The sequence below is a fragment of the Salmo salar genome, chromosome ssa09 (genome assembly GCF_905237065.1).
Source record: "Salmo salar chromosome ssa09, Ssal_v3.1, whole genome shotgun sequence".
NCBI classification, from domain to species: domain Eukaryota; kingdom Metazoa; phylum Chordata; class Actinopteri; order Salmoniformes; family Salmonidae; genus Salmo; species Salmo salar.
In genome coordinates, this window is record NC_059450.1 from 9373603 (window position 1) to 9661960 (window position 288358).

General features: G+C 42.2%; 4 protein-coding genes and 1 long non-coding RNA gene across 17 annotated transcripts; 3 read left to right on the forward strand and 2 right to left on the reverse strand.

Moving 5' to 3' along the window:
- The first annotated feature begins 25746 nt into the window (after window positions 1-25746).
- Window positions 25747-79537, forward strand: impg1b (interphotoreceptor matrix proteoglycan 1b). Its single transcript, XM_014210170.2, has 16 exons — window positions 25747-26362; window positions 39253-39474; window positions 42938-43104; window positions 43246-43280; window positions 46512-46552; window positions 46637-46686; window positions 46798-46956; window positions 52160-52233; window positions 52491-52699; window positions 52778-53506; window positions 53631-54190; window positions 73364-73583; window positions 73991-74201; window positions 74646-74831; window positions 76496-76579; window positions 78555-79537. The coding sequence occupies exons 1-15, from the start codon at window positions 26296-26298 to the stop codon at window positions 76533-76535; spliced, it is 2970 nt and encodes a 989-aa protein (XP_014065645.2). The 5' UTR covers window positions 25747-26295; the 3' UTR covers window positions 76536-76579; window positions 78555-79537.
- An 82-nt stretch (window positions 79538-79619) lies between these two features.
- myo6b (myosin VIb) lies at window positions 79620-175110 on the reverse strand. 7 transcript variants are annotated; one of them, XM_014210172.2, is made up of 35 exons: window positions 174882-175110; window positions 165259-165401; window positions 144999-145068; window positions 143066-143139; window positions 142568-142697; window positions 142257-142362; window positions 140662-140717; window positions 140463-140560; window positions 140181-140345; window positions 132334-132414; window positions 125672-125852; window positions 124764-124908; window positions 123541-123698; window positions 123158-123249; window positions 116339-116411; window positions 113507-113634; window positions 111184-111279; window positions 105819-105989; window positions 104516-104554; window positions 104306-104399; window positions 104017-104147; window positions 103835-103912; window positions 103422-103551; window positions 102742-102832; window positions 101804-101954; window positions 99488-99696; window positions 99005-99083; window positions 96717-96877; window positions 96334-96378; window positions 95861-95896; window positions 95163-95189; window positions 93813-93913; window positions 83251-83382; window positions 81355-81573; window positions 79620-81110 (listed from the first exon to the last, which is right to left on the reverse strand). In XM_014210172.2, the coding sequence occupies exons 2-35, from the start codon at window positions 165373-165375 to the stop codon at window positions 80914-80916; spliced, it is 3861 nt and encodes a 1286-aa protein (XP_014065647.1). In that variant the 5' UTR covers window positions 165376-165401; window positions 174882-175110; the 3' UTR covers window positions 79620-80913. The 7 variants fall into 7 exon arrangements, 6 of the variants coding, with proteins under 6 accessions (XP_014065647.1, XP_014065649.1, XP_014065648.1 ...); XM_014210174.2 differs by lacking the exon at window positions 96334-96378; XM_014210173.2 differs by lacking the exon at window positions 95163-95189.
- A 1052-nt stretch (window positions 175111-176162) lies between these two features.
- LOC106610694 (sentrin-specific protease 6) lies at window positions 176163-182785 on the reverse strand. 2 transcript variants are annotated; one of them, XM_045723368.1, is made up of 19 exons: window positions 182701-182785; window positions 182026-182142; window positions 181760-181909; window positions 181616-181686; window positions 181335-181522; window positions 180930-181103; window positions 180766-180799; window positions 180252-180413; window positions 179897-180084; window positions 179294-179586; window positions 179085-179201; window positions 178818-178940; window positions 178631-178723; window positions 178078-178445; window positions 177898-177965; window positions 177683-177750; window positions 177356-177424; window positions 177112-177262; window positions 176163-176873 (listed from the first exon to the last, which is right to left on the reverse strand). In XM_045723368.1, exons 2-19 carry the CDS (start codon window positions 182115-182117, stop codon window positions 176736-176738), a joined length of 2547 nt encoding a protein of 848 aa, XP_045579324.1. In that variant the 5' UTR covers window positions 182118-182142; window positions 182701-182785; the 3' UTR covers window positions 176163-176735. The 2 variants fall into 2 exon arrangements, with proteins under 2 accessions (XP_045579324.1, XP_045579323.1); XM_045723367.1 differs by having other exon boundaries at window positions 179294-179589.
- Window positions 182786-186704: 3919 nt separating this feature from the next.
- LOC106610695 (collectin-11) lies at window positions 186705-191376 on the forward strand. 4 transcript variants are annotated; one of them, XM_014210183.2, is made up of 7 exons: window positions 186705-186864; window positions 187992-188146; window positions 188308-188379; window positions 189877-189948; window positions 190042-190095; window positions 190177-190272; window positions 190473-191376. In XM_014210183.2, exons 2-7 carry the CDS (start codon window positions 188017-188019, stop codon window positions 190880-190882), a joined length of 834 nt encoding a protein of 277 aa, XP_014065658.1. In that variant the 5' UTR covers window positions 186705-186864; window positions 187992-188016; the 3' UTR covers window positions 190883-191376. The 4 variants fall into 4 exon arrangements, with proteins under 4 accessions (XP_014065658.1, XP_014065661.1, XP_014065659.1 ...); XM_014210186.2 differs by having other exon boundaries at window positions 186706-186864; window positions 190491-191376; XM_014210184.2 differs by having other exon boundaries at window positions 186723-186864; window positions 188016-188146.
- A 19826-nt stretch (window positions 191377-211202) lies between these two features.
- LOC106610696 (uncharacterized) lies at window positions 211203-239531 on the forward strand. Of its 3 annotated transcripts, none has more exons than XR_001329952.2 (11): window positions 211203-211780; window positions 212249-212612; window positions 212836-212909; window positions 213003-213539; window positions 213673-213761; window positions 213970-214043; window positions 214166-214323; window positions 214431-214520; window positions 214608-214709; window positions 236185-236263; window positions 239399-239531. It is a non-coding gene; the product is annotated as an uncharacterized lncRNA (long non-coding RNA). The 3 variants fall into 3 exon arrangements; XR_006756807.1 differs by having other exon boundaries at window positions 214439-214520; XR_006756809.1 differs by having other exon boundaries at window positions 214451-214520.
- The last annotated feature ends 48827 nt before the right edge of the window (window positions 239532-288358 follow it).

A 288358-nucleotide genomic window follows, 5' to 3' on the forward strand; every position in this document is an offset into this window, starting at 1 on the left:
TCCTCAGTTTTTGTTTGAAAGGAAAGTTTTAACGCTGAAGAGAAAAAAGATCCAATCAGGATTTTTCTTTGCTGGTCTCTGCGGAGATAAATCTAGCTAGCCAAGTCAGCCATTGGCTAGGCCATCAAAAGCTAGATGAAGGCATCTGCCATTCAACATTTAAGGCAACATTTTGGAGTGACAGTGGAATCAACCAATCACATTTTGACTTAATGGGTGGGACCGTTTTTACAAAAACGTATGGAAAGTTCTGCCTTCTTGAAGGTCAACAGGTCAAAGGTCAATAGCGAGCAATAGTTTTCACACAGTCTAGCTAGCTAGCTTTTGTTGTCGGCTAGTTTGCAGCGGCTGCAGCAGGTGTTATCAAAGAGGATGTTGTTGCTAATTTGTTAGCTTCTCCCTTTTCAAGAATAACTTTCAACAAGAAGTTAAGTTTCAAATGAGCATCATTTGGTGAGTGGAACTGTGTTTTATATTGTGTCTCTTTGAACATAACATGTGTGAAACATTGTTGTATTTAAAGTGGAAATGACAGCATTTTAGCAACATTGTCACGATTCTCTAAGACAGAACCCAGAAGCAGACCAGGACAAGGTGAGTAAAATGAAGGTGAGTATTTATTGGTTGTCTTGATGTGTAAATTGAATAATCCAGGAGACGGAACGGCAGCGGAGGTGAGTTGATGAGAGTGAATGGGTTGATCCAATGAAGTCACTGAATCCACCGACGGCCAGGCAAGGGAGTTGAATGTTCCGGGAGAATGACTGTAGACAGAGTAAACGGGAGTGAGTAACCGGCAACAAGTACAGAATAACAAAAACTCAGGAAACATGAGGCTGATACGCTGGCACAACATACTGTTCGTTGCTAACGATCCGGCAGGGAATGGATGTCAGGTCAGGGCTTATGAAGAGGTGATGATCAGGACCAGGTGTGCAGATGGTTGATGAGATGCAGGTGCGGGTAATCAAAAGTTCTCCCGCCTAGCTTCGTCGCCTGGCAACCAGACAGGGTGCGTTCAGGAACCTCAGACAAAAAACAGTCAGCTCAGGCAGAAAACAGACTCAGGAAGCGGGATTCCTGACAAACATGACATCTTATTAAAATATGTTCATATACACCCCCAGGAATAATTGTTTTAAATTTTCTGACAAGCGACCACTTAAATGTGGTCATTTTCACATTTTCATAAATTCATAGAATGTTTGGGAGTTACGTATACTAAGGCATTTGTGAAATTTCTAGAGCAATATAGATTGGGAAGCCGGCCGTGCGTTTGGACAATTAATAGACACTGCAGTAAATAAAACTAAATATAAACATCTGTCTTGTCCAGGACCGGAGTCTACACAGACCGGTGCACCATAGCCAATCAGAGCTACTGTAGGCCTTTATACAAACAATCCATTTGGCACACGGGCCTGCCATCATTCACTTTGAACTGGACTATGTGTTTACAGGCAGTTGCAACAGCGCAACTTTAGATCATTATAACGCATTCGCCAAAAGCCACAAAATACACCTGAATGGATTTCTGCAAATATGTAAACACCATGGCAGTCCTCTTACATTTTGGAACTTTACAGTTCTATTGATCAAACAACCATGAAAAGGTAGGATCTTTCTCCCTCAGTTATGCACATCAACAACAACAAGATCAACAACTAATGCTAGCTAGAGCAAGATGAGATAAAATCTAACGAAGGAACATTAGATAAACCCTCTCAAAGTTTTTCCAGCTAGTTGGCCGTCAAAATTGCACTGATAAACGATGGGGAATTGTAGCCTCCTCGTACTTCTACAGCTTGCCTGCCAATGCATGCTTATCCCAACCAAGCACCCAAGTTAACTGGCTAAAGTTGGCTAGCTTGCTAGCTACTTCCAGACACAAACGAGAGAACACCTCACTCTGACCATTTTACTCGCCGTAGCAGAGCTGGTTAGGCTGTTTACATTTTTTCTAGAGCATTCTTGACTAACTGTTACTCTTTTTGTCTACGTTTACTGACATCGGTCATATTCATCAGGTGTTGCGCGTTCGTAAATTCATCAGTTGTTCTGCGCTCTGGCACACTCAGAAAAAAAGATTGCAGTCAGAGTGCAGTATAACTGTACATTTCAATGGGAAATGCTTAACGGTTGTGTTTTGTTTTCTTATGATTGGGACCTACTGGCTTATTATGTCAGAGTTTATGGACTGCTTAGCCTTTAACAGCATGCTGTGTGTGACTGCTGTCTTTCCATCGGCCCTATGCAGTGGTGTAGTGCTGCCTGGAGAAGTGGGTATATCCAAATTTTGCCCAAAAGTTCCCAAACGGCCCACCCAGCGAAGGAAAGGGATCCTGTGTTGAAAATCCTATGATTTCCTATGCTTTTTTAAATTAGTTTTCCTATCGATTTTTCAGATTTTCACTCTCAAAATGACAGTAAAATAAAAAAAAAAAAGCTAACATTTGATGGTCTAAGTCCACAACAGTGCTTAAACCACATCAATCTGATTGGGTGGGCCTGTCAGGGCCTGGCTCCCCAGTGGGTTGGCCTCTGTTCACCCAGGCCCATCCATGTCTACACCCCTGATGCAAACAGAACATGATGACAATTGTGCATCACAAATAGCCTACTAACCAACACTTCGGACTAAACTTTTACAATACCTGCTTTACATACCCATTGTTGCCTTGGTTAGCATTTACTGGTATACATTTAAACGTCTTTCCTACCCTACCAGCTACCGATGTTATTCCTCTGTGAGCTGCTCCATGCCAAAACCCGTTGAGATTGTACACTTGCTGCCTGCAGATGATATTCCACTGAATCTAGGCTATGTGTGCGGAGCGCATGTGAACATACTCCACGTGCTTTGCGATTGTGTAGGCTACTTTGTGCATGATTTCTCTATTGTACTACATAATTGATAAGTCGTATACCTCCACTACACTACTTTGATATGCATCAGTAGGGATTAAGAAGTGAGTATACACAATGCCCACTGAAAAATAAGTGGGTGTACGGCTTATACCTGCGTATAGCCTACCCTCCACTACACCACTGGCCCTTTGTGTTTTACAGAAAGTGCGCTGGTATTACGGTTGCTGTCATTTCAGAATCCCGAACCTGTCACACACTGAAGACCTATAGGTTCACCACTGTACTAACCTGTCACACACTGAAGACCTATAGGTTCACCACTGCACTAACCTGTCACACACTGAAGACCTATAGGTTCACCACTGCACTAACCTGTCACACTGAAGGCCTATAGGTTCACCACTGTACTAACCTGTCACACACTGAAGACCTATAGGTTCACCACTGTACTAACCTGTCACACACTGAAGGTCTATTGGTTCACCACTGTACTAACCTGTCACACTGAAGACCTATAGGTTCACCACTGTACTAACCTGTCACACACTGAAGGCCTATAGGTTCACCACTGTACTAACCTGTCACACACTGAAGACCTATAGGTTCACCACTGTACTAACCTGTCACACACTGAAGGCCTATAGGTTCACCACTGTACTAACCTGTCACACACTGAAGACCTATAGGTTCACCACTGTACTAACCTGTCACACACTGAAGACCTATAGGTTCACCACTGTACTAACCTGTCACACACTGAAGACCTATAGGTTCACCACTGTAGTAACCTGTCACACTGAAGACCTATAGGTTCACCACTGTACTAACCTGTCACACACTGAAGGTCTATAGGTTCACCACTGTACTAACCTGTCACACACTGAAGACCTATAGGTTCACCACTGTACTAACCTGTCACACACTGAAGACCTATAGGTTCACCACTGTACTAACCTGTCACACACTGAAGACCTATAGGTTCACCACTGTACTAACCTGTCACACACTGAAGGCCTATAGGTTCACCACTGTACTAACCTGTCACATACTGAAGACCTATAGGTTCACCACTGTACTGACCTGTCACACACTGAAGACCTATAGGTTCACCACTGTACTAACCTGTCACACACTGAAGACCTATAGGTTCACCACTGTACTAACCTGTCACACTGAAGGCCTATAGGTTCACCACTGTACTAACCTGTCACACACTGAAGACCTATAGGTTCACCACTGCACTAACCTGTCACACACTGAAGACCTATAGGTTCACCACTGCACTAACCTGTCACACTGAAGACCTATAGGTTCACCACTGTACTAACCTGTCACACTGAAGACCTATAGGTTCACCACTGTACTAACCTGTCACACTGAAGACCTATAGGTTCACCACTGTACTAACCTGTCACATACTGAAGACCTATAGGTTCACCACTGTACTAACCTGTCACACACTGAAGACCTATAGGTTCACCACTGTACTAACCTGTCACATACTGAAGACCTATAGGTTCACCACTGTACTAACCTGTCACACATTGAAGACCTATAGGTTCACCACTGTACTAACCTGTCACATACTGAAGACCTATAGGTTCACCACTGTACTAACCTGTCACACACTGAAGACCTATAGGTTCGCCACTGTACTAACCTGTCACATACTGAAGACCTATAGGTTCACCACTGTACTAACCTGTCACACACTGAAGACCTATAGGTTCACCACTGTACTAACCTGTCACATACTGAAGACCTATAGGTTCACCACTGTACTAACCTGTCACACACTGAAGACCTATAGGTTCACCACTGTACTAACCTGTCACATACTGAAGACCTATAGGTTCACCACTGTACTAACCTGTCACACACTGAAGACCTATAGGTTCACCACTGTACTAACCTGTCACATACTGAAGACCTATAGGTTCACCACTGTACTAACCTGTCACATACTGAAGACCTATAGGTTCGCCATCTATAATAGATATAAAGGCTGTTAAGATACTGTATTAATGTTTAATGAAAGGAGTGTATATATTTGGCCTGGCAAAGCGGTTGTATGCGCTGACTGAATGGAAGCTGATAATTATGAGTGTTTTACTCTGCTGGTCTCGGGAAGAAATTACAAGTCCTCACTGAGACTGAGTCAAGACCAAGTACAAATGTCCGACACCGAGACAAGACCGAGTCACTCAATATGTGGTCTCGAGACCCCATCAGAACTCAAAATATAAGCTTGTTTTACTGAAATGTTAACAATCACTGTATAGCCTCAAAACATGGTTAAAACTATCATTTTGATGTCATGGATGGTCAGTCTGTGTATCCATATCTCTGTCTATGAATTTTACAGTGGTTAAATTTCTCTAGGCCCATCCCTCAGCTTTTTACCAAAACATAGGTGTAGTGTCTGCTTTGTTATTGTTTCAATTATAAACATAAACTGATCCCTGGCAACTCCAGCTTCCATAATGGATGTGTACAGTTATGCTGTGTGACAGTTAATCAAAAGGCTAGTCTTAACTAATCAGCCAGATTTCCTCCTAAAATGTGTTCACGACTGACTTAACACAACACGAGTAACTGTGATTATCAAGATATGACAGTTTAGATAAATAACAGAAATGATTGCAGGCGTTGGGAACAATATGAGCATGATGAGAAAAATGTCTGTCACGATGTGTGCTCAACATATGAGGGCTTGGTTGAGCTGCTGTCACACTGCCACTATCCTTTCCCCATTCCATCAGGCAAGCTCTTAATATGCCAGTCCCAAAGCCACTATCCTTTCCCCATTCCATCAGGCAAGCTCTTAATATGCCAGTCCCAAAGCCACTATCCTTTCCCCATTCCATCAGGCAAGCTCTTAATATGCCAGTCCGAAAGTTGATCACCTGTTGGCACTACCCTGTTGACACTACTTGATCTGTCAAGAAATGTTCATATTGATCAAAGTCTGGCCATCATTACTTTAATCAGTCTGAGCCCCCATTCCTCCCCATATCCATGCATGCGCACACACACACACACACACACACACACACACACACACACACACACACACACACACACACACACACACACACACACACACACACACACACACACACACACACACACACACACACACACACACACACACACACACACACACACACACACACACAATGTTAAGTGTCAATTGGCTAGAGTACTTCCACTAGCTAGCTCAGTTCAGGGTTAAGAAGCTATGCCATTTCTGTCGACTGTCTCCCATTTAAGATCATGCTTCAGGGAGCTAGCTAACAAGTCCCTGAATGTTTCCCAAGCAACCCTGAACATCTCTCCTACCTCGAGTGAACCCCATTGAATAATCACATGTAACTTCATCTGCACCTAGTGAGGGATGAAGGCTAAACAAGAATGAAAGTCTCACACCTGTATAAGGGGCCGATTCAGACTTAGAAACATCTTTCCTGCACACTTCCCAGTTGTTGGTATTCAGACTTACCTTATGCAGGCACGTAGTGCACCCTATGGGTGTGGCTACCGTGCTCACACTGAATATGTTACTCAACCGCTGAAAACTCTCCCACTTGCTGGCCAACAGATTTTCTCATGGAGTTTTCCATCAATAGGGTTTTCAGTACATTTATTTTAAGCTATCCCTTTAAATACTGTGTACCTTTAAGTTTGAATTTTGTCAACAAACTGACTAGAATATATTGAGAGAAGGGGTCATCCATTATTAGGGATCAATGAAAGAAAGCCATCTAGATATATGCATATTCATCTCTGTTTCAGCACCAATTGTGAGATTTAAAACTATTCAGATCTTGTAGATTATTTAGGGTTAGGGAAGTGTTTATTAATTATAAAAAAAAACAGGTTTGGAGAGCCTTTCCACAATAAATATATTGTTAAATAAAAAATGCAGTGGTTGCCGTATTCATGTTCAATCGCTGAAAAATTGGAAGGTGAGAAAAGTGTACAATAGGTGTTGAACAATAGTCCTGTAAAATATCCTATTCCTCACTAATCATGGATCTGTATTGCAACGGTTCAGTCGTCGTGAACCGCACACCAGGCTCCAGGTATAAACTGCTACATATGGTCAGAGTACCATAATGATTCAAATAGGCTACACGTCCCAAATTATTGCACAACGTTAGCCTAATATGATCCACTATTGCTAGCTACCCTCAGGAACAACTACACGGAAGGTGACAGAGGAAAGAAAGGTAAACGAAATGGAATGGAGTGATGCAAAATGTAGGCTACAAATTGAAGGAGACTAACATTAAAGTGACAGTTATAAATGAATGGGAATTACTGACAGTGGCTCCCAATAGTAGCTAATAGTATAAATTGTAAAAAATAAAAATAAAATAAAAAAAGGAAAAAAGCCGGGGCATATAATTAAAATATTCTATAGTGCATAAATCAACTTGGTATGTTGGGCGCTACCGAAGCCTATTGATTGGTTCTCCAAATATCATCCCCGCCAATTATGAGGACATACAATAAAAATTCTGAATAAAGGCACAGCTATTCATAGCCTACTTCACTGTGGAAAATACATGTCATTTTGATATGATTTTCAGTTTGCTTCCATATGACTGGTCATCGTAAACAATTGCTATTAGTATTTACAATCCCCTTCTCCAAATGGAAGGATTACTCATTTACCTAGCTATTATCAATAGCTCTCAATGTATAAGTTACAGTGCATGGAGAATGGTGTTATTTCTATCGTAAAAATATCAGAACCGACAGGTGCTCGGCATTCATGGTTTCCTCCCACATTAAAGTGGTGGAATTATTCGGGAATTAAGTCAAGGTCAGAATATGGCTCATCTGTAGACACCTCCGCCACACCTCCATTTCTTTTATCTCCACCCAAAATGCATACCTTGGAAAAACGGACTTTTCCCCATTCCGTAAGTTCAAGGTCAGAATATGAAGAGAGAAAAGTGCATAAAACTGGAATAAAGTTCCATGCCCCTAAGAGCATGTCTGAGTGTTCTTTATTCTGAAGCAGCCAAGTAGCCAAGAGATACTTTAGACTGCAGATATACAGTGAGGGAAAAAAGTATTTGATCCCCTGCTGATTTTGTACGTTTGCCCACTGACAAAGAAATGATCAGTCTATAATTTGAATGGTAGATTTATTTGAACAGTGAGAGACAGAATAACAAAAAAAATCCAGAAAAACGCATGTCAAAAATGTTATAAAATGATTTGCATTTTAATGAGGGAAATAAGTATTTGACCCCTCTGCAAAACATGACTTAGTACTTGGTGGCAAAACCCTTGTTGGCAATCACAGAGGTCAGACGTTTCTTGTAGTTGGCCACCAGGTTTGCACACATCTCAGGAGGGATTTTGTCCCACTCCTCTTTGCAGATCTTTTCCAAGTCATTAAGGTTTCGAGGCTGACATTTGGCAACTCGAACCTCCAGCTCCCTCCTCAGATTTCTATGGGATTAAGGTCTGGAGACTGGCTAGGCCACTCCAGGACCTTAATGTGCTTCTTCTTGAGCCACTCCTTTGTTGCCTTGGCCGTGTGTTTTGGGTCATTGTCATGCTGGAATACCCATCCACGACCCATTTTCAATGCCCTGGCTGAGGGAAGGAGGTTCTCACACAAGATTTGACGGTACATGGCCCCGTCCATCGTCAGGTCAAGACCCTGGGGAGGACGACGAGCACACAGATGAGCTTCCCAGAGACGGTGTCTGACAGTTTGTGCAGATATTCTTTGGTTGGCCAAACCCACAGTTTCATCAGCTGTCCCGCAGTGAAGAAGCCGGATGTGGAGGTCCTGGGCTGGCGTGGTTAAACGTGGTCTGCGGTTGTGAGGCCAGTTGGACGTACTGCCAATGTTTCTAAAATGACGTTGGAGGCGGCTTATGGTAGAGAAATTAACATAAAATGATCTGGCAATAGCTCTGGTGTACATTCCTGATGTCAACATGCCAATTGCATGCTCCCTCAAAACTTGAGACATCTGTGGCATTGCATTGTGTGACAAAACGGCACATTTTAGAGTGGCCTTTTGTTTTCCCAGCACAAGGTGCACCTGTTTATTGATCATACTGTTTAATCAGCTTCTTGATATACCACACATGTCAGGTGGATGGATTATCTTGGCAAATGAGAAATGCTCGGTAACATGCATGTAAACAAACTTGTCCGAACAATTTGAGAGAAACAAGCTTCTTGTGCTTCTGGAAAATTTCAGGGATTTCAGCTCATGAAACATGGGACCAACACTTTAAATGTTGCGTTTGTATTTTTGCTCAGTATATTTGTCTGTCACATTTGTATATCATTTGACTATTAAAACAAACAAACTTGGACCATGATGACATTTTGGATCACTAACCAGGTTTCCATCCAACCTGTTTATGTGACTAAAGTACATGTCAGATAAAAAAATGACAGGGGCCTCCCGTGTCTAAGGGTGTGCCACTAGAGCTCCTGGTTCGAGCCAGGCGACCGGGAGACTCATGGGGCGGCGCACAATTGCCCCAGCGTTGTCCTGGTTAGGGGAAGGTTTGGCCAGCAGGGATGTCCTTTGTCCCATCGCGCGACTCCTGTGGCGGGCCGGGCGCATACATGGTTACACGGTTGCCAGTTGTACAGTGTTTCCTCTGACACGTTGGTGTGGCTGGCTTCCAGGTTAAGCTGGCATTGTGTCAAGAAGCAGTGTGGCTTGGCTGGGTTGTGTTTCAGAGGACGCACAGCTCTCGACCTTCACCTCTCCTGAGTCCGTACGGGAGTTGCAGCAATGGGACAACACTGTAACTAACAATTGGATACCATGACATTGGGGAGGAAAAAGGGGTAAACAAACAAACAAATAAATAAAAAATGTCATGACAGACCTGATGGAAACAGAAAACTAATCTAGACCAATTACTGAGATGTACCCATGGGACTGGTTTTGTTTACTAAACCAAACAATGGCAGACATGTAACAGCTGCTAATCAGATTGAGAGTACCATCCTAAAGTCCTCCTCTCTTCATCCCATAGACAGTGGCCGGGTCTTGGTACATTTTCACTTTAAGTGACCCAATGGACATCAGCATTCATGGAGGTGTATGCAGGTGGCACAGACAGCAACGACGAGGAGGGGAATTTCACACCCACAGCACTCTCATGCTTCATTTCCTTGTCACAGCGTCAACTAGAGCTCTGTGCCTGACAGAATACATTATGTTTCTCATTTACAGAGCAGCTGCCCTTAACCAAAGCAATTTACAATGCTTACAATTGTCATACCGTACATTTTCTGGACAGATGGATGTTTAGTGCAGTAATCAAATTTAATTGTTTCTTCGCTGCATAAAACAGACATGTTCCCAACGGGGACCTGAGTTTTGAGACTTCAGACTACAGTCATGACAAAGCACAAAATGGCTCATTGAAACTGCTGCATCTCAAGTTTACCTGACACACATACACTGAGTGTACAAAACATTAAGAACACCTTCCTCCCCCCTTTTGTCCTCAGAACAGCCTCAATTCATCAGGGCATGGGAATCTACAAGGTGTCGAAAGCGTTCCACACGGATGCTGGCCCAGGTTGACTCCAATGCTTCCCACAGTTGTGTCAAGTTGGCTGGATGTCCTTTGGGTGGTGGACAATTCTTGATACACACCAGAGGAGGCTGGTGGGAGGAGCTATAGGAGGACGGGCTCATTGTAATGGCTGGAATGGAATCAATGGAGGCGAGCCAAACACATTTTTTCCATGTGTTTGATGTGTTTGGTACCATTCCATTAATTCCATTCCAGCCATGACAATAAGCCCGTCCTCCTATATCTCCTCCCACCAGCCTCCTCTGAGCGTGAAAAACCCAGCATCTTTGCAGTATTGACACAAACTGGAGCACCTGGCATCTACTACCGTACCCTGTTCTAATTTAATGAGGCACTTAAATCATTTTTACCCTCTGAATGGCACACATAGGCCCTCTGAATGGCACACATAGGCCCTCTGAATGGGCCATTACAATGAGCCCGTCCTCCATGTTTCATTTGTCTCAAGGCCTAAAAATCCTTCTTTAACCTGTCTCCTGATTGAAGTGGAATTAACAAGTGACATCAATAAGGGATCATAGCTTTCACCTGGATTCACCTGGTCAGTCTATGTCACGGAAAGAGCAGGCGTTCACAATGTTTTGTACACTCAGGGACGACCTGAAATATTCTACTTTTATAAAAATGTTATGCTGTTTTCAAATGAAACACAATACCTTGCTCTTGTTAAAGTTTTTTTTGAATTGATAGACGTACATAATACATTGACATAAATGTGTATATTTTGGAGCAATATAGGCCTCTAGAAAAGAGACATCAAATGAATGAATTGTCTATACCTAGACTGAAGGCTCAGAGAGAGTCCTTAAGATCATAATGGTGGATTCTCTTGTTTTATTAGTGTCGATGTGATCGAAGACGTCATCAACTTCAAAGGATTCATATACTGAGTCTGAGAGGCGCTCAGTAGGTCAGTCGGAGGAATCGTTGTCTTTTGTACCCGCAGCGTGATACAAAGAAGCTTTACATGTGCATTACACTCAGAGAATGGTAAATACAAATACATTTATATTTTTCACATGTGCCGAATACAACAGGTGTAGACTTTACCGTGAAATGCTTACTGAAGAGCCCTTTGCCAACTATACAGAGTTAAACACTAAGAAAAATACATGAAAAAGGAACTAGTACCACAATAAAATAACATTAAAGAGGCTATATACAAGGAGTACCGGTACTGAGTCAATGTGTAGGGCTACGAGGTAGTTGAGGTAATTGAGGTAATATGTACATAAAAGTGACTAGGCTATCAGGATAGATAATAAACAGAAAAGCAGCAGCGTATGTGAAGAGTGAAGAGTGTGTGTTGGACTGTCAGTGTAGTATGTGTAAATGTGTGGGTAGAATCTAATGAGTGTGCATTGAGCCAGAGCAAGAAAGAAATAAGGAAGAAATAGGAGGTCAATGCAAATAGGTCCAGTAGCCATTTGATGAACTGTTCAGCAGTCTTATGGCTTGGGGGTAAAAGTTGTTCAGGAGCCTTTTGGTCCCAGACTTGGTGCTCCGGGAACAGCTTGCAGTGCGATAGCAGACTTGGGTGGCTGGAGTCTTTGACAATTTTTAGGGCCTTCCTCTGCCACCGCCTGGTATAGAGGTCCTGGAAGGCAGGGAGCTTGGCCCCAGTGATGTACTGGGCTGTACGCATTACCCTCTGTAGCGCCTTGCAGTTGGATGTCAAGCAGTTGCCATACCAAGCGGTCATGCAGCCAGTCAAGATGCCCTCAATGGTGCAGCTGTAGAACTTTTTGAGGATCTGTTGCAGGTCATGATGTCAAAAGTAGGGGATCAGAAACTAGGTTTATTTCTCAGTGAGTTATTTATCCTCCATATTCCAGGTATAGGCTACTTTGTTCACAGGGTTGGGTAGGTTACATTCTAAATGTAATCCGTTACAGTTACTAGTTACCTGTCCAAAATTGTAACGCAACTTTTGGATTACCCAAACTCAGTAACATAATAGAATTACTTTCCCCTTAAGAGGCTTTAGAAGACAAAAATTATCCATCAAAACACCTTTTTTTCAATGCTGAATTGAATGTCATGAGAAAACAGAAAGGTGTCATAATGTATTTCTTTCTCACAAACATCCTTTCTGGATTTAAAAGTAATCCAAGAAGTAATCATCTAGTTTGTCAAAAGTATCTGTAATCCGATTACAATATTTATTCTGGTAATGTAAGTGATTACGGTTCGGTTTTATTTTTAAATCAGATTACGTTACTCCCCTCTCACTTCCTTGGCTGCTCTCTCTAGAACCTCAAAGGGAGCTAAATCCCTGCTTGTTTTACATTTGTATGCACAGGGCATGATGATGTCTGCCCTGTAATACTACAAATGCGTCTAGAGTTCATATGCATGACACATTGGAAAGATACTATGCATATTGTGCATAAAATGGACAAAATGTAATCATAATTTGTATGGGGTCTGGTGGCCATTGGCTCAACTTACCCCAAGGCAAACAGTTTGACCATATATTAGTCCACACAGCTACAAGGATGGACTTTCATGCTAGGTTTAGGACCTCATATTGTAGCTTATAGAGACCCCAACTGATGTATAAAACAATCTTAAAATGATCTACTTTGGTTTAGATACAAGCATCACGAAACCTATGACACAATACATATTCTTTTTGGTACACTTTTTCCATCTGGTTTCTTCCTTCACAGACTCCATGAAATGATGACCTCTTCCTAAAAATTTGGTCACATGATTAATTATGTGTATGGTTTCCTAGAAACAAGGGGTGGCACAACTAACCATTTGGCTTAACTTACCCACTCTCCCCTACCAGACAAAACCTCCACAGGATCAAGATACAACATTCCAAGAACATCCTAAAATCATCCTTGGGGGACTTCCCGGGAACTAACCAGGAACTAGACAAAACCTCCAAAGGACCATTACACATCGTCCTTACAACTTGAGGCAAAAATTTCGTGACTTTCCAGGGACACCCTAACGACAATTTTTTTGTTTGCAGGGTTAGTCAAACAGGTTTTAAGAAGTTCAAAGACATTCAAAGTTCCTCCATAGAAGCCACTCCTCCGTAGGTATAATTCTGTGGGCCATTATTCAGATAATGCATGTCATAACAAGATGAACAGCACTTCAAGGCAAGCTTCCTCCATCCTCGCTCGCTCTCTCCTCCTCAAAATTTCAGTTGCATCTCGCGCCTTACACTTTGATTGGCAGCACAGTGTGTGTGTTTGTCTTTCATTATGATTAAACCATGCTGTTATGGCAAAAAACAATTGGCTCTTAACGACTTTCCTATACTGATTAAATCGCTTACCCGCTCCACAGCAAGCATCTCTATCCGCACTGACTGGTGAACAGTGGTGTAAAGTACTTAAGTAGTTTTTTTGGGGTATCTGTACTTTACTTTACTATTTATATTTTTGACAACTTTTACTTTTACTTCACTACATTCCTAAAGAAAATGATATACTTTTTACTCCATACATTTTCCCTGACACCCAAAAGTACTCGTTACATTAAATTGTGAAATTCGCACACTTATCAAGAGAACATCCCTGGTCATCCTTACTGCCGCTGATCTGGCGGACTCACTAAACACAAATGCTTTGTTTGTAAATGATGTCTGAGTGTTGGAGTGTGACACTGGCTATCCGTAAATAAATAAAACAAGACAATTGTGCCGTCTGGTTTGCTTAATATAAGGAATTTACTTTTACTTTTGATACTTAAGTATATTTTAGCAACTACATTTACTTTTGATACTTAAGTATATTTTAAATCAACTACTTTTAGACTTTTACTGAAGTAGTATTTTCTATTAAGGTATATTTACTTTTACTCAAGTATGAGAATTGGGTACTTTTTCCACTACTGCTGGTGAAGTAATTTAATGTCGCCCTAAATGTACAAATAAATTACATTGAATAGGTTTAAAAAGGAAGAGAAAGGAGCAATATAAACCTGTAATTTTGGGGGTTTCGACCTGTTCATAACTTTATTTTACTGGTCCGACCAGTGGAACGGAATGACGAAAAATAATGGTTGTGTTTAGAACGAAATGTTTGGAAAATAATTTCAGTTCCAACACTTTAATTTGTATTATTATTACTTTTTTAACCACATTTTTCCCCAAAGGGCTCAGGCAAGGCGAAGGTCGGAACATGCAATCCCTCCAAAACATGACTCGCCAAGCCGAGACTGCTTCACATTGTTCGCTTTACCCGGATGCCAGCCGCACCAATGTGTCAGAGGAAACACCGTTCGACTGACAACTGAAGTCAGCTTGTAGGCACCCAGCCCGCCACAAGGAGTCACTAGAGCGCGATGAGCCAAGGAATGCCCCCCGGCCAAACCTTTTCCTAACCCGGACAGAGCTGGGCCAATTGTGCACCACCCTATGGGGCTCCGGGTCACGGCAGGCTGTGACACAGCCTAGGATCAAACCCCAGGCTGTAGTGGCACCTCAGCTGTGCGATGCAGTGCCTTAGACAGCTGCACCACTCGGGAGGCAACCCTTTCTTTTAACATACAACGTTTTCAACTTCACTTTAACTTAACATACATGATTACATGTTCATTTAAACAGTTATTGTTATCATTCATCATGTCCTCACCTGAGATTTGAGCTCACAACCTCTTGGTTCACAGCATTCCAATCTTCCTGCTTCACCACTATGTCTGTGTCAGTTATCAATTAATCTGACTATCCGCTTAATCTGACTATCCGACGTCATTTGGGTTCTGGCATTGGAATTATATTGAATTAGGCTTATTTCACGCTAAACCACAATAAACATAAAAGTTAAAATGATTTTGGCCAAGAACTAACAGGTTCAATTGCACAAAATCTCAGCTGCGCTTTATCACAACCTTGGACAGCACCCTACACACTAAAGTAAGATTTTGATAAAAACCAACCAGCTAGATTGTTTCAATATTACCTTTTCAAAAGAGTTGCAGTCTCCTTGATGCTTTGTGGAACTTCCTGAGTAATCGAATATTCCATTCTCCCGGAAATCTTCTTGTAAGATCCCTCTCAAATGCCAGTTGGATTAATTTAGCTTTCCTCGGGTGTAGCATGCTTCTTCTGTGCTAACTGAACACGTTTGTCAAAGTGGATAATGTACTGTAGGCTATTTGGCACAGTTGGCGCACGTACAGTTTAGGCCTAAAGCTTACGTTTAAGCACTAATTAATGCCAGGTTGCCTAAAATAATGAAAGAAAAACCTCAATAAATTGAATAAATTACACATTTATGGATTTTCTAAGGTATTGTTTTCTCTTTATTCAACCCGCCTGCCACCCACCCGCCCTTCATCCACACAATATTTAATTACCCTAAACTCACCCACTCCGAAGGTTATGAGTCAACCCACCCATCATTAGTGTACAAACAGACACTACGCCCTCTGGTGCACACCTTCGCTCTAGCCATAATGAATTCTTTAGCTCCACTGGAATTAGTTGTGGAATTAATCACTGTAATGACTGCAGAACTTGGCCTACTGAAAGCATTTAAGAATAAAGGGCAGTTGCAACTATAGGCCTAGATTATTGTATAAATTAACATAAACAAAATTAAAATAATTTCTCACCATGATAGACATATTGACAATGCTTCAAATAGAATCATGATCTTTAAAAGCTTTAATGAGATAAACAAACCTATTGTCGGGAAGGTTTATGGTAGAGAAATAGCCTTTACTTCAACAAACAAGATGAAGTATGAATGGGAGCCATGTTGGTATGATTCATTTTCACACCACTCACTCCCTGGATTTCCATTCTAATTTTTAGCTGCTAATGCTTAGCTGATCATGTATGTTCTTGAAAGAAACTGCTTCAGAGCATCAGTGTGAGAGAGCGTTCCTTTCATTTGATTTCACTGTAGAGTTCCTATTTGATTCAGTTTCTTTCTCTATCTACACACAAACACACACAAGCACAACAAACAAACGCATGCATGCATGCATGCACATATGCACACAAATACAAGCACGCACACACACACACAGCAAGACACAGACAGGAATGGTCAGCCATTCCTTTATTGTAGTGCCAGCGGCCTCACAAAAAGTAATTGTGTCTAGTGAAGCAATCACTTTCTTCCTCCCTGCCGTAATTTATCGTCCCGTTAGGCGGTCAAATTACTGTGTGTGGAGCAGGACATAGAAGGATTCATTGCTCTACAGTCTAACATCTCAAAGTCACTTTGTGTGCAACATTACAGCTCAGTCAACCAGGTGTGTTTTGTGCCTGTTTTGCCCCCATTTTATGATATATTACAGATAGAGCTGAAAGTTCATGGGCGTTATGACATTTCATGTCTTCATACATATTTCAACATGTATGTTCCTCCGGATAGGGTTTTGGGTTAGGCACAAATAAACCTGGACCATAACCCAACAAACCTAACCTTTACCTTAATCCTAACCTTAAACCTAATCTTCAACCTGATCTTAACTATGACTTGGCATGCTATGTTCACACAAGTGCAACAATGCCAAAATTGTATTTTTTTCATGTGAACATTATCTTCCAAATTTGGTTATTAGCAATCATTACAATTTGAATTCAAGTCCAAGCAAAGAAAAAGATAGGAAAATGTTCAGTATATTGTAGGTCCCTGCCTAAGCCTGAATACCAAACTCTCAAGTAATTTTCGATCAACATAGAAAGTCAATATACTTTGCAGCAATTTATTTCAGAACAATAAATGTGTAGCATGTGTACAATACAGTCATTAATTTCCAAATGAATTTAAATGAACCCAGCTAGCACATAACGTTCTGAGAACAATATGTTTCTTAGAGCTTGGTAAGAGCGTGGTTGTCCTATGGTTATTTTGCATACAACTTTCAAAACAACTTCCTGGGAATGGTGAAGTATAGTTGCTTGGCTTTGAAACATTCTCAGCACATTTAAGAAACTTGACAAAAAAAAAAATGTTATTTTCTTGCTAATCAAGGTAAAGGGTGTCATCAAGGCAAAGAGTGGCTACTTTGAAGAATCTAAAATCAAAAATATATTTTGATTTGTTGAACACTTTTTTGGTTACTACATGATTCCCTGTGTTAATTCATAGTTTTGATGTCTTCACTATTTTTATACAATGTAGAAAATAATCAAAATAAAGAAAAACCCTTGAATGAGTAGGTGTCTCCAAACTTTTAACTGGTACTGTATTTCTTTTCCCCTATTTCGTGATATCCAATTGGTTTTACAGTCTTGTCTGATTGCTGCAACTCCCGTATGGACTCAGGAGAGGAGAAGGTTGAGAGCCATGCATCCTCCGAAACACGAATGTGCCAAGCCGCACTGCTTACTGACACACTGCTCGCTTAACCAGCAAGCAAGCCACACCAATACATTGGAGGAAGCCAGCCACACCAATACATCGGAGGAAACACCGTACAACTGGCGACTGCGTAAGCATGCATGTGCCCGGCCCGCCACAGGAGTCACTAGAGCGCGATGGGATAAGGACATCCCGGCCGGCCAAACCCTCCCCTGATCCGTACGACGCTGGGCCAATTGTGCTCCGCCTCACATTTTTTTCCACATTAAAAACCACAAGAAATCTTTAGTAACATTCAGAGAATGTTCTAAGAACGTTATTTAAAAACATACATTCCTTTCTCAGAACGTGAAGAAAACTTTCCATAAAAAACACTTTGAAAAATGTAGTAACGTTCAGGAGAACGTTGTAAGAATGTTATTTAAAAACATACATTCCGTTCTCAGCATCAACAAAACTCTCTCTATTATCTATCTTGTTAAGTGTGTTCAGTTGTGTTGGTCTCGCTCACTAATTGGCAACACCTGATCTTAATGAGTGTTTGTCGTCCTTATGGCTTCGTTCCCACAACTAATGTGAAACCAAAAACATACATTCCCACAACTTCCAAGGACCCAACTATGGTACCTGTGAATATTCAAATGATGTTCAGTGTACAGGAATGTCAAAGTTTTGATGCAGAGTCAATTGGATGGTTGCAAGATATGCAATAAAGCACGTACAATTAATTATTAATTGTAAATAAATGTGTAAAATCTGTGAAATTGTATTTTAGTAGCATATCCTGATTTACATTTTTTCCACTATTATGTGAATCTTCTAAAATGGCTTGTAACTGTATTAAATGGCTGGTAACTCATAACCTTCTCCGTGGGTCACCACCTTGCCATGTTGGAGAAGCCTGTGAGTGCCAAATATCCCTAGAGCAATGTCATCTGGAGTATTTTTACTCCTGGTAGGGTCACCCATGACGGAAAGGTCCAGGGGGAGGTTCCAGACGAAGCATTATCTCATCTTTAGAGATGGAGTCCTGCCGATCTCAAGCCCGAACAAAAGAAAAGGGTTGGATTTAGGGCTAGCATCCTTACTCTGGAAAACCGAATAGAGAAAACATTGTTGTTGTTTTCTAATGGACGGTTTATGTGTAAATACCCTAAATTACTCATCTCATATGTATATACTGTACTCTATACCATCTACTGCATCTTGCCATCTTGATGTAATGTATCACTAGCCACTTTAAACAATGCCACTTTTATATGTTTACATATCCTACATTACTCATCTCATATGTATATACTGTACTCTATACCATCCACTGCATCTTGCCTATGCCGTTCTATACCATCACTCATTCATATATATTTTTATGTACATATTCTTATTCATTCCTTTACACTTGTGTGTATAAGGTAATTGTTGTGAAATTGTTAGGTTAGATTATTCGTTGGATATTACTGCATTGTCGGAACTAGAAGCACAAGCATTTCGCTACACTCGCATTAACATCTGCTAACCATGTGTACGTGACAAATAAAATTTGATTTGATTTGACTAATGGACCAGGACACTGAATTAATGACGGATGTGGGCTAACCTGCAAAGAAGCTCTCACCATGAAAATGGATCTCCTAACACCCAAAATGAATATCGAAGTTGGAAGCTGGAATGTAAGGACCCTGCATCAAACTGGAAGACTTGCACAAGTCGTCCAAGAGATGCACACATATGGCCTGAGCATTCTGGGCATCAGTGAGGCACGCAGGACTGGAAATGGGAGGAGCAACTTGACCACAGGAGACACCATTCTTTGGTCAGGAAGGAATGACCACGACAAAGAGCTCTCATCATCCAAAAGAAGCACAAAAAAGTGGAAACCAATCAAAGAACAACTGCTCGATACAAGGTTCAACTCAAAATTCACCAAACTGTCATTCATAATCTGCTACTCCCCTACAAATGACGCAGACAAAGAGCACAAAGACATTTTCTACGAAAGCCTACAATCATCCCTAGAGCAAGTTCCAAAACACGACATAGTCCTGATTCTTGGTGATTTCAGTGCAACCTGGAAATAGGAGGGACGCTCTTCCAACATAAAACTATACACAAAGTGACCTGGAAATCACATGATGGAAGAACTGAGAACCAAATGTACCACATCTTCATCAATGGAAAATGAAGACGCTTCCTTAAAGATGTAAGGACCAAAAGAGTGGCAGATATAGGCAGTGACCACAGCCTGCTGATCAGGAATTTGTCTCTGAAGTTGAGGAAAGCTAAACTGGGTGAGAAAAATAACAACCAGTTTGACTCTGCCAAGTTGAAACACAGGTCAGGCGTCAGTTCAACATTTCCCTAAAGAATAGATTCAACATCCTCCAAAAGAAAGTGTCGATGACCATTTACTCTTTTAATCAGGGCTAGGCCCCTTTTTTCTACATTTCCGCCTGAATGACATGCCCAAAGTAAACTGCCTGTAGCTGAGGCCCTGAAGCCAGGATATGCATATAATTGGTACCATTGGAAAGAGAACACTTTGAAGTTTGTAGAAATGTTAATGTAGGAGAATTTAACACAATAGATATGGTAGGAGAAAATCCAAAGAAAAACCAACCAGATTTTTTTCTTTGAGAGACCATCCTCTTTGAAAGGCAAGTAAAAGGACGTATTGAAAATTAGCTCCCTGGATGCAATTCCTATGGCTTCCACAGGGTGTCAGCAGTCTATGTTCAAGGTTTCAGGCTTGTAACTTCAAAAACGAATAAGAAATATCAGTTTTAGTACAGGGACACAGTCTTGAAATTCATGTTTGCGCGTGCTATGAAGACAGTACGCATCTGCTAAAATCGGTTTCCTATTGAACATACTTCTTTCCGTAAGAAATATTATAGTTTGATTACATTTCAGGGTATCTGAGGAGTAAATAGAAACGTATTTTGACTTGTTGAAACAAAGTTTAGGGGTAGATTTTTGGATTGCTTTCTCTGCATGTTGAACGAGTGGATTACTCAAATCGATGGCGCCAACTAAACAGACTTTTTGGGATATAAAGAAGGATTCTATCTAACAAAACGACACTACATGTTATAGCTGGGACCCTTTGGATGACAAATTAGAGGAAGATTTTCAAAAAGTAAGTAAATATTTCATTGTTATTTGTGAATTTATGAAACCTGTGCCGGTTGAAAAATATTTTGATGTGGGCCGCCGTCCTCAAACAATCGCATGGCATGTTTTCGCTGTAATAGCTACTGTAAATCGGACAGTGCAGTTAGATTAACAAGAATTTAAGCTTTCAGACGATATAAGACACCTACAGTGCCTTGCGAAAGTATTCGGCCCCCTTGAACTTTTCGACCTTTTGCCACATTTCAGGCTTCAAACATAAAGATATAAAACTGTAATTTTTTGTGAAGAATCAACAAGTGGGACACAATTATGAAGTGGAACGAAATTTATTGGATATTTCAAACTTTTTTAACAAATAAAAAACTGAAAAATTGGCCGTGCAAAATTATTCAGCCCCCTTAAGTTAATACTTTGTAGCGCCACCTTTTGCTGCGATTACAGCTGTAAGTCGCTTGGGGTATGTCTCTATCAGTTTTGCACATCGAGAGACTGAAATTTTTGCCCATTCCTCCTTGCAAAACAGCTCGAGCTCAGTGAGGTTGGATGGAGAGCGTTTGTGAACAGCAGTTTTCAGTTCTTTCCACAGATTCTCGATTGGATTCAGGTCTGGACTTTGACTTGGCCATTCTAACACCTGGATATGTTTATTTGTGAACCATTCCATTGTAGATTTTGCTTTATGTTTTGGATCATTGTCTTGTTGGAAGACAAATCTCCGTCCCAGTCTCAGGTCTTTTGCAGACTCCATCAGGTTTTCTTCCAGAATGGTCCTGTATTTGGCTCCATCCATCTTCCCATCAATTTTAACCATCTTCCCTGCCCCTGCTGAAGAAAAGCAGGCCCAAACCATGATGCTGCCACCACCATGTTTGACAGTGGGGATGGTGTGTTCAGGGTGATGAGCTGTGTTGCTTTTACGCCAAACATAACGTTTTGCATTGTTGCCAAAAAGTTAGATTTTGGTTTCATCTGACCAGAGCACCTTCTTCCACATGTTTGGTGTGTCTCCCAGGTGGCTAGTGGCAAACTTTAAACAACACTTTTTATGGATATCTTTAAGAAATGGCTTTCTTCTTGCCACTCTTCCATAAAGGCCAGATTTGTGCAGTATACGACTGATTGTTGTCCTATGGACAGAGTCTCCCACCTCAGCTGTAGACCTCTGCAGTTCATCCAGAGTGATCATGGGCCTCTTGGCTGCATCTCTGATCAGTCTTCTCCTTGTATGAGCTGAAAGTTTAGAGGGACGGCCGGGTCTTCGTAGATTTGCAGTGGTCTGATACTCCGTCCATTTCAATATTATCGCTTGCACAGTGCTCCTTGGGATGTTTAAAGCTTGGGAAATCGTTTTGTATCCAAATCCGGCTTTAAACTTCTCCACAACAGTATCTCGGACCTGCCTGGTGTGTTCCTTGTTCTTCATGATGCTCTCAGTGCTTTAAACGGACCTCTGAGACTATCACAGAGCAGGTGCATTTATACGGAGACTTGATTACACACAAGTGGATTCTATTTATCATCATTAGTCATTTAGGTCAACATTGGATCATTCAGAGATCCTCACTGAACTTCTGGAGAGAGTTTGCTGCACTGAAAGTAAAGGGGCTGAATAATTTTGCACGCCCAATTTTTCAGTTTTTTATTTGTTAAAAAAGTTTGAAATATCCAATAAATTTCGTTCCACTTCATGATTGTGTCCCACTTGTTGTTGATTCTTCACAAAAAATTACAGTTTTATATCTTTATGTTTGAAGCCTGAAATGTGGCAAAAGGTCGAAAAGTTCAAGGGTGCCGAACACTTTCGCAAGGCACTGTATATGTACCTAAATGTTTAATATCCATATCATATATGATTATTTATTGGAATTGTGCGCCCTCCAGTTTCACCGGAAGTTGTGCTGCTAGCGGGACGCCCATCCCTAAGATCTTTTAACTCGGCAATAGAGGAGGCTGGCAAGACAGTTCTGGGCTATAGATGAAAAACAAAAAAGGAATGGAAGACAATAGAACAAAGGAAAGGTGTCAAGAAACACATCATGTGTACAAAATCTACACGACTAAAGGAAAAACTCTCCAAAGAATACCCTCAGTTAGACATAGAGGTAAAGAAACGTGTTAGAAATTTTCACTGAAAATATGGCTACAGAAGCAGAAGAGGCAACCTAGAAACAAGGCTTGAAATCCTTTTACAGAATAACAAATGAGCTATAATTTACACAGTGGTGTTAAGTATTTAAGTAAAAATACTTGTATCATTTTTTGGGTATCTGTACTTTACTGTTTATATTTTGACAACTTTTACTTTTACTTCACTACATTCCTAATGAAAAAAATGACTTCTTACTCCATACATTTTCCCTGACGCAAAAAAGTACTCGTTACATTTTGAATGCTTAGCATCCCTACTGCCTCTGATTTGGCGGACTCACTAAACATGAATGCTTCGTTTGTAAATTGTGTCTGAGTGTTGGAGAGTGCCCCTGGCTAGACGTATATGACAAAAAACAAGAAAATTATGCCGTCTGGTTTGCTTAATATAAAGAATTAGAAATTATTTATACTTTTACTTTTGATACTTAAGTATACTTTTGCAATTAAATTTACTTTTGACACTTAAGTATGTTTATTTACAGAATAGAACAGCCCCATATACACCACCTTCACTGATTTTGAAAGGCTTTCGACAGTCTCCACCGAATATCCCTATGGAAAATACTTTGCCACTATGGAATCCCTCCCAAAATAGGCAGTCAATGTAATCAAGACCTTGTGATTTCCGCTGTCAGGTTGTCTGTAATGGACATGCAACCAACAGTTTCGGAGTCAACGCTGGTGTTAAACAAGGAGGCATTCTTTCCCCCACCCAGTTCATAATAGCCATTGACTGGCTTATAACCCTGAAAAACTGAAAGAGTGGCATGAGATGGACACTCACCTCAACTCTGGAAGACCAGGATTGTGCAAATGATAACAAGCTCACAAACACATCCTTCCACTGGAGAAGCAGTGGAGGAAATTCAATAATTCCTCTACCTAGGCTGCAAGGTCACTGATGATGGGGATCCAGAAAAGGATGTCAACACCCAGATCATCAAACTCAACATGTGAACGAAGAGGAAGAACTGTAATATTGGTTATGAATGATTTCGGTTTCTTTAAAAAATATATAGATATTATGACTTTTTTTGCCCTTTCCTCCACAATTTCATGATATCCAATTGGTAGTTACAGTCTTGTCTCATCGCTGCAACTCATTTACGGACTCAGGAGAGGCGAAGGTTGAGAGCCGTGCGTCCTCCGAAACACAACCCAATCAAGCCACACTGCCTACTTAACCGGGAAGCCAGCTGCACCAATGTGTCGGAGGAAACACTGTACACCTGGCAGACACTGGGCCAATTGTGCACCGCCCTATGAGTCTCCCGGTCACGGCTGGCTGCGACAGAGCCTGGACTCAAACCCAGAATCTTTAGTGGCACAGCTAGCACTGCGATGCAGTGCCTTAGACCACTCGGGAGGCCAAAAATATATACATTTTGAAAAATAATTGTATTACATTTTGATACAGTTATCTCTAGGCATATCTAATGTCTTTTCAATACAGTGTACTTGAGGTGTGTTATCAGAAATGACGCAGCATGACATTACACCTATTTTGACTTATGTGTGTATCATAAGTATCATAAGTGTGTATCATAAGTGTGTATCAAGAATGGTCCACCACCCAAAGGACATCCAGCCAAATTGACAGTACTGTGGGAAGCATTTGAGTCACCTTCCAGAGTCCATGCGCCGACTCAATATTAAGAAGGTGTTCCTAATATTTGGTATTCTCAATGTATAGTTGAGTTACAGTAATTGGCCATCAAGAAAGGACTAAGAATTGTCTGTATTAAAGGCAGACATTTAATATCATTATAAAATGAACGATTCACATACAAGACATAAAGCTTAAGTTACAAGGCAATACTTTCATGAACTAAACATTAAGTATCTAATGGCATGATCAGAGATGGAGAGAGAGAGAAACAAAGAAACCATAGCTTGTGCCATGGCCCATATCTCATGGAAGAGAGAGGGTGAGAAAGAGAGAGAGTGCATCTCACCACAGCAGGTCAGGAACAAAGTGAAAGACACATTGGTTTTAAGACCCTTTTATAACATCTGAGTTGTTTGGATTCAAAATCTGAGTTGTTGACCAATAGCATTGGGGGACGTGTAGAGCAACACGGAGAAGGATGAATTCCTGAGTAGACAAATCCTTTTGCATTTAGTGTTGATGAAAGGGAAGTTGTCTGCCGGGCCAGCTTACAACGGCAGGAATAGCCTAGTGGTTAGAGCGTTGGGACAGTAACTGAAAGGTTGCTGGACTGAATCCCTGAGCTGACTAGGTACAAATCTGTCATTCTGCCCCTGAGCAAGGCAGTTAACCCACTGTTTCCCAGGCGCCAAAGACGTGGATGTTGATTATGGCAGCCCCTCGCACATCTCTGATTCAGAGGGGTTGGGTGAAATGTGGAAGACACATTTCAGTTGAACGCATTCAGTTGTATAACTGACTAGGTATCCCCCTTTCCCTTTAATAACAGGCTAGAGCTGGTAATCCTCTTGTCAGCTTGGAGAGCTGAGTGGAAACCACCACAGCCCATTAACAGAAGGGAGGAGGAAACAACAAAAATAACAACAGTGCAGCTCTGCCACGCACTCAGAGCAGAGATAAAGCACATTTTGTCGGTCTGGGAGTCTGGGAGTTGGACGTCCAGTACAGTCCTACAGCCCAGCAGCCTTGGTTGGCAGCCTGTGAGTTTGGCGCCTCGAGGAGCATCTGGTGTGAGCTAGCCTGAAGAGAGTGCGCAGGGAATCTAGCCTGGTCTGGGAGCTAAGAGACTGAGGATCAGGTACACTGAATGGACACTATAGGGCCATAGAGCAGTGGGCCCCGCTGACTGACTGACAGATGAGGCTCCAGAAGGGCCCTAACAGGATGAGGCTAGGCCACCACGTGGCCAGGGAGGGATTACGACGAGGAAGCAGAAGGTAAACAGATTATTCACGGAACCTGCTTTTTGAATCTCATCACAGTTGTCACACTTACACTTACAGTTGAGTAACTTGGAGTTCTTCTACATGCCCCCCACCTTGACATCTTTTTCCATCCTTCGTCCAGGTCTGCAGGGATCATTGATTGACTCAGAGAACAAACTTCAGCCAGGACTGTAACACCATCTGCTAGTACCTCACTGGAGACGAGAAAGGAGTGAACAACCCCCCTTTTAGCTCGTTGACGGAAACTTAGGCAATTTCTCACCATTGACAATACTTTTTTCCTCATGGACTTGAGATAAAAGGAACTTTCCTTTTGTTTCCGAATGAAAACAATTGGGCTCCGAAAGGACTTGAACTAGTCCATCATGCATTTGAGAACGGGACTGTCCCTCACCCTATTTCTGTTTACCGTTGCAGCCACTCGAATCAAAGGTAAGCTCTCACTCCAGGGAACCTGTAATAGCATTTGCTGCTCGTCTGGTTGGTTGTTTGTTCCCTGTCTGAGTCTAATTTAAGTGAGATTATGCTTTGTTCTTTCACAATGAGAGAGATATGGTGTGCATGGCTGAGTACAGCGCATTCATGATGGGTCAGATTAGAAGGCAGAACATTGTGACAGTTTGGCAATTGTGACATACTGCAGAACTGAACTGAACCATGTTGAAATCAAAGTGTATTTTGACAAAAGTTGGGGCATGCTTGGTGCATTACGTAAGAGGACTGGGAGAGTGGTGTGATCCACTTGACTTTTACCCCTTACTCCATCAAGGGCAACTGTATTTACAGCTGCTTTAGACATTAAATACAGTATCAGCTCGTCCTACCTGTTGCACTTGAATACACGTGTTACAGCGTTGATTTTAATATACATGCATATAAAATGTAATAAACTGTTAGGTCACATTACAAAAGTCACTATTGAGGTAGTAGATCCCCATGAAAGCATTTGGTAACACTTTACTTGACATCCAGTGTCATAACACGTTAGGGTGTATATATCCTCCAAACACCGGCTTCAAGGCTTCAAGGGCATTATTTTATACAATGGGTTACCAACATATTCAAATAATGCTTGATATATTTTCATTAAAAAGTTATTTTGAATAATTTATTCATACTATTTCATCCTTCCACAAGATATAGTCCCGACACAAATCTAGGGTTGCTACTCAAGCCGGCTGGTCGTTCGTTCTATCGGTTCGGTTGCTAGAGACGTGACCTTTTTGTTCTGTATCTATGGACGCGACCCAGTTGTTCGTTCTAAATGTTCCATTGCCATACTGGCTGGCAACGTTCTTATCCCTTGCTTGCTAGCTAGCCAACTACGGCTAACTTACAGTCACGTGCAGACAGAATAACAGCAAAGTAGCCACATTTACATTTGTTTAAGCTGTTTTCTAGTGACATTTATTTGGATAGATCCATAACAATGAGCTAATGAGGCACATCTTCACCTGTCATAGAACATTTGCTCAATCGTCAGGACACTTGTTCAGAGGAGCTAGCCAACAACACAGCTAACACAATCAATTCAAACTAAAGCTGGAAAGGCTGCAAACTAGCTGCACTTCGTTTCGTTTTACCTTTTGCAATTAACATTTCTTGTACACTACCGGTCAAATGTTTTAGAACACCTACTCATTCAAGGGTTTTTCTTTATTTTTACTATTGTCTACATTGCAGAATAATAGTGAAGACATCAAAACTATGAAATAACACATGGAATCATCTGGTAACCAAAAAAGTGTTAAACAAGTCTAAATATATGTTATATTTGAGATTCTTCAAATAGCCACATTTTGCCTTGATGACAGCTTTGCACACTCTTGGCATCCTCTCAACCAGCTTCATGAGGTAGTCACCTGGAATGCATTTCAATTAACAGGTTTGCCTTCTTAAAAGTTATTTTGTGGAATTTATTTCCTTCCTAGGTAGGGGGGTATACAGAAGACAGCTTTATTTGGTAAAAAAAGTCCACATTATGGCAAGAACAGCTCAAATAAGCAAAGAGAAACGACAGTCCTTCATTACTTTAAGACATGAAGGTCAGTCAATACGAACATTTCAAAAACGTTGAAAGTTTCTTCAAGTGCAGTCGCAAAAACCATCAAGCACTATGATGAAACGGGCGCTCATGAGGACCGCCACAGGAATGGAAGACCCATAGTTACCTCTGCTGCAGATGATACGTTCATTAGAGTTACCAGCCTCAGAAATTGCAGCAAAAATAAATGCTTCATGGAGTTCAAGTAACAGACACATCTCAACATCAACTGTTCAGAGGAGACTGTGTGAATCAGGCCTTCATGGTCAAATTGCTGCAAAGAAACCACTACCAAAGGACACCAATAAGAAGAAGAGACTTGCTTGGGCCAAGAAACACAAGCAATGGACATTAGACCGGTGGAAATATGTCCTTTGGTCTGGAGTCCAAATTGGAGAATTTTGGTTCCAACCGCTGTGTCTTTGTGAGACGCGGTGAGGGTGAACGGATGATCTTCGCATGTGTATTTTCCACTGTAAAGCATGGAGGAGGAAGTGTTATGGTATGGGGGTGCTTTGCTGGTGACACTGTCTGTGATTTATTTAGAATGCAAGGCACACTTAACCAGCATGGCTACCACAGCATTCTGCAGTGATACGCCATCCCATCTGGTTTGGGCTTAGTGGGACTATCATTTGTTTTTCAACAGGACAATGACCCACCACACCTCCAGGCTGTATAAGGGCTATTTTACCAAGGAGGAGAGTGATGGAGTGCTGCATCAGATGACCTGACCTCCACAATCCCCGACCTCAACCAAATTGAGATGGTTTGGGATGAGTCGGATCGCAGAATGAAGGAAAAGCAGCCAACAAGTGCTCAGCGTATGTGGGAATTCCTTCAAGACTGTTGGAAAAGCATACCAGGTGAAGCTGGTTGAGAAAATTCCAAGAGTGGGCAAAGCTGTCATCAAGGCAAAGGGTGGCTATTTGAAGAATCTCAAATATTTTTATATATTGAATATATTTGAATTTGTTAAACACTTTTTTGGTTACTGCATGATTCCATATGTATTATTTCATAGTTTTGATGTCTTCACTATTATTCTACAAGGTAGAAAATAATAAAAATAAAGACAAATCCTTGAATGAGTACAGTAGGTGTTCTAAAACCTTTGACCGTTAGTGTATATAGCCATAAAAATTATGCAAGCTGATTCATGATGTCGACTGGTTGAGAAACACTGCCTGCCTGCCTGTCTGTCTCGTCCCGACACCTTCATTACTATGAGATAGCTGGAAATCAAATTTGAATATTGAAACAATGTTGCAAATGTGGGAGAGACAGACAGAAAGGTTTATACAAATCTCCGCTGTTGAAAATGAAATGTTAGTCTAAAAGAAATGTAAGATAATAAAAAATCCATAAATCCACTATAATTGAGAATTTCAATAAGCATTTTTCTACAGCTGGCCATGCTTTCAACCTGGCTACCCCTGCCGCTATCAACAGCACTGCACCCCCCACAGCAACTCACCCAAGCCTTCCCCATTTCTCCTTCTGCCAAATCCAGTCAGCTGATGTTCTGAAAGAGCTGCAAAATCTGGACCCCTAAAAATCAGCCGGGCTAGACAATCTGGACCCTTTCTTTCTAAAATGATCTGCCGAAACTGTTGCAACCCCTATTACTAGCCTGTTCAACCTCTCTTTCGTGTCGTCTGAGATTCCCAAAGATTGGAAAGCAGCTGCGGTCATCCCCCTCTTCAAAGGGGGGGACACTCTTGACCCAAACTGCTACAGACCTATATCTATCCTACCCTGCCTTTCTAAGGTCTTCGAAAGCCAAGTCAACAAACAGATCACCGACCATTTCGAATCCCACCGCACCTTCTCCACTATGCAATCTGGTTTCAGAGCTGGTCATGGGTGCACCTCAGCCACGCTCAAGGTCCTAAACAATATCTTAACCACCATCGATAAGAAACAATACTGTGCTGCCGTATTCATTGACCTGGCCAAGGCTTTCGACTCTGTCAATCACCACATCCTCATCGGCAGACTCAATAGCCTTGGTTTCTCAAATGATTGCCTCGCCTGGTTCTCCAACTACTTCTCTGATAGAGTTCAATGTGTCAAATCGGATGACCTGTTGTCCGGGCCTTTGGCAGTCTCTATGGGGGTGCCACAGGGTTCAATTCTCAGGCCAACTCTTTTCTCTGTATACATCAATGATGTCGCTCTTGCTGCTGGTGAGTCTCTGATCCACCTCTACGCAGACGATACCATTCTGTATACTTCTGGCCCTTTTTTGGACACTGTGTTAACAACCCTCCAGACGAGCTTCAATGCCATACAACTCTCCTTCCGTGGCCTCCAATACAAGTAAAACTAAATGCATGCTCTTCAACCGATCGCTGCCCGCACCTGCCCACCCGTCCAGCATCACTACTCTGGACGGTTCTGACTTAGAATATGTGGACAACTACAAATACCTAGGTGTCTGGTTAGACTGTAAACTCTCCTTCCAGACTCACATCAAACATCTCCAATCCAAAGTTAAATCTAGAAATGGCTTCCTATTTCGTAACAAAGCATCCTTCACTCATGCTGCCAAACATACCCTCGTAAAACTGACCATCCTACCGATCCTCGACTTCGGCGATGTCATTTACAAAATAGCCTCCAATATCCTACTCAATAAATTGGATGCAGTCTATCACAGTGCCATCCGTTTTGTCACCAAAGCCCCATATACTACCCACCACTGCGACCTGTACGCTCTCGTTGGCTGGCCCTCGCTTCATACTCGTCGCCAAACCCACTGGCTCCAGGTCATCTACAAGACCCTGCTAGGTAAAGTCCCCCTTTATCTCCGCTCACTGGTCACCATAGCAGCACCCACCTGTAGCACGCGCTCCAGCAGGTATATCTCACTGGTCACCCCCAAAGCCAATTCCTCCTCTGGCCGTCTCTCCTTCCAGTTCTATGCTGCCAATGACTGGAACGAACTACAAACATCTCTGAAACTGGAAACACTTATCTCCCTCACCAGCTTTAAGCACCAGCTGTCAGAGCAGCTCACAGATCACTGCACCTGTACATAGCCCATCATATAATTTAGCCTAAACAACTACCCCTTCCCCTACTGTATTTATTTATTTATTTAGCTCCTTTGCACCCCATTATTTCTATTTCTACTTTGCACTTTCTTCCACAACAAATCTACCATTCCAGTGTTTTACTTGCTATATTGTATTTACTTTGCCACCATGGCCTTTTTTGCCTTTACCTCCCTTATCTCACCTCATTTGCTCACATTGTATATAGACTTATTTTTCTACTGTATTATTGACTGTATGTTTGTTTTACTCCATGTGTAACTCTGTGTTGTTGTATATGTCGAACTGCTTTGCTTTATCTTGGCCAGGTCGCAATTGTAAATGAGAACTTGTTCTCAACTTGCCAACCTGGTTAAATAAAGGTGAAATAAATAAATAAATAAAAAATAATGTCTCGATGCTCCTGCGTTCATTCCAGTCATCAGCGACAGAGCATTGGGATAGGTGCATGTCTGACATCAGTGTATGCACACTTACAATGATACTTTAATATGGTCAATTTATGTAGGTGTCATAACCAGCCATAAAATAACACAATATATGTCACAACAGGTCATAATATCTGTGTCATGACAGTGTTATGGCCATATTATAACAGGTTATGACAAGTTATGTCAGTTGTTATGACATATATGACATGGTTATGACAATGTCAGAACTGTTAAGAAGCATTTTAAAAATTCAGCAACTTTTGTATGAGAATACTTCTGAATGTTGGGTCCTGATTTTGTACGGATTGTGTCTTCGGTCTGTTCATTATCCCAAAATAAACAAAGGCTTTCTGTTTTCAGTGGCTCTGGACACTAATCTTTTCTGGCTTGTAGCTCTGCTTTATGAGGCCATCACTGTTGTGCATTGCATTAGCGGCCATTTCCCCTGCAGGCCCTCATGCTGGCCCATGTGCATGGGGACCTCCTCGTTCCTCACTGAGCACATTTCTAATGTTATCTAGTTTGTTTGTCAATATGCTCTCTGATAGGAGAATAATCGGATTGTGAGTCTGTGTTTTGCGGCTAATGATTCCCATTCACCATATTACACAAACTTAACATTTTAACTTTGAAGTTGAATCTCTCAAAAAATGTACTTTCTGGCCAGAAACTCAACCTCTCGGTGGTCAAAGTATCAGTGTTTATTCATTAAGCTGATTTCTTTGTGGGCCCTCTACTGCCAAGATAGGTCTGAGGAAGTCCCTTGCCTCTGATAGGAGTGGGGCTTAATGTCTTAAGAAAGCTTTTGAAGTTTACCACCTGGTTGTTGTAAGGCACGCCTTAAACAATTAGCTCACTTTGAATGGACTTACTGTATTCACTGGCTTAACTGTTTTTCATAACACCATGGCACTACCTTGCTGTGATGGCCGAGGCTGTGAAATGGAGGAAGTCAATGTCTTGTGTTTCAAATCAAATCAAAGTTTATTTGTCACGTGCGCTGAATACAACAGGTAGACCTTACCGTGAAATGCTTACTTATAGGCTCTAACCAATAGTGCAAAAAAGGTATTAGGTGAACAATAGGTAGGTAAAAAAATAAAACAACAGTAAAAAGACAGGCTATATACAGTAGCGAGGCTATAAAAGTAGCGAGGCTACATACAGACACCGGTTAGTCAGGCTGATTGAGGTAGCATGTACATGTAGATATTAAAGTGACTATGCAAATATGATGAACAGAGAGTTGCAGCAGTGTAAAAAGAGGGGTTGGGGGGGCACACAATGCAAATTGTCCGGGTAGCCATTTGATTACCTGTTCAGGAGTCTTATGGCTTGGGGGTAAAAACTGTTGAGAAGCCTTTTTGTCCTAGACTTGGCACTCCGGTACCGCTTGCCATGCGGTAGTAGAGAGAACAGTCTATGACTGGGGTGGCTGGGGACTTTGACCATTTTTAGGGCCTTCCTCTGACACCGCCTGGTGTAGAGGTCCTGGCTGGCAGGCAGCTTAGCCCCAGTGATGTACTGGGCCGTACGCACTACCTTCTGTAGTGCCTTGCGTCAGAGGCCGAGCAGTTGCCGTACCAGGCAGTGATGAAACCAGTCAGGATGCTCTCGATGTTGCAGCTGTAGAACCTTTTGAGGATCTCAGGACCCATGCCAAATCTTTTTAGTTTCCTGAGGGGGAATAGGCTTTGTCGTGCCTTCTTCACGGCTGTCTTGGTGTGTTTGGACCATTCTAGTTTGTTGTTGATGTGGACACCAAGGAACTTGAAGCTCTCAACCTGCTCCACTACAGCCCCGTCGATGAGAATGGGGGCGTGCTCGGTCCTCCTTTTCCTGTAGTCCACAATAATCTCCTTGGTCTTGGTTACGTTGAGGGATAGGTTGTTATTCTGGCACCACCCGGCCAGGTCTCTGACTTCCTCCCTATAGGCTGTCTCGTCGTTGTCGGTGATCAGGCCTACCACTGTTGTGTCGTCTGCAAACTTAATGATGGTGTTGGAGTCGTGCCGGGCCATGCAGTTGTGGGTGAACAGGGAGTACAGGAGGGGACTGAGCACGCACTCCTGGGGAGCTCCAGTGTTGAGGATCAGCGTGGCAGATGTGTTGCTACCTACCCTCACCACCTGGGGGTGGCCCGTCAGGAAGTCCAGGATCCAGTTGCAGAGGGAGGTGTTTAGTCCCAGGATCCTTAGCTTAGTGACGAGTTTTGAGCGTACTATGGTGTTGAACACTGAGCTGTAGTCAATGAATAGCATTCTCACATAGGTGTTCGTTTTGTGCAGGTGGGAAAGGGCAGTGTGGAGTGCAATAGAGATTGCATCATCTGTGGATCTGTTTGGGCGGTATGCAAATTGGAGTGGGTCTAGGGTTTCTGGGATAATGGTGTTGATGTGAGCCATTACCAACCTTTCAAAGCACTTCATGGCTACGGACGTGAGTGCTACGGGTCTGTAGTCATTTAGGCAGGTTGCCATTGTGTTCTTGGGCACAGGGACTATGGTGGTCTGCTTGAAACATGTTGGTATTACAGACTTAATCAGGGACATGTTGAAAATGTCAGTGAAGACACTTGCCAGTTGGTCAGCACATGCCCGGAGCACACGTCCTGGTAATCCGTCTGGCCCTGCAGACTTGTGTATGTTGACCTGTTTAAAGGTCTTACTCACGTCGACTACGGAGAGCGTGATCACACAGTCGCCTGGAACAGCTGATGCTCTCATGCATGCCTCAGCGTTTCTTGCCTCGAAGCGAGCATAGAAGTGATTTTGCTCATTTGGTAGGCTCATGTCACTGGGCAGCCCGTGTCTGTGCTTCCCTTTGTAGTCTGTAATAGTTTGCAAGCCCTGCCACATAAGATGAGCGTCGGAGCCGATGTAGTATGATTCAATCTTAGCCATGTATTGACGCTTTCAAAGCTGTCATAGGGTGGCTATTTGAAGATTCTCAAATATAAAATATTTTTAGATTTGTTTAACACTTTTTTGGTTACTACATGATTCCATATGTGTAATTTCATAGTTTTGATGTCTTCACTAGTATTCTACAATGTAGAAAATAGTACAAATATAGAAAAACCCTTGAATGAGTAGGTGTTCTAAAACCTTTGACCGGTAGTGTATATATATATAAATATATATTGTATAGTGCCCAGAAAGTTTTCACAACTCTTGACTGTTTCCACATTTAGTTGTGTCTCAGCCTGAATTTAAAATGGATTACATTTCGATTTTTGTCAATGACCTACACACAAAACCCCAGAATGTGTAATTATGTTTTTCAATTGCTTAAAAATGGAAATCTGAAATGCCTTGAGTCAATAAGTATTCAACCCCTTCGCAGTGGCGAGCTTAAATAAGTTCAGGAATAAACATTTTGTTAACAATTCACACAATATGTTTCATGGACTTCATGGTTTTGAATGACTACCTCATCTCTGTAACCCACATATACAATTATCTGTAAGGCCCCTTAGTTGAGCAGTGAATTTCAAACACAGATTCAACCAGAAAGACCAGGGAGGTTTTCCAATGCCTCAAGGGCTCCTATTCGTAGATGGGTAAAAAAAGGAGACATTGAATATCCCTTTGAGCATGGTGAAGTTATTAATTACGCTTTGGATGGTGTATCAATACACCCAGTTACTATAATGATACAGACATCCTTCCTAACTCAGTTGCCGGAGAGGAATTAAACTGTTCAGGGATTTCACCATGAGGCCAATGGTGACTTTAAAACAGTTACAGTGTTTAATGGCTGTGATAGGAGAAAACTGAGGATGGATTAACAACATTGTAGTTACTCCTGTCACGCCTGCTCCCGCTCCCCTTCCCTGGCGCTCGAGGGCGCCAGGCTGCCCTTCATTGCACACACTTGTCACTGTAAGGAGTGCGTACTGGCGGCAGAGAAGTCAGACGCAGGAGAACAAAAACTGTGTTTCCAAACGGCGTAGTTAAAAAAAAAATTAAAAACACCGGAAAACAGTGCATTCAAATAATGGGTACAATAATGGGTACAAGCACTTACAATAAACAATCACCGACAAGGACATGAGGGGGAACAGAGGGTTAAATACACAACATGTAATTGATGGGATTGGAACCAGGTGTGATGGAAGACAAGACAAAACCAACGGAAAATGAAAAAAGGATCAGCGATTGCTAAAAGGTTGGTGACTTCGACCGCCAAACGCAGCCCGAACAAGGAGAGGGACCTACTTCGGCAGAAGTCGTGACAGTCACCATCATTACACGGAGCAGCGCTCATTGGACTCACCGGGACTCCTTTCCTTTGTTGATTGCCCCGTCTATAACTGTCTGCTCCCCCGTTTGTTCCCTGTCTGCATTAATGTCGTTATGTGGTCTTGTCCAGACACTGTCCTGTCCTGTTCTGTTCCATGTCTGTTGATATTAAATGTTCACTCCCTGTACTTACTTCTCGTCTCTACCAGCGTCGACCCTTACAACTCCACAATACTAACCTAATTGACAGAGAGAAAAGAAGTCTGTACAGAAAAAACATATTCCAAAACATTCATCCTGTTGGCAAATAGACACTAAAGTAATACTGTAAAAAATAATGTGGCAACGCAATTAACTTTTTGTCCTGAATACATTTACATTTACATTTACGTCTTATCCAGAGCATCTTATCCAGAGCGACTTACAAATTGGTGCATTCACCTTATGATATCCAGTGTTACAAAGTGTTATGTTTGGGGCAAATTACTGAGTATCACTCTCCATATTTTCAAGCATAGCGGTGTCTGGATCATGTTATGTGTATACTGTACATGTTTTTAATTTTTTTATTTATTATTTCACCTTTATTTAACCAGGTAGGCAAGTTGAGAACAAGTTCTCATTTACAATTGCGACCTGGCCAAGATAAAGCAAAGCAGTTCGACACATACAACAACACAGAGTTACGCATGGAGTAAAACAAACATACAGTCAATAATACAGTAGAAAAATTAGTCTATATACAATGTGAGCAAATGAGGTGAGATAAGGGAGGTAAAGGCAAAAAAGGCCATGGTGGCAAAGTAAATACAATATAGCAAGTAAAACACTGGAATGGTAGATTTGTAGTGGAAGAAAATGCAAAGCAGAAACAGAAATAATGGGGTGCAAAGGAGCAAAATAAATAAATAAATAAATACAGTAGGGGAAGAGGGAGTTGTTTGGGCTAAATTATAGATGGGCTATGTACAGGTGCAGTGATCTGTGAGCTGCTCTGACAGCTGGTGCTTAAAGCTGGTGAGGGAGATGTGTTTCCAGTTTCAGAGATTTTTGTAGTTCGTTCCAGTCATTGGCAGCAGAGAACTGGAAGGAGAGACGGCCAAAGGAGGAATTGGCTTTGGGGGTGACCAGAGAGATATACCTGCTGGAGCGCGTGCTACAGGTGGGTGCTGCTATGGTGACCAGTGAGCTGAGATAAGGGGGGACTTTACCTAGCAGGGTCTTGTAGATGACCTGGAATCTGTAATGTAATCTGTAAGGACTGGGAAGTTTTTCATAAAAAATAAACTAAATTGAGCTAAGCACAGGCAAAATCTTAGAGGAAAACCTGGTCCAGTCCGCTTTCCATCAGACACTGGGAGATGAATTCATCATTCAGCAGGACAATAACATAAAACACAAGGCTAAATCTACGCTGGAGTTGCTTACCAAGAACACAGTGAATGTTCCTGAGTGGCCGAGTTACAGTTTTGACTTAAATCTGCTTGAAAATATTGAATATTGTACAATCCAGGTGTGCAAAGCTCTTAGAGACTTACCCAGAAAGACTCACAGCTAGGGCTGTGGCGGTCATGAAATTTTGTCAGTCGATGATTGTCAAGCAAATAACTTCCAGTCTCACAGTAATTAACCGTGAATTAACATAAACACATTTAGCATCTTCTGGCTTCCATGCATAGCCTACAAGCCATTGATGCAGACCTTTGGAACATTTACATTTTAAAAAGTCTAATAAATCCATGTCCTATAGCCTACACCATCACAATAAATCCATTATTCATTTTAGACAGGTCTAAAGAAACATGATATGAAGAAAATGTAGTTTATTTCAGAAGAACAGAATAGCATACTCTGAGTTGTCCTTAGGCCCTGATGTTAGGCCCTGATCTGGCTATGCCATATGGCTGTGGGCTACACTAGTTCATTTAACAAGCAAGGTTTGCTTAGAATTCCATGGAATTATTTTATATTATGAAGAATACAATTGAACATAGCTGAATAAAATAGAAAGGATATTTTCTCAAAAAGATTTGAGAGAGTGCGCACATGCAGCTATTCTGTATTGAGCGGTTAACAAAGAAACATGTCCTCCTATTCGCTTAATTTAGAGTTATTTATGTAACTTTAGTTGTGATACAAACATTGGGCTATGTGTTTTGTCCTTGTGGAATTCCAAGGTGCATATTGAAGATGTTGGAAGAACTGTCCACATTTACTTTTTGTCAGCCAACAAGATGAGTAGGCCTAATGAAGAGAAAAAACACTAGCCTATGTCAATCTACTATCCCCCATAGCACAAAAGTTGACCTATTCTATTCTGTGCGAGAAATAAATATTGCAAACATAGTCTGGGACAGTTGTGGGATGCGATAGATCCCAAATTAATACAACCACTAGAATCAACAAAACCTTTTAAAAGCAATGAGGCTGACGCAACAGATTAGAAGTTGACCCACAAACTGGGCATCATTCACAAGTGATAATATATAATTCACAAGTGATAGGCTAATATTATCACCCATTATCACCCAGACTATTCTTGATTTAATCTTATACTACTTAGTATACGTAAATACATGTGTGCTTTTTTTAAAATTTAGAATGGGGCAGGGGAAAAAATACATGTCATCTATGCACTTAAAAAGCGAATGAAGGATGCTTTTCTTGTGGTTAATTTTTTTGCCAGCCAGGTAGGCTACACCCCTGTTGTAAAGAGAAGCTATGTGCTTAATATTAGGAAAGTTGAGAAATGAATATAGTAGGCCTCCTCTTTTTAATAGAGGCCATCAAAACTCTGTTTTCTCACGCAATTCTATAGTCCATAGAAATCTTGCGCAACATGAGCTCATGGACTCATGAAGCATTTGATTAGATTTTCGAATCACATTTGCATTGATGTCAAAGTGATTAGAGGGACAATAGAGTGCTGAGTATCAGGCAGCTAGTACATTTGGTAGGCTACTAATGACCATCAGCAGCTTCAGAGCTTGGAGAAGCCTAATTACCGTGACTAAAAAGTCACACGAATTTGACTGCCATCATGACACGGGACCGCTGGTGTGGTGGTAATACAGTCACCATAACACACCTACCGTAATCACAGCTGTAATCACTGCCAAAGGTAATTGTAACATGTACTGACTCAGGCATGTGAATACTTATGTAAATTTGATATTTCTGTATTTCATTTTCCGTAGATTTGCAAAAGTTTTTAAAAACCTGTTTTCACTTTGTCATTCTGGGGTATTGTGAGTATATGGGATTGAAAAAAAAAATATTTAATACATTTTGAATTCAGGTTGTAACACAACAAAATTTGAAATAAGTCAAGGAGTATGAATACTTTCTGAAGGCAACGTATATAAAAATGATATCTCTATCATTCTCTATGGTTAGACCTTACATACGATTTGGGAAAGTAAGCAGTATACATCTTCTACATTTATATTATAAAATTACCAATATGTAATACTATATTTAGGTATATTTGGACAAAAAGATATGGTAAGATAACCATTTCTTATATCTGTCTTTTTTGTTGCAGACCTACAGGTCCAAGATTTATCTGGAATCCGAGATGTCAAATACAGACATTTCCTGGATAGTGTAAGACCAATCAAACACACCTCCCATGTTAAAACGAGACAAGACCGGGACAGACACCGGATGAAGAGGTCTACGTTCTTCACCACTGGGGTGAAAGTATGTCCTCAAGAGAACGTAAAGGCGGTCATCTCCAGCCATCGGGCCTACTACAAACTCAGAGGTAAGGACATGGTCCTAGCAATGCCAACGTCAACACTTCAATTCCCACTGGGGTCACATACTAAAAATGTATTCACTCATGTATTCACTCACTGTAAGTTACTTTGGATAAAAGTGTCTGCTAAATGGCATATATTGAGGGTGAAGATCTACTGGGAACAGGAACATATAAACCTTAGAGATCCTATTAAATTACTAGAGGGGCTATGTTATAAACCCTCAAAGATCCAGAATGGGGTGAAAATGGCAGCCAGAAATCCAAACCAGTCTAATTGCAATGAATGGCAGAAGAGGCATATCAAATCAAATCAAATTGTATTTGTCACACGCACCGAATACAACAGGTGCAGACCTTACAGTGAAATGCTTACTTACAAGCCCTTAAAAACCTCTACGGGATCAGTGACCCCCCCCATGGGACGGTAGAGCTAACGTGCGGTAATGTGATTAGCATGAGGTTGTAAGTAACATGAACATTTCCCAGGACATAGACATATCTGATATGGGCAGAAAGCTTAAATTCTTGTTAATCTAACTGCACTGTCCAATTTACAGTAGCTATTACAGTGAACCATGCTATTGTTTGAGGAGAGTGCACAGTTATGAACTTGAAAATGTATCAATAAACCAATTAGGCACATTTGGGCAGACTTGATACAACATTTGAACAGAAATGCAATGGTTCATTGAATCAGTCTAAAACTTTGCACATACACTGCTGCCATCTAGTGGGCAAAATCGAAATTGCGCCTAAACTGGACGAATACATTGTGGCCAAAAAACAACAACAAAAAAATGCATGTTTTTTTCTTTGTATGATCTTCTACCAGATCTAATGTGTTATATTCTCCTACATTCATTTCACATTTCCCACAAACTTCAAAGTGTTTCCTTTCAAATGTTATAAAGAATATGCATTTCCTTGCTTTAGGTCCTGAGCTACAGGCAGGTAGATTTGGGTATGTCATTTTAGGCGAAAATTGAAAAAAAGGGTCCGATCCTTAAGAGGTTTTAACCAACCAGTAGAGACATATGTGATGCATTTCCTGCTTTTACTTACGCAGGGAAATAAAAGTAAGGCATGTGATATATCAGAAATTGTGTAATGGAATTATTGCCAACCTTAAATATTGTCATATATTTATAAATATAGTTTACACAAGTTTTATACCAATTGTCTGTATAAATAGCCTCTAAAATACTGTATATGTAAACAGACCATAAATGTCAAAATGTTTGTTTTCTTGGAAAGCTGTGTGTTATTACTTGATACAATATCAGTACTTGTTGCCTATCATCAACTGATTTCAGCCAGTGAATGGACTGCATTGTTTGTATGGAATGTTGGGATATTGACAGTTAATAATAATAAAAAATTCATTGTTTTACACAATATCTTATCACAGCACTGGCTGAGCACCAACGCCCTTAATAAAATGGCTGACCTTAATATCGTCAGAAGAAAGTTCATGTCCATTTCAGTATTCTAATTCCTAATTCTATGATATAAACACACCCTATTGTGCCACACTTTTCTGTGAGCTCGTAAATCCTTACAGTATTCATAGTCATGGGACACCTTTAGACAGTGGGGTGATTAAGCTATTCCAAAAATAGTGGCTCTGAACTGTTTCCTTCAAGAGAGAAATAAAGCAGTTAATCAAACAGAAAATCTTTGTCACAATTTAATAAATAATTGCTGACTTGTAAGTTTTCATGGTTGAGACTTCACAAACTGAGAGAAGTTCAACTTGAAAAGCATAAATCAAGCATGATCAAGCTCTCCACAGCCGATGTGAGTAAGACCTTTAAACATGTCAAAATTCACAAGGCCGCAGGGCCAGACGGATTACCAGGATGTGTACTCCAAGCATGTGCTGACCAACTGGCAAGTGTCTTCACTGACATTTTCAACATCTCCCTGTCTGAGTGTGTAATACCAACATGTTTCAAGCAGACCATCGTAGTCCCTGTGTCCAAGAACACTAAGGTAACCTGCCTAAATGACTACCGACCTGTAGCACTCACGTCTGTAGCCATGAAGTGCTTTGAAAGGCTGGTCATGGCTCACATCAACACCATTATCCCAAAAACCCACTCCAATTTGCATACCGCCCAACAGATCCACAGATGACGCAATCTCTATTGCACTCCACACTGCCCTTTCACACCTGGACAAAAGGAACACCTATGTGAGAATGCTATTCATTGACTACAGCTCAGCATTCAACATCATCACTAAGCTATGAACCCTGGGACTTAACACCTCCCTCTGCAAATAGATCCTGGACTTCCTGACGGTCCGCCCCCAGGTGGTAAGGGTAGGTAACAACCCAGCCGCCACTCTGATCCTCAACACGGGGGCCCCTCAGGGGTGCGTGCTCAGTCCCCTCCTGTACTCCCTGTTCACGCATGACTGCACGGCTAAGCACGACTCCAACATCACCATTAAGTTTGCCAATGGCACAACAGTGGTAGGCCTGATCACCGACAACAACGAGACAGCCTATAGGGAGGAGGTGAGAGACCTGACCGTGTGGTGCAAGGACAACAACCTCTCCCTCAACGTGATCAAGACAAAGGAGATGATTGTGGACTACAAGAAAAGGAGGACCGAGCACACCCCCATTCTCATCGACGTGGCTGTACATCCACATCACCAACAGACGAACATGGTCCAAGCACACCAAGACAGTCGTGAACAGGGCTCAACAAAACCTATTCCCCCTCAGGAAACTAAAAAGATTTGGCATGGGTCCTGAGATCCTCAAAAGGTTCTACAGCTGCAACATCGAGAGCATCCTGACTGGTTTAATCACTGCCTGGTATGGCAACTGCTCGGCCTCCGACCGCAAGGCACTACAGAGGGTAATGCGTACAGCCCAGTACATCACTGGGGCCAAGCTTCCTGCTATCCAGGACCTCTATACCAGGTGGTGTCAGAGGAAGGCCCAAAAATTGTCAAAAACTCCAGCCACCCTAGTCATAGACTGTTCTCTCTGCTACCGCACGGCAAGCAGTACCGGAGCACCAAGTCTGGGTCCAAGATGCTTCTAAACAGCTTCTACCCCCAAGCCATAAGACTCCTAAACATCTAATCAAATGGCTACCCAGACTATTTGCATTGCCCCCCCCCCCAACAACATGTACATATTACTTGTTTAGGTATTTTCTTAAAACTGCATTGTTGGTTAAGGGCTTGTAAGTAAGCATTTCACTGTAAGGTCTACACCTGTTGTTATCGGCGCATGTGACAAATACAATTTGATTTGATTTGAAAAAATTGTTTGTTCAAACCTCGACCATAATGAATCAATTTCTGTGTATTGTCTTACATGCATAAAGTAATGAGATTGTGAATACATTACATTGAATTGCCATTTACTCCATAAGCTTAGAGTTGTTCCCACACAGACACACACATCTTTATTCAGCAATTCTGACATGTTTTAATATTTATTTAGTTTGTCAGGAGGCGATATGGGAAGCCTTCCGCATCTTCCTGGACAGGGTTCCTAACTCAGAGGAGTACAAGCATTGGACTTATGCCTGCCAGCATGACTCTCTCTGTCTGGATGAGGTGGCAAGAAACTTCAGCAGTACCCAGGAACACATTGACATGGTGGCCACAGTGAGTATTAAAACCTGCATGCATCACAGTAATAAGGGGAACATTGAGGGGTAATAGCACAAAGATTGGCTATGATAAGTCATAAAGATAAAATGTTATTACATGATATATTTTGAATTTGTATGTTTGTTTGGTTTTCAGAGAGTTGCTGAACAGGAGAAGATCCAGCAACAAAGGTAGGTAGATAAAGGGTTGGAGAAATGTTAAATACTGTTTATAGAGATTACAAGAAGTAGGCCTGCAACGTTTAATTGAAACGGGTGTTCAACCCCCTTCCCTCATAAATGTTCAACCAACGACCTCTTTCTATCACTTGAATTCTAATTTAATATGGTGTTTGAAAACAAAATAGATGGTAAAAAATCTCTAATGAATGTTTCATACCCCACAGATATTTTTGGCTTGACTAAAAACTTCTAAAATGGCTGGCAACCATCTACAACTCCAGAGACTAGACAAGCCTTTCCAAAGAGCTGTTCATAAAGGTTTAAATTCTAATGGTAAAATGTCATCAAGACCAAAAACACTCTCACTTGCTGTTTCAGCAAGCACAATTGGTAGAGGGCACGAACAGATAAACTCAAATGACCCTCCTCAGCTCCCTAAACTGATGGAGTCTGTACATCTGGTGGCCTGATTTAACATACAACCATATTGGAAGGAGTGCTCTCTAAATAATGCTAATTTAACCACTCTCCTATTTGTTTAGAGTGTAATTTGTACTGCTACAGTGGTAAATATGAAAATAAAAGCTCATTCTAAATTAAACGAACACCCTCACCTCTGTGTCATGGTTTTCAAAAAATATAATAATGTGACTGTGCTTGTCATCCCTGTACAATCCCGTATTTCAGCCCCTTCTCTCAACTTTTGTTTCTACATAAAAAGTAATTTGATCAGCAAGACGCATTGATCAAGTGTAGACCTAATGACAATCGCTGAATGTCATTACACGTTTTGGTGTTTTGTAACAAATTATTCTTTCCATACAGTGCCTTCAGAAAGTATATGTCACAGGGGTCGTGGAATGGAGACCAAGACGCAGCGTGGATAGTGCTCATTCTTAATACTTTAATGAAGACACTTGACAAAATAACAAAACGACCAACACAGTCCCGTCAGGTACACTTAGACTAAACGGGAAACAACTACCCACAACCCCAAAGGAAAAACAGGCTGCCTAAGTATGGCTTCCAATCAGAGACAACGAAAGACACCTGCCTCTGATTGGAAACCATACCCGGCCGAATATGAAAACCAACACATAGAAATAGATAACTAGAACAAACCCACATAGAAACAGAAAACCCAAAATACATACAAAACAAACCCCTCTGCCACGCCCTGACCATACTACTATGGCAAATGACCTCTTTCACTGGTCAGGACGTGACAGTATAAACACCCCTTTTTCCACATTTTATTGTGTTGCAGCCTGAATTTAAAATTGATTACATTTCGTCATAGGCCTACACACAATACCCCATAATGTCAAAGTGGAATAATGTTTTTCAAAATGTTAAAACATTTTTATAAATTAAAATCTGAAATGTCTTGAGTCAAAAAGTACTCAACCCTTTTGTTATGGCAAGCATAAATAAGTTCAGGAGTAAAAATTTGCTTAACAAATCACATAATAACTTTAATGGACTTACTCTGTGTGCAATAATAGATTTTGACATTATTTTTGAATGACTACCTCATCTCTGTGACCCACACATAAAGTTATTTGTAAAGTCCCTCAGTCGAGCAGTGCATTTGAAATACAGATTCAACCACAAAGACCAGAGAGGCTTTCCAATGACTCGCAAAGAAGGGCACCTATTGGTAGATGGGTAAAAAAAGCAGACATTGACATCCCTTTTGAGCATGGTGAAGTTATTAATTACACTTTGGATGGTGTATCAATACACCCTGTCACTATAAAGATACAGGTGTCCTTCTTAACTCAGTTGCCAGAGAGGAAGGAAACCGCTCAGTGATTTCAATATGAGGCCAATGGTCACTTTAAAACAGTTACAGAGTTTAATGGCAGTGATAGGAAAAAACAGAGGATGGATCACCAGCATTGTAGCTACTCCACAATTAACCTAATTGACACAGTGAAAAGAAGGAAGCCTGTTCAGAATAAAAAATATTCCTAAACATGCATCCTGTTTGCAACAAGGCACTAAAGCAGGGTTTCCCAAACTTGGTCCTCGGGACCCCAAGGGGTGCATGTTTTAGTTTTTGCCCTAGCGCTACACAGCTGACTCAAATAATCAACTAATCATCAAGCTTTGACAATTTCCATCAGCTGTGTAATGTTAGGGCAAAAACCAAAATGTGCATCCCTTGGGGTCCTGAGGACCAAGTTTGGGAAACACTGCACCAAAGTAATATTGCACAAAATTGGGAAAGCAATTCCCTTTTTGTCCTGAACACAAAGTGTTATGTTTGGTGCAAATCGAATACAACACATTACTAGTACCACTCACCCTATTTTCAAGCATAGTGGTGACTGCATCATTTGTTGTGGGTATGCTTGTAATCGTTAAGGACTGGGGAGATTTTCAGGATAAAAAAGAAACGGAATGGAGCTAAGCACAGGCAAAATCCTAGAGGAAAACCTGGTTGAGTCTGCTTTCCACCAGACACTGGGAGATTAATTCACCTTTCAGCAGGACAATAACCTAAAACACAATGCCAAATCTACACTTGAGTTGCTTACCAAGAAGACAGTGAATATTCCTGTGTTGCTGAGTTACAGTTCTGACTTAAATCTGCTTGAAAATCAATGGCAAGACCTGAAAATGGCTGTTTAGCAATGATCAGAGCTTGAAGAATTTGGAAAATAATGAGAAAATATTGTACAATCTAGGTGTGCAAAGCTCTTAATGACGTACCCAGAAATTCTCACAGCTGTAATCGCTGTCAAAGGTGATTCTAACATTTATTGACTAAGGGGTGTGAATACTTATGTAAATTAGATATTTCTGTAGTTCATTTTCAAGAAATTTTTTAAAATTGAAAAAAATGTGTTTTCACTTTGTCATTATGGGGTGTTGTTTTATCCATCTTAAATTCAGTTTGTAACACAACAAAATGTGGAATAAGTAATGGGGTGTAAATACTTTCTGAAGGCACTGCATCTACCTACCTCTATCACTCCAGTATCCCTGCACATTTTAAATATGGTACTGGAACTGACTGACCCTGTACTTACTTTCTTGTGTTCTTCTTATTTCTTATTTACATATTTCTAATATGTTTTTGTTGTACCTTATGTTATTTTTTGTATTACACTGTTATTGATTTCTGCATTCTTGGGTTTAGAGCTTGCAGGAAAGGCATTTCACTGAACTTGTGTGTGAGACTTTAAAACTTGAAATTTGAATTGTTGCAAAACATGTATTTTTGATTTCCAGGGTTGAAGTATCAACAGCTGGAGGAACTGAGATTGAGAAATGTAAGTACTCCACATCCATCAATGCAGTATGCTAAAAGTAATAATACAAAATTCCTGAATGAATGCACAATGCTCACTTTGTAGGTTCGAAAACTCCATCAGAACCGTTTATCATTCCGACTGAAGCAAAGGAGGTAAGTTTAATCATATTTTCTGAGGGCTACCTTGCCTTGGATTTATAATCTTGATTGACCTTTGACATTGATAGCCATTGAAAATGACATTGCTGCTTTTGCTTTCCACAGATAACAGACAACCCTAACATTGTACCAGAGGAGGCGATTACTGAGGAGCAGATAGTGGAGTTCAGTGTCACCATAGCAGACCCTGGCTACAGTGAACTTGTTCTGAGTGACCCTGCAGCTCCCCAGTACCATGACATCACACAAGATCTCCATGATTCGGTGAGGAGAACTGAGAGGAAAAGTCTTAAAAGGCCCAGTGCAGTCAAAGACTTGATTTCCCTGTGTTTTATACATATTTCCACACTATAAGGTTGGAATAATACTGTGAAATTGTGAAAATTATGATAATGCAGTTTCAGTGTATGTACCGTGAACACTGGGAGTCGGGAAGCAAGTACAGGGAGTGCAAATGTAATAATAAATAGAACATAGTACAAAACAAGAAACAGAAAAGCGTACAGACATGAAACAGAAACAGAGTCAATAACGACTGAGGAAAGAACCAAGGGGAGTGACAGATATAGGGGAGGTAATCAGGAAGGTGAAGGAGTCCAGGTGAGTGTCATGAGGCACACCTGTGCCCGTACTTAACGATGGTGGCAGGTGTGCGTAATGATGAGACACTGGCGACGTCGAGTGCCGGAGAGGGGGAGCGGGTGTAAACGTGACAGTGTAAGAGCTATTTGAAAAGACGGCATGAAATTTCTGACTGTTTTTAGTGGGATGGAGTTTAGGCCTGCCTGGTGACATCACCAGGTGGTAAATTAGTTATTAGACCAATAAGAAACAGCTCCAAACCTATCTACCTATAACAGCTCGTTTTCCCCTTCCCACTAAGACCACTCCCAAGCTGTCCTAGCTAAATTCTAGCTTGTTGTTGTTTTTTTACCTTTTTAATTGAAAACAATCACAGTAAGGTACTTAATTGTTATCCAGAAATGATTTGATATTGAGATAAAAACAACTGTATTGGACCTTTGAGAATGAACAAGTAAATTAGCCTTTATTGCAGAGATGGGTTTAGTGAACTACATTCGCACGATTAATAACCTTGACTCGACTGAGACCTCTCAACTCATTTTAGCTCCCAGAGCTAATGCCTAGGCTTTAGCTCAATGGGCTAACATAGATCTTGTGTCTCAGAGATTAATCGGGTTTGGTACCTGGTGTGTTAGATGATGAAGACATTCCATTCATGTGTAAGAATTTGACTCTGAAGGCAGGGACATTTATTTCTGCTTCTCTAGTGGAACGAGGACGTTTAGGGGCCCAGAGAGAAAATGCAACATTCTTCCCATACAAAATGTGAAAATGACATCAGTTTGACCGGTTTTAAGGAAATTAAAAGCTGTGAAAACAATCAAACATGTTTCTGATAAGATTTCAGTCACTCTTGGATGCATTTATGTGGTTGAAATACTGTCAGCTTTTATGTAACAGCGTCAATCTATGAAAAAGTTTACAGTCCCTACCTGCGCATTCGCATTCTCTCAAGAAATGCTGAAAAGAAATTATATTTCTCCACTCCTGTTCCCGAGACAGAATTAACAGTTGGTGTACCATTTTAGTTAATATTATAATTGGCTATATGTTATATGTTATAGGCAAACAGTACAATCAGTGTCCAGATTTCAGTTACTATTCCATTTGCCCATCTGAACTTCAAAGGTGCGCAAACCAGGGCGTGTCCCGCCGCACCGGTATTTCTGCCACCCTTGTCTTTTTAATTTTTTTTTATATATCTTTTATTGAAAGAACTGTTAGTTAGGCCTTGTATGGGACAATCCTTACAATCTCTCACTGTATGCTCCCGAGTGGCGCTGTAGGCACTGTATCACAACCGGCCGTGATCGGGAGTCCCATAGGGTGGCGAACATTTGGCCCAGCATCGTCCGGGGAGGGTTTGGCCAGGATGGCTGTCATTGTAAAATAAGAATTTGATCTTAACTGACTTGCCTAGTTAAATAAATAAAACAAAATATATTCAGTTGAAGTCAGAAGTCTACATACACCTTAGCCAAATACATTTAAACTCAGTTTTTCACAATTCCTGACATTTAATCTAGTAAAAAGTCCCTTCGGTCAGTTAGGATCACCACTTTATTTTAAGAATGTGAAATGTCAGAATAATGGTAGAGAGAATAATTTATTTCAGCTTTTATTTCTTTCATCACATTCCCAGTGGGTCAGAAGTTTACATACACTCAGTTAGTATTTGGCAGCATCGCCTTTAAATTGTTTAACTTGGGTCAAATGTTTCAGGTAGCCTTCCACAAGCTTCCCACAATAGATTCGGTGAATTTTGGCCCATTCCTCCTGACAGAGCTGGTGTAACGGAGTCAGGTTTGTAGGCCTCCTTGATCGCACACGCTTTTTTAGTTCTGCCCACACATTCTCTATAGGATTGAGGTCAGGGCTTTGTGATGGCCACTCCAATACCTTGACTTTGTTGTCCTTAAGCCATTTTGCCAAAACTTTGGAAGTATGCTTGGGGTCATTCTCCATTTGGAAGACGCATTTGTGACCAAGCTTTAACTTCCTGACTGATGTCTTGAGATGTTGCTAAAATATATCCACATAACTGTCCTTCGTCATGATGCCATCTATTTTGTGAAGTGCACCAGTCCTTCCTGCAGCAAAGCACCCCCACAACATGATGCTGCCACCCCCGTGTTTCAAATTTGGGATGGTGTTCTTTGGCTTGCAAGCCTCCCCCTTTTTCCTCCAAAAATAACGATGGTCATTATGGCCAAATAGTTCTATTTTGTTTCATCAGACCAGAGGACATTTCTCCAAAAAGTACGATCTTTGTCCCCATGTGCAGTTGCAAACCGTAGTCTGTTTTTTTATGCCGGTTTTGGAGCAGTGGCTTCTTCCTTGCAGAGCGGCCTTTCAAGTTATGTTGATATAGGACTCGTTTTACTGTGGATATAGATATAGTTTCCTCCAGCATCTTCACAAGGTCCTTTGCTGTTGTTCTGGGATTGATTTGCACTTTTCGCACCAAAGTACGTTCATCTCTAGGAGACAGAACATGTCTCCTTCCTGAGCGGTATGACGGCTACGTCATCCCATGGTGTTTATACTTGCGTACTATTGTTTGTACAGATGAACGTGGTACCTTCAGGCGTTTGGAAATTGCTCCCAAGGATGAACCAGACTTGACTGATTTCTTTTGATTTTCCCATGATGTCAAGCAAAGAGGTTCTGAGTTTGAAGATAGGCCTTGAAATACATCCACAGGTACACCTCCAATTGACTCAAATGATGTCAATTAGCCTATCATTTTCTGGAATTTTCCAAGCTGTTTAAAGGCACAACTTAATGTATGTAAACTTCTGACCCACTGGAATTGTGATACAGTGAATTATAAGTGAAATAATCTGCCTGTAAACAATTGTTGGAAAAATTAATTGTGTCATGCACAAAGTAGATGTCCTAACCGACTTGCCAAAACTATAGTTTGTTAACAAGAAATTTGTGGAGTGGTTGAAAAACGAGTTTTAATGACTCCAACCTAAGTGTATGTAAACTTCCGACTTCAACTGTAACTGTGAACGTCTAGCAACCCAAAGGTTGCGTGCTCAAATGTCATTATGGACAACTTTAGCATTTAACTAATTAGCAACTACTTAATTCTTTGTGTTTTTTTAAATGTAGTTTTACCCCCTTTTCACCGCAATTTTCGTGATATCCAGTTGGTAGTTACAGTCTTGTCCCATCGCTGCAACTCCCCTACTGACTCGGGAGGTGAAGGTTGAAAGCCATGCGTCCTCCAAAACACAACCCTGCCAAGCCGCACTGCTACTTGACACACTGTTCACTTAACCCAGAAGCCAGCCGCAGCAATTTGTCATCCAATTGGCGACTGAAGTCAGCTTGCAGGTGCCCGGTCTGCCACAAGGAGTTGCTAGATCGCGATGGGACAAGGACATCCCGGCCGGCCAAACTCTTCCCTAACCCAGACGACGCTGGGCCAATTGTGTACCACCTCATGGGTCTCCCGGTTGCAGCTGGCTGTGACACAGCCTAGGATCGAACCTAGGGACTACTTAATACTTTTTAGCTACTTTGCAACTACTTAGCATGTTAGCTAACCCTTTCCCTAACCTTAACCCTTTATCTTACTCCTTACTCCAAACTTTAAATTCTAATCTCTAGCCTAGGTAATGTTAACCATCTAGGCTAGCTAACGTTAACCACCTAGCTAACGTTTGCATTAGCTACCTAGCTAACATATCATACAAAATGGATAATGGATATCCACAAATGAATACATACCATGCGAAACATAACATAGACTAATTGGAGTGTCATGGATTTCCGTTTACTATGTTACGTCTACCCCTGAGACCAGGTTGAATGACTGCCTTTTGCTAGTCTAGCAATACTAATGGTGATTTTCCATCTAGACTTGCCAGTGTTTGGCTCCAAGTCAGAGCAGGTCCGTCGGAACCATGGCCCAGTGAGACACGGGTCCAGGCCGGGTTTGATGGAAATAGAAAAGTCTGAGCCTTTAGGGTAAAACGCTGGGGTAAATTCTCAGTGGAAATGTGCATTAACATCCCAAATGAGCTTGTGCTTTAAAGGAGCTTTTGATAAAAGGTAGACAAAGGGTAAAGCCAGCAATGTATTGGGCAACATCAAAAGACTGCATTGGATTTGTTACCGCAGAAAGATAAAGTGTGTAAACCTCATGAATGATTCCTAGAGAAAATGCACCCCTTCCGGATAAAGAAGCTTGACAGCACTTAGAGGATTCTACAGTGACAAATCTATACTGAGTGTACAAAACATTAGGAACACCTGCTCTTTCCATGACATAGACTGACCAGGTGAATCCAGGTAAAAGCTATGATCCCTTATTGATGTCACTTGTTAAATCCACTTCAATCAGTGTAGATGAAGGGGAGGAGACAGGTTAAAGAAAGATTTTTATGTGTGCCATTCATAGAGTGAATGGGCAAGAGAAAATATTTAATTGCATTTGAACGGGGTAAGTTAGTAGGTGCCAGGCACAACAGTTTGAGTGCATCAAGAACTGCAATGCTGCTGAGTTTTTCACACTCAACAATTTCCCGTGTGTGTGAAGAATGGTCCACCACCCAAAGGACATCCAGCCAACTTGACACAACTGTGGGAAGCATTGGAGTCAACATGGGCCAGCATCCCTGTGGAACGCTTTTGACACCTTGTCGTCCATGCTCCTACGAATTTAGGCTTTTCTGAGAGCAAAAGGGGGGTGCAACTCAATATTAGGAAGGTGTTCTTAATGTTTTGTACACTCAGTGTACATTATACTGCAGGCCACTTATTTGTGTTGGCTACATCGTTTCCAGTTGCGTGATGTTATTTTGTTTAGAGTGATTACTGCCCCAGAGAGAATGCTATACATAACCATCAATGTCTCTCTTTTCCACAGATGGTTCACGTTTTTGACAAACTTCCTGGGTTTAAAAATCTTCGTGTTTTGGGATTTCGGTTGGTGGAATTTCGGTAGGTTGTTCAAGGAAATGTGAAAGTACTAAGAAGTGAGCCAACTCTTTAATTTAATTTAACAGGCACCATTAGTCATATCATCACTGCTCAGAGAGTGTACTGTATATGTCATTAGCAAAGGAAAAACAAAGCAGTGTTATATTAGCCAGAGGTATTTCAAAATTTGGTCTTTGCTATATCTGCTAAAATGCTAAGATAGGAAATAATGCGAGAAAGACACTATTTCTCCAATATAAGCTCTGCTTTGTTGACAGATCTGATGATGTGTCAGTCCGCTATGCTGTGGTGTTTGAGACTAATGGAGAAGACCATGAAGAAGAATCTGTTTCCACTATAGAACCAGGCACAAGAACAAGGACAGTTGTTTACACAAATGGACACAGACTGAAAGATATGGTTTCCAAGGCCTTAAGCGGAGAGACGTCCCTGCCTGTGGAAATACATACACTCAGTTTTGAACCTGGTAAGCTTCATTTAAAGCTCAGGTCAGTTGGGATATAATCATTGAGGAGAATGCTAACTTTTCATTTTCCCCCTTCAGATCCCACTGTTTCTCTAAGAGAGGAGTTGGAAGCGACAACCTTGGTAACCTTGCCAGAGGAGGGTGTCGGGCACACTGAAGGTTTTTTCACAACTGTTGCTGTCGGAGAGGACTATCTTGAGGCTTTTACAGACATGCCTGAGGAATACACCATTGTCCCTTTCATTGACTCAGTTATTGTTCTTCCTGCTGAGGCTACCACTGCCTCAGCCCCAGATACACCCCCCGCGGATATTAGTGAGGGTCCTCCCTCAGTAGAAGCAGTAGAGGAGACTGTAGTGGATGCTAGAGATGAGACAGTTGATGAAGAGCCTACAGATGAGGCACTTGGCATAGAGGAGCCTCCAGTGGATGTTACAGAGGAGATGATTGAGGTAGAGGAAACTGTGGATGCCTCTGAGGAGACAATTAACATGAAGCCTGCAGAGGATGCCACAGAGGAGACACTTGATATAGAGGAGACTGTGGATGTGACAGAAGAAGACTACCTTTGGGTTTGGCCACCAGTAACAACAATGGCGGCCATTACGGAACAGCCTGCCACTGAGGAGACACTTGATGTAGAGGAAACTGTGGATGCGACAGAAGTCTACCTTTGGGTTTGGCCACCAGTTACAAGAACGTCTGTTATGAAACAGCCTACCACAAAATTGATTACTCCCTTTCCTCCTGAGAAAGATGTTGTAGATGAGGAAACCCTCCCAACTGTTGAACCTGAGGAAGATGAAGGTAACATTCCTCTTATAACACGAGTGACAACATTTCTGGGAGCATTTTTTGATTTTAATTTCAATCTTTTTGACTGAAATGGATTTGAATGTCATTTTCTGATATTTTTGATTTTCTTTAAAAGGACCCACAACTACTGAGGCGGCTTTAGAGGAGCAACTGGACAGAGAAAATCTAATGATCACCACTACAGCATCTCTAGAAGTAGAACCTGCATCCATCGGAACATTCACCACTGCTACAAAATCACAAACCGTGCCTTCATCGGAGGATGACATCATCCAAGCAGAGCCTGAGGAAATCCCCTCGGCATCTTTTCCCCCTATAGCCCATGGACCTTCAGAAGGAGGGGACACCACCCGAGAACAGGAACCACTTGAGACGGCCGTGGATATCTCTACTGATGACTCTGACATGCAGGAGGATGTAGAAAAGGTACAAACGGACGGTACAGAAGCCGCCGATACGCTGGATGAGTTTGGCAGTGGATTGAAAGGTCCATTTGAGTCCACTGCAGCCCACGGACTCAGACACATGAGCACCCCTTTAATGGCCACTACTGAAAAGGACAAAGAGATGGTGGTTTTCTTTAGTTTGCGAGTCACTAACATGATGTTTTCCGAGGACCTGTCCAACAAGAGCTCTCCTGAGTACAGGTCATTGGAGAATACTTTTCTTGAGCTGGTAGGTAGATACAATTTTGTGCTCGATATTATGTTTCTGCATGCCTTGTTGTCATACCTGTATTTTTAGCTCCAAACTCTTCTTTCAAACTGTTTGATAATCTAATTGTGCAGTAGGTAATGGTTGGATGTGGTTTGAAGTGACACCTCAGTAAGAACTAAAGATTTGAGTAGCCCCAAGTGACAAGAGGCTATTTTTTAACGTAGACAAGTGATATACTGTAAGCCTTAAGGCGTCTGCATTAGAGGTCAACCGATTATGATTTTTCAATGCCAATACCAAAATAAAATCAGATGCCGATTAATCGGCCGATTTTTAGATATATTTGTAATGACAATTACAACAATACTGAATGAGCAATGAACCCTTTTATTTTACCTTAATATAATACATAAATAAAATCTAATTAGTCTCAAATAAATAATGAAACATGTTCAATTTGGTTTAAATAATGCAAAAACACAGTGTTGGAGAAGAAAGTAAAAGTGCAATATGTGCCATGTAAAAAAGATAACGTTTAAGTATCTCGCTCAGAACATGAGAACATATGAAAGCTTGTGATTCAATATTCCCAGTTCTTCAATATTCCCAGTTAAGAAGTTTTAGGTTGTAGTTATTATAGCAATTGTGACGCTTCGACTATTTCTCTCTATACCATTTGTATTTCATATACCTTTGACTATTGGATGTTCTTATAGGCACTTTAGTATTGCCAGCCTAATCTCGGGAGTTGATAGGCTTCGAGTCATAAATAGCGCTGTGCCTCAAGCATTGCTAAGAGCTGCTTGCAAACGCAGTAAAGTGCTGTTTGTGTCACGACTTCCGTCGAAGTCGGTTCCTCTCCTTGTTCGGGCGGCGTTCGGCGGTCGACGTCACCGGTCTTCTAGCCATCGCCGATCCACCTTTCATTTTCCATTTGTTTTGTCTTGTTTTCCCACACACCTAGTTTACATTGCCCTCATTACTTGTCATGTATTTAACCCTCTGTTCCCCCCATGTCTGTGTGTGTAATTGTTTTTTGTCAGGTTGGCACTCTTCCGGCTGGTTTGCGCCGGGTTATATTGTTACACCCGTGCTTTTGACAGCCTGTACTTTGTACTTTGTTATTTTTGTACATTGTGCTGCCTCACTTGTTCTGAGGGCATTTGTTATTGTGATGCAGTTGCGTTCTATTCTTATATTGCCTCAGTAAAGTGCCTTGTCCACTCATCTCTGCTCTCCTGCGCCTGACTTCCAATGCACCAGCTACACCCACACCTTGACAGAATTACACACCTCTAAGATGGAGTCAGCAGGAGCAGGTACCCCGGGTATAGGGGTTGAGGAGCACGTCCGGGAGCACACGGCGATTATCCACCGCCTCGGCGCCGCCATGGACCGTGTCGTCGCCATGGACCGCGTCGTCCAGACGATGGACCACTGGGAGAGACAGAGAGTCCCTCCAGCGTCTCCCCCAGCACCACAGGGGTCTCCACTACTCACCCTCTCCACACCTGGTTCCAGTGGCATTCGTCTCGCACTTCCCAGGGAGTATGACGGGACGGCTGTACGCTGCCAGGGTTTCCTGTTACAGCTGGACCTTTACCTAGCAACCGTCCACCCGGCTCCTTCGGGCCGTGAAGAGGTGTCCGCCCTCATCTCATGCCTCTTGGGGAAGGCCCTGGAGTGGACCATTTCGAGGATTTGACCACCCGCCCGAGGGTAGAGCGACGGGTGAACGTCTCTTTCATCTGAGGCAGAGGACGAGGAGCACCCAGGAGTTCGCTATGGACTTTCGGACCCTGGCCGCCGGCGCGGGATGGAACGACAGGGCCGTGATCAACCACGATCGCTGCAGTTTGCACGAGGACGTCCGTCGGGAGTTGGCCTGCAGGGACACCACCCGCACCTTCGACCAGCTGGTGGACCTGTCCATTCGGCTGGATAACCTGCTGGCCACCCGCGGACGTCCAGACGGGGGTCTGTCGGCTCCATCCCCCAGCACCACCGCTCCGGTGCCCATGGAGCTGGGAGGTGCTGCGCTCAGGGAGACCGGAGGAGGTTCCGTCTCTTGCACCATCTGTGGCCGCAGAGGTCACACTGCTGGTCGGTGTCGGATTGGTTCCTCTGGGTGTCGAGGCCGCAGGCAGGGCACTCTGGCATCACCCCAGGTGAGAAGCCACCATTCTCACCCAGAGCCCTCTGTTGCACACATGTTTTTGTTTGTTACTTTTCCTGAGTTTTCCTCGCATTCTCAGCAGATCATAGACAGATCATTCGCCCATAGTTTAGGGATCCCCATCGTTCCAGTGGCTATGCCCTTCCCAGTTCATGCCTTAGACAGTCGACCATCAGGGTCAGGGTTGATTAGGGAGGCCACCGCTACTCTGGGCATGGTTATGCAGGGGGGTCACACGGAGAGAATCAGTCTTTCTCATTGACTCTCCTGCGTTTCCTGTGGTGCTAGGCCTACCCTGGTTAGCTTGTCATGACCCCACTGTTTCATGGCAATGGAGGGCTCTCATGGGGTGGTCACGAGAGTGCTCGCGGAGGTGTTTAGGGGTTTCCGTTGGTGCTACTAAAGTGGAAAGTCCAGACCAGGTCTCCACCGTGCGCATTCTCCCCGAGTATGCCGATTTGGCTCTCGCCTTCTCCAAAAAGAAGGCGACTCAATTACCACCCCATCGACGGGGAGATTGTGCGATAAATCTCCTGGTAGACGCCGCACTTCCCAGGAGTCACGTGTACCCCCTGTCACAGGCGGAGACGGTGGCTATTGAATATGTCTCTGAATCCCTGCATCAGGGGTACATTCGGTCCTCCACTTCACCCGCCTCCTTGAGTTTCTTTTTTGTGAAGAAGAAGGAGGGAGGTCTGCGCCCATGTATTGACTGTCGAGGCCTAAATCAGATCACTGTGAGGTACAGTTACCCGCTACCTCTTATCGCCTCTGCGATTGAGTCAATGCACGGGGCGCGCTTCTTCACCCAACTGGATCTCAGGAGCGCTTACAACCTGGTGCGTATCCGGGAGGGAGACGAGCGGAAGACGGCGTTCAGTACGACCTCAGGGCATTATGAGTACCTCGTCATGCCGTACGGGTTGGTGAATGCTCCATCAGTCTTCCAAGCCTTTGTAGACGAGATTTTCAGTGGCCTGCACGGGCAGGGTGTAGTGGTGTATATTGATGACATTCTGATATATTCCGCTACACGCGTCGAGCATGTGTCCCTGGTACGCAGGGTGCTGGGTCGATTGTTGGAGCATGACCTGTACGTCAAGGCTGAGAAATGCCTGTTCTTCCAACAGTCCGTCTCCTTCCTAGGGTACCGCATTTCCACCTCAGGGGTGGAGATGGAGAGTGACCGCATTTCAGCCGTGCGTAATTGGCCGACTCCCACCACGGTAAAGGAGGTGCAGCAGTTTCTAGGGTTTGCCAATTTACTACCGGAGGTTTATCCGGGGTTTTTGTCAGGTAGCGGCTCCCATTACCTCACTGCTGAAGGGGGGACCGGTACGTTTAGAGTGGTCGGCTGAGGCGGACAGGGCTTTTGGTCACCTGAGGGATCTGTTTACCTTGGCTCCCATGCTGGCCCATCCAGATCCCTCTTTGGCATTCATAGTGGAGGTGGACGCGTCCGAGGCTGGAATAGGAGCCGTGCTCTCTCAGCGCTTGGGTACGCCACCGAAGCTCCGCCCCTGTGTCTTCTTCTCGAGGAAGCTCAGCCCGACGGAGCGAAACTATGATGTGGGGGACCGGGAGCTGTTGGCTGTCCTCAAGGCCTTGAAGGCGTGAAGGCATTGGCTTGAGGGGGCTAAACACCCTTTTCTCATCTGGACTGACCACCGCAATCTGGAGTACATCCGGGCAGCGAGGAGACTGAAACCTCGCCAGGCAACGTGGGCCATGTTTTTCACCCGTTTTCTTTTTACCCTTTCTTACAGACCAGGTTCCCAGATTGTGAAGGCAGACGCACTCTCCCGGCTGTATGACACAGAGGAGCGGCCCATGGATCCCACCCCCGGACATTGAGCAGGCGCTACGTGCAGAGCCCACTCCCCTCCAGTGTCCCACTGGGCGTCTGTATGTTCCGTCTGCTGTCCGTGACCGGGTGATCTATTGGGTCCACACGTCACCCTCCTCTGGTCACCCATTTGGCGAAGTTGAATTAGGCTGTGATTTGATGATAAGTTAACAGGCACTGCATTGATTATATGCAACGCAGGACAAGCTAATTAACCTAGTAAAATCATCAACCATGTGTAGTTAACTAGTGATTGTGAAGATAGAATGTTTTTTATAAGATAAGTGTAATGCAGCTAGCAACTTACCTTGGCTCATTGCAGCCACAAGGTCCTTTTGACGCTGCACTCGCGTAACACGTGGTCAGCCTGCCACACAGTTTCCTCATGGATGGCAATGTAATCGGCCATAATCGGTGTCCAAAAAGGCCGATTACCGATTGTTAATCTTCAGCTACCAAACTTCGGCTTGTCTCAAGAAAAAATAGGGTGTGCTCAAACAGCCCCCCAAAATCCTGCCAAACACCAAAACGCTGTCATAATATATGTCCAAACTGTTTAGACTGGGACGCATACGGTTAGCTTTAACCTCACTGGTGCTATATCTTAATGCATTGGTGGAGAGTTCTCACAGTTCATCAGAAGTCCTGTCCATATAAAAACTGGCTACATTTTGTTTTACTTAGAACCATTTCTCTGAGCCCAGACGCTCGCCAAATCCTGGAGCCAATAATCGGGTACTGGAAGACAGAGGATGTTAGCTTCAATATCGGTATTTCCATATTGGAACTACATCTTCCAAGCCTCAGAGAGAGCATGACCCATTTATTTTCTATATTTTCTGTACATACAGTTGAAGTCGGAAGTTTACATACACTTAGGTTGGAGTCATTAAAACTCGTTTTTCAACACTCCACAAATTTCTTGTTAACAAACTATAGTTTTGGCAAGTCGGTTAGGACATCTACTTTGTGCATGACACAACACATTTTTCCAACAATTGTTTACAGACAGATTATTTCACTTATAACTCACTGTATCACAATTCCAGTGGGTCAGAAGTTTACATACACTAAGTTGACTGTGCCTTTAAACAGCTTGGAAAATTCCAGAAAATGATGTCATGGCTTTAGAAGCTTCTGATAGGCAGAACAACAACAGAACAACAGCAAAGGACCTTGTGAAGATGCTGGAGGAAACAGGTACAAAATTATCTATATCCACAGCAAAACGAGTCCTATATCGACATAACCTGAAAGGCCGCTCAGCAAGGAAGAAGCCACTGCTCCAAAACCGCCATAAGAAAAGCCAGACTGTAGTTTGCAACTGCACATGGGGACAAAGATCGTAGTTTTTGGAGAAATGTCCTCTGGTCTGATGAAACAAAAATAAAACTGTTTGGCCATAATGACCATCGTTATGTTTGGAATGAAAAGGTGGAGGCTTGCAAGCCGAAGAACACCATCCTAACCATGAAGCACGGGGGTGGCAGCATCATGTTGAGGGGGTGCTTTGCTGCAGGAAGGACTGGTGCACTTCACAAAATAGATGGCATCATGAGGTAGGAAAATTATGTGGATATATTGAAGCAACATCTCAAGACATCAGTCAGGAAGTTAAAGGTCGCAAATGCGTCTTCCAAATGGACAATGATCCCAAGCATACTTCCAAAGTTCTGGCAAAATGGCTTAAGGACAAGAAAGTCAAGGTATTGGAGTGGCCATCACAAAGCCCTGACCTCAATCCTACAGACAATTTATGGGCAGAACTGAAAAAGTGTGTGCGAACAAGGAGGCCTACAAACCTGACTCAGTTTCACCAGCTCTGTCAGGAGGAATGAGCCAGAATTCACCCAACTTATTGTGGGAAGCTTGTGGAAGGCTACCCGAAACGTTTGAGCCAAGTTAAATAATTTAAAGGCAATGCTACCAAATACTAATTGAGTGTATGTAAACTTCTGACCCACTGGGAATGTGATGAAAGAAATAAAAGCTGAAATAAATCATTATCTCTACTATTATTCTGACATTTCACATTCTTAAAATGAAGTGGTGATCCAAACTGACCTAAAACAGGGAATTTTTACTAGGATTAAATGTCAGGAATTGTTTAAATATTTTTGTCTAAGGTGTATGTAAACTTCGACTTCAACAGTAGCTTCTAAAATCTAAAAAAATAATTACAACCTACTATTTGCTTTCTTTGACTAACACTTGCCTGTAAGTTGCACTTACCAAATAGTCTCTACAACCATGACTTGTCAATGGTGTGATTGATATCAATCACCGAAGTTAAAAGGTTGAAAGATTATAGTCTAAAGATTGATTACTAAATCACGATTTCTTAGCTGATTGTTCATCTGTGTATTTCCCTTATTTTGTCTTCTATGTTGTTTGTTTTGTCTAAGACATTGACAAAGTGTATTTGTTTTAATCCTGTGCATTCTGCTCAAGTTTTGGTTTTTCAGGGTCTCATTGGTGCTAAGAGTTAACTCATGGCAAAGAGGTTTGTTCATTAATGAACCATGTTTTAGGATGTGTATACAATCTTTAGGTCTGTCCACTAAGATTTGCCAAAGTTTTATTAGGTAAAGGAAGTTAGGAATGGCCGTTTCAGGTACAAAAGAAACTGTTCATTGTAATTTCTTTTACACTTATATTTTAGTCATTTAGCAGACGCTCTTATCCAGAGCGACTTACAGTAGTGAATACATACATTTCATTTTATGCATTTTTTTTTGTTTTTTGTACTGGCCTCCCATGGGAATCGAACCCACAACACTGGCGTTGCACACACCATGCTGACGTTGCAAACACCATGCTCTACCAACTGAGTCACAGCGCAATGGCAATATGGGTAGTGTGTGTGCAAGACACTATTTCTTTTCACTTATGCCAGAACACGCGATAAAATGTTGATATTAGTATCCTGTTTATCTTAAAGCTGAGATCAGTGATCGGCGAAACAGCGTCACTGGCCGTCGCAGGTCCATTTGTTTTTGTTTTGGTTTAGAGGAAATTAGCATCCTGTCACGACTTCCGCCGAAGTTGGTGCCTCTCCTTGTTCGGGCGGCGGTCGACGTCACCGGCTTTCTAGCCGCCACCGATCTACGTTTCATTGTCCATTTGTTTTGTCTTTATTGTACACACCTGGTTTCCAATACATTATTATTTATTCCCTATTTAACCCTCTGGTTCCCACATGGTTTTGTGCGTGTTTGTTCTTTGTTAAGTGTTCGCTATTGCTGTGAGCTGGAGTATTTTCCCTGCGTGGAATTATTTTGTTGGTTTATTTTCGAGTAAAGTACGTTTTTTACTCAGTTCTGTGTCCTGCGCCTGACTCCGTCCTACCCGCTGCACATTGACACTTGACACATCTAGCATCGTGGTAAAAAAAATCGTAGTACAAACTCTGCTTTTCTATCTCGCATGCAATGATGTGCAGTGATGTCCGAGGGAAAAAACTGTGTTCGTTGTTTGAAGTAACGTCTTTGTTGTTGTAATATCACAAACGGACGTGGCAGTTTCATCGCTGTGGAGTTCAGCTTTAAAATGTTTAAAAACAGTGACCGAACCAAATATTTGCTGGAATTGGTTTTTAGGAGCATCCAACTATTGTTGAAAGCTTAGAAGTTTGCTTGGAATAATTTCTAATCTTGTGCTCTTTTGCTTTTTATTCTCAATTTATATGCATCACAATGTTTGTAATACATTCTGACTAGTATGCATGCTTGCTTTAGCTTGCTACATACATTTGAAAGAGGCACTGTGGTCAAGGAGGGTATTATTTTCACATGTTGGCTTCTTACAGTATGGGTGCATACGTGTGAGTAGGCCTCTAGTAGTGAATGAATTGTGCCTATGGTTTGATGAACTGAATAAGTGCCTGATATTGCAAAAGCAGGGAAGTCTCCATCTTTTGTTCCATGATGGGAGTGAGCTTTGCTAAACTCCCTTATAGCTAACTGTATGTGGACAGCCCTGGGTGGTCTGAATCAGGGGTCCCAGTACTATAGACAATGTTTGCCTCAGGGGGTATCTAACTGAGTAAGAGGCTTTAGGTAATTCTGGTTAGCACAAGCACCACACATGTTCTACATGAGTTCTCTTTTTAGTAGTCTCAATCCGCTTATTTCAACATCAGTCAATTGTGTGTGTTTTAGTGTGCACGAACATGCATGTATGAGATTTCAGGTACATCTTTTGAGGATATGGGCAGGATTACAGCTAATGGCATGGGTAATACAATTGGTTCAAGTGCACAAGAGAGAACAAGTGCTTAGGGAGCGAGCTTTTGTCCCAATACAAGTAGGTTGTAATGAATTGGTACGTCGTCACACTGTATACGTCTGCCAAGTCAGCACTACCATTGCTATGTTGGACAGCCCTGCCTAGTACAAACTATAATCACTTAAGCCCATGAAAGTTAAAAGCTGCTCCCTTTTAGAGATCTGAATTCATACCAATTGAATCTTTGGATTCTTCCAACTTGCACTCATTGATATACATCAGTGAAAGTAGTATCTGTTGATGTTTGTATTTAGTTTGACAGTGGGAAATATACTTGGATTCCGCAGAAGTGCCTTAACTTCGTGTTATGTAAAGTCGTCAGCCTTTAACTTGGGATGTACACTGAGTATACCAAACAATAGGAGCACCTTCCTGATATTGCCCTCAGAACAGCCTCAATTCATTTGGGCATGGACTCTACAAGGTGTTGAAAGTGTTCTATAGGGATGATGGCCCATGTTGACTCCAATGCTTTCCACAGTTGTGTCAAGTTGGCTGGATGCCCTTTGGGTGCTGGACCATTCTGGATACACACGGGAAACTGTTTGACGTCAAAAACCCAGCAGCGTTGCAGTTCTTCACACAAACCAGTGCGCCTGGCACCTACTACCATACCCCATTGAAAGGGACAAAAACAATGTGTCTTGCCCATTCACCCTCTGAATGGCACTCATACACAGTCCTTGTCTCATTTGTCTGAAGGCTTAAAAATCTTTCATTAACCTGTCTCCTCCCCTTTATTTACACTGATTGAAGTGGATTTAACAAGTGACATAAATAAGGGATCATATCCTTTACCTGGATTCATCTGATCAGTCTATATGTCAAGGAAAGTGCGGGTGTTCTTAATGTTTTGTATACTGAGTGTACTGTATTGCAGTCATGGCTCATCCGTATATAACTACTGCTTTACACACCTTTTCTATTTATATACTGTCCATAATGTCTATATACACCATTATTAGTACAAGTCAACATTTTGGACATACCTACTCATTCAAGGGTTTGTAGAATAAAAGTGAAGACATAAAACTATGAAATAACACATGGAATCATGTAGTAACCAAAACAGTGTTAAACAAATCAAAACATATTTTATATTTGAGATTCTTCAAAGTAGCCACCCTCTGCCTTGATGACAGCTTTGCACACTCTTGCATTCTCTCAACCAGCTTCATGAGGTAGTCACCTGGAATGCATTTCAATTAAAAAGTGTGCCTTGTTAAAAGTTCATTTGTGGAATTTCTTTCCTTCTTTAGTGTGTTTGAGACAATCAGTTGTGTTGTGACAAGGTAGGGGTAGTATACAGAATATAGCCCTATTTGGTAAAAGACCAAGTTCATATTGTGGCAAGAACAGCTCAAATAAGCAAAGACAAACGGCAGTCCATCATTACTTTAAGACATGAAGGTCAGTCAATGCAGAAGATCTCAAGAACTCTGAAAGTTTCTTCAAGTGCAGTCACAAAAAACATCAAGCACTATGATGAAACAGGCTCTCATGAGGACCGCCACAGGAAAGGAAGACCCAGAGTTACCTCTGCTGCAGAGGATAAGTTCATTAGATTTACCCGCCTCAGAAATTGCAGCCCAAATAAATGCATCACAGAGTTCAAGTAACAGACACATCTCAACGTCAACTGTTCAGAGGAGACTGCGTGAATCAGGCCTGCGTAGTCAAATTGCTGCAAAGAAACCTCTATAATAAGAACCTCCACCAATAAGAAGAATAGACAGACTTGCTTGGGCCAAGAAACATGAGCAATGGAAATTAGACCGGTAGAAATCTGTCCTTAGTTCTGTCCTGAGTCTGTCCTGAGTCAAAACGCTATGCCTTTGTGAGACGCAGAGTAGGGGGTACGGATGATCTCTGCATGTGTGGTTCCCACCGTGAAGCATGGAGGAAGAGGTGTGATGGTGTGGGGGTGCTTTGCTGGTGACACTGTCTGTGATTTATTTAGAATTCAAGGCACACTTAAGGCACACACCACAGCATTCTGCAGCAATACGCGATCCTTTTGGTTTGGGCTTAGTGGGACTATCATTTATTTTTCAAAAGGACAATGACCCAACACACCTTGAGGCTATGTAAGGGCTATTTGACCAAGAAGGAGAGTGATGGAGTGCTGCATCAGATGGCCTGGCCTCCAAAATCACCCAACCTCAACCCAATTGAAATGGTTTGGGATGAGTTGGAAAACATATTTCCATCGGTCTAATGTCCATTGCTCGTGTTTCTTGGCCAAAGCAAGTCTTCTTCTCATTGGTGTCCTTTAGTAGTGGTTTCTTTGCAGCAATTTGTCCATGAAGGCCTGATTTCAAGCAGTGTAGAAAATAGTAAAAATAAAGAAAAACCTTTCAATGAGTAGCTGTGTCCAAAATTTTGACTGGTACTGTATATGTTGTCCCCTAATCAATCTACACACAATACCCCGTAATGACAAAGCAAAAACATGTTTTTAGAACTTTTTGCAAATGTATTAAAAATACATAAGCATTCAGAACCTTTGCTATGAGACTCAAAATTGAGCTCAGGTGCATCTTGTGTCCATTGATCATCCTTGAGATGTTTCTACAACTTGATTGGAGTCAACCTGTGGTAAATGTAATTGATTGGACATTTATTTATTTTATTTTATTTCACCTTTATTTAACCAGGTAGGCAAGTTGAGAACAAGTTCTCATTTACAATTGCGACCTGGCCAAGATAAAGCAAAGCAGTTTGACACATACAACAACACAGAGTTACACATGGAGTAAAATAAACATACAGTCAATAATACAGTAGAAAAATAAGTCTATATACAATGTGAGCAAATGAGGTGAGATAAGGGAGGTAAAGGCAAAAAAAAGGCCTTGGTGGCGAAGTAAATACAATATAGCAAGTAAAACACTGGAATGGTAGATTTGCAGTGGAAGAAAGTGCAAAGTAGAAATAGAAATAATGGGGTGCAAAGGAGCAAAATAAATAAATACAGTAGGGGAAGAGGGAGTTGTTTGGGCTACATTATAGATGGGCTATGTACAGGTGCAGTAATCTGTGAGCTGCTCTGACAGCTAGTGAGCTAGTGAGGGAGATAAGTGTTTCCAGTTTCAGAGATTTTTGTAGTTCGTTCCAGTCATTGGCAGCAGAGAACTGGAAGGAGAGGCGGCCGAAGGAGGAATTGGCTTTGGGGGTGACCAGTGAGATATACCTGCTGGAGCGCGTGCTACAGGTGGGTGCTGCTATGGTGACCAGCGAGCTGAGATAAGGGGGGACTTTACCTAGCAGGGTCTTGTAGATGACCTGGAGCCAGTGGGTTTGGCGACGAGTATGAAGCGAGTGCCAGCCAACGAGAGCGTACAGGTCGCAGTGGTGGGTAGTATATGGGGCTTTGGTGACAAAATGGATGGCACTGTGATAGACTGCATCCAATTTATTGAGTAGGGTATTGGAGGCTATTTTGTAAATGACATCGTCGAAGTCGAGGATCGGTAGGATGGTCAGTTTTACGAGGGTATGTTTGGCAGCATGAGTGAAGGATGCTTTGTTGCGAAATAGGAAGCTGATTCTAGATTTACCTTTGGATTGGAGATGTTTGATGTGAGTCTGGAAGGAGAGTTTACAGTCTAACCAGACACCTACTGTAGGTATTTGTAGTTGTCCACATATTCTAAGTCAGAACCGTCCAGAGTAGTGATGCTGGACGGGCGGGCAGGTGCAGGCAGCGATCGGTTGAAGAGCATGCATTTAGTTTTACTTGTATTTAAGAGCAGTTGGAGGCCACGGAAGGAGAGTTGCATGGCATTGAAGCTCGTCTGAAGGGTTGTTAACACAGTGTCCAAAAAAGGGCCAGAAGTATACAGGATGGTGTCATCTGCGTAGAGGTGGATCAGAGACTCACCAGCAGCAAGAGCGACATCATTGATGTATACAGAGAAGAGAGTCGGCCCAAGAATTGAACCCTGTGGCACCCCCATAGAGACTGCCAGAGGTCCGGACAACAGGCCCTCCGATTTGACACACTGAACTCTATCAGAGAAGTAGAGAAGCACAGTATCAGAGAAGCACAGTTCCTGCTCAGCCCAGTCAAAACTGTTCGCTGCTCTGGCACCCCAATGGTGGAACAAGCTCCCTCACGACGCCAGGACAGCGGAGTCAATCACCACCTTCCGGAGACACCTGAAACCCCACCTCTTTAAGGAATACCTGGGATAAGATAAAGTAATCCTTCTACCCCCCCCCCCAAAAAAAAAAGATAGAGATGTACTATTGTAAAGTGGTTGTTCCACTGGATATCATAAGGTGAATGCACCAATTTGTAATTTGCTCTGGATGAGAGCGTCTGCTAAATGACGTAAATGTAATGTAAATGTAGTTGGTGAACCAGGCGAGGCAATCATTTGAGAAACCAAGACTATTGAGTCTGCCGATGAGGATGTGGTGATTGACAGAGTCGAAAGCCTTGGCCAGGTCAATGAATACGGCTGCACAGTATTGTTTCTTATCGATGGCATTTAAGATGTCGTTTAGGACCTTGAGCGTGGCTGAGGTGCACCCATGACCAGCTCTGAAACCAGATTGCATAGCGGAGAAGGTGCGGTGGGATTCGAAATGGTCGGTAATCTGTTTGTTGACTTGGCTTTCGAAGACCTTAGAAAGGCAGGGTAGGATAGATATAGGTCTGTAGCAGTTTGGGTCAAGAGCGTCCCCCCTTTGAAGAGGGGGAGGACTGCAGCTGCTTTCCAATCTTTGGGAATCTCAGACGACATGAAAGAGAGGTTGAACAGGCTAGTAATAGGGGTTGCAACAATTTTGGCAGATCATTTTAGAAAGAAATGGTCCAGATTGTCTAGCCCGGCTGATTTGTAGGGGTCCAGATTTTGCAGCTCTTTCAGAACATCAGCAGACTGGATTTGGGAGAAGGAGAAATGTGGAAGGCTTGGGCGAGTTGCTGTGGGGGGTGCAGTGCTGTTGACCGGGGTTGGGATAGCCAGGTGGAAAGCATGGCCAGCCATAGAAAAATGCTTATTGAAATTCTCAATTATAGTGGATTTATCGGTGGTGACAGAGTTTCCTATCCTCAGTGCAGTGGGCAGCTGGGAGGAGGTGCTCTTTTTCTCCATGGACTTTACAGTGTCCCAGAACTTTTTTGAGTTTGTGTTGCAGGAAGCTAATTCCTGCTTGAAAAAGCTTGCCTTGGTTTTTCTAACTGCCTGTGTATATTGGTTTCTAACTTCCCTGAAAAGTTGCATATCACGGGGGCTGTTCGATGCTAATGCAGAACGCCACAGGATGTTTTTGTGTTGGTTAAGGGCAGTCAGATCTGGAGAGAACCAAGGGCTATATCTGTTCCTGGTTCTACATTTCTTGAATGGGGCATGCTTATTTAAGATGGTGAGGAAGGCATTTAAAAAAAAAATAACCAGGCATCCTCTACTGACGGGATGAGGTCAATATCCTTCCAGGATACCCGAGCCAGGTCGATTAGAAAGGCCTGCTCGCTGAAGGGTTTCAGGGAGCGTTTGACAGTGGTGAGTGGAGGTCGTTTGACCGCTGACCCATTACGGATGCAGGCAATGAGGCAGTGATCGCTGAGATCTTGGTTGAAAACAGCAGAGGTGTATTTAGAGTTATCTATGAGGGTGCCTGTGTTTACGGCTTTGGGGTAGTACCTGGTAGGTTCATTGATAATTTGTGTGAGATTGAGGGCATCAAGCTTAGATTGTAGGATGGCTGGGGTGTTAAGCGTGTCCCAGTTTAGGTCACCTAGCAGCACGAGCTCTGAAGATAGATGGGGGGCAATCAGTTCACATATGGTGTCCAGAGCACGGCTGGGGGCAGAGGGTGGTCTATAGCAGGCGGCAACGGTGAGAGACTTGTTTTAAGAGAGGTGGATTTTTAAAAGTAGAAGTTCAAATTGTTTGGTTACAGACCTGGATAGTAGGACAGAACTCTGCAGGAGATTGCAACACCGCCCCCTTTGGCTGTTCTATCTTGTCTGAAAATGTTGTAGTTAGGGATGGAGATTTCAGAGTTTTTGGTGGTCTTCCTAAGCCAGGATTCAGACACGGCTAGGACATCCTGGTTGGCAGAGTGTGCTAAAGCAGTGAATTAAAACAAACTTAGGGAGGAGGCTTCTAATGTTAACATGCATGAAACCAAGGCTATTACGGAAGTCATCAAAAGAGAGCGCCTGGGGAATAGGAGTGGAGCTAGGCACTGCAGGGCCTGGATTCACCTCTACATCAGCAGAGGAACAGAGGAGGAGTAGGATAAGGGTACGGCTAAAAGTATGAGAATTGGTCGTCTAGGACGTCCGGAACAGAGATTAAAAGGAGCAGGTTTCTGGGGGTGATAAAATAGCTTCATGGTATAATGTACAGACAAAGGTATGGTAGGATGTGAATACAGTGGAGGTAAACCTAGGCATTGAGTGATGAAGAGAGAGATATTGTCTCTAGAAACATCATTGATTTGGAAAGGAATACACCTGTCTATATAAGGTCCCGCAGTTGACAGTGTATGTCAGAGCAAAAACCAAGCCATGAGGTCGAAGGAATTATCTGTGGAGCGCCGAGACAGGATTGTGTCGAGGCACAGATCTGGGGAAGGGTACAAAAAACATTCTGCAGCATTGAAGGTCCCCAAGAATACAGTGGCCTCCATCATTCTTAAATGGTATAAGTTAGGAACCACCAATACTCGTGGTATAGCTGGCCGCCCGGCCAAACTGAGCAATCGGGAGGGGAAGGGCCTTGGTCAGGGACGTGACCAAGAACCCGATGGTCACTCTGACAGAGCTTCAGTGTTCCTCTGTGGAGATGGGAGAACCTTCCAGAAGGACAACCATCTCTGCAGCACTCTACTAATCAGAGTGGCAAGATGAAAGCCACTCCTCAGTAAGGCACCTGAAGGACTCTCAGACCATGAGAAACAAGTTTCTCTGGTCTGATGAAACCACGATTGAAATCTTTAGCCTGAATGCCAAGCGTCACATCTGAAGGAAAACTGGCACCATCCCTATGGTGAAGCATGGTGGTGGCAGCATCATGCTGTGGGGATGTTTTTCAGCGGCAGGGACTGGGAGACTAGTCAGGATCTAGGGAAAGATGAACAAGGGCAAAGTACAGAAATATCCTTGATGAAAACCTGCCACAGAGTGCTCAGGACCTTAGACTGGGGCGAAGGTTCACCTTACAACAGGACAACGTCCCTAAGCACACAGCCAAGACAATGCAGGAGTAGCTTTGGGACAAGTCTCTGTCCTTGAGTGGCCCAGCCAGAGCCTGGATTTGAACCCGATCTAACATCTCTGGAGAGACCTGAAAATAGCTGTGCAGCGACGCTCCCTATCCAATCTGACAGAGCTTGAGAGGATCTGCAGAGAAGAATGGGAGAAACTCCCCAAATACAGCTGTGCCAAGATTGTAGCATCATACCCAAGAAGACTCGAGGCTGTGATCGCTGCCAAAGGTGCTTCAACAAAGTGCTGAGTAAAGGGTCTGAATACTTATGTAAATATGATATTTCAGTTTTACATTTTTAATACATCTGCAAGAATCTCATTTTTTTTTGCTTTGTCTCTATGGGGTATTGTGTGTAGATTGATGTGCGAAAAATGTAATCCATTTTAGAATAAGGCTGTAATGTAACAAAATGTGGAAAAGTCAAGGGGGCTGAATACTTTCCAAATGCACTATATATGTCACGGTCGTGATAATGGACGGACCAAGGCGCAGCGTGATTTGAGTTCCACATCCTTTTATTAAGTGAAACTTCTCAACAAAACAAATAAACAAGCCACGAAACGTGACTTACGTGGTGCAACAAGCACAAACACAAACAATATCCCACAAAAGCAGGTGGGAACAGGGACACCTTAAGTATGATCCCCAATTAGAGACAACGATAATCAGCTGCCTCTACTTGGGAACCATACTCACTCCCAAACATAGAAATGAATCGACTAGAACACCCCCCAAGAACCAAGGGCTCTCTATGGTCAGGGCGTGACAGTATACGTATACTGAACAAAAATATAAATGCAACATGCTACAACTTCAAAGATTTTACTGAGTTTCAGTTCATAGAAGGAAATCAGTCAATTGAAATAAATAAATGAAGCCCTAATCTATGGATTTCACACGACTGGGTATATACAGTAACTCACTGTATATCAATACAAATTGGATTGCCTGCTCTTACTGACAGGGAGGCAGACACTGCAGAGTACAAAGAAGCCTACAGTACTGGAGGATAGAAAGTTACTGGTACAGTCTTGGAATGGAAAATTCTGTTTTAAGAGCTAACATTTACTTTATATTGTAGTAATATAAGATACATGAAAACACAAGTCAGTCAGCTCATATTAAGTTAGGGTATTTGTCCATCTTGAGATAAGATGTTTGGAATACTATAGGTCAAACTTGTTTCTTAATCAGGTTTTATTATGCATTTAATGCATTGCAATGTTGCGATGCAGGTCAAACAGCGTAGCAATCCCTGGGTTAATCCTTTAGAAAATGGGGAACTTTCTGCCTCATTGCTTTTAGATCATTTTATATAAGCTAACCTCAACTAAACCAGGCAAGTCAGTTAATTGACTACTAAGAACTCCAAGTTATTTGATCATTGAATAATTAGGTAGTGTAACACAGCTGCATCCATTTAAGTTGAAACAGATTTCTTCTTATAATTTTAATCAGCTACATATCTAATAAAAAAATACTTAATAAAAAAATCCATACTCCATCTCCAATTTTAAGTTGTTGCCCAAACCAGGGATCCAAAATGATGTTCCTCATTAACCAGTGTGTCCAATTATTCTGCAATATAATGTTTTCTGCCAACACTAATGTGGTCAGAAGTTTGAATTGGTAAGTACAGTATTCACACAATACTTGTAAGTATTGACAATAACTGTATATTTTCCTATTAGCATAACTGTCGTTTGAATGGGCTATCAAAACAAATGTAGCAATATTTCAATACAAAACAACTATTTCAGGCCCAGTTAAAGGAATTATCAAATTTCTGTTAAACGTCATAGCCCATTTGTGATTTATCCTAGAGCCCCCTGCTTCCCTTTTGTCATACGACTTATTTTACTCCTGTCTCTACTGGTTTGTGTAACAACCAATAACATTGGATATGGAGGTTTCAGTAACTTCATACAAAAACACTACCTATTTGATTGATTGGAAAATTTTAACATGTTCAATAATTGAGACTATGGTAGGGGGGGTTTCACCAGGACATCCAAGAAGAACCAGTAGATACAAGTGTAACATTTGGACAAGTATGGGCGGGTTTGTCATAGACTGCATGCAATTACATTCTGTAGGTTCGTATACATAATTTGATATTAAGAAAAACATTATTTTAGTGAAATATTGTACTCTACAGTTTTCAGTTATTTTCTCAAACAAACATTGCAAGGTTATTGCTATACGGACCTAGCTTGAGCAAAGCAGGATGTTAAGACTACAGCACAGCGAGGATTGCTAACTTGTTGATTTGAAATGTTGAGACAAATGGATGTACAGTATCTGAGAAGTGCACCTGTCTAGCAGTCCATTTGCTGGAGGCCTTGAGCATGGTGCTCTGTTTGTGTGGTAAATGAGGTTGTATGAGGCCAATAGTGACCTGGCCCTCTGCCTGCCAGTGATAAGTGGAGTAACCAGATCAGATAGAGCTCCTTAATGCCTCTCTTTGTATACAGGCATGGAACAGCTGAGTTAAGGCACCGTAGTCTCTCCTCACAGTAATTGGTTTTCCTGCAGTTCCTTGTCTAAATGCAGGTACATTACTCTTGAAGACTGAGAGAGCAGCTATAATAGCAATGCTCAGTCTTATTCTCGCTGGCAGTCAGGGCCATTTTTTTAAAATTGCCAATCACGTTTTAGAAATGGACATGATAAATAGAGATGCCATAGATATGGCTAAAATATAGAGCTTGACGGATTTGAGATTGTTCTGGTGGATTTGAACTGTTGTATTGTTGGTTTTTGTATTTGTTTCTTGGACAGATTTTCACGGACAGATTGGTTGTCGTACAGGTCTCAATGGCCTTGCATTCTCAATGGCCTTGCATTCTCGGTTTCTTATATTTGAACCTTTTTCTCTTTTAACGTGCAACAAACACTGCTTGACTGTCCATAACACCTTACATAATAGTTGCTAACTAATGCTGGGTTTTGTGCTACATTTGGTAACGTTGATCATTTCCTTGTAATTGGCAGGATTTTACTATTGAGAAGGATGAGATTATTTATACATGCATTTTATCAGTAAAAACACCCTGACCTGAATACAACTGCCCGGTTACAACCTGTATAGATGTAGAACTGACAGACTGTGTGGTCCTCTACAGCTTTTGACGTGTTCCAGATAATGTTCTCCCAATCTTGGTCCTGGGAGGAAACAGATGTGCAGTTTTGTTGAAATGAAACTGTCAAATGAGAGATAAAAAGTGGAACTTTTTAATAAAACATTACATTTAACTTTTATGCTTCCAGGAGCCAGATGAATTCACTAGTCCTTCATGGAGATGGCATTGGTGATGATTTTAAGATGACCTTCATGTAAAATACTGTATGCCAAATTGTCATACCGTGTCCCAAATGACCATAATCATTTCGAATCGAAATGGTATGTTTGCCATATTTTTATATTTTTATTTTATTTTCCATAATGCCGTCTTGAGAATAAACTAGCCAACCAACACCGTTTCCTCCTTGAAACTAAAAGCGAATCAAATTAGATAGTTTTGAATGTCAACAGAATTAGAAGTCAAATTAACATGAGAGAGTGGAATGACAAATGTGACTAAAATAAAATTGATGAAGCATTAAATGTGTGCTCTATACATACTACGTTTGTTCTTTCCCCTCTTTTCTAGATTCTCCCATATCTGCAATCTAATTTGACAGGATTTAAGCAATTGGAAATCCTCAACTTCAGGAATGGTAGTGTTGTGGTGAACAGCAAGATGAAATTAGACAAAGATGTGCCACATAACGTGACACAGGCCGTGCACAGTGTGCTCGAAGACTTCTGCAACACTGCATCTAAACGACTAGACATTGAGATTGATAGTCGCTACCTGGACATAGAACCTGGTAAGATATCTCTATATTGGCCTCAGAAAGTTCTCACTTTCCTATGTGATGGGGGATATCATAGACAGAATCAGCTCCTATCTAAGTTATGGCATACTAGAGGTCCCATGTCTTAATTATACTGTACTTCTAGAATGCTCAATCTGGAAAGGTCAAAAGAATGCATGCCACAGCTTTGTCCTCTGCGAATCATGTCAAAAATTATTCTCCAATAAAGACTCACAAGCACTTCTCTGGCTGAAACCTAATCACCTGCACCTTATTTAAAGCAGACGCCTTCATTCACATCAATCAATGTGTCCTTTAGTTTGTCCTTTGCATGTGAGGACAATGAAGGAACAAAACAGGGAGAGACAGGCGGACAGCATTTAATTAATGCAAATTATTTATCTTCTTACTCATTTCAGCTGACCAAGCAACTCCCTGCAAGTTCTTAGCCTGCAATGAGTTTTCCCAATGTATGGTAAACAGTTGGACTGAGGAGGCTGAGTGCTTGTGTGACCCTGGCTACAGCACAATGGATGGCCTGCCCTGCCAGAGTATTTGTAGCCTAGAGCCACACTACTGCTTCAACGGGGGCCTTTGTGAAATCATCCAGGGCCACGGAGCCACCTGCAGGTACCACCGAGCTAAACGATCAAGCGAACAGAGATAGCTATGGTCCTAACCAGAGGATGCTGCTGAGGGGAGGACAGCTCATAATAATGGCTGGAATGGAGCGAATGGAATGGCATCAAACCATGTTTGATGTATTTGATACCATTTCACTCATACCGCTCCAGCCATTGCCATGAACCTGTCCTCCCCAATTAAGATGCCACCAACCTCCTGTGGTCCTCACCCTCTACAAACTGAAACGCTGACAACAGCTCTTCTTGATGTTGTCTTGCATTAAAAAAAAGATCTGTCAATTCTGCAAGATGCCCTTTGTATTCAAAAATGCTCCAGCATGTGCCTAGAGGCATTGTTCAATCCGAAAGGCTTTTTGATGTATTGTTACCATAGTAGAAGACCAACAGCTGATAGGGTTGACTCTAATCCTGTTTTCTCTTTAACATTTAGATGTCCGGTAGGGAAATACTGGCACTATCACGGAGTGCGCTGCAATGAGCTCGTGTTGCTGCCTGTAGACCCAACCATTTTCATAGCCTGCCTGGTGGGAAGCCTCACCTTGGTTTGTGCCATCATAGGCATCTTGGTATTCATAAACAAGAAATGTATCGGGACCCGAAAGACCGTGACTTTGGTGTAAGCAGGCCTTTTGAACCTTTTTCATTTGTTTTAGAGTTTTGCTCCAATAGCTCTACCAGTTGTTGTTTTATAGCTTGGTTATTACAGCCGTATCTGCTTTATATTATAGACACAGTCTTGCTCCCTATGCCTTTGAGAACACATTGAGAGTGAATCCTGTTTTTGAAAATGACTCAAGTATCAGGCATAAGTACCCCACCAACATGGAGCAGTGGTGCTCGTTCTTCCCAAACAGAGCAAGAAGCTTCTCGCTCAATTGAAAATATACATCTTAGTATTGAGCTAATCCATAGAGCTCAATTGGCCCCATGTTCTAAATAAACTAATACTACTAATTGAAACCTTAAGCAATCACCTAATATCTACTGATTCCGCTTATGACAAATTATCATTACGAGCCCCAGGAAACAACTTAGTATCCTTTCTATAGTAAGAATAGGGTTGACAAAATAAGAAAAAAGAAGGGCTTAAATCTTTGAGATTTAAAGTAAAGCTTTAAGGAAGTAAAAGTACTCACAACAAAAATGTGCTGTGGTATATCTTAAAAATATCTAGAACAGATTACATAAGAAAGGCTTAAGAAAACACTCAGTGAGCACGCAACGCATTGCCTGAGGAAGACCAATAGGTTGAAACGCGGTGTGTGCTCTCTGAGTATTTGTTATGTGATACGTTTTATTTGTTGAAGATAAAGCACTGAGTACTTTCCTTCATTAAATCTCTTTTTTTCAAAGGAGCTCTCTTTCCTCGTATTTTGCATGATCTGCTCTTTTGCGCTCCTTTTCTTTCCACTCTCTTATGGCTTCAACAAACATTTGGGGTGGTTAGTTCCTTCAACAAACTCTGAAGGAACACTTTACTGCTTCATTGTACAGTGAGATATACTTTCATACACTTAACCCATGCAATAATATCCTCATGATACAGTATCCATGAAATTGGTTGAACCCTCAATGATACTGTTTAGAGATTAAATGTCTGTCTATATATCAATTCGTAAAATATCTAATTCATGTGCATGCATTTCAATTCCCCTGCACTTATTGGCCAGATTATATATCTATTGTATTGCAGTGATTTTACTTGAGATCCTGTGTGGTCAGGAACAATGTACCCAAAAACATCCAAGCCCTGGTTGATTTGAGGTCAGACATTTTAGACTACTACGGTAGATGTGGTGCAGTTTCAAGAGAATACTCTATGCCAAACCATGCTGGGAAGGCAAAGGGGGGATACCTAGTCAGTTGCACAACTGAATGCATTCAATCTAAATGTGTCTTTCGCATTTAACCCAACCCCTCTGAATCAGAGAGGGGCGGGGGGATACCTTAATTGACGTCCATGTCATTGGCGCCTGGGGAGCAGTTGTTGGGGGTTCGAACCAGCAACCTTTCATTTACTGGCCCAAACCTCTTAAAAACTAGGTTAGCTGTAGTAATAGAGCCATGTACTTGTAGATGTCCGGTGTAATACTCATTTAACATCATTGCAGAAAAATATTACCCAACCTCCACCCTCAAGTGATGTCTCCCCTTGAAATTATATTTAGTGCCAAACGCTTGCCTGCTTACCCCTTTGCTCAGCCTTTTAAAAAGCTTCTAGTGAGTTCCTTTTGAACTATGAACAGTGTAAAGCTGTGTTTCTCTTATGCTTTTTCACAGATCCCCAGACAGCTCTACACAACCAGACACGACAAGCTAGTCTCTGAAATGGTAGATTTACATCACTGTATACCACACAACAAGGTAAGGCCAAAAATCGGATCTTGGGCTCAGTTTGAATGAGTCATATTGTACCATGTGCAAATATGTTTATATACTACTTTAAATACTTTCTTGGAAATGTATTTAAAAAATCATTAGAAGGTGAGACATTAATTGATAAGGTTGATTCAGAGTTATTACTTAACCAAATCATATTTTTGAGCTTTCCATTGTATTTCTTTAAATCAAAAAGTATGATTCAGAAAATGTAAAAGTAAATTACTGGTTGCGACATTTTCCATCTAACATGAGCATAATTACGAGTAGGAATTATTTTAAAATGGATGTGAATGATAAATTGCAATATTACTGCATGCTAAAGTGAAATTATTCACCAAATGATTGTCTGCAAGATAACCTAAAAACAACCATAATGTATATTGTTTGTAATATACACTAACGTTCAAAAATGTACTAGATTTGAAAGAAACGCAAAAAAAATGTGTCCATTAAAATAACATCAAATTGATCAGAAATACAGTGTAGACATTGTTCATGTTGTAAGTGTCTATTGTAGCTGGAAACGGCAGATTTTTAATGGAATATCTACATAGGCGTACAGAGGTCCATTATCAGCAATCATCACTCCAATGGCACGTTGTGTTAGCTAATCCAAGTTGATCATTTTAAAAAAATCATTAGAAAACCCTTTTGCAATTATGTTAGCACAGCTGAAAACTGTTGTGCTGATTAAAGAAGCATTACAACTGTCCTTCTTTAGACTAGTTGAGTATCTGGAGCATCAGCATTTGTGGGTTCAATTACAGGCTCAAAATGGCCAGAATCAAAGACCTTTCTTCTGAAAGTCGTCACTCTGTTCTTGTTCTGAGAAATTAAGGCGATTCCGTGTGAGAAATTGCCAAGAAACTGAAGATCTCGCACAATGCTGTGTACTACTCCCTTCACAGAACAGTGCAAACTGTTTCTAACCAGAATAGAAAGAGGAGTGGGAGGCCCCGGTGCACAACTGAGCAGGAGGACAAGTACATTAGAGTGTCTAGTATGAGAAACATACGCCTCACAAGTCCTCAACTGGCAGCTTCAGAAAATAGTACCCGCAAAACACCAGTCTTAACGTCAACAGTGAAGAGGCGACTCCGGGATGCTGGCCTTCTAGGCAGAGTTGCAAAGAAAAAGCCATATCTCAGACTGGCCAATAAAAAGAAAAGATTAAGATGGGCAAAAGAACACAGGGTTGTACGAGACCTTCAGTCTCTTGGAAATTTCTCGCATGGAATAGCCTTCATTCCTCAGAACAAGAATAGACTGACGAGTTTGAGGAGAAAGTCTTTGTTTCTGGCCTGTAATCGAACCCGCAAATGCTGATGCTCCAGATACTCAACTAGTCTAAAGAAGGCCAGTTTATTTGCTTCTTTAATCAGAACAACAGTTTTCAACTGTGCTAACATAATTGCAAAAGGGTTTTCCAATGATCAGTTAGCCTTTTAAAATGATAAACTTGGATTAGCTAACACAACGTGCCATTGGAACACAGGAGTGATGGTTGCTGTTAATGGGCCTTTGTACGCCTATGTAGATATTTCATTCAAAATCAGCCGTTTCCGGCTACAATAGTCATTTACAACATTAACAATGTCTACACTGTATTTCTGATCAATTTGATGTTATTTTAATGGAGAAAAAAAGTGTCCCCAAACTTTTGAACAATAGCGTATGTAAATTAGTCTGGCATGCTATAATCAGCTGCTTGAGTCATTAAGGGATAATTTCACCTTGACATTTAGCACATATTAATTTATTTTAAGTGGGTGTTTAATAATGACGTACCGTTGAGCATGTATCATTTAAGTGAACTATTTTAATTGGGGTATATTTATATAATTTACCACTATTTTGGATATATTATTTCACAGTTTAATATGATTACAAAGGTTATATGCAATTTGTGACATGGAATAACATTTGGTATACCCTTTTTCACTTGTCCCCTTTTCAGTTTTGGCGACCACCAAATGAATACCGAACTTGTTGTCTGTTAAGGGCTTCAGATAACAAATGCTTTGAGGTAATTGTTCTTTGATGGCTCACCTCTTGCCAGTCTACACACAGACTTTAAAAGCATCATAAGTCTCGGTTGCTTTGAAGTTGAGCTGTATATACATGTCATGGCAGTGGACTCCTCTATTACTGGAATTACATGGTGAAATGTACCTAGGATAGGATGCATCATTTCAGACAGTGTGGGGATATTATATGCTAGACTAGAGGGTTGTGTTAAACTGTACATATTAAACGGCTAGGTTATATATTAAAGGCTAGGAATGTATTTCAGATACTGTATATCCTTCACAAAGGTTGTTTTCTTTCCTCACAATGAGGAATTTATGTACACATTGATACACATGGCGGTATCATGACCTTAGATGAGATTGTTGTTTCAATGTTATTCTAACTTGTGTTCAATGTCCCAAAAAAGAAAATGAATGTGAACTTTGACTCCAGTCTTGTTTTGAAGCAATACTCTTGTATATGATTATAGCCTCGTGTTGTGTAGGTGAAAAATGTAGTAACACATCTGTGTGAAGAAAAAGTCAGTCCTATACTACTGGTCAATACATTTCCACCATTTACTTGTGTTTTGAGTACAGGATCAAAACACACTTGGAGAATGTGTAAAGATTTTTTTTACACTCTTACATTTGATAGTAAAAAATAAAGTATTTTCCTACAAAGTTTTTGGGGGGATCAATTGGTTGTTTCATTGAATTGCTAACAATCACAATGCATTTCAATTGTTTTTCCATCATCGGATTCTGTTATTTTCTCATGATTTTGAGAAGATCCATTCAAAGTCAAATTTGTATTTTTACTGCCCTTCATGGCTTCATTTGGATCAGTAATACAACATGAGGACCACCATTTTTTCATCATTCATTCTTAAATCAGTCATCTTGTTAGATTCTGTAATCAATAAGCTAGTCTAAGCTGTTTAGGGAGGTACTAATAGAAGACCTGACTTAATGGGCAAGTCTTGCAATTAACTAGAGTCTACACAATAATAAAAGGTTGAATGCATTTATTTCCTATATTGCAGTGCTATACTCAGCATACAATTGAAGTTGAATCTGAAATCGCAAAACAATTTTACTATACAGAAAAGAATACAAACAATTAGATCACTCATTATCAAATTATAACTGGGGATCCACAATGAGATGAATTACTCATATCAGAACGTCAAGGATAGGCAAAAGAAGTCAAGCAATCTAGATTGAAAGACCAATACAAATCACACCTAGAAACCTTAAACTTTCAACAATGTTATTAAAATAGTTGGACAATTCGGTTTTTAGTGTTTTATATTAGTGGTGAACAGAAAGCGCTTGGGAGTTCCCTCTGAAAAGACGTTTACAAGTTCTACAATTTCTTTTAAAAAGGAGTTATTAGATGAAAATACAATCTGTCACTATGGAATACAAATACAGTGACTCCGATTTCTTTCACTATGCCATATTCGGAAAGTGTATATTTTCATTGCACCCCAAAGAGGTTTGTGCTCTAATTAACCTCCTGTATGGTTAACAGTGACATGCAAAATACACTCTTCGACAAAGTCGTAAACAAGATCTTATTTTTGATAAATATATCATGTCGTCTGCCTTCCTATGAATCATCTATCATTGCAAAAGTCCTGCAATGTCGGTTGTTAATAGATGTGAGCTGGTGCGCTTTCATTGTCATGAAAATACAAAATGTAAAATAAGCTTCTTTAAAAAAAATAACAGCAACAAATTGAACATCAAGGATACAGCCTGCCCCAGCATTATGGAAATACCAGCCACATAGACAGAGAACCTTCTCTAATCGGAAGTGGAACATTGCAGCTGCATTATCCTGAAAATGTAAACGCTGAAATGTGTCGACAAAATCAATCATTCCTAGAGCTCTCCAGTCATAAAGCCAAATATTTGCAACAATTTATTCAATCAAATACAATAGTTCCAACAGTGCCTAGATTTCATTTAACAACTAAACATGAATATACAATTAAGACTGTCTTGAGGAAGGGCCGATCTGAAACTTCTCATTAATACCAAATAAAATAGTTAAGGCCTCGTAGTAAAACTTTCATTCAAGCGTAGGTCATTGCTTGAGGACGAGATGTAAATTGGGAAGTATCTTCACAGCAAACTAACAAAGAATCAAAACCAACAAATCTAAGTAAAATGTTTAAATGCCATCAGTGAGATAACCGTTAGCCTCAAAGACTGCTATAATAGAGAGTGCTTCTGCTTTCTCCCCTTTGTTTACTGCATTCCTTTTGAGCCCATGGACATGGGTGCTCCTCTGGTTCACTAGAGGAGGTTCTGCAGCATGGCTGTGGCGTACGTGGGCCTGGCCTGTCTGCTTTCGATGGCGCTTCGCAGGTACATGATCCCGTTGCAGCGTTCCCAGATCTCCTCAAACTGCCGAGGGAGGATCTCAGCCCCCCTCTTCGTGGTCAGGCCCGTCTCCTCCAGGCTGAGCTCACACATCTCCATGTCATCTTTTCCTAAAGATGGGGTGGGAGAGAGAGAGGAGGGGAGGGACACTGACAGTCAAAAACAGGATTTAATACACACACAGGAAAGGATAACATATGATTGACTAGGGATAATTTTTTAGGATAGGATAACCACATTCACATGTGCACACTCAAAACATGCACTATGACATAGAGCACAGAGTTTCATATTACAAACACATCAATGTACATATAAAGAACATATGAAGCTGATCTAGCCCGAGGGACCCACCTGCCACCAGAAGGATGGGCTGCTTGTCTGGGTGTAGCTCCATCTGCCTGGCGATCCAGGGCCCGTCAAAGTGGGCGTACCACCAGCCCTTCTTCTTGTTCTGGGGGTCCTTATACTGGTCACCAGGACGGATGAAGGGGATGCGGAAGTAGCGCTGCTGGCGGTTCATGGCTATCTCCTGCTGCTGGGCGGCCACGGCTGGAGCCGGGTTCTGTTGGGCTGTGTGTGGCGGGTTTGATGTTCTTGTTACTGCTACAATACTGCTTTATTATGACATTGTGTGATTACTGGGGCAAATAAATGTGGAATTCTTTTATAATATTTTTTTTTGGTAAGAGGAGCAATCCTGTATTTACACAGCAGTGTTTGAAGCTATTTATTTGCAAAATGTTAGAACATGACTGAGTTGAATGATTGAATCATAGGGTGGTGGATGAAGCAAAAACATGAAACTCTGAAAATATGGGACATCAAAGATGGCATAAAATACACAAACAATGCTATGGGTGAAAAACCAGGTAAGCTGCTTTCTCCCCTCTAACATGGCAGACTAAAATGGGTTCAACATGCCTTTTAGAAGCTTTCACATCAAGAAATGAAAATGCAGTGAAAGCAACAACATTTGTTCTTGGAATGAAAACGTATGGAAAAGAAGGGCAAACAAAGGAGACTGGGTAGCTTTCATGTAACTAAATAATACTTTCTTTAAACATGATTTCCAACCGCCCCTGTTGTCTGAGTTGAATACATCATGCTTGACTGGATAGAGCAAGCGGTCATGGTAGCGCACAGCTAAACCCGATGATGCGTTGTGGCAGCTGAGTCTAATTGGAACAAATACTTTTGACGCAGATGGGAGCTAGGTTTTGGAGCCAGGCATTTAAGAACACTAATTGAATGTCAGGAATAACAGGAAGGCAATTTATAAAGTGGACATTAATCCTCCTCCATCATTATCAGGAGAAGAGACGGTGAAGCTGTGAAGACAAACCCCACTGTTTTTACCTCATGTAACCCACCAGGGGCTCACTGAAGCATTGCTGCTTCTTCTTGGGTTTTTGCCCTCCATGTTAATCCGACATGAATGCAAGAGACTTTTTCCCTTTGGGAAAGTACATTGATGAGTGGGCAAATGAGTACCATGCTAGAAAATTAGGTACTCTGTGTGGACTTACAAGTAAATAATGTAAAGACTTGAGTAAATGAGGAATACAAAGTATATTGAAAGAAGGTGCTTCCACACAGGTGTGGTTCCTGTGTAAATTAAGCAATTAACATCCCATCATGCTTAGGGTCATGTATAAAAATGCTGGACAGGCCCTTATTTTGGCTATCATGGATATAGCCACATAGGATGACAATGCCCCCATCTGTAGAGCACGAATGGTCGTTGAATCGTTTGATGGGCATGAAAACGATGTAAACCATATGCCATGGCCGTCTCAGTCACCAGATCACAAACCCAGTTGAACACTTATGGGAGTTTCTGGAGCGGTGTCCCGGAGACAACGTTTTCCACCACCATCAACAAAACACCATATTAAGGAATTTCTCGTGGAAGAATGGTGTCGTATCCCTCCAATAGAGTTCCAGACACTTCAATGTCAAGGTGCATTGAAGCTTTTCTGGCTCGTGGTGGCCCAACGCCCTATTAAGACACTTTATGTTGGCGTTTCCTTTATTTTGTCAGTTACCTGTAGCACAACTTTCAAGGTCAAATATGGTCACAGAAAGAAAACAGATGAAAAAAGGATGTTACTGTTGAAAACATGCCTGCAATGGACACAGGAAATGGTAATAGCGGGGTTAAGACAAAACGTGTTAATGTCTGAACACAATCCTGGGTTGAGGGGGGTAGCCTACAGTAGCACAACAGCCCAGGATGGGGTATCTCACCGTAGTCAGTGATAGATTTGGGGGCCCTCTGCTCCGTGGCTGTGTCACGTTTCTTGTTCTTGGACTTCCAGGCGTGGTAGACCTTTAGACGGCGATGGAACTCCTCCCTGCATGCCGCCAGCAGCTCAATATCTACACAGGGATGACATCAACAGAACTTAACCACAGTGAATGAGCATAAAACATTTTTTCCCCAAATATGTAGCCAAATTTCTATTATATGTAAATAGTTTTATGATTAATGAATGCCATAATGTAGTATTGTTAGTTGCTTCTCCCTATTAGCTGAAATATCGATTTTTTTAAAATTCATTTTAGCTGTCGCGCTAGCTGTTTGGGTCATACATTTTCACAAATCATGGGAATTTCACGTGCCATCTAGACATTGCCTACCTTCGAGGCACGTGTTGCTAGGCAACCCCCCGGACTTGCCTGGGCAGCCCCAGCTAAAGCCAGTGTGAGAGACTTGATAGCAAACATTAGTGCTATGAAACTAAATAAATACTCAATAAATACTGCACCCACAAACTCAATAAATACTGCACCCACAAAACTAGACAAAACTGCACCCACAAAACTAGATTGCTAGATTCATGATAGTTTTGTTAGACAAAGCAAGGAAAGTGAACTTCAAAACATCATGTCGTTTTATTGGGATTTGCAGCTGTTGCTGGTAAGTAATGAATCTGCTAGCTTCTGAAATACTGTAACTTACTCATCCTTTAAAGTTATGGGAGTAGGTCTTTATTATCTTTTATGCCTCCATCAGTGGAGGCTCTTCAGAGGAGGAAGGGGAGGACCATCCTCAAGGGAAATTTCATTAAAAACCAATTGTGAAACATTACAAAAGTAATACTTTTTAGATTAAACTATACTAAATATATTAATATGTCACCAATAATTGATTAAAATACACTGTTTTGCAATGAAGGTCTACAGTAACTTCCACAGCACTGTCTGGGGTAGCACCATGGTGTAACTAGCTTCAGTCCTCCTCTGGCTACATTGACTTCAATACAAAACACAGGAGGCTTGTAGGTCTCACCCCCTTCCATAGACATATATGGTAATTATGACCACTTCCGGAGGACGTCCTCCAACCAATCTAAGCTTTTGCAGTATGAACTGACATGTTGTCTATCCAATCATCGAATTAGGATCAGAGAATGAACCTAGTGTGTTGTATTGGGATTGTGCCACAGAGCATTATGGGGGTTCTATGTGTTGAGAAGCTTGGTGACATTGTTGGATAGAGATTAAGAGTGAAGAGCATTTTGGATATTATTCAATTCAAATTATAGGAGATGGAGGAGATATATTATAAATTGTTTTCTTGGTTTAGAACTTTATTTTTATGTCCAGTTATTGCAATTTAATAAAATGTGCCTTGCTAACTTCAGTAGCTAGCTAGCTACCAGCAGGTGTGTGCAGTTTTGGCCAACGCTGCCGAAAATGTTGGACTTTTTGTTGAAGAACCACTTTCATTCTCTGGGGTACACGGAAAAGGTGTGAATTAAAACCGAGGGTCAACCTCTGCCTGAGATCAGTTTCATGAAGAAGGATGAAAAGGTGAGGGCGTTCAATACCAACTGGTATCAAAAGTATAGCTGGTTAACGAGGAGCCTTTCATCAAGCCGCCTGTATTGCTGGTCTTGCCTGCTTTTTGGAAAGTCTGAGCCTTGGTCGAAAGGTGGGTACAGTGACCTAAAGAACATTGATCGTTCAGCTAAACGGCAAAACAAAAAAGTGGGAAGCATATAAATTACCACATCAGATTCATGCTTCTGGGAAAAAGCTGCATCGATTAACCCCCTGGGGCCTGGAAAACTAGGAAAACTCTGGACCCTATAAGGTATGACAGGGATTAATCAGTTGTAAAAAGGTTTTATATGGGCTATGTGGGACCCGTTTTTACTAATCAGGTCACATGGGGAGGAATAAAACCCTGTCAAAACCGCATCTACCTTATACAGTATTTGTTTATATAAGTTATATTTAGACTAGATTAGGAGGGGGATTTCTTCTACCCAGACACATAGACAACAACTGATAGACAATATAACTCACAGAGCTTGCTTTATGCATGTTTGCATCATGCAGGCCTATGCAACTGTAGGCCTTATAAAACATTTTAATCGTTTTTTCAAACTATTATGTTGATTGATTAATTCCAGTTACTAATTTTGGATAAAAAAAAATGTATAGGTGGCCTAGCCAGCCCAATTTTGAATATAAACTAAATTTGATCACATTCACATTTCAGCATAGGCTGTATGCAGCTGCTCTAACTAGTAGCCTACAGTTCAGCAAGTAAAGCATCATAACGTGCAATTACCTCTGCAAGCTCCTTGTAGTTGCCCTTGTTGGCGGAACTTTCCCTCTCGTCGTGTCCTCTAAAAGCAAATGCTTGCATGCCCAACAGTGGTGTTGATAAGCCGCTTGAGAACGTCCCTGTTTCTTCTTACTTTTTCGTTGTGTTGCGCAGTTTGAATACACAGACCGTCGTCTTAAAATTCCAGTCTGCTTGCAGTTGTAAGTTATCGTCAGTTATCGTCAGGTATGTGGATGATCAGGGCTGTATTCAGGAATGTTTCTTGGGCTACTTTGATGTGTCAACTGGGCGAGATGTGCAATCTGTGTTTGACTTTTGAGATGTCTGAGTTTAACTTCATAGAGAAATTCGTTGTCCAAACCTAGGACGGCGCAGCTATAATGGAATGTATTTGCTATTTATATTTACAGCTAAGTCCCTCCTGTTCCCTGATTAAGAGGTGATGACTACTCCACTCCACTACCATTGTCAACTTTCTCCTGACATGAACTGAAGCCACGTCTCATGTGCCTGCTCATCCACTGGCACATTGAATGTTTGTCGTGGCCAAAACTTTTGAGAATGACACAAATATTAATTTTCACAAAGTCTGCTGCCTCAGTTTGTATGATGGAAATTTGCATATACTCCAGAATGTTATGAAGAATGATCAAATGAATTGCAAAGTCCCTCTTTGCCATGCAAATGAACTGAATTCCCCAAAAACATTTCCACTGCATTTCAGCCCTGCCACAAAAGGACCAGCTGACATCATGTCAGTGATTCAATCGTTAACACAGGTGTGAGTGTTGACGAGGACAAGGCTGGAGATCACTCTGTCATGCTGAGTTCGAATAAGAGACTGGAAGCTTCAAAAGGAGGGTGGTGCTTAGAATCATTGTTCTTCCTCTGTCAACATTGATTACCTGCAAGGAAACACATGCCGTCATCATTGCTTTGCACAAAAAGGGCTTCACAGGCAAGGATATTGTTGCCAGTAAGATTGCACCTAAATCAACCATTTATCGGATCATCAAGAACTTCAAGGAGAGCGGTTCAATTGTTGTGAAGAAGGCTTCAGGGTGCCCAAGAAAATCCAGGAAGCGCCAGGACCGTCTCCTAAAGTTGATTCAGCTGCGGGATCGGGGCACCACCAGTACAGAGCTTGCTCAGGAATGGCAGCAGGCAGGTGTGAGTGCATCTGCACGCACAGTGAGGCGAATACTTTTGGAGGATGGCCTGGTGTCAAGAAGGGCAGCAAAGAAGCCACTTCTCTCGAGGAAAAAACATCTGGGACAGACTGATATTCTGCAAAAGGTACAGGGATTGGACTGCTGAGGACTGGGGTAAAGTCATTTTCTCTGATGAATCCAATTTTCGATTGTTTGGGGCATCCGGAAAAAAGCTTGTCCGGAGAAGACAAGGTGAGAGCTACCATCAGTCCTGTGTCATGCCAACAGTAAAGCATCCTGAGACCATTCATGTGTGGGGTTGCTTCTCAGCCAAGGGAGTGGGCTCACTCACAATTTGCCTAAGAACACAGCCATGAATAAAGAATGGTACCAACACATCCTCTGAGCAACTTCTCCCAACCATCCAGGAACAGTTTGGTGATGAACAATGCCTTTCCAGCATGGTGAAGCACCTTGCCATAAGCCAAAAGTGATAACTAAGTGGATCGGGGGAACAAAACATTGATATTTTGGGTCCATGGCCGGGAAACTCCCCAGACCTTAATCCCATTGAGAACTTGTGGTCAATCCTCTAGAGGCGGGTGGACAAATAAAAACCCACAAATTCTGACAAACTCTAAGCATTGATTATGCAAGGACGGGCTGCCATCAGTCAGGATGTGGCCCAGAAGTTAATTGACAGCATGCCAGGGCGGATTGCAGAGGTCTTGAAAAAGAACGGTCAACACTGCAAATATTGACTCTTTGCAACTTCATGTAATTGTCAATAAAAGCCTTTGACACTTATGAAATGCTTGTAATTAAACTTCAGTATTCCATAGTAACATCTGACAAATATATCTAAAGACAGTGAAGCAGCAAAATTTGTGGAAATTAATATTTGTGTCATTCTCAAAACTTTTGGCCAAGACTGTACTGTGAGTACACATATCAAATGTATCTCATTACTGTATGTAGAGTCAATCACATACACAATCACATTATTACATCAATGATTTTACTCCTTGCTTGGACCAACTCATTCTTAGCTCTTTTGTCTAAGTGTGTAGTGTGTTGTGTTATTGTTTTTTTTCTTCCCAGTCAAATCCTGTCCGGCACTGGTCAAGCCTAAGAACACCAACTCATGCCTCATACACTCATTCAATCACTGCCGTGATCCCTTTCCAACACTGTGTAAGTAGCCCTCTCATTCCCATTCCTCATAATATTGTACTATAAACAACTTTTTTTAAATGCTTTACATACTGACCACACCGCTCGCATTGCAAAATAAATGTACACATACATGTTATTCAATCATTGCACCCACACTGCTCGCGAGCGCCAACGAGCGCCTGCGTTGCCAAGTGCTAAAATAGAAGTCAGGTCTATTTGTAACGCTGAACGCGGTGCAAGTCCTGCCTCTCCCATCTCCTCATTGGTTTATAGAAGCATATACCCACATGCCATCTCCTCATTGGTCACACCCATGTGGGTGATTGAAAGATGAACTGAGGTCGGTCATGGTAATACACCTTATTATGAAAGTTAGATGCCAATCGCCATATGAAGTACAAAGAAGAAAAAGCCTGGAAGGAGGAGAGATGACCCTATTACAGGGGCTAAGTCACTGGCTTACTGGTGCTCTTCCATGCCGTCCCCAGGAGGGGTGTGTGACTTGAGTGGGTTGTCACTGACGTGGTCTTCCTGTCTGGGTTGGCGCCCCCCCCTTGGGTTGTGCCGTGGCGGAGATCTTTGTGGGCTATACTCGGTCTTGTCTCGTCTCAGGATGGTAAGTTGGTGGATGAAGATATCCCTCTAGTGGTGTGGGGGCTGTGCTTTGGCAAAGTGGGTGGGGTTATATCCTGCCTGTTTGGCCCTGTCAGGGGGTATCATCGGATGGGGCCAGTGTCTTCTGATCCCTCCTGTCTCAGCCTCCAGTATTTATGCTGCAGTAGTTTGTGTCGGGGGGCTAGGGTCAGTCTGTTACATCTGGAGTATTTCTCTTGTCTTATCCGGTGTCCTGTGTGAATTTAAATATGCTCTCTCTAATTCTCTCTTTCTCTCTCTTGGAGGACCTGAGCCCTAGGACCATGCCTCAGGACTACCTGGCATGATGACTCCTTGCTGTCCCCAGTGTACCTGGCCGTGCTGCTGCTCCAGTTTCAACTGTTCTGCCTGCGGCTATGGAACCCTGACCTGTTCACTGGACGTGCTACCTGTCCCAGACCTGCTGTTTTGAACTCTCTAGAGACAGCAGGAGCGGTAAAGGTACTCTCAATGATCGGCTATGAAAAGCCAACTGACATTTACTCCTGAGGTGCTGACCTGTTGCACCCTTGACAACTACTGTGATTATTATTATTTGACCATGCTGGTCATTTTTGAACATTTGAACATCTTGGCCATGTTCTGTTATAATCTCCACCCGGCACAGCCAGAAGAGGACTGGCCACCCCTCATAGCCTGGTTCCTCTCTAGGTTTCTTCCTAGGTTTTGGCCTTTCTAGGGAGTTTTTCCTAGCCACCGCGCTTCTACACCTGCATTGCTTGCTGTTTGGGGTTTTAGGCTGGGTTTCTGTACAGCACTTTGAGATATCAGCTGATGTGAGAAGGGCTATATAAATAAATTTGATTTGATTAGAAACAATGTGGTTGACCGTTTTATGCGTGGATTAATTGTCAGAGTAGAGGAACTTGTGCATTTCAGGTAAAATAACAACAACGTTCATATCCCAGAACAAATTAGCTAGCAACAGCAAGCATTAAACATTTATGGCAATTTAGCTAGCTAGCTTGCAGTTGCTAGCTAAATTTCCATAAATGTTTAATGCTTTTCGACCTGTCCCCAAATTATTGTAATTGGTTCAGAGTTTGTTTTGATATTTCAACCTGCGTGTCATGATCGCGTTTAGTGTGGGGGGACAAAATACATTTGTGCACGATGGCGCATACACGCGTCCAGTTTGGGCATGGTGTTGGGTTAAAAGAATTAGTCTTTGACGATTTTTTAAACACACTTTGTCGTCTCTGCGTTCCACGCCTATACCATGGGTCTCCCATCCTGCTACATTTTTTCAAGTCACCAGCCTCCATTAATGTAAAAAAACATTTGGTACAGATAATATTAGGGTGATTCCACGCGAGAGGGAGACGAAAATATTATTGGTATGTCAAATTATTCTGGAAATTCTTACATTTGTATCACAAACCATTTTTGAGAAAATCATGAAATTGGCCATTTTAGGCCCTTTTTAGACCTATACATGCATCCTGTAAGACTGATCAGTGAACCGTACATGATACAGACAACATCTTATTGTCATTATAATCCTTATAGTGTGCTTTAATGTATGTAGTATGTTTAGATTCTGAAATAAACAACTCTTTTTGAATATATTCATTTTAAGCAGTGGTGTAAAGTACTTAGGTAGTACTTCAAAGTATTTTTTACTTAAGTCGTTTTTGGGGTTATCTGTACTTTACTACATTCCTAAATAAAATATACTCCCATACATTTTCCCTGACACCCAAAAGTAATTTCATTTTGAATGCTCAGGCAGGACAGCAATATGATTCAATTCACGCACCTATCAATTATGTCAGTGTAGGAGTGTGCCCCTGTCTGTCCGTGAATAAAACAAAAATAATTGTTGTGTCTGGTTTGCTTAATATAATATATTTGATGTATAGCATTTACTTTTACTCTTACTCAAGTACGACATTGAGCACTTCTTCCACCACTTAAGTATGTTTTAAACCAGATACTTAAACTTTTACTGTGTGACTTTCACTTCAGCCATTTTCTAGGGTAAGGGAAAGGGGATACCTAGTCAGTTGTACAACAATGCATTCAACTGAAATGTGCAATCCGCATTTAACCCAACACTTCTGAATCAGAGAGGTGCGGAGGGCGGCCTTAATCAACATCCACGTCTTCAGGGCCCGGGGAACAGTGGGTTAACGGCCTTGCTCAGGAGCAGAATGACTATTAAGGTATCTTTACTTTTACGTAAGTATGACAATTCAGTACTTTTTCTAACACTGACTTTAAGACCTTTTTTGAACAATGTACAGTACTCTACAAGTACATAACATTTCCAGAGTGAGCTCTCTGCTTATTATGAAGTTATGGTACATTTTATGAACACCACCAACACAGTGAACGGTAAATGGATTCAAAGGGAACTCCCTCTGCTGGTGACTTGCTGAATGTGCAATCCTAAAGGAGGGCTGTGATTGGTTAATTGACCTATAATGTCAATTTCTATGTATAAAATGGGTAATATCATTAAAAGTACCAGGGAGCCCACTCTGGAAATGTTATGCGTTTGAAGAGTATACTGTTCCATAAAAATAAGCAACATTAAAAAAAGGGTAGTTTTGAGATATTCACATTAATATTTGTAATGATGAATAAATTAATGTGAAATATTTTATTTCAGAATCTAGACACTCCATATATTAAAGCAAACTATAAGGAGTATAATGACACCAAGATGTTGTCTGTATCATGTACAGTACACAACTCATAGGGTCTTAAAGGAGGCATATATAGGTCTAAAAGGGCCTAAAATGGCCACTTCATCACGATTTCCCCCCCAAAATGTGTGATACAAATGTAATAAGCATGTCAAACATCCTTCCTCCCAATTAAGTTTTTATGTGAGAATTGACAAAACAATCTGAGATATCCCAAATAGTTTCTGCTTCCGCTGTAGTAGAATCGCCCACTCTTTAAGATAATACTCAAGTTCTAATCTTCACCTGTCAGGAAACGATGAACACATAAAAATTGGGGGTTGTGAAAACAGGTCACAATTCAGTTTTCCTCACAGCAAAATGCAAGGAGAGAAAGTGGCAACAGGATGGGTGTAAATAATTAAAAAGGGCCATGGAGAATGTAACAAAGTTGTCGCAACCCTCCCAATTTAAATTTCCACCACAATTAATGCATTAGGGTGATTCCATTTGATTTGAACTAAACACTATACATACAAAATTATGTGGACACCCCTTCGAATTAGTGGATTTTACTATTTCAGCCACACCCTTTGCTGACAGGTGTATACAATCGAGCACACAACCATGCAATCTCCATAGACAAAGATTGGCAATAGAATGGCCTTACTGAAGAGCCCAGTGACTTTCAACGTTGCACCGTCATAGGATGACATCTTTCCAACAACACAGTTCGTCAAATGTATGCCCTGCTAGAGCTGCCCATCAACTGTAAGTGCTGTTATTGTGAAGTGGAAACATCTAGGAGCAACAACGGCTCAGCCGCGAAGTGGTAGGCCACATAACCTCAGAACAGGACTGCAGAGTGCTGAAGCGCGTAGCTACCAAGTTCCAAACTGCCTTCGGAAGCAATGTCAGCACAATAACTGTTTGTTGGGAGCTTCACAAAATGGGTTTCCATGGCCCACGGAATGGGTTTCCATGGCCGAGCAGCCACACATAAGCCTAAGATCACCATGCGCAATGCCAAGCGTCGGCTGGAGTGGTGTAAAGCTCACTGCCATTGGACTCTGGAGCAGTGGAAACACAGTCTCTGGAGTGATGAGTCACGCTTCACCATCTGGCATTCCGTCGGACAAATCTGGGTTTGATGGATGCCAGTACAACGCTACCTGCCTGAATGCAGCCGTTTTTCATGGGGCTGTTTTTCATGGTTCGGGCTAGGCCCCTTAGTTCCAGTTAAGAGAATTCTTAACGCTACATTCTAGACGATTCTGTGCTTCCAACTTTGTGGCAACAGTTTGGGGATGCCCCTTTCCTGTTTCAGCATGACAATGCCCCCATGCACAAAGCGAGGTCCATACAGCAATGGTTTGTTTAAATAGGTGTGGAAGAACTTGACTGTCCTGCACAGAGCCCTGACCTCAACCTCATTGAACACCTTTGGGATGAATTGGAACGCCGACCGCGAGCCAGGCCTAATCGCCCAACATCAGTGCCCAACCTCACTAATGCTTGTGGCTGAATGGAAGCAAATCCCCGCAGCAATGTTCCGACATCAAGTGGAAAGCCATCCCAGAAGAGTGGAGGCTGTTATAGCAGCAAAGGGGGGACCAACTCCATACTAATGCCCATGATTTTGGACTGAGATGTTTGATGAGCAGGTGTCCACATTCTTTTGGTCATGTAGTGTATTTGCCAATAGCAGAAGTGGTCAGAAAGTAACTTTTCGGAACTGAATGACAAAACATTTAGGAGATAGAGGTGCTCAAAGTTGACCCATTTTGCATACCCCACCCTACCATGAGACACCCATGTCTTCATCACTGAAAAAAATACATGGTTGAATTTGATATCATTTAAAAGCCTACAAACAGGGCTGTCAAACAATTGTATAATTTATTTGAATAAACATTGTCAAGTTCTTTTAAATACACATTTCATTTTTTTCCCCTTTAATGTCAATTTCTCACATATATTGTAGCTTAGACCCTATTTTCCATCATCTGAGGTGTTTGTGTTGTGCTTGCCATTGGTTGATACACAGCATGCTCTTAGGGGAAGTTTTGGTACGAAGCGCTCCCCAACTGACAGCTGGCCTATTCATCTAGCCTATTCATCTCGCCTATTCACACATGTCGAATCAGATTGAGGCGGTAAGACTTTCCTCCATGTTTTTTTATTGAAACGGGTACAACGGGTACAAACTCTAATTCACCTTAAATGGTAATAATTTCCCACTCTGCCACAAGGCCGTACCCTCATCAACGTAGCAGCTGCATGTACACTCTCCTGTCGGCTCTTAATCCTACACCCTCACCCAAATAGAATTCCTCTATCAATTTCGGCCCAGTTGCAATTTCCTCGAAATGACCTCCCACTTTAGCTATCTGTGAAAATTACAGGGGAAATCACGCCTAGGCAGGAAAGTCTAGAGTGGGGCGAAAACCCATTTGCTATACCTTTGAAGAGGTTGCGTTACTGGCCAGATTTTCAATTATTAACATTGGGGCTGAATTAATGATGCCGTGAGTGATGGAGGTGCACAGAGCTGGATCATGAATCTCCCCGAGAGCTCGCCACCTTGCCCAGGTTTTCCTGGTTGGGGAAAAGTCTTACCGCACGAGGTGTTGATGACATCCCGCAGCTCGGCATACTTCCACTTGCTCAGGTCGTACTTCCTCACGCCGGCGGCTTTGAGTGCCTGCACCTGTGGACCCCTGCATTCCCCGCAAGGAAGGGAGAGAAGAGAGGAATCAATTTTCAAAAGTCAGAGCAGTGGGACGTCTCGGAATCCCCGCTCGGATCGGCGCCGCTATAGTGATGCGGTGGTCATTTTCAAAGACTAAAATACTGGTAACAATCAGAAAAAGAATCAAGTGCTAAGTGGGGCAAAAAGGGGAAAATCTGTGTCTGACTTCGTCACTGCTCTCCGACATCCCACAGGCAATTACAATCCCACTGCACATGTGTGGCCATTTAGTGTGACCATTTCACCCTATAACCTACTCCCTAGTCCCCACCCCACCTAACCTAAGTCAGTGTGTTCCTGGGCTTACTTAGCACAGTCTGCAGCCCTTTAACCGCCTCCCGCAGCATGCTTCTGAGATCTCTAATTAACAACCCAACAGGCAGGATTTGGCCCCTATTTACGGGTGGCCCTCCAGGTCTGTATGGGAGTCTGTGTGGCAGGGTCAAGGCCTTGGGCCGCTGTAGAGGAATCCTTGGGTCTTCTAGTGCTAATCCAATCTTCGGACGTTAAGCCTCCCTGTAAGAGGAGGGCCAGCCTGGGCAGATACCGGAGTGACAGAAGAATGTCAGGGAGAGACTATGTTGTGTGTGGTGGTGACAGCTCACCTGACCTTTGGGGCTGAGTGCTGGATAGTCACCATGTCACCCCCTCAAAGTTCTCCGGGGGAAACAGGGATTGAGTTTAGCCACGGTGACTCGAAAGTGCGTTGGCCAACTAGCTCTAACAAAGAGCGCTTATTATAGATAGCATGCAATTCCCCTTACTATGGAATCCATAGTCACTGGCCGTCCCACCACTGTTATTGTTGCCGATCTGATCAGCTTTTTTACCGTCATGAAAAAACAGTGTTTGTTGTTTGCAGTAACTTCTGCAGTAGTAACTTTCTTAAACCAGCTTTAAGGAAGTTAGTTGTGTTCAAAGTGCAATAGTTGTGTTCAAAGTGCAATAGTTGTGGTCAATGCCACAGTTGGCACATAATCAGATTTCCTCCCAAAATACACACACGCATGCAGATACGTCTAATTTCAAGATTCAATAAACTGATCAACAAGATAACATCCTTGGTAAAATCTCTTCCAATTCCCTTTGCGCACTAGGATTAAAAACAATTTTAATAATGAATTAGAATTTTTCGGAAATTATTCATTTGATTAATCGATTTGGGTGATTCAGGTGATCATTGATCCGAGAAAAAACGGTTTCTCTCCATTACCCACCAAGCCAGAAGTTGCGCCATTTCCTCCCTATAAACACATTAATACCAGCACACAGAAATGACTATAACAGAATAATACATCAATGTCTCTGATTCATAAACATCCATATATCAGTAGTATAATAGTATTTCCCATTGGTCACAGAGACCAGGGTGGCTTCTACTATGAACTGTGTGTGCAGCCATCTGATACGTTGATGTCAGCGTGCGTTGTGACAGTCACACACTGTTGTGACACTCATGGCGTGTTGACAGCTGTGAAAATTGGAAGCTGCTTAAATGTATCCCTCAGTGACAAGTCATGAAGAAGTAATCGCATCTGATGAGTGAACAGGTAGGCCAAGTGTCAGTACACCAAATACAGTACTACTCTATTCCGACTGTAACTAACCATGGCTAAACTCATCCATTTGTTTGATGGTAGTAGCTACTGATATCCTTACTGGAGTGGTTAAGTGTGAGTCCTAAGTAGTTAGCTAATTAGTCCTACCACGAACGTTGGTTAGGAGTTAATTCTACAGTACATTCCCACCGAGTAGTAGATCGGTTTAAAGAGGGGGAGGGGGCTTTGTGTGTTTTATCAAATAGTTGTGCAAAGCTATCAGATCTAATACAATAGGAATGGAATATCAATGTTTGCCATATCAATATGCTTTATAAGAACAAATACAATGTATAAAAAAGTCCCAGAGAACATACATTGTGATTGCCTTGAGGTTTTGAAGTCCACCAGCACTGCAAACAGAGGATATGATGATTAGGATATATGAGCATATGATTGTTGCAACTCAGAAGAATCAGCAGAAACCGATCAAAAACAGATTGGCATGTTCTATTATACGTTGCTGTTAGATTTGTCACGCAATGGTTGTCTGTTTGCATTGGGCTAGTAACAGACGTGCTTATCCCTTGGCACTGTTGATTCATGCCCCGGGCCGGGACCACAACGGCGGATTGATTCGTGACTGGAAAGTGGTGTTATTTGGTTCGATCCAATGTGAAGAGTTAGAGAATTTGCGTATTGTTTTTGATGGCTTTGCATGGGCTGGTATAATCCAGGATATAAATTGATGAAAGATTAGATTTGAGATTAAAGCATGCGGGGGAGTGTGATTAATGGGTTGTGTTAGGTTACTGGAAGCAGGAGGCTAAACTAATGGCTAATGTCTTACATGGATCTCACTGTGTCTGGATAGAGACCTGAGAAAGACCCATTTCTGAGAGAGGGGCGAACAAAAGGAGAAAAAAATAGATTATGCATGCAGTGGACAGGTAGTGGTCTCCTTTCGGACCTAGATGAAACACAACACCTATTTTTATTTGACTTGTTGAATCCTTACCAAATCCTGCTGCAGAAGCTCCCTTGAGCTCTTATTACAAAATGTTCTGGGTTAAACATCAACCTTGTCCATGTACTCAACCTTGGGTATGTCCTGCAAAAACCTCATCTAGGGCTCGTGTATTGAGACACTACAATATATGAATAACAATATACAGCACAGTGTGTGTGTTCGTGTGTCCATTTCTGTGTGTGTTTGTTTGTATCCGTGTGTACCTGCGCAGGCTGAGGTCCATCAGGGCCTCGTCGGTGATGAGTTCGGCTTCACTCTGGGCGATCCTCATGGCCAGCTCTCTGTCCCTCTTCTCCTGCTCCAACATGGCTGACCGCTGGGCGTCCTCCTCTCGCTCCAACGCTATCTGGATGTCCATCTCCGCCTGAACGCACACATTGTCGGCACCATCATCATTATTCTCAACACCGCCATTGCATCATCATGAGTGGTTCATTTATATGTGCTTCATATAAGGAAGCTGTTATCGATGTGCAACATCACTACAGCAGAGAAAGAATAGATAATCTTTATCACTAGACAGTTACTTTCAGACAGTCAATAGCAGAAACTTGGTAAAATGAAAACGTTTTACACACCATAGATTGACATTTTCATGACGATTGACATTACACGCCACTTTTAATCTGTAAACACTGCCAGTAAACACAACTCGGATGTTCTTCTTCTCACACTTTTTTTGGGGGGGGGGAAAGCCAGCCACCTCTGGAGATTAGAGCAGGATCATGGGCTGTGTCAGACTGTCTTAGTCCTGGGGAGCGATGGAGCCTCGACTGGCCCTGAATGCCAGGAGAACTTAGGCAATTACAGTGCCTGCTGTGTGGCCTGATTAGACATATAACCTGGTTCAAGCAGCTGGTATCGAGTCTGTCCCTGTGACTGCGAACCTAGACGATGCAGACATGCACCCAGCAGACAACTGCAACAACAACACGGCAGCCTAATCAGAGAGGAAGGTCAGAGGGAACTCTGAAGGTCAGAGGGAACTTTAGGCCTTGTGAGGAAGTTGGAGGACGATAAACAAGGTAGCAAAGAAAGTTGGAGAGGAGGAAACTGAGGGCAAGGTGAAAGTAGCAAAACTCTTGAGGGAAAAAAAGCACAGCCCCCCCCCACCACTATTCTAAGACTTTGAAGTAGGATGAGCCAGGGCTAAAGACACATCGGAAACTCAGCTTTGTGCATGTGAATTGGGCTACTAAAAGCAACAGGTGGAAGATCTATGAATATCAATGCTGTGCTGGGGTGAGCTTGGGAGGGCAGACGTGGATGCCTCTGCTTGCGGTCCATGAAATGAACTAGCATCAGTACTTCTAGTACTCCTACAGTAGCAGAGACAGTGAACGGGTAGATTAGAGACAGTGAACGGTGGTGAACCCCCAGGATAGACACCATCGTAGGAGAAAATAGGAGGGCATGGAAAAGAGGAGGACTTGTGTGTTGAGAGGAAGAGAATGGGATGGCGGGGGAAGAGGGAAGTAGGGATTACAGAGAGAAGAGAAGAGGAGAACAGAGAAAGAAGACTGTCTAGAGAGGAAGTAGGGGATTAGAGATGAAAGACTACCAAATTAAGAGGGCAGGATAAAGGAGAGCAGTAGTGAAGAAAAAGAAGAGAGATGGATGAACATAAGTGATGGATGAGGAAGGAAGAGGTTTGATGGAGATGGAGGGTTGAGGACCAAAGAAGATTGTGGGAATGAGGGGATAGAGAAAAAAAGAGAGCGGGAAAGTGGGCCTGAGGCTGGGAAGAGAGGACAGAGGAGGAGAGAAAGAGAGAACAGCATATGGTAATAAGGGACAGAAGAAAAGGGGGATGAGGGTGGGAAGAGAAAATTAGGAAAGTGCATATGGGATTACAGGGCAGAAGAGGACAGAAGGGGGATGGGAAGAAATGGTAGAGGAAGAAAAGGAGGTAACAGCAAACGGTAATTGAGGGCATGATCATCAAGGGAAGCGGAGGACAGGCACAGTGGGAGGGAGGAGGGTGGTTCTGGGAAGGCAAGGGGAAAGAGAAACTCAGCAGGAGTGATCCATCACAAGAAAGGGTCAGCCCACTGGGAAATCTGACCAATGCCACGACCCTGGTCTTAGTACAACAAACACGACAGGTAAGAAATCAATCCATTACTGCTCCATAGAAAGTCATTGGAGACTAGCAGGAATTAAGGTCAATGTCTGAGGAAGTGGACCAGTGTTAGGGTCTCTCTAGTGGGAAAGGAAGGGTCAGTAACTCCCGAGTGGCGCAGGCACTGCATCTCAGTGCTAGAGGCGTCACTACAGACACCCTGGTTCGAATCCAGACTGTCTCACAACCGGCCGTGATTGGGAGTCCCATAGGGCGGCGCACAATTGGCCGTCCGGGTTTGGTCGGTGTAGGCCATCATTGTAAATAAGAATTTGTTCTTAACTGACTTGCCTAGTTAAATAAAGGTTACATAATAAAACATTTAAAAAAAACAAAGCTCTCCTTTTGCACTTTAGTGGGGTCACAAACCTGCATTATCCTCTCCTCTTCCTCCCTCCTCTTCCTTTCCTCTTCTTCCTGCTTCCTCTTATGCTCCATCTCCAATTTCCTAATGAGAGGGGACAGGGATGACAGAGGACAGAGGTGGTTAATGCCTTGTAACTTTAAAATCACAGATGTCCTCAATGACACGATCAACTCATGAATAATGTATAAGCTCAATCTCTGAACATCAACTCCGGACATATCCTGTTGGTGGTTTCTTTAAAAGTGTTAGTCATGTCAATGACTTCAACTAAAACAGTGCAAGCATGGACAACTCCAATCATGGAGGGCTGCTGTTGGCGCACTCTGCAGGCTTTTGTTCCAGCCCAGCACTAACACACTAGAACCAAAAGCCTGCACACAGTGAAGCCATCCACTACTTAAATTGCCTACCCCAGTACTATCAGCCCATTTGTGTTCTCGTTTGTACCCCTGATACCGCCATCATTCACCCATCCCTCCACTTACATCCTTCTATCGTCTTCCTCCTTCTGGCGTCGCTGGTCCTCCTCCTCTCTTCGCCTCCTCTCCTGCGCCATCTCCTCCTCGATGCGCCGCAGCCTCTCCATCTCCTCTTCCTCCTGCTTCTTCTTCTGCATGGAGGAGAGCAGTTGCTCCGAGCGCTTCACCAGCCCCTGGTACTCCTGGTCAATCTCCTTCCGGGTCATTACTGTTGCCTATAGGAGGGGGCATAGGTCAAAGGAGTTGTGTCGTAGGTCAACGTCTTTGGCATAAACACATAGGCTTATTACACAATTTTGTATAGGCAAAAATCTGAATTATTTGGACTTGTGTTGTCAAAGTGTGTCATGGTCATTATTATAAATGCATACAGTATATACAGTAGGTTTAATAGGACTGATGTTTTTCACGATGACTTAAACAAATTAAATACAATTAAAAGCCTGTGGGGTAAACGTTAAAAGTAACATTACATTCCCAATATCCCAGAATCTCGTTTAATTCAACTTTCCTAATTTCCTCTGCACATACACATTTTAATTAAAACTGTCCATGGGTTGGAGGGTTTTCCCGACTGGAACTGGGTCTGACGCCATTGACTAAATGACAGCCATTGTTTATAACTCATGTGAGATTCAGCTAGCGATGCTAACGCTACAGACTTCATATCGGGCTGAGAACATCATCACGCGCTAGTGAACATAGAGCGGATGCTGACAGAGGAGCGCAGGGTTGGGCAGACGCACAGAGGTGACTGAACTAGGGAGTAAGGGAGGGAAGTAGGGAAAGAGAGAAAGGGAGAAAGATAGTTGCTCATATGGAAAAGGTTCTGCTTGGGTTCCAGTCATCTAGTCTAAGGGATGGCTACCAGCGCTCTAGCTAGCTACCTCTGCCAATAACACACATCCGGGTTACAAAGACAAAGTTTACAGACAACACTAAAATAATTGTGTATTCAAATTCAGAGTCTGGATAGCATGTGTATGCCATACATCTAGAGGCCCCAAATAACACTGGTGTTTCTAGCACAGGGAGACAGGCGAGTTCCCTAACCATATTTATCCATATTAGAGGATTACACATCAAATCAACCAATGTTCCCTCTAAGCTGTGTGCACGCGCAAAGCTCCACCAGGACTGCCGCGCAGAAGAAATTCCAGCCCGCGAAGATACGCACGAGATTGAACTTCACTCAACTTTACTATAGTTGGCCCCGTTCGTGTGAACTATCAACATTTTCCTCTACTTTGGGAATTGTGATCGGATCAACATAGTATTAGCCCCTTTTAATGCAACAAACAGAAACAAATCTAACTATGCAAGACAGTCTGTGATTTTGTTTTAGGCAAAGCGCATTGTCGGTGGATTCTATAGAATTGACGGGCAAGAGCGATCGCGAGTAGTTGCGCTTGTTTTGAGATCAAAGTGCATAGCCGCGTGTAACCTCATGTGCACATTTGTTCATATTCTTTGCTAGTTAGTGAGTTACTAGCCCAGTTACAACTCATTTCTGGTGATTGCTTCCTAGAAGAGCACACAACGTGTAAATCGAGTCAAGTAAAGATATTTTTCATGCCTTAAAGGGGCATTGCTGTATTTTGAGACAGGTTTGAATAAGCCAAGAAGCCAATAGGCAGTGGGTAGCATATGCTTTTTGTCTGAGTCTCTGTAATAATAATAATTGTATGGGAATAATATTTTATTTTATGATGTGGTTTCTTGCATCAAACACACAAAACATTTCAGTCATGTCCTTGTTTGAGTGGCTCAACAGGATACTGCCAAGCCCTGTATTTTTTCAAAAGTCTCATGGAATGTAGGCCAACATTGAACACCACACATTGGCTGCTACTGTAGGCTGTATCATAGAACAGCTGTTTCAATAGCTATGTTAAAATATTATGGGACGCATTTTCTCCATTGTTTTTGATGGTAGGCCACTCTGGTAGGAGTACATTATGATCAAAAAGCCACAGTAGCCTATTTGGCCACTGTTAAAACTGTAATTTTAAAGCCTCAGAATTATCCCAACTTTGCGCTCAGCAAACATGAAATTTGCTCAGTGCTGAAATTGTTTTGAGGGAACATCAAAAACAACCCCAGGAAATGGCTTCCTGATGAGATGACAGAGAGATGAGATCTGCGGGATTAGATCAGAAAAGTAAGAGAGGCGAGTCACCCTGTCCTTTTCGGTTTAGGGTGAAGTTGCCCCTGGGTGCTGATCTTGGGTCAGCTTTGCAATTACCAGATTAGGATAGGGGGAGGGGAAGCTGATCCTAAATCTGTGCCTAGGAGCAATTTCACCCACGGAGCTGTCCTCACCTTAATCTTGGCCATAAGGGTGTCGATGGAGGCCCCCAGCTCCTGGATCTGCTTGGCCATCTCCTGCTTGCCCTCCTTCAGTGCGCCCACCACCTCGTTGAAGCGCTCCATCCGCGTCTTCAGGTTACGCACCTTCACCATGCCATCGATGCTGTGGCCGCAACACACACATACGTATGAACACACACACATATAGGAGCAAATGCAAGTATACGTGCACCTACATAAGTGTGAGCACTAAAGCGCGCACGTGCCAACACACACACACATCGTATTGGTTGAGATATAAAAAAGCCTATTTTTTAGTTTTTATGCTTGAAAATGGTTTCTTGTGTGAAACTGACAATTTGTGCTAGCTACATAACTTTTTCACAGATCATATACAGTGCCTTCAGAAAGTATTCATACCCCTTGATTTATTCCACATTTTGTTGTGTTACAGCCTGAAATCAAAATGTATTAATCAGATTTGTTTTACTCATCAATCTACACATACCACATAATGAAAGTGAAAACATGCTTTTACATTTTTTTTGCAAATGTATTTCAAATGAAGTACAGAAATCTCAGCTGCCTTTGGCTTTATCTGTCAAACAAACTATCACACACATTCTAGGGTCCTGAGCAGTCAATTCAAAAACTCATCACACGGATGGTCCCATTCACAAAAGCAATATATATTTTCCGAAGGCAATACGACAACGACATACTGTATTTTCAAAAGCAATACAGTAAGACTAACATTTCTTAATGCAATATGGTGACAGAGTGTGCCAGGAGTCACGGCTGAGGTCTCCAGATTGTGCAGTTAGAAGTTCAAATCAATGTGTAGAAGCTATCAAAAGGCACAGTGTTAAGCACTTTCAAACAAAGGGAATGTGTGTGTGTGTGTGTGTGTGTGTGTGTGTGTGTGTGTGTGTGTGTGTGTGTACACCCACCGTGGCTTATGTTTCCTCTTACAGAGCCACATACGGACGGTCTTCTGAATCTTAATAAGGGCAGAGGCACGATACTTCATCTTCTCCTTCACTGTGTGTGTGTGTGTGGGGGGGGTAGAGATAGAGAGCAGGAGAGAGAAAGTGTGTGAGTAAGACAGAAAGCGAAAGAGTGAGAGAAAGTGAGAAAAGAGAAAGTGAGTAAGAGGGAGATCCAATCATCAGCATAGTATTGGGCCTATTCACACAAACAGAGATGAAGCTACACACACTCCCTATGATCTGTTGACTGAACTTGTAGGGATATTAAGTTGGAGTTTTTTGAAGGAAAATAAATGGAAGTGCAGCCAGCCGTACCAGTGCATATAGCCTCAGCTATGAGATATCCTGAAGGGGAAGTTTAGCAACTCCGATTCAGCAGAAATCGTTTAACCTTTTTTGTTACGGTGGTTGTTTTAAAAGTTATATTCCTTTGTTTTCTTTTTCGCCATTTTTAAGGCTGTCTAGTGACTAATGGTAAAGCATGATGGTGCAACGCAACTGACTCTTAATGATGATTCAATGCATCAATGTTTTAATTGTATCTGTCCTTAACAACTAAATACATTATTATTTATAACTAGGAGGAGTGCTACTGTTCTACAGGATGTCATCCAGCTCAGTGCAAGTATGAGTCAGCGTACGTTTGATGACGGAAAGGGCGCACCACTGGACCTTCTTCCAGCGGCTGATGACCAGCCACTGGTTGACCTTCTTCACCAGCTCTGCCAGGTGGTCCGGGTCCGACTTCATGATTTGGTCAAACTCTGCAAACTGACCCAGAAACAGGACATCAACAGAATCACTCAAAGTAATTTGGGCCTATGTAAATCAGCAGCTTTTCTCTAGCTCGTCCTGGGGACCCTAATGGGTGCACATTTTGGTTTTTGCCCCAGCACTAGACACAGCTGATTTGAATAATCAAAGCTTGATGAGTTGATTATTTGAATCAACCGTGTAGTGCTGGGGCAAAACCAAAAACGTGTACCTATTAGGATCCCCAGGATCGAGTTTAGGAAACACTGCTGCAGAGTATTAAAAAGAGAGCAGTGCTTACCTTCCCAGGACGGAAGAATACTCTGGTCAACCCAAACTTGTAGTCATTCTCATTCAGCCCTAGTGCTTTGAACAAAGCCTGCAGAGGAGCAAGAACCAAAACCATCAGTCTCTTAAAATGTATAAACACCTGAGCAAGGTTACATATGAAATGTAATACTGTTCTTTGGGGGAACCATCCACCTTGCAGAAGAGCCTGGGGTCCAGTCGTGTGAGCTTGTCAGGCATGTATTGCTTGTACATGTTGTAGAGCTCATGGAAGGGAGCTCGGGAGGGGAAGCCGCCCTGCATTAGGTCCAGCACTGACACCATGCCTGGTGAGGAAAGGGAAGAGAATGTCTTAGAGGTGTGTGTTCGTGTGTCTTTACTAATCTTTATAACTGATTATGAACTAATGTTTACTTCGTTTTTTTACAATGTGATTGTGTTAATGATACTCTCAAAACGATGTTCTTCCTCTCCAAGCCCATACCTGAACACTGCAGCTGAGACAGAATCTGGGCTCCTTCAAATTGGTGGCTCACCATCTTTAAGTTGGGTTTTACACAGCGAATGAAGCTGGAGCCCTTTGAAAGACAGGTAAATCATATCCATTACATATCCATCAATCACATCTAATCTGAGGCCAGTTCCTGACTACCAGTGTGTGAGAGAGGACATCAGGTATGGCACAGATACTCACAGTGCTGCGAAGCTTCTCCAGCAGTAGGTTCAACTGGGTCTGTGAAGGCAGGCAGAGAAAAAGCTTCCTTAATACTTTGTCTAAGTCCCACCGCACTGCACAAAAAGGGGGTAAGGAGCACTTACAAACAAATTGGGATTATATTTGCCATTGCACATTTACAACTGAAGAAAAGCAATAATTATAATGTTGACAAGTAAAACATGTGAATAGGTGAGGGATAACAGCACACGGAAAGACAAAGGAAAACCATGCATGACTCATGACGATTCTGCAAAAGCCACTTGCACTGTTCTCAATGCGATTTGCTTTTATAAGTCCTAAATTAATTTGGATGATTTCTCAAGATATATTAAAAATGGACTGCAACTGTGCCAAGTAGATACTTTTTGGGATGTTTTCCAGAAAAAGTGAACGATAACTGATGAATGAATGCGTGTCCTGAATACACGCATCTTTACTGCTCATAGTAGGGATGAATCTTTTAAACATAAATAAAACGTGACTATGTTCCCTTCCTCACAGCATTGCAATATATTGCCTCACAATGCCTAACTTTTATCATTATTTTATGTTTTATTAAAGCACATGTGTCATTAAGCTGAAAAGATCCGGTCTTGGTCTTTTCTCTGCAACGCTACCCTCAGGTCATTGTGTCCATATTATCTTATGAATTAGTGCTAAAAGCGTCAACTCGAGCATCACGGCACACAAAGACCATAGACAAGGACAGGTGGAGGGGAAATATGAAAGGAAGTCAGTGATGGGTGCTCTGTGTGCATCTGCTGATACAGTATGGTGTTGTTGAAACAATCTACAGTGAGACAAGTTACCTTCTGTCCCTGGCTGACTATACTTCTTTGTGACCGACTTTAGCCTGGCTGCTACTTTCTATCTCTGACTTTTTCCACACTTTTTCTTTCGCCCCCCTCTCTAGCTGACAAGGATTTCTTGGGAAAAGATGTAGGAGACTGGAGGTCTACAGAGGAAAGAAGGGATGGAAGAAAAGCAGGAGGGAGGGGAGAGGCGTTAGAAGTTCAAAGGTAGAAGTTGGAAAATAGTCCACAGCGTTTTCTCTAACGTGTCAGATAACATCTGAAACAACAATCTGAAATAAGCAATAGGAAAAGCGTTAGACTACAAACTAAACACACTATTCACTTCAATCGCGAAAGCAGAATGTGAAACAATGTCAAACGCTGTAAGAATTTTAGATTTACACAAACCAATAAGAACTTGTGGTGTGTTTTTCTTTCAAAAGTGTCATCTCAGAGCCAGGTGCTGCTACAGTCTCCTTCCTCACCTTGAATTTATTGCCCACACTGATGAAACTGAGTTTGCCAGCCTTCTGCTTGGAGTCCTTGCTGTTGTTAGAGTTCTCAAAAAGCTCTCGCACAAACTTGTCCTTGGACTCACACACAAGGCTCTCCAAAGACATGTGGAGGGCATCATTATTCTTCTCTACAAACTGGATCTGCAAACGCACGCACACAGAAAAAACATGACAAATACATAAACAGACTTTGCCGTGTGTGCTAACAAGTAGTGATAGGGGAAAACATCAATACAGTTACATATTGCAATGTTATTTTGGATGATGTTATAAAGATAGAGTACCTTTTTTTTTGGTAGTGTTAGTTAGTGCTAGCCGGCTGAACCAGAGCCAAAACTGGTATTTTTCATCCTATAGCTTGTTCTCCACACAACTACTGATCACAACCAAACAACTTCTTACCACACAACTACTGATCACACAACTTTTGACCACAACCACACAATTTATGACCTCAACCCCACAACTCCTGACCACAACCACACAACTCCTGACCACAACCACACCTTTTGACCACAACCACAGAACTTCTGATAGTAACCACACAACTGCTTACCACAACTTTTGACCACAACCACAGAACTTCTGACAGTAACCACACAACTGCTTATACGACAACTTTTGACCACAACCATACAACTACTGACCGCAACCACACAACTTCTGACCGCAACCACACAACTTTTGACCACAACCACACAACTTTTGACCACAACCACACAACTTCTGACAGTAACAACACAGCTGCTTACAACAACTTTTGGCCACAACCACACGTCTGACCACTCATCTACTGAACACAACCACTGACCACAATCACACAACTTCTGACAGTAACAACACAACTCCTGACTACAATCACACAATTTCTGACAGTAACCACACAACTACTGACCACAAACACACAGCTACTGACCACTCATCTACTGACCACACAACCATTGACCACAGCCACACAACTTTTGACCACAACCACAGAACTTCTGACAGTAACCACACAACTGCTTATACGACAACTTTTGACCACAACCATACAACTACTGACCGCAACCACACAACTTCTGACCGCAACCACACAACTTTTGACCACAACCACACAACTTTTGACCACAACCACACAACTTTTGACCACAACCACACAACTTCTGACAGTAACAACACAGCTGCTTACAACAACTTTTGGCCACAACCACACGTCTGACCACTCATCTACTGAACACAACCACTGACCACAATCACACAACTTCTGACAGTAACAACACAACTCCTGACTACAATCACACAATTTCTGACAGTAACCACACAACTACTGACCACAAACACACAGCTACTGACCACTCATCTACTGACCACACAACCATTGACCAGAATCACACAACTTCTGACAGTAACCACACAACTACTGAGCACAACCACACAGCTACTGACCACACAACCTCACAACTACTGACCACAGTCACACAACTTTTGACCAGAATCACACAACTTCTGACAGTAACCACACAACTACTAACCACACAACTTTTGACCAGAATCACACAACTTCTGACAGTAACCACACAACTACTGACCACACAACTACTGACCAGAACCACACAACTGCTTACCACAGTTAGTGACCACAACCACACAACTACTGACCACACAACCCCACAACTACTGACCACAGCCACACAACTTTTGACCAGAATCACACAACTACTGACCACTCAACTGCTGACCACAACCTCTGACCACATCTACTGACCACTACCACACAACTGCTTACCACAATTAGTGACCACAACCACACAATTTCTGACCACAACCACACAACTTCTGACCACAAGCACTTAACGTCTGACCACAACCACACAACGTCTGACCACAACCACACAGCTACTGACCACAACCAACCGGCCTCACAACCGCAGACCACGTGTAACCACGGCAGTCCAGGTCCTCCACATCAGTCTTCTTCACCTGCGGGATGGTCTGAGACCAGCCACCCGGACAGCTGATGAAACTGTGGGTTTGCACAACCAAACAATTTCTGCAAAAACTGTCAGAAACCGTCTCAGGGAAGCTCATCTGCGTGTTCGTCATCTTCACCAGGGTCTTGACCCCACTGTAGTTCGCGATCATAACAGACTTCAGACTTCAAATGCTCACCTATGATGGTACTAGCATGCTGGAGAAGTGTGCACTTCACGGATTAATCCTGGTTTCAACTGTACTGGGCAGATGGCGTCGTGTAGACGAGTGGCTTGGTGATGTCAACCTTGTGAACAGAGTGCCCCATGGTGGCGGTGGGGTTATGGTATGGGCAGGCATAAGCTATGGACAACGAACACAGTTGCATTGTATCGATGGCAATTTGAATGCACAGAGATAACGTGATGAGATTCTGAGGCCCATTGTTCTGCCATTTATCCGCCACCATCACCTCATGTTTAAGCATTATAATGTACGGCCCCAGGACGCAAGGATCTGTACACAATTCCCGAAAGCTGAAAATGTCCCAGTTCTTCCATGGCCTGCATACTCACCAGAAATGTGACCCATTCCCATTGAGCATGTTAGGGATGCTTTGGATCGACATGTACGACAGCGTGTTCCAGTTCCTGCTAATATCTAGCAACTTTGCACAGTCATTGAAGAGGAGTGGGACAACATTCCACAGGCCAATCAACAGCCTGATGAACTCTATGCGAAGGAGATGTGTCGCGCTGCATGAGGCAAATGGCGGTCACACCAGATCCTAACTGGTTTTCTGATCCACACCCATCAATTTTTTTTTAAGGTATCTGTAACCAACAGATGCATATCTGTATTCCCAGTCATGTGACATCCATAGATTAGGAACTGTATATGAACTGTAACTCAGAAATCCTTTGAAATTGTTGCATGTTGCGTTAATGTGTAGTTGTTTTTATTAAAACACATAGGGTGTCTTCAGAAAGTATTCACACCCCTTTATACCCCCTTTACTTTATCCACATTTTGTTGTGTTACAAAGTGGGATTAAAATGGATTTAATTGTAATTTTTTTGTCAACGATCTAGACAAAATACTCCAACATTTGTAAAAAATTATGAAAAATAAAACACTAATATATCTCCACTAGATAAATACTCAACCCCAAGTCAATACATGTTAGAATCACCTTGGCAGTGATTACAGCTGTGAGTCTTTCTGGGTAAGTTGATAAGAGCTTTCCATACCTGGATTGTACAATATTTGCACATTCTTTTATTTTTAAATTCTTTAAGCTCTGTCAAGTTGATCATTGCTAGACAGCCATTTTCAAGTCTTGCCATAGATTTCCAAGCCAATTTAATTCAAAATTGTAACTAGGCCACTCAGGAACATATCAATCAATGTCATCTTGGTAAGCAACTCCAGGTATATTTGGCCTTGTGTTTTAGGTTATTGTCATGCTGAAAGTTGAATTTGTCTCCCAGTTTCTGTTGGAAAGCAGACGGAACCAGGTTTTCCACTAGGATTTTGCCTGTGCTTAGCTCTATTCCGTTTCGCTCTCAAACTCGCCCCACGAAAAAACATTATTCCACTTTGACATTATGGGGTATAGTGTGTAGGCCAGTGACAAAGAAATATACAGTTAATCCACTTTAAATTCAGGTTGTAACAACCAAATGTGAAAAAAGTAAATGGGTGTGAATACTTTCTGAAGGCACTGCATGGAAAATACACGTTTCAAAATTTGGACCAATCGATTAGCCGAAAGAACAGATGACTCTCGGTCAACCAATATAAACTCAGCAAAAAAAGAAACTCCCCTTTTCAGGACCCTGGCTTTCAAAGATAATTCGTAAAAATCCAAATAACTTCATAGATCTTCATTGTAAAGGGTTTAAACACTGTTTCCCATGCTTGTTCAATAAACCATAAACAATTAATAAACATGCACTTGTGGAACGGTCGTTAAGACACTAACAGCTTACAGACGGTAGGCAATTAAGGTCACAGTTATGAAACCTTAAGACACGAAAGAGGCCTTTCTACTGACTCTGAAAAACACCAAAAGAAAGATGCCCAGGGACCCTGCTCATCTGCATGAACGTGCCTTAGGCATGCTGCAAGGAGGCATGAGGACTGCAGATGTGGCCAGGGCAATAAATTGCAATGTCCGAACTGTGAGATGCCTAAGACAGTGCTACAGGGAGACGGGACGGACAGCTGATCGTCCTCGTAGAGGCAGACCACGTGTAACAACACCTGCACAGGATTGGTACATCCGATCACCACACCTGCGGGACAGGTACAGGATGGCAACAGTTACACCACGAGTTACACCAGGAATGCACAATCCCTCCATCAGTGCTCAGACTGTATAAAATAGGCTGAGAGAGGCTGGACTGAGGGCTTGTAGGCCTGCTGTAAGGCAGGTCCTCACCAGACATCACCGGCAACAACGTCGCCTATGGGTACAAACCCATCGTCACTGGACCAGACAGGACTGGCAAAAAGTGCTCTTCACTGACGAGTCGCGGTTTTGTCTCACATGGGGTGATGGTCAGATTCGTGTTTATCGTCGAAGGAATGAGCGTTACACCGAGGCCTGTACCCTGGAGCGGGATCGATTTGGAGGTGGAGGGTCCCATTGTCAGTGTTCTGCCATGGCCAGCGAAGAGCCCGGATCTCAATCCCATTGAGCAAGTCTGGGACCTGTTGGATTGGAGGGTGAGGGCTAGGAGAAATGTCCGGGAACTTGCAGGTGCCTTGGTGGAAGAGCGGGGTAACATCTCACAGCAAGAACTGGCAAATCTGGTACAGTCCATGAGGAAGAGATGCACTGCAGTACTTAATGCAGCTGGTGGCCACACCAGATACTGACTGTTACTTTTGATTTTGACCCCCCCTTTGTTCAGGGACACATTCAATTTCTGTTAGTCACGTCTGTGGAACTTGTTCAGTATATGTCTCAGTTGTCGAATCTAGTTATGTTCATACAAATATTTACACATTAAGTTTTCTGAAAATAAATGCAGTTTACAGTGAGAGGACGTTTCTTTTTTTGCTGAGTTAATTTATTATTCAGGAACAGCCATAGTGTCTCTAAATGGAAAAATACATGTTTAAAAATGTAGACCAATCAAATCATATCGGCATCTAAGTATTGTGACAATATTGTATCGCGAGGTCACTAGGCAATTCCCAGCCATACTAACAAGCTGAGAAGACTATTACCAACAGCAGTATTTAAAATTGCTGCATAGTTACACAACATCTGAGATATAACTGCATATAGTCTGACAAAGTTACATCATACAAGGTTAAACAACAAGCAATCACAAGAGCAAATCAAAATATAATCGATGTGCGTGATGGTTACCGTCTCGTAGCACACAGCTCCGGCAAAGTGTCTGACGATGAAGCCTTCATCATCTCTGACGTTCCTGTGAACAGCCAGCTTCGACTTCCTAGGGACCTGAGAGATGGCAGCAACATATTAGATTGATATACAGTTGAAGTCGAAGTTTACATACACCTTAGCCAAATACATTTGAACTAAGTTTTTCACAATTTCTGACATTTAATCCTAGTAAAAATTCCCTGTCTTAGGTCAGTCAGGATCACCACTTTATTGTAAGAATGTGAAATGTCAGAATAATAGTAGAGCGAATGATTTATTTCAGCTTTTATTTCTTTCATCATATTGCCAGTGGTTCAGAAGTTTACATACACTCAATTTGTATTTGGTAGCATTGCCTTTAAATTGTTTAACTTGGGTAAAATGTTTCAGGTACCCTTCCACAATCTTCCCAAAATAAGTTGGGTGAATTTTGGCCCATTCCCCCTGACAGAGCTGGTGTAACTGAGTCAGGTTTGTAGGCTTCCTTGCTCGTACATGCTTTTTCAGTTCTGCCCACACATTTTCTATAGGATTGAGATCAGGGCTTTGTGATGGCAACTCCAATACCTTGACTTTGTTGTCCTTAAGCCATTTTGCCACAACTTTGGAAGTATGCTTGGAGTCATTGTCCATTTGGAAGACCCATTTGCGACCATGCTTTAACTTCCTGACTGATGTCTTGTGATGTTGCTAAAATATATCCACATAATTTTCCTACCTCATGATGCCATCTATTTTGTGAAGTGCACCAGTCCCTCCTGCAGCAAAGCACCCCCACAACATGATGCTGCCACCCCCGTGGTTCACGGTTGGGATGGTGTTCTTCGGCTTGCAAGCCTCCCCCTTTTTCCTCCAAACATAACAATGGTCATTATGGCCAAACAGATCTATTTTTGTTTCATCAGACCAGAGGACATTTCTCCAAAAAGTATGATCTTTGTCCCAATGTGCAGTTGCAAAAACCGGCTTTTACATGTCGGTTTTGGAGCAGTGGCTTCTTCCTTGCTGAGCGGCCTTTCAGGTTATGTCGATATAGGACTCGTTTTACTGTGGATATAGATACTTTTGTACCTGTTTCCTCCAGCATCTTCACAAGGCCCTTTGCTTTTGTTCTGGGATTGATTTGCACTTTTCGCACCAAAGTACGTTCATCTCTAGGAGACAGAACGCATTTCCTTCCTGAGCTGTATGACGGCTGCATGATCCCATGGTGTTTATACTTGCGTACTATTGTTTGTATAGATGAACGTGGTACCTTCAGGCGTTTGGCAATTGCTCCCAAGGATGAACCAGACTTGTGGAGGTCTACAATTTTTTTTCCTGAGGTCTTAGCTGATTTCTTTTGATTTTCCCATGATGTCAAGCAAAGAGGCATTGAACTTGAAGGTAGGCCTTGAAATACATCCACAGGTACACCTCCAATTGACTCAAATGATGTTTAAAGGCACAGTCAATTTAGTGTATGTAAACTTCTGACCCACTGGAATTGCGATACAGTGAATTATAAGTGAAATCCTCTGTCTGTAAACAATTGTTGGAAAAATGAATTGTGTCATGCACAAAGTAGATGTCCTAACAGACTTGCCAAAACTATAGTTTGTTAACAAGAAATTTGTGGAGTGGTTGAAAAACGAGTTTTAATGACTCCAACCTAAGTGTATGTAAACTTCTGACTTCAACTGTATGTAACGTGTGTGTGTCTTTATTTCTGTCTTGTGTAAGATAGACTGGGCTGAAGTGGTGATGGCAAAAGTCTTCTTTAAGACCCTCATCATTGTGCATGATCTGTGGCCACTATTGGGATACTCACCTATCTGTGGTAGTATCATACTGTCAGGCAATCATGATCAATATTATATGACCATACACATCTGAGAGAATATTCCACATTTCCATATGAAAATCATGATTAATATCGTCTAAAAATCAGCTGTAGCCAGCCCAGTCTAATCTGTTGGTCTGAATTTATATCAATGCTGCATTTCAAACAGGATTTTACGCCTGTCAAGCTTACAGAAAGCGGGACAAAAGTCCCCTAAGAAAAGGGACTGGGGCTGCTGGTTCACAATAGCTCTAATGTTTCACATAGACCAAGTACCAGAATGTCCATTACAATACCATTGTGACCCCTTGGCATGAAAGTGTGGTGAGAGGGCAGTAACAGTATAAGAGTATCAGTTCACTAAATGTTGATCTAAGGTCAGTTTAGCATTTTCAACATAGATGGTTCAAGTTAGGATCCATGGTGGGTAAACTGATCCCAGATATGTGCCTGCAGGGAACTTCCACCCACAGCTCTCACCGTCAGTCTAAAGTGGTCTTTGTGCTGGCTGTGGATGGTGTTGGCAAAGTGATGGTCGCTGGGCTGTGGTAGACGGTTCTCTTCATCCAGAATGTCCAGGATGCCCACTAGTTTTGCTTCCACCAGGTCTATGGGGATAAATTAATGCATTATTCACACTCCACTGGCTTCCAGTTGAAGCTCGCATCTGCTACAAGACCATGGTGCTTGCCTACGGAGCTGTGAGGGGAACGGCACCTCCGTACCTTCAGGCTCTGATCAGTCCCTACACCCAAAGAAGGGCACTGCGTTCATCCACCTCTGGCCTGCTCGCCTCCCTACCTCTGCGGAAGCACAGTTCCCGCTCAGCCCAGTCAAAACTGTTCGCTGCTCTGGCACCCCAATGGTGGAACAAGCTCCCTCACGACGCCAGGACAGCGGAGTCAATCACCACCTTCCGGAGACACCTGAAATCCCACCTCTTTATGGAATACCTGGGATAGGATTAAGTAATCCTTCTAAACCCCCCCCCCCCAAAAAAAATATATAGATGTACTATTGTAAAGTGGTTGTTCCACTGGATATCATAAGGTGAATGCACCAATTTGTAAGTCGCTCTGGATAAGAGCGTCTGCTAAATGACGTAAATGTATATGTTATTACAGATGTAGTCAGCAGCATAGTCAATTCAAGTCAAATTATTAAGATACGAATAAGGTAAGAAAGTACTTTATTTATGTGCAAGGGGGAAATTTGTCTCGTGCTACTAATGTTGTAATGCGTCTGTGTTTTGAACATTTCTCAATGTCACCGTGTGAAGTCATATGCAAAATAAAGTTAAATTCTAACATATTCCAGAGAGGAGCGGTCAACTGTCAGAATGTCTGGAAAGATGCAATCGGTGTCTCAATGTTCCCTTTCCTGGAACATTGACAACCTTTGTATCTTTCTACTGTGCGCTGTGTCTGAGGCTTTGGGTGTTCAAATTGGAGGCACAATGCCTTGTATATCCGGATGCTCATCATAATCTCTCCTAGTGAATTATTCATACAGGACATTCTGTTTGGAATAACATCTGAAGGAGGCACACCAATACATTTGCATGAATAGGCACCTGGGCATAAATTGGGGGGAGGGGGGGGAGAGATTGATGAGCGAATTAATGGACAGCAAGCAAGTAATTTGCAAGTCTTACAAACATTATTCATGGCTGCCAGTTAACCTGGCTGACTAATCAAAACCCTGTTTGATATACAAATCGAAATAGATCACATTGCCACCTACGGGACATTTGATCCTATTCAATGGAGGTTGGGGTTGTGAAAACATAGGCAGAGGGGAACAAAAGAGCACTGACAATCACAAATGCTCATTACACAATGGCAACTTCCTGGTTTAATGAGGAGCCACATGTTGTGGTCCCTCTTCGCCACCAACTCCAGAGAAGTTATATTGTATAGGGCCCTATAAAATCAGTATTCTTTTTTGCCTAATTCTGTTTTCTATGTATTGTTTTTCCAAGTTTATAATTTTCCCCTGTTTTTACAGGTTTTCGGTCTTAAATTTCTTATAGAAAAACAACAAAATGGAATGTTCTAAGTCCAAAACAATGCCTAAACCACACCAGGAAAACACTTAAGGTCTAGGAAAAATCAAAGAAATGTTAATTTTTGAGAGTAGATACCTCTTTCATTCAAGTGCACACCAGCAAGAGACTTGTTTGGTTAGTGGTGTTTCTGTAGCACACGTGATTTCAGAGTTTGCTTAACAAATCACCACTCGATTGATGCAAATAATCACAATATCCTTCTGCCAGGTAGGCATTGGCTACTTTGTAGTTAACATTGAGAAGGTTTTTGACTTCATCGCTAACGGCTACATAAACTGGTAGACAAACGTGGACACACAGACAGGGGCATTCCTGCATTGCCTCTTCAGAAAGTTTAAGGAAAATACAAATCCCTGATGCATTTTGTTAATGTCTCACGATAATCTTAAGCAAATTAATACATTTTCTAATCTATTCAATACATTTAGTTGATTTCCTACAAAATTCAATAAAAATGTATTATTTTGTTGACTTCCGATGTAATGTCTGGATTACGTGATACCGTCAGCGTTCTCCGCAGATTTTATAGGGCCCTAAATGTGCAGTCGAAGGAAGTCAGTGCAAACTCATGTCGTGGGGGCGATTTCATGCACTCACAGTTTCTGAAAAGTGAGAGTGCTCTGTCAAGGGCTGTATCTCTCATCATGTCTTGTATGAGCCTTAAAAAGACAGGGCTTCAAGTTAATCATGTCTCTGTATGTCACGCTAAGGCACCCAGAAGCTGGAGATTTCCACTCCAATCTCCACAACACTCACACACACACACACCTCTCCTTGCCTCTCCGTTTGGTCCCTAGTGGCAACTCCTAGTCAGCAGTCAGACACAGAAAGAGATTGCATCTTTTCCTTCTAAAGCCAGTCCTTGCATTATGTTTCACATTGAAGCTTACAGTACAGGTACAATATGCATCGCATAGAGACTTACAGAGTGCTGTCCCGCATATTAAACCAGTAAAATAGTTTAGGAGCTGCTCTTGGGGAATTTGACTTTGCACTATGACAAGTTGATAAACTGAATGTGTGAAACAGGCTGGGAGAAATGTCCTGTTTCACTGGTCTGGCATCTAAATATACTGCAATATCAAGATATATTTTGGGCGTATGAAAGAGCTCCAACATAGAATGAAATATAACATAGCAATATATATGTGCTTCACAGCCTACTGCAGAAGAAATACACAAGACATGTCTAATAATAATAATAATATGGAGTAAGGTGACAATGGTTTGGCATCGGCACCCACCTATGCAGTCCTGGTTGTCGACATAATGAACTTCATTGACTCCCAGTCCTTCCCTCTGATATAGCTCTTGCTCCTGCAGAAAGAATGGTAAGTCAACACTAAAGTAATAAGATGTTGCTCCTAACCAGTTTTACCGGGTCAGATCTTTTTTCATCCTCCTAATGGTTAGTGTGTAATCTGATCCTAGATGTGTCAACAATCATGACTTACTGAATCAAGTACACAAACCCCTTTCCAAAATTGATTAAAAAAAAATAATGTAAACATGCTTCTCTGGGTAATTTCAGGCCAACAAACACAAATATCTCTACACTCCAATGTGATTCAAACACCATGAAATCCCTTAATTTAAATTTTGATCATTAATTGGAGACCTTAAAAATGAATGAATAAAACAAGAGCTCCCAGAAGAGAAACCCTGTCATCTCCACAGAGAGAAAGATTACCATTCTAATGAGTGTAACGTGTGGACTGACTCTTGCAGGGAGAAGAGTGTGTTCGGTGTGTGTGAGTCCTCTTTAGTGTTGCATGGTATACCGAAACTTCAGTACTTTGTTGATACCCCCTCCAAAAAAGGACCATGCATATAGCCAAAAAAAGCGACTTACAGTAGTGAATGCATACATTTCATACATTTTTTTGTTCCGTACTGGTCCCCCGTGGGAATCGAACCCACAACCCTGGTGTTGCAAACACCATGCTCTACCAACTGAGCCACACGGGACTAAATGGATATGCTTCTTAATAAAAACCTATTTGAAACAAGCCATTACACTTCATTATTATCATGGTATTTTAAATGATTAAATATTCATCAGCAAATGAAGAAATGCCAGGTTGAAGAGGATCTGTTGCATTTTTGTATTGACAACATTAAGAGAGTCCAATTAAAGATATGCCTACCTTGTCCGTTGGCTTTTCTGCATATATATCAATGCACAAAACCATTAAAACGAAGTCTGATGGGTTCTCACATTTTCCCCAAAATATTCACATATCACAAACCCTGCTGCTGAGGTCATTCGACTGTTCTTCAAAGGGAAGACGCCGTAATGAGAAAGATAATGTAGCCTAAGCTACTGATAATAGGCCATTTACCAGATTAAATCATGACAGGAGTGTTTGATTCTTATTAAAGAGATGGAGCCCAGACAGACTACTTTAGGAAACTTTCTGGCTGGACATATAGGCCTGTAGAAAGAATCAGCGAACTCACACACAGCACACCTCAGTAAAAGTGCCCGTCAATCAAAGCCACCAGTGTATGTCAGACACAAGAGCAAATATTTCTCCTTTCCTTAAAACATATTAAAAAACCTAGGCCTATCTTATGCTTTCCGAAGATAATGAATTGACAAGGAATGTATGAAGGGGAGAGCTATGCTATAATATGAAGATGATACTGACAATAATTCAAACATGTCCACAGCCTACTTATCAGCGACGCTGATTATCGAGGGGGATTGTGTTGGAAAGCTTTTTCAAATACTGTGTGTTTAAAGACTTGACTTACTGTGTGAGGTGAATAAGAAATTACTTAAAAGACCAGCTGGGCAGGTACTTCAATGGGTGCTCAGGCGCAAGCGCTCCGTCAACATTAAGAGGACAAAGAAACCAGCCACACGCTCATTGTTCACATGGAGCGCGTATATGATGAATGAAATAAATCAAAACTTGTTTCTCACAAGTGTAGCAGGCTGTGAGCAAATAACATTTACACTCCGAGAATAAGAACAGTAAATGACTGTAATTAATACACGCATTACCAGAAATGAATGTTACCAAATGACATGGATTAACGGTAAATTGCCTGTTTTATAAAAAGGTAGGTTACCACATGGGCATTCACAAAACTGCATTGCGGGCTGACACTGTATAGCCCAGGCTACTATTCTACTTTGTGGGGATAGGAGGGCGGCATTTTTATTTTGTCTCGCCTAGTGTGACATATCGGCCAGGACCGGGGGTATGATCAGCGTTGATTAGTCTATAAATTAAGAAAAGGTTCCGTATCAAATTATACCATGCCAGGTTGGAGAGGATTGGCGCATTTTCCATTCGACACATTATAGGCCTCAGAGCCAGAACAACCTTGTCGATTGCTGTTGAATAATTAATCAATAGTCAGATGCATCCAACCTTCTTTAAAAGACAGATTTATTTATTTACCAGCAAGCAATACAAATGTGCATTGTATAAAATAAAGTCCACACATCAAACTATAAAAAATAAATAATTAAGTGCCATAGCCTATTGTGCTCTACACCTCCGCACATCATCAGTTAGAAAGTGGAGGAGATGTAGAAAGTTTAGACTAAGTTAGCAAAACAATTTCTTACATTAGGTAAAGTTTATCTACATGAAAGTAAAGTTAATAAAAATAAAACCTAAAATGAATGTAGGCCTATTTAAGCGGTTTTGACGGTTAATTAGTAAACACTCCCGTTATTAGGTAAAGTTTATATACATGAAAGTAAAGTTAATACAAATAAAAACTAAAATGAATGTAGGCCTAAACGGTTTTGACAGTTATTATATTTTCCTGACGGTCTTCATCCATCAGTTACACGGTTATTCAATTACCGTTTACTGCATTTGTAAAATTTGACACACTCACAATTGAAATTTGACACACTCGCAATAGCAATGTAAAACTGGGATCCCCCTCTTTTTTAAACAAAGGCCAAACTGCTTTCAAAAGTGTTTTCCCACGATTGCATTAAGAATTGTTGTGCATTGACTGCTTGTCCGATGGCTCTCAGGACTCGAATGTGCCTCGAGAGGAATATTTATCTTGCATACAACAGTTAAATGCAGTGCATTCGGAAAGTACTCAGACCCCTTGACTTTTTCCACATTTTGTTACATTACAGTCTTATTCTAAAATGGAATAAATCATTTTTCCCCCTCAATCTACACACAATACCCCATAATGACAAAGCAAAAAAAGTTTAAAATAATTTTGCGCAAATTTTTCAAATATAACTGAAATATCACATTTAAGTAACTATTCAGAACCTTTACTCAGTACTTTGTTGAAGTACCTATGGCAGAGATTACAGCCTCGAGTCATCTTGGGTTATGACGCTACAAGCTTGGCACAACTGTATTTGGGGAGTTTCTCCCATTCTTCTTTGCAGATCCTCTCAAGCTCTGTTAGCTCTGTTACCACCACCATGCCTCACCGTAAGGATAGTGCCAGGTTTCCTCCAGACGTGACACTTGGCATTCAGGCCAAAGGGTTCAATCTTAGTTTCATCAGACCAGAGAATATTGTTTATCATGGTCAGAGTCCTTTAGGTGCCTTTTGGCAAACACTAAGCGGGCTGTCATGTGCTTCTGTCTGGCCACTACCATAAAGGCCTGATTGGTAGAGTGCTGCAGAGATGGTTGTCCTTCTGGAAGGTTCTCCCATCTCCACAGAGGAACTCTGGAGCTCTGTCAGAGTGACCATCAGGTTCTTTGTCACATCCCTGACCAAGGCCCTACTCTGCCAATTGCTCAATTTGGCTGGGCATTCAGCTCTAGGAAGAGTCCTGGTGGTTCCAAAATTCTTCCATTTAAGAATGATGGAGGCCACTGTGTTCTTGGGGACCTTCAATGCTGCAAAAATGTTTTGGTACCGTTCCCCAGATCTGTGCCTAGACACAATCCTGTCTCGGAGCTCTACGGACAATTCCTTCAACCTCATGGCTTGGTTTATGCTCTGACATGCACTGTCAACTGTGTGACCTTATATACAGTGGGGGGAAAAAGTATTTGATCCTCTGCTGATTTTGTACGTTTGCCCACTGATAAAGAAAGGATCAGTCTATAATTTTAATGGTAGGTTTATTTGAACAGTGAGAGACAGAATAACAACAAAAATATCCAGAAAAACGCATGTCAAAAATGTTATAAATTGATTTGCATTTTAATGAGGGAAATAAGAATTTGACCCCCTCTCAATCAGAAAGATTTCTGTCTCCCAGGTGTCTTTTATGCAGGTAATGAGCTGAGATTAGGAGCACACTCTTAAAGGGAGTGCTCCTAACCGCAGCTTGTTACCTGTAAAAAAGACACCTGTCCACAGAAGCAATCAATCAATCAATCAGATCAATCAATCAATCAGAGCTCTCCAAGGATGTCAGGGACAAGATTGTAGACCTACACAAGGCTGGAATGGGCTACAAGACCATCGCCAAGCAGCTTGGTGAGAAGGTGACAACATTTGGTGTGATTATTCGCAAATGGAAGAAACACAAAAGAACTGTCAATATCCCTCGGCCTGGGGCTCCATGCAAGATCTCACCTCGTGGGGTTGCAATGATCATGAGAACGGTGAGGAATCAGCCCAGAACTTCACGGGAGGATCTTGTCAATGATCTCAAGGCAGCTGGGACCATAGTCACCAAGAAAACAATTGGTAACACACTACGCCGTGAAGGACTGAAATCCTGCAGCGCCCGCAAGGTCCCCCTGCTCAAGAATACATATACATGCCCGTCTGAAGTTTGCCAATGAACATCTGAATGATTCAGAGGACAACTGGTGAAAGTGTTGTGGTCAGATGAGACCAAAATGGAGCTCTTTGGCATCAACTCAACTCGCCGTGATTGGAGGAGGTGGAATGCTGCCAATGACCCCAAGAACACCATCTCCACCGTCAAACATGGAGGTGGAAACATTATGCTTTGGGGGTGTTTTTCTGCTAAGGGGACAGGACAACTTCACCGCATCATTTGACGGGGCCATGTACCGTCAAATCTTGGGTGAGAACCTCCTTCCCTCAGCACATTAAGGTCCTGGAGTGGCCTAGCCAGTCTCCAGACCGTAATCCCATAGAAAATCTGTGGAGGGAGCTGAAGGTTCGAGTTGTCAAATGTCAGTCTCGAAACCTTAATGACTTGGAGAAGATCTGCAAAGAGGAGTGGGACAAAATCCCTCCTGAGATGTGTGCAAACCTGGTGGCCAACTACAAGAAACGTCTGACCTCTGTGATTGCCAACAAGGGTTTTTCCACCAAGTACTAAGTCATGTTTTGCAGAGGGGTCAAATTCTTATTTCCCTCATTAAAATGCAAATAATTTTTTACATGCGTTTTTCTGGATTTTTGTTGTTGTTATTCTGTCTCTCACTGTTCAAATAAACCTACCATTAAAATTATAGACTGATCATTTCTTTGTAACTGGGCAAACGTACAAAATCAGCAGGGGATCAAATACTTTTCCCCCCCACTGTAGACAGTTGTGTGCCTTTCCAAATCATGTCCAAACAACTGAATTTACCACAGGTAGACTCCATTCAAGTTGTAGAAACATCTCAAGGATGATCAATGGAAACAGGATGCACCTTAGCTTAATTTTGAGTCTCATAGCAAAGGGTCTGAAGGCTTATGTAAATAAGCTATTTCTGGTTTTTATTAAAAAAAAAACTGTTTTCTCTTTGTCATGATGGGGTATTGTGTGTAGATTGATGAGGGGAAAAAAATGTGTATACATTTTAGAATAAGGCTGTAGGTAAACTATTCTACTATGCGGTTGTCTGATTTTGTATTAACAACATTACATGGCAAAAATAGTAGCACTGAAAAGTTACATCCTAAATGTTATAATACAGGCTTTGAATTACTTTGCCAGCAGCTACAGTATGTTACACACCGCTGTCTGAGTTGAGCGCAGCTGTTTTGAGCATTATAGAGGACAGACTATTTCATTCCCTTCCTCTGAACATCGGCGTGTCATCAACAATCGTGCATGTCAGTTCAGTGCACACAGTATAACAGACAAAATAAAATATTTGAGAATACAGTTATTTTGGAATATATTTCATAGAACAGATATGCTTCTGTCTGTATTAGGCTATACCATCTCCAAACCGGATCTACACTGATCTCAAAAAAGACCTCTCCTGAATCCATTACGGAGAACTTTAACCCCTCGCTAGAGCTTTCTGGGCTGCATTGTTAGCTCCTCACTCATGCTGAGTTAGCACACTTGAATACTGCAACAATGCATGTAGAAATGTTTAAACTGTTAATTACTGTTTGCAAAACAATGTCCATACAGGCTAGAACAGTTTTTCTTTTTGTAGGCAAATTTTCCTTGCTAGCTTACAGCTGAAGCAAGATCAATTCACTACCCTAGTACTTTTTGTGATAATTTGCAAACGATAATGCAAAATATGCTGATTTCAAAGCTGATTCTCACCAAAAACGTTATTAATTCGCTTCGTCTCCCTCGCCACCAAAAGCTTATTCACTTTTTCACCTATCTGGTTTCCACTAGATTCCAGAGCCACAAAGTCAGATTCCACAGCCACATCTGCCTCGCAAATGATGTCATTACATTCTTAAAGAGACAGCGCAAACTTTTATAAAAGAAGAGATTCATTCTTGAAAGGAAATGTTGTTAAGCAGTACAATAAAATAATCTGTTCTCCTAGCAGTCGCCAATAAAGTAAGTCCTAAATGGTAGGGATTATTTGTCATCTGTAGCCCCTGAAATCAGCTAAACAAGCTCAATAACTCAATGAATGCACACACTCCTATTGAATAATATGCATTCACCTGTATTGTGAATAGACCTAGGCTACATCTTGATTTACCCAGTTAATCAATAGAGATTTATCTTTCAAATAAATGATTACCATTGTCGTTTTGTAGTTAGATTGGTAAAAACAAAGTCAAATTGATTGTATGATTATATAATTAATTCATTAATGCATACATGGCTTCCTTAAAAAAAAAAAAACACTAAACCTGGTATCAAAGTCAAAATTCTGGTATCGTGACAACACTAGCGAGCCACCTCCACACCCCCAGACTTCACTCTCACTCACCTCTTTCAGGATGCGCTCGTTGAAGAACTGCTGCAGCTTCTCGTTGCAGTAGTTGATGCAGAACTGCTCAAAGCTGTTGTGTTCAAAATATTCTGAGGGGGGTGAGAAGCAATTTGAAAGTGAAAATGATCTGCCACGTCTGAAGTGGGAATGAATAATGCTCATCTTCAGGCAGTTACTGGTACTGAATATATCAAATTATGTCAGTAAAGATTTTAGAACATGACGAGAAAAAGAGTTTATGTGAGGACATGAAGGAAACAAACACCTACAAGATAAATTAACGGAAATATGGCTAGATAGACTCACAGGCAGACCGAGAAACAAACTTACAGAGAAACAGACAAACTGTCAGACAAACTCACTGCTCTAGGCCGACTTACCGAAGCCGGCGATATCCAGCACCCCGATGAAGTTGGAGGAGGTTTTGAAGGGGAAGCACTGGTTGACCCTCCTGACCACGTGATCGAAGAGGCAGCTGTACACGGCCTTGGCCAGGGCGTCCCGGGCGTTGTTCGCCTGTTCCACCCTCAGAGGCACCCTGGGGGGAAAAAACTAAGTGAGAGGCCGAAACTGGGACACTGGGCTACTCTTTAATTTGAAAAAAAAAAAGCATTTTTAATCAATACAGCCATAGGTAAGGAGGTCAAAAGACAAGCCATTAGAAGAAGTGACTGTACTCCCTGAACCCTGGCTGACTAATTGTCCTAGCACTCTCCCCAACACCATTTGGCTTCAATTATTCAAAGGGGTTGATGATTATGAACAAAGTGGTGTTCTTCTGAAGTGAGCAAGTTCAGCTATGGTGTAGCACTCCTTCCTGCACTCAGTCTCATGGCTGGTAGCTACACTGTGGACTGGAATACTCATCAAAATTCAAACATTCCAAAAGTATTCTGCTCTCCGTTTTTTTTCTGGACAGGCATCGAGCTGAAGCAGCAGGTTCAGAGCAAACCTTTAACGTTTGAAGTTACTGTAGGTGCCATTACTGCTCACTTTCCCCACCCCATATTCTCATCTATAATCTATTCATGTTCAGTCTCATGTTTTATTATCACCTGAAACAATGTATTTATGCGATCTCTGACGAGAGACAGGCTCTCCATCATTTTGCATTACAAATACTACACTTGACTGTTCAGTAGCGGGGCAAGACTCCGTGAAGATGACGTACGGCATAATCAAATAAGCCACGATGTAAATGGGGCATTAGTCTTTAAAAGTATAAAAGTGCAGCAGCAGTAGAGATAGTTTAATGCTGCATTCAGACGAGGGAAGCAAAAACCGTCATATCAGTCGGCATAGCGGGACAAGAAAGCAAGAAAGATGGTGATGGCAAAAGTAAGCCAGCACGACGGTATGCATTGCTATAGTGATTTCAGTAAACAAAACTGTGCAAATCAACATCCGGTAGAAAACAACACTACGGCAGACGGCAAAAGTCAAACATTTTTAACTCTGGCGGCAAGTCCCATCTATCGTGGCGGCTGATGGCATTCACCGCCAGCCTCAACGTCATTTACCGTCGTGCTCTCATCGAAAACAATGAATTCGGGTTTTCCGTCTACCTCATACCATCTAAACGCAGCATTAGAGGTAGTCTTACTTGATAACTGTTCCTTTGGCGCCCCCTGCTGTGGTGAGCATGACCCTGGTGGTGAGGCTGACTCTCAGGTCCTCCTGGTCTAGGCCCAGCAAGTCAGCACAGTAGGCCAGCTTCTGACTAGACTGGTTCATCAGGATGCAGCCGCCTGGAAACACACACACCACGCGCACGCACCACGCACACCCCCCCAAAAATTATTGGTGCACACAAAAAGAAAATGGAGCAACGTCCATTATGCCCCCTCAATTGGATTTGATGGATTTTAGTACTTTCTTTCTCCTGCCAAATGCTTGAATACAGCCATACTGGGAATACACGCCCCACATTCTGCAGAAGAAGTACTGTCTTTGTCACAGGCAGTGAAGTAGTAATGTACTTTTGAAGGGCAGAGACAGACAGATGGTCTGAGAGAGGGAAATTAACTGTCAACATGTAACCATTTCAACGGAGAGTGAGCACCTAGCGACGTTCCAGGTAATATCTGCTCTCGAGGCAGCAATCGATTACATCATCCATCTCAAGATAAGCTTGAATCATCACTTTTCTTATATGACAGATGTATTGCATCACTCTTGTGCAGCTGGTAGGAGAGTGGATTCAGAGTCCTTTTCAATGGGTGAACTTCAAAAGTGGGACAGTGAGACCCTACAAAGAATGTGTCAGCCAGGGGTGGGGAGTAGACCTCCTGCCACGTTATAGAAACTAAACAAGGGATTCAATGTTGTCAGAACAATAAAAGGACCAATAAGCCCCATTGAGTGTATGCAGATGAGTGCTTGTGCACACACACACACACACACACACACACACACGTCTGTATGCTCATGTATCTGCGTAAGTGTGTGTACATTCTAATACTCCAGAGAGCTACACTAAGAGAGAGACGTTAGTTATGTAACTTGATTTACCCGATGTACTCCCGGTTTCCTCAAAGTCAATGTTGCCCAGGTGCAGCACCCCGGCCACCACCCTGAACAGGTCCAGCTTCTCCGTGTCATCCAGGCCAATCTTCTTCATGGCGCCGCACATCCTGTTGAAGTCTCCCTGGTCGTCCAATAGAGGGTCCTTCAGGGCACCCAGCTTCACATGCTGGAGGACGGAGAGACAGGAGAGTCAGGATACTACACCTAGGCCCGTATTCACAGAGAGTCTCAAAGTAGGAGTGCTGAACTAGGATCAGTTTCGCCTTTTAGATTATACTGAATATGATTATGGACAGGGTGACCTGATCCTCGATCAGCACTCTTTGTGAATACAGGCCCTGTGCTAGCTAAAGTCAAGAGTCTTTCCAGTGCCATCGTGTGACCCGACTAGGAAAAACTCCTGGCCTCCCTTCTAGGCTGTCATTTTTCATGTGAGAGCCATCACACACACACACACATCACACCTTCCTACAGTAGGAACAAGACTGCCGTGCTACAGTAGCCTTGACTGACCTAGCGTCAAATGCTACGTCTCACCCCTAATATCAGAAATTAGAAATCCACCACTGACAGATAAAAGCAGAGGCATAGATAAGTACAGTGGATTTGTGGTTTCTGGTTTGAATGAAGGCTGGCAGACTTCAAAGCAGAGGCACACTAAAGCGAATGTCACAGTGTGATGTTGTTCCAACACGACTTCACTTCCGTGAGATTTTGGTTGTTGGATTTCCCCTGACCAGTCATAAGTGTGTGTCTGTAACAGTATCTCCTTAGATGGATAATTCACCACACTGTGACATTCTGAGCCTGACAGAAGCTGGATAAATAAAAATCCCATGCACATTGATAAAGAAGCATGCTCTGCATAGCTCCTGTTTGCACTACAATCTCAAGCATGGAGTTTACATAGTGAGCAAAACAAAGAGTGTCTTCTAAGGAAAGCATCATCACCTCATCATCCTGCATTACATAGACATGAGGCAGGGCAAAGAGACGTGCAAGCTTTATTAGTTACACCGCAACTGTCATGAGATCATTGCTCTCTCAACACACTGAATAGAAGCTGTGAAAAGGTACATTTGGTTCATTGTTAAAATGGTAAATTCATAGGCCTGTTTAAATTTGTCAATTTACACATAGCCTACAACAGATTTGCCAGACTTTCACCTAAGCCAAAGCACCGGAAGTTATTTATTTCTAAATACAATCCTTGATACAGTTTGGCATGAATACTTCCTATACCCTATATCTAAGGTTGGGCGATGTCAACCTTTGTCCTATTGTGATTATGTACTCATAAAACCGCAGATATATGATGGTATTGCTCCCTATTGGCCAACCCAAAAAAGTATAATAATGTGAGGGTTTTTAAACTCCGTAGGCCTATAGCGCGAAATTGCATGCTAACAACTGGACGAATCATGACGAAAGATAATGTTGAAAGCCTGGGTAGAGGCTAAGTGCAGGCAAATCTTTTTTAATATTCCTTACTGGTGAAGCTTCAGCATGGAAGAGGTTTGTGTGTGTCTGTCTGTGTCAATGTGGCACACACATGACGGCGCAAAGTGACAGTCAACTGATGAACGGCAGAAAGTTAGGCTATAAATCAAGGGCTAGATAGAAGAAAAGTCTAGACAGTCTTCAGAACTAGATAATAACTGCTATATTTGCATCCTCCTCCTATCTTAATATTGTTTGTTCAATCTCTCATAAAGCTATGATTGAGAATATGCCTAGGCCTATAGACTAAGACTTTCATTCTTGTTCTTTTTGAAAGCGCCAACAACTTCTTAGGATATTTGAATATTTGGGAAATATACTGTTATGAATATCCAGTACATAACTTTAACTAGTCTTGAAGGGCAATTCCACCAATTTCTAACCTTATTTTCATCATATCCAGTACAATACCAGTGTCTACATACAGTACATTCAGAAAGTATTCAGACCCCTTGACTTTTTTCCACATTACAGCCTTATTCTAAAATGGATTAAATACATTTTTTTCCTCATCAATCTAAACACAATTCCCCATAATGACTAAGCAAAAACAGGTTTTTTTGAATTTTAAGCAAATGTATAAAATATTGAAAAACTGAAATACATTATTTACATAAGCATTTAGACCCTTTGCTATGAGACTCGAAATTGTGCTCAGGTGCATCCTGTTTCCATTGATCATCCTTGAGATGTTTCTACAACTTGATTGGAGTCTACCTGTGGTAAATTCAATTGAATGGACATGATTTGGAAAGGCACACACCTGTCTATATAAGGTCACACAGTTGACAGTGCATGTCAGAGCAAAAACCAAGCCATGAGGTTGAAGGAATTGTCCGTAGAGCTCCGAGACAGGATTGTGTTGAGGCACAGATTTGGGGAACGGTACCAAAACATTTCTGCAGCATTGAAGGTTCCCAAGAACACAGTGTCCTCCATCATTCTTAAATGGAAGAAGTTTGGAACCACCAAAACTCTTTCTACAGCTGGCCGCCTGGCCAAACTGAGCAATCGGGGGAGAAGGGCCTTGGTCAGAGAGGTGACCAAAAACCCGATGGTAACTCTAAAAGAGCTCCATAGTTCCTCTGTGGAGATGGGAGAACCTTCCAGAAGGACAACCATCTCTGCAGCACTCCACCAATCAGGCATTTATGGTAGAGTGGCCAGATGAAAGCCACTCCTCGGTAAAAGGCACATGACAGCCCATTTGGTGTTTGCCAAAAGGCACCCAAAGGACTCTCAGACTACGAGAAACAAGATTCTCTGGTCTGATGATTCCCTGAATGCCAAGCATTAAGTCTAGAGGAAACCTGCCACCATCCCTACGGTGAAGCATGGTGGTGGCAGCATGATGCTGTGGGGACGTTTTTGAGCGACAGGGACTGAGACTAGTCAGGATAGAGGGAAAGATGAACTGAGCAAAGTCCAAAGAGATTGCAATTTCAGTTTAATCCACCTGAAAAGACAGAACAAATAATACAACAAATATTGTGGTTAAACTCAAATATACTAATTGATTAAAAAAAAACATTTTCGAATAAATATTTAAAAAAGGTATCATTTTAGTGAATGATATCATAAATAGGAATGGTGGAGCTATGTCACACATGCAGCTAACACAGACATGGAAATGTCTGCTCTACACAAAATTACAACCAACTAATTTCAGCGTTACCACAAAAATGGAAGAGGCAAGTAGAAAGGGAAAAAAGTAAGGAACTTGTATGTCGGCCCTGCATTAAAGAACATAAATGGTTAAAGAAAAGTGTGATAAATAAAAATATATACCAATTTCATTTAAGGACCAAAAAACGGACAGCTGTGCCATATAAATGGCTAAATAGTTGGTTAGAGATTTTCGATGTACCCATTCCATGGCACATGGTTTATGAATTGATACGCAAAACAACGCCGGATTCAAAACTGAATTACTATACAAAATTCTTGCAACCAATAGAATGTTATATATATGGGGGATACAACCTTCCGAGCTCTGCAGATTTTGCTGTGAGGAGGCAGAGTCATTAGATCATTTATTTTGGTATTATCCATATGTAGCTCGTTTTTGGTCACCGGGCCAGGGATAGCTGAAGAATTGCAACATTTGCCTAGAACTAATGCTGCAGATAGCAATACTGGGTGATTTAAAAAGCCATAGTCAATCAATCAATAATATAATAATTATTTTAGCAAAAATGTTTATCTTTAATTTGTAATCTGTAGAAGCTATGAGAATAGAAAGATTCAGTACTTTTGTGAAGCATCACAGCACAGTTGAAAAATATATGGCAAATAGAAATCCAAAATGGACGGTGTTAAGAGATAGATGGAAGGGGTTGAATGGAGCTGAAGGGTGGGACTAATAACAAGATAACCAATGTAAAACATACGGGGTCTGTACAATGTATATAGGTTCAGAAATTGTGTGAAATAGCACAGTTACAAATAGAAAACAAAAATCAGAAATAGAAGGACTAAAAATAAACAAAATATAACTATTGTAAAATAGATTGTGTCTGTAAAATGTGTATAAGATGTATAAACTGATGGTAGAAGCCTAAGTGTTATTGTTTATTAGTTTACTCCAATTGGGGGAAGTCCAAAGAGATCCTTGAAGAAAACCTGCTTCAGAGCGCTCAGGACCTCAGACTGGGGCGAAGGTTCACCTTCCAACAGGACAACGACCCTAAGCACACAGCCAAGACAATGCAGGAGTGGCTTCGGGACAAGTCTCTGAATGTCATTGAGTGTCCCAGCCAGAGCCTGGACTTGAACCCGATCTAACATCTCTGGAAAGACCTGGAAATAGCTGGGCAGCGACACTCCCCATTCAACCTTCCAGAGCTTAAGAAGATCTGCAGAGAAGAATGGGAGAAACTCCCCAAATACAGGTGTGCAAAGCTTGTAGCGTCATACCCAAAAAGACTAAAGGCTGTAATCGCTGCCAAGGCTGCTTCAACAAAATACTAAGTAAAGGGTCTGAAAACTTATGTAAATGTGATTTCTAAAAACCTGTTTTTGCTTTGTCATTATGGAGTATTGTGTGCAGATTGAGGGGGGAAAAAACAAATGTAATCTATTTTAGAAGGCTGCAATGTAACAAAATGTGGAAAAAGTCAAGGGGTCTAAATACTTTCCAAATGCACATTATGTGAAAACGGCGCATTTTTACAAAGAAAGTTACACCCGATTAATATAAAAAAATAAAAACATTTTAAAAACAGTGATTATCAAATACTATGAGATTAGCGGTGACGTGGGGAGCAAGAAAATAACCTCCCTCTGGCTAGAAACCCGTTGCAAATTTTTAAAATCTGTGTTTTTCTTCCTTTAATCCTACCCTGTAATCACACAGAGAAGCATTTTTCAGGAACTTTCTTCTTATCTTGTTAACCACGCTCCGTTTTCATATATGTAGACACTGGTATGGTGCTGGAGATAATGAGGTTGAAAAGTGGCAGAATTTCCCTTTAAAGCTTTTATGATAGGTCTAGTAGGAGGATTGGCCAATTGGTTTTCAACCTCGCATGGAGCAATTTTTCCAGCCCCACTTGGATAGTTTCTTTCTTATTAAACTTAAACTTGATTAAACTTGTCATTAGATCGTTCAATAAGATATTGATATTGTTTCTTCTCTGTCGTTATTAGTCCCCTGGCTACATTACGTTTTTAGGCTTTCAAAACTTTTTGAGAAGGAACTCCGATTAATTCATTGTTTAAACGGGAGAAAGCCATGCATGCATAAAATGATGAAAGCCCATAGTTATATTCGTAGCCTAGACTCAAGATAGTTCACAGAAATGACAAAATATTGGTTTCCTTACCCTGAAATCAGACTATGGACAAGGTATTACAGCAATCCAAGCTTTGGTTTAGTTTCCCTGGCACAATTTCCAAATGCTATTGTTTCAGAATTTGTGTTACAAATCCCAAGTCATGGTACCTATATTATAATTTTTCACGCATCATGTTCTAATCATCTATAAGTGACTGTTGAGCTTCACAATACATTTTAGATACTTTCGGAAGGAAGCAAAAAAAAGACATACATATCTTGAAGAAAAACAGTCCTAATGTTGGAAAAACAGCCTTGTCACCCAGAGTCACATTTGTTTATTTTGCAAGCTATAGAACACAATATTTTACAAAAGTAGGTTTTAAAAAGCACCATAGAGTTTAGTCTGCTTCAAGATAAAAATGAATTGCCAAGGAAAATCTGGTATCGTACAGACAACACTACTTTCGGGTTGAATTGGAAATGATGCCTCAAAAATACTAATATCGACTAGATCCCGACCGATTTATCGGGTGACCGATGTTATCGACCGATATTAGCCTTTTACGAATGTAGAATTCTGTGGCAACAGTCCTACAATCGACAAAAACATAGCTAAATACCAATACACTGAAAATGTATCCTATGTTGTTGTTTTCCAGCTGGCTAGCATGAGGCAGCTCAGTCTTCAGAGCCTAGGCACATTTTTTTCTGGAATCAGTGCAGTTTATCCTCCTTTCACTAGAGTAACAGTTTTTCCATTAAAAAATCTTGTCTTAGAGCCTCCCGAGTGGCGCATCGGTCTAAGGCACTGCATCTCAGTGCTTGAGGCGTCACTACAGACCTGGGCTCTATCCTAGGCTGTGCTACAGCCGGCCGCGACCAGGAGACCCATGAGGCAGCGCACAATTGGACCAGCGTCGTCCGGGTTAGCGGAGGGTTTCGCTGGCCGGGATGTCCTTGTCCCATCGCGCACTAGCAACTCCTGTGGCGGGCCGGGCACATGCACGCTGACTTCGGTCGCCAGTTTTACGGTGTTTTCTCCGGCACATTGGTGCGGCTGGCTTCCGGGTTAAGCGAGCAGTGTGTCAAGAAGCAGTGCGGCTTGGCAGGGCCGTGTTTCAGAGGACGCATAGCTCTCGACCTTCACCTCTCCCAAGTCCGTACGGGAGTTGCAGCGATGGGACAAGACTGCAACTACCAATTGGATATCACAAAAAAGGGGTAAAAGTAAAAATTAAATAAATATATGTTAGTACCAGTCAAAAGTTTGGACACACCTATTCATTCCAGGGTTATTTAATTTTTTTTTTTTTTTACTATTTTCTACATTGAAGAGAGGTAGAAGACAATAAGCTGAAAGGTACAGTACCTCAGGACTCTTACGATTCTGCATGATCTGTTTGTCTGTGTCCTTGCTGGCAAAGTATCTGGTGCATCCTCGATTCAAATACTATGAGGGACAAAGGAGAGCATACACAAACAATTAGCATTTCAGAAATGACACATCTGTAGACACAACCTATAAGCTAAACTATGTTGGATATGTTTATAATTGAGTGACAGAGACATTGGCATAACATTTGATTAGAATGAGACGGATCACGATTTGGGCAAATTGCTTATCGGACAAGAGACCAAAAGTGGATTGTGCAAAGTGAATGCCTTAGGGACAAAACGCATTTTTCATACGTCTGGTCCTGAAAATACAGTATCTTACCCTAAGCCAGTATATTTTTTATTAATAAAGGTTGTAGGGTAACAATGCATGCAAGAACAGTGGCTTTGTTTTTTGTCATGTTCAAAGATGAACTATCTAATATCCAAACGTGGTTTCACAGTTCACTTGGCTTTAATTGCATTGTAAACTCAGCAAAAAAAGAAACGGCCCTTTTTCAGGACCCTGTCTTTCAAAGATCATTCGTAAAAATCCAAATAACTTCATAGATCTTCATTGTAAAGGGTTTAAACACGGTTTCCCATGCTTAGTTCAATGAACCATAAACAATTAATGAACATGCACCTGTGGAACGGACGTTAAGACACTAACAGCTTACAGACGGTAGGCAATTAAGGTCACAGTTATGAAAACTTAGGACACTAAAGAGGCCTTTCTACTGACTCTGAAAAACACAAAAAAAAGATGCCCAGGGTCCCTGCTCATCTGTGTGAACATGCCTTAGGCATGCTGAAAGGAGGCATGAGGACTGCAGACGTGGCCAGGGCAATAAATTGCAATGTCCGAACTGTGAGATGCCTAAGACAGTGCTACAGGGCGTCAGATACAGGATGGCAACAACAACTGCCCGAGTTACATCAGGAACGCACAATCCCTCCATCAGTGCTCAGACTGTCCGCAATAGGCTGAGAGAGGCTGGACTGAGGGCTTGTAGGCCTGTTGTAAGGCAGGTCCTCACCAGACATCACCGTCAACAACGTCGCCTATGGGCACAAACCCACCGTCGCAGGACCAGACAGGACTGGCAAAAAAGTTCTCTTCACTAACAAGTCACAGTTTTGTCTCACCAGGGGTGATGGTCGGATTCGCGTTTATCGTCGAAGGAATGAGCATTACACCGAGGCCTGTACCCTCCTAGAGCGGGATTGATTTGGAGGTGGAGGGTCTGTCATGGTCTGGGGCGGTGTGTCACAGATCATCGGACTGAGCTTGTTGTCATTGCAGGCAATCTCAACGCTGTGCATTACAGGGAAGACATCCTCCTCCCTCATGTGGTACCCTTCCTGCAGGCTCATCCTGACATGACCCTCCAGCATGACAATGCCACCAGCCATACTGCTCGTTCTGTGCGTGATTTCGTGCAAGACAGGAATGTCAGTGTTCTGCCATGGCCAGCGAAGAGCCCGGATCTCAATGCCATTGAGCAAGTCTGGGACCTGTTGGATTGGAGGGTGAGGGCTAGGGCCATTCCCCCCAGAAATGTCAGTGAACTTGCAGGTGCCTTGGTGGAAGAGTGGGGTAACGTCTCACAGCAAGAACTGGCAAATCTGGTGCAGTCCATGAGGAGGAGATGCCCTGCAGTACTGAATGCAGCTGGTGGCCACACCAGATACTGACTGTTACTTTTGATTTTGACCCCCCCTTTGTTCAGGGACACTATTCAATTTCTGTTAGTCACATGTCTGTGGAACTTGTTCAGTATATGTCTCAGCTGTTCAATCTTGTTATGTTCATACAAATATTTACACATGTTAAGTTTGCTGAAAATAAACACAGTTGACCGTGAGAGGACGTTTCTTTTTTTGCTGAGTTTAGTTTATTGCTTCTGTTGATGTGACTGTCACTGTGGAGACTTGCTATAATCATACCGTGAAAAATACCCAAAATAACAACTATAATTGTGGTGGACCCCTGTAGCTCACTTGGTAGAACATGGTGCTATTTTACTCACATTAGGCTGTCAACCATGTCCAATCATCTCCATGTGCATGTTTCAAAAGCCAGTCATGTATAACTTCTCATTATTTGGAAGAAGGACACAGCCTCTACCGACACACACGTCCATCTTTCCATCTTTCGAAAGATGGAGGGGTGCGACACTATTGGTTGACTCAGACAAGCACCTGGAAATAAAATAGAGACGTCCAGACACTACACGATCGAGACAGAACTGTAGCTAGCTAGCCAGCCAACCAACCAACCTACCTTCTCCTGGACTATCAGCTTTTCATACCACAAGGTATGATTAAAAACATGCAAGCTACTGCAATGGTGATATTTACTATTATATATTTTTTAAATGTATCCTTTATTCAAATAGGCAAGTCAGTTAAGAACAAATTCTTATTTACAATGACGGCCTACCAGGGAACAGTGGGTTATCTGCCTTATTCAGGGGCAGAATGACCGATTTTTACCATGTCAGGTCGGAGAGTCCATCCGGCAATCTTTCGGTTACTGGCCCAACGCTCTAACCACTAGGCTACCTGCTGCCCCATAAATATTAACCAGAGCCAACTTGTTCTCAGACAGCAGAATTTAAATATCAACCGCTAACTTGTGGCTATCAATAGTTGTTGCTTAACTTAGCTGCGAGGCAAGCTAGCTAGCTAGCATGGTAATGGTACAGTAAAGTTACAGTAGCTATAGCATTCATTTTCATAGGTTAGTGAGAACTGTCAAAGTTGGTTATATCTAAAATATAATGCAATCTGCTAATGTTACCAAGGTTAAGTTAGTCCATTTTAGTAAATGCTATTCAGCTAGCTAAGTTCATTAGCTATCTAGAAAACAGCTTACAGTATGGTCATGTATATCATTTGGTAATGTTACAGTAGCATTATTTTTCAAATGGGGGGGGCTTTCAGAGTTAGCGTCACCTCATTGACTAGCTAGCTAGGTAGCTATATTATTATGCCAGCTAAGTTAGATAATGCTTTGATGTCAATGCTTTGATATCCAGGGGACAAACTATGATTATAAACATCTCTAGCCATAGCTAACATTACCTATGTAAAATCAGTCAGTCCCTGATATAGCGAGACTTAAGTGCAAATCAATCCCAGAACAACAGCAAACAACCTTGTGAAGATGCTGAAGGAAACAAGTACAAAAGTATCTATATCCACAGTAAAACGAGTCCTATATCAACATAACCTGAAAGGTCGCTCAGCAAGGAAGAAGCCACTGCTCCAAAACCGCCAAAAAAAGCCAGACTACGTTTTGCAACTGCACATGGGGACAAAGATCATACTTTTTGGAGAAATGTCCTCTGGTCTGATGAAACAAAAATAAAACCGTTTGGCCATAATGACCATCGTTATGTTTGGAGGAAAAAGGGGGAGGCTTGCAAGCCGAAGAACACCATCCCAATTGTGAAGCACAGGGGTGGCAGCATCATGTTGTGGGGGTGCTTTGCTGCAGGAGGGACTGGTGCACTTCACAAAATAGATGGCATCATGAGGTAGGATAATTATGTGGATATATTGAAGCAACATCTCAAGACATCAGTCAGGAAGTAAAAGCTTGGTCGCAAATGGGTCTTCCAAAGTTGTGGCAAAATGGCTTAAGGACAACAAAGTCAAGGTATTGGAGTGGCCATCACAAAGCCCTGACCTCAATTCTATAGAAACTTTGTGGGCAGAACTGAAAAAGTGTGTGCGAGCAAGGAGGCCTACAACCTGACTCAGTTACACCAGCTCTGTCAGGAGGAATGGGCCAAAATTCACCTAACTTATTGTGGGAAACTTGTGGAAGGCTATCCGAAATGTTTGACCCATGTTAAACAATTTAAAGGCAATGTTAACAAATACTAATTGAGTGTATGTAAACTTCTGACCCACTTGGAATGTGATGAAAGAAATAAAAGCTGAAATAAATAATTCTCTCTACTATTATTCTGACATTTCACATTTTTTAAATAAAGTGTTGTTTCTAACTGACCTAAGACAGAATTTCTACTAGGATTAAATGTCAGGAATTGTGAAAAACTGAGTTTAAATGTATTTGGCTAAGGTGTATGTAAACTTCAGACTTCAACTGTATGTTATTTTCCAAAAAGCTTAAAAATGTATTGGATGATCTATGCATATTTACATTGGATGGTTCCCACATTGATCGTGTCCCCACTTATAAATATCTGGGTATCTGGATTGACGAAAAGCTATCTTTCAAAAAGCATATTGATGAGTTGGTTAAGAATAATTAAAATGTGCTTCCTTTAAAGGATAGGGCATGCCTTTGGTTAAATAGCAGAAAACAAATAATTCAGTAGACATTCATTCCGGCTTTAGACTGTGGCGATATCGTCCATATGAATGCAGCTGCCACTGTATTGAAGCCATTGGACGCAGTTATCATCGGGCACTACGCTTTATTATGGGCGATAGGTTCAGTACACATCACACTGCATTCTGTATCAGAAAGTAGTCTGGCCCTCTCTTAAGTCTCGTTGTTTATAACGCCCTCTTGTGCAAACTTCCGCCATACCTTACTTCATCTTTAAATTACAGACATACGAGTCACCAGACCCGATCTCAGGGATGGCTAACTCTGGAGGTCCCTTCAGTCTCCACTGGGTTAGGTAAATGTGTGTTTAGTATTTTTTTGCACCTTCCTTGTGGAATGATCTCCAGAACTCTAAGGTTGGATGTTTTGGTGCCGCTGGGACGGTTCAGATAGTTGACTTTTTTACTGAGGAATGTGTTTGCTTTTCATGATCGTGTTTTGTAAGTTACAGTGAGGGAAAAAAGTATTTGATCCCCTGCTGATTTTGTACGTTTGCCCACTGACAAAGGAATGACCAGTCTATGATTTTAATGGTAGGTTTATTTGAACAGTGAGAGACAGAATAACAACAAAAAAATCCAGAAAAACCCATGTCAAAAATGTTATAAAATGATTTGCATTTTAATGAGGGAAATAAGTATTTGACCCCTCTGCAAAACATGACTTAGTACTTGGTGGCAAAACCCTTGTTGGCAATCACAGACGTTTCTTGTAGTTGGCCACCAGGTTTGCAAGCATCTCAGGAGGGATTTTGTCACACTCCTCTTTGCAGATCTTCTCCAAGTCATTAAGGTTTCGAGGCTGACGTTTGGCAACTCGAAACTTCAGCTCCCTCCACAGATTTTCTATGGGATTAAGGTCTGGAGACTGGCTAGGCCACTCCAGGACCTTAATTTGCTTCTTCTTGAGCCACTCCTTTGTTGCCTTGGCCGTGTGTTTTGGGTCATTGTCATGCTGGAATACCCATCCACGACCCATTTTCAATGCCCTGGCTGAGGGAAGGAGGTTCTCACCCAAGATTTGACGGTACATGGCCCCGTCCATCGTCCCTTTGATGCGGTGAAGTTGTCCTGTCCCCTTAGCAGAAAAACACCACCAAAGCATAATGTTTCCACCTTCATGTTTGACGTGGGGATAGTGTTCTTGAGGTCATAGGCAGCATTCCTCCTCCTCCAAACGCGGCGAGTCGAGTTGATGCCAAAGAGCTCCATTTTGGTATCATCTGACCACAACACTTTCACCCAGTTGTCCTCTGAATCATTCAGATGTTCATTGGCAAACTTCAGACGGGCATGTATATGTGCTTTCTTGAGTAGGGGGACCTTGCGGGCGCTGCAGGATTTCAGTCCTTCACGGCGTAGTGTGTTACCAATTGTTTTCTTGGTGACTATGGTCCCAGCTGCCTTGAGATCATTGACAAGATCCTCCCGTGTAGTTCTGGGCTGATTCCTCACCGTTCTCATGATCATTGCAACTCCACGAGGTGAGATCTTGCATGGAGCCCCAGGCCGAGGGAGATTGACAGTTCTTTTGTGTTTCTTCCATTTGCGAATAATCGCACCAACTGTTGTCACCTTCTCACCAAGCTGCTTGGCGATGGTCTTGTAGCCCATTCCAGCCTTGTGTAGGTCTACAATCTTGTCCCTGACATCCTTGGAGAGCTCTTTGGTCTTGGCCATGGTGGAGAGTTTGGAATCTGATTGATTGATTGCTTCTGTGGACAGGTGTCTTTTATACAGCTAACAAACTGAGATTAGGAGCACTCCCTTTAAGAGTGTGCTCCTAATCTCAGCTTGTTACCTGTATAAAAGACACCTGGAAGCCAGAAATCTTTCTGATTGAGAGGGGGTCAAATACTTATTTCCCTCATTAAAATGCAAATAAATGTATAACATTTTTGACATGCGTTTTTCGGGATTATTTTGTTGTTATTCTGTCTCTCACTGTTCAAATAAACCTACCATTAAAATTATAGACTGATCATTTCTTTGTCAGTGGGCAAACGTACAAAATCAGCAGGGGATCAAATACTTTTTCCCCTCACTGTACTTCTTTTAAATTGCTTATACATCTATATTGCATTAGAATTGCAAATATTGTGAATTTGTATGACTGTGTGCAGGGCTCCCTTGAAAAATAGGCCTTGGTCTCAATAACGTTCCGTTTAACCCCCTTGGCCTATATGGATAGGGCTAAATTGAAATATTTCTTACAGAAGAAATATCGAAAAGAATATGCATAACCATCATGGTAATTAAAAGGGAACAGTTTGGAGATTATGGGGAAATTATTTGAGTAACGTTCAGAACAGTTAATCTGAAACAAGACTGAATCCAAACATTACACTGTTGATTTTATGTGGAGTCAAAATTGTCTATACTTTTTGCCGCATTTGTTGATAACAAAATCTGAAAATACCCTGGATACATTCAGTAACATGAAAAGAATGTTCTTGGAAAATTTTGGGTAGGTGCAACATAATACAAAAATATAACAAGGTTTGTATTGAGGTCTAACTGGTGTTTTAAAGTGGCCACACACAGTCTCCAAAGTGTGCCAGTTCCTAAGTAATTCTAATGCCCTTTTCTGACTGAAAGAAGATTCTTAAACTATAAGGTGCTTTTTTCAGCTCCCCGAACTGTGCCGTTGACGAACTAGAGCGAGCACGCTTGGAGATGTTTTGTTTGGACCACAGCCCTGCATCCCTGCCTTTACACAATTGTTCTTGTCGTTTACACGACCCAAAAACAGTCCATTATTAACCATAATCTGGGTCAGGTGGACATAATTTGAAAGCTTGTTCTATTGCCAACATGACTAGCTAAATAAGAAAATACAATCTTATTGTGTTAGGCTTTCAAAAGGTAATTCAGAGAAACAGATTGTAATATTTGTGCACATAGAATGGAGTCCATTCAGATGCGTGGTCCGTTGCCAATTTTCTTCACAATACAACAAGCCAAGGCTCATTTTGTTTAGGACAACCCAGGGTATTATGCCATGTCATCTTGTAACTGTACATCAAACATATTGATCATAAATGTTGACACTGTATACTATGTGAGTTTTACGATATGGAAATATGAAGTGCACATTTGGACTCACAGGTGCTTTGCTTGCTTGTATAACATCAAAGTGCTAATTATTATAATCATCACATCATCTTTCAAAATACATAGAGTCCACGTAACTTACAGTATTTCCCTCACTCAGACAACAAAACGTTTGCAAAATGTCCCAATTAGCGGGAGGGACGGGGGCAACTTCTTGTCAGAACCCAGTCAGGCATGGGGAACAGGGAGTTCACACACGAGTGCTATTTGCAGCATTCTTTGAAAGGACTCTTGCCTTCCATCCTCTCAACCTGGTATCGAAAGACGCTCTCTAGTTACACTCCACAGTAATACACAGGTCACCCTCTAGATTGTGCAGTATGCCCGCTTGTGTATGCATAGTGTGTGTGTACCACTGACCCTGAAGCTGTCAGGGGAGTCAAGGTGCAGCCTCTGTCTGATGTCCTCGGAGGCGCCGGCACATAGCCTGTAGAAAATGTGGTAGTTCCTCTCCTCTTTACTCTGCATGCAAATCCTTGACTTCTCCAGCAGGTAGTGGGACACGAAGCCACCCACCACTTTATTCTGTCACACACACGCACACACACAATGTGGGCCAATGAAGCAAGAATGAAATTTACCAAAACACAGAATTTACTTTTTAGGCTGAAATTGCATTAGCCACAGAAAATGATGGCTAACCTTTTCATTGAAGTGGATTTCCACAAATTTCCCAAAACGACTGCTGTTGTTATTTCTGACTGTCTTGGCGTTTCCAAAGGCCTCAAGCAGGGGGTTTGCTGAAATGTACAGGCACAAAATAAGTATTGGGATCTCTTCCACTTTGGATGGCCAAAGAACGATTTGGAAGTTATTGGTGAAGTTATTTGTTAAATCCTACCTTGAACAATTCTCTCATCAATATCTTGACCCGTTCCGTATGATGTTGTTAAATATCTATAGGATAAAGAATAGCAATGATGCTACAGTATATGACGTTAATCTTTGGACTAGGGCTATTAACTCAAGTTAACTTTTTGTAATTTGAGTGGACACATTTTTTCATCATGATTAATCGCATTGTCTGAAAGCGTTCAAAATACACTGAAAACATCCAAAATACATAATCTATACAGCTAAAAACGAGGTTAAAGAAAGTGTGCGTTTATCAATTTACCCGATTTTGCTAACGTCAATATTCTTGTAATACTTCAATTACAGCTCAATTTGAGCAAATTCAGAATTTGCGTTGAATCGTAATTAGTAAGCAAATCCTGCGATTAACTCCATAAAAAAAAAATATATATATATATATATATATATATATTGTTTGACAGCCCTACTTTGGAGATGAGTGAAATTACAGAAAACATGACACAACATCGAGCTCGACAAACAGGGCTGCCCGCTGGCCCAGGGAGGTTGAGGAAACCCTCTGGGTCTGTCAATCATCCACGTCAGTGGCCCACTTGTGCCAGTGATACAAATATTGTAATAATGCTATTTTCAATCTAGGCTATATAATAATTGATAAAAAAAATAAAGAAATTCCTAAAGCTATTAGGTATGTGGATTATTTATCACGCGCGCACAGCACACTGCCTATTTTGAGCGGAAAATCTGTTGGGCAAGAGTGCACAGCTCTCAACTGGTTGTCGTGTGGAATAGCTCACAGCATAATGACAGCTGTATGGTAGGTACTAGGAAATACTTCTTAACTTATATCTACCAGTAAAAAATTGGTCTCCTGACATGGTTTAAGCATTGATGTGGACTTGTGAAAACCTGAAAAATACTCAGAATCCTGGAAAAACTAAAACAGGAAAACTGAATTTAGCAAAAGATAAGAGATTTTATAGCCTGCTGACTGTTCAAAATCGCTAACAATAACAGCCTCCCTCCAAACAATCAATGTAACTATGACATTGTTAAGTTAAAATGTAATTATTTGTGTCTAGAGGGTAGGTTATTATAGGCTATAGGATACTTGTTCGACCTGCAAATTAAAGATAAAATCCCCTGATATTGAAATTACACCTTTTCTGTTAGATTTTGCACTGGGAGAGTATTTTTTTTCAGTTCGGGCCAGCAGCTTTCAGTGGACACTATCAAGGCGTTTCACTGACAAATATACCTGAACGTCAAGCCCTAAACATGGTACGTTTGGTTAAAGGTAGAATCAACTATATGAAGTTGCAATGAACAGCACTGCAGATATTGAGATGAGTGCGATGCAAGACTTTGCTCTCACACAGTCACACAGAGTTACTGTGCACATGCAAGGGTGCGCTTCATGCTGCTTCAACGTGATAGCTACAGGACCAAAACAGCTGAGAAGTTTAGTCTTGCGCTACAACACTCTTAATTGTTGCGGAAATTGACCCATTGTTTACGTCGTGCATGCAACATTATCTCGCTCAGTCTATCTTTAATATTTTCAAGGTTGTCTGTAATAACTAACAAGATCATAGTAGTCAGTAGTATTTTAGGCCAGACCTGAGGACAAACTTTGTGTTTTCTGTCTTCCCGGCCCCAGATTCTCCAGACACTATGATAGACTGGCTCATCTTCAGCACCCTCATGTCCCGGTAAGCCTTGTCCGCTGAAAGACAGAAAGCCAAAAAAAAACATATAATCAATCAAGTAATGATCTGATGCTTCGGCAACACTTTTACATGACATAGTCCTAGGCTTTATTCAAATGTATGTCAAATGTAGCCATTGCTTTACATTTAAACACACTGCATTTATGACCAGTAACCAGGCAGTATAGCAGCCACTGATGTAATAGAGATGTCTGCCCTCACCGATGGCGTAGACGTGAGGTGGTAGAGTGCCCAGGGACCGGCCCTGATAAGACTTGATGGTCTCTGGAGCGTACAGTTTGGGTATGTCATTGTAAGGGTTCACCGCAATCAAGATGTTGGCCACATAAGTCTGTGTGGCAAAAAGTCACATTTTTAATCATCACATGAGCTAGAGCACCCGTGGCCAAACTCATTTCATGGAGGGCCGAGTGTCTGCGGGTTTTCACTCCTCCCTTGTTCTTGATTGAGAAATGAAGGTCACTAATTAGTAAAGAACTCCCCTCACCTGGTTGTCTAGGGCTTAATTGAAAGGAAAAAAACAAACATCCACAGACACTCGGACCTCCGTGGAATGAGTTTGACACCCGAGAGCTAGAGCATCTGAATTTCACAACTAGGCCTATGACCACCAGATGTCTCTTACAGGAAGAGAATGGTCTATCTTAAAGGCCTAGGATTAATCTACAATTGATTTGTAATGAGATGAGGACATCTTACATAAATCTTGTCTTTACTATACCGCACTCGGACGTTGTTTAAGAGTGTGCCTTCATTCAGGTACATAAGAGAACCTGAAAGAGAGAAAAACAGTCACTCATAAGAAAGCATCCTTTAAAGAGATTCTCCGGTACTTTTGAAAACTTTTTAGCCAGTAGTTATGAAAGTAGCACTCACGAGCCAGAAGTGGTCCACAAAAACTGCTTACTACGTCACATATGTGCAGATACTGGCGATAATGTGACAGATAATGTGCAGATACTGGCGCCGCAGAATTCTACGGCACGTTATTTAAGTGCCACCCACTCTGACCATTAATGCTAGTTTGACCACCAGAGGGCATCTTTGAGAAGCATTTGATAGCCTTCAATAGCAGCTGTAGTAGAAAATGTAAAACCTTTTTTGTAAGAACATAGTATACGGGACTGATTTTAAGAAATTTTGCTTCATTCATTTGCTTAATATTATGGGGTTTCTTATCCAAGAAAAACTAAAAACCCTCTGGGTTTCTGTTAGGATGGAAAGGAAAATATGGTGCTGTACAACGTGACTGTTGGGAGTAGGCTATTGGGAGTACTGTTGGGAGTACTTGGCTATTTAGCTAAAGAATCCCCGTGTTGTGCGGGCACGCGGTTGACAGGGGTTCAATTCCCCAACAGGGAGGAAGGAGTAGGGTGTCAAAGGCCAAAACATTTATTTCTGTTTTTAGAGGGAGAGAACCGCTGGGCCAATTGTGCGCCGCCCTATGTGCCTTCCAATCACGGTCGGATGTGATACATAATAATACTTTTTGTTGTATTATTTGTTTTGTCTTTTCTGGTGGATTAAACTGAAATTGCAACCAATCACGGCCGGTTGTGATACAGCCAACCTAACTTAGAAATACATTTGACGATAGAATTCTGCCCCTACCCTCCTTCTAGGCAAGTCTATTAATAGACTAATATATATAATAATAGCCAATAGATATAATGGCGCTGTACAACGTGATCGTGCCTGTTTTTGTAAGAGTATTTTCCAGTAAGCAACAATTTGTTTACCTTCATTAGACAACTTTGTTCCAATATTTCTGTAATTCAGTGATATTTATTCCCATAGTAATTTGTTATGGATCCATAACTAAATAAACATCTGCATTTTGAAAGAGTATTTTTATCACCATTTTATTAATGAAAGCATAAAGATATTGATGAAGAAATATTGTACTGCTGTTTTGAGTTAGAAATGTAACACTTCAGAGTACTTAATCATTGAATACATTGCAGGCAGGTGGATGTTCATACCTACAGTAGCCGGGATATAAAGAGTCTATTGTCCTGCTAATTGGGCCACAAGTGTTTGAAAACCTGTTTTCAAAATGCCACCAGCTGTCCATCACTACTGTAAATAAAAACACAGCATCTTGTTTATATTCTTTATTGTAACCACAATGTCACAAATAAATAACGTGACCGGCCAGGAGTGGGCTGCAGTAAGAGCAAAATAATCCTAACAAAATATAAGAATAAAAACCTTAGTGTAACAACAGTTTTAGTATGTAATACTGAAGTCATGCACAATTATCAGTTTCTATTTAGGTTTATGTCGCCCATTCATTGTCAGACACAGTAGGACCCGAAAGCATAATCAGTGCTCTAACTCCCCCTTGTGCTGGTCTGGAGCAATGAAGTGGTGACACAGGGTACCGTACTAAACCACAAATTACCTCGAAGTCATGCAGCATAATCGCAAAACTTTTAGCGGAGCAACCACTGTATGAACTACACACTGACACCTCTAGCCCAAAGCGGGAGGTTTAAAAATAATAATCTTAGTCACCCAAGTACCGGAGCATGTCTTTAAAAACATCTGCACATTAAGTTACATACAACAACATTAAGTCCATTCCAGTCAAGCCAACTTGAGGATAGATAAAAGTAAAGTGTGAACTTACAGTTGTCCTCCATATGTTTGTTGACATCCTCCTCAGCAGGGAACACTTGGTTCATAGAAGCCAGAAAGGTCTGCAACATCAAAAGCATTTCTGTTATAAACATTTACACCATCTAAACATTTTAATGTGAAGTCCTCCACCAGTAGCGGTACACTAAGAGCCAGACCATTTATTTATGTCTCATAAGGACCTCCTGAACATGTTCTAGTTCAATTTAGGAGATATATATAGATATACACTACCAGTCAAAAGTTTTAGAACCCTCATTCAAGGGTTTTTCTACAATTTTACTATTTTCTACATTGTATAATAATAGTGAAGACATCAAAACTATGAAATAACACATATGGAATCATGTAGTAACCAAAAAAGTGTTAAATCAAAATACATTTTATATTGAGATTCTTCAAATTGCCACCCTTTGCCTTGATGACAGCTTTGCACACTGAGGTAATCACCTGGAATGCATTATAATTAACAGGTATGCCTTCTTAAAAGTTAATTTGTGGAATTTCTTTCCTTCTTAATGCGTTTGAGCCAATCAGTTGTGTTCTGACAAGGTAGGGGGGTATACAGAAGATAGCCCTATTTGGTAAAATACCAAGTCCATATTATGGCAAGAACAGCTCAAATAAGTCAAGAGAAACAACAGTCCATCATTACTTTAAGACATGAAGATCAGTCAATATGGAAAATTTGAAGAACTTTGAAAGTTTCTTCAAGTGCAGTCGCAAAAACCATCAAGCGCTATGATGAAACTAGCTCTCATGGGGACCGCCACAGGAATGGAAGACCCCGAGTTACCACTGCTGCAGAGGATACGTTCATTAGAGCTACCAGCCTCAGAAATTGCAGCCCAAATAAATGCATCACAGAGTTCAAGTAACAGACACATCTCAAAATCAACTGTTCAGAGGAGACTGTGAATCAGGGCATCATGGTCAAATTGCTGCAAAGAAACCACTACTAAAGAACACCAATAAGAATAAGAGACTTGCTTGGACCAAGAAACACGAGCAATGGACATTAGACCGGTCAAAATCTGTCCAAATTGGAGATTTTTGATTCCTACCACCATGTCTTTGTGAGACGCGGTGTGGGTGAACGGATGATCTCCGCATGTGTATTTCCCACCGTAAAGCATGGAGGAGGTGGTGTTATGGTGTGTGGGTGCTTTGCTGGTGACACTGTCTGTGATTTATTTACAATTGAAGGCACACATAAGCAGCATGGCTACCACAGCATTCTGCAGCGATACGCCATCCCAGCTGGTTTGGGCTGGCGTGACGTTGTATTAGTTAATCATTCGATGAGCAGCAGTCGTCACCTTAACGGTTTATAATTGCGTAATTAAATGAATCAGGCAATTATTAACTCATAAACCTGGGGCACCATGGGAAAATTCGTTTTATTGAGTTTCTATTTCCCAAATTAACTCAAAGAATATCAGAATATCGATTTTACAACAGGCGCTAATTAATCAATTTCCTCTAGTCTCATTCTGAACGTTGCATAATCCGTGAATCTGCACAAACCTGGGTCCCACCAATGAGTTCGTACCACACCAATTTTAGTTTATTATTTATTTACTAGAAAGCTAAAATGATAATAAAAGATAAACATACACAAAAACACAGTCTAGGCTATTGATTAGAACTTAGTATAAAGGGCCAACACACTATGAAGCGTGTTAAGCAAAATAGGGATTTCAAAAAGAGAGAAAAAGAGAAAGTACACGAGAGAAACATACATTTGGGTGCATTTGTCAGCTATCCTTATTATAACCCTAACCTTGCCCCGAACTGCCGCTCTTATGGGTCAGAATATAATGATGTAATTACTTGAAGGTCTCCGTGGATTCTCCACGTGGACGGTTTAGGCTTCTCAATGACGCTCTTCTCTGGTGCAACTCTCTGGTTGTCCTCACGATGTCAGTGTCCTTTTGGCTTAGTGGCCTGATTTCTCGCCCTTGTTCTGAAAGGGATCTTCAGAGGACAGCCAGCTCTGTAGCTCAGAGCTCACAGCGTAGGAATGGAAACAGGGTAGACACCACGATTCGATGGGGAGTGGAGACCGGGTGGTCCGGCTTGAATTCACCCGCTTAGACACAGCTACTCATCCGTAGCATGGGTAGAAAAAAGATTTCTTTGTCTTCAACCTTGTGTTGCGTTCGTTGACTTTTCAGACCTTAGCTGCAGCACGGGTCACTTAGTCTGATATGTTCATTCTCAACTCACATGTCTAATACCCTCGGGTCAGAAGTGGGTGTAACCGCCTTTAGGGCAATTCTCTGGGCGTACCAAGTTAAGAGGCAAGGTCTAGATTTAACTCCAATCCAATTTTAGACAACTAACATCACATTTCATCTTTACCTAAACATTCTCTTTGATTTGGACATTTTCCACACAATGTCCAATGTATAAAAATCAAGCATATACTATGAAAACTCTTAAAGTTACAATGTTTCCATAATAACATTTAAACTTTAATAACCAGACAAAAATGACAATAATTTTCATAATACATCTATCGTCATGACCACCCTTGTGGCTGACGGAAACCATTGTTCCAAAGTCCCTTTATTGCATGTTTAATGTTCTGAGGCTGGTTCTCCATAGTGAGAGGACAAAGCATTTTTGTCTGTTGCCTAAGATTTACAATGGCGTGAGGGGTCATAAAACCCCCACATCTTCCTATCCCTTGAGATCCCTTCTCCTCTGGTGGGGATGAAAACTCTCTGCAGGATTGTGGTCATTGGTAACCTGAGCCGAGCAGGACAGTCATGACAGGGCTTAGTGGGACTATCATTTGTTTTTCAACAGGACAATGACTCAACACACCTCCAATCTGTGTAAGGGCTATTTGAACAAGAAGGAGAGTGATGGAGTGCTGCATCAGATGACCTGGCCTCCACAATCCCCCGACCTCAACCAAATTCAGATGGTTTGGGATGAGTCGAACAGCAGAGTGAAGGAAAAGCAGCAAACAAGTGCTCAGCATATGTGGGAACTCCTTCAAGACTGTTGGAAAAGCATTCCAGCTGAAGCTGGTTGAGAGAATGCCAAAATAGTGCAAAGCTGTCATCAAGGCAAAGGGTTGCTATTTGAAGAATCTCAAATAAATTATATTTCAATTTGTTTAACACTTTTATATATACTACATGATTCCATATGTGTTATTTCATAGTTTCGATATCTTCACTATTATTCAACAATGTAGAAAATAGTAAAAATAAAGAAAAACTTTTGACAGGTAGTGAAAATATATATATATATATATACATACATACATACACACACACGAAGTCGGAAGTTTACATACACCTTAGCCAATTACATTTAAACTAATTTTCACACAATTCCTGACATTTAATCCTCGTAAAAATTCCCTGTCTTAGGTCAATTAGAATCACCACTTTATTTTAAGAACGTGAAATGTCAGAATAATAGTAGAGAGAATGATTTATTTATTTCATCACATTCCCAGTGAGTCACAAGTTTACATACACTCAATTAGTATTTGGTAGCATTGTCTTTAAATTGTTTAACTTGGGTCAAACGTTTTGGGTAGCCTTCCACAAGCTTCACACAATAAGTTGGGTGAATTTTGGCCCATTCCTCCTGACAGAGCTGGTGTAACTGAATCAGGTTTGTAGGCCTCCTTGCTCACACAGGCTTTTCCAGTTCTGCCCACAAAATTTCTATAGCATTGAGGTCAGGGCTTTGTGATGGCCACTCCAATACCTTGACTTTGTTGTCCTTAAGCCATTTTGCCACAACTTTGGAAGTATGCTTGGAGTCATTGTCCATTTGGAAGACCCATTTGCGACCATGCTTTAACTTCCTGACTGATGTCTTGAGATGTTGCTTCAATATATGCAAATAATTTTCCTACCTCATGATGCCATCTATTGTGTGAAGTGCACCAGTCCCTCCTGCAGCAAAGCACCCCAGCAACACCGATCTTTCTCCCCATGTGCCGCTGCAAACCGTAGTCTGGCTTTTACATGGCGGTTTTGGAGCAGTGGCTTCTTCCTTGCTGAGCGGCCTTTCAGGTTATGTCGATATAGGACTCGTTTTATTGTGGATATTGATACTTTTGTACCTGTTTCCTCCAGCATCTTCACAAGGTCCTTTGCTGTTGTTCTGGGATTGATTTGCACTTTTCGCATTAAAGTATGTTCATCTCTAGGAGACAGAACGCGTCTCCTTCCTGAACGGTATGACGGCTGTGTGGTCCGATGGTGTTTATAAATGCGTACTATTATTTGTTTAGATGAACATGTTACTTTCAGGCATTTGGAAATTGCTCCCAAGGATGAACCAGACTTGTGGAGGTCTACAACTTGTTTTCTGAGGTCTTGGCTGATTTATTTTGATTTTCCCATGATGTCAAGCAAAGAGGCACTGAGTTTGAAGGTAGGCCTTGAAATACATCCACACGTACACCTCCAATTGACTCAAATGATGTCAATTAGCCTATCAAAAGCTTCCAAAGCCATGACATAATTTTAGTGAATTTTCAAAGCTGTTTAAAGGCACAGTCAACTTAGTGTATGTAAACTTCTGACCCACTGGAATTGTGATACAGTGAAATAATCTGTCTGTAATCAATTGTTGGAAAAATTACTTAAGTCATGCACAAAGTAGATATCCTAACCGACTTGCCAAAACTATAGTTTGTTAACAAGAAATTTGTGGAGTGGTTGAAAAACGAGGTTTAACGACTCCAACCTAAGTGTATGTAAACTTCCGACTTCAACTGTGTATATATAGCTAACAGCGTGGTTAGTTAGCTAAGTCTTAAGCCTTGTTTACATTGGCAGTTTGAAGTGAGTCAAAAAAAAAAAGCCTATCTGATTCAAATCTTTTTTTCCTTTTTTTTAAGTCTGAACGGTCAAAAAGCAAATAGAATCAGATATTTCAAGCCACCTTCATAGGTAGTTTGAAATAAGATACAAATCTGATTCCTGGCCATGGGACAAATCTGATATATTTGGCATAACTTGTTGCTTGCTAGCTACTCTGCTGACAGTTTAGAAAATACAGTGGCTTGCGAAAGTATTCACCCCCCTTGGCATTTTTACTATTTTGTTGCCTTACAACCTGGAATAAAAATGTATTTTTGGGGGGTTTGTATCATTTGATTTACACAACATGCCTACCACTTTGAAGATGCAAAACATTTTTTATTGTGAAACAAACAAGAAATAAGAGAAAAAAAGAACTTCAGCGTGCATAACTATTCACCCCCCCAAAGTCAATACTTTGTAGAGCCACGTTTTGCAGCAATTACAGCTGCAAGTCTCTTGGGGTATGTCTCTATAAGCTTGGCACATCCAGCCACTGGGATTTTTGCCCATTCTTCAAGTGAAAACTGCGCCTGCTCCTTCAAGTTGGATGGGTTCCGCTGGTGATCAGCAATCTTTAAGTCATACCACAGATTCTAAATTGGATTGAGGTCTGGGCTTTGACTAGGCCATTCCAATACATTAATTTGTTTCCCCTTAAACCACTCAAGTGTTGCTTTAGCAGTGTGCTTAGGGTCATTGTCCTGTTGGAAGGTGAATCTCCGTCCCAGTCTCAAATCTCTGGAAGACAAGCAGCTTTCCCTCAAGAACTTCCCTGTATTTAGCGCCATCCATCATTCCTTAAATTCTGACCAGTTTCCCAGTCCCTGCAGATGAAAAACATCCCTAAAGCTTGATGCTGCCACCACCATGCTTCACTGTGGGGAAGGTGTTCTCGGGGTGATCAGAGGTGTCGGGATTACGCCAGACATGGCGTTTTCCTTGATGGCCAAAAAGCTAAATTTAGTCTCATCTGACCAGAGTACCTTCTTCCATATGTTTGGGGAGTCTCCCACATGCCTTTTGGTGAACACCAAACGTATTTGCTTCTTTTTTTTGTGCCTTTTTTTCCCAAGGCCACTCTTATATAAAGCCCAGCTCTGTGGAGCGTACGGCTTAAAGTGGTCCGACGGACAGATACTCCAATCTCCAGTGTGGAGCTTTGCAGCTCCTTCAGGGTTATCTTTGGTCTCTTTGTTGCCTCTCTGATTAATGCCCTCCTTGCCTGGTCTGTGAGTTTTGGTGGGCGGCCCACTCTTGGCAGGTTTGTTGTGGTGCCATATTATTTCAATTTTTTAATAATAGATTTAATGGTGCTCCGTGGGATGTTCAAAGTTTCTGTTATTTTTTTAGAACCCAACCCTGATCTGTAATTCTCCACAACTTTGTCCCAGACCTGTTTGGAGAGCTCCTTGGTCTTCATGGTGCCGCGTGTTTTGTGGTGCCCCTTGCTTAGTGGTGTTGCAGACTGTGGGGCCTTCCAGAACAGGTGTGTATGTTATATATATATATATATATACACACACACACACACACACACACACACACACACACATAGACTGAGATCATGTGACACTTAGATTGCATACAGGTGGACTTTATTTAACTAATTATGTGACTTCTGAAGGTAACTGGTTGCACCAGATCTTATTTAGGGGCTTCAAAGCAAAGGGGTTGAATATAATACGCACGCACCACTTTTGTGTTATTTATTTATTTGAATACGTTTTTTTTTTCCTTTCACTTGACCAATTTGGACTATTTTGTGTATGTCCATTACATGAAATCCAAAACAAAATAGGAAAAATGGCAAGTGGGGTTAATACTGTTGCAAGGCACTGTAACATGTGGTATCCAACTAGCTTGTTAATTGTTTACAAATAAATTACTGAATGTGTTAGAAAGCTAAACAGTTGACTGCTGTGGCTAGCTAAAAAGGACTTATTTTGAATGTTGGATCATCTTATGCTTTGAGGCATTAACCTGTTGGGGATAGGGGGCAGTATTGACACGGCTGGATAAAAAACGTACCCGATTTAATCTGGTTACTACTCCTGCCCAGTAACTAGAATATGCATATAATTATTGGCTTTGGATAGAAAACACCCTAAAGTTTCTAAAACTGTTTGAATGGTGTCTGTGAGTATAACAGAACTCATTTGGCAGGCCAAAACCTGAGAAGATTCCATGCAGGAAGTGCCCTGTCTGACAATTTCTTGCCCTTCTTGATTATCTCTATCCATTACAGGGGATCTCTGCTGTTACGTGACACTTCCTACGGCTCCCATGGGCTCTCAGAAGGCGGCAAAAAGCTGAATCGTGGCTTTGCAGGCTCTGGCTGAAAAAAAGTTGCGCGTTTGGATAGTGGCTGGTTACAGTACTGTGAGACTCAGGCTCGTGCCCGAGTCGACCCCATGCTTTATTTTCTTTCGTCTGTTTACCTAAACGCAGATTCCCGGTCGGAATATTATCGCTTTTTTACGAGGAAAATGGCATAAAAATTGATTTTAAACAGCGGTTGACATGCTTCGAAGTACGGTAATGGAATATTTAGAAATCTTTTGTCACGAAATGCGCCATGCTCGTGACCCTTATTTACACTTCGGATAGTGTCTTGAACGCACGAACAAAACGCCGTTATTTGGATATAACAATGGAATATTTTGAACCAAACCAACATTTGTTATTGAAGTAGCAGTCCTGGGAGTGCATTCTGACGAAGAACACCAAAGGTAATCAAACTTTTCTAATAGTAAATCGGAGTTTGGTCAGGGCTAAACTTGGTGGGTGTCTAAATAGCTAGCCGTGATGGCTGGGCTATCTACTCAGAATATTGCAAAATGTGCTTTCACCGAAAAGCTATTTTAAAATCGGACACCTCGATTGCACAAAGGAGTTCTGTATCTCTAATTCTTAAAATAATTGTTATGTTTTTTGTGAACGTTTATCGTGAGTAATTTAGTAAATTCACCGGAGGTTTGCGGGGGTATGCTAGTTCTGAACGTCACATGCTAATGTAAAAAGCTGTTTTTTGATATAAATATGAACTTGATTGAACAAAACATGCATGTATTGTATAACATAATGTCCTAGGTGTGTCATCTGATGAAGATCATCAAAGGTTAGTGCTGCATTTAGCTGTGGTTTTGTTTTTTTGTGACATTATATGCTAGCTTGAAAAATGGGTGTCTGATTATTTCTGGCTGGGTACTCTGCTGACATAATCTAATGTTTTGCTTTCGCTGTAAAGCCTTTTTGAAATCGGACAGTGTGGTTAGATAAAGGAGAGTCTTGTCTTTAAAATGCTGGAAAATAGTCATATGTTTGAAAAATTGACGTTTTTGTATTTTTGAGGAATTTGTAATTCGCGCCACGCCTATCATTGGATATTGGAGCAGGTGTTCCGCTAGCGGAACGTCTAGATGTAAGAGGTTAAACCCTTTACAATAAAGATCTGTGAAGTTATTTGGATTTTTATGAATTATCTTTGATAGACAGGGTCCTGAAAAAGAGATATTTAATTTTTTACATATATACAGTGCATTCTGAAATTCGTAACTTTTTCCACATTTTGTTTTGTTACTGCCTTATTCTAAAATTGATTAAATTGTCCCCCCCTCATCAATCTACACAAAATACCCCATAATGTCAAAGTGTAATTTTGTTTGTGGATTTAAAAAAGAATTAATACATTTAAAGCTGAAATGTCTTGAGTCAACCCGTTTCAACACTAATAAGGTCCCTTAATCGAGTAGTGAATTTCAAGCACAGACTTAACCACAAAGATCACAGAGGTTTTTCAATGCCTCGAAAAAAAGCAGACGTTGAATATAATCCCTTTCAGCATGGTGAAGTTATTAATTAGGCTTTGGATGGTGTATCAACCCAGTCACGATAAAACATTTTTTTTTTAAGACGATAAATAAAACTGTTGCTGGCCAAAATGGCCGTAAGAAAAAATATCACATTGCAAATTAATGCTTTTTATTAATTGTTGGAAATACCAGTCAAGTATTTGTCATGCTTATCGGTCTATCCGTTCATTTGGCCTGTGTGCATTTTCTTTAGTCATCATGCATCTTATTTATCTAACAAAACTATGACGCGCGCACAGCATACAGAGCCTATTTTGAGCAGGATTTCTTCTGCAGCTCCTCGGCTGGTTGCTGCTGGAGTAAAACATGTTTTTGTAAGTCCATTCATTGCTTAACAATTCTCAATGCAATCGCATGTTAACAGTTTTGGTGCACGATTAAAAAAAGCTACTATTTTTATTTCTCAACTGGTAATTGAAGCGTGCCTCCCATTCACCATTCAAGTGCAGGCAACAGGCTATCAGTGTGTCACCCACCAGTTTACAAATGTGAGCTAGAGGCAGCATGCATTTGAAAACGGATTTAAATGTGTGAAACCTGAATGTTTTATCTCATATTTTGAGGCATGCCTTACCTTGCTTCAAAGTAGCCTATAGGCAAAATCTGACCACAGAAACGTGGAGGCAATTATTATAAAGGCTTCAAAAGCCGTGCGTTTCAAGTTTGGGGAAGCTTACGATTTATCCTACCTTTTATACCATTCTGTGTGCTAGTTATTATTTTCATGGAACATTTGAATAAGTACATTTTCGTTTTTCAAAATCATTGTACATGGTTAATCATAAACTCTGAATTAAAATGATAAAATGCAAAAGTTAAAAGTCAACTAATGTGAGATCACCAGCCTCTGCCATATAGACAGGTTGATACGCTGTGATCCATTAGATGCTAAAGAAATGAGTGTATGGAATTCATAGCCTATATGCCAATGCAGCAGTAGGGCTGGGCGATATGGCCAAAATATCGTATCATGGTATTTTTCAAATTTATGATGGTATTTGACGCTTTTTATTAATAAAAGTTCTACATTTGCTTTAAGAGCAGTGCGTGACCCAAGGGTGGCAACACATATTTTCAAAATTATTTCAATTGGTGTTTCTCCATTCTGATTGTTTTATACTGTTCAATTCAACTTCAACCTAAAGTAATTTGCTGCATTTCCTGCACTTCCTGCAAAAAACTAGGCCTTATTTTTAACCAAATGTTGCATTTGCGATTTAGATCAAACCACTTGGGTGATGGAAATAGAATGTTTATTCTAATTCTATAGTTAGAATATAAATAATAGTGGGAACTTTGAATACAGTGTTGTTTGACACGACAACGAATGAAAATGCCATTGGCGAATTATTGTGACAGGGTAGGAACCAAAGTGATGTTCAGTGTTTCCTAGGGGACCTTATAATCTTTGGCTACATTAAATCTTTATTCATATAGCCAACATATTCATGCTTCGCCCATTTCTCTTTGATTTAGAAGATACTGTTGCACAAACAACATGCTGATTTAAGCCTCCACCAGTACTGGTATCAGGCTGTATTAGCTAGCTACGTTTGCTCTGACTCAGTACTTTTAATTGGCTAGCCGATTAGCATTAGTGACTAACACGATTTAGCTTAACTTGCTAAGAAAATAAAAACTAGCTGTTTGCAGATGTAAGAAACACAAACTAATATTGTAATTATAGAACACTTGTGGATTTATATTAAGCTCAAAGTGGAAACAACATCGTTGCATGTGCTGCATCGACCATGCAGACTGAACGAAAGTGTCTCGTGGTCAAGCAACAACAAATGCTCTCCTTGAGTGACAGGAGGTGGGACCAGGTCTGTGTGGAAAGCGGCATGACTCAAGTAGCGGAGTAAACTATAAAAATGGACGTTACACACGGCGTATCACATTTAACAAACCAAACATTAAAATACCGTTATAGAAGGTAAAGTAAAAACCAGTCCGTGCATAAATACCGGTATATAGTAAAATACGGTATACCGCCCAGCCCTATGCAGCAGTAGGCCTTCCATCGCTCTTTCACACCGGGGATTGATGATTATCGACGGGGAGATTGTTGGAAAGATTTTTCAAATAGCTTACTGTGAGGAACTATAGTTTTACTATATTTTCATTGATAATGGATGTAATTATAGGTGCGCGCACTCCCTCAACATTATCAGGACAGAGAAACCAAACATGCTCATTGCTCATATGGAGCACTCCAAACAAAATACAACAAATTGACAAATCTTGTAAATTATGGTAATGAAATAAATCAAAACTTGTTTCTCACAAGTGTAGCATGTTGTGAACTCTGCAAACAACGTTTCCACTCAGAGAATGAGAACCGTAAATGTCTGTAATTAATACATGCATTAACAGAAATTAATGTAACCAAATGAAGGGAATTAACAGTACATTTACAATGTGATATACTGTATAAGGGGAATTGATAAAAAAAAAAGATCTATAAAAGTCCAAACAATTCCCTCAATGAATGCGTAAGAATTGGGGGGAGACAGCTGAGCCATTCTGGAGAGACTCGCCTATATCTTCGCCACACACCCCTCCCCTTCTTTTCTTATCATTTTATATTATACTCAAGAAACATTATCATCTTCACACATACTTTAGATGCTTTTCACTGACAGTCGCCATTCAATCAGCTAGGCCTACTTGCCACGCGCACTGCCCAAATTGTGACCTTCCAAAACAGGCATCGGCCTACGAGCTTGCAATTTGAAACAATCCACAGCATTGTTTTTTTAAAATATTAAATAAGCTAATATTAAGCTAAAGTATTTTGAATGATTTTATTTATTTCCATAGACAGTTGTAATTATATAATCTTGGCAAATGTATTTCCATTTACTTCCCTAATGGACCCACCGCAATGTCATTTCTCTCTTGTTCTATTGGTTTTTATATCAACTTTCTTTCATTGTTCAGAAGCCAAACGGCACAATCCTAGTCATATTAGCAACCCATCGTAGTTGTTGCATCTTTAGATTCCCCATCTCTGTCATGCCTATCAGGTGCACTGTTTAGAATGTTTTTTTCCCCAGGTGTGCTGTTTAGAATAGTGTTTACCCGCAAATTACATTTTGGCTGCTTCATTACATGAGTTGCATATTCTGTTAAGATGCATTACCATCATCTAAATGTGGTTTCTGTCATTCTAAGCACAGTGGATGGACACCCTAATGGGTTATGCACCAAATGCATATGAGTCCGGTAAATGTCTGAAATGGCTGGTAAATTTAAATCTTACCGGTCACGGTGCCACATTTTCCTAACAGAAAGCCTGCTAAAAAAGATACAGGTGTCTTTCCTAACTCAGTTGCCGGCAAGGAAGGAAACTGCACAGTGATCTCACCATGAGGCCAATGGTGATTTTAAAACAGTTACAGAGGTTAATGGTTGTAATATGAGAGAACTCAGGATGGATCAACAACATTGTAGTTACTCCACAATACTAAACTAAATGATAGAGTGAAAAGAAGGAAGCCTGTACAGATTAAAACATGCATCCTGTTAGCAACAAGGCACTTAAGTAATACTGCAAAAAATATTGGCAAAGAAATTAACTTTTTGTCTTGAATACAAATTATTATGTCTGGGGCAAATCCAACACAATCACTGAGTACCACTTCATATTTTCAAGCATGGTGGTGGCTGCATCATGATATGGGTATGCTTGTCATCGGCAAGGATTAGGATGTTGGGGGGATAAAAAGAAACGGTATACAGTTACGGTTTTGACTTAAAATCGGCTTAAATATCTTGAAGAATTTTTGAAAGAATGAATGGGCAAATATTGTAAAATCCAGGTGTGCAAAGCTCTTAGACACTTAACCAAAACAACTCGTAGTTGTAACCCCCGCCAAAGGTGCTTCCACAAAGTATTGACTCAGGGGTGTGAATACTTATGTAAATAGTTCTGTATTTATATTTTCAATAAATGTGCAACAAACTTTAAAACATGTTTTCACTTCGTCATTATTGGGTATTGTGTGTAGATGGGTAAGATAATACATCCCATTTAATCCATTTTGAACTCAGACTGTAACAACAAAATGTGGAATAAGTCAACGGATATGAACACTTTCTGAAGGCACTGTAAATTGAAAGGAACAAGCTGCTTGTGCGAGAAACAAGGGCAGGGACATGGCAGGCTGAATAATTTAGTGGGAGGGAAACAGGATACGAGCTGTGTGTGTCCTGGCTAGCGATATGAGCTCAGACTTGATTCTGTACTGTTACTGTGGGAACCCAGCCGTGTATTTACATATTTACAACACCTTATAGACACTGTGACAGGCCTAAACCCACTCCTGCCCAGATAATTTTATGAGCTCTACGTATGTATAGGTATGTGCGCGTCTGTGTGTGTGTATATGTATGTCTAAGCTGCTTACCCCACTGGCACAAACAGCATGTAAGCAAAAACAGAATACGCTTTGTGTGCAGCGGCTAATAAAGAGCTGCCAACCCCAACAACAATGGGAGCATTACTCCCCGCTAACAAGACATAGCCAGGATGCTCTAGCCCCGGTCTGACAGAGGATCATAGGCAGAGCTGTGATTTAATGAGCAGAAGTGAGCAGTGAATGTTGTTCAATTAGGCCCTGTATCCCTTAATGACTGGTTCTGGGCCTGTTTTGCTGTTAAACAGTTCATAATGGTTTCTGGTTAAGGATAAAAAGTAAACAGAGGGTAGTAAAGCCTTGTTCATAATGCAGCCCTTACAATCCCACCCCCGTGGAATTCTAATTTGCAAATAAAAAAATATAAATCTGTTAGTTTAAAATAGAGATGTTATTTTTGCATTGAATGCGTCTCAATCCCCCGCTCCGCCTATGTCGCACTTCCGGATCTGCGGTGAAATGTGACAGGGGTAGAGCGGTGTTGGTCAAACCATGAGACATCCCAAAAATCGCTGTTCTCACAAAACTGTCAGTTGCATCCAAACGGTTTGGCTACAAACTATGGCCTACAAACCCCTCTATTACTCTCACAAAAACAATGGTGTTTTCCGTTTTGCTTTATGACCTCCATAAGTGTCAGGAGACTCGTCTGAAGTCTGTACAGACGATCTGCCATCGTCTGTCTGTAGCGTCCGAACCGTTTGTACCGTCTGAACTGAAGCATGGTGGTCGCAGCATCATGCTGTTGGGACGTTTTTCAGCAGCAGGGACTGGGAGACTAGTCAGGATCGAGAGAAAGATGAACAGAGCAAAGTACAGAGATCCTTGAAGAAAACTTGCTCCAGAGCAATCAGGACCTCAGACTGGGGCAAAGGTTCACCTTCCAACAGGACAACGACCCTAAGCACACAGCCAAGACAATGCAGGAGTGGCTTCGCGACAAGTCTCTGAATGTCCTTGAGTGGCCCAGCCCAGAGCCCGGACTTGAACCCGATCTAACATCTCTGGAGAGACCTAAAAATATCTGTGCAGCGACGCTCCCCATCCAACCTGACAGAGCTTGAGAGGATCTGCAGAGAAGAATGGGAGAAACTCCCCAAATACAGGTGCACCAAGCTTGTAGGGTCATACCCAAGAAGACAAGGCTGTAATCGCTGCCAAAAGGTGCTTCAACAAAGTACTGAGTAAAGGGTCTGAATTACTTATGTAAATGTGATATTTCAGTTTGACATTTTTAATACATTTGCAAAAATCTTTAAAAAAAAAACAACAGTTTTTGCTTTGTCATTATGGGGTATTGTGTGTAGACGAGGGAAAAAACGATTTCATACATTTTAGAATAAAGCTGTAACGTAACAAAACGTGGAAAAAGTGAAGGGGTCTGAATACTTTCAGAATGCACCGTTGTTGCCAAACATATAGGGTTAAATACCGGTAAAAAAAAGAAAATAAAAAAGAAAATGTTTCCTGATCTTTCTTATATCTCTCAGATATAGGAGAGACACTTCAGAACAAACTTCCTTTTGATATTATTTTGGGACTATCAGATACACATAACATGAAATTACCCAGGGAATCGATAGATCATCATTCAGAGGCACAAAAACAATATAATATTAAAAATAGGTGAACCTTTCCTTTACTGCTAAAAATACTGGAATACTGACTGTCCAAACAGTATGTTAGAAGTGATCAAATCAGATGTGTGTGTGTTCAGACAGCACTCATTTGCTGACATGGCTATGCTAGTTGTCATAGTAACAACGGGTGTGTGTGCAGTGGTTGATAGGTGGTGGTGCTCCCTATCACTCAGAAGTTATGTAGCAAGCTAAGGAGACAACAATGCCTTCCATAGACGTTTCCAAGTTGCTTTGAATGTTCAAAATCATAGTAAGAACACTTTTAAAGCCTCAAAGCGTAAGATGATCCAACATTATAAACAAGTAATTTTTTTCTAACCACAGCAGTCAACTGTTTAGCTTTCTAGCAAATTCAGTAATTTATTTGTAAACAATTAACAAGCTAGTTGGCTACCACATGTTCTTCTCAAAACTGTCAACAGAGTAGCTAGCAAGCAACAAGATATGCCAAATATTAGTCTAAAAACCACTTGTAGGCAAATAAATCAGATTGGACCTTTCAGACAAGTTACATGACCAGGATTCAGATTTGTATCTTATTTCAAACCACCTACGAAGGTCGGCTTGAAATATCTGATTCCATTTGCTTTTTGGCTGTTCAGACTGCAAGATAAAAAAAAGAAGATTTGAATCAGATATGCAAAACAATTATATTTGAGTCACTTCAAACTAGAGGTCGACCGAATAATCGGAATGGCCGATTAATTAGGGCTGATTTCAAGTTTTCATAACAATCGGAAATCTGTATTTTTGGATGCCGATTAAAAAAAATATATATTTATTTTTTTAGACCTTTATTTAACTAGGCAAGTCAGTTAAGAACACATTGTCATTTTCAACGACGGCCTAGGAACGGTGGGTTAACTGCCTTGTTCAGGGGCAGAACAACAGATTTTTACCTTGTCAGCTCAGGGATTCAATCTTGCAACCTTATGGTTAACTAGTCCAACGCTCTAACCACCTGCTTTACATTGCACTCCACGAGGTTATGCGAATGCAGTAAGAAGCTAAGGTAAGTTGCTAGCTAGCATTAAACTTATCTTATAAAAAACAATCAATCAATCATAATCACTAGTTAACTACACATGGTTGATGATATTACTAGTTTATCTAGCCTGTCCTGCGTTGCATATAATCGCTGAGGTACGTGTTGCTCCAACCATAAACATCAATGCCTATCTTAAAATCAATACACAAGTGTATATTTTTAAACCTGCATATTTAGCTAAATGAAATCCAGGTTAGCAGGCAATATTAACCAGGTGAAATTGTGTCATTTTGCGTTAATTGCACGCAGTCAGGGTATATGCAACACTTTGGGTAATTTGTCAGAATTTTACGTAATTATGACATAACACTGAAGGTTGTGCAATGTAACAGGAATAATGTTTTGTTTTCAAGATGATAGTTTCCGGATTCGACCATATTAAATGACCTAAGGCTCGTATTTCTGTGTGTTATTATGTTATAATTAAGTCTATGATTTGATAGAGCAGTCTGACTGAGCGATGGTAGGCAGCAGCATGCTCGTAAGCATTCATTCAAAATAGCACTTTCGTGCGTTTTACCAGCAGCCCTTCGCAATGCATTGCGCTGTTTATGACTTCAAGCCTATCAACTCCCAAGATTAGGCTGGTGTAACCCATGTGAAATGGCTAGCTAGTTAGCCGGGTGCGCGCTAATAGCGTTTCAAACGTCACTCGCTCTGAGAGTAGTTTTTTCCCTTCCTCTACATGGGTAACGCTGCTTCGAGGGTGGCTGTTGTCGATGTGTTCCTGGTTCGAGCCCAGGTAGCTATACTGTTACACTGGCAATATTAAAGTGCCTATAAGAACATCCAATTGTCAAAGGTATATTAAATACAAATCGTATAGAGAGAAATAGTCCTATAATTCCTATAATAACTACAACCTAAAACATCTTACCTGGGAATATTGAAGACTCATGTTAAAAGGAACCACCAGCTTTCATATGTTCTCATGTTCTGAGCAAGGAACTTAAATGTTAGCTTTTTTACATGGCACATATTGCACTTTTACTTTGTTCTCCAACACTTTGTTTTTGCATTATTTAAATCAAATTGAACATGTTTCATTATTTATTTGAGGCTAAATTGATTTTATTGATGTATTATATTAAGTTAAAATAAGTGTTCATTCAGTATTGTTGTAATTGTCATTATTCCCCCCCCCCCCAAAAAAAAAAAATATATATTTTTTTTAAATCGCCAGATTAATCGGCATCTGCTTTTTTGGTCCTCCAATAATCGGTATCGGCGTTGAAAAATCATAATCGGTCGACCTCTACTTCAAACTGCCAATATGAACAAGAGTTAGCTAACTAACCATGCTGTTAGCTAGCTACAGATGAAGTCGGAAGTTTACATACACTTAGGTTGGAGTCATTAAAACTCGTTTCTCAACCACTCCACAAATTTCTTGCTAACAAACTATAGTTTTGGCAAGTCGGTTGGGACATCTACTTTGTGCTTGACACAAGTAATTTTTCCAACAATTGTTTACAGACAGATTATTTCACTTATCATTCACTGTATCACAATTCCAGTGGGTTAGAAGTTTACATACACTAAGTTGACTGTGCTTTTAAACAGCTTGGAAAATTCCAGAAAATGATGTCATGGCTTTAGAAGGTTCTGATAGGCTAATTGACATCATTTGAGTCAATTGGAGGTGTACCTGTGGATGTATTTCAAGGCCTACTTTCAAACTCAGTGCCTCTTTGCTTGACATCATGGGAAAATCAAAAGAAAATCAGCCAAGACTCAGAAAACAAATTGTAGACCTCCACAAGTCTGGTTCATCCTTGGGAGCAATTTCCAAACGCCTGAAGGTACCACATTCATCTATACAAACAATAGTACGCAAGTACAAACACCATGGGACCACGCAGTCGTCATACCGCTCAGGAAGGAGACGCGTTCTGTTTCCTAGAGATGAACATACTGTGGTGCGAAAAGTGCAAATCAATCCCAGAACAACAGCAAAGGACCTTGTGGAAACAGGTACAAAAGTATCTATATCCACAGTAAAACGAGTCCAATATCGACATAATGGGGCGGCACGTAGCCTAGTGGTTAGAGCATTGGACTAGTAAACGAAAGGTTGCAAGATCAAATCCCCGAGTTGACAATGTAAAAATCTGTCGTTCTGCCCCTGAACAAGGCAGTTAACCGAATGTTCCAAGGCCGTCATTGAAAATAAGAATTTGTTCTTAACTGACTTGCTTGGTTAAATAAAGGTAAAATAAAAAAATATGTAAAGAATCTGAAAGTCCGCTCAGCAAAAAAGAAGCCACCGACATAAAAAAGCCAGACTACGGTTTGCAACTGCACATGGGGACAAAGATCGTAATTTTGGGAGAAATGTCCTCTGGTCTGATGAAACAAAAATAGAACTGTTTGGCCATAATAACCATCGTTATGTTTGGAGGAAAAAGGGGGATGCTTGCAAGCCGAAGAACACCATCCCAACCGTGAAGCACGGGGGTGGCAGCATCATGTTGTGGGGGTGCTTTGCTGCTGGAGGGACTGGTGCACTTCACAAAATAGATGGCATCATGAGGTAGGAAAATTATGTGGATATATTGAAGCAACATCTCAAGACATCAGTCAGGAAGTTAAAGCTTGGTCGCAAACGGGTCTTCCAAATAGACAATGACCCCAAGCATACTTCCAAAGTTGTGGCAAAATGGCTTAAGGACAACAAAGTCAAGGTATTGGAGTGGCCATCACAAAGCCCTGACCTCATTCCTATAGAAAATTTGTGGGCAGAACTGAAAAAGTGTGTGTGAGCAAGGAAGCCTACAAACCTGACTCAGTTACACCAGCTCTGTCAGGGGGAATGGGCTAAAATTCACCCAACTTATTGTGGGAAGCTTGCGGAAGGCTACCCGAAAAGTTTGACCGAAGTTAAACAATTTAAAGGGAATTTGGCTAAGGTGTATGTAAACTTCCGACTTCAACTATATATACACTCAGGCTTTGGTGAACTCATTCAGTGAAAGCAATGCACTGGGGAGTGACATAAGGTATAGTGCATGAGGTGGCTCTTTTTCCTCTAAATGATCTTTCCCACCAGGTAACGCAATCGCCACACTTTCTGCTGCTGTTGCTCCCATTATTTATTGATTGCCTCTGTTAGTGACACTGATATAGCGCAGGGTTGTTTTACATACTCTTACATTTATCATATTATCTGTTCAAACATCTCTGTAATTCAGGTCAAGTGCTTTCTGAAAGGGGAACATGCTGCAGTGTACCAGCCAAAGAATCTAACCCACACTGATACCATCATGTGGTAGCAAATTCAGCTCTTGTAATGAACCTAGGGTCAACAGAGGTTAGGTTTTCGATTAGGGCCGGGACGATACCAGCATCATGATACTCGTTAGTATCGTGGCAAGGAAACAAGACATAAAGTGGATATAACTTCTTTGGAAAACAGCCTTAATGTTGAAAACAAACATTATGTTGAAATCCAGTCACATTTGTTTATTTTCCAAGCTTTAGCACACAATATTTTACATACAGCAGGTTTTTAAAGGACCAAAGAGTTAGGTCTGCTTCGTGTTTTCATTTTTGCCATGTAAAAAATACTGCGATACCTGTATCATCACAGCCCTAATTACGACATTACGTTATTCACCTAGTGACCCAATAACAATGATTCGGCCCTCCTGAGTGGCGCAGCGGTCTAAGGCACTGCATCGTAGTGCCAGAGGCATCACTACAGAACCTGGTTCGAGCACAGGCTGTGTCGCAGCTGGCCGCGACCGGGAGACCCATGAGGCGGCGCACAATTGACCCAGCGTCGTCCGGGATAGGGGAGGGTTTGGGGATATCCTTGTTCCATCGTGCTCTAGCGACTCGTGGTGGGCCGGGCGCATGCACGCTGACTACGGTCACCAGCTGTACGGTGTTTCCTCCGACACATTAGTGCGGCTGGCTTCCGGGTTAAGCGAGCACTGTGTCAAGAAGCAGTGCGTCTTGGCGGGGTCGTGTTTCAGAGGACACATGGCTCTCGACCTTCGCCTCTCCCGAGTCCGTACGGGAGTTGCAGCGATGGGAGAAGACTGAAACTACTAATTGGATATCACGAAATTGGGGAGAAAAAGGGGTAAAAAGTAAAAAAAATTAAATATAAAAATGTATAAATAAAATACAGGTTGGAGTGATTGTGTGACGCGTATGTAATACAGAACATAAGCAGACACATTCTAAATCACAGGTGTAAAACTCATTCCATGGAGGGCTGAGTCCGAGTATATGCTGTTTTTTGTTATTTCCTTTCAATGTGTGTCCAATTAAGACCTAGACAACCAGGTGAGGGGAGTTCCTAAATAATCAATAACCTTAATTGATCAATAAGTACAAGGGAGAAGCTAAAACCAGCATACATTCGGCCCTCCATGGAATGGGTTTGACACGTGTTCTAAACTGTGCCAAGTCTGACTGACCTTGCCCTTCCGGTTGAATGGTTCGATGGTGAGGACGCCAGCACCAATGTCCACGATCATGCCCAGTTGAAACCCATCGGTGGGGTGGGGCGCCCACACTGGCTTCCCATCCTCCATGGCTAACTACAGCTACCCTGTGGGCTCTGCACAACATGGAGAGAGGAGAAGAGTCAGGAGGTAGAAGCCTGATGATATGCATGCCAACAACAAAATACTACTGAATATCCCCTTGTGGGGTAGTTTAATAAAGTATGAAGCTATTGATCTATCTACAAGTCTACCTTCTGTACATCCCTGATTGAATAAAGATGCCATGCTCCTTACTTCATTCAGATAAACAAGTATAGGCATATACAAAATTGTATGGCAACATTCATCCAACCATGTAAGTGTGTGCAACCCTAGTGTGTGCTTGTTTTCCATTCCATTGTCTTGTTATTCCCTTGATTGACAGATCCTGTAAAAGTGGATTTGCCATATAAAGGGAACAGGACCTAGGTATATCTCCAGAGAGACTCTCCACTTGAGAGCAGAGCTTGAGTCATTTTGACAGGGAGCCAAAGGTGGTGACTTCAGAGGGGACTTCAGTAAAACTTGGGCTCTCACAAACTGAAAGTGTACAATTAAGAATGAAGTGTAGTTTTTGCTTGGCAAAATAGTTATTGAGTGCTGCTAACAATGGTGCAATTACACTGTAAATCAAGGACTAATGCTAAACATTTAGCAAGCCATTTCTGGTCACCTAAATAGTTACTATTTGGCCTATTTTGAGACCAATTATATTTCAAAAATGCTTTTAGTGGGTGAACTGAGGGAGCCAAGCATGTACCAGCTGTTGATGGTGGCATAACAATGACTCCCAACAACAGCAGTCAGAACAGGAGCGTGAAATACACCCCGTCACACCAGCCCCTAGAGGTTTGATCTGTCACTGTGTGAGGGGTGACTGGAGAGCTCCATTGTACAGCATCACTCAGTGATTGTTCTCCTAGTTAGCAGCTTCCCAGACCAGACAGTGTGTGTGTGTGTGGTTTCTCAGGACACAGAGGGCTTGCTGGGTGTTTGGCGGTGACCCAGTTACAGCATGGACGCATGGGAGATTCTTCCAGTGCACTCGTTAATTATTCAGCTTACGCTTGGCCAATCACTTAGTGATTAGATCAACAATGCCTGATAGCTTGGGCATGGAGCTGAACTCAAAAGCAGACTAAGTTTAGGCCTACAGTAAATCTACTAATGTAGGTCCTATGAGTACGTGGACTGTATTAGGTCAGTTCTGTAGTTGGTTTGACACAGGCAAAATCAATTTTGTTCCCAACATAGGGCTACAGCGTGTCATCATTTGGCAGTGTCACCATGCAGAGGCTTACAATTATGTTCCAATGCTAGAGTTAAGGAACAACTGTGTGCACCAGAGCCATTCATCAAAAATATTAATTAAATAAAACATCCAAAACATGGATTGACTTCAACATTCATACTCCATGCAAATCATCAACAAGCACACCCAACACATACAAGTGCTGATAGCTGTACCGTACACTTAATTGGTAATCCCATGGTGTAGGGTTCCCATACAGAACTGACCCTTGGCTCAGCTATCCAATTAGTTTGTGGGATTGAGGTAAAATGTCAGAGGGCAGAGATTGCAAAGTGCTGAGATTTAGCAACTGAAAGAAGAACTGGCCTATACGTGGCAAAGTAGTTACTGTACCAGCATGTCTAGGCCTAATCATCTTTCAAAGCCATAGTCCTACATACATTATGGAGATAAAGGCTATTAAAGGTTTAGGCCCACTGTCATATTTATTCTGGTCTGATGTCCTAAATTTCATATTTTCCAGATATTGGCCTAGGCCAGCGACAGTGGTGGGAAAAGTACTCAATTGTCATACTTGAGTAAAAGTAAAGATACCTTAATAGAAAATGACTGAAGTAAAAGTGAGTCACCCGGTAAACTACTACTTGAGTAAAAGTCAAAGTATTTGGAATGGAATTGCTAAAATGTACTTAATAAGTATCAAAAGTAAAAGTATAAATAATTTCAAATTCTTTATATTAAGCAAACCAGACTGCACTTTTATTTTTTATTGACGGATAGCCAGGGGCACACTACAACACTCAGACATAATTTAAAAATGAAGCATTTGTGTTTAGTGAGTCTGCCAGGTCAGAGGCAGTAGGGAGTTGTTTTGGGTGTCAGGGAAAATGTATGGAGTAAAAAGTACATATTTTCTTAAGGAATGTAGTGAAGTTGCCAAAAATATAAATAGTAAAGTAAAGTACAGATACCCCAAAAAACTACTTAAGTAGTACTTTAAAGTATTTTTACTTAAGTACTTTACACCACTGGCCAGTGGTGGGCAATAAGTTTGGCTTGAGGGCCACGTCGGGATTTCAAAATTCAGCGGAGGGGCGCAGTTTTTTTCCGGAACAATTTGTTAGTTAAAAGCAATTTGCTGGCAAGAAAAAAGGCAGTTATTTGAGAATGTATCGTCCTCGGTCCATTATCATTTCTACATACTCTATCTACACTGAACAAAAATATAAAACAATTTCAAAGATCTTACTGAGTTACAGTTCATAAGGAAATCAGTCAATTAAATAAATTGAATTAATCCCTAATCTATAGATTTTACATGACTGGGAATACAGATACCTTTTAAAAAATGTAGGGGCTCAGAAAACCAGTCAGCATCTGGTGTGATCACCATTTGCCTCATGCAGCATGACATCTCCTTCCCATAGAGTTGATCAGGCTGTTGATTGTGGCCTGTGGAATGTTGTCCCACTCCTCGTCAATGGCTGTGCGAAAATGTTGGATATTGGCGGGAACTGGAACATGCTGTCGTACACGTCGATCCAGAGCATCCCAAACGTGCTCAATTGGTGGCATGTCTGGTGAGTATGCAGGCCATGGAAGGAACTGGGACATTTTCAGCTTCCAGGAATTGTGTACACACCCTTACGTCATGGGGCCGTGCACTATCATGCTGAAACAGGAGGTAATGGCGGAAGGATGAATGGCACGACAATGGGCCTCAGGATCTCGTCACAGTCTCTCTGTGCATTCAAATTGCTATCGATAAAATGCAATTGTGTTTGTTGTCCGTAGTTTATGCCAGCCAATACCATGACCCCACAGCCAACCATTGGGCACTCTGTTCACAACAGCAAACCACTCACCCACACAACATATACATGCTGTCTGCCATCTGCCCGGTACAGTTGAAACCGGGATTCATCTGTGAAAAGCACACTTCTCCAGCGTGTCAGTGGCCATTGAAAAGTGAGCATTTGCCCACTATGCATAGTCACTTTACCCCTACCTACATGTACAAATTACCTCGACTAACCTGTACCCCCGCACATTGACTCGGTACCGCCTGTATATAGCCTCGTTATTGTTAATTTTTTTTTAAATGTTTTTTTACTTTAGTTTATCTAGTAAATATTTTCTTAACTCTATTTCTTGAACTGCATTGTTTGTTAAGGGCTTGTAAGTAAGCATTTCACGGTAAGGTCTACACCTGTTGTATTCGGCGTATGTGACAAATACAATTTGATTTGAAGGCGGGTACGGGTGCAAACCCAGTTTCTTCAGCTGTCCGGGTGACTGGTCTCAGATGATCCCGCAGGTGAAGAAGCCGGATGTGAAGGTCCTGGGCTGGTGTGGTTACGTATGATCTGCGGTTGTGAGGCTGGATGAACGTACTGCCAAATTCTCTAAAATGACGTTAAAGGTATCTTATGAAATGAACATTCAATTCTATACAGCTCTGGTGGATCTTCCTGCAGTCAGCACGTCAATTGCATGCTCCCTCAAAACTTGAGACATCTGTGGCATTGTGTTTTGTGACAATACTGCATATTTTAGAGTGGTCTTTTGTCCCCAACACAAGGTGCACCTGTGTAATTATCATGCTGATTATCTTGGCAAAGGAGAAATGCTAAATAACAGGGATGTAAACAAATTTGTGCACAAAATTCGAGATAAATACACTTTTCGTGCATATGGAACATTTCTGGGATATTTTCTTTCAGCTCATGAAAGATGGGACCAACACTTTACATGTGGGGTTTATATTTTTGTTTAGTATAGTTTTAGACGTTCAAGAGTGGCCTGGAGTGTTTTTGAACCCAAAATAATAACCCCCACCTGAAAACATGGAGGAAATTGGCGCAACCAATTCATTATTTATAAGAAATCCTGCTATGCCCTGCGACGAACCATCAAACAGGCAAAGCGTCAATACAGGGCTAAGATTGAATCATGCTACACCGGCTCCGACGCTCGTCTTATGTGGCAGGGCTTGCAAACTATTACAGACTACAAAGGGAAGCACAGCCGCGAGCTGCCCAGTGACACGAGCCTACCAGACGAGCTAAATCACTTCTATGCTCGCTTCGAGGCAAGCAACACTGAGGCATGCATGAGAGCATCAGCTGTTCAGGACGACTGTGTGATCATGCTCTCCGTAGCCGACGTGAGTAAGACCTTTAAACAGGTCAACATACACAAGGCTGCGGGGCCAGACGGATTACCAGGACGTGTGCTCCGGGCATGTGCTGACCAACTGGCAAGTGTCTTCACTGACATTTTCAACATGTCCCTGATTGAGTCTGTAATACCAACATGTTTCAAGCAGACCACCATAGTCCCTGTGCCCAAGAACACAAAGGCAACCTGCCTAAATGACTACAGACCCGTAGCACTCACGTCCGTAGCCATGAAGTGCTTTGAAAGGTCGGTAATGGCTCACATCAACACCATTATCCCAGAAACCCTAGACCCACTCCAATTTGCATACCGCCCAAACAGATCCACAGACGATGCAATCTCTATTGCACTCCACAATGCCCTTTCCCACCTGGACAAAATTAACACCTATGTGAGAATGCTATTCATTGACTAGAGCTCAGCGTTCAACACCATAGAACCCTCAAAGCTCATCACTAAGCTAAGGATCCTGGGACTAAACACCTCCCTCTGCAACTGGATCCTGGACTTCCTGACGGGCCACCCCCAGGTGGTGAGGGTAGGTAGCGACACATCTGCCACACTGATCCTCAACACTGGAGCTCCCCATGGGCAGGTGCTCAGTCCCCTCCTGTACTCCCTGATCACCCACGACTGCATGGCCAGGCACGACTCCAACACCATCATTAAGTTTGCAGACGACACAACAGTGGTAGGCCTGATCACCGACGAGACAGTCTATAGGGAGGAGGTCAGAGACCTGGCCGGGTGGTGCCAGAATAACAACCTATCCCTCAACGTAACCTATACTAAGGAGATGATTGTGGACTACAAGAAAAGGAGGACCGAGCACACCCCCATTCTCATCGACGGGGCTGTAGTGGAACAGGTTGAGAGCTTCAAGTTCCTTGGTGTCCACATCAACAACAAACTAGAATGATCCAAACACACCAAGACAGTCGTGAAGAGGACACGACAAAGCCTATTCCCCCTCAGGAAACGAAAAAGATTTGGCATGGGTCCTGAGATCCTCAAAATGTTCTACAACTGCAACATCGAGAGCATCCTGACTGGTTGCATCACTGCCTGGTACGGCAATTGCTCGGCCTCTGACCGCAAGGCACTACAGAGGGTAGTGCGTACGGCCCAGTACATCACTGGGGCTAAGCTGCCTGCCATCCAGGACCTCTACACCAGGCGGTGTCAGAGGAAGGCCCTAAAAATTGTCAAAGACCCCAGTCATAGACTGTTTTCTCTACTACCGCATGGCAAGCGGTACCGGAGTGTCAAGTCTAGGACAAAAAGTCTTCTCAACAGTTCTTACCCCCAAGCCATAAGACTCCTGAACAGGTAATCAAATGGCTACCCTGACTATTTGCATTGTGTGCCCCCCCCCCAACCAACCCCTCTTTTTACGCTGCTGCTACTTTCTGTTGATCATATATGCATAGTCACTAACTATACGTTCATGTACATACTACCTCAATTGGGCCGACCAACCAGTGCTCCCGCACATTGGCTATCCGGGCTATCTGTATTGTGTCTTGCCACCCACCAACCCCTCTTTTACGCTACTGCTACTATGTTCATCATATATGCATAGTCACTTTAACCATATCTACATGTACATACTACCTCAGCCTGACTAACCGGTGTCTGTATGTAGCCTCGCTACTGTGTATAGCCTGTCTTTTTACTGTTGTTTTATTTCTTTACTTACCTATTGTTCACCTAATACCTTTTTTTGCACTATTGGTTAGAGCCTGTATGTAAGCATTTCACTGTAAGGTCTACACCTGTTGGATTCGGTGCACGTGACAAATAAACTTTGATTTGATTTATTTCCAGCAAACTAGATACACCCCATTTTATTGCAACACACACTATCATTAATGACATCAATGGGGAGAACATTATCCTAAAAAGGGAAACAAAGGTTACACTTCAAAACTGCCTTCATGTCAAAGTCCCAACCAATAAAGACAGGGTAATAGACAAGACAACAGGTGTGGCCACTGCCCTACATCTGTTAGAGAAAGTGCGCTTGGGAAGGCTGGGGTCAGTGTCTAGGTAAGGTTGGGTTAGCAAGCCATGAGATAAAAATCAGCCATAACTGGGATCTTGGAACTATGTAGCTAAAATATGGAGCCTAGCTTATGCAAACAAGGTTTGTATGCTGAATATAGATATCCCTTAAATATTTTATAATATGCAAACTATACATACATTATACTTAAAAAGTCCACTCTAGCACAAGGAGAACCAAATGTGCTCACTTCAGGTATTGTTATATTGCCCTGCTTTAAATTACACTGAACCCATCTTTACAATGGAGTTCTTGTTAAAGAAAATGTTGACCCATCTTGAATGTTACATTGTTTTTGTGCATCTCTGAGTGATGTTCTATCGATTCCCTGTATAGAAAAGGTGTGCGCCTTTCCAAATCATGTCGAATATACCACAGTCAAGTTGTGGAAACATTTCAAGGATGATCAATGGGAACAGGATGAACTTCAGCTCAATTTCAAGTCTCATAGCAAAGTGTCTGAAAAAATAAGGTATCCTTTTTCTTTTTTGAATAAGGCTGTAAAATAACAGAACGTGGTGCATTTTCATTAGTTTGTTACTGTAGGCTATATGTAAAAACCAAAAAAATCCTAAGTGTTCAATAATTTTTTTTTCGTGGACTGCCTTTGTTACAATTATGAAACAGAAAGCAAGTCTGTTGGAATTGGGTAACAGCTTATTTTTTATGTCAAAATAAAAATACCCCAACCACCAAGACACATGGTCAGCAAGACTCGTGGTGAAATTATGAAAACATCAGTAGCCTAAACATCATAAGCGCCAAACGTGCTTGATAAAGTGAAATTCAGAACAAAAACAATAATTGCATTATAATGAATATAAGTGTCGATAGGACATTCAATTATTGTCTCTTTGTGCTTACATGGTGCGCGTCATTACTCAATGGAATAGGTTAGAGCATATCCATGTCACAAACAACGAAAGCTGGCGAGTGCGTTGCGGATGTTTTTTTGCTTGAGATGTACGGTCTGCTCTCTTAGTGATGACATTTTGTGCTGATAATCGGCCCGTAGCATTGGCACCGTCTTCTTCTATCGAAAACGGTGCAGTCTCATCCCCTCTCAGATTTGGGAGAGCATGGCTTTTGCAATGACAAGATGGTGGGCTCAATTCCCACACCACCCATACATAAAAAATGTATGCACACATGACTAAGTCGCTTTGGATTAAAGCAGGTGCAAAATGGTACATGTAAGACAGTGTTCCCAGGGCGGTTTTATTAGGCCCCCCAAGTTATCGGAGCATTTATTTATATAAAAAAAAGTGTGTTGGCGTGGGAAGAGGGGGGGGCATAAAACACCAGCAAATAAGTTCCAAGTAATTCTTATTTTGGAAATCTGTTCCAAGGTTTTCCCACACATCTTGTTCTGTCCTTAGCACAATAATTTTCCACAGTCCACTGCTTCCATGTTCGATGACCTCAACAGGAAATATCACCAATAACTACAAAGACATCACATAACTAACATCCTTTCTGATATTTAAAGATTGAAGTCTGCAAGAGTTTTGTCAACACCAAAGCAGCAGAGGGAGCATAAAGTATGACATTTTAACACAAAATGGGCACATGTTCAACATCAGAAATGCTATGCATTTTAACATTACATCTTGACAGTTGACTACATGACAGACACTATCACATTAATAAACCATCCACCTAATACAGGTCCCATTATGGGTAGCTTTGAGTCTACATGTAATCCTCTTATGGCTCCTAAGACTGAACGGAAGTGAGATATTTGTCAGGCCTGTTGAAGTATGTAAGGTGTGGTCCCCAGTCAGCCCATTAAGAAAAAAAGTATGTGGGGTGATGCACAGACACCAGTGCAGTAATGGGGGAGACCAAGGTTCATAGGTTAAGGAGGGTTTCCTGGAACACACATACACACCGAACCTCCTACCTGCCTCAAGCTTCCTGTTCCCTCTATGGAAGAGAGGATATGGAAAATACCTTAGGATATCTGCTGTAGCCAGACAGGATGTAGGGAAGAGTGCAGTGGTGCTGGTGAGTCAGTGGTCAATGCAACATTAGCCTCCAACCTAAAGGAGGCCATTCGGGGCTTGTCAGAGAGTAACTTGTTGTTTTTCTTAGCGGGCATTCTATCAAAATGTATTATTATACAGAACAGACAGCATTGACTAAGCACATTATTAATGAGCCTAATGCAGGGTGACCTAACTAGCAGACAGCGGGTTTGAAATGATTAGTCAAATATTATATCTGTTTGGGCTTCTTGCGATCAATTTGCAGTCTACAAATTATTTGTAATTATGTTCCGGCACCATGAGCATCCGTTCAGGAACAAAATAACCCTGCGGCTGAATCTAGTTGATGATCCCTGGCTTAGTGCATTGGCTGTACATTCAGAACATAGCTACTTTGATGGTTAAACTCCGCTGTTGATAACCCAGAATTATGCCACTAATATTTTTGTGATGCTTATTTCATGGCAATTGAAGAATCATGGCATGCACATAACTTCAATAAACAGTAAGAGCTACTTCATAGCTTTGTCAAACAATCATTGGATAAAACTATTTACTAGCTATTGTCTAATAAAAATGTCACATGCACATACTTACATTCTAACCTGACAGCTTAAGTCACATGTCGACATATTTACCTAGCTAAATATGGAGTATCAAACAAGACAATGGCTACATTTACCGAACAAAAGCAGGCAGGCTCGAGCTAGATAGTTATACCGTTATGAGCTAACTAGAGCCCTATAATAACATTCGCAAATGGCATGCTTAGGCAGCTTCTGTAGTTACAGCATTGTGAGACAATTCCACTTAGACATTTTAGAGACATAATGCAACGCGAAATTAAAATTAATGCGGATAATTTTAGCTACATCAGTATTTGACGAATAGTTAGTATCAATCTCATTCGTATTTGCAAACTGCGCTCGCTCCACCATCATCATCACATAGCTAGCTAACGATAGCTAGCCACTCCCAGTTAGCTAGCCACGAGCTAACAAGTGTAGCCTACAGGTTATATCTAGCTACCTCGCTAAATGGTTTGCAAGAATACTAAAGAGGAACTTACAACAATGTAGCCCTTAAACGATACGTCTGTATTCTTGATGTGGCTCAACGAAAAACGGGTTAAAATTCCCGCATACAAAATATAATTGACAATATCCGAAGTCTTATTTTGGTACTCTGTCGACCCGTAATTCAGCAGCAGCCTACCCACAGCTGAGCAGACTGAAGTCCAGCTGGGAGGCAGAGATGACGTCACTGGGAATGCGCTTCTTTCCAGGAACAGTAACCGTCATCATAATGATACCTGTAGCATAAAGGTCGTGAAGTTGTATTAGTTGCAGCGTAACTTGATAATCTGCATTCGTATGTACTATATTGTCGAAGGATATTAATTCTCACTTGAAATAGATGAAAGTAATGCATTTGTCCTTGTTTACTGTTGATAGCTACAGGATTGCTTTTAAATTATAATATTGTTTCCCCTTTTCCCCAGATGATCATGGGGAAAAGTACAGAGGGCAGATGATAGATGCAAATTAGCATACATCACAATGGTTTCAATAAAAAGGTGTGTAAAATTCTACTTCAGGCTCATAAATATTTGAGAGACTGGTAATTTAAACACATCACCTGAAGACAACATATCCCCCATTGAAGCCTATAATGGGTTGGTAGATCTAATTAGGACATATGATACCCATTGTATCACATTTCCCACAGGGAGAACGCATATAAATGTGACATGAAATGTTTACTTTCTTTGTTCATGTTACAATCCTGTCCTCCATGTCCAGTTCACATGTCAAAGACCGCAACTGCACACAATGCCAGTCAAACAGTTGTTTTCTGGGTAACTGACCACAAAGGTGAACCATTGGAGGAATTAACCTTTATCCAACCATATAATTGATTGGGATCAGTGAGAGCATCTCATTGACAACCTGAGGAAGAGTGGATGAGTCAAATGAGCCAATTCGAGACTGAGGATAGGAAAGCTTTGTCTTTCAGGGAGGGACTTTGACAACTGGAGAGCTGAGGCTGAGCCAATGGAACAGAGGACAATTTAATCAGATTAATAGAGCAGTACATCAGAGGCTGAGCTCCTGTCAGCTCTGTGGAGCCAACAGACCACCATGCAAGGGGAATCCCACAGCCGGAGATAGGCGTAACTAAGGAACAAGGCAGAGCACATGAGGAAACTGCAGTTAAATCAATATCTCTGCTAAAGTGGGTTGGTCGATAGGGCTGTTAATAATTTCCTACAGTCTTGATTTTGCATAGGCAACTATCCGGTCCTTAAAATAACTGCTTTATAAAAAAGACCACCAAACAAGAATTGGTACTTAAACATTTACTTTATTTTTCACTTCTACTTCAAATGAAATTTAACAATGCTAGGCTGCTCGCTTAACAGATGGGCAATCCAACAAAGTGCCCCTCACAAATAATGCAAGTGCTATGAGAACTTAGACATTCAAAAACATACAAAACAATGTACTACAACAATCTCACGTCTCTGACATTACATTTTCAAGCATAACAGGACATTAAGAATAAACTGGAACCCTTTATAGAACAAAGCTACATTTTCACAGAAATTCTCAATTTATGCAATTTTAATCTGTGATGCGACAACTAAGGGAAGAATCATATCACCATCCTATCAACCAATAAACATTGCAAAACACAGATACTTAGTCACAAGTGCAGCCATGAAAAAAGATTATGCCTTAAAATTAAAAAGGTGAGGTGTGTATGTATATATACACATACACACACACAGTAACAATGTGATACAGAGTAAGGTAAAGGAACTAAATGTACCGTCACTGAGCCAGGTCCATTGGACCAATAACCCCACCAAATCAAATGGTGAATTTCATCGTATTGAATACTATATCCATTTAAATGGAGGTTATGAGTCATTTGTGTCCTCTTGTTGATGTTGAATTTCGAGGACGAGTTTCCTGATATCTGCTCGCTTGCGCTTCACCAGCATCAGTGGAAACCATTCCTTCAGGTCCATGGGTGGCTCAAAATCTTTTGGGGGATTCTAAATCCCCAAAAAATTGTAAAATATATATTTTTTAAGACTTCTTTAGAAATCTCAGAAATATTAGCATGGTACAAGTCTCATTCGTGGGGCCAGGAGTTATCTAACCAGTATTTGTTTCCTGATCATATCACGGTCAGAATTAAAAAAATATATATATAAAAAAAAAAATGACCCAATTCATCCTATAGTAGCCAATTGATTTTTATGTACTGAAGTCAACAATTTATGTCCTCACCTGGAAAAAGCTCTCCACATATTGAAGCAGGTAAACGCCACAGTCGCTATAGTTGTCCTGCTGAGGGACCTGGGGGTTTGAGCCCCTCATCGAATCTTCAGAGAAACTCCTCAGACTGCCTTTCCTCACCTCCCACTCCACCTCTAAGTATCTGCATTCATACACATTTCCAAACTCAGTCCGTACTACAGTCACAAAGGTGTTGCTAACCTGATAGGTGGATAAATAGTAGATCAAATCTTACTCTTGCAGGATCTTCACGACCCCCGATCTCACATGGCCTCCTAGGGAATCCATGATCAGGATACAAGGTCTGTTTGAGGAAAAAGCAAAAGATTTGATATGATCAGACAGTCTGTGATAATTCAAGGTATTGCTCACCATGAGGACATTGTACATCTTATCAGTTTATGGTACATACAAAGAATGATTCTGGTGCCATCTAGTGACATGAGTGAATAACATTTTCTTGCAGGAATAATAAATGTTCAACTAGTGTGAGAACTACAACAGTCTACAAGGCAGCTGTAAGGTAAAGGAGAAGGTTAAAACCCCAGCCCATGGAACTTACTGTTTACAGGTAGTGGATTGGGAGGAGACATCTGCACTGTCCTGCTGTTCACTCTCATTGCACTGGTCCTTGATAGGGAGAAAGATTTTTAGTGTCAAATTCAGACGTAACATACTTGATAGAATGGCCTGAAAGACACTTTCTCTAATCACCCCTTTTGATAGTAGTATACTGTCAAAAAAACTAACATCAAAATATACATACAGATCCATTACCTGATTTGAATCCTGAAGAGGAGAAAAGGCAAAGATATCCTTTTCCATTTCATATCCGTTGCAATCATCTAAAACATAGTTCACATTCTCCCAATTCAGCAGTTGAGTGGTCATGACTAAACGCAATTCCATTTATAATGCAGTTAACGATCAACTAGACTGTATTCTCTCCTCACTCACCTGAGAGGAGCTGCTTCTTTATCAGACCTAGACCATGGACCCCTGTGGTGGTGGGGCTCACACTGAGTTCCTTCATGACCGACTCCAGCTCCTCTCCGCCCCCACCATTTGAGCACACACACAGCCTCACCCCTATGGTGAGGTCACAGTCTGGGGCTTCTGGGCCTGGCTGACCCCTGGTGCTGCTGCCTGGGGGGCTGAAGAACAGGGACATCGGGTTGGGGGAGGTGGAGTCCATCAGGAAGCACTTGTCCAAGCTGCTCTCTGCTTCCTCCAGCCAGGCTGGGAATGGGGAGTGTGGAGACAGGGGCTCCTGCTGGAGGTACTCTAGGCCAGGGAAGCAGATGACCGCCAGGAACCAGTGTGCCCTGGGGAGAAGAGGGTGTTTTGACATGGATGGAAAGAAGAGTTGAGAAGGTGACTCAGGTAAACTAAACTAAAACATATGGGAACTTTGACATTTGGGAGGAAAGCATACCTTAAATAAGGAAGCAATATCATGACAATTTATGACAGAGTATATACTGTAATAGTATGCATGAGATGGACTCACGATTCATTTATGGGGACAAAGATGAAGTCCTTCTGGAAGAGGTCAACATTCCTGGTCCATGTTCTCACTCGGTTGTGTCTCCTTTTCTTCACACTAGAATGAACGGTTGAGGTTGAGTTTAATTGTCCCACAGAGCTGGAACCTATTGGGCACTGGTTAAGTACAGTCGGCATACTACAGTACTTACGGTAGGTCCTCAGAGCATGGGGTCTTTCTCTGCTCTGTCTGGGTGAGGCACTTGTAAAAGAAGGAGCTGAACATGTGACTCCTGTTGGCATCCTCCTCTTTCAGCATTGCAGAGACCAAATACCTTGACAAACAATGAAGTATAACGTAAAGCAAAATTAAGCAATTTAATTCCATAGGAATGCGGATACTGAACATACACCAATGTTAACCCACTACAATACCCACGGTGAGCAATGTAAAAGCAGATCTTACAGATTTTACTCACTTCAGGTAAAAGTCAATGATGACATCATTCAAGAACTCTCCCTCGTTGAGACAGTGCAGGTCTTCATTGGTGACAGAGATCCCCCCTCTGGCTGGAGGTGGTGGGTACAGTATTATCCTAGCAAGACGACAACCCAAACATCACAATGGGGTTAGCAGAAGTAGTCTATTTTCCACTATAACAAAAGCACAAAGGGAATTGTCATTCACCTCTTGACTGGCCCTTTGAAGGTTGATTCAATCTCCACTATTTCATCATCCAAGACTTGTATTGGGGCAGGAGACAGGCATGCTGGGGGAGGAGACAGGCATGCTGGGGGAGGAGACAGGCATGCTGGGGGAGGAGAGATCTGTGGTCGGGCAAAATAGATTTGTGGTGGGGCAAGAGAGATCCGTGGTGGGGAAAGAGAGATCAGTTGTGGGGCAGGTGCAATCCATCTTGGGGCAAGAGGCTTGGAAGATAGTGTCTGTTTACTGGAGCCACAAATGGAATCCAAAAACTGCTGCTGAAACGCATCAGAGGTCAGAGGTTTAGATGGACCTGAAATGGCCTGGGAGACCTTATGCAGAAATGATGAAGCTGGGCGAGGAGGAGATTTAGGTGGGCATGTAATGGGCTCTGAAACCTGCTGCAGAGAGGAAAATAAATAGAGGACACATCAAATAAAATCCATTGATGCTTCATGAGGTTATGTCATTGTGGATGATGCTCCATTAAATGCCTACAACTCAGAGTGCATAAGTAAATGGATTTAAATTTATTAAACTTTCCACCATGCCCCATCAGTAACATTACATGTTCAACATGCTTACCTTCTCTGGGTTTAGATGGGAGGAATGCATCAGTATTCTGTTGGCCTCCACAAATGGCAATTGTACTGTGAAATCCTCAGGAGCTTTATTTGCTCTGCCAATTTCTCTGAAGATTTTCTCCAGTTCAACTTTCTCCAGGTCAGACAGCATATTCTCAAACACTAAGATTATGTAGTTCTCGCCGAGATCTGCCAAAAGACGACAAACTTCAGATATATAGAGACCGAGGGATTAAGTTTGATTAAGTCAGCAAACTGAATTTACATTGGGGAAACAGGGGAGTCTACAAGATGAACATCTACAGTATTAAGAGTTCCCTTGGTCAGTTCTTTGAGAAGTGTTCTGTAATACTCACGTTGGCCCTTGCTGTCATACCAGGCACCCCTGTTGGCTCGGGACATCTTGAGGAGAAGGCGGAGGCGCTGGGACTCCCCTGAGGTGGTCTTGAGGAAAAGGGCAGGCAAGCTTCGGACATGGCACCACGCACAGCTGGCCAGACTATACGACCACAGCCGCACTAACATTAACAGATTAGGGATGGAAAAATGTATTAAGGCCTTTACATACCGTCTGTGTGCTACATACCTCAGTTTTGTGACTCACTTTTAACAGCTTCAGCTCTTGGCTGCTCATATGTTCATCCCAGTGGAGGCTGAGGGGAGGTCGGCTCATAATAATTGCTGGAACGGAGTAAATGGAATGGCATCAAACACATGGAAACCATGTGTTTGATGTATTTGATAGCATTCCACCTATTCCGATACAGCCAATACCACAAGCCTGTCCTCCCCAATTAAGGTGCCACCAACCTCCTGTGGTTTATCCCACTAAGGCACAAATTCAGACTGAAGGGCTTTCTTCATTCTTACCTTGTTCATCAATCTGGATGTACTCTGTTGTAAACTGAAACAGAGTCAAATAAACTGAGTCAGAGGAATACTGGAATATCAGTGTTGTGTTCTCTATTGGTAAAGAGTTTTAATTTTGAAATACTGTACTCAATATTATACTGAAATGATAAAAATAAGCTTACGGTGACATGCCTGGGAGGTGTCCTGCACATTGTTCCCACTCTCATACATCTGCAGACCACATCAATCCCCTCAGAAATGTCAGCAGATGTCTTTTTAGGAGGAGGTGATGTGGGATGATTCTGTTTTACTCTTCGCCGTTTTGTGGTGGGTTTGTCTGGGACCAACTTTCCAAACTTTGAAGGGAAGCATTAAAATAAGTGAAAAACATGACATAACAGATGGTGTTAATAGGTATAAACAAAATCACATACATTAGGGTTGTATTTGGTGTGTACTGATAGGTCACTCAAATGTGACATGTCCCTTGACTAAGTCGTTTTACCAGTCAAGATTCTTATCAAAAATCCAATTGACCTTTGATCACTGACAGACTACGGCTACACAGCATTGAGTGTTTCTGATACCGGGTCTTTCATTCGCTTCTTCCTTGGTAGTCTGGTTTTGGAGTTGGTAAAGTAATTGCTTGTGAAATCATCATCAGCGACTGTCTCCAAACTGCCACCAGAGGGCGTTGGTGAGGAGTGACTAGTCCCTGACGTTGGCGTACCAGAACAGACTGAGGTTACTTCCTTGTCATCACCTGACAACACAACTACATAAAAACAATAAGCATTATGTCAAGGATTGCATTTACTCTGTACAGTAGGCTTCTTATGAAATGGCAGTCAAGTGAATAACAATTTACCTGCAGGTTGTAGGAGAGAAGGATTTTTCTTGGGCGATTCTTCTGTTTGAAGACATAGTGCGCCATCAATCCTATAATGCATTCCAGACATGAGTGACAAATGTTTAAAATCCTTCATTACCTTTTAAATAAGGGATATCTCACCTTTGCCCATTATTCTGAAGCACTAAAGCAGGGGTAAACGCATGTTGGAAGATGCTGCCTTGGACAACCACTCCTGGAGAGGGTACCTGGCTCAAAAAGTAGTCACTGTGGTTGAGGACTGTGCTGAAATGCACTGCTTCAGTTTGAGAGCTGTGGTGACAAAAAAAAGTGAGTTTTAAAAGATGTGGATTTTCAAAAGCAAAAGATAATTGTTAAACATTAATGAGTTTGTAGCTAAGCAAACTAAACTTCATAGAAACACATACCTAGGCATCTTGCCAATTCCCAACATATTGAGTCCAATGGCATTTCCTTTGAGGGATTTTTTCAAAGGTTTATTTGCCCAACGTTTTTTCATTTGTCAGTCAGCAGTGCAGGTACAACTGTTGGAAAATAAAACATATCCAATGGAGGAAATACAAATCCATTAGTCACCCATCCATTAACTAGCCTACCCACAACACTAAGCATGAGAACTGCATTGCTGGGTTGCTACCAAAGTCAGGTAAACATATATTCATTGGAAAAACATCAATATTTTTCACTGTCACCGAGGTCCAACTTGCAATGGTTAGCTTTAGCTAGCTTTCTTCTTTCATTCGGTACTATGTTAGTTAGTTATTTTCAGACACACAAAAAAATGAACAATCACTCTCTTCGCAATATTATCTAAACTGGGAGAGTAGACGAATGTTATGCGAATTGAAACGCAAAACACCTTCTGAACTAGATAAACAAACCGTGATAGTTAGCTAACGCAAATGTCGTAGCTAATTTAGCCAGCTAATCAGTTCGCTCGCTAGCTTGATTTGAACGGATTGCATACACAGCTATTATGGTTGGTTAATGTAACTTTTCATTAATCTAGCAAAATACTAGCCTTGTTTTTCCCAGAACATGTCTGCAATTCTGAAGATGACCAAAATTATTCGCACGCCCACCTGTAACCACCTATCCGTGGTGTCATCAAAATGTGAACGTTCAACCTTGATTGGAGGCTGAGCCAATCAGCGCCCCAGATGCCTGTTCATCACATTGTAACAATGAGCGCCCAAATATACTTAAGTATCAAAAGTAAAAGTATAAATAATTTAAAATTCATTATATTAAGCATACCATACGGCACAATTGTCTTGTTTTTATTTATTTACAGATAGCCAGGGACACTACAACACTCAGAGGTTATTTACAAACGAAGCATTTGTGTTTAGTGAGTCCGCCAGATCAGAGGCACGGGAGGACCAGGGATGTTACCTTGGTGCCATTTCCTGTCCTGCTAAGCATTCAAAATGTAACGAGGACTTTTGGGTGTCAGGGAAAATTTATGGAGTAAAAATTATATTATTTTCTTTAGGAATGTCAAAAATATAAATCGTAAAGTACAGATACACCCAAAAACGACTTAAACAGTACATTCAAGTATTTTTAGTACTCAAGTTTTTTTTTTTTTTAGGTATCTGTAGTTGACTTTACTATTTACGTTTTTGACAACTTTTATTTTTACTTCACTACATTCCTAAAGAAAATAATGTACTTTTTACTCCATACATTTTCCCTGACGCACAAAAGTGCTCATTACATTTTGATTGCTTAGCATGAAGGAAAATGGCCCAATTCATGCACTTATCAAGAGAACATCTCTGGTCATGCGTACTGCCTCTGATCTGGTGGACTCATTAAACACACATGCTTTGTTTGTAAATTATGTCTTAAGTGTTGGAGTGTACCCCTGGCTATCCATACATTTTTAAAAACAATAACATTGTGCCCTCTGGTTTGCTTTTATTATGATACTTAAGTACATTTTAGCAATTACATTTACTTTTGATACTTAAGTGTTTAAAAAAAAGACTTTAAAACTTTTACTCGAGTAGTATTTTACTGAGTGACTTTAACTTTTACTTGAGTCATTTTCTATTAAAGTATCTTTACTTTTACTCAAGTATGACAATTGGGTACTTTTTACACCACTGTACTAGAGATGTTGGTTATGTAATTATTATCCAAGCATGTGCCTTATTCCAGAGGATGATTTGCACGGGATTCTTTCTCTAAACTACCCCCTGTAATTTTTTACTTTTTTCATTAAATTAAGTCTATGACAGAAGCCTGGTGTTTTTTATTCTAGGCGTGATGATATTTTAACATCATGTCTAGACGATATTAAGGCTACAGTGATCACTCGTGCTTGGCTTCCAAATGTATAGGTGTCCCCATAGGCCTAATATTTAAATTGAGGTAATGTGATCATAATCATTATTCTAGCGATCCACGTTAGACGCCCATCCATCCTGCTGATTGATGTGAGCTGCTGGGCAGCACGCTTGTACTTGATATGCATTTATGGATGAGAACGTGAATTTGACACTTCCAAAAATTAACTCAGTGGGGAATGGGGATTCCCTGCTTTGCGATCTGTTGGGATTCATTAAATAGACTTAGACACTATGCTTTTTTTATTGCACATTTAATTAAATTGACGCATTTGGCGATATTTAACTTAAATTCATTGGCACAAAACTTGCGTCAGACAAAAACAATTATTTTGCCTCTGGCTTGCATAACTTTTGATATTGAGTCTCTGCCTGACAAAGTGATTGATGTTAGGATATTTCATTTATCCCGTACAAGTTTATGTGCCAAATAAATTTAAGACGTTACAGGTGTCAGCAGTCTGTAGAAGGGAGGTTCCTAGGTGTGAGAAGTGTGCAGAAGGGCACGAGACAAAGGAGTGTGTAGCATTGGGGTAAGAAGCGGTATGTGTTAATTGTATGGGTGCACATGGGGCTGGGTGGGAATCAGAAATGTCCGGTGCAAGAGTGGCAGGTTGAGGTTACTTAGAGTAGAGCACAGGGGCGGAAATCCCGGGGGGGACACGACCCCCCCATCCTGGGAAAAATATGATTTGTCCCCCCAATATATCAATGAAACATAACTATGTAATTTAAATAATATTAATAATACGCAATGAAAGCAATTGTGCTGATTATAGACAATAGCGCGTTTTTAAGTTTCAAAAGATTGCGACCCCCCCACCCTTTGCCTCACAATGGTTTGATCCACTGCCAGTTCCTTAGTTTGCAAGGTAACAGAGGGGTCGTGTCTACTGTCTGAAAGGCACTCAATGAACGTAACTGACGTGAGGTTAATCTAGTCAATCGCGCACACACACTAGATGAATATGCAGAGCTAGTGAGCAAATATTAACTATTAAGCTAGCTAGTACCTATTCCATTTATGTGGCGTCGTCAAAGATGGAATCTTTGCTATCGTCAATTTATTCCAAGATCAGCACGCAAATGATGTAAGTTAGTGCTTCAAAGTCCCTGTGATAAGGTTAGTGATAAACTGAAGTCCAAACTGAACAGAACTACACTCTCTTCTACCATTGTCTTAAATATATTTAATGGTCTCGTTGCAAAAGCTAAATTGTCGCAAGGGAACTTTTATTTATTTATTTTATTTCACCTTTATTTAACCCGGGTACCAAAGATTATAGCAAACACCACTGAAACTGAATTGGTGCTCGCTAGCTTTGCAAATTCAGCTATTGTTAGAAGCCAGCCAATATGAAACAAACTATTAAAATTACAAAAGGTTGCAGCATATGTTGTGTAAATGTCAACTCTTGTCATTTTAATCCGTTTCACATTTGCTAGCTACCTTTTAGATCGAAGCCCAAATAGAATGATAGAAGATAAGATGATAGAAGCCCATCTCCTACTGTGTGTGTGTGTAGCCAGCCAGGTAGAAAAATGGCAGAAAAATAAGACGGACATCAGAGTATTTTTCAGTACACCAAAACGCATAGTAAGAACCCTAGTAGCCTAATATCTCAAAGACTAGTTGATAAAATGTTCATAAGAAAGAAATGAAATTCTAATGGAAATGTTTCACAATGATGTCATTAGGCAGAGCAGGCAACAGATGGCACACAGACAGCAGAGTTGGGGACAGATATGCAGGGACAGACTGGCAGAGACAGGGAGTCTCAGGTAAGTTTGTTGAGTCTTTGTTTGGCAACATTATGAAAGGTTCTCAATTTTTTTTACTTGTAATATAGGAACATAATTGGAAAATGGCATGGATACCCCCCACTCTCAACTTAAACTGGTGACTGAACTAAGATTTGTTAAAGGCAATGGTATTGCTGTTGTGATTAGTTGTGTAGTTTTGGGTACCAGTAGTTAGGAGTACGGCAAACACCTTATTTCTTTGGTTCCTCAATATACATTTACCATATTACAATGTAGGCTATGTGTTACAGCACTACTTTTGGTGTCCCCCTCAGGAATTGCTCTTGAGAAAATTTCATGTAATTGTCCCCTCCAAAGTTGATATCAGATTTTCGCCCCTGGTAGAGCATATTGTGTCATATGCTGAGGCAGCGAAAGTTGAGGAAGATGGGTCAAGGAGGAGTCGTGTGAGTAGTGTAGATCTCTATCAGTACAGAGGGATAGGCCAACGAGTGATATATGCTTCAGTAAGTTTGGCTTTTTAGCATTCATAACAATGGTTATAAACTGTACTGCAAGGACGGAACGTTAATCACAGAAAATAGAGGTTGTGGTGGCAGCTGCAGAGAAGTATTTGAGTGTGCGAGATTTGACGTCAGAAGAGTTACAGGGTTTGTTGAGTGGTGGTGTCCTGTCCTTTCAGGCTGTTGGCCTGAGGTAGGACCAGATAGGTTTAAATAGTGGAGTAGGGTGGTGGGTTTTAACTGACATTGCAACTCTATTAGGTTGTTGTTTTGTACTAGCTACATCATAACCTATTCACATGACATATTTCTGTATTCTCGTGAAAATCAAGAATGGACCTTTATAGTTTTTAATCCCCTTTTAATTTAGTTTGTGTGTTATCAGAAGTGGATGTTGTCAATGACCCACATGCTTTCCCATCCAATTATCTTTGAAGCCCCAGCTGCCTTTGGCTTTATCTGTGAAACGACCTATCACACACATTCTAGGGTCCTGAGAAGGAAACATGAAATCCCTGGAAAAACCACCAGTGTGGAACCCCATGTTAACTCATGTGGATCATTTGGAAAAATCCTCAAGCTGAAGCTACTTGCTGCTTTGTGGGTCTGGAAAACTCCACAAAAGGTAGGTTAAATTTAGAAATATTGATGTGACTTGAGACCGATATAACAGTATCCTGTGTGTGTCATGATGAAGCAACCTTGGTTGGTTTATCTTTGGATGTTGTTTGGCTGTATGTGATTTGTCACAGCACTCTATTGTTTCATCTGGCATGTGCCAAGGCACTTTTCAAGGGAATTTACATCAAAGCCAGATAAGGAAATGTAGTCTTAGGTCAGATACATTCTCGCCTAGGCTACTGCAAGTTTCACCAATTTTTTTGTTGTTGTTATATTGAGTGATGTGAAAGGGTTGGTTTGAGGTCTCCAATCAGTTGTTGTGATGGACTGTATAAAAGCACACTATCACATAGACCTGGGTAATCATTACTCATATCAGACCATGATTACCATGATGTTGTCTTTTCTCAATTTACTGCAAACAGTCTTAACTCTGCTCTTCAGATGTACAGGTAACTGCCAAAATAATGGAAACACTAAGTAAATGGGGGGGATACAAAATATTTTTAAAGCAGGTGCTTCCACACAGGTGTGGTTCCTGAGTTTAATTAAGCAAATAACATCCCATCATGCTTAGGGTCATGTATAAAAATGCTGGGCAGGCTATTATTACCATGTCTATGCCCCCATAGGATGACAACCCACTGGGCACACACTGGTTGAATCAATGTTGTTCCCACGTCATTTCAATTAAATTACATTGAACCAATGTGGAAGAGACATTGAATTGACATCTGTGTGCAGTGGAAATGTCCCCATCCACAGGGCACGGGTAGTCACTGAATGGTGTAATGATCATGAAAATGATGTAAACTATATGCCATGGCCGTCTCAGTCACCAGAAATCAACCTAATTTAACATTATTGGAGATTCTGGAGCAACGCATGAGACGGCGTTTTCCATCAACAAAACACCAAATTATGGAATTTCTCGTTGAAGAATGATGTCGCATCCCTCCAATAGATTTCCAGACACTTGTAGAATCTATGCTAAGGTGCATTGAAGCTGTTCTGGCGGCTCGTTGGTGGCCCAAGGCCCTATTAAGATACTTTATGTTGGTGTTTCTTTTATTTTGGCAGTTACCTGTATCTGTGTTTGTGTCAGTGTATATCTCATACAATTTCTTCCAGTCCATCAACCCATCCATGTTGCAGGATGAGAGGAGAGAAGCTGATGCCTTGTGTACTTATCAGTCTACTGGGGCTGACCCTGATGGAGTCAGCTCATGGACAGCACATGTCAGACGAACCCTGCTCTGTCCAAATTCTCGTCCCAGGACTCAAAGGCATACACTCACCTTTCATCAAAAATTAAAGAGTCTAAAACACGCTCAGAAATCATATAGGACTCATAGGATTACAGTGTGCACTATTTATCAACAGTAATAACATTTCAGAGTTGTGCAGTTTGTGTTTTGATACATGAAGATTTCTCTCCATTTGACAGGAGAGGAAGGAGAAAAGGGAGTGAAAGGGGCACCTGGGAAACCAGGAAGAATGGGTCCACCAGGGGAGATAGGTAAGCCTCTATCTTTGAAAACAGAAGCAAAAACAATGTTCAGCATTCTCTCTGTACAGGTGCTATGCTTTGATGACATCCCTCACAATATCACAAAGATTTGACTCTATGGAGGCTGGACTTGGGAAACTTGGGCGTGGTATGTTTATCAGCATTGTAGGATGTTGGGAGTAGTTATCTGCTTGAGAATTTGGTTGTCATGAAAAGCTTTTTGGACACACCTACTGATTTCTCTTCGGAAAAGGTCTTTGGATAACCCTTTGGCCTATCACTAGGGTGTCTCACTACATTTGTGGACTTGTTTATTTTACAATAGACTAGAACCATACAGATTTTTTTCAAGAATGGTTTAAAATAATCATATTTCCTTTAACAACATGATTCTATGATGTATTTATTTAATTGGACAGTTATTGCAGGAACTAGAGTAAAGAGCACAGCATGTAATGACAATCATTTCTCCTAGAGGATATTGTGCGCTGGTTACATCACTGCTAGGCAGTCCAGAGCAACAGAATGTTTACTTTAGGTCAGAGGTTGCGTGAGAAACACTACCCAGAATCCCCTGAATCACTGACAAGTGTTTACAGCAGATGTTAATGAGGACTGGTCATAGAGATAGATAGAGTACTCTAGTGTCCAAAAGCCGGTTTTAGCATGGGCAGCGCCATTGAGGACTTTCACCATGTTGAAGTAGTCAACTGGGTGGGACTTCCTATGGGTTAAGGAATGATCACATAATCCCATCCAGGTCACCAGGAGGGAGCAGCCAATGAGTGAACAAACATTCCATAACTGCAATAGGGCAGTAAATTGCAGTATGCACCCTTTGAGTTTGTTTGTCATAGAAGTAAAATAATAAAAGTCACTACTTCAAAATGGAGATGGCTCTCACAGACGCCATAATGGCTCAGATACAATGTCTATCTAAGTCTATGGGGCTGGTGGATGCTGTCACCAAAGACAGATTTTTTATTTTTTATTTATTTAACCAGGTAAGTTGACTGAGAACACATTCTCATTTACAGCAACAACCTGGGGAATAGTTACAGGGGAGAGGAGGTGGGATGAATGAGCCAATTGTAAACTGGGGATGATTAGGTGACTATGAGGGCCAGATTGGAAATTTAGCCAGGACACCAAGGTTAACACCCCTACTCTTACAATAAGTGCCCATGGGATCTTTAGTGACCACAGAGAGTCGGGACACCCATTAAACGTCCCATCCAAAAGACAGCACCCTACACAGGGCAATGTCCCCAATCACTCCATAGGGGTGTTGGGATATTTTTTTTAGACCAGAGGAAAGGGTGCCTCCTAACAAAACTTCCAGCAGCATCTGGCCTCCCATCCAGGGATTGACCAGGACCAACCCTGCTTAGCTTCAGAAGCAAGCCAGCAGTGGGATGAGGCTTTGTTATTTAACCCACTTATTCCTTTGATTCTGAAATCAGTAACAAAACACTTCTAGTAACAGTAAAACATGTTTCCCTACAGGACATCTGGGAGTTAAAGGACAGAAGGGTATAATGGGACATTATGGGAAGATTGGCCCCAGTGGAGTCAAAGGTAGGAAAAAAACAGAACAACTTGCATTTACACTTCTGTTTAGGGATGCATTGCTATATTTTCCATGTACTTTAACAATGTTTCTACTCTCAGGTGTAAAGGGAGATATGGGTGATCCTGGATCAAGGGGCCCAAATGGTGATCCAGGTACAACATTTATTTGTTTGGAGAAACATTCTAGGTCTAGTTAACAATAAGCCCAAGCCACGTTTTGTTTTGTCTCATCAGGTGTTCCATGTGAATGCACACCCCTGAGGAAAATTATTGGCGAGATGGACATCCTAGTGACACAGTTATCCAATGAGCTGAAGTTCATAAAAAATGGTACGCTTTCAGGATGTCTGGTTGAATGTTAAATTAGGAATTTCCAATGAGTAACGTAAAGACATAGAGCTATCAGTTTACTTTCAGTATTAGTTTAAATGCTCGTATCTTAGACCATTTTGCTTTTTCTTCCATTCACAAAGTAAACGCTGGATTTATATGTCGGTGTGATTATAGAAATACAAGTGCTCATTTTTCAGCACTGCCCTCCCCTGCAGCTGTTGCCGGCATCAAAGAGACCGACAGCAACGTCTATCTGCTGGTCAAGGAGGAGAAATGCTACACCGACGCAGAAGTCTATTGTCAGGGGAGGGGTGGACACCTGGCCATGCCCAAGGATGAGGGGGCCAATACGGCAATCGCTGGGTACATCACAGAGGCGGGCCTGAGCCGGGTGTACATTGGTATCAACGACATAGACCGCGAGGGCCATTTCACCTACGTCGATAGCTCCCCAATGAGCACCTTCAGCAAGTGGAGGGAAGGGGAACCCAACAATGCCTACGAGGATGAGGACTGTGCTGAAATGGTGGCGGTGGGGGACTGGACCGATGTGGCATGCCACCCCACCATGTACTTTGTCTGTGAGTTTGACAAGGACAGTGTCTGAGGAGTATTTGTTTGAAAGTGGTAGTGAGTTATAGAGAAGCCTTTTATAGAGTTCTACAGATGTTGTTCAGTATGTAGAATTATTTTGACACAGCTGCATTTAAATGTAATCACCCACCAGTGCTAAATATCATTGTACAGTATAAAAGATTGGTTACTGACATGCAACAACTGTCACGACTTCCGCCGAAGTCGGCTCCTCTCCTTGTTCAGGCGGCGTTCGGTGATCGACGTCACCGGCTTTCTAGCCATCGCCGCTCCATTTTTCATATATCCATTTGTCTTGTCTTGTTTCCATACACACCTGGTTTTCATTTCCCCAATTAAGCTACTTGTATTTAACCCTCTGTTTCCGATCATGTTTTGTGTGTAATTGTTTCATGTTAGGTGGTGTTAGTTTACGCACTTTACTTTTATGTTCAGTTTTTTGAGTGCGTTTGATTTATGTAGTGCTCTCGTTTTGGAACTATAATAAAAGTGCGCCTGTTCATTATACTCTGCTCTCCTGCACCTGACTTCGCCTCCAATACACCTTTTGACAGAATTACACACCTTCAATGGAGTCAGCAGGAGCAGGTACCCCGGTTAGAGGAGTCGAGGAGCGCGTCCAGGAACATTCGGCCATGTTACAACATCTTGGTGCCATGATGAATTGCGTTGTCCAGACCATGGACCGCTGGGAGAGACAGGAAGTCTCTCCAGTGCCTCGACCAGCACAACCGGGGTTGTCTCCATCCGTTCCATCCGGAGAGAGTTCCAGTGGGATGCGTCTCTCCCTTCCCAGGGCGTATGATGGAACGGCAGCATAATGCCAGGGATTCTTGTTACAACTAGACCTCTACCTGGCCACTGTGCACCCAACTCCCTCAGGAGGGGAGAGAGTGGCCGCCCTCGTCTCCTGCCTCACAGGAAGAGCGCTGGAGTGGGCAAACGCCATGTGGAGAGAAGGAGACACGGCGCCAGACCACTTCGAGGAGTTCACCCGTCGCTTCAGGGCCGTCTTTGACCATCCACCAGAGGGCAGAGCGGCGGGGGAGAGGCTCTTCCATTTGAGACGGGATGAGGAGCGCCCAGGACTTCGCCCTGGAATTCCGGACCTTGGCCGCCGGAGCAGGCTGGAACAACAGGGCCCTCATCGACCACAATCGATGCAGCCTACGAGAGGACGTCCGATGTGAGCTGGCCTGCAGGGATGCCACCATTTCCTTCGACCAACTGGTGGATTTGTCCATCCGGTTGGATAACCTGCTGGTCACCCCCGGACGTCCTGAGGGGGCTCTGTCGGTTCCATTGTCCAGCACCCCTGCTCCAGTGCCCATGGAGTTAGGAGGGGCTGCTCATAGGGAGACTGGAGGAGGAGCCATCACGTGCGCCATCTGTGGCCGCAGAGGACACACTGCCGGTCGGTGCCGTGTTGGTTCCTCTGGGAGTTGAGGCAACAGGCAGGGCACTCTGGCGTCTCTCCAGGTGAGTTTGCACCACACTCATCCAGAGTCCTCTGTTGATCAACTGTTTGTGCCTGTTTGTTTCCCTGAGTGTTTCCCACATTCCCAGCATAAGGCGCTCGTCGATTCAGGCGCAGCTGGGAATTTTATCGACAGAGCATTAGCCATTAGGTTAGGGATCCCTATTTTTCCTATAGTTAGACCCTTCCCGGTACACGCTCTAGATAGTCGACTATTAGGGTCCGGGCTAATCAAGGAGGCCACCATCTCCTTGGCCATGGTTATGCAGGGGAATCATGAGGAGAGAATCAGTCTCTTTCTCATTGACTCTCCTGCGTTTCCTGTGGTACTAGGCCTTCCTTGGTTGGCTCTGCATAACCCCACTATTTCCTGGCAACAGAGGGCTCTCACGGGGTGGTCGTGAGAGTGCTCAGGAAGGTGTGTAGGGGTTTCCGTTGGTCCTACCACGGTGAAAAGTCCAGACCAGGTCTCCACCGTGCACATCCCCCCAGAATATGCCGATTTGGCTCTCGCCTTCTGTAAAAAGGCGACTAAATTACCACCTCATCGACGGGAAGATTGTGCGATAAATCTCCTGGCAGACGCTGCACTTCCCAGGAGTCACGTGTATCCCCTGTCGCAAGCGGAGACGATGTCTATGGATACATATGTCTCTGAATCCCTGCGTCAGGAGTACATTCGGCCCTCTACTTCACCCGCCTCCTCAAGTTTATTTTTTGTGAAGAAGAAGGATGGAGGTTTAAGCCCATGCATTGACTATAGAGGTCTCAATCAAATCACGGTGAAGTACAGCGCGCTTCTTCATGAAACTGGATCTCAGGAGTGCGTATAACCTGGTGCGTATCCGGGAGGGAGACGAGTGGAAGACAGCGTTCAGTACCACCACAGGGCATTATGAGTACCTCGTCATGCCGTATGGGTTGATGAATGCTCCATCAGTTTTCCAATCCTTTGTAGACGAGATTTTCAGGGACCTGCATGGGCAGGGTGTAGTGGTGTATATCGATGACATTCTGACATTCTGATTTACTCCGCTACACGCTCTAAGCATGTGTCCTTGGTGCGCGAGGTACTTGGATGACTGTTGGAGCATGACCTGTACGTCAAGGCTGAGAAATGCCTGTTCTTTCAGCAGGCCGTCTCCTTCCTAGGGTATCGCATTTCCACATCAGGGGTGGAGATGGAGAGTGCCGTTATTGCAGCCATGCGTAATTGGCCGACTCCCACCACGGTAAAAGAGGTGCAGCAATTTTTTGGGTTTGCCAATTACTACCGGAGATTTATCCAGGGTTTTGGCCGGGTTGCTGCGCCCATTACCTCACTGCTGAAGGGGGGTCCTGTAAGGTTGCGGTGGTCGGCTGAGGCGGACAGGGCTTTTGGGCAACTAAGAGCTCTGTTTACTTTGGCTCCAGTGCTGGCCCATCCGGATCCCTCTTTGGCATTCATAGTGGAGATGGACGCGTCCGAGGCTGGGATAGGAGCCGTGCTCTCACAGCGCTCGGGCACGCCACCGAAACTCCGCCCCTGTGCTTTCTTTTCGAAGAAGCTCAGCCCAGCAGAGCGTAACTATGATGTGGGGGACTGGGAGTTGTTGGCTGTGGTTAAAGCGTTGAAAGCGTGGAGACATTGGCTTGAGTGGGCTAAACACCCTTTTCTCATCTGGACTGACCACCGCAACCTGGAGTACATCTGGGCAGCGAGGAGACTGAATCCTCGTCAGGCAAGGTGGGCCATGTTCTTTACCCGTTTTGTGTTTACCCTATCCTACAGACCAGCTTCCCAGAATAAGAAGGCAGACGCACTGTCCCGGCTGTATGACACAGAGGAGCGGCCCATGGATCAGACTCCCATACTCCCGGCCTCCTGCCTGGTAGCGCCGGTCGTGTGGGATCTGGATGAGGACATTGAGCAGGCGTCGCGTACAGGCTCTACATATTATTGACTTTAGGGGGGTGAATAGTTATGCACTGTCAAGTTTTTGTGTTATTTCTTGTTTATTTCACAAAAAAATATTTTGCATCTTCAAAGTGGTGGGCATGTTGTGTAAATCAAATGATACAAACCCCGAAGAAATCAATTTTAATTCTATTCTATGTTGTAAGGTAACAAAATAGGAAAATTGCCAAGGGGGTGAACACTTTCGCAAGCCACTTTACATGGACAAAAAAAAAGCAACAATCATTACAAAATATCAACTTAATTATTTTTAAAACATCCTTAGACGTAAAGAATGTGATCTGAAATAAAAAAATAACCAAAACAGGCTGTTTTTGTATAAAATCTACAGTTAATTTGCATATTTTGTAAACTAAAATACATATTTTTCCCTTATAATGCGCAGTCTTTTACCAAAGTAGGCGTACAATCCAAATCAGTACTAAAAATCTCAGTTACCATCATTTTTTGTAGTATCATCATTTGTTGTAGTATCATTCAGTTTTTAGAATTTTGAAGTAAACATTAATTTTGTCATATTTATGTAGTAAAAACGACGTCCATTTAAAGGGGCAGTACATCAACATTTTAAATATGCTTCATTTTTGGGGGCAAAAAGTTATTCAACCATTGATCCTAAGAGACAATGACCAAAAATATGGCTTAGTCTTCTTTATTTACTTACCCCACAGCCAGTATTAGCATCACTGCTAGTGATGGTAGGGCCTATGGCAGGATGCTTCAAAAAGCATGCTTCAAAAAGCATTAATCCTCAGTCACTTTAAACCAAATGTTATAACAACCAAGATACCACAACAAGTTGCACATAAAGGATATTGGAGGGTGTTATAGGAATTATGGCATTTTCTAACATTTTAGATTACACACCAAGAAATATATTTTTTAGATTACACCAATACAGCACAGTGTGTACATTCAGAGAGTAGCTGGTTTCTGTATTGCAGTTCTATCAAGTATTCATACCACTGACAGACTGTTTTGACTGCAACTAAGCATATGTCTAAGGTAATTTAGATTTTGTACACAATCATACCTAGTTATAACTGGTTATAACCATGGGTGAGTGCATAAGGTGCTCCATCTCTGCAGGTAATCTTTCTATCAGATCACAATCACTCCAACAGGTAACCCTCTAGCCTCTGAGGGTCTGGATTACTTATGTATTCAGAGAAACCTAGATTCAAATAAAGGTCCTCTCTATCAAATTTGTATAGGCGGAATAAGGTGTTTTTGTCTGGGGTAAAAATTACCCGGACTTGAATTTTTTCAAAGTCCATATTCATACAGAAACACTAAACAATTATTTAGATTTATTAAGAACAAGTTGATTGACAAAGTCATGAAAAAGCACCTTTTGGGTCAAAATGACCCTTAACAAATGTATTACTTTAGTTTATCAGCCACTTCTCCTTTGTTAAAGTTAAAATAATTTGTGTAAATAATCTGAAGTAATATATTTTGCATTTTTTACATGGCTTAAATTTACTGTATCATTAAGAAATATATTATTTCCAGTCATTGTATTCACCATATTTGTTTTTTGCTATACTGAATATTGAAAGTGCATGAGAGGTCATCTGACAGATAACAATGGCTGATTGAATGGTGGTTAAGAGGTTGTGTGGCACGAATTGGTTAGAAAAAGTAATGTTTTCAGGTATGTTCAGAATCAAACATGGAGATTCCATAATGTTTTGCTTATAGGCTTTATGAACTAGTACTAAATATCTCTTCTGAAATTTGGAACCTTTGGCACTGTCTTCAGATAAAATGTTTTATTTATTACATTTTTTATTTCACCTTTATCTGACCAGGTAGGCCAGTTGAGAACAAGTTCTCATTTACAACTGCGACCTGGCCAAGATGAAGCAAAGCAGTGCGACACAAACAATAACACAGAGTTACACATGGAATAAACAAACGTACAGTCAATAACACAATAGAAAAAAAGTCTATATACAGTGTGTGCAAATGGCGTGAGGAGGTAAGGCAATAAATAGGCCATATTAGCGAAGTAATTACAATTCAGCAAATTAACACTGGAGTGATAGATGTGCAGATGATGATGTGCAAGTAGAAATACTGGTGTGCAAAAGAGCAAAAAAGTAAATAAAAACAATATGGGGATGAGGTAGCTAAATTGGATGGGCTATTTACAGATGTGCTGTGTACAGCTGCAGCGATCGGTTAGCTGCTCAGATAGCTGATGTTTAAAGTTAGTCTGTGGAAATGAAAAAAAAAAAAAATGCAGGGTGCAATATGTGGTTTGGGGTTGATAATTTGCCTGTATTGTTCAAAATAAAATAAAATAAATTATACTAGTAGTCTACTATTGTCATTATTTTGTTGATTTAAACTTTGTATAACTGTCCTACTGGTGTATTGTGTAGGCTACTGCCACCTAGTGGCTAATAGTAAAACCCTGCAACCACTGTTCACTGTTAATCTCACTTAAGATAGGGTAGTTAAAAGCTACTTAGAATGTTTTTCCAAGATGCTACCAAATTAAAATTATGTTCACAATGTATAAGGTAAAGATAAGAAGTAAACCAGATGTAGCTATTTCTAGGAAACCAAAACACATTATTCAATTTCAACAAGCATACCTTCCATATGAACCTATGACAAATAGGTTTATGATACTTGTGCATCATCTACAACAGAGATCATCAACTAGATTCAGCCGCCGGCCGATTTTATGTTGAGCGGATGGTCGGGGAGCTGGAAACAAAATCACAAATAATTTGTAGACTGAAAATTGACAGATATGTTTGACTAAAACATAATACTTTCAAACCTTGCTTACATTTGTATATATGATTATGTGTCTCTCTATTATGCGTGGGAATACTTGGGAACATATTTCTTAAATTAAAATAATTTAGTGAAGTCCTTACAATGACCTTTTCCTCCCATACCAATGTCTGTAAAATAAGTAAAATTATATAGGCCTACTTCTAATCCGACCAGAGACAGAAGCAAAAGTTTTGGATGACTGTCTGCACATATAACAACTTTTCCATTACATCTTGTGAAAACATTTGAAAGATGCCATGACCTTGAACGCAGCATAGGTACTATACTCTTGTCAGGAGCTGAGTCATAATTGGGGGAAATTCATGCTGGAATGGTGCCCCCGACAGGAACTCCATATATGGGCATAGCTGCATAATGTAGAATTAATGTTGGAATGGTTTCCTTGCAGGAACTCCATAGGCTATTGGCCTAACCGGAAGACCTTATATGGACATAGTAATTATTTTGGTAAATGATTACACCGGTGCTCAATCGGAATCAAATAGGTCTGTATATTTAAAGGGAGATTCCTTGCCAACTCTGTGCAGGTCACCAATTGATTAAGGATGCTTTGTGGAAAAGCCAGTGCTGTAGCAGCGTGATAGGTGCTAATTGAGGGCACTTGGGATGTGTAATAGTGCCTTTAAGACTGCACCTGTTGAGGCCTCAAAAGTGGTAGTGTTTCAGAGGGTTTTTGATTGGGTGATTGGAAAAAGGACAGCGAAGTAGGGTTGCAGGGATCTGGTAATAGGGCCATCTGTGGCACTGGGGAATGTTCCTGTTTCTTTTCAAGGCCTCATGTGGATTTGAATCTGATTGAGGAATAGGAGGGGTGGGATGTTGGTATTTAGTAGATTAGTATGTTTGTAATTTCTATTCCTTTTTGACAGTAACGGGGTTCGGAGTTCTGGCAGTCAGCACCTGATTCATTGTTGCGTTCCAACCTGTGGAAAATAAATGCTGGGTTCATACCTTCATTTTGTGGTCCTGTGTCTCTCTGGTGGTACGCTGGGTGAGAAGGATTATTATTGAATGAATGTTACTTTTTGAGGGGGGGTTATTGCCAGGTTATTTGGGTCTAAAAATTCATAAGTGACAACTAAAATATACGAAAAGTGATTTGTTCCAATCAACGTTAGCTGAATATGTGGCTGTCCATGTTACTGATTTTTATGTGTGTGCGTGCCATCTATGGAACTGAGGAAAAACATCCCTACTTGTAGAGAAACACCAATCCATCCTCTTTCATGTTACCTAAACGGTTTATGACTGTCACACAGTACACGCTTTTTGTTTTTGTTGCCCTAGGCTACCTGGCGAAAATGCTTGCTCGCTAGCCTAACATCCTTTCATGAGCAACGATATGCCAGGTCAGCTAGTTAACATTATCCTACTACATCTAGCTACAATGATGAGACCTGACCGTGTGGTGCAAGGACAGCAACCTCTCCCTCAACGTGATCAAGACAAAGGAGATGATTGTGGACTACAGGAAAAGGAGGACCGAGCACGCCCCCCCCCCCCCATTCCCATCGACGGGGCTGTAGTGGAGCAGGTTGAGAGCTTCAAGTTCCTTGGCGTCCACATCACCAACAAATGAACATGGTCCAAGCACACCAAGACAGTCGTGAAGAGGGCACGACAAAACCTATTCCCCCTCAGGAGACTGAAAAGATTTGGCATGGGTCCTCAGATCCTCAAAAGAGAGCATCCTGACGGGTTGCATCACTGCCTGGTATGGCAACTGCTCGGCCTCCGACCGCAAGGCACTACAGAGGGTAGTGCGTACGGCCCAGTACATCACCAGGGTCAAGCTTCCTGCCATCCAGGACCTTTATACCATGCGGTGTCAGAGGAAGGCCCTATAAATTGTCAGACTCCAGCCATCCTTGTCATAGACTGTTCTCTCTGCTACCGCACGGCAAGCGGTACCGGAGCGCCAAGTCTCGGTCCAAGAGGCTCCTAAGTAGCTTCTACCCCCAAGTCATAAGACTCCTGAACACCTAGTCAAATGGCTACCCAGACTATTTGCATTGCACCCCTCCCCCCCCTCTGGAATGCTGCTGCTACTCTCTGTTATTATCTATGCATAGGCACTTTAATAACTCTACCTACATGTACATATTACCTCAATTACCTCGACACCAGTACCCCCGCACATTGACTCTGTACCGGTACCCCCTGTATATAGCCTCGCGATTGTTATTTACTGCTGCTCTTTAATCATTTGTTATTCTTATCTCTTACTTTTTTTAGATATTTTCTTAAAACTACATTGTTGGTTAAGGCCTTGTAAGTAAGCATTTCACTGTAAGGTCACTGTTGTTTACGGCGCATGTGACAAATAAAATATGATTTGATTTGATTTGATTTAGGAAACTGGTGATTTTAACTAGCTAGCTAGCCACCGGAGGACAACTACACAACCAGATACAACAATTCAAGTTTTTTTCTGTCAATGACGTTTGGCTTCTGATGTGATTGGTGTGAAGCCAGTTTCAAACTTGACATTTCTTTTCGTGCTCCAGGACCATTCATAGCTGAGCTCATTCAATTTAGCTCAACGCTGATTGGCTATTATTTTATACTTTTTTTAATCAAGGGAGGTCAAATGCTCACTGGCTTCCCTTGCATTCAATGCTACAGGTGACAACAGTGTCATACTCTTTTTGAACAGACAGCAACAGATACAATGCATAAGGAAAGTATTCAGACAACCTTCACTCGTTCTACATTTTGTTATGTTGCAGCCTTATTCTAAAATGAATTAAATCAATCTACACACTATACCCCATAATGACAAAGCAAAAACAGGTTTTGATCAATTTTTATATAATTTATACCAATAAAAAAACGGAAATATCCAATTTACATAAGCATTCAGATCCTTTACTCAGTACTTTGTTGAAGCCCCTTTGGCAGCGATTACAGCCTTGAGTCTTCTTGGGACACGTGTATTTGGGGAGTTTCTCCCATTCTTCTCTGCAGATCCTCTGTCAGGTTGGATGGGGAGCGTTGCTGCATGGCTATTTTCAGGTCTCTCCAGAGATGTTAGATCGGGTTCAAGTTCAGGCTCTACCTGGGCCACTCAAGGACATTCAGACTTGTCTCGAAGCCACTCCTGCATTGTCTTGGCTGTGTGCTTAGGGTCATTGTCCTGTTGGAAGGTGAACCTTTTCCCCAGTCTGAGGTCCTGAGCGCTCTGGAGCAGGTTTTCATCAAGGATCTCTCTGCACTGTGCTTCATTCATCTTTCCCTTGTACCAAACTAGTCTCCCAGTCCCTGCCGCTGAAAAACATCCCCACAGCATGATGCTTCCACCTCCGTGCTTCACTGTAGGGATGGTATTGGCCAGGTTATGAGCGGTGCCTGGTTTCCTCCAGATGTGACGCTTGGCATTCAGGCCAAATAGTCCAATCTTGGTTTCATCAGACCAGAGAATCTTGTTCCTCATGGTCTGAGAATCCAAGCGGGCTGTCATGTGCCTTTAACTGAGGAGTGGCTTCTGTCTGGCCACTCTACCATAAAGGCCTAATTGGTGGAGTGCTGCAGAGATGGTTGTCCTTCTGGAAGGTTCTCCACAGAGGAACTCTGGAGCTCTGTCAGAGTGAGCATCAGGTTCTTGGTCACCTCCCTGACCAAGGACCTTCTCTCCTGAATCTTGGTGGTTCCAAACGTCTTCCATTTAACAATGATGGAGGCCACTGTGTTCTTGGGGACCTTCAATGCTGCAGACATTTTTTGGTACCCTTCCCCAGATCTGTGCATCGACACAATCCTGTCTCAGAGCTCTACGGACAATTCATGGCTAGTTTTTTGCTTTGACATACACTGTCAACTGTGGGACCTTATATAGACAGGTGTGTGCCTTTCCAAGTCATTTCCAATCAATTGAATTTACCACAGGTGGACTCCAATCATGTTGTAGAAACATCTCAAGGATGATCGATGTAAACAAGATGCACCTGAGCTAAATTTTTAGTCTCATAGCAAAGGGTCTGAATACTTATGGAAATAAGGTATTTCTGTTTTTTATTTTGAATACATTTGCAAATATTTCTAAAAAACAGTTTTTGCTTTGTCATTTTGGGGTATAGTGTGTAGATGAATGAGAAAAAAAGTATATGTAATACATTTTAGAATAAGGCTGTAACGTAACAAAATGTGGAAAAAGTCAAGGGGTCTGAATACTTTCTGAATGCACTGTAGATGGACTACACATACTGGCTTCCCTTGGCATTCATGAACACACGCCACTGTCTTATCATCAGGTGAATGATGATGGCAAGGAGAAGTAATCAACATTTTAAAATGATTAGCTTTGGGAGATATCATTTTCATTTTTTTGACCTCACCACATTATAATTGGAAGAGGAAGTGTAAACTCATAGCCTATTAGCTAGAAAGTTAACTCCAAACACATTTTCGCTAAGAGCAGCTATTTAGCTGGTTAAACAAAGGTTAGCCATGTGTTGGCAAAAATATATGTCCAAGTCAAGAAAGCGTACTAGCAGCAACAGCCACTTACTGCACTGGTAGCCTATTTGCAGGTGCTTTTCTCAAAGCCTATGCTAGGTACTCCAGTGAGTGTAATTTCTTCAATATTAGGAGTTGGGAAATAAAGGTGACATCATTACAAATAAGTTATTCTCCTCTTTTCTACTGTCGGTATGTAATAAAAAAATATATTTTGTTGTTGCTAGTGATATTCCTAAAAATGTTGAAATAAAAAATGTATTATTTTTTATAATAATTCTTTACAAATATTTCCGTGGACCCCCTGCAGTATTACGGACCCCTGGATGACTACCATTGGCCTAGGCTATCAATGTTACATTTACACAATAATCTTACAAGACTGTAAGGTTCTTGGTAATAACCATACTGTAATCATTTTTATTTCTGTTGTTTTAAATCACAGATCCCACCTGTAGTTCACAGCAGAATAGTTTGTTTGATTTGATCGATTTATGTAGGTTAACTAGCCTACTAAATGTCTGATGTTGAAAATGTCAATGATCATAACCATGTTGAAACTGCAAGCCCTTAAAAAGGTACTGAGTTTCATAAGTTGTATTTTGTAGCGTTTTTACCAATGGAGATGTGTTCGTTCCTCCAGCTCGCATACTGATACCAAAGTACACTCTCACAAACTGGCAAATATGCAAAGGATGTGGTAAGTAGACCTACGGTAGAAGCACGGAAAAAGCATACCAGTATGTACAACATACAGTACAGTGCCTTCAGAAAGTATTCATACCCTTTGACTTAATCCACATTTTGATGCTACTGCCTGAATTAAACATTTATTAAATATTATTTTTCTCCCATCTACATACAATACCCCATAATGACAAAGTGAAAACATGTTTTTAAACATTATTGCAAATGTATTGAAAATGAAAGACAGAAATATCTAATTTACATACAGTTGAAGTCGGAAGTTTACATACACCTTAGCCAAATACATTTAAACTCAGTTTTTCACAATTCCTGACATTTAATCCTAGTAAAAATTCCCGGTATTAGGTCAGTTAGGATCACCACTTTATTTTAAGAATGTGAAATGTCAGAACAATAGTAGAGAGAATGACTTATTTCAGTTTGTATTTCTTTCATCACATTCCTAGTGGGTCAGAAGTTTACATACACTCAATTAGTATTTGGTACCATTGCCTTTAAATTGTTTAACTTGGGTCAAATGTTTCAGGTAGCCTTCCACAACTTTCCCACAATAAGTTGGGTGAATTTTGGCCCATTCCTCCTGACAGAGCTGGTGTAACTGAGTCAGGTTTGTAGGCCTCCTTGCTCGCACACGCTTTTTCAGTTCTGCCCACAAGTTTTCTATAGGATTGAGGTCAGGGCTTTGTGATAGCCACTCCAATACCTTGACTTTGTTGTCCTTAAGTCATTTTGCAACAACTTTGGAAGTATGTTTGGGGTCATTGTCCATTTGGAAGACTCATTTGCGACCAAGCTTTAACTTCCTGACTGATGTCTTGAGATGTTGCTTCAATATATCCACATAATTGTCCTACCTCATGATGCCATCTATGTTGTGAAGTGCACCAGTCTCTCCTGCAGCAAAGCACCCCCTCAACATGATGCTGCCACCCCCGTGCTTCACGGTTGAGATGGTGTTTTTCGGCTTGCAAGCCTCCCCCTTTTCCTCCAAACATAACGATGGTAATTATGGCCAAACAGATCTATATTTGTTTCATCAGACCAGAGGACATTTCTCCAAAAATTACGATCTTTGTCCCCATGTGCAGTTGCAAACCGTAGTCTGGCTTTTTTTAATGGGGGTTTTGGAGCAGTGGCTTCTTCCTTGCTGAGCGGCCTTTCAGGTTATGTCGATATAGGACTAGTTTTATTGTGGATGTAGATACTTTTGTACCTGTTTCTTCCAACATCTTCACAAGGTCCTTTGCTTGTTGTTCTGGGATTGATTTGCACCAAAGTACGTCCATCTCTAGGAGACAGAATGCGTCTCCTTCCTGAGCGGTATGACGGCTGGTGTTTATACTTGCATACTATTGTTTGTGCAGATTAGCGTGATATCTTCAGGCGTTTGGAAATTGCTCCCAAGGATGAACCAGACTTATGGAGTTCTACAGTTTATTTTCTGAGGTCTTGGCTGATTTCTTTTGATTTTCCCATGATGTCAAGCAAAGAGGCATTGAGTTTGAAGGTAGGCCTTGAAATACATCCACAGGTACACCTCCAATTGACTCAAGTTATGTCAATAAGCCTATCAAAAGCTTCTAAAGCCATGACATAATTTTCTGGAATTTTCCAAGCTGTTTAAAGGCACAGTCAACTTAGTGTATGTAAACCTCTGACCCACTGGAATTGTGATACAGTGAATTATAAGTGAAATCCTCTGTCTGTAAACAATTGTTGGAAAAATTACTTGTGTCATGCACAAAGTAGTTGTCCTAACCGACTTGCCAAAACTATAGTTTGTTAACAAGAACTTTGTGGAGTGTTTGAAATGTTTTAATGACTCCAACCTAACTGTATGTAAACTTCCGACTTCAACTGTAAGTATTCACATCCCTTTGCTATGGCACTTCAAATTGAGTTCAGTTGCACAAAATTTCCTTTGCTCATCCTTAAGATGTCACTACAACTTGATTGGAGTCCACCTGTGGCCAATTCAATTATTTGGACATGATTTAGAAAGAAAGACACCCTTCTATATAAGGTTCCACAGTCGACAATGCATGTCAGGGCAGAAACCAATAAAAAAACATGAGGTGGTGCACACCCAGAACAACAGTTTGTGTGGAGGTGCTGACCAACGGCGAATAAACTATAAACTATCAAAATAAAGAAAGTCGCACACCCCATGTATAATCTTCCAGAAATTGAATTGGTATTTACCAACGTTCCAGCATCACCATACCATCACCATGCCATGAAATCCAAGGAACTGTCTGTAGAACCCATTTTTTCTAAGAGTTTAGACTGGGACGAAGATTTACGTTCTAGCAGGACAATGACCCCAAGCATATATGCTTGGGGTCATTGCCCAGACTTGAATCCCATAAAAAATCTGTGGAAAGACTTGAAGATTGCTGTTCACCACCGCTTTTGAGAAAATCTGCAAGGAAGAATTGGAGATTCAGACATACCCAAGACGACTCAAAGCTGTAAACGCCGCCAAAGGTGTTCTACAAACTATTGACTCAAGGTGTGAATTCTTATGTAAATTACATATTTCTGTATTTAATTTTCAATACATTTGCAAAAATGGCTCAAAACAAGTTTTCACTTTGTCATTATGGCGTATTGTGTGTCTATTGGTGAGAGAAAAAAATCAATTTAATACATTTTGAATTCTGGCTGTAACACAACAAAATGTGGAATAAATCAAGGGGTATGAATACTTTCTGCAGACACTGTACATGCTTGCACTGACTGGTACTGATCAACATTGATAGGTGTAGTTGTAGATCTGACCATTATCACTTAAGAAATCGGCTTCTCCTACTTATGATTTATAATAATGAAACCATTATTCTCAGTCCAGGAAAAGCAAGAAACAAAGACCTTTTTAAAGCGTCCCATTTAAATAATATAATGTTTTACAACCCTGTAGTAGGAAACAGCTGTGATCAGAGTTGATCCTACAACAATTTTCTTTCAAGGAGATACTTTCCAGTTTGTACTGTACAGTTTGTACTGTACATTGTCTTCACACCTAGAACAGTGAACACTGTAAAAGTATGCCGTTGCGTACTGCATTTCAATGAACATTTCCAGCACGTGTTGTGCGTGAGCCTTTCCGTCTGCGATTTGTTACGAGACAGTCCTATCATCAATCACTGTCTGGGTGAGGCATTGAGTTACCATTGCCTTCCACTTTGATAGGTAATCCCAATGGAACGAGCCTTGGCCCGCTTGATCAAGTAGCAGCGAGTCTCATAGAGTGAGCAGATTCACCAGGGGGCCGTGCTGACTGAAAAAAAAAAAACCCTCTCATTCCTCCAGAACCGGGGCAATTTGTATTGTGATTAAGTAGACAGTGAAATGCATTGCAGTCGTATGATAATTGTACAAGGCCCAAGATGAGCACCACGTACATACAAACAAGTGAAGAAGAATGAACATGCACACTCAGCGGATGTATTGTGAGATATCTGACAGGTGCTTTTTTTTCTAACCATGAAAGATGACAGTCACATCATGACGGGTCCGTTTTTTCTGATAAAGAAAAAGCTCTTCTTTCTTAACACTTGAAGTGCTGTCTTGTCTTCAAACTATTTTATTATGCTTCATCAACATGATTGAAATGGCAAGAAAAAAAAGTACAGTATCAGCAGATATGTGAATTCAGTTACCAAAGCACTCTTGTGCATTTTTGTTTGGAAATAGCAGAATTGCTCATGCATGATTATGCCAGTTTTGCAATGCAGGATAAAATCCACAAAGAGCAGTTTGCATGGTTTATGTAGTCGTAATTCCACGAACCAGCGCTCTTACTGTACGTATTATTGTTGTTTAGTATGTGCTTCTACTAAACACATTACATTGATCTGCACAGAGGGAGTGTCATTTTATTCTTCGCCAGAAGGGGGAGACATAGACAGTGTTATGTACTCTCCCTCGGTAAACTGATCCACTATTACTCATTGACTGGAAACGCTGCCATACTTTTAGGCTTTCTCCTCGCCTTACCCCTCATGAATTCCTAAATACGATTTGACCAGTTATTGAGGACATTTCATAAACAAGGCAGGGAAATTGTCCATTGTAATTAGATCTGTCAGCTGTTTAGCTTACTAATTACACAAATGTTTATAGGGCCGTATCCCTCATTCATTTCGGTTTGACCTCACAAAGCGAAAAACGATCTGATTTAAAATGCCTGTAAAATCTCTGTAACATCCCTTTTGTGGGCTGGTGTAAAACGTAACCTTCTTCGGGCTCTGCAACCTTGCTGTGTGAGCATGGAGCATAGTGTCTGTATTCCCCAACAAAGCGTATCGATCACTTAGTACTGTATAGGGGCAGCCGGAGCACTGAGTAGTCACCGAAGTCTGCACTGAAGGCTTTGCTTGCAGCATGTGGTATTGACAGTACAGTACATTCCCGTTGGCAGTCTAGATGCTGAGCTATGTGTCTATGTGTGATGTTGAGCGGGAAAGGGGATTGGTCGGAGGGATTCATCTCCTGCATTTGAGCTCCATTGAGCACGGTAACATGCGACACCACACAGGCGCCAGTAGGCACAGTCACCTGGTCATATGAGAAGAACTCAACGAACGACTCGGGGAGCAAGGAACCAGAATGATTCCATCTTGACATCACCCCTTTCCGACTCGACTGTTCCCATACCATGTGACCTCATTCATAGGAAGTGTTGATGCCCAGCGGAAAGCACTACACCCTAGTCGCCATCTATCTGTCTGCCCACTGAGGACTAGGCACTGGGAGTGTCTCTGTGATATTGCACAGTGGTTGGAGGTTGGCTGCTGCTGGCTCTTTCTCAGCCGGTCCAGCTATTATATCGCACTGTCCTCTGGTTGACTCCTCTACTCTGCCACTTGAGAGGGCAAGAGATTACGCGCCGGTCCTTCTCACACTGATTCCAGACGACTCTGGTCTCGGCGGGGCCGGTAGACACTGCCGCCCCACAGGACATAGCAGATATGTAATGCCAGCGGAACGAGAAGCAGCAGTAATGACTTCATCTTTTTCCATTGCTGTGTTTTGCAGGTGTAGTGTACTGCACTCCCAGAGCTCTAACTGTCCCTCCTCTTTCTCTCTGAGAAGGGCAGTTTTTCTGTTGATTTTAAGAATTAGAAGTTTCGCCACAAGACTTTAAAGATAAGTGTTTACTCTTTTGATATTTCAGATGGGTTGTAAGATTTCATTTCAAAACATACAGTAAATCAAACCAAATTATATGATAACAACAAAGTGTTGTTACAGTGTGTACAGTACTTTTATCTTTGATCTTGTTATGCGGACACCAGCATGTGAACTCAGATTGAACTTTCCCTAACTGAATATCCAAGGCAAACTTCAGTCTTTTCTTGTTGTTTTATTTTTCTCTCCAGTCCTCCAACGGCTGTATAAATTCAAAAGAACATCAACACAAACTCTGCCTTTGCATTAAAGAAAGCAAACAAGTAGAAGAAACACAGACGCACTATTCCCCAGACCCCATGTTAGTGGGCTCGCAAACACCATTGCCCGGAGTGTGTTCTTGTGTGGAAGCTTGAGATCAGTATACTGGCCCTCCAGTCAGCCTTGGGATCCAGGCTGAAGAGAAAAACAACATTAAGTGCTCTTCCTTCTCCTCAGAGGGAGACAGAGCTCACCTTGCTACCTACAGTGAGGCTGAGCAGCCTGCGAGGATAAAATTGCCTTTTGTGGAAGCGTTCATTCAGATGTGTACCGTGCTGTCTCAAGCATCACTCTGAACTCATCTTCCCACTGCTCTCTCTCTCTCTCTGTCTCTTTCTCCCATCCCAGCTCCCCAGCCCCTTCTTCTGACTGCTCTAAGAATAAGTTATTCCCTGCAACTCCCTTTCCCTTTAAGCTTGTTTGGGTTTTCATTGTTTGATCTGGCTTGATAAATATGAGGAAAGCAGTTAGAAATTCATGGCTGCCTCGTTTCATCAATAAATTATTAGTTTTCTGTGCTCCCCAGTGATTGATAGGTTCTGCACAGGATGTATTGGAACCAGATGAATTCAATACAGTGGGAGTCACTGGGGAGCCACAAAGCATATCAACTCATGAAAAAATGTAGGTCAATGGAAAATGTAAAACAAAAACCAAGGGGAAGAAAGAAAGCAGGAACACGTTTTTAAAGCACATTAGATATGATCCAACATCTTTGAGTCTTTGAAAACAACAACAAATAGATACTTCTCAATGAAAAAAACACTTGAGTTCAGATTTGATCCATGGTCTTCGTTTTGTGTAGTTTGCGCACACAGGCTTTGGAGAGGACCTTGAGCACACAGCCAGGGGCCATCCCAAGAAGTCCACCGAGTTTTGCTTCTACGCCAAGCTAGTGAGATGGAAAGATAAAGCCCAACAACAGAAGCAGGTGTCCAGAATCCCACTTCTTTACACAACAGGCAGTAAGTGGAGCAATTCCTATAGAAATGTCTTCCAATGTTTCATGTGTTTCGCTACACCCCCCTCTCTTTTCCTCGCTCTCTGCGAAATGAATTGGCCCTTTTGCTTTTGTTAAAGGGAAGGTTTTCTTAGCACTCGGTTTGTGCATGTGTGTATGGAGACAGCAGAGGCATGTCGAAGTCTGAAGCGCTTTCTTTGAATTCTCAACCTGCTCTCCAAACTCGACTTTCATATATCAGGGGAACAGAACAGGTTTGCAGCCTCAGAAAGAATGTATCTCTTTACGCTGTGAGTATATACAGTACAATACTTCAAACACCATCCAGCGCTCTAAATCATAGATGAATTCAATCAGGCCATTTTGTTTAATATGTATCCAGAAAAGCCTGGTTAACTGTGTCAGGAAAACAAAATGCTAATTTTCTCCTAATGGGGGAATCAAAATGATCATGAGTTATTCATCACAATAATATAGGGGAGAGATCATAATGCTGACACAATCGTCTGTTAGATTAATGGTATTTAGCATTGCAGCAATTACACATTTTGATTGTGATATACAGTACATAGTAACTGCAACAGTGGCCTTAGATGCTCAGCTATCCAATAGTTATTACGCCTGTGTCTCTTTAGTGTGTACGCCTACACACAGACAAACATAATGCCGCTCCCCAAACGAATTGACCTCCAGGTCAAGTCAAATTCTATTCGTCACATGGTTTGTATGTAGACAAACAGTGAAGTGATTACTTAAATGATTCCGGACCTGAGAAATTATTACTTAAATGCTTCCGGACCTGAGATATACCATGACACTGTTTGAGCACCCTTCCATAATTTCACATCACCCATTGCAGCCGAGCCAGCAGTATCCTGTGTAATGGAGTTGAATTTCCTTTCATCCACTCACATTGGGACAGTGCAGTAGCGCCAAACTGGCTGTCTACAGCCCCTGCAGTCCCGGTTATGAGAGTGCTCCTCTCCCAAGTCTCTGGCCACTTTTTGGCCACTTGATCATCCCCTGGTGGCAAGAACCCCACTCCTCAAAGTCATTACTAATAGTTTAGGAGAAAAATAGGAAAAATACCTAGGCTTTCTCTGAACTATATCAATCTGACTGCACACACACACACACACACACACACACACACACACACACACACACACACACACACACACACACACACACACACACATCACTCATCACTGTAGCCGCATAGGGACAATCAGGGCCTATCAGGCACTCGCAGTGCTGTTGGCAAGCATCCGCTATCTATCGCAGGAGAGGAGGCAAAGGTTTTGGTAGCAGATTTACGTCACAGACTTTTCTTCTGAACTTGATATCGAAGGATTGACAATCCTACCTGGGTTAGGGACTGAGGTCTGACTAGTGCTGCAGATCTAGTAAAACAATTTATAATTATGTTTTATTGTCACATACACCAGATAGGTGCAGTAAAATGTGTTGTTTTACATAGTCAGCCATAGTAGTTTGGCGCCCCTGCAGCAAATTAGGGTTAAGTACCTTGCTCAAGGGCACATCAACATATATTTTTCCACTTTTCGATTACTGGCCCAATGCTCTAACCGCTAGGCTACCTATTACAGCTGGAGACTGAGGACTTATTGATAGGGACTGATGGCAGAACCTAGCACAGGCAACTTGTGGACTAGCAGGGCAGGATGCTCTAAGCCTGGCGGGCTAGGCAACTGCCTACCAACTTGAAACTGAAACTCTGACCCTACCGAGAAGGAAGGGAACTCAACATCTATGCCAGGGCGGACATCAGAGGTGACTTCTGGTGGGTCACACAGGGTGATGTCTGGCGGGTCCCCTAAGGCAATGTCTGGAAGGTCTAGAGGTATCAGGACCCTCCGGGCTGGAACTAGCACGGTACTGGCAGGTGGGACTGGAGAGGCTCCAACGTCCTGGCTGCACTTGACATTTGCAGTAGCTGCAGGCCCCATCCTAGGAGCAGATGAAGAATACCCCACTGGCTTTGGCTCCGGGCCAGGAGCAGGAGAGGCAGGTGGAGACTTCGTGGTTGAAGGTTCCAGGGCAGCAGACAGTCGAACCCCGGGCACAACTAGTAGGGGATCCCCACTGGGAGGAGAATACGACTCTGCAACGGCAACCAGAATGGGCCTGTCATGCTAAAAAGTGTCCCCCCTGCGTCACAATGGGATTCAATGAGTTCTAGCTTCTGTTGCTAGGGCTGTTGCTAGAACTTCCAAAATTCTGACCGCCCTACCTAATGAACCAAAGTGTTTATTACATTTACGTAATTTAGCAGACGCTCTTATCCAGAGCGACTTACAAATTGGTGCATTCACCTTATGATATCCAGTGGAACAACCACTTTACAATAGTACATCTATATCTTTTTTTTGGGAGGGGGGGGTTAGAAGGATTACTTTATCCTATCCCAGGTATTCCTTAAAGAGGTGTGGTTTCAGGTGTCTCCGGAAGGTGGTGATTGACTCCGCAGTCCTGGCGTCGTGAGGGAGCTTGTTCCACCATTGGGGTGCCAGAGCAGTTGCTTGGCTCTATTTTACCTATGCGTTCGTGGAGGACGGAGGATGTGGGCAGTTTTAGTTCTATTTCACCTCATAAGCGTATGCTCAGTCCGTGCAAAATGATTATCTCAGAATTGCTCTCGAAGGATGATGTTTTTTGACGTTGTCTACCTACTGACTACTTACTGCTTCAGAGGACCGAAAAGACTGGAACGAGAACGCTCTTTCTTTACCCTATATTGTATTTGTCTTTATATAAGAAAATATTTTTAAATAGGAATAAATAATTGAAGCTGTTTTTAGATAGACATTGCTAGCTGCTGTACTTTTTTACCTCAGCCTGCCTAGTCAGCTAGATAGCTAACCAGAGCTTTATTTAGCTAATGTTAGCTAGCTAGCTAACTGTTATTGTAGCTTTCTGTTTGTATGTGGCTTACACTTCAATAGCATCCTTCGAGGACATTTTCTGTTATCTTTCCAACTAGGCGAAGTACTATGAAGGCACCACTGATCTTGACAAGAGGCACAACATTCGTAGGGGGCAGAGGTTTTCCCAATTCAGGGTAACGTTAAGCAGTTAACTTATATTAGATAACTGGAAGGATTTAGCTATGTACAAACATTTTTCATCTAGCTAGTTTGTCATCTACATGTTGATAGCTATACATGTAGTTATATCTTTTTTTCATTTGATTTTAATTTTTTTTGTTATATGTCTGTCATATTGAGGTATATAGCTATAAGTTAAACCTGATCAATCAAATGGATAGGTGTAAGAAATGATGGTAATTACAACTGCACTTAACTAGGTATCTTCGCTAGACAGACAGAGAGACAGAGAGAGAGGGGGTGGATGAGAGGAAGAAAGTGAGAAAGAAAGGATGAAAGAGAGAGAAGTGGGAGAGAGAGAGAAGTGGGAAGAGAGTGGTAGACAGAGAGAGAGAGATGGAGAGAAACAGAGAGAGAAAGCCAGAAGTGCAAATGCACTTAGACTTGAGTATTTCGACAACTCTTCTCTTCCAAATTGTTAGGCAATTACATGTACCTACGGTGGAAGGATGGCCAGCCACATGGGAGGGTGATTTTCACTGAGGAGAAGGGTGCTGTGCTGACCGAGATGCACGCTGGCCATTTCGGAGTGAAGCACAAGATTGCCAAAATCAACCTACGCTTCTTCTGCCGTGGGATTGTCAAGGATGTGGGCAGCTGGGAAAGTGGAATAACCTTTTGTTTATCAATCACATTCTATTATATCTGAAATGAGAGCACACAATGTTTCAATTTATAACTTTGTACTTAAAGGTCAGTACCTGTCTATCCTGCCAGAAGTTTGAGAGTGTGAAGACTGTCGCCGGAGTTGAAGCCCATCAGTTGTTTCACCATGGCACATGATCGGTAAGTGTCACAATAAAATGTTGCACTGATAACTTGTTTTGTAATGGTTGCTTTATTTGACCACAGTAGTGTTCAATATTATATCATTTCTGTGTGTCAGTATCCTTACAAATATGAAAATCTGCATACTGTATGACACAGATACAGGTAAGAATAAAGTAATCTTCTGTCTAACACTTTAAATGTTTGGGGTGAACCTCATCGGACCCTTCACGAAATCGAGGAATGGCAACAGCTGGTGTCTGACGGCGACCGATTACTTTACCAAGTGGGGGGAGGCAATCAATACCCATTAAGGTCAGTAAAGAAAGAGAACGTGCTTAACTCTAAATTCCTTGGAATTTGCTTGGAACCAAACATTTATATTTGTGTTGTATGAAACCCATCAAGGATGAAACTGACAATACCCATTAAAGATGAGGCTAGCGAGGCCACCTCCAAGGCAATGATGGACATCTTCAACACCCACGGTTCTCCTGAGGTCATCTTGAGTGACCGACGTCGTGAACTCTGGAATTGTCACAACTTCCGCCGAAGTCGGTCCCTCTCCTTGTTCGGGCGGCGTTCGGCGGTCGACGTCACCGGTCTTCTAGCCATCGCCGATCCACTTTTCATTTTCCATTTGTTTTGTCTTTGTTTTCTACACACCTTGTTTCTATTCCCCAATTACATGTTCATTATTTAACCCTCTGTTTCCCACATGTTAGTGTGCATGTTTATTGATTGTTCATGTCGGTACTTGTCGGCTGGTTATGTTTGCCGGGTTATGTATTTAAGCCCGTTATTTTCGAGTGACCGGTATTTCTCCGCACCCTGAGTATTGTCTGTATACTGGTGCTGTCGTGGAATTAAATACCTTGTACACTCATTTCTGCTCTCCTGCGCCTGATTCACTGCACCAGTTACCCACCGCCTGACAGGAACAAGGTACGGATGTTATAGGTTATATTCTGTCACTAATGTATATATTTTTTTGCTTTATTGTTCCATAGTACATAATCTGACAATGTAAGATATTGAAATATGTCTATAGATATCCCTTTCCTACCTCCTCCTCCAGGTTTGGATGAACGGACCAACCAGACCCTCAAGACTGACATGGGAAAGTCCCTTGATGGGTACCAGGAATGATGGGAGGACAAGCTGAAGGTAATTCTCTTTGCACACAACAGCAGCGTACAGGCCTCCACCGAGTTCTCGCCCTATCACATGCTGTAAGGAAGGGAGCCGCAGCTGTTGACTGAGGTAAACAATGCAATTGTATATACTATTATTGCATATACTGTAGTCTTTAAAATGTATGATTGACTTTGTGTTGTTGTATGTCTATTGCTATTTTTGCATTACATACTTTCAGATCACTGAAGTCCCACCTGATGTGGTGGAAGTTGTCTAGATCAGAACGCCTTCGAGGACCCCCTTCAGGCACAGGTGGAGAAGGATGTGGAGTTGTTTTTGCTGTTCATTTATTTTCTGGCCGTCCAAGAGATATGTAAGAAATGCATTTGTAATAATATGAAATATAATTGCATTTATTTCTGTTATCAATCAAGGTGAGATTGAACATCGACAAGGCGCAGGAGAAAAAGAAGGGGAGCTACCGGAGGAGAATCAATAAAGGGACGAAGTGCTTCGACATCCGGGCAAATTACTTGGTTTGGAAGAAGAACGAAAGGAAGGCGAGACCTGGCTGGGGTTGCCATCTGTTAAGGTGAATATAAAAATCTCAGATAATCACTACTTGCATTTGCACACAAAATAACCTGAAGCTAGTTTTCGTTTTTTTTTCATCTTTGTCTTCCTACGGTTACTTCGGAGAAAACAAGAACCTTCTCCAGTTGTAGCAGTTACACGGTCGACCACTGAAAGCCCCGAGGCCCTACACTTCAGTGAAGCACAATAGACAAAGTATGTTAAGCTTTGGCTGACATTTGAGAAAGTAAAACATGTTTATAAAAATGTACATCTTCAATTTACCTCTCCAAATGACTTTAGGACCATTGACTGTCTGAGTCATCCAGGAGGTATCCCATTCACTGGAGCCAGTGAAGTGAAGTCAGAGGGGGACCAGTGAAGTTGGAGGGGGACCAGCTTGAGGTAAGCTATACCATCAAAAACTGTTGAACAGTACATATCTTCCATTTATAACACTGCAATAATCTATCAGATTTTCTCACAGTAAAGTGTAACCTGTGCATTTGCTTGTTTATGTCTTTATCATTTTACATTTTAGTCATTTAGTAGACGCTCTTATCCAGAGCGACTTACAGTAGTGAATACATACATTTCATACATTTTTTTTTTTGTTTTTTTTTCATACTGGTCCCCCGTGGGAATCAAACCCACAACCCTGGCATTGCAAACACCATGCTCTACCAACTGAGCTACAGGTGACTTTATCTCCTCCCCTGCTCCCTTTAACTCTGCTCCTGTTCTCCAGTACCTAGGGGTTCACATTAATGTGTTGTGAAATCTGTTGTGAATGTATTGTAATGTTTTTACAATTGTATAACTGCCTTAATTTAGCTGGACCCCAGGAAGACTAGCTGCTGCCTTGCCTTGGCAACAGCTAATGGGTATCCATAATAAATACAAATACAAAGACCCAGATGTGGATCCACCTGATATCCTCCATTACCAACCACCCTCCAACTTTTCAATACATCATCTACAGCTATTGTTATTGTCATGTTGTTATTATCTGCTAAGAAAGTTTTCTTGCCCTATCATACTTGGCACATAATATGTGAAATACACAGATTAACTAAAAACACTAGCTCTGCAAACAAAGAGAGCAGCAGTGCCTGGACTTTGTAGTCTCCCTCAAGTCCCCCTTCCGAGACTGGCTGCCCGTTGAGAACAAGTGACAGGCAGAACCTCCCACCAACACAGCAACCACCTACTCGCTATTACACACACCAGAAGTCAGTATTTCAGTCTATGATTGCCAAGTGAGTGTACAAAAAACTGTGAAAATAAATTAATGATAAAACTGTACCAAATCAAAGTTTATATATTTCAATCTTAAATATTGCCAGGTTGGGTTTCACAGCTGTTTCACAAGGTATTCATTGTAAGGTATCCCTTGATGGTATTTGTCAGTTCCACACATTTTAGTTCCACATTATTCAATGGAATATCTACATAAGCGTACAGATGCCCATTATCAGCAACCATCACTCCGGTGTTCCAATGGCACATTGTGTTAGCTAATCCAAGTTTATCATTTTAAAAGGCTAATTGATCATTGGAAAACCCTTTTGCAATTATGTTAGCATAGCTGAAAACTGTTGTGCTGATTAAAGAAGCAATGAAACTGTCGTTCTTAGACAAGTTGAATATCTGGAGCATTACAGGCTCAAAATGGCCAGAAACAAATCACTTTCTTCTGAAACTTGTCAGTCTATTCTTGTTCTGAGAAATGAAGGCAATCCATGCGAGAAATTGCTAAGAAACTGAAGATCTCGTACAACGCTGTGTACTACTCCCTTCACAGAACAGCGCAAACTGGCTCTAACCAGAATAGAAAGAGGAGAGGGAGGCCCCGGTGCACAACTGAGCAAGGGGACAAGTACATTAGAGTATGTCATTGGAACACAGGAATGATGGTTGCTGATAATAGGCATCTGTACGCCTATGTTGATATTCCATTAAAAATCAGCCATTTGCAGCAACAATAGTCATTTACAACATTAACAATGTCTTCACTGTATTTCTGATCAATTTTATGTTATTTTAATGGACAAAAAATGGCTTTTCTTTCAAAAACAAGGACATTTCTAAGTGACCCCAAACTTTTTAATGGTAGTGTATATTCAACCACACGGGTGTACTAATGAGCTATGCGAGATAGAAAACAATCCGTCAGAATAGAGGACTACTGAAATAACATGCCAGCCAGACAAGCTAGCGTATCAGTCAAATGAATTTGCATATGAATGGAGTGGAAATTAGTTGACTTTTTGATCTGTAAGGTAAGTAACATTAATGTGTCAAGCAGTTTATACGTTTTATTTGCTATTTCCGAAACAGAGCAAATTTTAAGACATGGATTTCATGTTGCTGTAATGTTAACAAGGTACCCAAAAGTAGTTTGAAGTAATGTTTTTATTTTATTAGGTCATCACACCATTGATATAGCAACGGACGCTAATAGTTTATCGAATCCTATTGTGACGCAGGGGGGGGACACTTTTTGGCTGGGGGAAATTATTTGGCATGACAAGCCCTATGGCAGCGGCTGACCGTGGTTCCACGATTAGAGCGGGAGTCTCCTTAACTATGACTACTTAAGGCTCGAGCTGAAGAGGTTGCAGACCTTGGTGTGGTGGACTGTGCACTCTGGAGTTGTCTTCATCGGCTGTGGAGCTAGGCCACTGTGGGGAGCAGAAGCGGAACCGGCGCTCCCTTGACTCCGGCCAGGGGGACCTAGAGGGACGTTGGCCTAGAGCGGTGGTGGAATTACCGTGGGGGCCTAGTGCGGTGGTGGTGTTCCCATGGGGGCCTAGAGTGGTGGTGTCGTTCTAGCCGGGGGGGCCTAGAGCGGTGACAGTCAGGAGAGTAATGGCGGTATTGGTGAGGGTGTGGTCACTCCCTGACCACTGAGGAGGCCTAGAGCAGGGCTTGTCGTAGTGTCTTACATGAGAGAGGTGCAGCTCATCTTCCTCAGGTACATGACGGCTTCGTGTGGCGGTGTGGGCAGAGGTGGGTGGTGACAGGCATTTCTTGGTGAGACGTACAAACTCCTCTTTGGGGTACCTCAACATCACAACTATAGCCGGTCAGAATCCGCCGATACAAAAGACCATGAAAAAACTGTTGGTTGCTAAATTCGGTGAGAACTAGGACCATGGAGCTTCTCTGAGCAGTCAGCTGTGAATGCCCTCACCAGCTAGGACACTTTAGCTGATTCACGTCCAAGTGTCCTGATTGGTGGGAATAGGCGGGTTATTGACAAACCTGAAGGCATATCAGATTGAGAGGGCTATCCTTTTTTAGTCACTCACCAGAAATTTGCCCAGAAATTTGCCTTCCCTGGATCCTTTGTTTAAACTTCCCAAGGTATCCCCATTCATCTCGGGTGGTACACCAAAATGTTGATGCCAGAGAAGAGGGAGGAGAACTGGGGTTATAGCCAGACTCAGGTTGTCAGCAAACCATTCACCACTTCCGAGTATATTACTCGCTGAAGTTCAGTCTCTGAACAATAAAGTATACGAACGAGCTCAGGGCGAGGTTCTCCGTCTAGAGAGACATAAGGGCTGTAACATACTCTGTTTTACAGACTCAGAACATACTTGACCATTGTTACTCTCACTTCCGGGACGGCTAAAAGGCCCTCCCCCGCCCTCCCATTGGCAAATCCGATCACGCCTCCATCCTGCTTAAACAGGAAGCACCCATGGTAAGGGCTGTTCAATGTTGGTATGAGCAATAGGAATATACAGTGCATTTGGAATGTATTCAGACCCCTTGACCTTCGAAAAGAAAGCACAGCTTTGGTGGCATGCCCGGGCGCTGAGAGAGCACGGCTCCTATCTCAGCCTCGGAGGCGTCCACCTCCACTATGAACGCCAAAGAGGGATCCGGATGAGACAGCACGGGAGCCGAGGTAAACAGAGCCTTCAGGTGACCACTGCAGCCGCACCGGTCCCCCATTCAGCAGTGAAGTGAATTCCTCACGATGCCAGGACAGCGGAGTCAATCACCACCTTCCGGAGACACCTGAAACCCCACCTCTTTAAGGAATACTGACTATGACTGCCTTGGAAGTGTGGGATCTAACATTAAGTAGTCCCATTTTGAGATGTGAGGTATTATCACAATCTCTTTCATTAATGACAGGAATGGAGGTGGTCTTTATTCCAGTGATATTGTGAAGGCGATCACCACCAAAATCATAAATGTTTTGTCACATGCACATGTAGGTAGAAGTAAAGTGACTATGCATAGATAATAAACAGAGAGTAGAAGCAGTGTAAAATTACATAATAGTCCCGGTAGCCATTTTATTAGCTGTTCGGGAGTCTTATGGCTGGGGGTAGAAGCGGTTAAGAAGCCTTGTGGACCTAGACTTGGCACTCCAGTACCGCCTGACGTGTGTAAGCAGAGAGAACAGTCTATGACTAGGGTTGCTGGAGTCTTTGGCAATTTTTAGGGACTTCCTCTGACAATGCCTGGCATAGAAGTCCTGGATGGCAGGAAGCTTGGCCCCAGTGATACCAGGCGGTGATGCAACCAGTCAGGATGCTATCAATGGTGCAGCTTTAAAACCTTTTGAGGATCTGAGGAGCCATGCCAAATCTTTTCAGTCTCCTGAGGGGCAATGGGCATTGTCGTGCCCTCTTCACAACTATCTTGGTATGTTTGGACCATGGTAGTTTGTTGGTGATGTGGACACCAAGAAACTTGAAGCTCTCAACCTGCTCCACTACAGCCCCGTCAATGAGAATGGGTGCGTGCTTGGCCATCCTTTTCCTGTAGACCACGATCATCTCCTTTGTTTTGATCACCTTGAGGAAGAGGTTGTCATCCTGGCACCACACTGCCAGCTCTCTGACCTCCTCCCTATTGGCTGTCTCATCGTTGTTGGTGATCATGCCTACCAGTGTTGTGTTGTCGGAAAACTTAATGATGGTGTTGGAGTCATGCTTGGCCATGCAGTCATTGGAGTACAGGAGGGGACTGAGTACACACCCCTGAGGGGCCCCTGTGTTGAGGATCAGTGTGGCAGATGTGTTGTTACCTACCCTTACCACCTGGGGGCGGCCCTTCAGGAAGTCCAGGATCCAGTTGCAGAGGGATGTGTTTAGTCCCAGGGTCCTTAGCTTAGTGATAAGCTCCGTGGGCACTATGGTGTTGAAAGCTGAGCTGTAGTCAATGAATAGCATTCTCACATAAGTGTTCCTTTTGTCCAGGTGGGAAAGGGCAGTGTGGAGTGCAATAGAGATTGCGCCATCTGTGGATCTGTTGGGGCGGTATGCAAATTGGAGTGGGTCTAGGGCAGTGGTTCCCAAACTTTTTATTGTCCTGTACCCCTTCAAACATTCAACCTCCAGCTGCGTACCCCCTCTAGCATCAGGGTCAGCGCACTCTCAAATGTTTTTTTTTCTCCATCGTTGTAAGCCTGCCACACACACACTATACGATACATTTATTAAACATAAGATTGAGTGTGAGTTTTTGTCACAACCCGGCTCGTGGGAATTGACAAAGAGCTTTTATAGGACCAGGGCACAAATAATAATATAATAATAATCTATAATTTTGCTCTTTATTTAACCATCTTACAAATTAAACCTTATTTGTTCATCAAAAATTGTGAATAACTGTTGGGTTGGCTTATATTGGAGAGAGTCTCAGTCTTAAATAATTTTCCACACACAGTCTGTGCCTGTATTTCGTTTTCATGCTAGTGAGGGCCGAGAATCCGCTCTCACATAAGTACGTGGTTGCTAAGGGCATCAGTGTCTTAACAACGCAATTTGCCAAGGCAAGAAACTCTGAAAGCAGCCCTATCCAGAAATCTGGCAGTGGCGACTGATTAATTACAATTTTCACAGACCGCTTGTTGCAATTTCGATGAGGCTCTCTTGTTCAGATATCGGTAAGTGGACTGGAGGCAAGGCATGAAAGGGATAACGAATCCAGTTGTTTGTGTCATACGTTTCTGGAAAATACCTGTGTAATTGCGCACCCAGCTCACTCAGGTGCTTTGCTCTATCACATTTGACATTGTCCGTAAACTTCAGTTCATTTGCACACAAAAAATCATACAATGATGGAAAGACCAGTGTGTTGTCCTTGTTTATGCAGACATAAAAGAACTCCAACTTCTTAATCATTGCCTCAATTTTTTCCCGCACATTGAATATAGTTGCGAAGAGTCCCTGTAATCCTAGATTCAGATCATTCAGGCGAGAAAAAACATCACCCAGATAGACCAGTCGTGTGAGAAACTCGTCATCATGCAAGCGATCAGACAATTGAAAATGATGGTCAGTAGTCAGTATAGAAAACTTTAAACTCGTCTCTCAATTCAAAAGAATGTGTCAATACATTGCCCCTTGATAACCAGCGCCCTTCTATATGTTGTAAAAGTGTTATATGGTCGCTGCCCATATCATTGAATTATGCAGAGAATACACGAGAGTTCAGGGGCCTTGCTAAAGTTAACCATTTTCAATGTAGTGTCCAAAACGTATTTCAAACTGTCAGGCATTCCCTTGGCGGCAAGAGCCTCTCGGTGGATGCTGCAGTGTACACAAGTATAGTCGGAAGCAACTGCTTGCACGGGCATTACCACTCCACTATGTCTCCCTGTCATGGCTTTTGCGCCATCAGTACAGATACCAACACATCTTGACCACCAAAGTCCATTTGATGCCACAAAGCTGTCCAGTACTTTAAAAATATCCTCTCGTGTTGTCCTGGTTTCCAGTGGTTTGCAGAAGACAATGTCTTCCTTAATTGACCCCCCCATAAACTGACCCCCCCCTTGTATGCAAAGCAGTAATTGTTTCGAAACATCTCCTGCCATGTCACTGATGCGTCGTGAAACAGTGTTGTTTGATGAAGAGATTGTCTGTATAGTTTTTTTGTCCTTTTCCCCCCAGTACTGTCCCAGACATATCCATGGCACTAGGAAGAATTAAGTCCTCCACAATACTATGGGGCTTGCCTGTCCTAGCCACTCGGTAGCTCACCATATAAGACGGCTCTAGCCCCTTCTTATTAACGCTATCTGTTGCTTTTATACATGTCTTACTGCTCAAAAGTCATCTTTATTCTCGCTCAAAAAACTCCTGTGGCTTATTTTTCAAGTTGTCATGTTTCATTTCTAAATATCTGCGCAAGAGTGAAGGTTTCCCGCGAGAGAGTAACGGTTAACCTGTTATGGCTAGGGGGCAGTATTTTCACGGCCGGATAAAAAACGTACCCGATTTAATCTGATTATTACTCCTGCCCAGAAACTATAATATGCATATAATTATTAGCTTTGGATAGAAAACACTCCAAAGTTTCTAAAACTGTTTGAATGGTGTCTGTGAGTATAACAGAACTCATTTGGCAGGCCAAAACCTGAGAAGATTCTGTACAGGAAGTACCCTCTCTGACCATTTCTTGGCCTTCTTGATTATCTCTATCCAAAACAGGGGATCTCTGCTGTTACGTGACACTTCCTACGGCTCCCATGGGCTCTCAGAAGGCGGCAAAAAGCTGAATCGTGGCTTTGCAGGCCCTGGCTGAAAAACATTAGCGCGTTTGGATAGTGGCCGGTCAGAGTACTATGAGACTGAGGCTCGTGCACGATTCGACTCCATGTTTTTATTCTTTCGTCTTTGAACGAAAACCACCACTCCCGGTCAGAATATTATCGCTTTTTTACGAGAAAAATTGCATAAAAATTTATTTTAAACAGCGGTTGACATGCTTCGAAGTACGGTAATGGAATATTTAGACATTCTTTGTCACGAAACGCGTCGGGCGCGTAACCCTTCGTCACCCTTGGATAGTGTCTTGAACGCACGAACAAAATGCCGCTATTTGGATATAACTATGGATTATTTTGAACCAAACCAACATTTGTTATTGAATAAGCAGTCCTGGGAGTGCATTCTGACGAAGAACACCAAAGGTAATCAAACTTTTCTAATAGTAAATCGGAGTTTGGTCAGGGCTAAACTTGGTGGGTGTCAAAATAGCTAGCCGTGATGGCTGGGCTATCTACTCAGAATATTGCAAAATGTACTTTCACCGAAAAGCTATTTTAAAATCGGACACCTCGATTGCACAAAGGAGTTCTGTATCTATAATTCTTAAAATAATTGTTATGTTTTTTATGAACGTTTATCGTGAGTAATTTAGTAAATTCACCGGAAGTGTTCGGTGGGAATGCTAGTTCTGAACGTCACATGCTAATGTAAAAAGCTGGTTTTTGATATAAATATGAACTTGATTGAACAAAACATGCATGTATTGTATAACATAATGTTCTAGGCGTGTCATCTGATGAAGATCATCAAAGGTTAGTGCTGCATTTAGCTGTGGTTTTGTTTTTTGTGACATTATATGCTAGCTTGAAAAATGGGTGTCTGATTATTTCTGGCTGGGTACTCTGCTGACATAATCTAATGTTTTGCTTTCGCTGTAAAGCCTTTTTGAAATCGGACAGTGTGGTTAGATAAAGGAGAGTCTTGTCTTTAAAATGCCAGGCCTGCTGCAAGTCCCGCCTGTCCTCCGGCGCAGCCAGAGTCGCCCGCCTGTCCTCCGGCGAAGCCAGAGTCGCCCTCCAGTCCGGGGTCCGCGGCGAGGGACCCCGCTCTAGAGGCGCCACCCAAGTGGGGTGAGCCAGTGGTGGAGCGGGGTCTGCGTCCCGCTTCAGAGCCGCCACCGCGGAGAAATGCCCACCCAGACCCTCCCCTATAGGTTCAGGTTTTGCGGTCGGAGTCCGCACCTTTGGGGGGGGGGGGTACTGTCCTGCCCTGACCAGAGCGAGCCTTTTTTATGTCTCTATTTAGGTTTGGTCAGGGTGTGATTTGGGTGGGCATTCTATGTCATTTTTTCTATGCTTTGTATTTGTTTGTTTTGGCCTGGTATGGCTCTCAATCGGGGACAGCTGTACATCGTTGTCGCTGATTGGGAGTCATACTTAAGCAGCCTGTTTTCCTTTGGGGTTTGTGGGTAGTTGTTTTCTGTCTTGTGTGTGTTCACCTGGCAGAACTGTTGGCTTTTGTTTTCCTGTTTGTTTTAAAGTGTTTCATTAAAAATAATTATGACCATTTACCACGCTGCATCATTGTCCCCTCTTCCAGATGATCGTTACACTCATGCATGCTTCAGTGTTGCCTGCCTCGAAGCAATCATAAAAGGCATTTCGCTCGTCTGGTAGGCTCGCTTCACTGGGCAGCTCGCGTCTGGGTTTCCCTTTGTAGTCCGTAATAGTTTTCAAGCCCTGCCACATCCGGCATGCATCAGAGCCGGTGTAGTAAGATTCAATTTTAATCTTGTATTGACACTTGCTTGTTTGATCGGTCGTCTGAGGGCATTGTGGGATTTATTATAAGCGTCCGGATTAGTGTCCTGCTCTTTGAAAGCGGCAGCTCTAGCCTTTAGCTCGATGCGGATGCTGCCTGTAATCCATGGCTCTGGTTGGGATATGTACGTACGGTCACTGTGGGGACGACGCTGTCGATGCACTTACTGATAAAGCTGATGACTGAGGTGGTATACTCCTCAATGACATTGGATGAATCCCGGAACATATTCCAGTCTGTGCTAGCAAAACAGTCCTGTAGCATAGCATCCGCATCATCTGACCACTTCCGTATTGAACGAGTCACTGGTACTTCCTGCTTTAGTTTTTGCATGTAAGCAGGAATCAGGAGGATAGAATTATGGTCAGATTTGCCAAATGGAGGGCAAGGGAGAGCTTTGCATGCATCTTTGTGTGTGGAGTAAAGGTGGTCTAGAGTTTTCTTCCCTCTGGTTGCACATGTGACCTGCTGGTAGAAATGAGGTAAAACGGATTTAAGTTTGCCTGCATTAAAGCCCCCGGCCACTAGGAGCGCCACTTCTGGATGAGCATTTTGTTGTTTGCTTATTGCCTTATAGAGTTGGTTGAGTACGGTCTTAGTGCCAGCATCGATCTGTGGTGGTAAATAGGCGGCTACGAATAATATAGATGAGAACTCTCTTGGTAGATACTGTAGTGTGGTCTACAGCTTATCATAAGGTGTTCTACCTCAGGCGAGCAATAGCTAGACATAGCGCACCAGTTGTTATTGACAAATAGACAGACGTAGGTTCTCTGTTCTGCTGGTGCATGGAAAATCCCTCCAGCTCTATATTATCCATGTCGTTGTTCAGCCACGACTCAGTGAAACATAAGATATTACAGTTTTTAATGTCCTGTTGGTAGGATAATCTTGATTGTAAGGTCATCGATTTAAAATAAATGAAAAATAGCACAGTTGGTTAGGAACATGTAAAATGTCAGCCATCCTCTTGCATGTGAGAAGACGAAAGAATCGAACCGGTTCTGAATAAATCATTGACGGATTGTGGCAGTACTATATTTCACAACTGGTGTGAATGGAGTCATAAACAAGAAGTGCTCATATTATTCTGATGAAAATAACTGACTTGGTGAGAAAAGACCTTTACTGAAAATAGGCCTTTTACAAGATTAAGTCATGACAGGATCTTTTGATACTTATTATTGAAATAGAGTCCAGACAGCATACTTTAGGAAACTTTCTGAATGGACATAGGCCCACTGAGATAATCAGTGAAATCACACACACAGCATAAAAAGACACGTGAATCAAAGGCACCAGCGTATGTCAGACATAAGCAAATATTTATCCTTTCCTTAAAATGTATTTAAAAATCTAGGCTCACCTTTTCGAAAGTAGGCTAAAAGACAATGAATTTTCAAGACAATTATGAAGGGGAGAGAGACAGCGATGCTATAGCATGAAGATGAAACGGACAATCATTCAAATAGAAACAAATACACGCAACATGTCCATAGCCTATTTATTAGCGTTTATTAGTTGTCTATAAATTAAGAAAAGATTCCATATCAAATTATACCGTGCCAGACTGGATAGCATCCATTTGACTCAATATTAGAGCATTATAGGCCTCAGAGCCAGAACAACCATGTCAACTGCTGTTGAATAACTAATGAATAGTCAGACACGTCCAACCTGTTTTAAAAGACCGAGTTATATAAAAGAAAGTCCACACATCAAACAATTTTTTTACTGAAGTACCATAACCTATAGGCTAGTGCTTCTAGACCCCTGAGCATCTAGCAGATTAGTGTTAGCTGCTCGAGCATCAAATGACAGTCGGAAAGAGGAGGAGACATAAACAGACTATTAGCAAAACAATTGCTTAAAATCATTAGTAAACACTCCTGCTATTTGGTATAGTTTATCTACATGAAAATGAAGTTGATAGAAATAAAGAATGAATCAAAATGAATGTAGACCTATTTTAACGGTTTGGATAGTTGGACAGTTATTTTATTTTCATGGCGGTCTTCATCAGGTCTTCACAGCCCTATCTACTTCATCTGGTCTTCACAGCCCTATTTACTGCTCTATATATGATTCATAGTATTTTAATTAATTTTTTTATTTCACCTTTATTTAACCAGGTAGGCAAGTTGAGAACAAGTTCTCATTTACAATTGCGACCTGGCCAAGATAAAGCAAAGCAGTTCGACACATACAACAACACAGAGTTACACATGGAGTAAAACAAACACAGTCAATAATACAGTAGAAAAATAAGTCTATATACAATGTGAGCAAATGAGGTGAGATAAGGGAGGTAAAGGCAAAAAAAAGGCTATGGTGGCGAAGTAAATACAATATAGCAAGTAAAACACTGGAATGGTAGATTTGCAGTGGAAGAAAGTGCAAAGTAGAAATAGAAATAATGGGGTGCAAAGGAGCAAAATAAAAAAATAAATACAGTACATTTACATTTACATTTTAGTCATTTAGCAGACGCTCTTATCCAGAGCGACTTACAGTAGTGAATACATACATTTCATGCATTTTTTGTTGTTTGTACAGTAGGGTAAGAGGCAGTTGTTTGGGCTAAATTATAGATGGGCTATGTACAGGTGCAGTGATCTGTGAGCTGCTCTGACAGCTGGTGCTTAAAGCTAGTGAGGGAGATAAGTGTTTCCAGTTTCAGAGATTTTTGTAGTTCGTTCCAGTCATTGGCAGCAGAGAACTGGAAGGAGAGGAGGCCGAAGGAGGAATTGGCTTTGGGGGTGACCAGAGAGATATACCTGCTGGAGCGCGTGCTACAGGTCGGTGCTGCTATGGTGACCAGCGAGCTGAGATAAGGGGGGACTTTACCTAGCAGGGTCTTGTAGATGACCTGGAGCCAGTGGGTTTGGCGACGAGTATGAAGCAAGGGCCAGCCAACGAGAGCGTACAAGTCGCAGTGGTGGGTAGTATATGGGGCTTTGGTGACAAAACGGATGGCACTGTGATAGACTGCATCCAATTTATTGAGTAGGGTATTGGAGGCTATTTTGTAAATGACATCGTCGAAGTCGAGGATCGGTAGGATGGTCAGTTTTACAAGGGTATGTTTGGCAGCATGAGTGAAGGACGCTTTGTTGCGAAATAGGAAGCCAATTCTAGATTTAACTTTTGATTGGAGATGCTCGATGTGAGTCTGGAAGGAGAGTTTACAGTCTAACCAGACACCTAGGTATTTGTAGTTGTCCACATATTCAAAGTCAGAACCGTCCAGAGTAGTGATGCTGGACGGGCGGGCAGGTGCATGCATTTAGTTTTACTTGTATTTAAGAGCAGTTGGAGGCCACGGAAGGAGAGTTGTATGGCATTGAAGCTCGTGTGGAGGGTTGTTAACACAGTGTCCAAAGAAGGGCCAGAAGTATACAGAATGGTGTCGTCTGCGTAGAGGTGGATCAGAGACTCACCAGCAGCAAGAGCGACATCATTAATGTATACAGAGAAGAGAGTCGGCCCAAGAATTGAACCCTGTGGCAACCCATAGAGACTGCCAGAGGTCCGGACAACAGGCCCTCCGATTTGACACACTGAACTCTATCAGAGAAGTAGTTGGTGAACCAGGCGAGGCAATCATTTGAGAAACCAAGGCTATTGTTCTGCCGATGAGGATGTGGTGATTGACAGAGTCGAAAGCCTTGGCCAGGTCAATGAATACGGCTGCACAGTATTGTTTCTTATCGATGGCGGTTAAGATTTTGTTTAGGACCTTGAGCGTGGCTGAGGTGCACCCATGACCAGCTCTGAAACCAGATTGCATAGCGGAGAAGGTGTGGTGGGATTCGAAATGGTCGGTAATCTGTTTGTTGACTTGGCTTTCGAAGACCTTAGAAAGGCAGGGTAGGATAGATATAGGTCTGTAGCAGTTTGGGTCAAGAGTGTCCCCCCCCTTTGAAGAGGGGGATGACCGCAGCTGCTTTCCAATCTTTGGGAATCTCAGACGACACGAAAGAGAGGTTGAACAGGCTAGTAATAGGGGTTGCAACAATTTCGGCAGATCATTTTAGAAAGAAAGGGTCCAGATTGTCTAGCCCGGCTGATTTGTAGGGGTCCAGATTTTGCAGCTCTTTCAGAACATCAGCAGACTGGATTTGGGGGAAGGAGAAATGGGGAAGGCTTGGGCGAGTTGCTGTGGGGGGGGGGGGGTGCAGTGCTGTTGACCGGGGTAGGGGTAGCCAGGTGGAAAGCATGGCCAGCCTTAGAAAAATGCTTATTGAAATTCTCAATTATAGTGGATTTATCGGTGGTGACAGAGTTTCATTTACATTACATTTTAGTCATTTAGCAGTAGTGAATACATACATTTCATTTTCATTTCATGCATTTTATTTTTTGTATCCTCAGTGCAGTGGGCAGCTGGGAGGAGATGCTCTTATTCTCCATGGACTTTACAGTGTTCCAGAACTTTTTTGAGTTTGTGTTGCAGGAAGCATATTTCTGCTTGAAAAAGCTAGCCTTGGCTTTTCTAACTACCTGTGTATATTGGTTTCTAACTTCCCTGAAAAGTTGCATATCACGGGGACTGTTCGATGCTAATGCAGAACGCCACAGGATGTTTTTGTGTTGGTTAAGGGCAGTCAAATCTGGAGAGAACCAAGGGCTATATCTGTATATCTTGTGTAAATTACTGCATTGTTACGAGTTCAAGTTGAAAGTTTTAATGTCACATTTTAAGTTATTGCAAGCTCTAAACCCAACAATGCAGGAATCAATAACAATGTAATAGTAAAAATAGCAAGGTAGAACAAAAACACACGAGAAATAAAAATAAGAAATAAGAACACAATAAAGTAAGTAAGCATACTATATACAGGGTCAGTTCCAGTACCTATTTTACAATGTGCAGGGATACAGGACGGATAGAGGTAGATAGTGTATGTTTAGGGGTAAGGCATCAGGATATAAATAACAAAGTAGCAGCAGTGTATATGATGATTGTAAGTGAGTGGGTGTGCATGTGTAGAGTCAGCATAAATGTATGTGCATATTGTGTGTGTGTGAGCAAATTATGAAGTGAGTGCTAGTGTGTGTGTTGGAGTGTCAGCGTGCGTAAGTGTGTAGAGCCCTGTGAGTGTGCATAGAGTCAACTCAGATAGTCAGAGTGTAGCCATTTTGTTAGCTATTTAGCAGTCTTATGGCATGGGGATAGAAGTTGTTCAGGAGCCTGTTGGTGTCAGACTTGATGCACCGGTACCGCTTGCCATGCGGAAGCAGAGAGAACAGTCTATGTCTTGAGTGGTTGGAGCCTTTAACAATTTTCTTGGCCTTCCTTTCACGCCGCCTAATATAGATGTCCTGCATGGCAGGGAGCTTCGCTGGGCTGTCCACACTACCCTCTGTAGCGCCATGCGATTGAGGGTGGTGCAATTGCCATACTAAGCAGTGATGCAGCCAGTCAAGATGCTCTCAATCCTACAGCTGTATAACATTTTAAGGATTGGAGGGCCCATACCAAACCTTTTCAACCTCCTGAGGGGGAAGAGGCGCTGTCGCAGCTTCTTCTTGACTGCGTGTGTGTGGACCATTTTAAGTCCTTAGTGATTTGGACACGAGGAACTTGAAGCCCTCAACCAACCCCACTGCAGCACCTAAGTTTCCTGTGGTCCACGATCAGCTCCTTGATCTTACTGACGTTGAGGTAGAGGTTGTTGTTCTGGCAATGCACTGCCAGGTCACCGACCTCCCCCCTCTAGGCAGTCTCATCTTTGCCGGGGATGAGGCCTACCACCGTCGTGTCATCAGCAAAGTTGATGATGGGGTTGGAGTCGTGCTTGGCCACACAGTCATGGATGAACAGGGAGTACAGAAGGGTACTAAGCACACACCCCTGTGGGGCCCCCATGTTGAGGGTCAGGGTGGTGGAGGTGATGTTGTCTACCCTCACCACCTGGGGTCGGCCCATCAGGAAGTCCAGGATCCAGTTACAAATGGAGGTGTTCAGTCCCAGGGTCCTAAGCTTGGTGACAAGCTTGGAGGTGAAACTGGTGTTGAATGCTGAGCTGTAGCCAATGAACAGCATTCTCACATAGGTATTCCTCTTATCTAGGTGGGTGAGGGCAGTATGGAGTGCAATTGAGATTGCGTCGTCTATGGATCTGTTGGGGCGGTATGCAAATTGGAGTGGATCTAGGGTGTCTGGGATGATGGAGTTGATGTTTGCCATAACCAGCCTCTCAAAGCACTTCATGATTACATATGTGAGTGCTACAGGGCAGTAGTCATTGTGGCATGAAGCTTTAGAGTTATTGGCAACAGGAATGATGGTGGTCATCTTAAAACATGTGAGGATGGGTCTCCCGAGTGGCACAGCAGTCTAAGGCACTGCATCGCAGTGTTGCGGCTTAACTACAGCCTGGTGTTTGATTCCAGGGTGTGTCACAACCGTCCCTGACCAGGTTCCCATAGGGCGGTGCACAATTGGCCCAGCATCGTCTGGGTTATGGGAGGGTTTGGCCAGGGGGGCTTTTGAGCGTTGTTTACTCCGACACATTGGTGCTGCTGGCTTCCGGGTTAAGCGAGCGGGTGTTAAGAAGCACGGCTTGGCGGGTCATGTTTTGGAGGATAAATGACTCGACCTTCGCCTCTCCCAAGCCCGTTGGGTTGTTGCAGTGATGAGACAAGATTGAAATTGGGGAGAAAAAGGGGGTAAAATAAATAAAAAAATAATAATACATGTGGGGATAACAGCCCTGTGTGTGGTAGCCCGATGCTTTAGTTTAGCACCAACCTCAGTGTTAATCCAGGGCTTTTGATTGTGGAAGCAGCGAACCTTCACTGTGGGGACAATGTCGCCTATGCATATTCCTAATGAAGCCGGTGACGGAGGTGGCTCGTCGATGTTATCGGTGGAGTCCCAAAACATATTCCAATCAGCGCTAGCAAAGCAGTCCTGTAGCATAATCTCTGATTCTGGTGAACATTTCTCAACGGGTACTTCTGCTTGTAAACAGGAGACAGGAGTACGGATTCCTGATCTGATTTGCCCTAATGGGGGACGAGGGACGAGGGAGGGCCTTGTATGCTTGCTTGTGGGTAGAATTACAGTGGTCTAGGACTTTATCGCCCCTCGTGGCGAGGAAGACATGTTGATGGAAGTTGGGCATCAAATGTCTTAATGAAGCAGAATTCAAATCGCATATGGATGTAAGTGTTCCTGCTTCTTTTTAGTCGTACAGTTCGTTAAGTGCCAGCTTATTTTTCTTGTCCTGCGGTGGAATGTACACAACAGTTACGATAACAGCTGAAAACTCCCTCGGGAGTAAGAATGATCAGCATTTTACCATCAGGTATTCAAAGACGGGGGAACATTAGCTCGACACTTCCATACACACTCGAGCCAGCAAACAAGTTGTTGGTGATGAGGAGGTAAACCCCTCCCCCTCTCGAATTCCCCGACTCCACTGTCCTGTATGCACGGTGAATGGAGAATACATTGAGTTAGATAACCATGGTCGGTATCTTGTCTCAGAAAAGCAGAGAAGGCCGTTTCAAGAGTCCCATTGGTAACAAATCTGTGATCGGAGATAATCCATCTTATTATCAAGTGATTGGCCTGTAGAATGGAGGGAAAAGGTGGCCGGTTTTCCCTTCTCCTTAATCTCGCCAGGATCCCCCCTCTAGTTGGTGTTTCCTCTTGGGTAGCCCAAAAATTGGGTCCGAATTACAGAAAGTGCCCAGGAAAGATGAGTCGAAGTCGAAGTTGAATCTGGTATTGAAGTAAGTAACTGCCGATCTGATGTTCAAAATTCTTGTTGGTTTTAAGAAATGTTAGCGGATACATTTTGTGAAAATAAAGTAAAAATAAACTACAAAATAAATCACAAAATAGCAAAGTAGTGTCAGAGCTTCCAAAATGGCGGCCATCCAGTACGGCACCATCTTCATTAGTAACATAAGCATTTCGCGGCACTCACCCTAACATCTGTTAAACTGTGTACGCAACCAATAAACTTTGACTCAATTTTGGGGATTTTTATCGAAGGACAGTGATGTGCATTTCTGAAATGCATCAAGAGTAAACTGTCACTGTCAGAAACTAAGATAGGAACATATCCTCACGCAGGGTGGCAGAGAAGTCTTGGCTTACAGTAACCTTTAGGTCTTTGTGTGCACTCTAAATACATTTATAGTTTGACATGAACGTTGATCACTTCTGAAGTTAAGGAGGAAAAAGAGAGAGCGGGAGAGAGAATAGCGAGAATTGTGATCAATCACTTTTACAGAAGGCAGTGTGTTCCGAGCGAAAGACAAAAGGACAGTGGGAGTGAATGAGGTCCAAGAGGATTGCAGAGTGAAGTGGACTTGCCAATTGATAAGATAAAAATCAACTCTGTTAGGCCTTGATGACCTCCACTACATGGTCATAAAACATATGAAAGGACTACCCAAAGTGGTTGTGCTGTAGCCTTGTCCCAGATCTGTTGAAGCTGTCTTGCCAACTTCTATGGTCAAACAGACAGATCTGGAACCAGCTGTGGCTAGCTGTAACTGACCATCAACAAACGTGTGTACAAGACAAGTGATGCAGGGCTACTGTATGCTGACCGGTAATAAACTCAAAGAGGGTTTCCCTTTCTTTCTCCCCAGGTTGAGACCATGGTAGTAGATGAGGAGGAGCAGTATGACATGGGGTATTCTTGGCCGAGCAGTCCGTACAAAGCTTTCCTCCAAGGCTCTGACGCATCTAGTGTTGTCCAGAGGCCTGTGTCTGCAAGCTTCAGGAAAGTCATTGGGCTGCACTGCCATGTGGACAGTGCAGTGCATTTGTGAATGAATGAATGGATGGATACATTTAATTGAATGATACTGTATTGATCCGTTAGATGGGAAATTGTGTTTGAAGTTCACCACCACCGGTGTCGTGGAAATATTCAGTCAATAATATTTCTCAAATACCGAAGCCTGTGAGTTCAAATCTACTTTTATTACAATATAATGAAAGCCGAGCTGGTTCATGAAAACAACTGCCTTTTCAACCTTGGCACACACTTCTAATACATTTTTCTTCCTTACATCACACACATAGTAACTCCTTTTTATGTTAATAATTCATCCCCTCTGGCATTTAGCTACCGTTATCTTTTTGCCTTGCGCTAATTTTAGTTTGGATTCATATTAGTCCATGGAAACATTAGAGCCATCAAAAATAAACAGACATGTCATCCTGCTAACTCCTCTGAAATGAACACACATGTTCTAGAAAATTCTCAATAGGCGTAACCATAGCAACAGTAAATATTAGGCCATAGCACTGTTACATAAATAAACAGTCATGTCCACTCCCCAGACAGGTGCATGTCTAATGGTGTCTAATGACCCAGAGCACATATAGAGTGCACTATTCTTGCTGGCTCCTCTGAAATGTATAATGGCCACACATTGCCTCCATCCTTTCTCGCTCTCTCCTCACCCTCAACATTTATGTTGCATCTCGCTCCCTACACTGTACTGGCAACACAGTGTGTGTGTTTGTCTTTCATTATGGTTAAACCATGCTGTTATGGCAAAATACATTTTTTTTTATGATATAAATGATTAAATCGCAAGCTGCTCTATCCGCACTGATTGGTGAAGTAATTTAACGTTGAGCTAAATGTAAAAAATATATGTTTCAGAGGTATGAAAAGGAACAGAAAGGAACGATATAAACCAATACTTTGTTTGGGTTCCAACCAGAACTTTATTTTGCTGGTCGGAACAGTGGAACGGACTGAAATGGTTGGAAAATACAGTAATTTCAGTTCCAACCCCTGGTATGTGTGCCTGTGTTCCTGTCCTCGGCCCCCTTGTCAGGTTTCGGAGGGTCAGGTAGAGGCACTGGTCTAACCAGCCCCAGAGACGGAGGACTAAAGTCACCTTTGGAACCTGAGCCACACACACCACACACCACACACCCACAGTTTATCTCCAGCTAGCAGAATGAACAGAGTGATGGCTACTAGACTGGGGAATTACAACATGTGCCCATCTTATTAGTGTAGAATACCGTAACCACCACATTCACTTGTGCTAGATCCCCATCTCTCCCTTATTCTAGTTATTATGTATGTCATGAAGAATGGTTAGAGCGCTGTGTATACAGATGTTTCTGCATGGATGTGTGGTTTCTAGAAATTGCACTCATTTAAATACACTTATTCTGGTATAATAATTCTCAAAGGAATTAGAATGGGGAGCTTCATAACAGTGATGAACGTACACAATAGTTGGGCGATATTACTATTCCATGTAATTGAAGCCAGCTTTGGAAATTAGAAGATAGAGTCTTATTTAAGCAATCAATAACAAGTGAACATTTTGTTTAATGAAAACTATAATTTCAGGAAAATGGCAATTATGGCATAGGGAGATGTTTTGGTGTGGTATGCACTTTTGTAATAAAAATGTTCTCATTTTATTTTCTAAATCATTATTAACTTCGGGGGGTAGTTATGACCCTGCTAAGGACCTCATCAATAGCTTTATTTATAACTTATCGCATTTACTCAGAAAGGAATATTGCTGAATCAGAATGGCTATAGATTCCGTCAATGACCATTAGATAATGGGGAATAATGATATTCCACAATCCTGACTCAGCTAATTTGTGGAATCATCTCACCACCACTGCACCAAACAATGTTTGATTTGCAGCAGCTAACAATTATAATTGTGTTATTCACACTTCTGTCCTATACAGACATCTACATTTAAGTGGTTTGAAATACGGTTGGTGAAATAGGGTTGATGAAATTAACTTTATGTGTAGAAAAAGGACTTTATTTATTAGTGTTAGAACAAGGAAATGCTGCTTTATAAGCAAAGTTTGACTTCTTCAAGTTTATTGTCGTAATTAGAGAATACCTGAAGCATATTAAAGTCATCCCCAGTGAATATATTTAATGTGTTTTGTAGCTACATTTTATGAGCTGAAATTTTTATTGGAGATGATAATATCAATATTATTTATTGTAGCTTTGATGGCAGGTAAAACTTGAAGCTAATATTCTGGCTAAACAATCTATTACCATTACTCACTTCTCTCACCATCTCTTTCCCAGTCTCCTACAGTATATGGAGACGAGCAAAATATTTCCATTTTCATCGTCTAGTGTAAATGATAATAAGAGACTAGATCTATGACCCATAGTTGAGCTGAGTTTGAAATAGATTGCATCCCAGTCTGGCCACGCTTGTGAAATACTCCTCATGCCGTATATATTGATGACCAAATACAATTACATGATTGCATTCTCAGCCAAACCCTCTTCCTTTCAGCTTAAATGATACATTGCATTGAATTGAAATAGTGAATCGTTCCACTAGACAACATAAAGAGTTATTAGATTCAGCATGTGTGTCTGCCAAATGGTGACACACAATGTCTGGTGGGTATCCTTCATAGGTATGACACCATATGACTGCAATAGACTGATGCAAAGGCGGCTGGAACAGGGCAATCATCTAAAGAGTTGGTTCATTTTGGCCTTGTTTGAGAGTTTGACCTGATCACAGACTGACCTACAAATAATAGTGAGTAGTAATTTAGAATGCAAGGTGATTTGTAGATCAGTCATTGTGCAGAGTTGAATTGACAGTAGTTGTTTCCAGATGGGTCTCTTGGAACTTCACACCTTTAGTTATGTTCCCTTTATCTCAGTAATATACTGTTTTCCTTTAGCCTAGAAACAATGCAGAAATGGTAACGGTTAGCGGAATGTTCATGGATGTTAAACAAGGGTAGAGTTGTAATTTTCTGTTTTTAACAATCGTTTGTTGTGTTGGATTCATATTAGTCCATGGAAACATTCTGTCCTGATATCAGATGATTTTGTCATTTATCTTAATTAATATCACTAGAAATGCCAATAGGACTAGGCGTTTTATCAATCATCTTCCTCTTCTTAAGAATTTGGTGATAAGAAATCAGAGTTATCGTTCGTGCCATCAACCTCCCCTATTCTTTGCCAATGCAATTCCTTTTCATTTGTCTTGTCCTGTTTTCCTGGCTACTATTCCCTAGCTTAGGTTCGCTGTTTCTAAAGCTTCTCCTCTCCTGCAAGGTCAACTATAATCAACCCCAGACAATGTCACTGGCTTCTGCAGCAACCAGGGTATTCCTCTGGGGCTTGGAGGGTCTACTGCATTGTACCATTCAATTACTGTTCATTAGACAGTGTACAGCCATTAATCAGACTGAGATGTTCTGCTATTCCTCAAAGGGCTATTGAACCAGGGAGGAAAAACACATGCTGTTTATCCTTGTTTCCTGTTTTGAGATACTGTAGGAGTACAAAGAAGACACTCTGGGATTCCCACTTGATATGTCTCTGTTTTTTACTTCTCCTCCACAAGTCTTGGAATGCCAGATTAAGAAACAGAGCGAGCTAGAGATTTACCGCATATGCACTGCAGTGTTAGGAATCAAATAGATCATTTGGAGGAGACAGATTTTGTGAATCGGGCCCATATGCATTGAATCTGGCTGGATGATGATATGAGATATGATTTATGTGCCTTCGTTCCAGGAGACTAAACAGGAGGTGGAGGCGGTGTCATCCTCAAAGCTGTGCGGAATAAGGTCACGGATCTCCAAGTTCTTCAAGGGTAGGTTCATCAAAGCATAGTAGCACCGCAAGCTAGTAGCCCCACGTTTCCTCCACAACACAATTGAACATAATGCGCCCATAACAGACCATAAAGAGACCGCTAATACACTCAGCGTTACCCGGTTTCCCCCTTCGCATGTCACCGGATCCCCAACTGCAGCGCCACACATCTGGGAGAGCTAACATACTTTATGTTTACCATCTGGTCGAGAGGTTGGAGTTACATTCCCTGATCTCAAATGACTTATTATTTAGTATTAAACACACCTGCACTTCACAAAGTGCCCCATACAGTATGTCCCGTACTGTGGATTATTCACGTTTGTTTTATTTTTCCCCCATCTAATCGTGTCTACCCTGACAGATATTCAGGGTTCTCCCCTGGATTTTTAACATGGTGGCGCTGCTGAGTATGGCTGGGGGAGAGTCCCGAAGGGGGGGCAGTTTTTGAACACCCGTAACTGCAATTTCCTTCAATCTAGAGCAAGAAATGTGTTTATATGATAACAAATCTCTTAGATTCTTTGGGGAGAACCTTGGATATTGTATATGTAGGAAAATCACACTGGTCTTAGTTTAGTATGCCTGTATCTTCTAAAGTATTGCATTTTGGATACAGTATTTTAAAATGGGTTGAATAGAATGTATGACTATCAAACATGTAAATGATATATTCTTGAATATGACTTCAAATCATGTGTAGATGACCACAATGATTAGAATGATATACCATGACAGAACGAGACCTAACGGTACCATGGTAGAACATGACTCTTCTATGGCAGAGGATGTGCCTCACACCTAGCTCAAACAATTTTCTTTAATTGGCCACAAATCATAGTCTGTAGGAGCAAGGCCATTCAGTGATCCAGAGGTGTTCCAGCATTTTCCATTGTCCCGTGAGAATTCCATTAGTGAATAATGAAAGACCGGGGCCTTCCATGTGGTTATTTACTGTCCCTGATCTGAGGTGGCACAGCATAATAACCACATCCTGTGTTGCTAACAGCAGGCAATTTACAGAAGCCGTCTCATCTCCATGTCTCACCCGTATTTTCTTTATATTCACATTTGCTTTATATTGACTGGACTGGAGCTCCGGCATGATGACAGAGATGGGAATTTTAGCGAATGGATAGAAATATGGCCTGTTAAGTTCTTCTCTTTGTGTGGAATAGAGATATTCCCATTAGGGAATCCTGACTTCTCATCATTGGCATTGTGAACTCTAGACTTGTCCTTTCTATTTGCATGCACATTGCTGTTTATTGTCATTATTTGTCAATGAGACTTAATGACTTGGTGTATATGCCCCATATTCAATCACACAACATCTACATATCTGTTCAGAAGCATAGATCATCTATGCCACAACCACTTCACAGCTGAAGTGAAGGGGAATTTTGAAATACAGGAAATTAATGGGATCTACTCTAACAGTAAGGGAACCCAACACTGCCTGGCTATGCCACATCTGTCTGTGCCAGTCTTGATCCTCAATGGGATTGTTCCAGTTGGTCAAAATAGGAAACCTTCTTCAGTTCAGCAAATGTAAATCTACCTTCAAAGAGCTTTTTCTTCATATTTGTGTCCAGGTTGGATTAGGTATTGCCTCAATACTAGGGCATTCTGTCCTGGGTTTCCTTGTTTAACAGTAGACAATACAGTGTTCAGTTTGCTGGAGATTCTCCCTCAAAAGTGATTGGCAACATGAACAATGGCCTGGTAATTTACAGTGAATGATAGGGCTGCTGACAGAAGTTGTAAAGCATCATGATTGATTGTTCTGATGAACAGGTTGTCATATTTATCAAAGGTCATGATGGTACTGTTTAAGTCAAAAACATTTTGTTTTTCATTTTACCGTAAGTCTTCTGTTAAATAATTTACAGTAAAAAAAAAAGTTATTTATCAGACGCTTTTATCCAGAGCGACTTACAGTAGTAGTAAGTGCATACATTTTCACCCCCCCCCCCCCATACTGGTCCCCTGTGGGAATCAAACCCACAACACTGGCGTTGCAATGCTCCAATGTTTGTAACTGAATCTTTTTAATAATTTTTTTATTTTGAGAGAAAAGCTAAAAGTGACCAGCTTCTAGACCAATATACCATTTATTCAGTCAGAGGTAGGTTGTGTGGGGTAGAGGGTAAAAAACATGGCAAATGAAAAGCCACCTAAAGATCTAATTATGATTCCAGCATTTTCACAGACCCTGTAACCAAAATACAGGTATTGGGTCTGTGTGAATGGTTCTCTGCTTTTTTTGCAGGTAAATTCATTAACACTTCCATTGCTTAACACCTCCCTAATTTGAAATGCACCCATGGTTAAACATAATCCCCCACCTTTGATATGTATAAAAGGGGAATGTCATGATATTTGTCACATTGGTAATTGCATGTTCCATGGATATTTGAGCACACAGTTAATTTCATAATACGTCTTTTCATACTCAAGTTGAGTACTGGTTTATGCTCAGAGCAAATAACATCCCTATGGAATTGAACACTTGAGGGGGGAAAAAAACAACATTTTATTAACTATGGGTGAAAATGTATTCTTCTCATTCATCAGTTACATGGCATGAAAGAGCCTATCAAAGCAGCTCCACTAGCAATACGTTTTCGTCATGGAAAAATAATAAGTCCCAAAGAATTTGCCATTGTGATGTGAGGAGAAGAGAGGGGATGTCTGCGTGTGATCTCAGCTGCCACTGTGATGACGGGCCCCTGTGAAGTGCACCACTGGCCAGTTACACATTAGCTTTGATTGCCAGTTGCTCTGGCTGCGGTCCGCTTTGGACTGCATCTCAAGATGAAAGCCGTCTGTGTCCAGTGTGTCCATCCGTTGTAGCTACTGCTCCAGCTCTTTATTTGCTCTAGGCACCATCAAGGGCATGCTGCGATGAGCATTATGTATAATTTCTCATACAGTGCATCTACGACAGCAGCGACATCTCTGTTTCTTCATTTTAATTGAATGCCATTTTTAATTTCTCCTGTTGACAGACTGTGTGGTCAACCTATTGTAACAAGGTATGGCTTTGTTGTGTTGTTGGATGCACTTTGACATGGGTGGACCCTGTGGTTCCGAATGCATTAGCATCTCTGTTCTCTCTTTCTCTACACAGAAAAAGCCAGAGCCAGGGAGTCCTATAGTAGCATAAACAGTGGAGGACAATGCACCCTTCTCCTTTGTGAGACCCCCATGTACGAGATGAAACAGTGTTATAAACCAAATAAAAATGTCTTCGTCTTGGCAGCCCCACCGAAGATATATGGCCTCTTATTCCAGGGACTATATTGCATAATTATGTATGGCTATGAATATTGCATGGCGCTTCACACTGAGCGCATGGTAAGATGCCTAATTGCAGAGTTTAATTATTAAGAAGCAAAGATCCTGGGTGGGTTTCACAGAAGCACTTTTGATAAATTATTTTTGGAGGTTTTCCTGATGAATTATTTTGGATCTGATACCTCATCAGCGGGCATAGTGGACAGTGTAACCGCTGCTAAGAGAGACTTATCCTCCCGGGGAGAGGAATTACTATGCTGATTCAAATTTGGTGGAATCAACAAATAACAAAATTATATTGGAGTGGATCAAACAAATGATTCACTCCTCTCACAGTCAAGGCTATTAAAACACAGAGGCGCTGTGATGGGAAGAATAAGAGCTGTTGGCATTGACCTTCAGGGCAATGGTTTAATTTCTCTGTGTAACATAAGAGAGATTGAAAACAATGTTGTTTGCCTGAGCGCAGAGGACTCTATGTCAGTGGTTCCCAACCAGGGGTACTAGGACCCCTGGGGGTACTTGGCCTATTCACAAGGGGTACTTGAGAAGACTCATGAGACCATTGGCCTACTGGTAAAATGCACATGAGTGGGTACTTCAGGGGTACTCTGGGTAGAGAAAAATTCAGTTGGTGGTACAGTAACCAAAAAAGGTTGAGAACCAATCAATCAATCAATCAATCAATCAATCAATCAATCAATCAATCAATCAATCAATCAATCAATCAATCAAATGTATTTATAAAGCCCTTCTTGCATCAGCTGATGTCACAAAGTGCTGTACAGAAACCCAGCCTAAAACCCCAAACAGCAAGCAATGCACGTGTAGAAGCATGGTGGCTAGGAAAAACTCCCTAGAAAAGCCGTTGCTCTTATTTATAAATACCATATATTTCCTGACACAATCCTGGGAGATACTTAGCAATCAAGGAGAGAGAAAGGAAACCACTTATTCACTTTTTCTCCAACACGAATGCGGCGAAAGCTGTAGATTATATCTATATATCTGTGAAATGAAGCCTCCAGTGGAGACTCTCTGATTGTTAAATTGACTCATTGACAGTAATTGTTTTCCCAAGAAGTATTTCCTCCCCACAAATGAATAATGGCCTATCTACTGTACAGGGGTTGCTCCATTACCTACATCCAATGTTCCACAATGGTTGTAAGACATTAGCTATTTTTCAAACTTTTTGGTGAACTGCATGGGAGAGGCCACCCAAAGTCTCCTTTAACACCCATTAGCGTGTCATTGTGTGAAGAAAAAAATGGTAGCCACTTTGGCCTATGATGGAGGTCAATAGCTGTTTTTAGAGCCCCTTTCCACAGTTAGCTCATGTTGCGACATAAGTGCAACTTTAAAGGCTATCTTCTATAACTACAATAATAATCATGTTGACAGCTGACCTGTAATACTCAGTGCCATGCAGTCTACCCAAGACAAGATATTACAGTGTGAACAGTAGCTTGGCACGACAATGGGTTCAAACTCAGAGTAATGGATCAAATGGCTCCTGCAAAATGCATTGCAGTCTCGCACTTACGAAATCCAGTCAAGCTGCTTTTTGCAAGACCAGCACAAATAGCTGAATAATTGATCAGGATCAATGGGAGGATGACTTGAGTGTGTCCAGCAGTGTTTGGTCTGGCTTACTCTCCTATACCCAGTCTGTCAATGATGTGTCAGTGGTCTTATAGCCTACAGACATGCAAGACATTTAGACATGCAAGACATCACCTAGCTATCCACTTAGTTTGTGTGTTTTTGAACAACCAGCTATTCTTTGACAGTTTGAAGACATCCTGGCAGAATATTGTCTAACATTGAAAGAGATTCTGGAACAGGCTAAAAAGAAATACAATAGTGAAAGAAAGCAAAGGATCACAAATTGGTAAAAGTCAACATCTAACCAAGGCTTTTACATAAATAGATCACTGGGTGACTGATTGACTAAATGTCCTCCTCAATATCCTACTCTCTCTGGCTTCAGTCAATGCTTAGGTCCACTAGCCACAGTGACATTTTAGAAAGCAACCAGCATCAAGATTTACATAAATGATGGATCAAGATATAGTGTGTGTGTGTGTGTGTGTGTGTGTGTGTGTGTGTGTGTGTGTGTGTGTGTGTGTGTGTGTGTGTGTGTGTGTGTGTGTGTGTGTGTGAGAGAGAGTGTATGTGAACCGGTATGCTGCCTATGTACCAGCAGCTCTCTGAAAGGCCTAAAGTGGTCCTCCAAGCAGGCAGTCTTACAATCCTGGTCAACACTGACATCATCCAGAGCCACCAGGAGCCACTTATTTTTTTCCCCTCGCTCTCTTCCTGTCGGCGAGCTACTGCTAATGGCTAGAGGCTCAGCTAAAAGCGCCCAGTGTGAATAGATGTGAGTCACAGACAGAGTGAGCGGGAGACAGGGAGACTGTATCATTGGGCCAGATACAGTTGAAGTCAGAAGTTTACATACACTCCAGAAATTTCTTGTTAACAAACTATAGTTTTGGCAAGTCGGTTAGGACATCTACTAAGTCATTTTTCCAACAATTGTTTACAGAGAGATTATTTCACTTATAATTCACAGCTTGGAAAATTCCAGAAAATGATGTCAAGGCTTGAGAAGCTTCTGATAAGCTAATTGACATAATTTGTCACGTCCTGACCATAGAGAGCTCTTATTTTCTATGGTAGAGTAGGTCAGGGCGTGACTGGGGGGGTTCATCTAGTTTATTTAGTTCTATGTTGTTTTGGTTCTAGTTTATTTTTTCTATGTTGGGATTTTTGTATGATCCCCAATTAGAGGCAGCTGGACATCGTTGTCTCTAATTGGGGATCATATTAAAGTAGTTGTTTTTCCCACCTGTGTTTGTGGCAGATTATTTTGAGTTAGTGCATGTTGCACCTCTTTCGTCACGGTTTGTGTTTTGTTTGAAGTTTATTGTTTGTTTTGAAAAGTTTCACATTAAAAATAAAAGATGTGGAACGATACCCACGCTGTGCTTTGGTCCGTTCACACACACACTCGTGACATAATTTGAGTCGATTGGAGGTGTACCTGTGGATGTATTTCAAGGTCTACCTTCAAACTCAGTGCCTCTTTGCTTGACATCATGGGAAAATCAAAAGAAATCAGCCAAGACCTCAGAAAATAAATAGTAGACCTCCACAGGTCTGGTTCATCCATGGGAGCAATTTCCAAATGTCTGAAGGTACCACTTTCATCTGTACAAACAATAGAACTCAAGGATAAACACCTTGGGACCACGCAGCCGTCATACCACTCAGGAAGGAGACGCGTTCTGTCTCCTAGAGATGAACGTACTTTGGTGAGAAAAATGCAAATCAATCCCAGAACAACAGCAACGGTCCTTGTGAAGATGCTGGCGGAAACAGGTACAAAAGTATCTATATCCACAGTAAAACGAGTCCTATATCGACATAACCTGAAAGGCCGCTCAGCAAGGAAGAAGCCACTTTTCCAAAACCAATATAAAAAAGCCAGACTACGGTTTGCAACTGCACATGGTGACAAAGATCGTACTTTTTGGAGAAATGTCCTCTGGTCTGATGAAACAAAAATAGAACTGTTTGCCCATAATTACCATCGTTATGTTTGGAGGAAAAAGGGGGAGGCTTGCAAGCCGAAGAACACCATCCCAAACGTGAAGCACGGGAGTGGCAGCATCATGTTATTGGGGTGATTTGTTGCAGGAGGGACTGGTGCACATCTCAAAATATATGGTATCATGATGAAGGAAAATTATGTGGATATATTGAAGCAACATCTCAAGACATCCGTCAGGAAGTTAAAGATTGGTCGCAAATGTGTCTTCCAAATGTACAATGACCCCAAGCATACTTCCAAAGTTGTGGCAAAATGGCTTAAGGACAACAAAGTCAAGGTATTGGAGCGGCCATCACAATGCCTTGACCTCCATCCCATAGAAAATTTGTGGGCAGAACTGAAAAAGTGTGTGCGAGCAAGGAGGCCTACAAACCTGACTCAGTTACACCAGCTCTGTCAGGAGGAATGGGCCAAAATTCACCCAACATATTGTGGGAAGCTTGTGGAAGGCTACCCGAAATGTTTGACCCAAGGTAAACAATTTAATAGCAATGCTACCAAATACAAATTGAGTGTATGTAAACTTCTGACCCACTGGGAATGTGATGAAAGATATAAAAGCTGAAATAAATAATTCTCTCTAGTATTATTCTGACATTTCACATTAAAGTGGAGATCCTAACTGACCTAAGACAGGGAATTTTTACTAGGATTAAATGTCAGGAATTGTGAAAAACGGAGTTTAAATGTATTTGTCTAAGGTGAATGTAAACTTCTGACTTCAACTGTATGTCAAATCAAATTTTATTTGTCACATGCGCCGAATTTCACCTTACCGTGAAATGCTTACTTACAAGCCCTTATGTACTGATTACTCTGTGATGAGGAAATGGAAAAAGGCTAGATGATATCATCCCCAGATTGCTGACAATGGCAACTGTAGAGCAAGGGGAGGGAGGAGAGTGTGGGGGACGGCAACTTCTCTGCCTCCTGAAATGACTTGACCTTAGAGAAATATGGTAGAAGGTAAAACTGGTGCTAGTAAGGCTAGTTAATAGCATGAGGAGAGGCCACCCATCCACAGATAGTGTGCAGGACTTACACACTATAGGCTTACCGAGCTCCAGTGGCCGATCGGGCTCTAGGGGCCTTTCCCCACACCCAAACATTTTTTTGAAAGAAAAAAAAATATTTTCAAACTGTTGGCGACAAATATACCTCACAATAACTACATTATATATCAATACGACAGTAACCCTAAGTTGTTGATCAACCTTTAGAATGTTCACCTGTAACAAGCCCTCCTAATTAGCCTTCAAGTTCAGGTGAGGTGACTCGTGACCCCAATGCTCGTGAGAGTTGTGACTCGTCCGGTCAGAGAGTGAGTGGGTGATCACTATCAAAATTAGTAGGCTAAACTAAAGTTTTGAATCTTCAAATCCCATAAATTAGCTTACGTTTTGATTAATGATAAACTATTTGATTTGATTTAGTCCGATTCTTTAACTTACATTTTTGGTTGAGATGTTGACGTGAATCCAACATACCAATTATTAATTTGTAGACAAACTGGAATTAAAGCAAGACTAAGGCACAGGTTTTATGCTCGATTCTCCCACTCAACAAAAAATAAAAGTTAAAGAATGGGATTCAACCAGTGGCTCAGTTGGAACTATCCAAGCAGTAGATATACTCACTTTATTAGGTACATCCATCTATAGTAGTACTGGGTCAGACACCCCCTTTGCCTCCAGAACAACCTGAATTATTCGGGGCGTTGATTCTACAAGGTGTGGTGTTCAAATGTTGCTCAATTGGTATCAAGGGACCTAACGTGTGCCATTCTCTGTAAACTTTAGACAATGTCGTGCGTGAAAAGCCCAGGAGGCCGGCCATTTCTGAGATACTGGAACCAGTGTGCCTGGCACTGACGATCATATCACGTTCAAAGTCACTTGTTTTGCCCATTCTAATGTTTAATCAAACAGGAACTTAACGCCTTAATGCCTGTCTGCCTGCTTTATATACAAACTCACTGTCTGTAGGAGTGAACAATTTTTGTGAATGGTGTACATCTCCACTGAGTGTTTAATCTTGATATTTGATTGCTTTGTAAACTAAACACAAATCAATATTAATTTTATTAATTTTGTAATACAGTAAATAGCCTAAAGTTGAAACTATTTTACAAACCAATGTAACATTCAACCTTAAAATGAGTGACACATCCATGGCCACATTTCTTCTTATGTAATCATGATAGCGTGCTAAGGTGCTAAGGTCGCGGACGAAGGTCTGTGGAGATCTTCACAATTGCTATAATAATCTGTGCAGAATCTCGAACAGCATTGATCACTTGCACTATGCACTTTTAATGTAATCTCAACTGCATTCCAGGTCATTTGGTTGTGCTATTAGATGAAGCACAGTGATACAATATATTTCCTGACATTGTTTCCATTGGAATTTGGTTGTGCTTTTAGATGGTTGAAAGCATAGTTTTTAACACATTGGAAATTCAACAAACTTCTGGCTGTCTTTTTGAGTGGCTGAATAAAGGTTGAAATGTCATTGCTCAAGGTCTCAACCAAATATGACCCACATCTCCATGTTGAAATTATGTGGTGTGCCCAGTGGGAGACTACTGTGTAGCCAGAAATTCGTAGGTGGGTTAGCCAGCAGAAATTTGGATGGGCCAATGAGGGGGTGTTGAGGAGTATTTTTTTTAATAATAATATAGAATTGTGTTATTTTTGCTCAATCTGATTGGGTGGGCCTGGCTCACAAGTGGGTGGGCCTGTGTCCACTCAGGCCCACCCATGCCTATGCCCCTGGTTGAAATGCACTGAATTAATTAAGGAACATGATAACGCTCATAATTTATGAACGGCCTGTTTCACAATTCACAGCAATGTCTTTGGCGAACAAAAACAGTCACTCTATCATTACTAAATATACATTTAATTTGCTATGAAATCTTGACATATTGGCTTCCGATTTCTGCGGTATTTCCAGGGACTGAATTATTCCCTGTATTGAAACGGTAGATTTTTGGGGAAATATGATTCTCCCTACATCCTATACATTTTTCCATACCCTTTAATCATACATAATTGGAAAGCTTAGATTCACAGCTATCCGTCAAACACATTTTGGGGATGTTCAAGTCAGCAGAAATTCGACCTCTAGGCTATATACCATAATTAACTGTATAAATTGCTTTAAAGGAAACCTTTATACATTTTAAACTTTGTTTGACAAGTGGTTATGAAAGGTCATGAAATTATCTTTCAAATTATATATACTGCTCAAAAAAAATAAAGGGAACACTTAAACAACACATCCTAGATCTGAATGAAAGAAATAATCTTATTAAAAACTTTTTTCTTTACATAGTTGAATGTGCTGACAACAAAATCACACAAAAATAATCAATGGAAATCCAATTTATCAACCCATGGAGGTCTGGATTTGGAGTCACACTCAAAATTAAAGTGGAAAACCACACTACAGGCTGATCCAACTTTGATGTAATGCCCTTAAAACAAGTCAAAATGAGGCTCAGTAGTGTGTGTGGCCTCCACGTGCCTGTATGACTTCCCTACAACGCCTGGGCATGCTCCTGATGAGGTGGCGGATGGTCTCCTGAGGGATCTCCTCCCAGACCTGGACTAAAGCATCCGCCAACTCCTGGACAGTCTGCGGTGCAACGTGGCGTTGGTGGATGGAGCGAGACATGATGTCCCAGATGTGCTCAATTGGATTCAGGTCTGGGGAACGGGCGGGCCAGTCCATAGCATCAATGCCTTCCTCTTGCAGGAACTGCTGACACACTCCAGCCACATGAGGTCTAGCATTGTCTTGCATTAGGAGGAACCCAGGGCCAACCGCACCAGCATATGGTCTCACAAGGGGTCTGAGGATCTCATCTCGGTACCTAATGGCAGTCAGGCTACCTCTGGCGAGCACATGGAGGGCTGTGCGGCCCCCCAAAGAAATGCCACCCCACACCATGACTGACCCACCGCCAAACCGGTCATGCTGGAGGATGTTGCAGGCAGCAGAACGTTCTCCACGGCGTCTCCAGACTCTGTCACGTCTGTCACGTGCTCAGTGTGAACCTGCTTTCATCTGTGAAGAGCACAGGGCGCCAGTGGCGAATTTGCCAATCTTGGTGTTCTCTGGCAAATGCCAAACGTCCTGCACGGTGTTGGGCTGTAAGCACAACCCCCACCTATGGACGTCGGGCCCTCATACCACCCTCATGGAGTCTGTTTCTGACCGTTTGAGCAGACACATGCACATTTGTGGCCTGCTGGAGGTCATTTTGCAGGGCTCTGGCAGTGCTCCTCCTGCTCCTCCTTGCACAAAGGCGGAGGTAGCGGTCCTGCTGCTGGGTTGTTGCCCTCCTACGGCCTCCTCCACGTCTCCTGATGTACTGGCCTGTCTCCTGGTAGCGCCTCCATGCTCTGGACACTATGCTGACAGCCACAGCAAACCTTCTTGCCACAGCTCGCATTGATGTGCCATCCTGGATGAGCTGCACTACCTGAGACACTTGTGTGGGTTGTAGACTCCGTCTCATGCTACCACTAGAGTGAAAGCACCGCCAGCATTCAAAAGTGACCAAAACATCAGCCAGGGAGCATAGGAACTGAGAAGTGGTCTGTGGTCCCCACCTGCAGAACCACTCCTTTATTGGGGGTGTCTTGCTAATTGCCTATAATTTCCACCTGTTGTCTATTCCATTTGCACAGCAGCCTTTGAAAAACATTTATTAAGGTCTATGTCCCTAGAGTTGGAAAATCTGTGATAGCATTGCATCAATGGTAGTTTTCTGTGTGTTATCACTGTTTCTTTCATCCCTCCATCCCATTAACTTTACCCTATGACAAACAACCCATGTCAATGGTATAATAAATCAAATCAAATGTCACATGTGCCAAATTCAACTGGTGTGATTACCCAGTAAAGTTATTTTTAAATCTGGCATTGCAGGTGCTTTCAAGAGATGCTAATCTATATATCTTAGAATGACAATATTACATTTTAAAAATGTTTTCGAATAGTAATTTAGTAAATTTTAGCGCTGTTTCACCGGACGCATTTGAGGGAAAATAGTTAGTCAACGTCACGCGCCGATGTAAAATGCTGTTTTTTTATATAAATATGAACTTTATCGAACAAAAGAATGCTTGTATTGTGTAACATGATGTCCTAGGAGTGTCATCTGATGAAGATTGCCAAAGGTTAGTGCTGCATTTAGCTGTTTTTTGGTTATTTGTGATGCATGTGGTTGGTCGGAAAATGGCTATGTGGCTACTTTTACGATATACTCCTTTAACTTCTTGGGGCTATGTGGGACGCTAGCGTGCCACCCGTGGTGCACCCTATCAACAGCAGGTGCATTTCAAGAGCGGCAAATTTGAAACCAAATAAATGTCAAAATTCAAATTTTTCAAACATACAACTATCTTACACCCTTTGAAAGATAAACATCTCCTTAATCTAACCACGTTGTCCGATTTCAAAAAGGTTTTACGGCGAAAGCATAAAGTTAGATTATGTTAGGAGAGTACATTGACAATAGCTGTGTGTAATGTTTTGTCAATTCAAAGACAGGGTCACCAAAACCATAAAACCAGCTAAAATGATGCACTAACCTTTTACAATCTCCATCAGATGACACTCCTAGGACATTATGTTAGACAATGCATGCATTTTTAGTTCTATCAAGTTCATATTTATATCCAAAAACAGCGTTTTACTATGGCATTGATGTTGAGGAAATCGTTTCCCTCCAATAACCGGCAGTCAAGTCAGCACCACAAATTAAATAATTAAAATTAGAAAACATTGGTAAAATATTATATTGTCATTTAAAGAATTATAGATTTACATCTCTTGAACGCAATCAACTTGCCAGATTTAAAAATAACCTTACTGGGAAATCACACTTTGCAATAATCTGAGCACTGCGCCCAGAAAAATATGCTTTGCTATACAGACAAACGGCCATGTTGGAGAGATCTAAAATCGAAAATACTATGTAAATAATCCATTACCTTTGATTCTCTTCATCAGATGTCACTTCCAGGAATCCCAGGTCCATAACGAATGTAGTTTTGTTCAAAAAAGCCTGTTGGTCCGAGAGCCGATGATCCAGTACCGTTTGCTGGATGGTAGCAGCAGGGATGCAACTTTCACTGGGGACAGGGGGGACATGCATTTTTGTCCCCCCCCCCCCCAGTTTTATCATTGGAATGTGATATAAAATGAGGCAACGGTGTGCTTTAGGACCATGCAGACACCTCCAAGTGGTCGGGTAGGCTGTTTGGAGAGTTTATCCGACTGGAGTGTTTATCCGACTATATTATATGTATGCCCCTCCCCCCCCACTTCTAAAACCAAAGTTGCGCCCCTGGGTATCAGAGTGAACAGTCTATGGCTTGGGTGGCTGGAGTCTTCGGCAATTTTTGGGGCCTTCCTCTGACACCGCCTGAAATAGAGGTCCTGGACGGCAGGGAGCTCAGCCGGGCGATTTTTAAACAATAGTTGTGGCTGGTGCTTTAAAAGTTGGTTATATTATACACTGCTCAAAAAAATAAAGGGAACACTTAAACAACACAATGTAACTCCAAGTCAATCACACTTCTGTGAAATCAATCTGTCCACTTAGGAAGCAACACTGATTGACAATACATTTCACATGCTGTTGTGCAAATGGAATAGACAACAGGTGGAAATTATAGGCAATTAGCAAGACACCCCCAATAAAGGAGTGGTTCTGCAGGTGGGGACCACAGACCACTTCTCAGTTCCTATGCTTCCTGGCTGATGTTTTGGTCACTTTTGACTGCTGGCGGTGCTTTCACTCTAGTGGTAGCAAGAGACGGAGTCTACAACCCACACAAGTGGCTCACGTAGTGCAGCTCATCCAGGATGGCACATCAATGCGAGCTGTGGCAAGAAGGTTTGCTGTGTCTGTCAGCGTAGTGTCCAGAGCATGGAGGCGCTACCAGGAGACAGGCCAGTACATCAGGAGACGTGGAGGAGGCCGTAGGAGGGCAACAACCCAGCAGCAGGACCGCTACCTCCGCCTTTGTGCAAGGAGGAGCAGGAGGAGCACTGCCAGAGCCCTGCAAAATGACCTCCAGCAGGCCACAAATGTGCATGTGTCTGCTCAAACGGTCAGAAACAGACTCCATGAGGGTGGTATGAGGGCCCGACGTCCACAGGTGGGGGTTGTGCTTACAGCCCAACACCGTGCAGGACGTTTGGCATTTGCCAGAGAACACCAAGATTGGCAAATTCGCCACTGGCGCCGTGGAGAACGTTCTGCTGCCTGCAACATCCTCCAGCATGACCAGGTAGTGTATGTAAACATCTGACCCACTGGAATTGTGATACAATGAATTACGTGAAATAATCTGTCTGTAAACAATTGTTGGAAAAATTACTTATGTCATGCATAAAGTCATGTCCTAACCGACTTGCCAAAACTATAGTTCGTTAACAATAAATGTGTGGAGGAGTTGAAAAACAAGTTTTATTGACTCCAACCTAAGTGTATGTAAACTTCCGACTTCAACTGTAAATTCAGCCAGGCCCAGGCGGCCATATGATATTATGATGAACGGCGGGGCAGGGAAGCAAACACGGGTCTCCGGGGTGAAAGGCGAACATCCTACGTATCGCACCGATAGGGTTAACCCACTTGGTGGGAATTATGACCTGGCTCATATAGTGAGGATTTACAATATGCTATGCTCTGTGATATTGCCATCTTTGTCTAGAATGCCTAACCCCAACCACCACAACCTTCATTTCAATCTCAGCACGCAATCGGAATGTCGTCCCTTAGCTGTTCCTATCAGATCTAATAAATGTACTGCCACAAAGGTGAGTGCCATAATTGATTAAAAACCATAATGTTTTCACCTGGGCTGGATGCTGGATGTGTGTAGGCATCAAAGTTGTGCAGCACGCCACGCACCGGCACTATTTCATCCTGGTTAACGAGCAAACGGCGAGAGTGCTTCTGGGTCACCGTGGGAACATGCCCGGCGAGGTTACTTCAAAGGCGGGATAATGACGGATTAAGTTTAAATCACGGCGATGGTTTAGTCCCTGCGTTACATTTCCCATTGTCGTTGTGCATTTGATTAACAAATCATTGCAATATGATCTGGTAAAATGTGTCCGGTGTCATTTTCCTTGTCCATCTTACTGTAATATCCAGATTACTGGATAGACAGCGTGGGCAGTAGGTACTTTATAAAGCCCTGATAATGGTGATGAAATATCCTTTCATTATAGCCCTATATCTCTTTGGTGTATTCATATTTTAATGTAATGCTGTCCTCACTTCCTTAATTGCCTCTTACGGAGGTGTTGTCAAATGATAGGGACAGGGCAGAAGTGGTTTCAAAATGGCTGCCTCCCTCTTCATCCACTCCAGTTTCCAGTCGGTTTTAGTGCTCCTCTATCCAAGAGGAGTGGCTGTCAGCAGGAGAATATAAATATGTGATATATCTTACCCATGGTCTTCTCCTTCAGTTTAAAACCCTGACCTCTCCCCTCGGCCATTCCAGAGTCCTTCTCGTTCAAGGTATGTGCTGAGATCACTCACTGTACCTGCAGGTATGAGACCACTTATGCCCATAAATGAAGCTGAAGAGATTTATGCACCTGTAGGCTATCCGAGTGCACTCCAGCAGAGAGACACTCTTGTCAGCACACACCCCAAATTATATTAGGGAGGGTATACATTAGAAGGAGTAAATAGTGGCTCTCTGGATAAGGATTTAACCAAGTGGTTGTTTATGACACGCCTCGATAAAGTGTCAAAAACGATTATGGATTTAAGCATTTGTCCTGACAAAGGTCAAGAAGAGGTCAAGGTTTTTATGACAGCTCGTAAACATTGGGGCCGATAATCTGTATCAGCCACAATAATAATGTTTACATGTATGCCTGTAAAGCACGGCAACAGCAAGTATAATCCAGGATACATACGTTATCATTAAGATCAACAGTATGTCAGTATCCATGTCAGCATATTTGATCATTTTAGTTTAGCTGTGATTAGTGGATGTTGTAGCAGCTGAGATTGGGCAGTCTACTCCACCCCCTGGCCAGAGGGGGAAATCAGGTTCATTTAGCTGTAGGCTCTGAGGTGGCTCTCATTTCACCTGAGTTCTCCAATGTTTAATTGGCCTCATTATGTGATTAACTTAGCAAATGTACCTCTTCCCCTCAAGGGCACAGCGTTTAACAGTAGCAGACCAAGAGGCTTCCCAAAGTTTCCATCATACAAACCACAGTGTCAGCATGCGTAGAAGAGCTGCTGCTGGACATTGGAACTGAAGTTTGAGGAACATTTCCAAGGTCTCAGCAATATTGTTTTGGACGTGTGGCTACAGTAGCTCTAATGCGTTTGACTCTCAATTCCCAATGGCTTAACTCTATGATAAATGTGTTATGTCAACCAAATAACCAATAACAAACAAAGAACTGCACTACAAGTTGGAGCTTAGGCTAGTTTGATATTCTGAAGGACAGTATGTTCTGTACTGTAATACAGATGTCTTCTGGCCTTATGGGTCGTGTAGTATTGTATTTATGTGGTGTGTTGGTTTAGGATGTTTGCTCTATTACAGTCATCATAACAAGGACAAACACTACAGTAGTGTCAATGGCACCCCTAAACCGTCAAATCTAAACATACCATCTTGTCAAGGATCCTTAAAAAGCTGCAGTCTTGTCTGCCTTTGGTGCTGATGCATATCGTTTTTTTTTCCTTTGGGGAATACAACAAATGAATGGTAGATGAAAAACAAAGGGCATGGTATTAATCTGTGTTGAATTCATCATTGAATTCTGTAAGTCCTCTATGAATTCCCTGACAACCAGATGGAATGGCAGTGCTAAAGTGCCAATTTAACCAGTTCACTTGTTATTTGCCGGCAAAGACATTGGGCCGCTTCCTGTTTTAATGACCACTGGCAGAACTCTGTGAAAGCCCAACGACGGGGGCTGGAAGAGCACGGCTTTACAAATGGGATCTGTCATTTTTCATGCACAGGGTGACATCTACCCGACAGCCAATTTCGCTCCGATAGCTTCTCTCCGGGATCATTGATATCTGCATTAGAGACCTTTGTTAAAGGTCTCATCTAAATGCATTGGAAAAATGCCTTGCTCTCCTGTGTACTTCCTGCTGAAAAAGCAATGGGTTGGTTGTGTGTGTGCTCGCAGCGCTGGGATTTGGCCGACTTGGCTTTGTCTACATTAATGTTAGCACTATGACAAAGCAATATGGTGTCACTGAACCCTGGCGCTAAACACCTGGAGAAAATCAACAACAAAAACAATACATGAGGGTTCTCACAGCAGTGCATACAGGTACATTTGACCGGTGTATCGTCAACAATGATTTTAAGGAAAATGCCGAGCCTGTTATTGTATAAAAACTGCTCAAACTTTAACATTTACAGCACAGAGAGTAATATGCATATATGAGTTAGTCAAAGTATGAGGGTAAATGCAGACAAAACATAACAATGAGGCAGTCTTAAAAAAAATCATTGACATGAAAAATAAGGCTTCAAACAAATGTTAATATGCTCAGCATCTTAAATGTGATGTTGGTTTGAATAGCTCTCCATTAACCAAAACCCTACAGAAGCACTTACTTCTATTTGACTAAACCCTATCTCAAAAGTATCTTCATATAGTAGCCTATGCTTGACAATTACTCTGCCTTTCCCTCTGATCCTTAATGCGTTACTTGCTATTACTGCCTTTCTATTTCCCAGAGCAGCAGAGACAGAAGTGATCAAGTGTTCACCTGCGTTTTAAGGTAATAATGTCACTGTCTATCCATCATTTCTTCTCCTCTGTGACAAACATTTTGCTTAATTTCCCCTCTAATCAAAGCACCGTTGAGCTTCAAGGGGCCTCACTACTGCACTTAATTTGAAATTGCCCCAACCTCTCTGCCCACTAATGTAGCCACTGTAAAATACTACATAAAACCTCAGACCTGCTTTCAGGCAATCCAGTAAAACAGTTATATATAGGATACAAATGTATGTCGAACACTTCATTAGGATGTAATAGGTAGTTAGGCTATATCTTCTGGCACACTTGGAAGATATATTAAGAATAGTAATTAACAAACCTGATAATTCAGAGTATCTTGAAATTGACTAATAATGTGGTGCTGGAGGACATCCCCGCTGTAGGGTTCCATAGGGACCCCATTAGGGGCCTCTTCAATAAAATATTTTAAGTTTATATAGTTGTGCCATTTATACAGTTTGGCCATATTATCCCTCTCACAACAATACTGGAATCCAGTTTCAAATGTCATTGCAGTAAATATTGTATTTTGACCATATTCATATTATCACAATGGCTAATTGTTACATAGACGGTAGTTTTGTTTGTCCAACGTTTACAATTTCACTGGGGCCGTCTGTCATTGACGTTCACGTTGTTGAAGGAAAAACTTGACAACTTGACAAAAGCTGTTATCAGAATGCGTGAGATCCTGTTGGTGTTTCTGTCATAAAAATAGGGAACGTGTCAATGGTTACCAACATCAAGCATCTATTGGATAGACAATAAAGGGAAGATGAAAATACACAAACATAAAATACATCAAAGGAAAGCATAAAGTAGGCAATTTTCTCCCCTTTCCATTTGAAATATACATATCAGAAGCACTCAACTACTTTATCGTGTGAGGCGGAAATGTGTCTTCTTTTTTTTTGTTTTACAGCCACAACTCCAACAGAGAACACCCAAACCCCAAAAACATGGAGAAAGATTGGACGAGAAATCAGTGCAAGGGTCACCGACAAAAGAAATAGGTTTTTATGCAGAGCGTGTGCCTCAATACACAACCCCTCCCAACAGCTCTGTACCAAAGTAAAGACACAGCCTTACAGCTATTTCCAACCTCTCATTATTCCTCATAAATCCCAAACTAGTCCAGACCACTGCCTCTGACAACATGACTGATGAGTTTTCTGTCGTGAATGTCAAGAGAAATGGTCTCCCGCACCTTATCTCCCCCATTTCTCATTGTGTGTGAGACTTTGGGTTTATGGATAAATACAGCCGTTGTGATGAACATTACTCGGCGATAATGAAGGTTACGTTGATGCTGCTGTCAGGTTCTTACCAGCAGGCAAGCCCCTGTGCAGAGATGTGGAGACATTGTCCATTCAGGCATTTCCCTTGCTTTTATCTGGAGCCCAGGGATAAATAAGCATATTTATACACATTTATATATTTACATTGTGTCAACGTGATGATTGCCTTATCTAGCACCGCCTTTACTCATGAATAGAAATGTCAAGAGGTAATCAAGTCACATAGCGCCTTTATCAATGCTATTCCTGGATGAGAAATTGCATATTGAAAGCATTTTCCCCTTCTTTCCTACTTTTGGACAAATGTTCCAGATTCTTGCAAGTTTTGCACAACTTTGCTATGCAAATAATCCTACATCTTCATTCTCCATTATCTTCATAGCTAGTCTGTGTAGATCATTATGCTTTTTTTAAATGTATGTTTTTTTTTTATACATTTAACCTGAGCTAAACACGAGATAAACATTTTAGATGAAATGAGATAAACATCTCTGTACTTAAAGTTTTACTCCGCACAACACAGTAGCTTAACCCATGTTTTGTTTTGAATATCTGACTGATTCACGAGCACCTGATCAAAGAGGGCTGTAGTCTTCGGAGGCTAATGTAGGGATTTTACTTATTCCCATTCACCCTTTGCACGCAACAGCCTCTCAGCGGAGCCTACGGATAATGAGGGCTGAGCCAGGTTTTAGCAATGGCTATTAGCCCCAGCAATTGCATATTTATGAAAGCTTTATCAAGCATTTATAGCTTGGTTTCATCAGACAGCTTTCCTTTGAGATTAGTCTCCGATACCCTTGTTAGATGGCAGTCTGCACAGATCAGTTTTCCCGCTGTTTCCCCTCCTCTCTGAAAGAAAGTCCTCCTCGGCTCTTAGGCTCTACTTCTGGGGCCCTGTTACACAACTGATACGAATCAGGGTAAAAGCGTTTGTTTACTGTGATGAGAGAGAGAGAGAGAGAGAGGAGAGACAGCGAGAGACAGAGAGAGCGTGCAGCTCACCGCTGTGGTAAATCAGCGTTTGTTTACTGAGAAAAGGGAGCGAGACAGACAGAGAGAGACTGAGGGAGTGCAGCTCAGCGCTGTGGTAAATGTCAAGGATGATGAGGTCAGTCAGGCTGGCAGCGCTGTTGCCATTACGGCAGCAGTCGTCTTCGCATGGCATCATCACAAACTCTGACAAAACGCAGTAAGACCCAGTAATGCATGCTTTAGAGACTTGCACCTCCAAATCCCGCTGTGTTTCACCGGGAAATTAGATACACATGTTATCTTTGAGAACATCCTCCCTCATCGCCCTGATGCCAGCATTGGGAGTAGGTAAGGGCCAGATGCCCCACTGTGCTGTTGTTAAATCAATGAGCAAAGGACTTAGGCTTAGGAATGTTGTACAAAACTTTTCACTTTGTGGTTAGACGAGTACTTCTGAAACTAAGTCGACAAAACACATTCAGAAAACACGTCCTTTGTATGGCAGTATGGTATTGTCTTCTAAAAATTCACTAATGGGCCTAGAGTAGCCTACAATATTGTGCAACTTCAACGTGTGCGGTCAGCAAACATAAACGGACAAGTTACTTCAAAGAAAGGACAGAGAAAAATAAGAACAAGACGTGTTTGACCTCACTATGGCACATACAAGACAGTAAACATGCGCTCGCACCATTACATAAGGGAGCTGCTACAGCCAGGCTCTCTGTCTGTTTGCTGAGCCTTGTATGTGTATGATTCTTTCATGAGCTGTGTGCTGGCTGGCCTTTCGCACGCGCGCCTCTCATTGAGCACTTCATCAATAGCTGTCATCTCCAAGTCATCCTCCAAAGTAGCCCACCATTCTGAGTCTGCCCCATAATCCATCACCATAGGGTTATTTGAATTTGTATTAGACGCTAAGAGGATCTTCTTTACCGTCAGACGACTTAAAGGATTGTTTAAGGACCTTCAGTACGTAGTTTCATAAGCACAAGACCTGCTTTATAAAAATCTATACAATACAGCCTGAGGTCCTGAGGCGGCCTGGTAACAGAGGAAAGAGGACGTGTGGAGAATCCTAGTTTTCCCACCTAGTTCTCCCACCCAAAGGCAATTTCAGTGTTTAGATATTTCTGATTGTTTTGTAAAATCGTTTTTTATTAGTGTTTTTCTCCTGCTCCTGTATGTATTTGCTTTCAGTTGACAAAGGTAATTTATGGCATTTACTCCTTGGAGGAGAGTGTTTATAAGGTGTTTCTAAAGCTGACCTACTCCAGACTGCAGAGAAAGCAAGTAGACCGGTGGAGTGAGTGCACTGGTGGCTTGTGATTGTACTTTGTGAGTTTATCTGAAGTAAACACTAATTGTATTCTCTGGGCAAAGTCTATAAAGGCATTCTTCCAAGTGATTGTTCTGTGCAGTTTGTGAGTTTATCTGAAAGAGCACTGATAGCATTGGAGACGCAATGCCTGTATCCATTGAGTGAATATTTTGTTTTCAATGTACTCTCAGTTCTCTACAACACAGCAGTCTCAGCAGATATACATGTACACTGATCTGTCGACCCGACACAGTTAAAGAAAACTGGTTTCGAGAATAGATTTTTGAAAGAGTAATTGGAGGTCAATGGAAACAAATGCTTAAATAGTCATTGGTAATTTGCTCCGCCACCTCTACAGAACCTAACCCTACACAGAGCAGAGTAGAGGAACAGCCATACAGGCTGCCTGTCAATCAGCCAGCGTTTTGCCTGCATCGCCCCTTAATTTAATCACTGTTTAATTACTGCCGTCCCCGGAGGGGTCGTTCTGCTGGGTTCGGTTACTGAGCTTTTCCTTCTTCCTCTCTTCCCTCTCCTCATCTCCTCTGTCTCTCGGCGCGTATTTAGCCCTCGGACACTCTGAAGCAGGTCACTCGTTCTCAAAAGCCTCAGCAGTATTTCAACCTTACCTCAGGGCCTCAGCACATCTGCTGATGATAATGTCAAGGGCAAGCACATATGCATAAATGTGATGAGAGTTGCCTGCGGGAGTGTAGAGGAGGCAACTTTAGCTAGCCCAGCGAGCACATGCAGGAAAAAGCTTGGAAACATCTTGTACTAGCTCCACCACTTCCACTTCTACCTTCTCCACCCCTTTTCCACTCAAAATCAAATCAAATCGAATTCTTCTACCATTCTCACGTGCGAGGATGATGTACTACGACATCCTCGAGCTCTACAAATCATCCACTTACAATCACTGCTGAAAGGCCAAGGTGGGGGATGGGTGAGGGGAACAGGTTCCAGGGGAGAACTACTGCCCCCTCTCATTGAGGGCTCCCGAGTGGCGCAGCAGTCTAAAGCACTGCATCTCAGCACTTAAGGTGTCACTACAGACACCCTGGTTCAATTCCAGGCTGTATCACAACCGGCCGTGATTGGGAGTCCTATAGGGTGGCGCACAATTGGCCCAGGTTTGGCCGGTATAGGCCGTCATTGTAAATAAGAATTTGTTCTTAACTGACTTCTCTAGTTAAATAAAGGTTAAATAAAAAATTGATTAAAGCCATTGAAGTTCAAGGCCAACTGTGGTACTGCAGGCATTGTTAGCAGAAAACAGGATCCCCCATTATAATGAATGGAAAAATGTCGATCTTTGTGTAAATTAAAATTAAAAGACAATCATGGTACCAATAATTGCTTCTAATTCACCAGATGTATGTCCTTGAACCGATTATTTAAAGATCGCACACAGAATAAGTTATAAGGATAATTACGTTTCTAATGGCAGCCTGCAATATCCCGGTCAACCTTCAATTTCAGCTACTCAATGAGAGGGGGCAGCACTGAGCTAGCCTCAAACATTGCATGTTATGTCTCCATGAGACGCCATCTTAACTGACTTATTTTGGCTACAACGCGTTATTGAGTCTTCACGTAGGAATGAATGCCGTCACGTGATCGATGGCTTTGTCCGTTCATATATTAAGTCATTAATATGTTCATGTACTGGTACTGTATAATACGACCATATCTACACCAAACACAGTGTACATGTTGCAGCTGGATTAACAGCTCCACCACGGTATCGTACATACACGGCCATTGCGCCAGGGGAATGACTGACGTTTAGCTATTAAACGACAGCAATCAATATAAATGTAGCATGGTAACGATCATGCAGTGGAGGTATAACTCTCCAGTGCCCTGCCTCTTCCCGTCCTGCTGCTGCGGTAGTAAAGTACACGCTCCCCACAGGCTCAGAGGGAACACTATGGGCCTCTACTGAGGATTACAACAAGGATACACACAGTCAAATGAGGCTGTTTTAGAGAGCATCATTTGTAAGTGGAAGTGCCTGTGAGTGTGTGTTCCTCCTTAGACCTAGGGAAGGCAGCAGGGGGACATTAGTGTGTTACGGATGTAAATGAGACAAACAGAGTGAACGCACTGAGGTTTGTGTGTGTATTTGAGTGACAGATAGAGGAGATGCGGTCTCTGAGGAGAGGGACTGTGGTGATGACTATCACTCTGTGTGTGTGTGTGTGTGTGCGCGCGTGTGTGTGTGTGTAAACTGTTTTTTAAATTTTAATGTAATTATTTTTCGGTTCCTTAGAATGGATGGATATGTCGTCAGAACATTGACGCCTCTGTGTTTTTCCATGTTTCATGCCTGATTCATACTGACACACAACGCAAACATCTGCAGCGCTATTCTGTGAATCATTTCACGAGTTTTCTAGATGCGTTGGAACCCCTGCCCCATTCCAATCTACATGACATCCCTTTAAGTCATTGTTACATTTACAATGGCGAGGCCCGCTTACTCTATTAATGCCCCCAAGAACCCAAACTGGCTTCAGAATTGTGCCAAGCCTAATCCCGTTAGCTTTGTTTATGTCACCAAATGCATAGCCAGGGAGCAAAGGCCCTTAATGCAATTGACGACCTGCTGTTCCTGACGTTAACAAAGATGGAACACGTACAGGAAATTAAACCGTCACTTTTCTATTGTAATGAGATCTTATCCATCAGGCCATTGTTTACAATCAGATCAAACAATCAAATTGAATCTCAATCAGGCTCACGCGCCACGCCATCTCTGCAGCCATCACTCCTCTGAATGGACAGGAAACAGAATGTGATTTAAATAAAGACTCTATATGTTAATGGTGAGGAGGATTAGAGCTCCCTGGTGCTCTGCATTATATAGAAAGAGGGTAAGGAGGAAGACGAGAGACCGGTTAGAGGTCTCTGTGTCTCTTGTGAGTTACAGAGCTTATGCAATATAAACGTTAAGGCTTCATTTTGAATGCTTTACAAAGTGCATGACCAACATTTAACATGTTGACCTAAGCAGAAAATGTGGAACCCACCACAGTATGGTTTGGAGAGTGGCCACGAGAGGGGAGTACCTGCACAGAGGACGGACTAAGGCCAGACAAAAACAACCCACCAAGGGGTTACAGACAGCTGGGATAGGAGGAAGAACTACGAAGAGCTATAACACATCATTCATTTCAGTTCTCTTTATGATTAGAGTTTTTTTTGCGTCTCCTTTAAGGAGTCTATCATGTCTAATATAGATGGTGGAAAAAAGGCAATGTAACATTGAATGGTATGGGCTTTTATATATAATAAGGATCCTGATCAAAGGTTCACATTACTCAGATGTAGCAAGGTTGCACTCAAGAGGTGGAACAAGTGCTCTCTAGCCCCACGCAGCTCACTAAATTGCCAGATCAGCTAATCAGAATTCAGCTGGAATACGAAGTTAGTTGAGAGTAATTGAAGACAGATTTCAGGGCATCCACCTGGATACCTACCCCCCTCCGGCTCTTTGACGTAATTTGTGGTGAATCTTAATACTGTATTTAAAAAAAATATAATATGTATAATAGCTGGCTTCCTTAAAATGAAGTCTAAAAGAGCTTTTGGACGACGCATTGGGAAATCTCTGAAGTACACTATCCATTTACTTTGTCCCTCTCCAAGGGTCGGGCATGGTGAAGCTCGATGTAGTCGTACTCATGAAAAACAGTGCATGAGGGACATTAACAGCATCTGCTCATGATAAGTATTGTGCTAGCCAATTACACAAGTCCCATCCTTTTCTAGATGGGAAGATACATATGGAGTGTGTTCTTCTACTTGACCTCATCATCATAAACAATTCAATATTCTCCTGAAAAATATTGATTAAAGAGGGCAGTATCTGTAAAATGAATAGTTTAGTAACAGGGCCCCACTAGGAAGCAAAACCACAGAGTGTGTTAGATAATACAAAACACTTATTGGGTGACTCCTCACGACAAACAAAACAAGACCATGATTTTAGGGATATTCACTATCAATACAAGGCCAAAATGTTGCAAATACTCCAACCTCAATTAATGAATTATTTCTTAAGTTTAAGATACAAATGTAAAAAATATGTCAACAATCCTTCCTCCAAATGATCCTTGTTTTGTTGTAGTTTCTTGAGGAATCACCCAATAAGTGTTTTGTATTATCTAACACACTCTGAGTTGTTCTATTTAATTAATCAATGGTTTTCTCCATCTGGAGTGGGCTTTCTTTCCTACTAGTTTGTGAGGAATTACCCTATTTAAAGAATGCAATGCACTGGAGATTTCTAAAGAGAAATCTAGCTGTTCTATACTGTATGTGTTTATTTACATACAGCATATGAAGTGTGGAGTGTATGAGGCCTCGCTCATTCAATGTTCATCTGCCCACTATTAAAATCAATAAGGTGGTAATACATTCCGTGTTTTGACAATCAATAAGCATTATTTAAGTGGCTGGCTTGATTCTGCCAGTAGTACTGTTGTAAGCGTTGATCAAACTACATCATCAAAATGCGCTTTCACTGTTTCACGATTATGTCTCAACATCATCTTATTTCCCTTAACAAAGTCTATTTTCAATCCAATATTGTGTTCAGTCTTTACCCCGATGGCACCATTCAGTCTTCATCCTCTCAAAACGTGTTAATATCTTACAGTAGCCTATAGTGCAAACATCAGGAACATTGTCAATATGGCACACAGCAGCATGGATGGTGTTATTTCCCCTAGGACTTAAAATATTACGTTTTAATGATACCCCGGGAACTTATTTAGCAGATGGACCTCCAAGCTGACAGTACTGTAACCAAAGTAACCTTACTGACTGTTACACTGCCTAACAGACAAAAAAAAAACAGCCAATGCCAAACTACCTTCCTATCACCCTCATACACTATGATATCAGGATATTTAGAGAAATTATCAATCTTAAAGCTGTCATCAGACCCAGAGATCACATTTAAGGTGTGATTACTGTCCCAGGTGTCAGTAATGATGGAGTCCACACGGAAGAGAGCATGATGATTATTAGTCCCCGAAGGCTAGACGATATAATATGTTCCCTTTTTTAACTTCTCTCCTTCCGGGATGCATTTTCACTCTCCAATGCTTTGCTTTGCCTGGCTGCTTCCAGCGTGTTACTCCGTAAAGAGCCCCCCTGCGACAGACAGGTGTCTGGTTCCTATTCCCGACAGGAGATGTGTCCTACTACTACTAGATGCAGATTGCATGTGGAGATCGCCGCTTGAGCAAAATGATAGTGGTTTGGGAAATAACGGTGCAGAGGCCTTTAGCGATGCATTCCACGAAGAAAAGATACAACAGTGAAAGAATGATTGCTATAATGATAGAGCCCTAGTAACCAGACATTTTTCATAGACGGAAACATGGAATTTTGGCCTGATTTGAGAAGAGAGAAGCCGTCCATATAATATACGGTATGATGTCTCAGACAATTTGGAGATGTTCTTTTCTAAATTGCTGCATGGATGCTTTGGATGCTTTAAGCCGGGTGTACACTACATGATTCTAGCCACGATTTAGCTCTCCCAGACAAGTTTTTGAGATCATAGACAAAATCCATATGTCGTTGCCTACTCGGGGCTCGTTTAATGTGAGCTAGGCAGAGACGCAATCTGAGGGCTCATGTCTTTGAGCCGTCCCGATATTTTCAAACATGTTTGGTTTTATTTTTATGCAGCCATTTTGATCTCAATATCAAATCAATTCTGGGTACTGTGATTATTTTTCATAGCTTCTTAGGGACAGATCGAAATTTACTGGGGGGAGGTGTGGTCGAAAATGCTTTGGGGAGAGTTGTGTGGTTTTTATTGGGAACAGGGGAGGGTAGTGAGTTTTTCCCTGGTTTACATTCACTCTTCTGCTTGTATTTTCCCTATAAACAATGGCTTGACTTACTTTTGATATTACCCTAATAAAGTTCAGAAACGTTTGAAGGTTTGGTATGGTGTGGATATTATTAAGCTTTAGCTACTGCAAGCCTACATATGAAGGCAATGCACCCTGGCGCTCCAACTGACTCAGACAGTCGAACTTGAGGTAAGGAAGTCTGTTTCAGGCCTACCAGAGTTACTCCTATAATATAACAATATAATGCTTATCTTATGCAAAATATTCAGATTGAAAATCTACGAAAGAGCGTCCTTCTGTACGTCTATATCTGTATAGCAGACACATTAGCCATCTGGCATAAAGAAATGCATGTCGGTGTCGTAGCATGCCACCGGCATATCTCTATCTCGCTGGGATTAGGCCTAAGCTTCTCTTCCTTTATACAGGCTAAATATAGTGCATTTGAAAAGCATTCAGATCCCTTGAATTTTTCCACGTTGTTACGTTACTTCCTTATTCTAAAATTGATTAAATTGTTTTTTTCCTAATCAATCTACACACAATAACCGATAATGACAAAGAGATGTTTGATTGGGTTAAAATCCGGGCTCTGGCTGGGCCACTCAAGGACATTCAGAGACTTGTCCCGAAGCCACTCCTGCGTTGTCTTGGCTGTGTGCTTAGGGTTGTTGAATTGTTGGAAGGTGAACCTTCGCCCCAGTCTGAGATCCTGAGTGCTCTGGAGCAGGTTTTCATCAAGAATCTTACTGTACTTTGCTCCATTCATCTTTCACTGACTAGTCTCGCAGTCCCTGCAGCTGAAAAACGTCTCCACAGCATGACGCTGCCACCACCATGCTTCACCATAGGGATGGTGCCAGGTTTCCTCCAGAAGTGACGCTTGGCATTCACGCCAAAGAGTTGTATTCATCAGACCAGAGAATCTTGTTTCTCATGGTCTGAGAGTCCTTTGGCAAACTCCAAGCAGGCTGTCATGTGCCTTTGACTGAGGAGTGGCTTCCGTCTGGCCACTCTACCATAAAGGCCTGATTGGTGGAGTACTGCAGAGATGGTTGTCCTGCTGGAAAGTTCTCCCATCTCAACAGAGGAATTCTGGAGTTCTGTCAGAGTGACCTTTGGGTCCTTGCTCACCTCCCTGACCAAGGACCTTCCCCCCAGTTGCTCAGTTTGGCCAGGTGGCCAGCTCTAGGAAGAGTCTTGGTGGTTCCAAACTTCTTCCATTTAAGATTGATGGAGGACACTGTATTATTGGGGACCTTCAATGCTGCAGGCATTTTTTGGTACCCTTCCTCAGATCCGTGCCTTGTCACGATCCTGTCTCAGAGTTCTACGTACAATTCCTTCGACCTCATGGCTTGGTTTTTGCTCTGACGTACACTGTCATCTGTGGGACCTTATATAGACACTTGGGTGTCTTTCCAAATAATGTCCAATCAATTGAATTGACCACAGGTGGACTCCAATCAAGTTCTAGAAACATCTGAAGATGATCAATGGAAACAGGATGCACCTGAGCTCAATTTTGAGTTGCTCAGCAAAGGGTCTGAAATGATGTAAGTAAGGTATTTCTGTTTTTAATACATTTGCAAAAATTTCTAAAACCCTGTTTTTGCTTTCTCATTATGGAGTATTGTGAGTGAGATTAAGGCTGTAACGTAACAAAATGTGGAAAAATTGAAGGGTTCTGAATAGTTTTCGAATGCACTGTATACATCATACAGTAGGCTTGAGCGTTATACCATATATACCGTATACCGGGATATTTGGTAATAGCCAAGGGATGGGTTTAGCACAATTGGTTGTGTGCCGGTAAAACGTTTCACTATTGACGGTTTTCCAATACCGTCAAAACTATTTCTTGAAGTTTTCAGTACATTTTTATATTTGTAGTTATTTTTTAAGTATATACCTGCAGTCAACGTTAGGAGATAAAGCAGATCACGTTCTTCATTTCACCTGTCACATTATTTTACATTATGAAGCTTAGCATTGTTCCCCAGAACAGTTGAACCCAGTCTCGTGTTTGTTTGTAAATAACAGAATGGGTGAAAGCGGGAGCAGGTGAGTCCAGCTGTGTATTGACAGGGGTTAGGTTTTATATTGAAAGTCAGTGTTTTTTGCTTCAATAGATTGAAAACACATTAGTGCAACACATTCAGCAGAAAATAGCTTCATTTTCAGAAACATTTGGCTGGCAGCCACAAACGTAAATGAGCTTACAATGATAAAAGCAAGGTATTTTTTGCAACAAAAAAAATGCATGATCAGCTACATTCCTAATGTTTTTCTCAAAGTTATTCTTGAATTTTATGAAAAGTAGGCTGGCTACACCGAGAAAAGTACTGGGAGAAAAAAGCTACGCATCAGTCAGAGCGCTGTCTGCTGATAGAATGCCTGTGTGAAAAATGAAGAATTCTGCTTTAACTAGCAAGTTAAACTTAGTGGTCGCGTTAAGTAAGTTGCTAAATTAATAAGGTAACGGGCCATCATATTGTGTAAGCTTTCTGCCGTGTTTGAGAAGTCAACGCCCTTTGGATGAGTTCTGTACAGCTGCCACTGCTCTTTTGATTTCCTTGTTTTTTTCTCCTCAGTTCTCGGACTGTCTGCTCCTCCCCCATCTTCTCCAAGCAGAGCAGGCAGGCCCTTTGTCCTAGGGATTCCAGAAAGACACAGTGTGTACACATGCTGCTTCAGAGCAGACAAGAATGCATCAAAACTACATTCATTTGCACAATGTACCTCGTTCACATTCTCTTGTAAATGTCCAAACTCAACAAAAATGACATTCAGTAATGTATACAGTGCATACTTTGCAATTTGTTTGCTCTCGTTAGCATATTTAGCAAGCCGGGCTCCATGGAAATTCACTATTACTTCTGCTAATTGTGTTAGCATTCTGGTAACAGATGCCCAATGGTCTTTTTTTTGGAGGGGGTGGGGTGGGGGGGGGGCACCTCTTGTGTTCTAAACCAGTAATACCGTAAATATCGATATGAGAGAAGGATGGTATGATGATATGAAAATCTGGAAACTGCCCAACCCTATCATACAGTGGACACCTAAGCCTATAGGCCCATGCATAGGCTGATACATTTAGTGCTGAAATCTGACAGCTGAACCGTAAGTCCAACACTTTATTGTGCAATCACTTAAAAAAATATATTTGTGTAGGCCTACAGTGGCAAGAAAAAGTATGTGAACCCTTTGGAAATACCTGGATTTATGCATAAATTGGTCATAACGTTTGATCTGATCTTCATCTAGGTCACAACAATAGACAAACATAGTCTGCTTAAACTAATAACACACAAACAATTATACGTTTTCATGTCTTTATTGAACAAACCGTGTAAACATTCCCAGTGTAGGGTGGAAAAAGTATGTGAACCCTTGGATTTAATAACTGGTTGACCCTCCTTTGGCAGCAATAACCTCAACCAAACGTTTTCTGCAGTTGCGTATCAGACCTGCACAACGGTCAAGAGGAATTTTGGACCATTCCTCTTTACAAAACTGTTTCAGTTCAGCAATATTCTTCGGATGTCTGGTGTGAACTGCTGTCTTGAGGTCATGCCACAGCATCTCAAATCGGGCTGAGGTCAGGCCACTCCAGAAGGCGTATTTTCATCTGTTGAAGCCATTCTGTTGCTGATTTACTTCTGTGTTTTGGGTTGTTGTCCAGTTGCGTCACCTAACTTCTGTTGAGCTTCAATTGGCGGACAGAGAGCCTTACATTCTCCTGCAAAATGTCTTGATAAACTTGGGAATTCATTTTTCCGTCGATGACAGCAAGCTGTCCAGGCACTGAGGCAGCAAAGCAGCCCCAAAACAAGATGGCGCTGACAGATATGGTCGCCTAGCGTTCTTAAAAAAAACTAAATACTGCATAGTTTCCTATATATTATTTATTACATTGATACCCCAAGAAATCTTATTACATACAGCCAGGAAGAACTATTGGATATAAGAGCGACGTCAACTTACCAACATTACGACCAGGAATACGACTTTCCCGAAGCAGAGCCTCTGTTCGGACCACCACCCAGGACAATGGATCTGATCCCAGTAGGCGACCCAAAACAACAGCGCCGCAGAAGGAGCGGTCTTCTGGTCAGGCTCCGTAGACGGGCATGTCGCTCACCGCTCCCGAGTATACTACTGTAGATGAAATTAGAGCAAGTGTTGCCTTCCAGAGAGACATCAGAGATTGTAACATTCTGTTTAACAGAAACATGGCTCACTCGGGATATGTTATCAGAGTCGGTACAGCCAACCGGTTTCTTCACGCATCGCGTTGACAGAAACAAACATCTCTCTGGTAAGAAGAAGGGCGGGATGTATGCCTTATGATAACGACTCATGGTGTAATCATAACAACATATAGGATCTCAAGTCCTTATGTTCACCTGACTTACAATTCCTTACAATCAAATGCCGACCGCATTATCTACCAAGAGAATTCTTTTAGACTTTAATCACAGTCGTGTATATCCCCCCCAAGCAGACACCTCGACGGCACTGAAAGGACTTCATTGGACTCTATGTAAACTGGAAACCATACATCCTGAGGCTGTATTTATTGTAGCTGGGGATTTTAACAAAGCTAATCTGAAAACAAGGCTCCCTATATTTTATCAGCATATCGAATGTGCGACTCAAGCTGGCAGCATTCTGGATCATTGCTACTCTTCCGCGACGCATACAAATCCCTCCCCCGACCTCCTTTTGGCAAATCTGACAATGACTCCATTTTGTTGCTCCCAGCCTAAAGACAGAAACTAAAACAGGAAACGCCCGTGCTCAGGTCTGTTCAACGCTGGTCCGACCAATCGGATTCCACGCTTCAAGATTGCTTCGATCACGTGGACTGGGATATGTCCGGATAGCCTCAGACAACATTGATGTATACACTGACTCGGTAATGTTGTACCCACCGTGACTATTAAAACCTTCCCTAACCAGAAACCGTGGATTGATGGCAGCATTTGCGCAAAACTGAAAGCGAACCACCGCTTTTAATCATGGCAAGGTGACTGGAAACATGACCGAATACAAACAGTGTGGCTATTCCCTCCGCAAGGCAATCAAACATGCTAAGCGTCAGTATAGAGACAAAGTGAGTCACAATTCAATGGCTCAAACACGAGACATATGTGGCAGGGTCTACAGTCAATCACGGATTACAGAAAGAAAACCAGCACCCTCGCGGACACCAACGTCTTGCTCCCAGACGAATTAAGCAACTTCTTTGCTCGCTTTGAGGACAATACAGTGCCACTGACACGGCACGCTACCAAAACCTGTGGGCTCTCCTTCACCGTGGCCAACGTGAGTAAAACATTTAAACGTGTTAACCCTCGCAAGGCTGCCGGCTCAGACGGCATCCCTAGCCGCGTCCTCAGAGCATGCGCAGACCAGCTGGCTGGTGTGTTTACGGACATATTCAATCAATCCCTATCCCAGTCTGCTGTGCCCACATGCTTCAAGAAGGCCACCATTGTTCCTGTTCCCAAGAAAGCTTAGGTAACTGAGCTAAACGACTATTGCCCTGTAGCACTCTCTTCTGTCATCATGAAGTGCTTTGAGAGACTAGTCAAGAATCATATTCCCTCCACCCTACCTGATACCCTAGACCCACTCCAATTTGCTTACCGCCCCAATAGGTCCACAGACGACGCAATCGCACTGCCCTAACCCATCTGGACAAGAGGTAGGCCTATGTAAGAATGCTGTTCATCGACTACAGCTCAGCATTTAACCCCATAGTACCCTCCAAACTTATCATTAAGCTCGAGACCCTGGGTCTCGACCCCGCCCTGTGCAACTGGGTCCTGGAGACGGGCCGCCCCCAGGTGGTGAGGGTAGGAAACAACATCACCACCCCGCTGATCCTAAACACTGGGGCCCCAAAAGGGTGCGTTCTCTGCCCTCTCCTGTACTCCCATGACAGCGTGGCCATGCACGCCTCCAACTTTAATCATCAAGTTTGCAGACGACACTACAGTGGTAGGCTTGATTACCAACAACGAGACACCCTACAGGGAGGAGATGAGGGCCCTCGGAGTGTGGTGTCAGGAAAACAACCTTACACTCAACGTCAACAAAAGAAAGGAGATGATCGTGGACTTCAGGAAACAGCAAAGGGAGCATCCCCCTAGCCATTGACGGGACAGCCTAGCCACAGAGGGGAGAAGGTGGAAAGTTTTAAGTTCCTCGGCGTACACATCACAGACAAACTGAAATGGTCCACCCACACAGACAGCGTGGTGAAGAAAGTGCAACAGCGCCTCTTCAACCTCAGGAGGCTGAAGAAATGTTGCTTGTCACGGAAAACACACAAACTTTTACAGATGCACAATCGAGAGCATCCTGTCGAGCTGTATCACCACCTGGCACGGCAACAGCTCCGCCCATAACCGTAAGTCTCTCCAGAGGGTAGTGCGGTCTGCACAACGCATCACCCTGGGCAAACTACCTGCCCTCCAGGACACCTACATCACCCGATGTCACAGGAAGGCCAAAAAGATCATCAAAGACAACAACCACCCAAGCCACTGCCTGTTCACCCCGCTATCATCCAGTAGGCGAGGTCAGTACAGGTGCATCAAAGCTGGGACCGAGAGACTGAAAAACAGCTTCTATCTCAAGGCCATCAGACTGTTAAACAGCCATCACTAACATTGAGTGGCTGCTGACAACATACAGACTCAAATCTCAACCACTTTAATAATTGGATGTAATAAATGTATCACAAGTCACTTTAAACAATGCCACTTTATATAATGCCACTTTATATAATGTTTACATACCCTACATTACTCATCTCATATGAATATGCTGTACTCTATACCATCTACTGTATCTTGCCTATGCCGCATGGCCATTGCTCATCCATATATTTGTATGTACATATTCTTATTCATCCCTTTACACTTGTGTGTATAAGGTAGTTGTTGTGAAATTGTTAGATTACTTGTTAGATACTACTGCACTGTCGGAACTAAAAGCACAAGCATTTTGTTACACTCACATTAACATCTGCTAACCATGTGTATGTGACCAATAAAATTTGATTTGACCATACTTCACAGTTGGGATGAGGTTTTGAAGTTGGTGTGCTGTGCCTTTTTTTCTCCACACATAGTGTTGGGTGTTCCTTCTGTGGTAAACCGTGGGGTGTTGGGTTGAGCATGCAGAGATTGACACAGACAGGGAGGCTTTAGTCCGAAAAACAACTTTATTTAAAACAGAAAATAAATATATCAGAGAAATAAATTTAGGTTTGCTCGGTCTTCCGTCTCTCTCTTCTCTAGTGTGCCATCGTGCTCCTTTTATTTAGCCTACACGGCTGGTTGGCACTTTCCTCTAATTACCTCCACTTAGCTGTCAGTGTCGGGGTGCCCAGCTCCCGTATTCCCAGCAGAGGGAGACAACGTCGCCTCATATACCTCCCCTCTATTACCATCCCACGGGGTAGACCGCCTGGGATACCACACTTCCAAACAACGCAACTATAGTTTAATCTGTCCACAGAATATTTTGCCAGTAGCGCAGTGGAACATCCGGGTGTACTTTTGCAAACTTCAGACGTGCAGCAATGTTCTTTTTTGGACAGCAATGGCTTCTTCCGTGGTGTCCTCCCATGAACACCATTCTTGTTTAGTGTTTCACATATTGTAGACTCGTCAACAGAGATGTTAACATGTTCCAGAGATTTCTGCAAGTCTTTAGCTGACACTCTAGGATTCTTCTATACCTCATTGAGCATTCTGCACTGTGCTCTTACAGTCATCTTTGCAGGACGGCCACTCCTAGGGAGAGTAGCAACAGTGCTGAACTTTCTCCATTTATAGACAATTTGTCTTACCGGGGGCAGTATAGGGGCAGTATTTTCATGGCCGGATGAAAAAACGTACCCGATTTAAACTGGTTACTACTCTTGCCCAGAAACGAGAAAATGCATATTATTAGTAGATTTGGATAGAAAACACTCTGAAGTTTCTAAAACTGTTTGAATGGTGTCTGTGAGTATAACAGAACTCATATGGCAGGCAAAAACCTGAGAAAATTCCAAGCAGGAAGTGGAAAGTCTGAGAATTGTAGTTATTTTGATTCTCTATCGAAACTACAGTATCTGTGGGGTTACGTTGCAATTTCTAAGGCTTCCATTGGCTGTCAAAAGCCTTCAGAAAGTGGATTGAGCCTTCTCCTGTCTCTGGGCAGAGTATAGGAGCTCAGTTACTGAGCGGTCTGCCTGACGACAAAGAGATTGGATATGCGCGTTCCTGCGAGCACGCTGTTTTTTATTTTTCTCCTTGAATGAATGCACTATTGTCCGGTTGGAATATTATCGCAATTTTACGATAAAAATACCATAACAATTGATTTTAAACAGTGTTTGACATGCTTCTAAGTACAGTAATGGAACATTTTGACTTTTTGTGTCTCGAAATGCGCTCGCGCGTTACCCTTTGGATAGTGACCTGAACGCACGAACAAAACGGAGGTATTTGGACATAAATATGGATTATTTGGAACAAAAACAACATTTCTTGTGGATGTAGCAGTCCTGGGAGTGCATTCTGACGAAGATCAGCAAAGGTAATACAATATTTCTAATACTAATTCTGAGTTTAGTTTGCCCCGAACTTGGCGAGTATCAAAATAGCTGGCCATGATGGCCATGATGTACTCAGAATATTGAAAAATGTGCTTTCGCCGAAAAGCTATTTTAAAATCTGACACAGCGATTGCATAAAGGAGTTCTGTATCTATAATTCTTAAAATAATTGTTATGTATTTTGTCAACGTTTATGATGAGTATTTTTGTAAATTCACCGGTAGTTTTTGGTGGGAATACATTTTCTGAACATCACGCGCCAATGTAAAAAGCTGTTTTTGGATATAAATATGAACTTGATTGAACAAAACATACATGTATTGTATAACAATGTCCTAGGAGTGTCATCTGATGAAGATCGTCAAAGGTTAGTGCTTCATTTAGCTGTGTTTTGGGTTTTATTGACATATATGCTTGCTTGGAAAATGGCTGTGTGATTATTTTTGTCTATGTACTCTCCTAACATAATCTAATGTTTTGCTTTCGCTGTAAAGCCTTTTTTAAATCGGACAACGTGTTTGGATTCAGGAGAGGTTTATCTTTCAAATGGTGTAAAATAGTCGTATGTTTGAAAAATTGTAATTATTGGATTTTTGAGGTTTTTGTATTTCGCGCCATGCGATCCCATTGGCTGTTGGCTAGGGGTTCCGCTGGGGTTCCGCTAGATGTTAGGTCATCTGCGATCTCTTTTGTTCGAGGCATGGTTCACATCAGGCAATGCTTCTTGTGAATAGCAAACTCAGATTTTGTGAGTGTTTTTTATAGGGCAAGGCGGCTCTAAACACATCTCCAATCTCGTCTCATTGATTAGTATCCAGATTTGTTGACTCCTGACTCCAATTAGCTTTCGAAGAATTCATTAGCCTAGGGGTTCACATAATTTTTCCAAACTACACTATGAATTTTTAAATTATGTATTCAATATAGACAAAAAAAATACAATAATATGTGGGTTATTAGTTTAAGCACACTATGGTTTGTCTATTGTTGTGACTTAGATGAAGATCAGATCAAATTTGATGACCAATTCATGCAGAAATCCAGGTAATTCAAAAGGGTTCACATACTTTTTCTTGCCACTGTATCTTGTTCCAAGTTTCCAAAAGCACAGTGGTTTCCATCTTTGGGAAATTGAAAAAGTATGGAACTACCCAGACTCTGCCTAGAGCTGGCCGTCTGACCAAACTGAGCATCCGGGCAAATACAGGCAAATCCTTAATGGGAACACGACCTTAGACTGGGTTGAAGATTTACATTCCAACAAGACAATGACCCCAAGTATACAGCCAAAGCAACACTGGAATGGCTTCATAACAAGAATATGAAAGTCCTTGGGTGGCCCAGCCAAAGCCCAGACATGAATCCCATTTAAAGTCTGTAGAAAGACATGAACATTGAAGTTCACCATTGCTCTCCATCTAATTTAACAGAGCTTGAGAAAATCTGCAAGGAAGAATGGGAGAAAATCTCCAAATACAGATGTGAAAAGCTGATACAGACATACCGACGACGAGTCAAATCAAATCAAATTGTATGTCACATGCGCCAAATACAAATGCTTACTTACAAGCCCTTAACCAACAATGCAGTTTGAAGAAAAATAAGTGTTAAGTAAAAAATAACAAATTAAAAATAACAAATAATTAACGAGCAGCAGTAAAATAACAGTAGCGAGGCTATACACAGGGGGTACCTGTACAGAGGCAATGTACGGAGGCACAGCTTAGTCGAGGTAATTGAAGTAATATGTACATGTAGGTAGAGTTAAAGTTACTATGCATAGATAATAAACAGAGAGTAGTAGCAGCGTAAAAGAGGGTGGGAGGGGGGCTAATGTAAATAGTCTGGGTAGACATTTGATTAGCTGTTCAGGAGTCTTATGGCTTGGGGGTAGAAGCTGTTAAGAAGCCTTTTGGACCTAGACTTCGCGCTCCAGTACCGCTTGCCGTGCGGTAGCAGAGAGAACAGTCTATGACTAGGGTGGCTGGAGTCTTCGACAATTGTTAGGGCCTTCCTCTGACACCGCCTGGTATAGAGGTCCTGGATGGCAGGAAGCTTGGCCCCAGTGATGTACTGGGCCGTACGCACTACCCTCTGTAGCGCCTTGCGGTCGGAGGCCGGGCAGTTGCCATACCAGGCAGTGATGCAACCAGTCAGGATGCTCTCGATGGTGCAGCTGTAGAACTTTTGAGGATCTGAGGACCCATGTCAGATCTTTTCAGTCTCCTGAGGGGAAATAGGCTTTGTCGTGCCCTCTTCACGACTGTCTTGGTGTGTTTGGACCATGATAGTTTGTTGGTGATTTGGACAGCAAGCAACTTGAAGCTCCCAAACTGCTCTACTACAGCCCCGTCGATGAGAATGGGGGCGTGCTCGGTCCTCCTTCTCCTGTAGTCCACAATCATCTCCTTTGTCTTGATCACGTTGGGGAAACATTGCTAACCTGGCACCACACGGCCAGGTCTCTGACCTCCTCCCTATAGGCTGCCTCATCGTTGTCAGTGATCAGGCCTACCACTGTTTTGTCATCGGCAAACTTAATGATGGTGTTGGAGTCGTGCCTGGCCATGCAGTCATGGGGGAACAGGGAGTACAGGAGGGGATTGAGCACGCACCCCTGAGGGGCCCCGTGTTGAGGGCACTATGGTGTTGAACGCTGAGCTGTGGTCAATGAATAGCATTCTCACATAGGTGTTCATTTTGTCCAGGTGGGAACGGGCAGTGTGGAGTGCAATAGAGATGTCATCTTCTGTGGATCTGTTGGGGCGGTATGCAAATTGGAGTGGGTCTAGGGTTTCTGGGATAATGGTGTTGATGTGAGCCATGACCAGCCATTCAAAGCACTTCATGGCTACAGACGTGAGTGCTACAGTTCGGTAGTCATTTTGGCTGGTTACCTTGGTGTTCTTGGGCACAGGGACTATGGTGGTTTGTTTGAAACATGTTGGTATTACAGACTCAGTCAGGAACAGGTTGAAAATGTCAGTGAAGCCACTTGCCAGTTGGTCAGCGCATGCTCGGAGTAGACGTCCTGGTATGGTTTGTCTGCCCTGCGGCCTTGTGAATGTTGACCTGTTTAAAGGTTTTACTCACATCGGCTATGGAGAGCTTGATCACACAGTCGTCTGGAACAGCTGATGCTCTCATGCATGCTTCACTGTTGCTTGCCTCGAAGCGAGCATAGAAGTAATTTAGCTCGCCTGGTAGGCTCGTGTCACTGGGCAGCTCTCGGCTGTGCTTCCCTTTGTAGTCTGTAATAGTTTTCAAGCCCTCACCATAAGGTGATAGTTCTCATGTATATTATGAGTACAGCGACTGCAATTAGATGGCATAGCGTTAATGTTACTACTTTTTCGGCTGGTGGAGGTCCTGTAGAACCATGTCCAGATAAAGCGACCAGCGTGAAAAAGTGGAATGAAAAAAGTTGAGCGAGGAAAAAACTAAGACGTTGGTAAATGTGTTAAATGCAGATTTTGATGAAATGGTTACTAAAAGTAAAAACTGAAACGTTTGGCAGATAGCCAAGTAGCAACAAAGAGCACAGCAGCACGGTGACAAGTCTCCTCTCTTTTTAATCACTCACTTAATTTGGATGTTATGGAATATATTCAATCAGCAGGAATAATATCTTAGAAGTGACATATTCTTTGGGGTAAACATCTGTTGGACTGCTAATTGCCATGTTTAGAGATTCCCGTTGCTGCGCAGTGGCATCTGAATCCTCTACATTCTATTTTGCCACAGCAAGGTGAATGAGCATACTGACACCCATTGACTTTGACCCTCTGAAGACATTTACATACAGAAAACACAAACCCAGTCTGTAGATGCCCTCATAAACATGACACATGTGACGTGACTGTCAGGCCTGGTCCGTGTCAGTGTCACAGTGTGTGCGTGTATGTTTGTGTGTGTGTGAGAGAGAGTGTGTGCCTCTGTGTGGGTGTGATGTGTCATGTCAGACATGGGTCATGTCAGTGTGTGTGCATGCACGTGTGTGTTTGTGTGGTTGCATGTGTTACAGTAGCCTCCTCCATCCAGCAGGTTAACTGGAGTTTAATAATTGGCCGCCTTAAATATTCTAGGTGACTGTCTGTAGATAAATGAAGGTACAGGCACACTGTAAAATCTCCAGTAGGTCAGGTGTCGCTGACTCCTCTGTATGATCTCACATGCAGTCGAATGTCAGTTAAAACGTTAATGGTATTAAAAGAAACCCTAATGGCATTTGGCATTTATGCATTATGAAGTGATGTAGAGCAAGATGGATACACTAAGACCTTGGAAAAGACATGGCCCTATAAAATAAACTGTTTTTATGGAGGTAATTTATTCAATATAAATGTGAATAGTGATTCCAACACCTTTTCCCCTCACTTTTGATCCATTGAATAGTCATCCCAATGACAGAATACATCCAAACCCCAGCTCTTTGGCAAGGTTAGCATCTCCACTCCTCCGTTTTTCATCGCTCTCTTTAATGGATTATTTGACGATAATTAACCCTGAATCCTACAGAGACAGGGCACAGGGAGATTGATGGTCTGGTCGGCCGACAACACCTGTTCTACTAGTAAGCTCCCAGTTACCTAGGCCTGCGTGGCAGAATACTGTATGACCGCCTGAGCCCAGCACATTAAAGTCAAAGACAAACATTAAAATCTCCAGTGGCATGCTGTTTTGTATAGGGCAACGGTGTGACCATAACCTCTGAGTGTGTCATTATTCCAACTGGGACTGGCTGGCTATTCTAGGGGTCATGCAGTGGAGGAACTGTTGTCTGCTTAGAAGAAGTATACATTGGAGCTATAATGTGTACAAATGTATTTTTTGCCGAGCTGCCCTTGTCAGCCAGGTCTCCCTTGAGAAAGACATCTTCTGACCTCAATGGCACATCCTATTTAAATAAAGGTTAAATAAATACATAAAATGTGTAGGAGTGTCTTGTTGTTTTTTACTTTTAGTTGGTAGATCAGCATTAATGTGTCTTGTATCAATGTAATTGTCTGCATCATTTCCAATCCCCCATATATATTTTTTGGAAATATATACACTAAACAAAAATGTAAACACAACATGTGAAACGTTGGTCCCATGTTTCATGAGCAAAAACAAAGAAAAATCTAAAAAATGTTTTGCACAATGTTTGCATCCCAGTTAGTGAGAATTTGACAAGATAATCCATCCACCTCACACATGTCATATAAAGAAGCTGATTAAACAGCATGATCATTACACAGGTGCACCCTGTGCTGGGGGCAATAAAAGGCCACTCTAAAATGTGTATTTTTGTCACACAACACAATTGTCACACCCTGATCTGTTTCACCTGTCTTTGTGCTTGTCTCCACCCCCTCCAGGTGTCACCCATCTTCCCCATTATCCCCAGTGTATTTATACCTGTGTTTGTCTGTTGCCAGTTAGTTTTGTTCGTCAAGCCTACCAGCGTTTTCCCCCTCCAGTCATTTTTTAGTTCCTGCTTTCTAGTTTTCCCGGTTTTGAACCTCTTTGCCTGTCGTTGACCTGTCGTTTTGCCTGCCACCTGTTCTGGTAATTAACTTTTGTTACTTCGATACTGTCTGTATCTGGGTCTTCTTCTGAAACGTGACAGTACAAACTGGCCATGACTGACCCAGCAGACTAAGACCAGCTACACAATGATGTCTCCCTGCAAGGAGCCACCATTGGAAGACACGAGGAGTTACTTCAATGTCTTATGGAGGGACTCCATACCCTGGCAGAACAACATGACTAGGCGTTTGATACGTTGCTGGAGTAATACTGCGGATTCCCCACTGGGCAGCGGGTCACACCTGTGTCCCCAGTGTTCCGAGAACCCCGCTTACCTCCTCCGGAGCTCTACGCTGGAGATTCCAGAACCTGCCGGGCTTTTCTCTCCCAATGCTCCTTCATTTTCGAGCTGCAGCCTTTTTCATTCCCCTTGGACCGCTCGAGGATAGCGTTCATCATAACGCTGATGTCCGGGAGGGCACTCGCCTGGTCCACGGCGGTGTGGGAGCAACAGTCTGCCATCTGCCTCAGTCTGGAGGAGTTTGTGGAGGAATTTCGGAAGGTGTTTGATTGCCCAGGAGAGAGGCTGCTCGTAAGCCGCTCCAGCTACATCAAGACTCCCGTAGTATGGCAGACTAAGCAGTGGATTTTTGCATGTTGGCAGCTGAGTGCCTGGAACCCGGAAGCATTGTTCGACATGTTCCTGCACAGAGTATCAGAGGATGTAAAGGACGAGCTTGCAACTCAGGAAATACCGACGTATCTCGACTCGCTCATCGCCTTGACCATTCAGATCAATGAGCTACTATGGGAGCGAAGGAAGGAGAGAAGGTTTGATTTCACTCACCCAAGGCTTCCACCTCGCCCACTTCATTCCTCTCCCGAAATTTCCCTCTGCCAAAGAGACGGCCCAGCTCATGGTGCAGCACGTCTTCTGGATCCATGGACTCCCAATGGACATGGTCTCCGACCGGGGTCTTCAGTTCTCGTCCCGGTTCTGGAAGGCGTTCTGCACACTCATTGGGTCGTCAGCCAGCCTGTCCTCCGGGTTCCACCCCCAGTCCAACTGTCAGTCGGAAAGAGCCAACCAAGACCTGGAGATGACTCTTCACTGCCTGGTCTCCGTCAACCCCACCACCTGGAACCAGCAACTAGTAGGGTCGAATATACCCGCGACACCCTTCCTTGCTTTGACACTGGTCTCTCACCCTTTGAGTGTTCCCTGGGTTATCAGCCCCCACTCTTTCCGGAGCAAGAGGGAGAGGTCGGCGTACCCTCGGCCCAGATGTTTGTCCGCAACTGTCGTAGTACCTGGAAGAGAGCACGGTCGTCTCTTCTCAAGACCACCTCCAGGTATGGACAACAAGCGGACCGCCACCGGACCCCGGCTCCCCGGTATTGTCTCCGGGTGGAGGCCCACACACTTTCTCCCTGGTTTATCGGCCCTTTCCCCGTCTCCAAGATACTTAGTCCCTCTACTGTTAGTCTTCTGTTACCCTGTACCCTCCTTATACATCCAACTTTTCATGTGTCTAGGATCAAACCCATGTCTCACAGCCGTTTGTCTCCTGTTTCTAGGAACAGCCCCTTGCTCCTGTCTTTTTCTAGTTCCTGTTTTCACAGTTTTGGCCATCTCTGCCTGCCCTTGATCTGTCGTTTTGCTTGCCCCCTGTTCTAGTAATAAACTTTTGTTACTTCAACACTATCTGGGTCTTCTCCTGAAATGTGATAACAATGCCAAACATGTCTCAAGTTTGAGGGAGCATGCAATTGGCATGCTGACTAAAGGAATGTCCACCAGAGCTGTTGCCAGAGAATTGAATGTTAATTTCTCTACCATAATCTGCCTCCAACGTTGTTGAGGTTTTTGGCAATACTGTACATCCAACCGGCCTCACAGCTGCAGATCACGTGCAACCACGCCAGTCCAGGACCTCTACATCCAGCTTTTTCACCTTAGGGATCATCTGAGACCAGCCACCCGGGCAGCTGATAAAACTGTGGATTTGCACAACCGACAAATTTTTGCATGAACAGAAACCATCTCAGGGAAGCTCGTCGTCCTCACCAGGGTCTTGACCTGACTGCAGCTCGACGTCATAACCGACTTGAGTGGGAAACTGCTCACCTTCGATGGCCACCAGCACACTGGAGAAGTGTGCTTTTCAAGGATGAATTCCGGTTTCAATTGTAACAGGCAGATGGCAAACAGAGTGTATGGCGTCACGTGGACAAGTGGTTTGCTGATCTCAACCCTTTGAACAGAGTGCCCCGTGGTGGTGGGGTTATGGTATCGGTAGGCATAAGCTACGGACAATGAACACAATTGCATTTTATCGATGGCAATTTGAATGCACAGAGATACCGTGACGAGATCCTGAGGCCCATTGTCGTGCCATTAATCCGCCGAGGCAAAATGTGGTCACACCAGATACTGACTGGTTTTCTGATCAACTCCCCTACTTTTTTAAAGGTATCTGTGACCAACAGATGCATATCTGTATTCCCAGTCATGTGAAATCCATAGATTGGGGCCTAATGAATTTATTTCAAATGACTGATTTCCATATATGAACTGTAACTCAGTAAAATTTTATAAATTGTTGATTGTTTTGTTCATATTTTTATTTAGTGTATATATTATTTTAACCTTTTATTTAGCCTGGCAAGTGGGTCAAGAACAAATTCTTATTTACAATGACGGCCTACACCGGCTAAACTCGGACGACGCTTGGTCAATTGTGCGCCGCCCTATGGGACTCCTAATCACGACCGGTTGTGATACCCTGGTTCGATTCCAGGCTGTAGTGACACCTCTAGCACTAATTATGCAGTGCCCTAGCCTGCTGCACCACTCGGGAGCCCATATATATATATATATATATATATATATATATATATATACACTGCTCAAAAAAATAAAGGGAACACTTAAACAACACAATGTAACTCCAAGTCAATCACACTTCTGTGAAATCAAACTGTCCACTTAGGAAGCAACACTGATTGACAATAAATTTCACATGCTGTTGTGCAAATGGAATAGACAACAGGAGGAAATTATAGGCAATTAGCAAGACACCCCCAATAAAGGAGTGGTTCTGCAGGTGGTAACCACAGACCACTTCTCAGTTCCTATGCTTCCTGGCTGATGTTTTGGTCACTTTTGAATGCTGGCGGTGCTTTCACTCTAGTGGTAGCATGAGACGGAGTCTACAACCCACACAAGTGGCTCAGGTAGTGCAGCTCATCCAGGGTTGCACATCAATGCGAGCTGTGGCAAGAAGGTTTGCTGTGTCTGTCAGCGTAGTGTCCAGAGCATGGAGGCGCTACCAGGAGACAGGCCAGTACATCAGGCGACGTGGAGGAGGCCGTAGGAGGGCAACAACCCAGCAGCAGGACCGCTACCTCCGCCTTTGTGCAAGGAGGAGCAGGAGGAGCACTGCCAGAGCCCTGCAAAATGACCTCCAGCAGGCCACAAATGTGCATGTGTCTGCTCAAACGGTCAGAAACACACTCCATGAGGGTGGTATGAGGGCCCGACGTCCACAGGTGGGGGTGGTGCTTACAGCCCAACACCGTGCAGGACGTTTGGCATTTGCCAGAGAACACCAAGATTGGCAAATTCGCCACTGGCGCCCTGTGCTCTTCACAGATGAAAGCAGGTTCACACTGAGCACATGTGACAGTCTGGAGATGCCGTGGAGAACGTTCTGCTGCCTGCAACATCCTCCAGCATGACCGGTTTGGCGGTGGGTCAGTCATGGTGTGGGGTGGCATTTCTTTGGGGGGCCGCACAGTCCTCCATGTACTCGCCAGAGGTAGCCTGACTGCCATTAGGTACCGAGATGAGATCCTCAGACCCCTTGTGAGACCATATGCTGGTGCGGTTGGCCCTGGGTTCCTCCTAATGCAAGACAATGCTAGACCTCATGTGGCTGGAGTGTGTCAACAGTTCCTGCAAGAGGAAGGCATTGATGCTATAGACTGGCCCGCCCGTTCCCCAGACCTGAATCCAATTGAGCACATCTGGGACATCATGTCTCGCTCCATCCACCAACGCCACGTTGCACCACAGACTGTCCAGGAGTTGGCGAATGCTTTAGTCCAGGTCTGGGAGGAGATCCCTCAGGAGACCATCCGCCACCTCATCAGGAGCATGCCCAGGCGTTGTAGGGAGGTCATACAGGCACGTGGAGGCCACACACACTACTGAGCCTCATTTTGACTTGTTTTAAGGACATTACATCAAATTTGGATCAGCCTGTAGTGTGGTTTTCCACTTTAATTTTGAGTGTGACTCATTTTGAGTGTGACTCCAAATCCAGACCTCCATGGGTTGATAAATTGGATTTCCATTGATTATTTTTGTGTGATTTTGTTGTCAGCACATTCAACTATGTAAAGAAAAAAGTATTTAATAAGATTATTTCATTCATTCAGATCTAGGATGTGTTATTTTAGTGTTCCTTTTATTTTTTTGAGCAGTGTATATTAGTCAAACTTTACATACACCTTAGCCAAATAAGTTCAAACTCAGTTTTTCCCAATTCCTGACATTTAATCATAGTAAAAATGCCCTGTCTTAGGTCAGTTAGGATCTCCACTTTATTTTAAGAATGTGAAATGTCAGAATAATAGTAGAGAGAATGATGTTTTTTTTCAGCAATTATTTATTTAATCACATTCCCAGTGGGTCAGAAGTTTACATACACTCAATTAGTATTTGGTAGCATTGCCTTTAAATTGTTTAACTTGGGTCAAACGTTTCAGGTAGCCTTGCACAAGCTTCCCACAATAAGTTGGGTGAATTTTGGCCCATTCCTCCTGACAGAGCTGGTGTAACTGAGTCAGGTTTGTAGGCCTCCTTGCTCTGACACTTTTTCAGTTCTGCCCACACATTTTCTATTTGATTGAGGTCAGGGCGTTGTGATGGCTACTCCAATACCTTGACTTTTTGTTGTCCTTAGGCCACTTTGCCACAACTTTGGAAGTATGCTTGGGGTCATTGTCCATTTGGAAGACACATTTGCGACCAAGCTTTAATTTCCTGACTGATGCCTTGAGATGTTGCTTCAATATACCCACATCATTTTCCTCCTCATGATGCCATCTATTTTGTGAAGTGCACCAGTCCTTCCTACAGCAAAGCACTACCACAACATGATGCTGCCACCCCCATGGTTCATGGTTGGGATGGTATTCTTCGGCTTGCAAGCCTCCCCCTTTTTCCTCCAAACATAGCGATGGTCATGATGGCCAAACAGTTCTATTTTTGTTTCATCAGACCAGAGGACATTTCTTCAAAAAGTACGATCTTTGTCCCCATGTGCAGTTGCATACTGTAGTCTTGTTTTTTATGGCAGTTTTGGAGCAGTGGCTTCTTCCTTGCTGAGCGGCCTTTCAGGTTATGTTGATTATAGGACTCGTTTTACTGTGGATATAGATACTTTGTACCGGTTTCCTCCAGAATCTTCACAAGGTCCTTTGCTGTTGTTCTTGGACTGATTTGCACTTTTCGCACCAAAGTACATTCCTCCTGATCGGTATGATGGCTGCGTGGTCCCATGGTGTTTATACTTCGTACTGTTGTTTGGACGCATGAACGTGGTACCTTCAGGTATTTGGAAATTGCTCCCAAGGATGAACCAGACTTGTGGTGGTTTACAATTTGTTTGAGGTCTTAGCTGACTTCTTTTGATTTTCCCATGATGTCAAGCAAAGAGGCATTGAGTTTGAAGGTAGGCCTTGAAATACATCCACAGGTACACCTCCAATTGACTCAAAGGATGTCAATTAGCCTATCAGAAGCTTCTAAAGCCATGGCATAATTTTCTAGAATTTTCCAAGCTGTTTAAAGGCACAGTCAACTTAGTGTATGTAAACTTTGGACCCACTGCAATTGTGATACAGTAAATTATAAGTGAAATAATCTGTCTGTAAAAAATTGTTGGAAAAATTACTTGTGTTATGCACAAAGTAGATGTCCTAACCGACTTACCAAAACTATAGTTTGTTAACCAGAAATGTGTGGAGTGGTTGAAAAACGTGTTTTAATGACTCCAACCTAAGTGTATGTAAACTTCCAACTTCAACTGTATATCAAAAGTTTTAGAATGCCCACTAATTTTTCTTAATTTTGACTATTTTCTACATAGTGAAGACATCAAAACTATGAAATAACACATATGGTATCATGTAGTATCCAAAAAAGAGTAAAACAAATCAAAATATATTTTAGATTCTTCGAAGTACCCACCTTTTGCCTTGATGACAACTTTGCACACTCTTGGCATTCTCTCAACTAGCTTCATCTGGAATGCTTTTCCTACAGTCTTGAAGGAGTTCCCACATATGCTGAGCACTGCTTTTCCTTCACTCTCCAGTCCATTTCATGCCAAACCATCTCAATTGGGTTGAGGTCGGCTAATTGTTGAGGTTTAAAAAATCCAAGTAAGAAATAAAGGAACAATTTATTAAAACTCTTTAGGGATAGGGGGCAGTATTCGGAATTTTGGATGACTGACGTGCCCAAAGTGAACTGCCTGTTACTCAGGCCCAAAAGCTAGATTATGCATATAATGGCAGATTTGGATAGAAAATACACTAAAGTTTCTAAAACTGTTAAAATGATGTCTGTGAGTATAACAGAACTGATTTGGCAGGCAAAAACCCGAGGACCAATTTTCTTTCTGTTGACCTGCCAGCCAATTCCAAGCTTAACCTATTCAATACAAAGACTTCCGCCTCCCAAATTGCAGTTCCTATGGCTTCCACTAGATGTCAAGTCTTTATACATGGTTTCAGGCTTTTATTCTGAAAAACCAATGAGGAATAGTTGTTAATCCAAAGGAAGTCCCATGGCAAAAGTAGTCTCATTGAGCGCGTGACCGAGGGAGCGCGCTGCGTTCTTTTCCTTTCCTATTGAAAATAGTTTTCTCCGTATGAAATATTATCATTTATTAAAATATTAGAGTACCTAATAATGAATTAGAAACGTTGTTTGATTTGTTTGGATAAACGTTACTTGTAACTTGTGGAACTCCTATGTCTGCATTCTGAACGGGTGGATTACTGAACTTGATGACGCCTACTAAATGGACTATTTGGGATATAAAGATGGACTTTATCGAACAAAACAACCATTCATTGTGTTCCGGGGACTCTTGTGATTGCGATCAAAGGAAGATCTTCAAAGGTAAGTGACTTATTTTGTCGCTATTTGGCATTTTGTGATGCATTTACATTTATGTCATTTAGCAGACGCTCTGTATCAGAGCGACTTACAAATTGGTGCATTCACCTTATGATATCCAGTGGAACAACCACTTTACAATAGTACATCTATATATTTTTTGGGGGGGGAGGGTGGGGGGGGGGTTAGAAGGATTACTTAATCCTATCCCAGGTATTCCTTAAAGAGGTGGGGTTTCAGGTGTCTCCGGAAGGTGGTGATTGACTCCGCTGTCCTGACGTCGTGAGGGAGCTTGTTCCACCATTGGGGTGCCAGAGCAGCGAACAGTTTTGACTGGGCTGAGCGGGAACTGTGCTTCCGCAGAGGTAGGGAGGCGTGCAGGCCAGAGGTGGATGAACGCAGTGCCCTTGTTTCGGTGTAGGGACTGATCAGAGCCTGAAGGTACGGAGGTGCCGTTCCCCTCACAGCTCCGTAGGCAAGCACCATGGTCTTGTAGCAGATGCGAGCTTCAACTGGAAGCCAGTGGAGTGTGCGGAGGAGCGGGGTGACGTGAGAGAACTTGGGAAGGTTGAACACCAGACAGGCTGCGGCGTTCTGGATGAGTTGTAGGGGTTTGATGGCACAGGCAGGGAGCCCCGCCAACAGCGAGTTGCAGTAATCCAGACGGGAGATGACAAGTGCCTGGATTAGGACCTGCGCCGCTTCCTGTGTGAGGCAAGGTCGAACTCTCCGAATGTTGTAGAGCATGAACCTACAGGATCGGGTCACCGCCTTGATGTTAGCAGAGAACGCCAGGGTGTTGTCCAGGGTCACGCCAAGGCTCTTGGCACTCTGGGAGGAGGGTACAATGGAGTTGTCAACCGTGATGGCGAGATCATGGAACGGGCAGTCCTTCCCCAGGAGGAAGAGCAGCTCCATCTTGCCAAGGTTCAGCTTGAGGTGGTGATCCATCATCCACACTGATATGTCTGCCAGACATGCAGAGATGCAATTCGCCACCTGGTTATCAGAAGGGGGAAAGGAGAAGATGAATTGTGTGTCGTCTGCGTAGCAATGATAGGAGAGACCATGTGAGGATATGAAAGAGCCAAGTGACTTGGTGTATAGCGAGAATAGGAGAGGGCCTAGAACTGAGCCCTGGGGGACACCAGTGGTGAGAGCACGTGGTGCGGAGACAGATTCTCGCCACACCACCTGGTAGGAGCGACCTGTCAGGTAGGACGCAATCCAAGAGTGAGCCGCGCCGGAGATGCCCAACTCGGAGAGGGTGGAGAGGAGGATCTGATGGTTCACAGTATCAAAGGCAGCAGATAGGTCTAGAAGGATGAGAGCAGAGGAGAGAGAGTTAGCTTTAGCAGTGCAGAGAGCCTCCGTGACACAGAGAAGAACAGTCTCAGTTGAATGACCAGTCTTGAAACCTGGCTGATTTGGATCAAGAAGGTCATTCTGAGAGAGATAGCAAGAGAGCTGGCCAAGGACGGGACGCTCAAGAGTTTTGGAGAGGAAAGAAAGAAGGGATACTGGTCTGTAGTTGTTGACATCAGAGGGATCGAGTGTAGGTTTTTTGAGAAGGGGTGCAACTCTCGCTCTCTTGAAGACGGAAGGGACGTAGCCAGCGGGCAAGGATGAGTTGATGAGCGAGGTGAGGTAAGGGAGAAGGTCTCCGGAAATGGTCTGGAGAAGAGAGGAGGGGATAGGGTGAAGCGGGCAGGTTGTTGGGCGGCCGGCAGTCACAAGTCGCAAGATTTCATCTGGAGAGAGAGGGGAGAAAGAGGTCAAAGCATATGGTAGGGCAACGTGAGCAGGACCAGCGGTGTCGTTTGACTTAACAAACGAGGATCGGATGTCGTCAACCTTCTTTTCAAAATGGTTGACAAAGTCGTCCGCGGAAAGGGAGGAGGGGGGAGGGGGAGGAGTATTCAGGAGTGAGGAGAAGGTGGCAAAGAGCTTCCTAGGGTTAGAGGCAGATGCTTGGAATTTAGAGTGGTAGAAAGTGGCTTTAGTAGCAGAAACAGAGGAAGAAAATGTGGAGAGGAGGGAGTGAAAAGATGCCAGGTCCGCAGGGAGGCTAGTTTTCCTCCATTTCCGCTCGGCGCCCGGAGCCCTGTTCTGTGAGCTCGCAATGAGTCGTCAAGCCACGGAGCAGGAGGGGAGGACCGAGCCGGCCGGGAGGATAGGGGACATAGAGAGTCAAAGGATGCAGAAAGGGAGGAGAGGAGGGTTGAGGAAGCAGACTCAGGAGATTGGTTGGAGAAGGATTGAGCAGAGGGAAGAGATGATTGGATAGAAGAGGAGAGGGTAGCAGGAGAGAGAGAGAGCGAAGGTTGCGACGGCGCAATACCATCTGAGTAGGGGCAGAGTGAGTAGTGTTGGAGGAGAGCGAGAGGGAAAAGGATACAAGGTAGTGGTCGGAGACTTGGAGGGGAGTTGCAGTGAGATTGGTAGAAGAACAGCATCTAGTAAAGATGAGGTCAAGGGTATTGCCTGCCTTGTGAGTAGGGGGGACGGTGAGAGGGTGAGGCCAAAAGAGGAGAGGAGTGGAAAGAAGGAGGCAGAGAGAAATGAGTCAAAGGTAGACGTAGGGAGGTTAACCTGTTATGGCTAGGGGGCAGTATTTTCACGGCCGGATAAAAAACGTACCCAATTTAATCTGATTATTACTCCTGCCCAGAAACTAGAATATGCATATAATTATTAGCTTTGGATAGAAAACACTCCAAAGTTTCTAAAACTGTTTGAATGGTGTCTGAGTATAACAGAACTCATTTGGCAGGTCAAAACCTGAGAAGATTCTGTACAGGAAGTACCCTGTCTGACCATTTCTTTGCCTTCTTGATTATCTCTATCCAATTCAGGGGATCTCTGCTGTTACGTGACACTTCCTACGGCTCCCATGGGCTCTCAGAAGGCGGCAAAAAGCTGAATGATATTGAGGCAGCCCCTGGCTGAAAAACATTAGCGCGTTTGGATAGTGGCCAGTCACAGTACCATGAGACTCAGGCTCATGCACGAGGGGATCCCATGCTTTTATTTTCTCTCTTTTGTACGTAAACACGCTTTCCCGGTCGGAATATTATCGCTTTTTTACGAGAAAAATTACATAAAAATTGATTTTAAAGTCACCCAGAATTTTGAGGGCTGAGCCATCCTCAGGAAAGGAACTTATCAAGGCGTCAAGCTCATTGATGAACTCTCCAAGGGCACCTGGAGGGCGATAAATGATAAGGATGTTAAGCTTGAATGATTGTGACAGCATGGAATTCTAAGGAGGAGATAGACAGATGGGTCAGGGGAGAAAGAGAGAATGTCCACTTGGGAGAGATGAGGATTCCAGTCCCGCCACCCCGCTGACCAGATGCACTCGGGGTATGCGAGAACACGTGGTCAGACAAGGAGAGGGCAGTAGGAGTAGCAGTGTTTTCTGTGGTAATCCATGTTTCCGTCAGCGCCAAGAAGTCGAGGGACTGGAGGGTAGCATAGGCTGAGATGAACTCTGCCTTGTTGGCCGCAGACCGGCAGTTCCAGAGGCTGCCGGAGACCTGGAACTCCACGTGGGTCGTGCGCGC

What these genes read in the sequence shown, in the direction of transcription:
- impg1b (XM_014210170.2), top strand. Translation starts at nt 26,296, where the DNA reads ATGCATTTGAGAACGGGACTGTCCCTCACCCTATTTCTGTTTACCGTT. An exon ending in CACAAGATCTCCATGATTCG is followed by an intron (nt 46,957 to 52,159) that starts GTGAGGAGAACT and finishes TCTTTTCCACAG; the next exon opens with ATGGTTCACGTTTTTGACAA. An exon ending in TACACTCAGTTTTGAACCTG is followed by an intron (nt 52,700 to 52,777) that starts GTAAGCTTCATT and finishes TTCCCCCTTCAG; the next exon opens with ATCCCACTGTTTCTCTAAGA.
- LOC106610694 (XM_045723367.1), bottom strand. Translation starts at nt 182,117, where the DNA reads ATGAAAAAACGTTGGGCAAATAAACCTTTGAAAAAATCCCTCAAAGGA. An exon ending in AGAAGCGAATGAAAGACCCG is followed by an intron (nt 181,104 to 181,334) that starts GTATCAGAAACA and finishes TTCCCTTCAAAG; the next exon opens with TTTGGAAAGTTGGTCCCAGA. An exon ending in ATGTGGAGAGCTTTTTCCAG is followed by an intron (nt 176,874 to 177,111) that starts GTGAGGACATAA and finishes TTGGGGATTTAG; the next exon opens with AATCCCCCAAAAGATTTTGA.
- LOC106610695 (XM_014210183.2), top strand. Translation starts at nt 188,017, where the DNA reads ATGAGAGGAGAGAAGCTGATGCCTTGTGTACTTATCAGTCTACTGGGG. An exon ending in GGGTCCACCAGGGGAGATAG is followed by an intron (nt 188,380 to 189,876) that starts GTAAGCCTCTAT and finishes GTTTCCCTACAG; the next exon opens with GACATCTGGGAGTTAAAGGA. An exon ending in GGGCCCAAATGGTGATCCAG is followed by an intron (nt 190,096 to 190,176) that starts GTACAACATTTA and finishes TTGTCTCATCAG; the next exon opens with GTGTTCCATGTGAATGCACA.
- myo6b (XM_014210172.2), bottom strand. Translation starts at nt 165,375, where the DNA reads ATGGAGGATGGGAAGCCAGTGTGGGCGCCCCACCCCACCGATGGGTTT. An exon ending in AACACAAAGTTTGTCCTCAG is followed by an intron (nt 140,718 to 142,256) that starts GTCTGGCCTAAA and finishes TTTATCCTATAG; the next exon opens with ATATTTAACAACATCATACG. An exon ending in ACTCCCCTGACAGCTTCAGG is followed by an intron (nt 132,415 to 140,180) that starts GTCAGTGGTACA and finishes TGTCCCTCATAG; the next exon opens with TATTTGAATCGAGGATGCAC.